General features: G+C 39.0%; 3 protein-coding genes, 1 long non-coding RNA gene and 1 pseudogene across 6 annotated transcripts; 2 read left to right on the forward strand and 3 right to left on the reverse strand.

Moving 5' to 3' along the window:
• Positions 1-5,567: 5,567 nt before the first annotated feature.
• On the reverse strand, positions 5,568-122,460 carry INO80 (INO80 complex ATPase subunit). 2 transcript variants are annotated; one of them, XM_074327899.2, is made up of 36 exons: positions 121,909-122,460; positions 98,687-98,872; positions 98,265-98,434; positions 98,106-98,173; positions 96,081-96,266; positions 90,081-90,201; positions 88,759-88,973; positions 83,621-83,674; positions 82,493-82,696; positions 80,568-80,763; positions 79,579-79,646; positions 78,515-78,724; positions 77,930-78,010; positions 77,066-77,161; positions 71,614-71,673; positions 70,420-70,562; positions 68,569-68,653; positions 67,496-67,613; positions 66,474-66,559; positions 63,724-63,891; positions 63,372-63,505; positions 62,275-62,339; positions 61,479-61,572; positions 60,544-60,715; positions 46,790-46,930; positions 41,958-42,183; positions 37,654-37,781; positions 28,376-28,470; positions 20,885-20,957; positions 14,192-14,350; positions 13,455-13,557; positions 12,582-12,670; positions 10,548-10,700; positions 10,117-10,276; positions 9,176-9,391; positions 5,568-7,145 (listed from the first exon to the last, which is right to left on the reverse strand). In XM_074327899.2, the coding sequence occupies exons 2-36, from the start codon at positions 98,827-98,829 to the stop codon at positions 6,928-6,930; spliced, it is 4,698 nt and encodes a 1,565-aa protein (XP_074184000.1). In that variant the 5' UTR covers positions 98,830-98,872; positions 121,909-122,460; the 3' UTR covers positions 5,568-6,927. The 2 variants fall into 2 exon arrangements, with proteins under 2 accessions (XP_074184000.1, XP_074183999.1); XM_074327898.2 differs by having other exon boundaries at positions 10,548-10,703; positions 121,909-122,458.
• On the reverse strand, positions 46,977-48,398 carry LOC141570361 (glycoprotein-N-acetylgalactosamine 3-beta-galactosyltransferase 1 pseudogene; annotated as a pseudogene).
• Positions 122,461-161,003: 38,543 nt separating the features above from the next.
• EXD1 (exonuclease 3'-5' domain containing 1) lies at positions 161,004-188,420 on the reverse strand. Of its 2 annotated transcripts, none has more exons than XM_088797152.1 (12): positions 188,101-188,420; positions 186,006-186,184; positions 181,717-181,785; positions 178,839-178,896; positions 178,418-178,545; positions 175,636-175,694; positions 172,919-173,005; positions 168,931-169,035; positions 168,768-168,848; positions 166,775-166,918; positions 165,885-166,076; positions 161,004-162,205 (listed from the first exon to the last, which is right to left on the reverse strand). In XM_088797152.1, the coding sequence occupies exons 2-12, from the start codon at positions 186,136-186,138 to the stop codon at positions 161,579-161,581; spliced, it is 1,683 nt and encodes a 560-aa protein (XP_088653278.1). In that variant the 5' UTR covers positions 186,139-186,184; positions 188,101-188,420; the 3' UTR covers positions 161,004-161,578. The 2 variants fall into 2 exon arrangements, with proteins under 2 accessions (XP_088653278.1, XP_019581124.3); XM_019725565.3 differs by having other exon boundaries at positions 161,432-162,205; positions 186,006-186,191; positions 188,107-188,244.
• A 131-nt stretch (positions 188,421-188,551) lies between these two features.
• On the forward strand, positions 188,552-223,158 carry CHP1 (calcineurin like EF-hand protein 1). Its single transcript, XM_019725455.3, has 7 exons — positions 188,552-189,079; positions 197,975-198,047; positions 204,565-204,645; positions 208,071-208,198; positions 217,711-217,772; positions 220,935-221,057; positions 221,190-223,158. The coding sequence occupies exons 1-7, from the start codon at positions 189,013-189,015 to the stop codon at positions 221,241-221,243; spliced, it is 588 nt and encodes a 195-aa protein (XP_019581014.1). The 5' UTR covers positions 188,552-189,012; the 3' UTR covers positions 221,244-223,158.
• Positions 223,159-225,981: 2,823 nt separating this feature from the next.
• Positions 225,982-242,126, forward strand: LOC109444212 (uncharacterized). Its single transcript, XR_002136808.3, has 3 exons — positions 225,982-226,131; positions 227,610-227,690; positions 234,394-242,126. It is a non-coding gene; the product is annotated as an uncharacterized LOC109444212 (long non-coding RNA).
• The last annotated feature ends 1,523 nt before the right edge of the window (positions 242,127-243,649 follow it).

Below are 243,649 nucleotides of genomic sequence, written 5' to 3' on the forward strand. Positions count from 1 at the left end.
TGGCACTTAAGGGAGCTAAGGAGATGTTTCTAACCACAGGTGGTCTGCTGGGAAGGACGGGTGAGGGTGTGTGGATTGTACCCAAAAGCCAGCAGCGAGGCCTGATAGATGGAACATGGCAGCAGACACCAGCGCAAGGCTGCGCAGAAAAACCCAGCTCATTGCTCAGCCCGTACGGCCCGCCTCCTGCCTGCCCTCATCCTGGGGGCCAGACAGACCCAAGCAAGTCCAGGGGTGGGTCTCCATAGTCCTGGGAGCTTCAACAAAGTAATAAGCCCAGTGTACACCCTGTATTTCCAGGGCTGCTCGTACAGACCCACAGTCTTAAAATCCACACACCTAGGAAAGACTCCCAGAGCTGGCTCATGTGACAAGGTGACCCTGGCTGAAGGGATGGACCTCATTGTGATGCAGCCCAGACCTGCACTCTAGGACCAGGCTTCTGGGCTTCCTGAGGGGGACACTTCTTAGTTAGGTGGGAGCTCTCCCCAGCTTGTTTTCATGTTAAGGGACTGGGTCCCTGGGCGCAGAGGTGGGAGGAGGACACAGCTTCAGGATAGACAGGGTGTCATGCGGGGTCTCAGCTCCTGCTCCCCGCACCAGAACACAGGATGTGGTGAGGCCAAAAAGGAACACCCACGGAGCCATAGATAGGGGAGTCGGAGACACAGGAATCAGGAGCCGCTCGATCCTCAACCTGCCGTCCGCTTCTCTGCCAACCAACCTCACTTGCTAACTGCAATCCACACTTGCTAGGTCAGGCGCCATCTTCTTGCCAGCCCCCATTTTGCTGCTAGTGTAGCCATGACAGTTATATTAGTGGCCAATGCCTCACTGGTTATAGCTGACGGCCAAATAACCACAGTTGATGGCCATTTTTACTACCCGAGCCAGCACCCTTCCAAGTGAGGCCGAGAGCCTGGAAACTGCCCTCCTGGCTCTGTCCCCACACTCCACCCTACAGGGTCTCGCCTCACAATCTACGCGACAAGCATCTTCCGCAAGGGGCCCTGTGCGAGGAACCTGGAGGTGAATGCAATATACTGAACACAGCCAGGCTCTCTGGGCACAGCCAGGGTTTCTCAGGGCACCACCAGTCTTTCTGGCACAGCCAGACTTCCTGGGCTTATTAGGGTACCATCCCAGGGCACAGCCAGGGCCTCTCAGGGCACTGCCACTCTCTCTGGGCACAGCCAGGGTTTTCAGGGCACCATGCTGGATAAATAATGGCTCACAGCCAAGGTGCTTACACATTCTCGACGGCAGCCAGTCGAGACACAGGAAGCAAACACCCACCAGTTCCACCACATGGTGGTACGTTCCCAAGCAAACAGTCAAGTGGCCCATCAAATCAGGGATGGAAGGCAATTCCCCATAGATCACAGTCATTCGCCAGGGCTGTGCACCAGCCCCACAACGTGTGCCCTCTCCACAGGGCGAGGGCTCCAAGTCCTCCCCAACCTGGGGGTGAGGGACGACCTTGACCTCACCTGCATCGCCCACCGAGGACTCAGCAAGCGTTTCCTCCTGGGACTACAGGTCCTGCATCCGGGCTGCCCCAGTAAGCACTTCCCAGCCCACACGGCCGCAATGACCTTTGCTTTCTCTGGCCTGTGCTGGTTGGAGAACCGTCCACGTCTTCCCACCCCTCCACGGGGGTCCAGCTCTCCAGCAGCTGCTCCTCCTGGTCTTCCTGAGACTGAGTGTTCATACGCACAAACTGCTCCACCGCCTTTCGGAGAGCTTTGGCCAGCACCGTACCCTGCCTGCGAAACTGAGCTTTCATACATATAAACTGCTCCATCACCCCTTTGGGGATTCTGGCCGACACTGTACCCTGCTCGCTGTGCCATGTGTCATGCAGGGTGTCATGCGGGGTCTCAGCTGCTAGGGTAGCCACGGCAGTTATATTAGTGGCCAATGACTCCTGCTCCCCACATAAGAACGCAGGATATGGTGAGTCCAAAAAGGAACACCCACAGAGCCATAGATAGGGGAGTCATACCACTATAGTCTCGCTGGCGGCTGGGTTGGAGACACAGGAAGCAGGAGCCACACGATCCGCAACCTGCCGTCCGCTTCTCTGCCAACCAACTTCACTTGCTAACTGCAATCAGTCCTTGCCAGCCACCATTCGCTGCTAGCGTAGCCATGACAGTTATATTAGTGGGCAATGGCTCACTGGTTACAGCTGACGGCCAACTAGCCACAGCTGATGGCCATTTACTACCTGAGCCAGCACCTTTCCATATGAGGCCGAGAGCCTGGAAACTGCCCTCCTGGCTCTGTCCCCGCACTCCACACCTCCAGGGTCTCGCCTCACAATCTACGCGACAAGCGTCTTCCGCGAGGGGCCCTGTGCGAGGAGCCTGGAGGTGAATGCAATATCCAGGACACAGCCAGGCTCTCTGGGCACAGCCAGGGTTTCTCAGGGAACAGCCAGTCCTTCTGGGCACAGCCAGACTTCCCGGGCTTCTTAGGGTACCACCAGTCTCCCTGGACACAGCCAGGGCTCTCAGGGCACCACCAGTCTTTCTGGAACAATAGTGGTTCACAGCTAAGGTGCTTACCGGCTGGTCGAGACACAGGAAGCAAACATCCACCGGTTCCACTACATAGTGATACGTTCCCAAGCAAACAGTCAAGCGGTCCATCAAATCAGGGATGGAAGGCAATTCCCCATAGTCCACAGTTATTCGCCAGGGCTCTGCACCGGCCCCACAACGTGTGCCCTCTCCACAGGGCGAGGGCTCCAAATCCTCCCCAACCTGGGGGTGAGGACGACCTTGGCCTCACCCGCATCTCCCACCGAGGACTCAGCAAGTGTTTCCTCCTGGGACTACAAGTCCGGCATCCGGGCTGCCTTAGAAAGAACTTCCCAGCTCACACGGCTGCAACGACCTTCCCTTTCTCCGGCCTGTGCTGGTTGGAGAGCCATCCACGTCTTCCCACCCCTCCATGGGGGTCCAGCTCTCCAGAAGCTGCATGGCTTTTCCTCTGCTGGTCGGAGAACCTTCCATGTCTTCCCACCCCTCCACAGGGGTCCAGCTCTCCGGCAGCTGCTCCTCCTGGTCTTCCTGAGACTGAGTGTTCATACGTACAAACTGCTCCACCGCCTTTCGGAGAGCTTTGGCTGGCACGGTACCCTGCTCGCAAAACTGAGCTTTCATGCATATAAACTGCTCCATCACCCCTTTGGGGATTCTGGCCGACACTGGACCCTGCTTGCTGCACCATGTGTCATGCAGGGTGTCATGTGGGGTCTTTGGTCCCGCTCCCCGCATAAGAACACAGGATATGGTGAGGCCAAAAAGGAACACCCACGGAGCCATAGATAGGGGAGTCATACCACTATAGTCTCGCTGGCAGCTGGGTTGGAGACACAGGAAGCAGGAGCCATATGATCTGCAATCCACCGGCCGCTTCTCTGCCAACCACCAACCAACCAACCAACCCCTTGCTAACTGCAATCCGCCCTTGCTAACCCCTATTTGCTGCTAGCGTAGCCACGGCAGTTATATTAGTGGCCAATGCCTCACTGGTTACAGCTGACGGCCAACTAGCCACAGCTGATGGCCATCTACTATCCGAGCCAGCATCTTTCCACGTGAGGCCAAGCCTGGAAACTGCTCTCTGGAACTCTGTCCTCACACAGGGCATGAGTCACAACTTCAGGTTGGACCCAAGTTGTTAATGAGCTTGAAGCCTTCACTTTTAAGATTCAAATCCCACACCCTCAGGTAAGGGACAGGTGAGGAGGGACAGAAAGGCTGTGGGCATCCTTCAATATGAAATGTTGTTTCTTCAGGGATTGGATTGAAAATGGGTGGAAAGGAAGCATGTTGGGGACAGAATAGACAGAGGGTTCCGATTCACAACTTAACACACTTTTCAAGAGGGCACTAGCCCATCACATCTGGGCAAAGCTGTGCAAGAATCTGAGTTGTCAGCCTCCCCGAGGCAGCCACTACTGACCTTTGGCAAGGCTCTCGCAGTAGTCACCAGGGGCCTTGCTGAATAACAACTGGAATGGATCCATCCTAGTGGGCTTGTTGACCAGAAGCCAGTGGTGACAACAGGGCAGGGTTCATTAGGAAACTGACACTGGCTTGTTCTGAGGTCTTGGTCAAGTTTGCCAGCAAGAAAAACAGGACCCAGGATATGACAGCGGTACTACTGGAGATGAACAGCATGAAAAGGCTGACCCTGTGAGTGAGCAGCAGCTGCCCACCAGCCAGCCACCCTCATCAAGGGTGTGCAGGGTGAGCCAAGGCTCGGAGGCCACCCTGCCAGGGAACGGCACGAGCCCTGTTCAAAGGTGACGCAAGAGCATATCCGTGTTGTAGCTCAATCAGAGAAACACCAACTGCTAGTCTAGGCTGGGCACTCACTCTTTCCAACTGACCAGAGAGCTACGTTTTCAAAACCTGGAATCTTTGGAATCCCTAGTAACGTATCTCAGTTTTCTTTCACGTTTCTTACAAGTACAGCTCATCTTGAGAACACCAAGTTCCTTTCGGTTTGTTAGTACAGCAGGTCCTCAAATAACATCGTTCATTATAAGGTTGATGAGAAAAACCTGATTCCCAGGACCAGTGTGTGGATTGCACGGTCTCTCCATGTCTGTGTAGGTTTTCTCTGGTTTCCTCCCACATCCCAAAGATGTGTACAACAGCTGGACTGGCATATCTACATTGTCCCAGCCTGAGTGTGTGCCCCTGCGATGGAAGGGTGTCCTGTCCAGGCTCGGGTCCCCCGCTTGTGTCCTGAGCTACTGGGACAGGCTCCAGCCACCCGAGACGCTGAACTGGAAAGCAAAAATAATTTTACTGGTTTTTATTAATCTGTATTAAATGTATATGTAGCTTATATTTATTTCAATGTTTACTATTAGAAGGATTCTGGGTCTCTATTTAGAAGTTTGGTGATGTTTTTGTGACCAGAAGTATGCTGTAGGAACTTAAGTCATTTATATCGATTAGCATACGGTAAAATTGGTTTCCTATATTCATTTCGCTTAACGTTGCACTTTCCAGGAATCTATTGACAACGTTGAGTGAGGACTTACTGTATTTCCGCTGGCTTGAATGATCCTCAGAGTGTACTGGCACTGCAAACGCGCGGCTCCTGGGGTTTATATACATGTATTTGTTCACATATCAGTTTTAGAAACTGGGACCATGAAATTGCGACTGGTTGGCGATTTTACATACTGCACACGACCAGGATCGTCTCTCCCTTGTGTGGAGCATGAACCCGTCAGTATTACTACAGTGTAACTGCCTGATGGTAAAACAGGCCAAGCTGCCCACACCGAAGTCCTGGCTTTTAGGTCCTGAATCGTACGTAACAAGCCCAGACTGAGGCCTTGGCCTTGCATGAGGCGCTTGGTAAAGCCTCCTCGCTGATGGATGGAGGCAGATTTCTCACCTCAGTTTAAGGAGCCACTAAGGAAACCCGCCGAGAAATGTGCTCCTCCCACGGACCACCCCTCTGACCACACATCCCACCAAGAGCCCTGTACACCCCCCAAGGAGGGGCAGCTGCAAAGACCACAGGCACTCCAATTTACATAAAATTATCTCACTCCATTTTATTTAAGATTTTTTTCTCCAGTTAGTAAAAGAAAGATGTGTCTCTCTTTATACATATGTACAAGTTCAGTTATAAAAATAGCACATTCAAAGAGAAAAAAGGCTTGGCATTTTTCTGCTTCCCTCTAAACAGCATCTGTACACAGGAGTTTGAGTTTGGGCAGGGGAATCTTAATGATTTAAATTAAATGATTCCCCTACCACTCCTACTCCCAAAAAAAGTTTTAAAAATCAATCTATCTAAACTCAATTCCGCGATTTTCAGGTGTGCAAATTAGAGGCTGGCCCGCCCGGAAGCACCTGCTCCACCAAGGACATCAGGCTGGGGGACAGGCAGAAACACCTCCCATGCAAACACCACCCCTTTGCCTCTCTTGGAGGGAAGCAAGCTCAGGCTGGTGGGGCTGGGAGGCTCGGTGCTGAGCTTGCCCTCTTTCCATCCTCTCCTCCTCACTCCTGCTGTCCCTTCCTTTCTCAGTGCAATACAGACAGTGCATACAGCCAAGCAGGGGGCTGAAGGGCGAGGGTGGGGAGACTGTGCATTCAGGAAGGGCAAGGGGAGTCTGTAAGAGGGCAGTGAGGACGTCCTGCTGACTGAGGTGGCTCCTGGTCTCTTACTGGCTTCTAGGAGTCCCAAGGTGGGAACTGCTGCTACTGTTGCTGGTGGGACCTGAAGGTTCTCTGGTGTGAACCATGCAGGACAGGGGAGGAAATGCTGGGCAAACACGGTCTCCAGGCATGCTTCCTCCAGCCTTCTGTCACCCCCAAAGCCACGACCTTCTTTTGCACTCACTGCTTTCTTCATCGGTGACACTGACAAATGGGGTTTGGAGACCTGGGGAGCTGCCCAAAGACTGAGGGTACCAGGTACATGATTTCCTCCCTTCCGAGCCCTCTAGGAAATCTCAGCCCTAAGGGAAGGCTCCCTGTGGAAGGCTCTTCACAGCACTGTGGAACCTTTGCAAGGGACATGGCCAGAGCTGGAGAGCGGAAGGGGGATGGAGTGTGCCTGAGCGTCTACCTGGGGTATACGCCAGGCCCTTCCCCGGGAGCACGAGCTGTAAGACGCAGCTATCAAATTCATCTGAGATGCTGCGGGGCTCATCTCTATTCTCGGGCCTCCTTCCCACAGGCAACCCCGGAGCACGACTCAAGACACAGGTGGTGAAAGTGCTCGCACTAACACCTGCCTGTCCTTCCTTTGCTGCAACTGGTCACCTCTGCCCCCTGACCCGGTACATAAGATGCTGCACTGGGCAAGCCAAACAAGACCACCTGCAGGCTAGGATGCCAGCCCCCGGTTTGGTTAAAGGAAGCTGGAGGGCCCAGGTGGTTACCGTCCTCCAGAGGGGTGGGTGCCTTTGCCCTGTTTCCGGACCAGGGAGTCTGGGGCTAGGCTGCTGGTCAAGTGGAGGCTCTTGGGAGTCCCAGGAACATTATTTCCTTTGCTCAAAGGGGAACTCAAGGGAGAAGAGGCGCTTGAAGGTCCAAAGTCAGCAAGGCCAGCAGGCCGAACAAGGGACGTCTGCAGAGGACTGCTGGCAGATATTCCTGTGGGCGTGGAGAGAGAGACAAGAGGAAAGTAAGCAGCAGTCGTGCTGAGCTGCTGGAACCTGACCTTGGTTACTGGAGTCTGCGCTGGAGGTGAGGTCGTGGGGAACCTTCCCACAACCTCTTCTGAGCACATCTGCTTACTCCTGTCAACTGTCCATTCAGTAAGAGGGATGTATTTTTAAGAGAAATCTGACACCGACCCAGCCCTCTTCACGTTACGTCATCTACAAGGAGTAAGACGTCACCTGGGTGCTCCAGGGAAGAGCACGTTACATGTGGGGTGAGGGATGAGCTGTAACTTACTAGGCATTAATAAGTATTTTCTTCCATATTCCTTCTTTCTACACCATTTGTGATTAGCTGCTTAATTTTAGACGATGTCCTTTACTCGTCTGGCCAGAGGGCACAAGGCGGCCCAATCTAGCTGCGTCTAGACTCATGCGGTTCTCCTGGCACCAGACGTGGCCACCCCTGTTCTCTAAGCCTTGCCACTTCAAGGACCCAGTTAAAATCTCCCGCCTTTAGTGATGGCTTCCTGGGCAACAGTGAACTCTCTTTTTTCCTTGTATGAGCCAAATCCACTTACAGCTGGTAACATACTGTCTCATACGATGCCTCAATTGTTTCTTGTGTACTGGTTTTACTTTCTTAAAAAGAATTTTCGGTGCTTGGTGGGCAGACACCTGTCTCTTTTCAGCCACAGTGGAACTGCAGGTAGTCTCTGAAGCAGCTCTTTTCCTTCTTTCCTGTACCGTTATCCAGCATTGCTGCTTTTTCTTGTGGCACGCTACCCCGCTGCCTCCTCCGCCCCTCCTGCCCCCTTTCAGGCCAGGTCTCCAGGAGGAAGCCCCATGATGCCTTGCTCTGCCTATTTGTGGGTGAGACCCCACGGAAGCCTTGACTACTGGCAATGCTGCTGTTTTCCAAAGATGTGATGAGGGTTCAAAAACACTGGCCTCGGCTATTATTCTTCACGTTTGTTGAATGAACAAACAAATGAAAGTTGAGATTGCTACAGCAGCAGAAAGGGGAAGTGAACTAGTATTTACTGAGCACTCTCTATTCAATAATACCTTCCTTGCTACAATAACCCCATGAGTTAAATACTGAGCCCATGTTTTGAATGGGGAGAGAGGTCTGTAAACGGGGCGCCCCTTCTACCCCTCTTGGATGTCCTACATTCCATTGCTACAACTATCGTCCACCTGTCAGGGTCACAACAGCCACTCCCTTCTCACACTTACCAGAGCCCACTGTCATACGCCTGACAAGCTCTTGCCCATCAAGTCCTGCCATGTCCTTCCAAACTTGGCTTCCACTGCTGTTCATTAGCACGGCCTGACTAACCTGCGTGGTGACCCCCAATAGGCCTTGGTCACTGCCAACTCTGTTGCCAGTACAAATCAATCGTTAGCCTCCTTTCTGAGTTACAGTCTGGGCACTTGGTCATCAGGTCCATGGTTCCTCCTTTTTCTGATCTACAGCCTCAATGAAAATCTCACTCCCTCTTTTTTCACTCAATACACATATATTGCCTTGTCTCGCTGTTAAACATACTCCACATAGAGCTTCCCCTTTTTACTTCTATTACACACTTGAGAGCAGGGTCCGTGTGTTATGTACACAGCAGGTGCTTAAAATCTAAGGTGATGGATCACATAACTGGGTAAATGTTAACTATGCTAGCCCGAGACTACTGAAAAATGGGTCTCGGGAAATGTAATTACTGAAATATGGATCTTGGGAAAAAATCAGTTCTCAAAGCAGGAAAAATTCTGACTGTTGAAAGGAGTATAGTCCAGAAATTCAGCTCTCTCCTTCCACAGCTATTTCACCTTGAAGGCGGCTCTGTACTAAGTCACAAGGACAAAGGGAGGTCAGGACTGCTCAATGCAGAAACAGAACCCAACATGGGCTCTGGGAAGGAGCTTCCTGGGCTGGGGGTGTCCTACCTGGTCTACCCAGCAGAACACTCAGTGGGCTCTCCCTGACCGGAAAGGAGCCTGCGGCCCCATGGGGCCTTGTACCTTTAGACACGTTGTACCCGTATGCAGCATAGGCGGCTGCGGAGGCTGCTGCAGCCCCTGCTTTGGCTCCTGCCATTGCGGCAGCACTGCCCGCGGTGGACTTCCGGCTCCGGCCTTTCCCTGCTCCTTTGGCTGTGCTTCCTGAACCTTTGGGGCGGCCTCGGCTTCGGGCTGAGTGACCACGTCCTGCGGTTGGCATTTCCTGAATGGAAATTCCTGTGGGAATAAGCGGGCCAAGAGGGGGAAAAAAAAATCAATCTCTTCATGTTAACAGAATCTTCTCCTGACAGGGTAGGTTAAGGGTGTTTGTTTCAGGGCTTTCAGGGAGGTCTAGGTCCCCATTTAATGGCTGGGCCATGGAGTCATACCAAGTTAGTCACAATTCTAAACAGAATAACCCGACTCCTCAAGCTGTTTTCTTTCTAGAAGAGTGGTTCCATTACTCCTGAATTTCTTCTCTAAATGGGGTCATTACTAATGAACCCCAGGGACTGGCTACCTGAGACCCACCTGCAAACTCCAGTGTGCGCCTGCCTCCGAGAGTCAACTTTTACTCCCATTCTAAACCTCGAGTACCTTGAGAAATAGCAGCCACACAGGCCCCACAGAACCAAGTGAGGGAAGGCCCAGAAAAGCTAATTTTAATTAAAAACTAGCAAAAATAAGGTGAAATATGAAAGACCAGGTGACTATAAAACAAAGAAGTTTGAAATCTTTGTATAGTTCTCACTTTGCTTTCCCTAAAGCTTCCCTTTCTCCCTTTCACTTAACAGGGCTAATTCTGAGCCTCCAAATTCTTTTTGTTCCACTCCATTCTTCTTTAAAGGAAACACAAATGCCATGATTCTAGAATAAACCAGGATCTCATCCACCGCCAAACCAATGCCTTTTCTGACGCAGGGGACCAGGCCCAAGGTGCATGGGACAGCAGCAGCACTTACCGTTCACGGTGTCCGAGACAGACCCCGTTATGGAAGCGGGAGAGTTGGTGGCTCGAGACTGAGGGGCTGAAGAGGCCGGGTCATCCACGATGACCAGCATGTCATTGCTGCTCTCATCGGGGGGAATGGAGCCGGTGTGCAGCTCACTGCTGATGGAGATCTAGAGGGAGGGTAGAAACCACCACTGCTTGTACCCACAGCCCGTGGCCCTGTGCCCACGTGAGGGCGGCTCCTCAGGTCTTGCCACTGCTTCCCTCCTGAGGGTGAGACCCCTGCTTTGGCTCCAGAGAAGCCAGCCTGTCCTCATTTCTTTTCCTTATGGATTCCATGTGCAACTCCCTTCTCCAAGGCAGGGGACTCCAGGAGAAACAATGGCCACCCGGTCAGGGCAGTCCCACTGCTGCGATGAAGGCATCTAAAGGGAGTCTCACCTCACTGAACGGGCTGGGCATGGCCGAGTCCACGCTAATGAAGGAGTCGTCCCCATCAGCAGACAGGTTGGAGTTATCAGCCGAGGGAACAAATGGAATCACCAAGTTCACGCCCTCCTTTCTCCTTTTCCCATCCAATTCGTCTTCCTTTTTCTTCTGGGAACACACAAATCAAGAAATACGGACAAAGCATGAGGATAGGCACCGAAAGAAGAGTGGGCGTGGAAAAGAAAGTGATGACAGAAATTTGACTGTAAACTTCTAGATTTCACTTTTTTCAATTAGTGTATTTTTAAGGAAGAAAAAAACTCCTAAGGAAGGAGGAAGGAGGAAAGGGATGTCTTAAGAGTTCAGGTATATTCTACCACAATAATACAGAGCTGAAAGGCAGGCCAGCCACACCGAGCCGAAGCTGCACCAGGCCTCCTCCTCACGTGGCCAAGTGCACAGCCAGCTTCTGCACGTCCCCGCGGCAGCACGTAGCAGGGCTGAACTGACGCGGTCCCACAAGAGGGAGGGCCGATGCCTGTAGCACATTTTTTGTACATCTGTTTTTACTCTGCCTTCTTTTTAAATATACATGAGAAAGAATGTTCTCATCATACGCAAGGAATAATGATGGGTTTTTGTCATTTTTTGGTCATCATTCCCTCAATTTACATGTAAACGTTTATGGGCTGAGTGACTGAGCTACACTAAGCAGTTTCTAGAACCAAGTTCAGTAGGGCTTTGTCAAGATTAGGGACCTGGAATCACAGAATGTATCTGGAAAATTCTGGGAATCACATCCACTCACTGTACCTAATTTATTTGTTTCGACACCTACATTAAGATCGATATGGTATGTCTTTGTGTAGTTTACATTATCACTGGGTATTTATCTGAAACTTTTACGCTCAGAGTAGAGATGACGTCTGATGTGAACTCAGTAAACCTTACAATGTCCTGTATGAGAAAACCACCTTTTCTTCTAAATGTTAAAGCTATTTTAATCTAAATCGTAGTAAGTAATGGGTTAGAGATTTGACCCTGAGATCCTGAGAACCTGAGGAACTGGGTATTGATGGCAGCCCAGGCTAGGAGGACATGATCCTTCATTCCGGGGATTTTTCAGCTTTTTAACTACAGTGAGCACCAGGGGCATCCTTCAGAAAGAGTTCCGCTTAGCAGAAGGGACATACAGAGATGCCAGAAGCATAGGTGACTAATTTGTTTAAGAGCAGGGGCCAAACCAGGGCTGGGAGGGGCAGGGTAGCACAATCCAAAGGTAAACCAAACCCACCAGGAAAAATTAGGAAGCACTTTCTGGAAGGTAGTAAATTGGTTCCAAAACAACAGTCCTTGGACATATAATAAGTCTGGGAAATTAGAACTAATGGGTTGACTCCTGAAATAAGACCAAATCCTAAAGGCCTCACTTCTGATTTACATGTCAATAAAGACCAGGGGTAAGGATTACTGACACAATATTTTAGTAGAAACAGCAAGACAGGAAGAAATGTTGGGGAACTACATCTCACTTTGCAGGTAGTCTAGTGGGCTCAAGCAGGAAATGTCAGAAGGGAGACAAAAAACAGCTCAAATCCTTGGCATGAATTGGAGAAAGAGAGATGTACAGACTGGCCAGTGATTTCTTTTTCCAGTGGTGGATGACACTGAATAGTACACTAGCAGAATCATGGTAGAGAGATTGGATCTAATGACCTCTTGCCCTTTCTAAGATTCTATGGAATCTAATAATGTAAATACATCCATTTTACCCATATTTAGCCTTATGATTTATAACATCCCGACAAATGGTTTTCATAATCATGTGACCACAGACAGGTGGGTCTGTGTAGGGAGTACAGGTCTACCAAGGCTTCGTTTCGCCTGATCCAGCGTCCAGAAGCACAGAACTGCTGCTTATCACACACAGCTGGAGCTGGATTACCAACCAGTAACCAAGACGACAAGCCATGTACCGCGAAGCCTTTTCTGTAAGCACCTCCCTGCCCCCGCCGGTCCTTGTCAGCCACCCCAAGTTTGAGGTACCTTCTCTGCATACTTTTCCCTCTTGCGCTTGCGCTCTTTGACTCGGTTGGTTTCTTCCTGCTGCCGTTTCTCTTCCTGCCGCAGTCTTACTATCAAGAAAAAAAAAATCGGATGAAGTATCTGCGCAATCGTAATCCTCTTCTCTGAAATTAAAGTGGCCACATCCTTTGATATTTATGTTCCAAAGTATGATTTTTTATCTGCCCTAGGCAGACAACCGGTGGTTTTCTAACTGGAGAAGGAACAGAGTTCTTGGATTCTTAACAGTTTTGGAATTCAAACCATGACTGTGTAATTACCATGGGTCTTTCATTGTCTTTATTTTTTGCAATGATATTTCTCATTGCACAGACCAAGTGTGGCTGTAGAGCCCCAAAAGATTTTCAGAAGGCGGCAGCAGATGTGAGCACTGTAAGAAAGGAGCTTCATCCTATTTTCTGACGTGACGCGTGGAAGCTCAGCTCAGAGGCTCACAGGGTGAGTCGGAAACCCATGGTTCTCAAAAGCCAGAAACACATGGGAGAAGGGTTTGTATTTTACAGCAATGTGCGCTTTCAGCTCCATAAAAATATTTCTCTGGGTAGAATTCAGTAAATTTATGACTGCCGAGTCTAGGGAAATAGCCTTCTTGGTACAAATTTATTTGAAGTCATATTGTTTTAAAAATATATGTGCACTTTACCTTCTATTCCATAAGTTGTGTTTGTGTTTTAATATAAAATATTAACACAAAAATGTTTCTCCCCCAATAGCCTTTGGCTCTGTCTACCCTTGGCACACAGCAAAAAGCCTCTTCCATTTTCAGATGTGCGGGGCCAGAAAAATATCTTTTGTAGGGAGGAGAGAGCATTAATAAGAGGTTAGAGTACGTACGTTTCTTCTCCAATTCTTCATCATCTAGAAGCAGACTAACTACCTCTTTGGGTTTCAAGGTATCTGGTTTGAAGTTCCCACCAGAAATCACCATCCGCTGAATCTACACAAAAGCAGATGAAAACATCATAACCAGGCATCCATCCCCATATGGCAACTATCCAAGAAGAAACATGTTTCTCAGTCTGCTCCTCCGGTGAACCCTTGGGTCCCCTATTTCTTTTTCATTCATCCAACTGGCTCATCCAGAGAATTTATTCCATTTCCAACAGAAAGGACAATGAGAACTTCTCTGCTCGGGACTGCTACCTGATAGCTAGAAGGTCCAATAATACTAACTCAAGATGAAAAAAAGATTCCAAATAATAAATTTCTTTGGAAACTAGCCAATTTGGCATACAACTTAAAGGCTGATCAAATCGAGAGTACTAGGGTGAGCGCTCCACTGTCTTTCTTCTTCTCTGCATGTGAGAGTATGTCGTACATGCGGGCAATGGTGTCACCTCCACATAACCAACAGCCGGATCTAGGCTGTCAACAGCATTCTGGTAGAAAAGGAGTGAGAAATGGCCAGGGCAGGAGAGGTGACTGCTGTCCAGGACCTGATTTTATTTTCTATCCAGGAGAAATTAAGCCCCTTCGTGACTGACGAAAGGCAAGAGCGTCTTCGTCTAGTCGATGTGGCTGGACTTCCCGTCTCCTCCACCAGCACAGCACTCCCTTTGCCTTGTGCTTACCTCGCTCTTCTCCTTGGCTCTCTGCAGAATGCGTTCCTCAATGGTGCCCTTACAGATGAGCCGGTACACAGTCACCTGCTTCGTCTGCCCCAGGCGGTGCGCCCTGTCCATGGCCTGCTGGTCCACCGTGGGGTTCCAGTCGCTGTCATAGAAAATCACCTGCGCAGGCAGGACGGGAACACAGCAAGGACTGAGCACTCTCAGGGCAAGGCCAGGAATTCTGACAGCAACTCAGCCACTCATCTCTTTGCATGAGTTTCGTGTCAGATTTTTTTCTATATTAAAATGAGCAGATATTCACTTATAAAACTAAGCCACTGTTTCACTTGCCCTGGATAAAGGGATATACTTTGGGCTTTTATCAGGGTTTTCATAAAAAAGAGAGAGTGGTAATAATAATTAGTTAACACTTAGTGCTCACTATTTGCCAGTCATTGTTCTAGGTGCTTTATGTGTATTAACTCATTTAAATCCCATAATCACTATGATTTAGGTACTATTAAGACCCCATTTTATAGATAAGGAAACCGAAGCACAGAGGAATTAGAGAATTTATCCAAGACTACACAACCTAAGTAAGTGGTGGGCCATGGATGTGAGGAATGTAAAAGCTTCTCCTTAACACTAAGCTGACGTTGGTAAGAGACAGGCATGACGTTCCAGGCATTCTCACGCTCCCGTCAACAGGGTCTTTCCCTGCCCCTTGAATTCCAGGAAAGAAACCTTTAAAGGTTCCCTGGAAGCTACTTTCAGTTTGCTAAAAAACAAACACAAACAACAACAACAAAATGTCCTGCCTCTTCCTCCACCCCAGTAGTGATCCGAAAACCAACAGACTCCTGGGTCGTCAGCCCTGAGGCTACTATCCAATCCAGTGGACCCCCTAAAAGAAAGCCACTTCAAAATGGCCCTCATCTCTCATGCATCCTCCTCTATACTTAATCACGTCACCAAAACCAGTGTGTTTCTTCAGAAACGAATCTATCCTTTCTACTGTCCCACTGTCCCTCTCCTGGGCTAGGGCCTTGCCACCTACGTCTGCCTCACTAATGCTGTCAGACCAGCGTGCTTCCTAGATCTCCGTCTCCTTCGTCTTCAGTCTACATTGAGTACAACTGCAGACCATTCCCTCTCTGCCAGTTATGCTGTAACACACCAAGCCCAAACTTCCCTCAGTGATCGGTTCTGCTATACTGAACCAACTTCATTTCTGTTCTTTCCTAACATAAACGCACCCCTTCCCTTTTGTCAGACAGGTCTCTTCAGTGTTCCTCACTTGTACTACATTTGTTTGCACCACTTTTTGCTCAAGCTGTTTTTCTGACCTATAACCCTTCAACTCTTCTCTACTGGTCCTTTAAGATTTGATTCAAGCTTCACCATTTTCAGGAAGGCCTCCCTGATTTCTCTTGCTTATAACCATGTCTCCTTTTCCTATTCCTTATGAATTCCTATTAGAAATAATAAATAAAATCTGTTGAGCACTTACAATATGTCTGGCACTAGTATGCATATATACTTCATGAAATTTTCACAAAATAGCCTATGTATTTCCTTCATCCTATAAAGTAGGAAGAGACTGGCCGGAGCTCACAATTCTAACAGTCTCCTCCCACAAGCTACACTAGTAGCAATTCCTTTCCTTGCCTACCCGGGTCCAAGTTCCCACTCAATTACTAGTATCTATGCGTGTCCAATTATTTTTATTGAAAATATCTTTCTGTCCAGTCTTATTTGAAGACAGACACCATCCATCAGTACAAAGTAGAATTCTATAGACACTAGTCAATTTACATTAGAATCTCTAAGGAGATTGATCAAAACTAGACAGAGCCTAAAAATATAACCTGGAGAGTGATTTGTCTCTCTTGAAACTCGTTCTTGCTGATGCTTTTCCCATTGCTTAATACTATTCCTAAGTAATTTATTGGTTTTCTCATCTAAAAACAGAGGCAATTCTTCTGCCATTCTCTGGAGAATTCAGACTTTTGGTGAAGATGAACACAAGGCATCAGCCATTTTCAATGCTCTTGCCTCTACTAATAAGAATCCCCACTGGTGCTTTTTTGCCTTGCTTTTATATGAGGTATAAACCCTCAATTTTTAGTACACGTTAGAATTTTGGGGGAGAAAATTTTAAACTGCTTGCCAAGGAAAAAGATCATTGTGAAACCGTTTGTTAATCCACAGTGTCCACACACCTAGGATATGGACGTCCACAATGCCTGTCGCTTGGAGAGGAGCACAGCAAACCTGACCACAGGACATTCTGGAACTTCAACAAGATATACAAAATTCTAGGAAATCCCGTTTAAACTTTCAAGGAGAAGAAACGAAGAGGAGGCAGCGTTAATGAAAAGGAGACTAGCAGTTGGACTGGGGGAAACATTATTTGCCCAACATACCTTAAATGACTACATACGTGTTTGTGGAAAATGAGAGTTGACGTCACACCCCAAATATAGTAAGTACCTTTAGTCGTCCAAGCCTGAGGCAATGGTTCAGCATGAATTCATAATGGGGAGTTCTATATTATGAATCATGTCATAGGTGCTTCCTTAACATTTACATTTTTCCTGCAAGTCTCAGTGACAACCAAACCTGATTCAACTTGGGTTTTTTTGAGCTCATAAACAGTATGATTAAAACCTAGGGAGATAGGTTTGCAATTTAACTTCAAAAAACCCCCCAAATTTAGTGGCTACTTATCATGAGTTAAAAAGAAGTGGGAAATTTGGAAGAGAGAATAAAATTTAGAAAAATACTTACCCAGGGAAAATGAACATGAAGTATGAGCAAATAAATTAAAACAATAACAAAAAATAGAGAACTAAAAACCAAGCTAAATGTATGGTTATTATCTAATCTGACAACATAAACACAGAATCAACCATCACACGAACTCGGGGTGGGGAAGTGGGGAGACAATGCCCATCACAGGAGGACAGAAATGACACCTGTATTTGGTAATCAGGTTTATGGGACTCAGTGAGACACTCTAGAGAAAAACAAACAATAATGAAAGGATTAGATCAACTGACTTAACTAGGAAAGATTAAAGCAAGTCAATCTACAAAGCGTGGCCCAGCAATGACTAAGGGGAAATATATTAATAGCACCTTCATGAAGTTGTAAACACCAAGTTGGACAGGAATGATGAGGAAGAGGTAAGAGTTGAGATGGGGTGAAGGCACCTGACTATATGTAGGTCGATGAGAAGTAGTTTCAGGGGATGATGGACTGAAATGGAAAACAGGAACATTTTTAAGAGCAACAACTGGAAAAGCTGGCCCAGCACTTGGAGGGTGGAAATCTCCTCCCCTGTCCCCCACCCCAAGAGAATGGGTGGAAGTTCAGTCTCTTGGGAGGGCTGAAAGCTGTCCCACGTTGTCTTATAGGACACAGGACTTTTCACATTGCTGCCAAGGGACAAAAGCTCCTCATTCTCTACATGTAAACATTTAAAACAGCAAAGAGATCCCTACTTCAGGAAGAACACACAAAGAACAACACGGATAGTAGGAGGCAGCTGCCATTAATTACATGCAAAAACCATGTTTTTACTAAAAGAGTGTGCCAGAGTCCCACTGTTTACAAATACATATTTATATATGCATTCTCAATCATAAGACATTGAGTTTTTCCTGACATATTAGGCTGACTAACCTCTTCCTTGTCCATAAATGGCTCTGGGGATCTTCCAAAGCTAAATAAATCTCAGGACAAAGGAAAAATGCCAGGCAAGCAGTTAAGCCTATTGTTTCTCTAGTAACACACACAGAAAGCACAACCCGACTTCACAAAAAGCATAACCTAGGAGTTGATTTCAATCTGTGGTCTCATTTTTCTGAGGAGTATTCCATAAGGTTTTAATTTACAAGTGAGTCCCCAAGCCCTCCCCTCAAAACTAAATGTAAATTATTTTGGAATTGGGAACTCAGAATATTCAGAGCCTCTCTTTAGCCCCCAGCATAAAAAGGGAATTCCTATTTCTATTCCTCTTGCTATGGGTTAGGGGCCTATTTTGGTTCTTTGTGGCTGGCAGGAGCTCCTTACCCCCACCAGACAAACTATGTGAACACTGGAAGCATGATGCAGATCTTCCCCCTCAAATCTGCTTATTTTTTTGACCTGCTAAGGGTCAAATGAACAACTAATGAACAGCTAAGGGAACTATTCCTTAAGAAACCATAGACCAAAGCTGAGACAGGCAGGCTGAGAAGGAAAATACATTGTAATCAAATGCACTTATGCTGCACCTCGCCAGGTGACCTCATCCCGCGTCATGGCCTTAAGTATCACCTATGACGTGATGATTCCAAAAACACATCTTCGGCCCCAATCTTTCCCCTGAACTCCAGATCCTGTTGCCTGGCTGACACTGCCACTGAACATCTACCAGGAATCTTGAACTTTAAACCAAAACAAACTTTCGATTTGTCCAATCAAACCCGTACTCCCCCCTGCAACCTTCCCCTTAATCAGTAATTGGTGTCTCCATCGTCCCAGCTGCTCCGGTCAAACACCTTGGAGTTCTCCGTCACATCTCCTGTATGTCCCACATTCAATCTAGGAACAAACCCCACTCATCAGCCATGCCTTCAAAATACATGCAGATGCCAATATTTGTCACTACCTCTACTGCTTCAATCCTTGTCCACGTCACCATCATCTCGTGTCTAACTCCTAACTGAACTTCCTGTTCTACCCTTCTCCCTGTAGTTCTCCCCACCCCCACTCCCTATTCCAAGCCAGAGGGACATGTTTAAAACCCAAGACCAATCATGTTAGTCATCTGCTCAGATCCTTCCCGTGCAGCTCCCTCTCAAAGCCCTTACCAGGGCCTGCTCAGCCCTCCGTGATCTGATTCTGCACTCATCTCACATCACTCTGCCCCCCTCATTCACTCTGCTCCACCCACACAGGGCTCCTTGCTGTTCTTGATTATGCCAAGCGTGTTCCCACCTCAGGGCTTTGCACTTATCTCCTCTGCCTGGAATGCTCTTCTTTCTGCCAGATACATGCTTGGCTTGCTTCCTTACTTTCTTCAGATCTTGGCTCAAATGTCACCTTATCAGACAGAGAAGCTTTACCAACCCACAGAACACAGTAAGCCCTGATCATGAATAAGGTTTTGAAATTTATCAGGTGGAAGAAGAGGCACCCAAGAGAATGATCTATGCTGAGGGAAGAGTTTATGCAACAGTGTGATACAGGATAGTGTGCTCAGGAAAACTGTAAGTCAGTCATTATTTTCTGGAACATGAATTTTAGAAGGGGAAGCAGTCTGGCAATTAGGCTGGAAAGGGAGATAAAGGCCACATGCCTTGTAAAAGAGCTTATATGTTATCTTGTAGATGATGGAGACTCCCTGAAGAGTTTTAAGCAAGGGAGTGGCACTGTTAATAAAGAAGAGTATATACAAAGTAACAGAGTAGGTATGGGGCTGGGGGCTGAGACTAGAGTCCAAAAGATCAGCTAGGAGAACGCGATGAATCTTGTACTCACACGGGGAATATGACTAAGTTGGGACTGTAGGAAATGCTTACAGAGAAACAAGAGGTAAAGAAAAAGCCAAGCTTCTGCTACCTAATGTGGTACCAAGTGAGCCACCACATCAGAGAACCCACAAGAACACCAATGACAGCCTTTTCTTAAGATGACGGAGGCGGATGATGGGCATGTAAGATACAGCATCTACCCAGCTACGTCCCGGTGGTCCTCCGCCCCCGGAGCCCCTTCCCCACCTGGTTAACTGGCTGGAGGTTTAGATGCCAAGGGAGGTATAGCTGAGTCCTATGGTTGATATTCTACTTAATGGTATTACAGAATCTGTTTTTCCTTCGTGAAAGCAAGCAGTTCTGTGGTATAGTAGTGAATAAGGAGAAAGAGTGGCACAGCCTAAGAGTGGAGACTGGGAAAATGGGACCTAGCTCTAGCTCTGCTGCGGAGTCTGTTTAAGCCTCTCCATCCCTGTACTTCTTTTCTCCATGACTCTCCAGAGTTTACATCCTACTATTTGGGGGGGATTTTGATGCTCTCTATTTCACGGAGAAGTACCACAACAGCCACATAAAATGACATTTTTAGAGTCATGCCTTCTATAAATTAATTTTCCATTTACGCATTTTAATGTCAAAAATTACTGAAATTGTTATTAAATATATCTGAATACTGGGAATAATTCTGAGATTCAAAAGGAATGTTCTTTTTTTCTCCCTTTCAGCTGCTAAAGTATTCCTCCAAAGAGACTGGATATGAAAGGATAATTTGATGGAATGTATTTTTTTGAATCACCAATTTCATTGCTCTCCAACCAACTTTTGAAATTTGGGATACAAAAATATGAGTTTTTCTTATGATGAAATAATGCATAAGAGTAATAGAACAATTCTTCCCAATTTGTTCCATTAGAGCTCCCCAAACAAACCTGGTTAAACTGGTATTTTTTTCAGTTTGTTTATTCACTCATGTACTCCAAGTATTTAGAATAGTATCAGACACACAGCAGGCATTCATTCTTACACAATGAATGCGTAAGAAACTTATTCCAACAGAATGGATAGAAAGTTCAAAAGGAAAGCTAAAATGTTCTAGTTCTAGGCAAAGCGCGACCACTGTTAGCAAAGGGTAATGCCAACTGAATGATACATTTATAGCAGAAAACCAGTGTGTTGTGCTCTCATTACTTACTGTATCTGCAGCAGTGAGATTGATACCCAGTCCTCCAGCTCGTGTGCTTAGCAGGAACACAAAGATATCATTCCTGCAGGAGAGAGTGGGGTACGTTAAGAGGAACAACTGAAAAAGAAAAATGGCACTTGGCATAAGAGAGTGATCTCTGAATACAAAACAGCATCTTCAATACAAGTTCATGGTTTCCAATCTAACCTTATGCATTGTCTAGTTATTTTTTTCATCCCTACTCAAAACTACCCTCAAAATACTTCCACAAAATTTCCAGGCCGTCAGTTGTGTTCACCTTAATGTTAAAGCATAGACTAGGCTTCTGTTTCCCAGAGTGAATTAGAGTGTGTAGGAAATCTTAAAGAAGAGGAATTGCCCCAATTTCCAATTCTGGGTTTGCTAACTTAAAGAATTGGTAGGTAGTTTGATTCCAAAATCTAACTGCTGTTTCCTTGAACCAATTTTTCTATTTTCTTCAGGGGTCTTAAAAGTCTCAGTTAAATAATTTCCAGAAAACATGTAGCAGACTCATAAAACCTTTGAGACCTAAATTCCTTTCCACTCAAAGATCTTAAACCATCTATTTTGTGTGTAGAGGTTGTTCAACTAAAGGAATAAAGTCTATTAAACTAAAAAAAAAAAAAAAAAAAACAGCATCTTACAAAGAGTTCTGGTGGTTACCTAGGCCAATCTAACGTTTCTTTAACACACTGTTCAAAGGTGCTCTGCGGCTAATATCAAACCATGGTTGTCATCTTCCAATTTGCAGATATACTTTTGCTGCCCACTAATACTGACTGATAGGCAATATAATTACAAACATGTAGCAAATATAAAAGAAAAGTTTGTTATCATGGCAGTAGAGGCCTCTTTCTATATGTTAACAGTTAAATTTTTAACAAGTCAAACCACTCCTACTTCATACAGAGGAGATAAATCAGTATTTCCTATGTTCCCCTGAGGAATCATGAGTTCCAGAAATTTGAGAATTAATGATTATAATTCTAAAGCACTCATTTTCAGATGAAGAAAGTCCGTCCCAGAAAAATGAACCGCGGTCAGGACTTCTATGTAGGTATCAAGTTGAACTTAGGATCAATCCATGACAACAGGCTGGAATTAAAGTACTTTTTAATGAATGCCCTTACAACACAGCCCTTACAAGAAACAGTTAGATATAGTTTTGTTTCATGTTACGTCCTTTTCCAGAAACCTAGAATTACAAATAAACCAGTAGGTGCCACTGTCACTCATTCAGGCAACAAGTATTTACTGAGTATCTTCTAGGAACAAGGTGCATGCCAGAGTACAAAAGCAGGCTTTGACTGTAAGATTTACCTATGTATATGCATACAGTTAGGGGCTCAGTTTGAATCCAGCTCTTGCAGACACCATAAATACATTTTAAAATTATCTTGTATTTTCACATTCCTAAAACCCGATGTTATTTTCCAGAACATTTCTAAGGGATTGCATTATACCTGAGAGAAAACTTTGCAGTCCTCTAAATCAAGTTGCTAATCCCCTTTCTTTATGACTATAATGAGGGATACAACTGGAAATTCATTTAGGTCAGTGTTATTCAAATTGCAGGTGACACCTATCATGGGTCATGAAATCCGTTTGGTGGATCTGAACCACATTACAGAAATAAATTAAAGAAACAGAACAGATTAGAAAATACTGTAATATAGCACAGGTCGTAAGGGTAAATGCTGTTTTGTGAAATTTCAGGTATGGTATATAGGTACTAAATCCCAATGTAAAATGAATATTATTCTGTGGGTTCAAGTAAAAACAAAATGGAAACACTGACATCGGGATGCTTTCATCCCTTGATGCTGTTCTTCCTTGATAAAGTCACTTGACTGCTAAAAGTCTGTTTCCTGGATATAAAATTGGGATGCTCTGAATATAGTTGAAGTGACTAACTGATGACATATCAACAGTAAACATGGTATCAGTGAAGGAGCTATTTTGTAATAAGCATCTTGGTTAATCACTAAGCTGGGTAGGTGTTAGTAGAAATCTGCCCTTTATTTGCATTCAGTTAACACGACTTTCCTAGAGGCAGGCATGGCATGGATAACAGCATGTTTGGAGGCCTCTGTAGGACATGATTCCAAAAGCTCTATACTCTTAACATAAGTTCTACTTGTTTATCCTTGAATATTATCATAAAGTTTAATATTTCATAATTTTATTTATTTAATTTATAAGATGTTATCTTTTATGGTAAAATCATACAAGGCAAACCAAACAGTTAAAAGGCATCTGCCAGTTTACAAACACGTTTTCCCATAGATACGGGATGATGTAAATGAAAGTTTGATACCTCACAGCCCATAAGAGAATACTTAACCAGAGTCTTCAAATAACAATTGAGTTTTCTAGGCCGTACTAATCTCTATAGAAAAATCCTTCTCACTCTGGCCCTGAGAAGCTTGCTTTTCCCTATACAGCTCTCTTTCCTGCTTTGGTGGATACAGAGGCAGGGGTCAGAGGCTTCTTTCCAATCAATACCTGTGTGAGAGCTAATGACAGTCACCCAATGGTGAGGACTCTTTTGGGAATTCCTAAGGAAGTCCAGAGCCTGAGCATGGGCTGGGGGGTGGGGAATGGGAGGGGGACAGGGAGGGAGGTACAAGGCAGTTGGGAACCATAATTAAAAAAAGGGCAGAAGCAGAAAAATGGGTCCTTTCCACAGCCTGGAAAGCCAGAGAGATAAGACGCCAGGTGTGATAATCACTTACAAACAGGGATTATTATTGAAAAAACACCAGTTAAAGGAATCTAGGTAAAAATGACAAACTTAGAAATATAACGGTGGAAAGTGCCTTTTTTTAGATATTAACTTTGTGTTGGGAAGATGCCTTTTAATGATGAAGTAGATGGTAAGTAGCAAGGTTTGGCTGCATTCAATATAATTTTATCATACTGTAATGGAAAAACAAGGATCGTGTAAACCTTGGGCTGTTAAAGTCAAAGAAATTAGTTTGCATCCTGAATCACACTGAAAAATATCTAAATCAAACTGCTGAGAATTCCTTTCTACTTAATAAATCTAGTATTTATCATGTGGATTAATGTTTGGGAGGCTGCCACTGAACCAAGAAAACAGAATCCCAGGGGCAACATGATGGTTTGGGTGCCCTCTAGGGGGCTGAAAAGGAATCTCAGCTCCGGGTCTGTGTTGAAAAGGGCCTCAGAGACCCGCTTCCAGGTGGTCTGAGATATACGCCTAGGTCTCACTCTTACTCTGCTTGAGTTAATGACCTTACTCTGCTTGAGTTAATGAGGCCAGTTTGTACCAAAATACCCAAATAGTACCAGGCACGTTGCTGCCTGAAGTCAAGACCTGCTGAGTGACTGAAAAAGAGCCAGAATGAAAGACGACACGAGCGCTACAAAACTCACATCAGGAAAGAAAAACCCACAGTACACTCCTTTTTCTCATGTTTTCCAAAGGGTCACCTTGAGAGGTCAGATAACGGGGGAATCCATTTGGTAAATGTCATGGGGTAGGAAGAAGTGAAGCAAAGGCCAAGGCACCCAGAGCAAAGACCTTGTGAACAGCTTCTAGGATCACGCACTGGTCACATGTTCTGAATGTTGCCCAGTCAGGACATCCTGGCCAAACAGTCTTTAGTCTCAGTCAGACTCTTTCCTGGAAGGATCCCTCACAAATAAATCTTGTATGAAGGGAATGTAAATGGCTTTTTATAGGAGTTCTTGTTTACTCTGGCTGACCTTTGAGAGCCACAGGGCTTTCCAGTTGAAACTACAATTTTTTCTTTTGATGTCTTTTCATTAATAATAATGAAATATTTGGCAAGGCATGCTTTTTGTTTTCAAGAACACCTGTCTTTTTCTCAATGTTGGCCTACTGCAGCCACTCAGATTTGTAAGTTGAGACACTTTTTCCCCATTTGGAGGAGTCTGCCTGATAAACCTCCGTCAGCACAGCCAAAGTTCATTTCTTCCGAGTCATAATCCCAACTCTAATCATCTCGCTCACAATGTAGGCAGAGAAGGAGATTTCAGTTTGTTGTTCATTTTGCCTAATATTCAAATGTTCACTCTGAAAACAAACAAACACCTCACTGCTCCCTAAATAATTCTCAGTTGTATGGTTTGGAAGCTCAAGTAAGGTTTCCCAGAAAAGCTGTGCAAAATAAGATGTTTACTAAGTAGATAATAGTACAATTTAACGGTCAGCTAAGCTTTTAGAGCTAAGCTTTTTCAAAACTACTGTGTGCTACTGGGATTGCCCAAATAACTGCTCACAAGTTAAAAAAGAGATTTTGAAGTAATAAATTAGATACATGTACTGATATTTTCCACTAAAAGGTCACTGTAAAATATACTAAGCTCTGGATCACACAGTCCAGTTTTCTGGGAATTGGGTCGCCTAGAAGAACAGCTGTAGCTCTACAACTCAGAAGCCCACATCATCAGAAGTCAACATACTACAGCTCTGGTTGCAATCTAAATCAGTAAAACTCTCTACAAAGCAATATGACAATATGCACAGTCTTAAATGTTCATATCCCTTCACTCAGTGATTTCCCTTGTTTGAATCTATATTCAGAAAATAATCTGAAATGGTGACAAAGCTTTTCATAAACAAAGTATTCACTCAACATTTTAACAGAAAAATGGTATAGAGCATACCTAATGTAATAGAATATATTGGTCACCAAAAATAATGATTACAGACTTTTTAAATGAAATGTGAAAACGTTTGTGATATAACTATTAAGTGAAGAAATCAGAACATACAATCTTATCTATGGTATCAACGTATAAATATAACCACACACACATTAAAGACTAAGGGATAGGGCCGGCCGTTAGAGCTCCATGCTCCTAACTCCGAAGGCTGCCGGTTCGATTCCCACATGGGCCAGTGGGCTCTCAATCACAAGATTGTCAGTTCAATTCCTCAAGTCCCTCAAGGGATGGTGGGCAGCAGCCCCTGCAACTAAGATTGAACACAGCACCTCGAGTTGAGCTGCCTCCGGGATGGCTCAGTTGGTTGGAGCACGGGCTCTCAACCACAAGGTTGCCACTTCAATTCCTCGAGTCCTGCAAGGGATGGTGGGCAGCGCCCCTGCAACTAAGACTGAACACGGCACCTTGAGCTGAGCTGCCACTGAGCTCCCGGATGGCTCAGTTGGTTGGACCGCGTCCTCTCAAACACAAGGTTGCCAGTTCGGCTCCCACAAGAGATGGTGGGCTGCGCCCCCTGCAACTAAAAACAACAACTGGACCTGGAGCTGAGCTGCGCCCTCCGCAACTAAGACTGAAAGGACAACAACTTGACTTGGAAAAAAGTCCCGGAAGTACACACTGTTCCCCAATAAAGTCCTGTTCCCCTTCCCCAATAAAATCTTAAAAAACAAACAAACAAACAAACAAACAAACAAACAAACAAAAGACTAAGGGATATAACAAACTGTTCAGTGATGGGATTGTGGGTGATTTTTATTTTCATCATTAAATATCTCTCAAATTTTCCTCAATAGGCATTTTAAGATATAATGATGCCAGGTGTTACTAGAAAAACATAGCTTTGCTGTTCATGAGATCCTCAAATGTACAATATCAAACATGTTAGTAGAAAATAAACACAAACAGTAGTAGGTGGAATACTGATTACTTAATGGATTTTCTTCTAACACACAACTCATGCCACCTCATACCAGTGTGCCTACATGAGATGCTGGCATGCCTGGAGAAAATACAGGCAATCTGGGGGAAAACACAGTCTATAAATTTTGTACATAAGATTCTTGTCTGTTGGAGCTCTTAGGTTGGAAAAGGTAAGGAGATAAACGTAAGGTAAAATATGTTTCATTTGATTTCAGAATCAAGAAAAGCCTGAAGATCAGCTGGTAAACATTTTATGGTTGAGGGCATCCCAATGGAGGGTCTTGGGGACACTACTATGCTTATACATGTCTCAAATAATCAAATTAAGAATCTGCTGGGGGTGCTGGATGGCTCAGTTAGTTAGTGTGTAAGCTCTCAGCAACAGGGTTGACGGCTCGATTCCCACATGGGCCAGTGAGCTGTGGCCTCCACAACTAGATTGAAGGACATCGACTTGGAGCTGATGGGTCCTGGAGAAACACCCTGTTCCCCAATAAAAAATAAAAAAAAATAAAAAATAAAAAAGAAGCTGCTGATACTTCTGCTAGGTGAGAAGCTAGTTTAGGCCATCCACACAGTTGGTTCAAGGTAATAAACTGAAACAAGTCCAAGGCAGATCTTCCCTTCTATTGTTAGTCAAACAGCGCCAAAAATCAGACATACAGCTTCAACTTAGAAGTTATTGGTCTGAGTATACACTGTCAACATCAGGAGATAATCTCCTTACCTGTGCTCACTGTAAAGGATCATGCAATAGCAAAAATTTTCAAAAGCAAAAATTCTCAATCAGAGGGCATTCTATGTTGAAATATGGATTTGTTTTACACTAAATTGGTTTACAATTGAAATAAACCGTGCTTCAAAACTGAAAGAAATTAAAAATTGTAACCTAAATACAAATGGCTAAGTGCTTAACTTTCTTCCCAAGAATGCGAAAGTTAAATATTAACAGATTACACAAAGACCAGAAATTCAAAGAGTGTTCTGATTTATAAAACATTAAGAGTTACTCTATTCCTTAGTTCTCCAGGTTTCAGGAAGAAAATTAAGGGTGGAGTTCAGCAGACCTGTCACTAGCAGAGCCTGGCTTTCTCCTTGGAGAGAGCAGTAACCAGACTCTGCTTATTACAATGAGAACCTGCACTTAGGATAATTATGGCTCTGTAAGCCATCAGCATCCAGCAGGTAGTATTTGAAATTTCATAGGCTCATTATCAGGTAGAAGTACTGTAACTGAGAGGTGCCAGCTGAACAGAATGCACACTGCTGCAATTTGTCATGCTGCACTGTACTGCTACAAGGCTGGAGAAAAAGCAGGGGAAAGGAAGCTTTTTTGTTTTTTTGTGTTTTTTTTAAACTCATACAAAGTAAAACAGGTAAGCAAAAACAAACTAAAATCAACTATAAGTTAACACCCACATATACAGCCACTGAGTGTTGTGGATTTAGGAATACAGCCTTGTGGATTTTTTTCTACATACATATTATCCACATAAGGATAATTGGGTCATACTCAGAAATCATTTCTTTTATTGCCCAAAGAAACAGGGACGGATTTAGTAAGAAGCAGAGTTCAAATACAAAAATCATCAAGTATTCATCTCTCTCTCTCTCTCTCTCTCTCTCTCTCTCTCTCTCTCTCTCTCTCACACACACACACACACACACACACACACCAGATCTGAACTGCTATAAGCAGATTTAGCTACCTCTTAAAACGGCAGGAACTATATATCACGATCACTTAACAATCTGAAATGTGTTGGTATTTCTTTTGAACTCACCATCTCAAGCACCAGAGGAAAATCAAACGAGGATTTTTCTAATTCCCATTAACATTACCTGTTCTGAAAATCAGCAACCATGTCCCGCCTCTCCGAGATCTTAGATGAGCCATCAAGCCTCATATAGGTATGCTTCCTATAAACCATATATTCCTGTCAGTCAAGAGTAAAAAGATACAATCAGTCTGATGCAAATTACTGTATTCCAATTCCCATAAGCATCTACCCACCTTCTACCTCATCCATCCTTGGGGCAAGTCATCATATCCAGAATGAGGAGAAAGCAACCTCAAAAGTACAGGAATTTAATTTGTAAATGACTTTATTGCTAGTGCGTAAAAATCGAGGGTAACCTGAAGACTACAGCCCCCCTCAATTCCAACTTGGAAACTAATCTTACTCCTGCAGCTTTCTGTAGGGTTCATTTAAAAACAAACAAACCCCAAAAGGAAATGTCTAAACCAAAATGGCTTCTCGGTACCAACTAGATGTTTCTCACAGCTATGGACTAAATAAGTAACACTCACCCTAAGGTGTTTCTCCCCAGCAAATCCTTGCTGACCAAAGTCCTTGAATTTATAGCCTAAGCTTCCTTTTCTCAGCAAAGCACGCGTCACTGTGAAGGGAGGCCTAAGCGTCAGAGTCAATGTAAGACAAGGTGACTTTCCATGGCAGAGAATGTTCTTAACATCATGTGTAAGAGGAATTACAACTTTTGAGAATGGAGAAGAGACTTCAAGAGATGCAGTGAAGAGGACATATCTCCATTTTCAGAAGTTGCAATTCCCCTTACAGATGATATCCAAATGAGCACTGATTTCCTCTTTCATTACCTCTGATTAAAGGATTACATTTCAGAAAGTCCATTTGTAGAGGAACTATTATCAACAACTCAACACAGCTGCCTGTTTATAAAAAACACCATGAAACAGTTATTTCAATTCTAAAATACCTTTTCCCTATTGAAAAAGGCTAATCGTTTCTATGTTTGGGAGATGTTTGAGTGAATTAATTTTCTGTGCAAATGTTCTTTTATTGCAATATTCTCGTAACTTATACCTGGCTGAGTATTTCAGCACACATCATTGCTACAATCTGGTATGGCTGGTGCAGTGTATGTGGCAGCCTACTCTTAGGGCAAGTAAGAGCCAAAACCCCTTAGTAGCTTGGCAGAGGTCTCTGGCTAGGGTACCTGGGAGGTGAAGCTGGTTGACCCTGCAGACAAGTTCACTGAGGCACACATTCTCATTGTGTTTTGTATGTGTGTGTATGTATGTACATGTATTTACTTATTTACTATTTCTTTCTGTCTCCAGGTCATTTTTTAAGGGCTTTGATAATCAATGACGGGCAGAAAACATTCAGCCACAGTGAACCTCAAGTTCACATTTACTGGTATAGCCCTATAATGGAACAGGGTTAATGACAGAAGAGTAGGGGTGTTTTAGATTAGGTGGAGTTTGGGAAAGAAAGTGAAAAATGATAGCATGATGATGGTCTTCAAAGGCTTCCTACCTCGGCAGCTAATCCAATCAGGGAACGCCACCATCCAGAACAACAAAATGAGATTATACAGACAGGCATCCTACAGATTTGGATTCTAACCAAAGGGTGGGCTTCTTCCACAGGCAGTATTTGGCCTTTTAAAACAGCACTTCTAACCTCAGTGAGGGAACTGAATGAATCTTCTTGTAGATCTTGCTATTTGTATCATTTATATATCAAGTTCCGCACAATACCAGAGATGTATGTCCTAGACCATAATCAAACCAATGCTGATTACAGACAGCCTGTTACTGAGGCAACAGAAGTGAGTATTTTCAGTTTACTGCTCTCAGCCTTTGCTCTGCCACCCAGGGGAGTAGTGGGATTTCAGAAGGCTTAGATGAGTTTAGATCCTATTTCAGTAAATAGCTTTAAAAACAACTAGTAAATGGACATGGAAAAAGCAGTTAAAAGCAGAATAAGAGGAATGTCTATAATCCTCATGCCATGCCATAGAAAAACATCTAAAAGATAACGACTGAGCTATAAAAGCAATTCAGTATTTCTTTCATTCACAAATTCTGGCTATACCAAATCTATTCTACATGTCTCTTTAAAATTCTAGGCTGTTTAGAAAAGTTACTTAATCAAATGTTCATCTAGAAAGAAATGCCTAATTTCTTCCCACTGTTAATTTCAAGAACTGTGCCCACTTCCATTCCTAGTTGTTTTCCTATGATCCTAAAAACATCTCGTTTTAGTATAAAATTCAATTCTATTTTGTTAAAATAAAAACAGAAATTCTAACGGCAAATGATTTGATAGTACTTATAGCACTTTATATTCTTTTCAGAGCCAGCTGCTGATACCTGTTAATTAAAAACTGTCTATTTGCTGAGTTTTGCAGTTGGATATCTTTTAAAGATGGTACAACTCTCCAAGTCATCCCCCAACTTTCCGTAATTTATTCCCATCTGAGGACCACTGCTGGCTGGCTACGGCTTGCTGGATGGTTTACTGTGGTTTATAGGAACTGCGTCATGCTTAGTACATTAAAAAGGGCTTATGAGACAGAAAGACTAACCATCATCCAGCCCTTCCTTACTCTAGGCACCTTGTAGAAACCAAAGGTATCTCTCACCTCAGTCTAGTTTTGGTATTTAGGAAAGGCTTAGAAAATGATCTACCAGTATGATTAAATTTCCTGGAGCCTTGTAGCAAGAATTCCTTTGGCTCCACTTAAAGCAGCAGAGAGAGAAGAGAAACCAAATGTAGACCTTCTCCCTTTCCCAGAGGTCTTATAATTTAGTATCTGCCTTTAATTAAACAAATACGAACACCAGTACTCCCAAGTCAATTCTTATGGCTCAATAACTACTAACCAAAGTAAGCTCTAATACCGCTTGAATAAAATAAAAATTATGGCTTTTAACATTTAGGAAGTCTTGAGACCTATACAGTTCTAGTAGATACTATTTTTTAAAATTTTTAAAGAAGTCAAAGGGGTTATGGACAAGATGTACTCTTGGCATTTGAGTAGTGATTCTCAACCAGGATTAAAAATACCCACGCACAGACCCACCCTAGGGATTACGAGCTTGTAGGTCTAGGCCAGGGCTTGGACTGATTTATTTTTTAAAAGATCCAGCGATGACTGTGATAGATACCCTCTCTCTGCAGCTAAGAACCACCATTATGGAGGGAAGACAAGGCAGCTCCCTTAGAATCTAACTATTTCAGCGCGGCTCTCAGGCGGGCAGCACTGGCAACGCCTGAAATCTGGTAGAAATTCGGCATTGAGGGGCACATCCAGACCCAGCAAATCAAATCTGCCTTTAACATGGGAGACCTGTGAGTACACTGAGGTTTGAGGAACACTGTTGTAGAACACATCCGTATGCTATTTTTAAAGTACTGGAACCACTCTAACATAAAATAGAGAGAAGGCCTGGTCGATAAAGAAGGGTAGGGAGTCGAAGGCCCCACTGGCTCAATCTCTGTCTGGGTCTCTTATCCTCTGCTCCATCCCACCAGCTTATATACAAGTTGAGAAAACAGGTCAGCTCTGGCTCATATCCCTCAGTACTCCTTCTCAGCAGTGGCCTGCAAACAGGGGTAGCAGCATAACTCAAAATAGTTTCTGCAAGTGCCTCTCACTCCTTCAAGTATCCTAAATGAAAGCAAATGCTCCCGTACCCAGTGGTGTAACGCAAAGGACTAGGTTCATCTTGCAGCACGGTAGAAGTGACGATGATGAGGGCTAGCGTTTCCTGAGCCTTTCCTAAGTGACAATCACTATTCTATGTGTTTTACTTGATTTTGCTCATCTAATCCTCGTTACAGCCTTTAAAGGTAGGTGCTGTTATTGTCACTCCCATTTTACAGACGTTAAGTAAGGTCTCTAAAGTGACAAAGGCAGTAGGTATTGGAGCTGGGACTCGGGTCGACTGAGCCTTTGGCTTAACCTCTCTGCTGCTTCCCAAATGGAACAGAAGCTCCCCACCACTAGGGAAATAAGGGTGGTGGGGTGAGAAGCCCCATAGGGTTCTTAGTATATTCTGTCCATAACCCCCATTCATCATCGTTATAAAAAAAGGACAATTGGGCACTTGAAAAAAATAAAGGCAAATGCTTACCGATCTGTAACATGAATTTCCGTTCTCAGGCTTCTTTTCCTCAAAGTTGCCTCTGATGTTCATTTAACCTAACTTCACTTTCATAAAACCACCCGAGGGAAAGACTCAGTATGATCCACAAACCCACAGACGTGGTGTACCTGTTTCCCTGGCTATGCCCCTTTCCATCTTTGGGGTCTATCACCAGAAAAAAGTGAGGCTCTTCTCAATGTCTATTACAACTTCTCTGGTGTGCAGGTAAATCGCACCACGTGAGTGAAATATGGCAGCTCTCCTTCCCTTATCTGATTCAGAGCGCTGTGGAGCAAGCCGGTCACACGGCACTCACAGGCCCACCATAATCTGCCTTCACACTACTTGTGTTATTTCCTCTTCTACACTATATGCTCGTCACAATGAACTACTCTCCCAAATGTCTCCTACCTGCCATCGCTGTGCCTTTTTATAATACATCTGGCTTCCTTAGTCTGGAATGCCCTTCGCCCTGATGGCTGAAATTCTATTTAACTTCAGTTCAGATGTTACTGTTTATATGAAGCCTTCCTCAAGCAACCCAGTTAGAAATAAATGTATCCCTCCTGCTTTCTTCAGCTCTGTTTAGGCTTCATTTTTGGCCTCAGTATCAAGGTACACTTGACAGTTATTTGTGTTTGTGATACTCACACACACACACCCTCTCCAAAGATACATTCCTTGCAGTCAAAGACCACGTTTAACTGGTATTTACATCTCCCTAGCAAAATGCCTTGCTTATAGTTGGCATGACAATGAACTCCACAGAACAAATATAGTATAGTTGTAAGCTGACATATTTCCTTCTACCATTCTTAAGAACTAATGAAAATGCTAGTTAATTTGCTTTTCATTCCATGGGACAGTTTTAGAATACCCAGCTTTCCAGTATGTTCAGAATCACAGCTCACAAAGGTAACTTGGAGTTCTAAGAGAAGCCAGACCATAAATGATAGAAAGTCTGTTCAGCATGACTCCTTCCCTAGTGAGGTACTTGCTGACTGGGCAAGTTATACAACCCAGTGTCTCAAATATCACCATTAGCTATGGATTATCTGGATTTAATTCTGCGTTGCACTATTTTCATATATTGGTGCAATTCAAGATTTGTCTGGGTTTCGTACTTAATAATCACACCACATACACTACCAGTTGGCTGACCCTTTCCAAACACTTTTGTTGTATTGCATAGAAAATACTGAGGCTTATTTCCTTAAACTATAGACTCAGTTGCTTGATGCAACAGGAATGAATCTCAAAAGAGACGACCCAGAGATAATGTAAGTCATCTGTAGGCAAGTACTAGAATATGGGGGGGAGAAGGGGGATATGTGCAGGGGAGAGGTCCCAAACTAGAGTAAAAATGATGGCAGTAGGGAAAGTCTTGTCTGACATCCGGTGGGACACCACCATCCCAATTGCACAGGGGCTCTGTCTATTTCCATAGCACCCCTACCAGCTAAGACCCTACAGGTGATTCCGTAAATATAAAATAAACCATAACATAACATTTAGTGGTCTATCATATCCTCCCCTATTTATGTCCTTGATTTCTGCCCATGGCACACTAAAAATTCCTGGCCCTGGAAATTAAGCAGACTCCTTTTTTATCCCCTATCCAGAAATACTATTTGGATACCATGGAAAAGGATAAAGCATTTCAGATTACAGAATTCTATTTGGAAGAAGATCTGATATATTCACAAGAAATTTAAATTAAAGTCAGATTTTTGCCCAAGAGAAAGAAGCTATCAATCACTTTAGAAAATACTGAGCAAATACTAAGCGTCCAGATCTAGTATTTCTCACAAAATGGAAACCTGGCCATATAGAAGTATGTGAATTTTTACTGTCTTCTAGTTCTTGAGTCCCAGAAATAGACAAACAGCCAAGGAAGGCTAAGGCACATAACAAAAAAACCCAAAAAGGCTGCTGTATGAAAGAGATGCTGACATATTTCACACTCTACAACAGAGCTTCAATGCCCCCTGTGAGTTTCTAACTTTGGTTCTACTGGAAGCTTTTCTTTCTTTCCCTCCTTGACATACTGAGTATAGGATGTCAAGGGAAAAAGAGAATCCTGAAAAAAAAAAAAAATCTAAAACACAAATAAAAGCCACAACACTTTGCAAATAAAGAAGCAAGGCTAGGGTCAAGGTATTTCTTTAAAGAAGAGGTCAAGTGTACTGAAGGGAAAGCATCTACACAGAAGGGCCTTGCTACATCACGATCCTTAGGGTTCATGTACCAGGTCAGGTTTTAAAGCTGAAGCATAGCTCTAATGAATGTTTATAGTACAAGATTCCATTAGGAAAGTGACTGAAAGCTTAGAATACTATTTGAAAAGGTAAAGAAATGTAGACCTAACACTGCACTGTCCCAAGATATTTATTTACATTTCAATAAATGATTAGACATTTACTAAACATTGTGGGCACTTGAAGTTCATGCCCACAAAATAAATTGTTTGCGGATTAACCTCTTGGAATACAGAATGTGTTTCATTTGGGTAAATCATACTGAAACAAATAAATAGACACACAAAGAATGAACTGTTAGGAAATTTAATGTTGAATAAAAAAGAATAGCGTAGCATTATGGAAACTAGACAACAATTTCATTTCAGTTTTTCAGTAAAACATACAAATAGCTGCAACATTTTCTGGCTTCAGCATCCTAGATGTATGTTATACATATGGCTAAAGAATGTTAACAGTTGTGAAAGGCAGGCTTTGAATTTGCTTTTTCCTAATTTGGAATTCCCCATAGAGATGGAACTACATTTAGAGAAGGTTTTCAAGCTGCCTTGTCTGCAAAGCCTCCCCCAAAAGTTCACACCCCCTCCCCTTCAAAAAACCTGCTGGATTAGAGAGAGATAAAGTGATCCTGGTGGGTAAAGTTTACAGCTCTCATCCTGAATAAAAATCACGATCATGTTTTGATTTACTTATTTTAGTAATATTTATGAGTACCTATAATATAGGAAAGGGGCATGAGGACTATTTTCCCAGAAGAAGGAACTAGGAGGTTGGAGATTCCAAGTCTGCAGCCCACGTGCTGTCAGACACAGGACGTGGGCAGATGTTAATCAATCACACAGAACAGACCATAAAGAGATACCATTATGGCCATCCCTGTAATTAAGCCTATTACAAACTAGCCACAGGCTGTACCTTACAAAAGTTAAAGGTAACCCTGCCCCTATTCTTCTTGTACCTTGCAGAAGTTCCCCATACCAAGAAGTTTTCCATGGAAACAGGAAACACACATAGACCCTAGCCCGGCAGATGGAGGAGGTCTCTCTTCCACTAGCAACTAGAGACCACCACTCTGTTTGTCGGGTGGCCTTTCCTTTCTTTTCTTATTTACTCTCTGCTAAATAAACTTACTTTTACTTTAAACTTTATACCGGCTCACACCTGAATTCTTTCCTGCGCAAAGCCAAAGACCCTATTTTCCTGTAATACCTAGAAGTGTGTAACATGCAGAATGACGGACTGAAATGTAGGACTGTCCCAAACTTATACCACCCACATTCACCTTCAGCTACCAGAGGCAGCTTAGTTTTTTTGGTGGCTCACCCACCTTCCCTTAAACTTCCCTTTAGGATGAATCAACTTTTAGGACTCTATGATGTACTTATATAGCCTTGAAAAAGAAAGATCATCACCTCCCTTACAGAATCCTTACCATATTGCTTTTTCTGTAATTCTCAGCAGTGTAAAATCACTACTTCATTGACTCTGCCCTGACTGACTCTTCAGGACAAGCCAAGTGCACTTTACCTAAGAAGAGTCCCACTGAAGGTGAGTTACTCATACCGTCTTGGCATCATCGCTTTGAAGAGAGCATTAAAGACGCAGGCAGTCCTTTTATTTTGAATTATTGCTGTTAGGACCTTTAACACAGTCAAGATTTACATCAAACACAATGGCGTAAGCACCTCTCTTACAGTGACTTACAGTCATTTATAAGCACCTTCCATCATTTAGAAATAGGTAACCTACTCATAACACAAATCACAAAGTGTGAATTGTGGAAAACATTCACTATATTCACTCGTATTAAACCTACGACTTAGTGATTAAATTGACTTGGAATATCATTTATGTCTCTTGCTAAAAGAAGTCGCCAGGTTATTTAAGTAGAGCCTGCCACCAAATTCACATAAATTCATTGCAAAATTCAGCAAGCCAGCTTTGGCTTCCGAAGAGCCTAAAAATTCTTCCCTATTGCTACCCTTCCTTCCTTCTATATTGATATGAGCCCTGATCCTTTATTCGAGACAGGAATAATCATGGTTCAACGTCCATTTATTTGTTACCATTTATATTATTACTCCCTGGAGTAGCAGGGTTAGAATAGGAAGCATTAGATACATAAAATCCACGGAAACACATGAGAGTATTTATACACTACTGACATCCAAGTGCTTTAGCCTCTTCAACTAGCGGCTCCTCCAACTTTCTTATACTAGAGATTTACTCAAATGGTTTCTGATTATTTGTCCTCACTTTCACTCTCCTTTTTCTCTGTCCATGACTTCCTCTCTCTCAAGTAACAAGTGACGACTCAGGCAGTAAGAAAGCAGAGAGAATGTCAACAGAGAGGTAACTAAAGAAACAAAAGCTGCCTTGCACAGTAAGACACAGCTGTATCTTTCAGTATAACCCAGGGATTGTCAACTTTGGTTGCATAGTAGAATCACCTTGGGGCTTTTAAGCATCTTGATATCTAAGCTGCATCCAAACTTAGTGAGTAAGAATCTCTGGGGATAGGACGACATCAGTATTTGTTAACGTTTCCCCAGGAGAATGCAATATGTAGTCAAGTGGAGAACCACTACCATAACTCAGGTTGAAAAGCCACGTTCTGGATTTTTTAAATAGAGAACTCATCCTAAATCTTGTTTACCATACAGAATTTCAGAGGACTTTTCGAGAAATTTCTAGGTTTTAATCTACTCTAAAATGAGGGACTTTCTTCCCTAATAAAGGAAAGAAATTAGTGGTGTTCTGTTTCACTGTTATAAGGAGGGAGGCAGAAATCCTTTGCATTCGCTGTTTCTCCTCCTCTATAGACAGTAAAATCACAAAGATGAGCTTTGCGTTGGCACTAAGCAGGACTGGTATTAGTCACAGACATCTGATTCCTCAAAGTTAAATGTCAAGGTGCCCTAGGTCACCAAGGTTTCTTCTCCTACCTCAAGTAGGTCTATCATCCTGGTCATCTGGGAGTAGATAAGGACCCTATGTCCTTGAGACTTGAGCCGAGTCAGCAGGACATCAAGGGCATACAGCTTTCCACTGTCAGTGATGAGGCTCTCCTTGCCTATGGAGAAGAAAAGGGGGAGGGGAAAACTGTATTTAATCGAAGCAGCAAAATCATTCACTGCAAAGCTGTATGCAGCCCCACTTACTATAACCAGGATGCTTGTCATCCCGAGAGCAGGAAAGTACTCTAGAGAAGAATGCAAAGCAGCGTTAAAACATGATCCAGTAGTGCTCTGGGAAGAAATATCCTGAAAGAGGGAGGTGTGGGTTCCCTCCCAACTGAGAGTTCCCAATCAGACACAGGCACTTGAAAGCTTCCTTGCTCCAATTCTTACTCAGGGGACAGCAGGTCCATGGAAACCTATGAGTAATGTCCATGTCATATCTGCTGTAAGTGACCTGAGGGACATAATGTTTCTTTGTCCATCCTACGTCCAGATACCTGGTTCTGCTGTTCTGTGGCTAAATGGTTTACCCCCTGAAAGCATGAGAATGTAAAGAAACAAGAGCTGCTCCTGCCTGCCCCTGGAGAAACTTAAAACACCAAGAAACACAAATGAACATACCCACTTCTGCCTTTTTAAAAAAAAAACCCCAAACTCCCTCTCCTGGATGATTTCCAGTAGGTTGGCTGGGGAATGTCATTACGCTAAGCTGTAATTCAATAAAGACACTAGGGCTTGTTCAGTTTTTCAGAAAGATTGACTTTGAGTTTCTGTAAAATGGAAGTTGCTTTCACTCACTAACTAGTGCTGTCTCCTTCCTCTTCCCATTAAAAAAAAAAAAATCATTTCAGCCAAAGATCTTTAAAGAACACTTAACTCACAAATTTTCATCTTATCCATTCAGTATCATTCAACTCCCATCACATTTCAGGAAGGAGAGTTTCCTGTTTGCAGACTGGTCCATAAACATGCCCTGAACAATTGCTGTTATTAAGAGGGGAAGAGATGAGGCTTAAGGAGCTGGAAGATTTAAGAGTGTATATGGAAGTGACTGAGGGACACAAAAAGGGAGAGAGAAAGGCCAGAGACATTAAATAGACAACTAACAACTAAAAGTAAAACAAAAAACTGTTAAGAAAAACATACTATCTTTAGCTTCTGGGTTTGAACCCATAGTTTCTCCTCAGAACTACAGAGCAATCCGAAAGTTCTCAACGGTCATTTCTCAGTTCTTGCCACTATTTGCCAAGTACACAATTATTGTATAAACTCTACGAGAACGGATGTGCTGACAACACCATAACAAATCACCAGCCACTGTTTTTGCTACAAAGCCATAGGTCCTGGATGTTTACTCCCGTGCACTGCAGCCGGCCTTTTCCCACCTTCGGACCGCTGCCAGGCCACATCTCCCCCCCACCCCCGCCCCTGAAGTAGCGGCATACACCTTTGTTCAGCCTCTTTGTTTGGTCCTGTTTAGATTATTGAAGCGCTCTTCTTTTTGTTGGCCTCCTTACAACACAGTCAAATGACTGCAGTGGGGACAGAAGCGATTGCTAAGCCCTCTCCCTGGCACCAGACAGGGCCTGTATAAATTCCCAGTCTGACCAGGCAGCAAGCAATGCTTTCATAACTATTTTCGATTTTCTTCTTGTCACAGTTACCTTTCTCCTTTACTTGGATTCCCTGGGTCCCTTAATTTTGATGCCTCCTGTTTCTTTTCTCATTAAAAGCACAGGAAAGTTAAAAAAAAAAAAAAGAAAAAAAAAAGAAGCCCCTATATTTCTCAGACACTGAGCAAGAGTGGGCAAGCTAAGCTCCTCAGGTTTCTGCAGGCTGCTTATCTTCTCTCTCCATTCGCATAGACTCCCTCAACACAAATATTTAAACACATACAAATCTGTCTTATGTCTAAATTTTGAGAAGCTTCAATTCATCTCAAAGTCCTGATTCAATGGTTTTCACACACTCCTGCTTCCCATATCTACTTTACTTTGCTAATCAGAATGAACTGGTGCAAGGACTCAGAAAGCTCAGAGACGACGATGTGCATACACTGAGATGGAAGGAACGCTGACGCACCTGAAAGAAGCAAGAAGTGGTACCCGTTATTGATTTGTCATTGTGTAGGTGGGGGACGTGGAAGTGCACACACTACATTTCTTTGGACTGCCCTGAAGGACAAGGCCTAAGAAGAAAGACTTAAAGAGTAGCCTTAAAATGCTTAAGCAATGAACAGCATTTCTGCGTCTGGTGAGCATGCTAGACAGAGGAAGTCAGCTTGCAGTATTTATTTGTCCTTAGAAAGATATGCAGAAACATTGGTTTCTTTCCCTGTACACACCAGTGTCTTCTGGGCCTGGCATCCATAACCCATTTTTTTAGGAGCTACCAAAGTCACACGGGACGAGAGCAAACCTATAGCTCAGCAGGGTGTAAAGCCAAGAAGAGCACAATTCCCTAGAAATCAGGCTGGTTCTGCCAAGGGAAACCTGTGCCCAGCCCTTTCTTTAAAACGGGAGCTCAAAAAATGTTGAAATGAACAGACCTACGCTCTTGCAATCTTTTCTGCAATTCTCTGGCATAATTGTATAGTATTTTTACTTAGATCCAAGTTCTTACTGACCACAGGGTAAGATCCTGTTCAGAGATCAAGCGAATGTATCCCGTGGCAGTAAAATCAGGGTAACAGATTAAATAATACCCCCTATTTTACCAAGGAGAAGAGACTTTTGAAGGGATTGTACATCCTTCTCCTGGTGAAACATGAAGATGCATTCAAGGTGTGAAATCCAGGAGATTTTGGTTAGTCTCTCAAGGAATATGATGGAACCAACCCTTCTCAGGGAGACAGAAAATATGAAAGTACAGAGGAAAGAGATATAACATACAGGTTCTAGCCCCCCCCCATGCCCCCCACCCCACCCGCCGCTCCCCGCCCCAGCCAGTCTACAGAGCACAATAGGGTCAGTGAGGAGCTGGTTGGTTCTCACAGTAAACAGCCAGTGAGGCTGGTGCTTTTTATCGATGCAAAAAGAACTCAGACACTTCCTGCTATTTAAACAAGGTCCATTTTTCTTTCAAAGAACAGGAAAAGCCACAAGAGATTCCCACAGCACCAGCAATAAGCCTTCTACTCCTGTACTGGGAACTAAGCAGTCAGAATGAAGACGAGAGAAAGGAGAAATAAGGTGTTGTCTTGCTTCTTTCAATACCTGTGCTCATCTTCCGCCCGAGAGTCTGTGGTTTCCATCCATGCTGGATCCCATCCCTCTCTTCCCACCAGTATTCAGGCGTGCTTTACACTTGGGCTTTCCCCTTCTTTTCCAGCAACATACCTTTATCCACGGCTTTCCCATTTCCAAGTCATAGAGGAGGCCATTGAACATATTGCTCTCATACATCCAAAATGCCATCTTCCAGGTCAAAGCACCCCCAAAGCTACTAACAGGTTGACCTGAAGTCTCTTGACACTTGGCAAAGTTAACATTAAAATGGAAAAACCAGGCCTTAAATCCTTGAATCCAGTTCTCTCTTAGAACCAGCAGATTCTCTCTTTTGAATGCTTAGCTTTCGTTTACTTCAGGTACATGCCAATAAAATGAATGCAATCAAAGCATCAGAGAATTTGGACAACGCAAACTAACACAGTAGCTCTAAGCTACCGCTCTAGTTTGCTGGCAGGTGTAAGCCAAGAACAGGAGCGCATGAACCCTGTGTTTAATTTCCTTAAAAGTCGTCGCACTAAAGCAAAGTTGAAAACCTAGTTTCCTTTCAATCCCCCACCCTGACCCTGGGAGGTCTGGGAATCCGCTAGCCTTTTGGCACAAAACCCACTGTTTTTCTCCTGGTTATCATTCAGATCTCTAGTGCTCCGGGCAGGACACTGTTTATGCTACTTAAACTAGGCTTTCTGTGAGTGACGACATTGTCATTCATCGCACTGGCAACTGCACAAGACAACTGTACTCACTCGACCTGGACCTGGAGCCTTTCTTACCAAGTTCATTTCTACACCACCACCCCCACCCCATTTTGTAAGAGTGGCGTTCCTTGCTCAGCTGTAAGCTTATCAAAGGAGTATTTAAGCACAAATCTGAAAAACGCTTCCCTTTCTCAAGTCACAAATTACTTAAGTATTCTTACCTATAAGTTACTGAGGGCAAAAGAGAAAACAGAGAACCCCCAAAACTTTGACTTCCAAATATCTGAAACCACCACATGGAGGATCTCCCTGGTTCTCCCCTCGCCAAACCTGAGAACACATGTGAAGAGAAGGAAGAGCTCACCTGGAATCCTGATGAAAGACCAGCCATTCTGAGGCCTGATGCCCCACAGCCCTCCAGCTGGCTCTGGGAAGAACTGGGATCGTCGATTTAGCCAGTCTGCTGCCAGTTCAGGGGCTCCGTTCAACAAACACTGCTTGGCTGCCAGACTCCCTCCTTCCTTCAGCACGCGCCGCTCATATTCTGCACTTCGGTCATTGCAGTAAGAATCCAATGGCACTGCGGTGACCTGCAAGCAGATTCAAATGAGATGGCGCTTTCCCATTTTCCACACCCACTAAGCCTTTCGGGAACCTCAACTTTGAAATCAGACTAATGTGGGTAATTCTTAGGCTAGTGGTTTTACCTTCCCTGTTCTAACACACTAAGCTGTCCCTAATAACTGACTTAGCGAGCTTTAGCAGGTAAAAGGCCAACCTCTCATAACATGAACGTATAACCAACTACAGATCCAAAGAGTGCTGGAGAGCTTGCAGATAAACTGGGTTACTGGGCCGGGAATAACTCTATCATCGATGTATATGTATCTCATTGCTTTGCACATCCATTCATTGCTGGATGTTGCTTCTGGCAAAGTTCAATTTGCCATACACTGGATGGTACGGCCAGAAAGGGAGCTGGAGCTAGTCAGTCATCACTAAAAAACGAAAGAGTATATTGGTCCGGTGCATTTGAAGCTGTCTTTAATGACTTTGTGGCAAAGCTCCCACATTTATCAACACTTCCTTCTCCTCTTCCCTGACCATGTTGCTGACTGACAAAGCTAATGGAAAATAAGAGAATCTTTCTTTCAAGCCATAAGCTAGGGGTGGGGGTGGGGAGCAATTGCCAGAAGTAGTGGATTTATTTCTTGGCTACGGCAGAGGCTATGCACAGATTCTTATCTCACCACAAGGGGCAACAACACTCAAATGCTGCCCCCCAACAGAACAGAAGGATCCTTCTTTAGCTTTCTGGGTCTATTCCTATTCTAATAAGCAGCTGTGTATTCAGATGGGAGGAGCCAATAGATGTAGGTTTGTAACAAGCACGCCAGCGTCTCAGGCTGAGCCTTGTAAATACTGCCTTGGGTGCATAAACAGCCAGCTTACCATGGGGCTGTAGGTGCCTTTGCTGGGGGCTAGAGAGAATATCATTTACCAACAACCAAAACTAGAGAGAATATTATTTACCAACAACCACAGAATATGCTACTCTGGCTCTCAGTGAAGCTGAACTGAGTTTGCTAGGGAGCAGCGCCATCTACAGTCCAGATGCAAAACTGCAGAGGGTCACAACAAGCTGAGCCCCTTGAGCTCGAAAACCCAGATAGACAGGTTCATACAGAAACTGGCTTATGCAGACAGTGGTAAGAGCAGATTTCGGTGATCTCAGGTTACCTCTACCCTCTCCAGAAGAAGTTTGTTCTCTTGCTTCCAAGTTACTCACTTTTCCCACTGGAGGTTGAGCACAGGCAAATACACACTGAATTACAAATGAGATTGATAAAACCGGCTCTCTTCCTGCGATGGTTTGTCCTGGCAGTGGCCTAGCAGATACTCCACCATCTAGGGTATGAGTCCCAGAACCTCACAATCAACAGCTGCTACACTTCCATAAAAACGGTGAAGGAAGCAGTGGTCTGGACTACAGAAGTATGACCAGCATTGTATCTCATGACCAGGTACCGTATCTCAAACAGCACGTACTCTTGGATGAGTAAAGCATAGTCCATGAGACTTACTGGCCAATTTTACACATCAAGATAACTGCTTTGATGTCTCTTTGTTTATTTGTAGAGCAGCAGAACTTATACTGGAATGATACATAAAGACTCTGGGCCCGTATTTTCAGGATGAAAAAATCAAAAGCTAGAATCTAAGCCTGAGGGACAGAGGTAGAACAGCGACAGGAAAGAATGCTTTCCTTGTCTGTGACGCACTTCTAGGCACTCTTAGTAGTTTAAAAACAAACCAATTTTTTTCTAGTTATAAACTTTCACCTATTTTTCTAATTTTCATTTTGCTGATATCCTTCCAAGTCCAGAATTGAAACTGGGAGGTTTGCAAGGCACAGTTCTTAGTGAAATATTTTTTAATGTTTTGATAAGCTGCTTTGGCAGGAGCTCTGCGTTAAAATACACGCAGATCATAGAATGTTATGTTGTAAACACACAAAGAGCAAACTCATGAGGCCCAAAAGGGAACGAACAAATCCATTTCTACTTAAATCCGGCTTTCCAAGGCAGCTCTATCCTCGACAGCCTCTGCCCATTCTCCTCACCCCAAATGGCCTTCCTGATGGCTCAGAAGCAGGGGGAGATGAAGCATGACACACCATTCTTCCCGCCCCACAAATGGAAACGCATAGTCCCTTCAGTCCCACATGAGCCAACCTCTGTTTCTTGCTTCATTAAGTTCCTCAACTCTATTATCTTCAGGCGCTGCCTCCTCAAGCATTCAGCGCGTCCTTCCTGAAGACAAGTGTATTCCTGCTCTGGCTCTACGAAGCGTAACCGCTCCAAGCGCTAGTTTTGTACTAAGATGAATTCCCAAGTCTTAGTTTATTAACCCTGCAGAATTATTTCCTCAGCTCATGAGAAAACAGCTCCTATAATTCCTTCCTTAATGGCACAGTTCTTCCTGAACTGACCCTAAAGTTTTCATAGCACGTGTCAGGGAAATTAATTGGTCTTAACTAAAGGCCAAGGTTGAAGCTTCAAAGGAAATCAGTGTCTCTCCACCAAAGGTGAGTTAGAAATCAATATAATTAAGGTATCTCATGAAATGTTGCCTTATTCACACCCCAGATCTGATCTGAAAGGCAAGAATGTGTGTATAAAATATGCAGACGTTTCAAATTCTTTTTCCTTTCCTTATAACCACGGTGTAATTACTCCCGTTTTCAGGTTTAGCACATGCTATGTGAAGAAACTACAAATATGGGGGGAGGAGCCGAGTAGGAGGCCAGGAAGGAGCCCTTCAGTCAAATGCTAAGGGCTTTCTCCTGCTCGACTGCCACCACCCCTTTCTGCTATTATAGCCTTCTTTAAGCTGCTGTCCTTTAGGGAAACAGCAGGACCAGCCATGATAGTTTAGATACCTGGCTCCTCGGAAAACAACACTCTGTAGCACAGCTGGGGTACCCATGTGCAAATATGCTGGGAGAGTGGGGCTGTTCTTCCGAGTGGTTAGTTATAGAGCTCTGAGTGGTACAAGTGAAGAATTTTTATGTCCACAAATGCAGTTACAGTTCAAGGCAGTTAAATTTATATTGGCTCTATAAAACACTGGTAATATGAGAAGTAAAAATGTCTTGACATACTGCTAAAAAATGTAGACTTCCTCTTATCAGGCATTTCAGTATACACATCAGATTAGGAGAGTGAGAAGGAAACAAACCACACAACTATGATGCCTGCTTTCCATGCAAGCACTTGACTTTTAGATGTTTCCTAGAAAAAGTGCATTTCTCTGTTATCAACTTAAGCTTCAAAGACCAAGAATGCTTTGGAAGAACCGAATACACACAAAATCTAAATACCTTCTGATAGTCAATATAAATCAAATGAAGCTGACAGTGGCAAGGGAATCAAATTCATGCAACACAGAACCAACAGAAAGAAATCTGGGAGGCAGGAGTCAATAGGATTCAACACCATTATCTTATTCCCATGCACCATCTTTTTTTGGACCCTCTGCCAAATGCTGACCTTTGATAAATTAATAAAATAAGGATGCAAGCTGATGTAAATCACTAAGGAAGACTCAAACGGCCCCACCCTCTTTGAATAGAACTGTGAAAACAGTAGACTTCCTAGGATGAGTGGAGAAAACAAGAAAGTAACCCAGAAAGGTAAGAAATCAGCCTCTTAGTGTATCTTGGCCAACTGAAAGTTGCCCCTTACAGCAAAAGGAAACAAGTTGGACAGACAAAAACTTGTTCTTTGCTCTGATCACCTGGTCTGGCCACATCTCCACCTCTCTTCCCTTCATATACTTCTCCAAGGTTGTGAGAGAGCTGGTACCTGGCACTGACCACCACGGACTAGAAAGAGAGCGGAAGATGTAAGCACAGCAAACCACCACAGTGCACTGGGGAGCCTTTAGGCCAGGCTGCTGTCAACAATCACTGGAGTGACCTGTTTGGATAAACTGGGGACAGGACGGAGCCAACAGCTGCTCAAAGTTGAAACCACACCAGAAACCACCCCTAATCTGGAAGTAAGACTGCCTGCTGAACAGAGATGACTGCGCAACAGTCACTTTTCAGAGGGAACATACTCGTGAACCACAGTCCAGGCAGGAGCGCTGAGGAAATCGAGAGAACAGCAGACTAAGAAGTGTCTTGATGCCAGAGTGTTATGTTTCCTTTTGTTATGTGGAGACTATACTGAGGCGATAAGGCCAGATCAAATCTCCCTCCCAATCTGGCCCCCTCCTCTCAAAAACCCTCAAAAACCTCAATGCAGGTGACAAATGGCTCCCTCTCCTTTTCAAATATTCTACCGTCCCTGACCCTGCTGTTGGGTGATAATCTACCTGACAGATGGCTTGCTCCCATGGTAGATTAGAGGCCCTGACTAAATGAGAGGAACTACACAAGAGAAATGCGGTCAGGGAAAGAAGCCACTCCCACGTACCATACAACTATTCTTAAACCCACACAATCAAAGCGAGCAGTGCTGCTTGGGAAAGCCAGGGCTGTGGCACGAGGCTCTTCCTAAATACTGAGAAGCTGTGTTTCTCAAGGTCCAAATAGCTTCAAACAGATCTTTTTAAGAAACGGTTCCCTTGAAAATTGGTTTATTTTTTCAAATACCATCTATTTTGTCTCTTTCCTCCTGTGGCACTTACTCGTGGACTGGCCACACACAAAAAAGATGGCAGCTCAGTGAGCAGGCAGCAACGAAGCGAGGAGGTAGCTGATCTCCGCTGATGGATGACCTGATCTGAGTAGCCACTCACTGCTGTACAGTGGCTGCTGAAAACCAGAGACTACAAAACAAAAATGCGAATTAGTGCCATCGACAATTATGTTTAACGTAATCAAAACTGGGGGGAAACGCACATATTAAACATCTGATTTAAAGACATTCTTCCTAGCGAATATTACGAATTCTAATAAACAAACACTATTTGGAACCAAATGTATAACACAGTCAAAGCCCACACAAATTTCATTATTAATGTACTTTAAGCAAGTGTCATTTCTAATTCTACCTTTGTATGGAAGAGTTACTGTCAATTATAAATGGTGACAACAAAACTTTCATTAGACAAAACACTATGTTATCTACATAGGGGGGAGTTTGGTTCACCTATTATACTGTGGACATAAACTCAGGTCTTGAGTTAAAGACAATGATGACCAACAATTATTTCCTTCTAAGTTTTTTTCCAAGGCAAATCTGTTTAGCATCACATATGTGTACTAACATAGTACAGTGTAGTTCTAGCAAGCTTAGCGGTTTTACGTATTCAATGACATCAATACAAGTGGTCAGGAGCACCAAACGGTATTTTCATTCCTCTACCTGGCCACCACTTAAAAAGATATAAAACTCTTCATTTATATTACTGTTATCAAAAGTACATCTTAGAAGATTTCACAGCTCAAGTTAAAGCTTCAGTTTACAGCTATTCATATGAAAGATTTAAAGTGTGGAATATTCACATACAAAGGATTGGTCAGGGGGATTAGTGTTACAGATGCAGTTCTTTCTTCAGTGTTAAGACATTTTATTGTTGGATCTTTATTCTTGATTACTTCACTTCTTTGTTTTACTGGTTTCTCAAATAAGGCAGGTTGATAACCATACACAGGAAGATAACACACAAGGGAGTCAAAGGCAAGAAAACCAACTGCAAGATGAATAGTAACCAGGACCCTCTGCAGGAGAATAACAGTTATAATCCCAGTACCAAAAGCTTCTAGTACCAAACCTCTTCAAGGCTTCTTTGTTCAGTACCTATCTTCTCCCAAAATAAATGGGTTCTTCAGGATCATAGTTTGAGAGAAGCCACCTCAAGCTGTTTAGTAGGACACGTGTATTCTAATTGGCTTCCATGAAATAATCAGCATCTTCTCAATAATGGTCATGAACAAAATGAACGGCTTTAACTGTTTTCAACAGAGCTGAGACGTCTTCAGTAGTTTCTAATCACACTGTATGGAAGTCTTTACAATACTTTATTACCGTGGTGGGTCCATGTAGCTATGATGTGTTTGACCTTTTTCTCTAGATATTGAGGTCCCTGTTATTACCCAGAAAAGAACTTAGGCTTCTGATAAGAGTTTTTCAACAATATCTGTGTTCTCATCTTTATGAGGGCTAGTACCCTACGTAGGAGCACATCCACCTCTCTACATGTTTATGTCCATTATCATCTGAATGCCGAGCGAGGATCATCATGAAGATTATTAGCCTGAGTGTCACCCTGTTCTTCCAACACTGAATAGCCAGGAGCATTACTTAAAAAACCCTATTACTGATGCATAGATGACGGTGAAAAAATGTAGCAATTTTCTTGTTTTTCCGAAAGTACATTTCTGATTATGAGCAGTGACTCCTCTCGCCCCTCCTGGGGATGGACAGAAGAGAGGACAAGTCCAGCAACCATTGCTCATGTCATCCAGCTGCAGTAATAGCTCAGGGTTGCTAGCTGGGCTGTCCACTGCCACCCAGGTGGCTGAAGCAGCAGCAGTAGCAGCTGACCTAAAAACTTGAATTCTTTCCTAACTTCTAAAGAAAAATAACAATGTCTCTGTCAGGGATCTCTGAAAGTCAGCCTCATTTAAGTATTCTCAAATGGCAAAACCCAACAGAAGCTGTATTTTACTTCGTTCCTAGAGTACAAAGGTAAAAGACAAAAGAACAAATATTTCCTTTAATTATTTTCTCTTCAACACTGTAGTTATTAATAAGAAAGGGATACAGCTTTCATTGTAGGAAGTCCTTTTAACACAGTATGTCATTTGTGATACCTTTCTGGAAAAAGTCCAACAACAATCCTATTTCCAGAGGTGGTCATTCCCCAATTAGAATACGTTCACTTGTCTTATTAGGAGCTAGGTTAAGATGACAGTCTCATTGGAAGTCACTAAATCAAGGTGAGTTGTAGCTTTCTGATTCCAAATTTAAAAAAATAAAAATAATTCACTAGCTCAAGATGTTCAACAGACACACAGCTTTAGCTTTAGAGAAACCCTGACTATCCCCAGCATATTTTGCTCAATTTATACTTTTCTAGATTATTCTATTAACATTGGTTCCATCAAACCTTTCTTGGTACAGATGGTCCTTGGACCACACCACCCACATTCCCATCACATGACATAAACTGTTAGACACAGAAGAACACAAAGGACACCTTAAACAGAATTGTGTAGGATGCTTGGCTGGGTGGGGTAGGGACAGAAAAGAGGGTTCATTACTCCTTTAGTTTATTTTGGCCTAAAACAAATTAGGAACCCCCCACCCCCCAAAAAAAAAAGAAAACACAGAATGTCACACTACAGGAAATGTGACTTGGTTATAATGTGGTCACGGGTTTTGTCATTCTGTTGTCCCCTCCTCATGCTCTCGATTGTCACATTACACTGTAGGCACTGGCAGCTGTGTGCACCTTGCCGCCAGCACAATATGTACTTAGCAGTAAAGTCAGGCTTTTTAAGAGTCTTTTGGCCCCACGTAAAAGACTTAAGGGAAAGGAAGTAGGGCAGAATAAGCCCCACAGCTGTACACTTCTTGCTACAGGGTAGCATAGAGAACACACAGCTATTTCCCTCCCTTAGACAGAGACTTAGCCGTTTAACAAGGAGCCATACTTTACTCTCCATGTCTTGTTTAAAATTAAAAAGAATACTTATGTTAATATTAGGACTTCATTACTTAGAAATTAATTTTTTGCTTGCGTTCTAAATAACATCAATTTAGATACAGAGAAAAGGTCTCACTTTCAACGAAAGGGAGTAAATGTTTATAGATCACCTGCTAGCCTACATGGATTCTATTTTCACAGATATTTTAGGTGACCAAACAAAAAGGGGAAAATAAAATACAGAAAAACCCTGAATACAATGGCTTCCCAGGGCTTTCCACAAGGGGCGTTGGCAGCTCTCAGGATCTCAGGAAATGACAATAGATAATAGATACTGTAGTTGCAAATTAACATTTAGCAGAAGAGTTTTGGAAAATTTCCTGTTTGGGGGCTTCTTCATCAAGAGTCAGTCAAAGCTCTCTAAGCATTTAATAGAAAATAGTGCTTAAAACATACACCACTTTTCAAAACAATTATGTTTAGACCCTTCTGTATATTTTAAATTGCAAAATCTGAAATGCCCCCAATTTCTCTGAGGTAGTTGGCTCAGTAGAGTTGTAGAGTATATAAAGCTTTCAACACATATGCTGCTCCGTAGACCATTTCCATGACAACAGTTTCATTGACACTGAGACAGGAGATGGAATCGATGCTGGTACTATTTCTGTTGATCACCATTCTCAATGTGACACTTAACTGGTTATAATATAAAATCTGTTCTGCCTCCTTGAAAGATGGCTAAATGGTCTATTTCCTACAGATTCTGGTTTTTGTCTTTAGTCTTCTAAGCAAAACAAGATTAAAAAGGAAAAAAGATTCAGATGTGTAAGACTTGTACTTTTTAACCTCTGCAAAACTGTACAAGAAAGGAGCTAGGGCCAGAGCCCACTGTGGGGAGGGAGGTGTGTGAAAATAAATTTATGAAAGTTTTGAACTAAATCCTACTCCTTCTTGAAATTCTCACCAGCAAAGCAAGGTGGAACACAATGAAATTAAGTGGGACACAGCATCAGAAGATAAGAAAATATCAGACAAGCAGTCCTGTCAAGTGAAAGATTTTAAAGCACCCGTAAGTGTCATCTGCTCTGTGTCCTTAGCCTAGTTCTTAGTTCCTTGATGTTTATGTATCATCCCCAAAGCAGTATTATGAGAATGGTACTTTCTTGAACTCTGTGACACAGAATTCAAATTTAATATTCACTGCAGGGTGAGAACATGAGTTCTATAGGCACACTGGGAAAGAAAGAGGTTCTCCACTTGTGACCTACGTAACTTTACTAACCACTGTCACCCCAATAAACTTTAACAACAACAACAACAGAAAAAACGAAAGAGGTTCTCACTGTCCAGATTCATTCACATCTGCTGGCAGGGGGAAGAAAGACTTAGCATTGCTAAATATGACTCAAGTAGAATGTGATCTAAGGTAGCTCACCAAGAACAAGATGCCAACATGTAGTTAGGTCAACGCTCATTGTATGTCCTCAGAGGAGTAAGAACCAAGCCTTCACCTTGTTCTGATGATAGGAAGCTGTATTCAGGAGACAGGCTACTGTAACAATTCCTACTACTATTTATAAAAGAAATCAAGGCACAAAAGAGAATAGAATGAAGGATTTTCTGCATTAAGAGGACAAAGCTGAGTACGGGAAAATTAATTTAAAGCTCATTTCATAGCTCCAAATGAATTTTATTTAAAATTATTGTTTGATTAGTGTAAGAAAAAGATTCCTGACATTTGCTTCTGATTTTAGCATTTTCCCTGTCTCTTTTTCAGGTCTGTTTGAGAATAATCCCAACCTTTACTTTTAAAATTGATTTTGAAAATGGAATCTGGATTCAACTCACATGTTCTTCCATCAAAACTCTAACACATAATTTGTGTTTACTTTGCATATTAAAACAAGGCTACCTCACTTCCTAGTACCACAAAAGAAAGCAAAACAAATTATGTTTATGAATAATAAAAGTTACATAATCAGAACTAAGTTGGCAAATCAAACGAAAATGCAAGATATAGAACAGAACAGCTTGCAAGGACAAGTGTTGCTCGCAAGGAGTTACGGCCTATGACCAATGAATTCCTGTTGAAGATGAAAGCCAGATATTAGGCTGTATTTAATATCTCCCCCAGCTGACAATTTGCTGTGCAAAACTGTAAACAGATGGGTGACAGGGAGACGAGGGAGAGATGACAACATCCTTTCCAGTTTAAGAACTTTCATGGTGTCACAGTCAGAAGCCATCTATAGGCTACGCCAATCTCAGGACAGTGACTACCACAACCAACTTTATAATGAAGTCACTACTACAGGGGCATCAGCCCAGCAGTGAGGGGCTGTAGTCATTTTAAGAGATGTCCACAAATTTTTTGACACCTCTCTCTTCAAAAGGTAGAGTCTAATTCCCCTCCCTTTGAGTGTGAGCAGACTTAATGACTGTCAAAACGAGCTCACAAAAGGCATTATGGTCTCTCTCTCTCTCTCTCATCAGTCATTCTGGGGGAAGCCAGCTGCCATTCTAGGAGGACACTCAAGCAGTCTTGTGGAAAAGTCTACACAGCAAGGAATGGAGGCCTCCAGCTTACACCAACTTGCCAGGCATGTAAGTGAGCCACCTTGGAAGCAGTTCTACAGCTGTAGTCAATCTTTCAGATAACCATAACCCCAGCTGATATCCTGACTTCAGAAGATTTTCTGAGCCAGAACCACCTATCTGAGCTGTTCCCAAGTTCCTGACCAACAGAAACTGTAAGATATTCAATGTTTATGTTTCAAGCTGCTAGGTTTTAGGGTAATTTGTTATGTAGGTATCGGTAACTGCTACAGGAGCTAACATCCACAATTGCCCCTTTTTGCAATTACCCTTGAGATCTCTATGCATGAGCTTCTCTCTGCTGGTACTCCTCAGTGCCAAGAAATGCCTCCAGTTCTCAGCTCAAATGCAAGGCAAAAATAACTGATGTATGATAAAATCAATGAATGATTAAACAAATTACCAATCTCACCTACATTTCCCAACCCTGAAGGTAAAGTCAGAATTGTTAACAAAATTCTGTTTTAAATACTGAGTAAGACTATATTATAATTTTAGGCTGAAGGACATTCCCTCAGATGAGAATACACACCAAGTTCCAAAGGGAAAAGCAACAATAATACAATGCACCAGCACTCACTAAGTCATTCAGCAAACATTTATTTAACTTTGTAAGTGCAAGGTGCCTAAAATAACCAGACCACAAAGAGAAGAGGGACTATAGAAGATGTCCAAACATCTAAATTGCATTCCCACTTGGGGAAGAAAAAGTTAGGAAGAAAAAAATTACAGAATTGCTTAATAATACTTTTTTCCATGTTAAGCTTAGCTTCTGTTTTTCTGAACACTGTAAAACATTCTTAGCAGTAGAGACGTAGTACCTTATCTTTCTGTCCACTATAGAGCTCCTGCCAGCACTCACTAGTTTTCTACCATATCAAACAGGTAATAAGCCACTTTTGCATCCCCATCAATTGTCTCTCTTGGATGTTCAAGTTCCCTCTTTGCTGTCTTCTCCTTTTTTAGTCTTCTTTCTTACAAACTCAATTTTGACTTAAACCCAACTGCCCCTCCTAAAATACCTTCCTATTCTCCTTTCTAATAGTCACAGTTCATTATCCACTCTCCACACTCTCTAACCAGAGTCTCTGTCCCTGTAAATCCCTGTACCTGGGCCTTCTGTCCTATGTGCATTCGTAACATCCAAGAGCTCCTAATCTTGTGCCTGCCTAAGTGTTCACTTTAAACCTGACATAGAACTTACCATTCCCTTTGGAACCTCTCTTGAACTCTAGGTTTTGGAAGTGATTCCTCCACAGCCAATGCTCATCCATATCCAAATCAATCCGAGTCCCTTGACCCTTTCTTTATAATCTTTTGGCTATAACCACTTCTGTTGGGTCCTTCGTACGTACCACTTGCAACCTTTGCTTAACATCCTCCTTAATATGGACCCATCTCCAATCTTTCCTGGTACCACACTCTGAGATTAATTTCTATCAAACACCACGGCAGCGATCACCCCCACCGGTGTGCTGTCAGGAGCTGAGTGCCTTGGCAGCCTTCCTGACGCCTGCTCAGATGACTCCTTCCCGAGGCTTGATTGTAGCCATCAAAACTTTACCCCCTAGGATTATAACTAGAGCATCTGTTGAAGAAAGTAAGCCAAAAGAGGGCTAAAACTCCTGATTTAATATCTAAATCCCAATAGACTGGCATTCAAAGACTCCCACGACTTACCTCTCTGGCCCTTTTTTTGGCTACTGTCCTTTATTTTGGCTCAAATCTTTAACTTGGAATATCCTTCCTCCTATCCAGGTCCCTTCCACTCAAGATTCAACTTAAACAATACCATTCCTATAACGACTTTTTCATTTATTTCAACCTAAATTGATCTCCCATTCTGAACTTTACCACTAACCATCTACCATTAATCTGGCAACTAATTATGCCTTCCTTCAACTCTTATCTTGAATCGTTTTTATTTTTAAAGTCTTTTTAAGTCTGTGCATGTATTTTTACTATGTGCGTGTATGAATTTTCAAACCAGAAATCAGGGCCCGTGACTGTTAACACACCTTGCCCACAGTAGCCGCTGGTGCATGACAGGTTTGTAAACAACATTAATTACATGTGCTTTCCTCCTGCAGGAGGAGTCTGACATTGGGAGGTTACTCTGAAGGCAGCCAGGATCAGGGGGAAAAAGGAGCGTTAGACAACCCCCAACCATTAAGCCCAGATAACATTCTACCACTGGAGATTCATTCAGTCAATAAGCTCTTCTTCCATCCATACAAATCAATGTGCCCATTCACTCAAGCCCACTGGCCCTTGGGATCAAAACAACTGAAAACACCATGGGCGAGAAAGAGTAAAGGGTGTGTGAAAAAGAATCCTTTCTCCAGTAAATGCTGAGTCCTCCCCTATCACCACTCCTTACCCAATTAGGCTTCTTTTACTGTCCAAATCAGTGGCCTCCAAAGAAAGCACATGCAAGCTTCACAATGTAAACAATATTAATGTTATTATGTTTATCATTTTAAGTAATACATAGGTATTGGTGAAATGGATTAAGAATGTTTTAATAAAAGGGGGACATAATCAAAAAGCATTTGGGGATCACTGGCTTACACTATCTACATTACTGAAAAGAGTTTAAAATAAGATTTATAAGCTGATTCTAAAATTTACATGAAAATGCAAAGGGCCAAGAACAGTCAAGGCAACAGTGAGGAACAAAGCTAGAGACTTATTATGAAGCTATAGTAATTAAGATAGAGGTGCTGGCTCACGGATAGACAAATGGACTAATGGAACAGAACAGAGTCCAGAAACAGACTCACGTCCACAGCCATTTGTTTGACAAAAGTGATGCTGCAGTGTAGCAAGGATGATGTTTTCAATAAACAGTTGGGTCAAATAGTGGGTCAAATATAAGCAATAAAAACAACAATCCTTAACACAGACAAAAAACTCAATTCCTTGTAGATCTGAATGTGAAAGCAAATTAAAAAAACATTTGGAGAAAAGCATGGAGGATTATCTTCATGACTTTGCTATAGGCAAAGATTTCTTCAACAGATCACAAAAATGCTAACTTCGACAAATGACAACACTACTGAGAGTTTCTGAAAAAGTAAGCTACAGAGTAGAAGAAATCTGCAATACATAAAGAACTACAAAAGAAAAATACAGACAGCCTATTAGAAAAATTAGGATCTTGAAAAAGCATTCATAAAGGGGGTTATCAAAATGGCCAGTAAGTTTAAGGAATGGTCCTGAATATCATTATACATAAGGGAAATATAATGTATCACCACGATGAGACACCCACACACAGCAGGGCTACACTCAACAAACACCATCATATCCTGCAAGGATGCACAGCAACCAGGGCCTCTCGTACACTGTTAATGTTAATGAAAATTGGTGCAATTGTTTTAAAAAATTGTTTGTCATTATCTATTAAATATGGCCCTATGCACACCCTATGGCCCAGCAATTTGACTACTAGGTACACACCCCACAAAAATGCATATAAATTTTCACTACAAGGTGTGCAGTGCTCACAGCCTTACTATTTGTAATAACAAAAACTAGAACCCAAATATTTGCCTACAGTAACTTGTGGGCGGGCACTGGAGAGGAACAGTGAATAGAAGTGGGCACACAGAGACGTCTGGAGCAGGGTTCTCATAGTGTTTTATGAAGTCATTAAGCTGTATGTCCACTTATGATTTGTGTCCTTTCCCTATATGCATGTTAATATCTCCAGAAGGACAGCCAAGGCAACAAGAGAAAAGGCTTCAAGATTTTAACATATTATACCTATTATTTCTTACTGTCTCTCTAATCTACTTGGCCTGTTATCTATTAAAGGAAAGCAAATGGTCACCTTTTCAGAATCAAGTTAGTTGCTTCTTAGAATCATGAGTTCAAATGGTTACTAATTAATTTTGTTAGGAAAAAACCATTTTAAACCTCCCCAATAGCTTAGTTAGGTGAATGCTTATCATTTCCAAGTTTTCTTCCTACTCCCTCAGGCTTTAAAGATGGACCCCACATTTATACATCGGCCCTTTTTTAATCTTTCAAGACTTTTCTTGTCTTTCCTGAGTTTCTAACTCACCATATGGATTATAGCAAATACCTCTCAAGTCATATTTTCAGGCTATTGGCTGAAAATAGTTAAGCACAGTTGTAAATCTGTTTTCTGTGAAAATAAAAATGTTCTCTCTGATGTCACAGTAATAGGATCCCTATTTAAGCAGCAGGGTCTTTCATAGGATTTGTAAATTGTATTAATGCCAAAAGTATTTTGTAGACCTCAATGACAGCAAATAAGTCAGATCGGGAATGAAAGGCACAAGGCACACAGATAATGAATTTATCCCACACAAATCAACAAACAAAAGAACCCAAGACCTTGTATTTAAAATCAATTGACAAATCCAAACATCAGCACAACAGATAATTACTACATTTAAGTCTCAGCACCGCTATCCATATTAGAGGAATCATTTTTAAAAAGACTCCTTTTTGTCAATCACAGTTTTTTGTTGTTGTTTTTTAAGTTTTATTTATTTCAAGTGTGTTGTTCCAGAACCCGTGAGCTCCAAGTCAAGTAGTTGTTTCAATCTAGTTGTGGAAGGTGCAGCTCACAGTGGCCCATGTGGGGATCAAACCGGCGACCTTGTTAAGAGCACCGCACTCTAACCAACTGAGCTAACCGACCGCCCCAATCATGGTTTTTTAAAAAATGAAAAACTAGCAGTATCAGAGTAAACTATGAAATTCAGAAGTGTGATTTTGATGTGTGTATGTATGCTAAAATATGCATCGGAAGTTTTAACTTTTACATTCTTAACTAATGAATTTTGGAAATCTGTTCTACAGGATTAGGTGTCTTAAATTTCCTTCTCTACACATCTTTGCAAAACAAACAAACAAAAATCTATGTTCTCTAGAGAACTGTTTCTTGAATAAAAATTCATTTCAGAGAAACCAGTGTTTCTCTGAAAAATTCATTTCAGAGAAACGGCACAATAACGGTGATAGGCATATTCTAACTAGGCCATTCTTGGGGAACAGTTCCCATAATAAACTACTTTGCTCAAATTTGAATCGGTTGGTTCTTCCAAAATTACTTCTTTTTTATTTATACTCTCTTAGAATACCAGGGATATAACAGGTACATACCAGAATATTCTAAAACAGAGATGGACCTTGATCACTAACTATGTCAGGGTAACTAATGAAATGTGCATATTGCTCTCTGAGTAACTTCTGGTCTTCCCTTTCATTTTCAGAAAGCGAGACTCTTCCTTAAGTTCCAAAATATCAGTTTCTTTCCTTTCTTACTATTGTAAGAATAATCCAGAATCTTCTACGTGGTGACTCTTTTTATCTAGTCCTCTTAGCTATTCTAATGTTGTACAGTCATCTAGTGCTGCATTTTTCAAACCGCGAGTAGCAAGGGTCATGAAATCATTTTTTAGTAGTTTCCCATTAACATTAAAAAAAAGTAAAAGAAAGTGGCCGGATGGCTCAGTTGGTTAGAGCACGACCTCTTAACAACAAGGTTGCCGGTTCAATTCCCGCATGGGATGGTGGGCTGTGTCCCCTGAAACTAAAGGTTGAAAATGGTGACTGGACTTGGAGCTGAGCTGCACACTCCACAACTAGATTGAAGGACAACCACTTGACTTGGAACTGATGGAGCCTGGAAAAACACACTATTCTCCAATATTCCCCAATAAAAAAACATTTCGGAAAAAAAAAAGAAAGTAAAAGAAAAAAACCCCAGGGTGTACTGTATATGTGGGTGTTGTTTTGTGAATATTTTGTTTTAAAAACTTATGTACACATAATATCTGGTATGTCTACATACTGACCAGGTGATATAAACTATTCTTGACTTGCGTCATGATCACACTCTAAAAGCCACAGATATAATGGGCTTTATTACAGTTTTATTAATTGTTACACATGGAACTTCAAACAAATAATTCTTTATTCAGAACCTAGGCTAACCTTTAAGGCTAGATACCATGTAAAGATCATTCTGCTTAGTTGAAAGCAGAGATTTCTTAGGATAGATATATCAACAAACTCTGGCAAAATACACTGCCTGGTTGGTATTTTAATATATGCACGTTGGAGGTAAGGACGATGAGACCAAAGCAAAACAGTGTCTCTACACATATATGATTAGCTTTAGCTACCTAGCCCACTGGCTCAGCAACTCAGTGACAAGAGCAAATGTCTCTCCACAACCCAAAATAAAATTTAAAAAGAGGAAATGGAAGTGAATCTAACTTCAATTAGATAAACTTTCATATTTCACTATCAATTTCCCATAAAGCATACTGTCCACATCTGAATTTCTCAGGAAATTCACTAATTGATATAAGGACCTCACTGAACAGGTGCTCTGAACACTCTACTATATTTTCATGAAAGAGAAAGAAAAGAACAGAAGTAAGTGATGCGTATCTTTGAGTGTTAAATAAGATGCAGGTGTCTACTTAATATGGCACAGTAAACCCATGGGAGGATGGTGCTTTCTGTTCCAAAAATAAATCTAGTAAAATTTTATAACTGTAGTGCAATATATTAGGTTGGTGCAAAAGTAACTGCAATTTTTACAATTTTTTTAACCTTTTAAACTGAAATTATGTTTGTAACCTAATACATTAGCAAATGTAGAGGAATTGGTCTATAGGAGGTTAAGCAACTCTTCATCAGACATATCAACATTTCACTAGAAGGAAGTCACTCTGCCACCACTGACTACATTGTTCCAAACAGGCTAGAAACCAATCCTATTCTCTTCTTGCGTTACGAATCTTATTTCTGGAGTCCAAAAATGTACACAGAGCAATGCTTGGGAAATCAACTGAGAAAACAGAAGAGAAGGAAATCATATGGGTTCTCCAGTGAACAGGGAGCACACGCCAGATGTAGACAAAGAACATCCTGCATTTGATAGCAGCTAAAATTAATGACCCATTAAATGTCCTAGAGGATACAAGGAAAATGTCCTACCGTCTTACCTAGTTGAAGAACTATAGCATATAAACACCTACAACTCTCTTCTCAAAACTCTCCAGTGTTACCCACTTTCTTCAGAATAAAATCCAAATCCTTAGCAATAAGTTATAATCTGCACCTACATCTATCATCTTATTTCCTGTCCTTTTCCCTTCACCCATTCTACAATGTTCAATAATTCTATGAAAAAGTACATAACAGAATTACTTTTCACGGCAATGCAATTTAAAATCACAATGAGATACTACCACAAATTCAAAAACATGGACTAAAATACCAGGTTTAGGCAAGGATGAGGAACAACAGCAAATCTCTCACAGTGCTGGTGAAATTGTAAAATCATATTGGAAAAATGCCTGGCAGTGGCTACTAAATCTAACCACACATATAACTGGATGATACAGCAATACCACTTCTGAACATAAACCCCAAAGAAATTAGCGCCTATGTTCATCAAGAGACACGTACAAGATTGTGCATAGCACTTTTATTCGTAAATAGCTCCAAACTAGAAGCAACTTAAATATCCACCAACAATAGAGTAGATTAATAAACTGTGGGCTATTAAGACAATGCAACACTTTCGTAGCATTAAAAAAAGAATGCTATAATGCAACATGGATGAATCGCATAGACACAATACTGAGGGAAAGAAAACAGACACAAAAGAGTACATACTGGATAATTCCATTTACATAAAGTGCATAAATAGGCAAAAATAATCTGTGATGATGGAAGTAGAAGAGTGATCACCTTTATTTGTTGGTTTGTTCTGAACTAGAGGTATTAAATGGTAAGTGGCACGAGGGCGACTTCTGAGTGCTGGAAAGGTTCCATACTTTGATCTAGGTAGTTGTTACACAAGTGTATACACATGTATAAATTCAGAGAGCTGTACATTTAAGATCTGTATACTTTGTAGTAAAGTTATATACAAATATATACTTAACACACACACACAAATATATTTATATGTATATATATGTATATATATACGTATACACACACACACACACACACACACACACACACGTCTCTTAAGTTATACATAGTAAGTTACACTTCAATACACCACTCTCCCACTCCTCTGAGCACTTGTTGGCTGTTAGGTCATTCTTTACTTTATTACTACTTTTACTGATTCAAGGAAAAGGGAAGGGAGTAAGTACTAGATAATTAATGCTGAAATAATTCCTTACCTTTAACAAAGGGCAGCTGCAAAGGTTGGGAAAGGAGAGTGGAAAATTAACCCCCAGAAGGAAATCCTTGTTTCTCAGATATCTCTGCTGACTCTCCTCTTCTGGCTCTCCCCACGAGCGCAGCTGATGGAGCCTGTAGGAGGCTTTCAGAGACAGGAAAAGAGCTAACCATCTGAAATAAACCACAGCAGACATGCTTATTCAGTGCTCCATGGAGGTTTGAGGGTAGTTCATAGCAGCGAGGAACCTTGTCTCTCATTAACATGTCTCTTGTAAATCTTGAGCATTTTAGAAACAGTTCTTTCCTACTGTGAGATAAAGCCATTTCATACTTTTGTTCTGGAAATTCTATCTTTGGCATGACGTGGTTTGCTACTATGAAAACTAAAATCCTCCGTAAAGCTCATCCCAGTATTAAGGAATATTCAACTCTATCACAAAAACTCTATCATAAAAATATCCTCGTATTAGAGAGCGCCTTTCCTAATGAGCCTACTATTACAGAAATACAAGATAATAAAGTGAAAGCCATTATACCAAAGAATAATAATAACACAGAACTAAATTTCCCAGAACACTTATGGCAGACTATGCTGCAATCACTACTAACTAAAGGAATCACCAGCCATCATCTGCCCCACTGAAGCAAATAACATATAGTAGACTAACTAGAAATTAAGAAGACTTGAAGACCTTCTGGTAGGCGTTTGGGAGAAGAGCCTAAATAGTTTTTATTTACGGTATATCACGAAGCATCATGCAATTATTAAATGAGCAAAGAAAATTATGATTCCCTAATAGAAAATTTTATTCTTAATAGAATGAGAGGCTTTTCTAAGATGATATAACATCAAATATTTAATTTCACAGTACTCAACATTTGTCCTTATTAATTCCCAAAGGCTCTCTCATCAAACAATGAGCAAACTTTTCACCTGGTCAAAAGTCCCTGAAGCATGAGGTTTGCCATTTCTGCTGGAGATACATCAATAAAGCGAAGGAAAGAGAAACAGCTTTCTTCATTAACACCTAGAATATCAAAGGACAAAATTAAACTCAATAGCAAGCCAAGAGACAATACTCAACTAAAGTCTGCTGAACTGCTGAATTTTGGCTTAAGAATCAAAACATATCCTAAAGGTTCGAAACCTCAGCCACTTTGATGGAAGTCAGGGTGTCATATTTTTGTACTACAATCACAAGTAGAAGAGGCAGACCTATGAGAGGTGGCATATATGGGCCAGAGTAAAGTTGGCTCATCAGTTACCTTTGGGATTTTTGGATCCTTTGCTAAGTGCCTTCCTCTTTTTATCATGTCAGGAAAAAGAAAAAGGGAAAGGACACAGGTAAAAGATTCTTAATATTGTGGACAATGCTCAAAGTTGAGCAGCTTCTTTTCGTTAGACTAAGGGGAAGGAAACTAGGCCACGTTAATAAGAATCCCGCATTGTCTCTGTCGAGTTTCAAGAGTGTAAGAAATTCTTAAGAGTTGGGTATAAAATAAAGATTGAAGGTCAATGTAATAATTTTTTATTGCTTCCTGTTATAGTCACAAATCAGAGAGTCTATAGATGAAGATGACTAATTTACTTAAATCTTATCAAGACTATAAATAAAAACCAGCATGCAGGCAAACCACTACTAGTTCCAAAGCAGTCACTCAGCAAAACAAAGAGTAGCATCCTGGTAAATACTTGGCATACTTTCCTTCCCAAAGATCAAAACACCTACCTTTGTGAAAGAGAGACTGCTGGATATAGTCCGGTGCAAATGGAGAAAGAAGAACCCTTAACCACCTGTAAAGTAAGTAAATAAAATAAATCCGAATCCAAATACAAATATTGGGAAGTTAACTACACTGGAGGTTCCAAACTAAACAGAATCTTTTAGGTTTGAAACTCTTTATATTTTTAAGAAGTTTGTTATTATCAAAAATCATGGCATAAAATGTCAGAAAGTAGTAAGTGCTTAATAAAAGTATAAAAAGATAATACAAGTTCAAAGTAGTCTTATTTTATTTTAGACACTCACAATTTTAGCACCCTAAGCTTTCATATACTATGTTAAGGAAAAAGCACCGTACCTCTCGTCTGCTTCCTTCTGCCTCTCTAGTTAAGTATTAGCCTGGAGCTATCACAGACAGAATTCTTAAAATTAAAATCCAAGGAATTCCTCAATTTCAGTTTCATTAGGCTAAATGTTGTCAATAATTAGTTTGATGGTACTGTTTATATAGTTTCTCTACAGAAGGAGCTTTCAAAATCCATGGTTCTCAAATGTGGGTGTGCATGAGAATCCTTTGGGAGCTTATTAAAAAATCCAGAAGCCAGGGCTACCCTCAATCCGGTGTAAAACTGACCCACACACCAATTTTCTAAACGGAAGCAATCTCTGGCATTAACAACCACTTCACCTTTACCAAAACCTGTCATTGCTGATTCTGATACGAAGGTATATTTGATTAATTCAAAATCCAATCAGTTCTCCCACAAGTGCTATTCCAAGTATAAAATAAGCCACCATAAAGCAATTTCGGTCCTGGGGCAGAAACATTTGCTGATCTCTTTTGGTACACGTACATATTTGCACACAGGTGCATATTCCTCGTTTGGAAAGGCAACTACAAGTGGCGATGGCCTTTAAGGTCATCCGGTTAGACCCTAGATAGTGCACAGATTCCGACCAGGAGATGCCTTAACGAAGAGCTGTCCACCTTTGTTTAAATATCTCTTGCTGAGGAACTCAAACATTCTCCACTAAATTTATCTCCATAAACCCCCCAATTACAAAAACACTCCCAGAGGAAACAGATATTAACATTTGCTCACCTGTCTCGTGAATGGTTAAAGACCCTGATCTGTCCATGACGGTAGATGAACTTTGAAATCTGGTATGGCTTTAGGGAAATATGAAATGGAGACCAAGTTTCTTGTCGTTCAAATAATTCTGGGTGATTACACACCTAAGAGGGAGGGAAATAACAAGACAACATTTTTAGGTGCAGATACCATCCTGTGAAATGATGGGGGATCCAAAACCCTGAATGTTTGCCTTTGTGAATATATACTTTCCCATTTTCATCTTTTTAACAGACTTTGTTCATTGGGCATCAAAGCTAGAGCTTTTTCCTTGAAGTGGGTTAGTCAAGACAACTCCAGGGTAGCTGCCCCAAGCTCTTACCTTCCTAAACTGCATGACCAGGTTCATGAGGCTGCTGGTGGTGGTCTGTGCTTGCTGGGTGGAGCCCATAGAAGACTGCAATAGATCCTCAATAGAAATTTTGTTCTTTAGTGCCTGATATAGCAGCTTTTGTCGGCTGGTCAGCTGGCAATACATTAGAATCTCAATCTAAAAATCAGGGAGAACAGTTCTATTTTGAAAAACAGTTCATAAGATTCAGTATCAACATAAAGTTTAAAACGCATGCAAGCCAGAGTATGATTGGAAAAACAATACACATATCTCTATAAACCTGTGGTGTGGTTAATTATCCAGAAAAATGATTTTTTTTCTTGCCCCTCTTCGCTTGTCACTCACTCTACATGCTGTTCCTGGCAATCTCTTCCATTTTCAGTAGCACGAATTATCGTCCATCACAGTGACTTACAACAAAAACATATTCCTAAATAGCCCTATACCCATACTTTTAACTACCTACTCTAATAGTACCACTCAGAGTCTGCAGCATTTGCTTATGTGACATATCAGAAAAAAAATTCTTTTCCACAATTCCCTAAATGAACAGCATTACCATTCACTCAATTGCCCAAAGAGAAACTTCAGTCAGCTCTGATTTTTCTCTCTCATACCCCATGTTCTATCATTTCCTAAGTCTCTACTCAACCTGGAAATTTACTTTGAACCACACTTTCTGACCATTCCCATTGCTTTACTGCAGAATCTCATCGTATCATCTAGACTGTTATTATTTTGGGGTCTTCCTGCCTCCGGTCTCTCCTGGTTCTGAGAAGCTTTCCATACAAATCTTACAAAGTAATTCAACTGCTGAAAAACCTTCAGTGTACATTACTGCCTATAATGAAATATTAAAAATTCTCCTACAGGCAGAAAAGACCTCCCATAATCGAACCCACCCTACTGTCCCAGTCTCATCACCACATCGTCCTATAAACCTTAGCAACTGTGGTCTGAATAATGTTTGCCAAACATGCTGCATATTTGAATGTTGCTTTATCTTTGTTCACATTGCTGTTGTTGCCTAGTACCCCTTTCTATCTTATTTTCCTAGTAAATGACAACTTGTTGTTCCAGATCTACCTTACATGTCATTTCTGCCTTGGTGCCTTCTCTAACCCTCCCTAACAGAACTACTTCTTATAGTTCACACAGTCACTGTATCTCTATGACATAGCATTATATATAGTTAGTTATGTATTTATCGCCCTAAGAAATCTGAATGGAACCTGCATCTTTATGTACCAGTGGCTGGCAGTCAGTAGGAGTTCAGTAAATAAATAATTATTTAATAGATTAGAAACATTGCTGATGTTTAAGAAATTTACACTATGCACAGTGGTTAAGAACTGGATTACATCTACTGTTCACCTCCTTATTGACTACTAACAAAATAATAGAAATTATGACACTGCTATTCTTTTTTAAGCCCTTTCTGATATAAAAGCCTCAAGATTCCATTTTTTACAAAGTATTTTCCTTCTATCAGCTACACCTGTGTGACAGTACTATTTAGTTAAAGTCAGCCAGTTTCACAAAATAGCCACCAAGACTTTTTAAAAAATAAAACAAAGGTGCACTTCTATTCCTCTCTTTGAAGGTGTACATCCCCTCCACAATCTTGCAAAGAGAGCTACTAATTTCAAAATGATCCACCCTTCTGACAGTGATAGAGGAGAACCACCTGATATTATCAAGAATCTGAAAAGATGCCTGTCAGACAGAGAACAGAATTATGAGAAATAGGTGGCCTCTATGGAAGATGGGGAAAAATTCCAAAGGACTAGGAACTGGTAGAAGGAAGGAGAATATGGGGAGAATTCATAGGAGGTAATAGAAAATTACAAAAGTCTGGTAAGGATCCAAAAAAGATACTTATAAACCAAAATTACTGGCTTTGTATAAGAAAATACAACCTGAAGCACATTAAACTTCTAAATCTAACTCTGTTTGCAGAAATACAGGAGACAGGAACATATGTGACAACACCACGATGATGCAATTAGCAAAATCCAGCATGTGGAAAACTAACTCTACAGGACAAATGACTCAGTTTCTTTAACAAAGAATTACAAGGGAAAGAAGATATTTAAGAGACATGACACCCAAATGCTATGGGAGGACCTTGCGTGTATTCTGATTTTAAAAATGTAATTGTGTGTGTGTGTGTGCGTGCGTGTGCGCGTGTGAGAGAGAGAGAGAGAGCGAGAGAGAGAAATACACAAGGACAAACGGAGAATATCTGACTGCTAACTGGATATGTGATCCTACAATGGAATAATTGCCTTTTTTTAGCAGGGTTGATAATGATATGTGGTTATGTATTTTAAAAATGACCAGATCTTTTAGATACATATGAAAATTTTTGTAAATGAAATAAAGGCCATCTGGAATTTGCTTCAGAATAATCTAGATGGGTGGGGATGGCCACGAGTTGATCATTGTTAAAGCTGTATGGTGATTATGAGAGTTCATTATACTATTCTTTCTACGTTTGTAATGTTTCAAATTCTCTATAATAAAAAGTATAAAACAAAAAGAAAAAACATAACTTGCCGTGATTATTTCACTCATATTAAATCTTCTTTGATCCACTCAGGTTTAAAAGTCTTTTTTCAATCAAACAAATTACTCTTCAACTAAACATTTATCAAGGAATTTTTTTTTTTTTGCCCTGGAACCCTAAGTTGGTGCCTATTAAGGCTTAATAAACTCATGAGGTCTTCTTTCCTTACCTTGTCAGACAATTCATTTTCCACATCTTTCTTGATTCTCCTCAGCATAAATGGCTTCAAGATCATGTGTAAGCGAGAAAGTTGATCTGAAATGCCAGGAGCCCCCCCCATAAACAATACATTATACCGATTTAAAACAAACAAAAGAAAAATCATAATCATCTCTCACTAAACTGTTTTAATATCTTTTGGCTTAATGAGTCTCTGAAAGAAGACTGAAACAAATCTTTTTCCCAAGTAAGAAACCAAGGAATCGGAATCTTCCATAGCATCTTCCTATAGTCAACAGGGTAAATGCATTTTGCTCTCATTTACTCAAACCAACGAGGACCACTTTATTTTTTATTAGAATTCATCTTTAGAGTGTTTCAGGAACATTTTTGTTAATAATAGGGTTCTCATATAGGTATAATGCAAGCTATCTGGGACTCCCAGTGTTCCCAAAAAATCATTTTTTAAAGTATGTCAGCAAATTAACAACTTATAGTATAAGAAACTACTTAAAGACTTTTCTAATAGTTACCAGATGTCACTTCATGTCTATGCAATAAACACCCCATAACTCCCTTAATATTCAATAAGGCCAAGAGTACTGATAAACCAGGTCAAACGTGTTCATAGTAGAAATAAATCCTAATACAGACAGAAAATTACAACAATGACCCTTCTAATATTTTCAGTCTTTATCACAGGAAAAAAAGCCTTACCCCATCCCACAAAGAATATCTCTCTGATAGGAAATTTTTAGGATCTATGTGGAAAATGAGGATTCCGTAAGCCAAAATGTGGTGCTTATAACTCTGCCTGTTCTGCCCTATTAGTCAATACTGCAACACCATATGAATTAGTCCTTTTTTGACTCTTTTAAACATAAAAAAGTACATAATTAGTTTGTAAGGAAAAAAACTCCTCCCCCCATCCTTTCATGTATACTAGAAGAAAAATTCTTCACACAGAAGAAAACATACAATTATGTCGTTGCCTACACTGATAACATAGAAGAAAGTTCATAAAGTACTCACTCTCATCAATGGTGGATTTGTTTTCGGCATGGCTCTCAATGTCCTTGGAAAACCATTCATTAAATTCCTCATGCGAATCAAACAATGTTGGCATAATGAAATGCAGCAGAGCCCAGAGCTGGAAACAAAGGAAAAGTGAAGTAGCTGTAGGGCAACAAAATGACAGTGTGTTGAAGACATAATGGGGGGGGGGGGAGAGAGAGACACGGAGGCAGGTATGGGTGTATATCTGCGTCTAGGTGCATGTGTATACATGAGTGAATGAGAGAGAGAGATAGAGAAGGTGTGTAAACACATGCCTCATCAACCAACTCTAATTTTATAAGGTGCTGTAGGAAAAAGTCATTATTTTCAATTAATTTCAAACTAAAAGTATGAAAGTACAAGTATAATCAGATTCTGGTGTGACATAATTTTAAAGATGTTATACATTTAAAAAATCGATTGCAAAATTAAATACAATCTGAGGTAGCATAACTTGGTAATAACGATCAGGGGTCAGCCAAGCCTGGTCTGCCGTCTATTTTTATAAATCAAGTTTTATGGGAACATAGCCATACCTATTAATTTATGCATAGTCTAGGGCTGCTTTCACATTACAACGGCAAGGTTAAATAGTTGTGCCAGTTTACTGTATGGCCTGTAAAGTCTAAAATATCTGGCTCTTTATAGAAAGTTTTCTGACCCCTGTTGTAGATGGTCAATTATCTTTCCTAAAGAAAAAAATTTTACCTCCTCTCAGTGTTAAAGAATACTACCTTTCATTCTAGTATAAAAACATCTGTGCATTCGATAGGTAGCATTCCTAATGTGGTCACCATTTAGTACATAAATACAAAAAAATAGAGCAATTTATTTGCCTTACACCAGAGAATAAAAAAATAGGAATGTTGCCAAAAAACCCACAAAATCCCACTTAGGGCAAGCTATGTTCAGATTTTTCCTTTTATGTGGGGATTGTAATTTGTACAGAGCCCTAACACTCCAGGTGGACATGTGTAAAGAATCCCATTCTGTGCTGGAACCACTCTGAGTAATGCAGATACAAAGCTAAGCCCTTGACTCATGCCTACCTCTGCCATGGTGTTCTGAATGGGCGTCCCAGTTAGCAAAAGCCGATTCCGACATTGGAACTGCAAGAGGATCTTCCAGCGAACACTGTCCAATAAGACAAATTCCAAATTAGCAGTAAATCTTTCTTCATCCTACCAAGACCTCATAGTTCTAAACATGCTTTCTAAAAAAACAACACTGAGATTCAAGTACTCCATCATATACACAACTGAAAAATATTATTCAACATAGCTACAGATAGGAAATTTCAGAGGAACTGACTACTTTAAAAGGAAAATATGGTATTAGGGTTTAGAAACAGAAGGCCTCAAGTAGGCAGGGTAGGATCCTTTCTGCCTTGATAAAGTTCTCTTTGCGTTGACATAAATCATGTCATTGTAAGGTACTTCTGTGGAGTAGGAAGCTTTAAAAGTATTACTCTGTGCTTCCAGTATGGGTTTGAAGGGAGCAATGGAGAAAGGGGAAGGGTGTGAGAAGCAAATGCAAAGTGAGTCTATGGCTACGAGCATGTCCTACTTCAAAAGCGTACAAACGAAGTAATGCCCTTCAGGGGATGGAAAGTTCCATGAAAAATACCATCCTGCCAGTTACCATGGACCTTCAAGGAAGTCCTGCGTGCTCACCAAGTTAACAAAAATGCATCAAACCCAGGTTTAATACCACTGAGTAACATTTTATAGCTAAGCATTCATTTACTATTCAGTTTGGGATCTTAAAAGTGTTAGAATACTTTAAACATATAAAAAGACTCCAATAAAAGGAGTCTTGGGGATCTAAGAACTACCCAGAGACTAGGATACCTTGCACAAGGCAGACAAAACCTACAATCCACATCATGTAACGTTCTACTTCCTACTAAAATAACCTTCTAAAATAATCCCTCAAGGAAAGGGCAGATGCCCCTTCCTCCACAGAAATTTTCCTTGAAGAACAAAGGTCTATTAAAATCTCATAATTATTGAGTACGGCTAGAAATTGGGAAAAATCCTTGTATTCTAAACAGTAATATTTATGTTCCATGAAAAATGGATAAGGGAATTTCAGCCTTCGGGTCAGACACATGGCTTATGCAGAGACCGTATTATGCCATGTTCTGAAACCTCTCTTGATCTTTATTCATATGTGTGTATATATCATACAGATATAGGTGACCCTTGAACAACATGGGTTTGAATTGCGTGGGTCCACTTACACATGGATTTTTTTTAATAAATATAGTATATGTATTTTCTCTTCCTTATGATTTTCTTAGTAACATTTTCTTTTCTCTATCTTACTTTGTAGGGCATCCAATGGACACTTATCTTATTAGGGAGACCACTTCAGGGACGGTGTAGCTGCCTGATCACTGCACTGTACACCTGAAGCTGAAGCTGAATAATAATGAATGTCAACTATAATTTTATATATATAGTTATAAGAAGTAGAGTACAGCATTAGGAATAGAGACAGTGGAAATGTAATGGCTGTGTGCGATGTCAGAGGGGTAGTAGATGGGGGAGGGAAGTTATCACTTTGTGAGGGGTATAAGTGATAAATGTCTAACTATTACATTGTTTTGTACACCTGAAACTAATAATGAAAAAAGAATACAGTATATAATACATAAAACATACAAAATAAGCATTAATCGACAGTTCACGTTATAGGTAAGACTTCTGGTCAACAGTGAGCTATTGATAGCTAAGTTTTTAGAGTCAAAAGTTACACGCAGACTTTCAACTACAAGGGAGTAGAGGGTGAAGGGTCGGGGTTGGCACCGTAACCACTGCGTTGTTCAAGGGTCAACTGTATATCATATATCTATATATCCTCAGTACATGGAGTTTGGTTTCTAGTACTCATGTTACCTGGAACTACTCTTGAGCGCCTGAGCCTCGTCCAATACCATGTACTGCCATTTGACCCGCTGGAAATACTTTACATCCTGCACCACCAGCTGGTAGCTGGTGATAACCACATGGAAGGGGGCATCCTGAGTATAAAGGGTCTTCTGTAAATATAAGAGGGGAAGGGTGAAAAGAGATACTTCACAATTCATAATAAGATATTAAGGAATGGATTGTATTTTCTAAGGCCAAGAAGTTTATAATAGCCCTAATGATGTATTTCTACCATGTGGTAGATATACAATAAATTAAACCATAACTGCTTTTAAAGTAGTCACTATAATCACAAATCATGTTAAAAACTAGTTTTCAGCTCATTAAAGAAAAAAGTTTTTAATCCTGATTTTCAAACCAGCTGATTGTCTATAACGGGAAAAGCATTGTAAAAGAAAAACATTATACTTGCCTACTGCCCAGAAATATATAAAAAGATTTCATACATGAGAAATTACTCAAATAAACTGGAGAAATAATGATTGCACATGTAGAAGGTGTGATCAGAAAATATGGTGAATACTCTGCTGAGTGCCATCCAAATGGAAAGGCAGGGATCTTCAATACACGAAGTGGTGCACTGAACCTTAGTAACAGTGTGTGACAAGTTTCAACTTGTTTGGTACAGTCAATCGGGTGTGACTACAATTGAGAGAAGGTGTGTTTTAAAGTGTGCCATAAATTATGGATCATGAACAATGTATTAACATGAAATGGGCAAACGGTTTCATCCTCTATTATGACAATGCTCTGTGTCACATATCACTTCTGATATGGCAATTTCTGTCAAATAAAAATATTTGTATCCCCATCCACCTTATTCACTGGGTCTGGCACCATGCAACTTCTGGCTCTTCCCCAAAGTCAAAATGACGATGAAAGTAAACGTTTTGAATCTATTCATTCAGGACATCGAGGCAGCCACGACAGTGCAACTAAAGACACTCACGAAAGGACTTCTAGAACTGCTTCAGAAAGTGGCAAGAACAATGGGATAAGTGTGTTCGAAGTGAGGTGGATTGTTTTGAGGGGGGTTAATGACAATGTGTCTTTTACTATAATAAATTTTAAATTTAAACATTCACCATATTTTTCGATCACACTGTGTGTGTGTGTGTGTGTGTGTGTGTGTGTGTGTGTGTGCAGTAAGCTGAAAGTTACCTGACTCCAGAACCTCCTGATAACTTTTCTATCATGAGGATTTCCCCAATATGGTAGCACCTGGAAAAAGGACCAATATATAGATTATTACCTATTGATAATTTTAAAGTATTATCACAAATATGTTATTCAGAATGTTTAAAAGAACCTAAAACAAATTAAATATAGGAATTCCTCTTCTGTCATTACCAAACTAGGGAATGGACTAGCACTCCTCCTGTTGACCAAATTAAAACACACAAACAAAATATGTGTTTGAAGGTATCAGAGAACTACTGAGGCAGTGGAAATTACAGAGCCAAGATCCAGAAAAGAAAGGAAGCCCAGAGATGAAATCCTGGCACCCGGTATACGGTCCCCCTTGAAGGTGATCCTTTCTAAAAGTTCTAGTTGAGAAGCTAAGAAACTGAACAGAGTTGTTGTTGTTAAAGAGATGTATGGCCCACAGAACAAAAACTATAGTTCAAGGAGGAGGGATTCTGATAACCCCAACCTCCCCGGCCTTAAATTAGGATCAAAGGATTCATATACACGGGTAGTAAAGGTATACTAAACACAGACTTGCCTCGGTACCTGCAGATTTGCTCCAGAATCCCGAGGATACCAAAACCCATGGATGCTAAAGTCCGTATATAAAATGGTGCAGTACTTGCATATAACCTGTACATACCCTCCTGATATTTTAAGCCATCTGTAGATTACTTATAATACCTAATACAATGTAAATAGTTGTTATACTATACTGTTTAGGGACAGTGACAAGAATAAATCTGTACAAGTTTACTACGGACACCCAGTACACATCAGCAACAATGTAACTTCCACCCCAAGTATTTTCCATCTGTGGTTGGTTGAATCCCTGGATGCAGAACCCTCAGATACAGACAGCCAACTGTACTGAATTTCAGCTTCAAACTAGATTAAGAGGTTTTTGGGTTATTACTGCCCCAGAAAAAAAAATTACTATTGGCAAGAAACCAAAACAAAACCTAAAACACAGAAATCCTCTCTCTGGAATAAGAAAACAGTATCCAGAATGTCTGGCATACAATAAAAAAAACCAAAAAAGCCACAGGAGATCTAGATAATGAAAATATCAGAAACAGACTTTTGAAAATAATTCAGTGATAGGTTTAATGACAGATTAGATGCAGCTGAAGAGAAAATTTGTGAATTAGATGATAGATCAGAAGAAAATATCCAGACTAAAGCACAGAGAAACAAAAGAATGCAAAATACAGCCCTTTTTCTGTGATGCCTCTAGGTGTGGCTTTCTTTCTTTTTCTCCATATAGGGCTCAAAATGCTTCTTGAATCTGTAGCTTGTAGCTTGATGTTTTGAAAAATCTCAGCCAGACAGAAACACAAATATGCAGAGGAATGAAGATCAAAGAAAACAAGTGAACATGTGAGTTACAGTAGTACCTCGGTTTTCAAACGTCTCTGTTGATAAACATTTCAGTTTATGAACATCGTAAATTTTATGGATCTATGGTATCATCAGATAGTAAAATTCATGTTAAATTTACAGTTTTAGGGGTTGATTTTAAAGGTCTGGAATGAACTAATCCATTCTGCACTACTTTCTTTGGGGAAACCATGCCTCGGTTTTCAAACGTTTCAGAACTCAACTGGACATCCGGAATGGATTATGTTTGAAAACTGAGGTACCACTGTATATGAATAAATCTAAATAAATTTAAAATGTATAAATAATAAAATACCAATGGAGTTTAAGAGCTAAAATAATATTACTTTTTGAAAAGTCAAGGATGCATGTTGTATTCTCCCTGTATCTACTGAATGAATGTATAATTGGCAAGCTAAGAGGGGAGGGGCAAAAAAAAAAAAAAAAAAAAAAGAGTAATAAAATCTAATCAATCCAAAAGGACCCAAGAAAGGAGAGAAAAAGGAAAGTTGAACAGGTGAAAATAAGTAGAAAGCAAACAGCAAGGCAGGAGATTTAAACTCCATATAGCAATAATTACATTAAAAGTAAGCACAAATATTCCAAATAAAAGGCAAGAATGTAAAGATAGAGAATGGTTAAAAATGAAAAGAAGAAAAAGATACCATGTAAAAACTAACCAAAGAAATCTATCTAGTTAGTATCAGAGAAAATAGGTTTAAGGCAAAACCTTAAAATGGCAAATAAAATGGGGATGATTATAAATAGAAGATTTACTATAAACATGTTGTCGGAGAGAGAAGTGTTGAAGAGGGGAATTTCATAATAATAAAAGGTTTGATTCACCAGGATTATAAAGTAATTATAAATTTGTATATATCTCACAGCCTCAAAATATATAAAGCAAAAATGGACAGAAAGAAACAGAAATGGATAAATACATGATTGCGGAAAATTTTAACATACCTCTTTCAGTCAATAATAGGACAGGCAGACAAAAAAATAAATAAATAAAGATACAGATGGACTGAACAAGTTAACAAACTTGACCTCATCAACACACACAACATTAAACTCAACAACTGCAGAATACCTATCATTTTCAAACACACATAGGACATTTATAAAAACTGACCATATGCTGGGCCATAAAAGCCAAGTTCAACAAATTTCAAAGGATTAAAATAACAAAAAGCCTGTTTTCTTATCACAGTGGATTTAAGCTATAAATTAATAACAAAAAGGTACCTAGAAAACCATCCTTTGTTTGGAAATTAAGAACCACACTTTTAAATAACCCATGAGTCAAATAAGAACTTGCAGTAGAAGCTACAAATTATTTTGAATTGAAAGATAATGAAAATGTGATCCATCAAACGTTTGGACGGCTATAGCCATGTTTAGAAAGCAATTAATACCCTTAAATACACATATTAGAAAAAGCTAAAATCAACAATCTAAGCTCCACCTCAAAACGTTAGAAAAATTTTACAGTTTACAAAAAAAGTAGACAAGAATAAAAGAGCGTAAATAAATGAAATATAAAACATACTAAATAGCCAATTTAAAGGCTGGAAAATGGTACATTAACTATAGAAAAAATGTAAATCATATTTCATGGGAAAAAGGAAGAAGCCAGAGACACTCACACTAGAACCATAAAATGAGTGTTACTCAGATACTTGGCAATTAAAATGAACTTTCAGATGTTATCATCATAGATCTATGTATTTTCTTAAGGTAATCTATAAACCTGAGCAGAGTGTATATGTAACTATGTTCTGTAGGGAAGTAAACACATTTCTGACAATCTAAAAGAGTAATGGCAATAAAAACAATGAATTTATAGAGTAGAGGTCATCAAACCTTTTCTGTAAATGGCCAGATAGTAAATATTTTGGCTTTGTAGGCTATGCGGTCTGTCACAACTACTCAACTCTGCTGTTGTGGTAAGAATGCAGCCACAAATAATAAACAAAAGAGCATGGCTATGTATATTTATTTAAATTTCATACATCATTTGTTATGAAATACTTTTTAATCAACCATCTAAAAATGTAAAAACTATTCTTAGTGTGCAAGCTATACAAAAAACAGGTGGTAGATTCCTCAATAAGTTAAATATAAAATGACTCAGCAATTCCGCTCCTAGGTATATACCCAAAAGAACCGAGAAACAGGACAGGTATTCAAACAAAAACCTGTACATGAATGTTCATAGCAGTGCTATTAACAATAGTCAAAAGGTAGAAACAACCCAGATATCCATCAACAGATGAATGGAAACAAAATATGGTATATCCGGAAATATTATTCAGTCATAAAAAGGCATGAAGTGCTGATACTTCCTACGACATTAGATGCACTTTGAAAATATTATGCTAAGTAAAAAGAAGAAGCCAGACGTAAAATCCCACATATTGTATGATTCTAGTTACACAAAATATCCAGAATGAGCAAATCCATGGAGAAAGATTTGTGGTAGTCAGGGTACAAAGCGAAAAGGGAATTACGGAGTGATGGGGAGAAGGTTTCTGTTTAGGATGATGAAAAGATGCTGTAACCAGATAGCAATAATCATTACACCACATTGTAAATGTACTTAATGCTACTACACTGTACACTTTAAATTGGTACACTTCATGCTATGTGTTTTTTAACACAATTTTTAAAAATTGGGACAAACAAGTGGTAACTGGAATTAGCCCAAAGGCCATATTTTACTGACCCGTAAAACTATAGTATCAAAGGGAAGCTCAAAGCGCAAATGAAGGCTGTTCCAGGTATAGGTATAAAGTCAGAGGTTAACAATGACATAGCTACTACCACACTGCCATCTATCGGCCAGTGGAGGAAATACTGAAAATTTAAGTGGTTTTATGAAAATTTTAAGACTTAATTTCTCAGCTTCCTGATTGTTCAACAAGTACTGAATAACACCAACAAAAGCAGAAAAAAGATGGAGCTCCATAGTCCATATGGCAAACAACTCTATAGAAAATATTCAACCAATTGCCTTAGATGATTTCATCTTCTTACAAAGTCAAAAATTAGTCAGCCAAGTTAAAAACTATACAACTAATGTGCCTTGTAAAATTTCTAAATCTACAATTCAGCCACAAAGGTGGGGCCACACCCACAAAGATGCTCCAACATAGACTATCCCAGACACCTCCTTTTCCTTAGAAAGCATAGGATAGAAAAACACCTCTTTCCCATCTCCACCTGTCCTGTGTGCCCCTTTGAATTACAAGGACCCATGATGAGTATGGAGACCCAAAATCAGAGAGATCATGTCAATATGTCGATACGTAAGCTCCATAAAATCCTCCTCACTGTGCAAATTCATTGTTATTCTATCCCTCTAGGGACTTAACATATATTTAACTCACTTTCCCAACTTTTACTTGCAAACAATATACTAAATCCTACCCATTCTCTTACATCCCAACAACTTTCCATAATTAAACCCCTGATTAAATCTTGTCCATGTCTTACCCAACTTGATGCAACATATTTACCTGCCAGTCACTTCCTACTTCAACCTCAATTCTTTTCCTCCGAATTCATTAAAATCAACTTTCACATTATCTACCTAAGACATTACTAATCTGGACTAAAGATCTAGCTTTGGAGGATCAAGAAAATAGATTATTTATCAATCTATCTGGGGGTGGGGGGAGGAACACTGATAGTGCCATAAATGACAGGATATGTGCCCTGATGATGATCGCCAAAATCAACATCAAAACCAGCTAAGTAGGTATTTTTCTATTACGGTAATTTGACCAAGAGTGTCAAGTCACGTGGCTAACGTAGCCAATCACTCAAGTTAGACTCCGGCTTTCTCACTTATAACATAAGGATGTAATATGCTCTCTTATTGCTCCTCTTAGTAAATTTTATAGTAATTTTTATATGCAAGTTATTTTGGAAAAAAATTCAAGAAATTGAAAACTATTATAAGCAATAAATGCGTAAGGCAGAAAAAAATAGAAAGTTTATTTTAAAGAGCAACAGAATTTTTTGTTGGATTAATTTTTACCTTGAATTTAGGAACAAATCTAGTAAACTCCTGATGCCAATTGTTAAGTGTAGAAGCAGGTGAAATTATTAAGAAAGGCCCCCAAATGTTCTCTCTCTGAAACAGAAAAAACTCAGTTAGCCAACTGCAGGAAACCTGAAGATACTTAATTCAAAATTATAATCAACAATAAAAGTAGTTTAAGAATAGAAAATGCATTATAACAAGAGAAATGGTGCCTATCTACTATATCTGTACACTCAAAAATACCAAGCAATTACTGCCACCCCCCCTCCACCTCTTATAGGTCCTAATTTATACCATTCACAAAGCTCTTACAACATACTGACTTGTATGTGTTGCTTTCCCCAATACCAGATGATCGTAACAATTTTACTATCATTTAATGGAGATAATAGAGCTTTTGCTTTTACACATATTTTCTGATTTAATTCTCACAAAATTCCTGTAAGGCAGATTATTATCCCACTTTGCAGAAGTGGAAACAGTCTTATGGAGTTAAAGTAAAGTCAGCTCAAAGAGGTTAAGTGAATTGCCCAGGTTTACACTGCTAGTAAGTGTAGAGCTGAGATGTGAACTCTGTGATCTAACTATCACTGTCTTTCAACTGGCAGTTCTCAACTCGGGGCAGGGATGGTGGGACCGGCTTCCAAACCACACGTGCTCAAAACCTGTCCTAGTCTTCTTGAAAATCAAACTGTTTCACCATATTGTGTTAGCGTGTAAAGGTTTGAAGGCAAGGAGCAACTCCTACTGACTTGGCATGCTACAGCGCCTAATACGGTGCTTCATGATGGCTGATTTTCAGTAGAAAATGACCTAGGATCTAGAGAAAGGAACACAGAAAGACTGCATCTAACCCACCTCAGCCAGATGGGCCAGGAGGGCAATGCTCTGTACTGTTTTACCAAGGCCCATTTCATCTGCAAGAATGCCATTAATACCCTGGAGGGAAAAAACAACAACACATGGTCAACACCTCTCACATTCCATCATACAGGGTTAAACCTACTGCCCAAAAGAACTAACCAAAATGTTAGACTTGTTCAAACAAAAGTGACTAGAGATACCCAGCTTCAGCACTACTACCCACAGCTGTAATAATTCCTCTGCCAACTCCAGAGCTACAACTGTGAATCATGATATGTATGAGATGAACAGGCCAAAGCCAGTTTTTCAGCTAATTTAATTCAGGCACGAAAGCAAACAATCAGGTTTACCATGATCACCTAAAACAAACTACATACACGATACAAATATTCTCCAATAAAATCACCAGGTTAAAAATATAGAGACATCCTTCTGACTCTTGTCAAGGATAAAGTTTTTTAAAAGGAATGAAATCTGAAACATTATCTTGTGCTCATTTAAAAATATACTGAACCAATGACTTTAGAAAAACAGGTAACAAATGAAAGAGAGTGGATACAACATAGTTCTAAAATTCACCTGTTCATAGAGATTTGCCAACCAATTCATGCCTTTCAGCTGATAGCCTTTTAATTTGCCATTAAAAATTGTGGGCTGTGGAATATCCTCACCAGCCCGAATAGATGGGTTTGCTAGGCTGTAACTCTCCCCAAACCCACTGCCAGACTTGTTTGCTGCCCTTAGGGCAGCTGCTCGACTTTCTTTTGCATCTTCATCAAATGATCTTGTCTGGAAAAGAAAAACATATTAGAACAAAAATATAAGAGGAAAAAAATTAAATTCAAATGAAATTCACAATGACAACATACCTAATTTTGTGCTAACTGAAACAAAATTTCTGATGAGCTAATTTCATAATATAGTGTATAATGAATTCAAGTATATTACTAATATTTTTAAATCAATTTAACAATTATTAAAAATACACTTTTGACACTAAGCCTTATACATGATTACTCACTTCATCAAGGAATTCATTAAAGTTTTCATATAAAATTTGCATGGGGTTGGTGGAAAGAAAGGTCATGTTTGTGTCCATCTTTGACTTGGACCCTGTCAAAGTTATACATGGGTTGCTATGCAGTATATTAAACCGTGTTTTCTTAACGGAATTCAATCTAACTGCATTTTCCTTCTGATTTCATTAAATGTCACTATATCATGAATAAACAAATTATTACTAAAGTGAAAGAAGGTACTAACTTTGAGATTTTTTTAAAGGTGTGGTATAAGCTCTCTAAACAAGCAAGAATTTAGTCTTTTCACTAAACAACCATCATGCATTTCCTACTTTATTTCCCTTGATTACTATACAAGAGGACAAAAAAAAGACAAACTATCCTAGCTTCCATCAACACACTCCTAAATCTTACACGAATGCTCATTTTCCCTTTCCTCAAGTATTCCTACGACTCTAAAATAGTGACACATCCCCCCACCCAATACATAATCACTTATACAGACGCACATTCACTAATGTTTTTAACTGAAAATATTAGGATTAAAGGAAGATCACGCAAGTAAAAGGTTGTGAGGTATTTCCTAGGCGCATTACAGTTTAACTTTTCATTTTTAAAACTCACCCGAGCTTGATGAATATGGTAAGCATTTTCAGCATTCTTCAGGGCCTGGGCTTTGAAATGGTTACTGTCTGCAAAGGAAAACTTACAGATTAGCATACGTCATTAACTGAACTCGTTCAAATGTGCAATTCACACTAACAGGTGTGGATCCCTGTTACTCCACTACACCTCCACTACACTTATCCCTAGGCTCAAGGAGGGTGAGGGAGCAGAAAGGCTCACATTACCTGTCAGAGGTAAGGACCTGGAAGTGGCAATGGAGGCAAAGGACTACCATGATCTCCAAGAGCCAAAGCAGCAGCTCAGAAAAACCACAGGAGACTGAGCTCCAGGCTCCCAATCCTGGGTTTCTTACACAAAGCAATGCCAAAGCCAGGAAAGCAAGACAGCACCGATTCAAAATTGCGATATATTTATGCTGGGTGACACTATTCCAGAAGAAGACATACAGACATGTAAAATCCCCAAGATTCTGTGAAGCACGCTCATTCTCTTTTATTCTTAGCTCAACACGATCTTGATCACTATTCGCTGTGAAATTCCTCTCAAACTTCATCCTAATTTCTCCCTCCCGTTGTGGTCATAAAAATACCCAAACTCAACAGTCTCTTTCTCATGCTTGACTTGCATCACCAAGAACCTTGTTATACGAGAGATAATTTGCATGTCTCTGCTGAGACATGTTCACTGAATTCTTCTGATTTAATACCTTCTGTTTCTACTAATGAATCAAAACATATAAAATATTCCCAAACTTGCAAGATCATATAACCCCATCCTTTCCTTTTCAAATTCTTTAATAAAAGTTATTTTGTATGCACATTTTATAGAAACAGTCATACTTTTCCTACTCCTATACAATAAATTCCCCTTTACTGACCAATATTACCTATCAGTCAAGACAAAACTTGCAAGAATTAATATGTATAACCTTAGACAGGAAAAATCATAGGGTACCTGCTTCCTCTAACTCCTGATTCAGGACTCACCATAATCCTCCTGTGTAATGTTAACGACCACTCCTCCACCAATGTCAATCTGTCTCTGGGTAGAACTGTCTTCCAGTTTCCTTAGAATTTCTTCCTGGATCCCATCATGACCCATGTCTCGTTTGCGACTCATGAAATGGGCATACAACTCTGTCTGGGTGATTAGGAAGTTCAGTTTTCGCTGTTGCCTCTTAGCCTAAATGGGAAAAAAAGTTAAAGTGAAAACAGAGTCACATCATCAATCACATACAAGAGGTAGCCAAGAGAATTCACCAAACCTATGTATAGTTTGCATACAATTCCTTACCTTTAGAAAGGCAGAAATTGCTAAAGAACCGTTTTATAATAACCAAGTCAGTACTACTGAAATAATAACCTTCATTTATAGTCTAATAATAACCTAAGTTTTGCTTTCTTTTACAGTATGAAATCTTTTCTCCATTAGGCTTCTGTCTAAAATGCTTATTTCTTTACTATATTACTTTTCTATAAAGGCGATGGGATACCAACTAAATTCAAATATATTTTATTTGATAACCTGACTGGTAGATACATATGTATAACTTCATTATTTTAAAAAATGCAAACATGTCAGAAACTCTTCTTTATCACCAAAAGTCAAAATAAGTGACTAGGAGCTATAAATTATTCTGAAAGTTAGCGCAGAAGGTATCTGAGAATAAAAAGCCAATCAAAGGGAAAACAATGCTCCCCAAAGCAACCTAAAGTTCATTTGTGACGACAGCTATAAAACATGAATATAGACCAAATACACACAGACATGTATTTTTTAAATGTGAAAAAACTAAGTTCAAAGTGCCTCTGAAATAACCTGGTACAGAAAATAATCATTGTTTGTCAATAAACAAAATCATCAAAGTAAATAATAAAATGAGTAAACAAATGCCCCAAAAGACCAAACTATATGGAATATAGTACACACAATAAATACGAAACTAAGAGTCATTATTTTGCATTATCTATTTTACAATAGAATTCCTAGGAAGTATATTCAATTTACCCTTACATCACCTCCTCAAAAGAAAACCAACAATAAAATAAGGAATAAGGCCAAGAAAGGACACAAGTCCCAAAGTATGCTACATAAAACTATCCTTTCCATTTGAGGTTTCATAGCACTTGAAAGGGGAACTTAAAAAGAGAATTGGGCAAAACCCACATTCATCCTCACAGGCATGATAAAGGAGGGAAGATCAAAAGCTAAAAGAAGTCCAAAGCGCTGCTCTGACAGGAGCACTACCTGTACTGAAAGAAAACATCATCCAATCCTTTGACTCTCTTCTTTCTCTAGACTTCAACTTTCCTTCCGCTCATCCCCAGCTGTTTACTATGGCAACACAATAACTGTGCCCTCCTATTCTCTCCTCTTGCTTCCCTGAACTATACACTCAGTCTATATCAGCTGACATCAGGATCAGCAAGAGTACCAGCTGCAAGTTACAACAGCAAAGTGGGTGTGTGGGGGGGTGAGTCTCAAAAAACCAGGCAAGTTGTCCATTGCCCCATCTGGCCCTAAACTTGGCAACCAGCCCTGATCTTCCAACAAATCAAAACTGCAGCCAGCACCTGGAACCAACCTAAGATAAACTGTAAGCTGTTTTCTTTTTTCATTCATTTCTTTTCCTCTTCTTTTTTTTTGGTCCTCCAGAAATACACAAAGGAAGAAAGCTACAAAGCATAGAGGAAATTAGCATAGAAGAGAGGTGAAGGCCAGTAAGAAGGCCTTACTAAAAAAATAAAAACAGAATTGGTTTACTGGACTAAAATCACTATCCTTAGTAATGCCTTAAAACATTTTTTTTAACAATTTCACCAGTTAGACTTATAATTTATGAAGTGCCAAACCAATCTCTTGATATGGCTACAGCAATTAGGGCTTTCAAAATGTTATGCTGTGGTCCTACCTCCCGCATTTCCTCATCCAACTTCCGTTGCTCCAAGGCTTCCTTCTCTGCACGCTTGCGGTGCTCCTTCTCCACCTTCTCGTACTTCTTCCAGTACAGAAGCATCTCCTTGGTGAGACGGCGGGCACGAGGCAAGGTCTCCTTACAGTTCTTCTGAGCCTGCAAGGCAGCTCGACGCACTTCCTTCATGCACTGGTGGGCGAGCTGCAGATGACAGTAATGTTAGCACAACAGACAAGCCATGGCCAGGCCAGTGCTCCCAGGGCTCCACACCACAGCAGTCCTCCTTCTGTGCAGTGGACACAACCTTCTCTCGGCCACATCTCTTTCTCCCTACCTGATTAATGTCCCTGTACAGTATTCTGACCCAGTAGCAGACCCAGGGGATCAGGGATGAGAAGTCTGCAGGCATAATGCCTTAACAGATGAAAAACGATGTGCTGGGAAGTTACAAAGTGTTATCACACATATTAACAATAGCTATCGGGGTGGCTGGTTAGCTCAGTTGGTTAGAGCGCACGGTGCTAATAACACCAAGGGTGCCGGTTTGATCCCCACATGGGCCACTGTGAGCTGCGCCCTCCTTAAAAAATAAAATAAAATAAAATAAAAAATAATAATAGCTATCAATGCTTATTATATGCTAGGCACAATTCCAAGCTTCACGTACTCGTATATTAATCTAATCCATTGTTCACAAAGTTGTTATCATTCTCATTTTATAGATGAGGAAGCGAGGATGAATACTAGCCCAGGGAAACACAACTAGTAATACTACCTCATCTGGTCCTCACAACTCTCAAAGCAAGTTGAGTTATTTCTCCCTACGGACAGGTATTAATGTCATCATTTCTTCGATGAAGAGACTGAGCACAGGAAGATTGTATGGTCTGCCCAAGGAATCAGAGCGGGCTATGATCTTACCCAAAAAGGTTCAAATACTATAAACATGAGGAAGAGCAATTTTACGTATAAAATAGATTGAGAACATTTAGAAACTTTCTCTTAGGTACTATTAGATTCATTATCAACAGCTTACAAGAGACAAGAGCAGCAAGCATGGATCCAAAGAACAAGAACATATTCCAGCAAAATATAAAAATGGGAAATATAAAACTATAATTTTACCTTTCGGCTATTGGTGAGAAACAGGTTACGAGCTGAAGCTTTCTGCTTGTTGGCCTAAAATAATTAAAAACAAGATTTCATTTAGGATTCCTTTTTGAAAAGAATGACACTGTCTCTTACTCAACGCTAGGGTTAAATAATAAAACATCAAGCCCTGTATATTCTAGATATATTACAGAAAGCTACAAAAGCAGCATTAAGAATAAGCTAGAGCTGTGGAAAGAACTTAAGGTTTATATTTATACTTAAGGCTTGAAATGGATGAGGAAAATGTACGAACATACCCTAACCCTAGCATGACCCTGATTAAAACACACTGCTTTCCAGGGCTGATCTGCAAAGAAGCTGGGATAGCAGGGCACTCAGATACAAAAATTGTTAGGAGAAATGTCAACTAGCCTCCCAGTTTGTGATTCTAGCCCCATCTTCAGCCAGGGCAAACCTGCTGCCACTATTACTCAACTTCCACCACCACTTAAGCCTCATCTTCTCCAACAAAAAAGTCCGAGGCAGACCTAACATGAGACGACCCAGCGACCTACAACCCAGTCTCAAGCTGCTTATCAGGTCTTCCATTTCAGTTGGGGGGAAAAAAAAGTCTCAATAAAGAAACCTGATTTCCCACGACGGTTCATGTGATGTGGGAGAAGACACAGAACAGGCAGAGCTGAGTGGCACCACCTGAAACCTCTTCACCAGGTATAAAGCAGGTTTTCCCATAAATTTTCCCATCGAGAATGGTCATACATAAACTCTCCAGAAATACTTAGTAATTGCTATGGGGGGAACTAGTAATTGTTCAGTAGAGAAGAAGCACTGTACTGAAGGATCAAAGCTAAGAACACAGTACTGGGACAGATGTGTCACGTGATTACCAGGAACACATCACTCCCCTGGTAATCCTGCCAAAAATGCATAACCCAGATCTAATCAAGAGATAACATCATACAACCCAAATTCAGAAATATTCTACAAAATAACAGGCCCATACTCTTTAAAAATCACAATGTCATGAAAGATGAAGGCTGAGAAATTGTTTCAGATTAAAGGAGATTAAAGAGACATGAAAACTAAATGCCACATATAGTTCTAGATCGGATCCTGGGTTGAATCAGGAAAGAACAAAATGCTACAGAGGACATTATTGAGACAACCGATGAAATTTGAATATGTCTATGGATTAGATCTTTTTTGTAACTTCACTGTGGTTATATATGAGATGTTCTTTTTCTTAGGAAATACACACTCAATTATTAGGAGTAAATTTAGCACAAAGTATCAAACGTTCAAAATGGATGAGAAAAAAGTATGCATTTATGTAACAAAAGCAAGTAAGGCAAACAATTGCTAAATATAAGTAAAGGATACATGGCAGTTCCTTGCATTATTCTTGCCATATATTTTTTTAAACTTTTGAACTAATTTTAGACTTACAGAAAAATTTGCAAAAAATAGTACAGTTCTCTTACATCCCCCATGGCTCTCCCTAATTTTAGCATCTTATATAACCATAATACAATTATTGAGAAAGGAAATTAACACTGTCAAAATATTAATTAAACCACAGGTCTTATTTCAATGTCAACAATTTTTCCACTAATACCATTTTACTGTTCCAGGATCCTACACAGGATCCCACATTGCATTTTGTTGCTTTTCTCCTTAGTCTCTTTCTATATGTAACTTTTCCTCAATCTTGTTTTCATGTCCTGGACACTGTTGAAAAGCACCAATCAGTTATTCTTTAGAATGTCCCAAAATGTGTGGTTTTCTGATTTTTTTCTCATGATTGGAATGACATGCATTTTGGCAAGCATATCAAAGATATGAAGTGTTCTCAGCGCATCACATCAAGAAGTTCATGATGTCAACGTTTCTATTACTAGTGATGTTTACCTGGATCATTTGGCTAAGGTGCATTCTGCCAGTTCTCAGCACTATCCTTTGTGCTAATATGTATGCTGGGGCAGATGCTTTGAGTCTATACAAATGGTTTCTCCTCTAACTTTTGCCCTCTAATTTTAGCATTTAACCATGATAAGTAGTCACAATAGTCATGGGGATATGAAATACAGTATGGGGAATATAATCAATAATGTCGTAAAGATTATGTGGCATAGCAGATGGGTACTGGACTTAGCAGGGAGACCACTTCAAGGACCGTGTGGATGCCTGACCGCTGCGCTGTACACCTGAGGCTGAAGGAGAACAGTATTAAATGTCAAATACACACACACACACACACACACACACACACACACACAGATCTCATCATGGGATGTAAAGTACAGCATAGGGGATATAGTCAGTGGTATTGGAACAGCTATAGATAATGTCAGAGGGGTAGTAGATTGGGGGGCTATAAGTTTGTGAGGGGTGTAAATGTCTAGTACATTGCTTTGCACACCTGAAACTAATAAAAATAAATAAATAAAACAAAAAAACAATGAATCCAGTCTGCAAAAATTATTACAACGGTGTTTGCATAATGATTCTCTATTTCCTTCCTTCCTTCTGAACTGCAACTTACTAATTGCAATTCCTCTGTAAGGAAGAGTTGTTCCTTCTACCTCACCTTTTTGTTTATTCAATTATGTATAACAGTATGGACACATAGTTTTTATTCCATGGGTTAAAATTCTGTGTTGTTATTATATATTTTGCTGCTTAAATGATTCTAACTTTGGCCATGAGCAGCTCCTTCAGGTTGGCTCCTGTGTTCTTTTGACAAGCCCTCCATCTCACCACAAGATGTTTAATGCTCATCTTGTATTTTCCCTGCCAAGTTCTGGAATAAACTACTTTTCAGTGGAGCCCTACTTCCTTTTATTACAGAATAAAAGGTACTGAGGAATCAAAACCTGCTGGGCATCCTCATTGTTACTGGGGTGTCTGTCAGCAGAGAACTAGAAAAAAAAAAAGTATACTAATCCATGCATACACACGCAACTATTAGGTTGGTGCAAAAGTAACTGCGGTTTTGTAATTGTTTTTAAGCTTTTAAACCGCAATTACTTTTGCACCAACCTAATATATTTCTGTATTTATCTATCTATATGTATATAAAAAGCCATGAAGCTATTACACTGATGCCTCTAATTCGAATCAAACTTCACAGGTTTCATTTTAGCTTTCCCCTTTTCCTTACTCATAACTTCTTCCTCCAACAGTGAGAAACTGGCTCTCACCTACAATATATATTTATTTGTCCAATCCTAGTTTACATATAAAGTAGTTTCAAAATTGCTAACTCATTTTCCTATGAGAAACATTTTTACTGTGTCAATATGGCACTTATCTATAGCTCTTTTGGTCTTTAGCCTTACATATCCAGTCAAAAGACTATTTTCCTCAGTTACTTAGGTGAGTTTTTTTATTCTCCACTCACTGGAACTTGATTATGTTACTCATTTCTAATACAGTTAAGTTCATTTGTTCTGTTCTTCCATCTTGCCCACAAATACCCGCAACCTCTCTCTCCACCTACAACGTGGTTTGTTTTATTTATTTTGGGGGTATGTCAGGAGTATCTAAAACATTACTATGGTTCTAAAAGTCAGCCCTACACCAAAAGACGTACTTAGAGACTCCCTTTCCATCCCTGCTACTCTGTTCCCATTCCTTCCCATTTTGCTATCCTTTTCCCACCTTCCCCTTATAAGGAATCAATCACTTTAATTTCTGATTTATCCTTCTGGAATTTCTTTTGCACAAACAAGCAGATGTTTGTGTATTTTCTTGTATTCCCTTTTTTCTTATGAAGGGTCAGTACTCTAGATACTTGTTTTGCTTTTGTCACTTAACAGTATATTAGAAATTCATCTCCGTTCAGTGCTGTCTTCCTCATTCTTTCTTTTTAACAACGGCATCATAATCCACCGTGTAGATCTACCACTGTTTAATCCAAGCCGTATATATGGACATTTGGGTTGTTTCCACTATTTTGCAATTACAAATAATGCTCCAATGAATAACTTTGTTTACATGTATTTTTGTATTGTTGGAGGTTTAGCTTCAGGGTGGATTCCTAGAAGTGGAAGTGCTGATTTAAAAGGTAAGTGCGTATGTAGATTGTCAGATACTACCAATTTTCCCTCCAGAAGGAAGTTCTCTCTAATTTGCATTTCTAGCAGCAATATATGAGTGCCTATTTCCCCACAGCCTGTGATGCGTAACAAAAGGTGTCTAGGTGTTATTTAAATTTGTGTTACTCCAATAATGAGAGACTTTGACCCTTTTTATTATGTTTGAGGTCCAACTTTATATCTCACTTTGTGAATTGTCTATTCATGTTGTTTTCCCATTTGTCTACTGAATCTCTGGTCCTTTTTCCCTCAATTTTTAAGAGTTCTTTATATATTAGAACTTTGATATATTAGCTAATGGATATATTAGATAATAGCCCTTTGACCATGATATACAATGTAAATAATCTCTCATAGTTTGCCAGTTGTACTTTGTCATGCAAATTTTATTTTTTGTGTAATCAAAATTATCAATATTTTATTTAGTTGCTTCTGGATATTGAGTCAGAAACTCTTTTCCTACACAAAGGTTAAATAGGAATGCAACTGTTTTTCTTCTAGGGTTTGAATGGTTTCATTTTTTACATTGAGGTCTTTAATCCATCTGCAGTGTATGTGTGAGACAGGTCTGATTTTATCTTTTTCCAAATGGTTAGCCAATTGTCCCAGCACCACTTATAAAAAGAGCAAAAAGAACACTTAATACATTTTTCTCTTGAGTCATTTTCAGTTTCTTCTACTGCCTATGATTATCCAATAACATCGAAATGTTTGTAAATTCTCTAAGAAACATATCTCCCCCACTTTAATTTGCTGTCAATCTCTATTGATATATGTAAGAAGACTGTGTTCTTTCCTTAAAGAAGTTTCCCTCCATTTCCTTTTTTTGTTGTTGTTGGTGGAGGAACATCACACAACCATTAATTGTCTTGTGAATTCTGATCATATTTAGCAAAATAGTTAACTAAAGAGAGTATTATTCAGCCTTCTCTTAATTTCAACAGATTCGTTTCTGTTAAGCTCTGTGAAGGTATCTAGCTCTCCCGGCTCCTCTTTAGAAGGCAAGCAGAAAACACATCCTTGCCACAACCTACACGGGAGAGACATGCTTACCTTTGGTAGTTCCTTTTTCACAATGCTGAGCCACACTTTCCTGCGACGAGCATTAAGCTGCTCAATGGATAAGTGCTTCTTCTTGATGCCAGGAGGTGGTGCATCATGAGAAAACTTGGCAAAGACTTTGGTCTGGTGGTGGTGGCGACGAGGAGATTCTTCTGAGGAAAGTTCTTCATCCCTTCGCCTTTTTTTCTTCACTTTTTTCAACTTGGCTGCAAAGGAAACAGACTCTCAACAGGTTGCATTTCTTTCCCTTCCACAGGAGACAGCCACAAAACTACCTCATCATTTTAAGCAAATTCAAAGTTCTTTCCTCATTCCACCTGAGGTTAGCAATGTTTATCCCTTTATCAATTCAGGCCCATGAATATTCCAAATGGAAGATCTTACTACCTTGGAAAAGAACACTGGATCCTCCCTGATTACATGAAAGAGAAACACAGAATAAAACTTCAGACCTAAATTTCTTTTGAACAAACAATAGGAAAGGAAGCTTATAAGGTATCATGGGCTCAAGTAATGGTCAAAAGGAAAAAAAACAACAACATTTCTACTTGATGGCAATGTAAGGGTGCTAAAGACAAACAGAGAAAGAAAATACATTAGCTGATAGGATGCTAAGACATGTAAAGAGAAAATCATATATGGAACAAATTCCTAATTAGAAGTGGAGGATGTGAAGGATGAAAAACAGAGATAAACAAGGAGGAAGTGGGAGAAAGAAGGGAAGAAGGCTGAAAAGAGTCTTTCTGAGTAGAGTTCATACCTTCAGGGGAATAAAATCTGCCTTGTACAGATAGTTTAACATTCCCTTCCTATTTCCTTCCTGATTTCCAGCTGCTTAGAGCTCAGTAAGATAGGAAAGGACACTTCCTGACAAACATGCAAAAAAATACTACACAAGATCATCAGGAGGAAATCTATTTTAAATCACCACATACAGCAACAATTATAATTTATCCCAAACACTTCAGGTTACTCTTCATATTTCCCTGTTCATAAACAACTTCTTCCACTCCCAGAACATTTTTAACATTTGAAGAATGTGTAGAAGAAAAAAGGAATAAACTAATCAGCTTAAAACTCTGCCTAGGAATCTATAGCTCTTCTGTCTTCATAATCACAGCAAACTTCATAAACCAAATATGAAATAAGGTTAATTAATACAACTAATTAGATAGGGGAGACTAGTGTTCTTCAGGTAAAGCAAATTTCTACTACATGTGTTATGTTCAAAGTCCAAATGCACCAGCAAGCCACACACAGTCCAGAAACTAAGAACGAGTAAATATGGGAAGCAGGTAGGTCAATAAGCTTACCTTTAAGTTTCTTTTCCTCCTTAAATTTCTTTTTTTTGGGTCCAAGTAGGTGACGTTGTTGCTCATAGAAAGGGTCGTATGTGGAAAGCAGGCCCGCACTGTAGTACTGGTACTGCTGCAACTGAAGCAGGCGAATAGTGATGCTTAGAAGGGCCTGTCTGTGTTCCACAGCACAACCTTCAAGGTCAACTTTACTACAGAAAGCTGAGCCAGAGAAAAACCATCGCTCCTAAATACAGTATTCTTCCCATAGAACCCAACAAAGATTTAGGACATCAAAGTAAATTATTTCCTACACTTCAAAGCAAAATAGGTTCAGAGAACATTTGAGATTTTGCTTCCCAGCAATGTCATCAGTTTGGCTCAAATAAATTCTTAAAGCTAAAAAATAAAACCAACAACAAAAACCAAAATATGTTCATAGGCTATGCACATGTTAAGTTGCTGGAAATAATTTAAGGAAAACTCTTCATTGCTTCTGAATCTCCACTAAAATATTTAGTCCTGACACATACTTGAGAGATGCAATTCTTTGCAGAAAGAGTTCCTCTTGGAATTCATCAACAAGAAATAAATCATATTTCTATTACCAACAGGTTCTCAGGTTTACTAACGTTTCTGATGCCTGCTATTCGGGCTTATAGTCTTATATTTGGTTTGAATAGTTACCAGACATCCCAATTCTTCAGTCTTTCAAGTCTTTTCTCTCTTCATCGCCTACTGAGTCTGACAATATCATGGATAGTGCCTATGTTGCCAGAATTCTAACATGAGTAATCTATTTCTTTCTTTCCAGGGAGTAGTTAATCCTTTCAAACATTTCATTTAAATTGATCACCAAAGCTCATATTAATTCCATCGCACTAGTTACTAATGGATAAATATGAATATAAATTAAAATTAAGTAGTCCACTATTGAATCTCTTTTCTGGATTACAGCCAAATGAACTGTCCAAGCACTGAAACTAGGATAGAATAGCGACATGGAGAACTATTACAAGGTCCTCTTTCAACGGTCAAATTTAAGTGAGCATTCATCAAGCTGTATACTTAAAATCTGTGAACTTTCCTACCGTTTCCCCGAAAATAAGACCTAGCCAGACAATCAACTATAATGTGTCTTTTGGATCAAAAATTAATATAAAACCCAGTATTATACTATATTACATTATATTACATAAGACCCGGTCTTACATTATAGTAAAATAAGACCAGGTCTTATATTAATTTTTGCTCCAAAAGACGCATTAGAGCTGATTGTCCGGCTAGGTCTTATTTTTGGAGAAACATGGTATATATATGTTTTACTTCAATTAAAAACCAACAGGAGTTCCAGTCAAGATGGCAGAGTAGGTAAACTCTGTGTTTACCTTCTCTCCCGACCACATCAAAATTACAATTTAACTACAGAACAGCCATCATTGAGAATCACTTGAAGTCTAGCTGAACCGAACCCTTCAACTAAGGACATACAGAACAAGCCACCTAGAGATTGGAGGGGCAGAGACACCGAATGGGCTGGTTGCACACCCACGTGTGACCACTGAAAATCTGGAGGGATATCTTCGCTGCGGAAGTTCCCCCAGAGGAGTGAGGCGTTCCAGCCCCACACCAGGCTCCCCAGCACAGGGTTTCAGTGCCAAGAGAGAAGTCTCCATAACTTCTGGTTGTGGAAAACAGTGGAGATTGTGCCTGAATGAGACTAAGGCGGCTGCAGGCCCAGGTGCTCCCCTTAAAGGGCCCATGCACGGACTTACTTGCTGAAGGACTCACTCATGCTAAGCTCCAGTGCTGGGGCAGCAGTTCGAAAGGCGCCGGGGACATATGGGGAGCAACTGAGTTGTCTACCTTCAGGACAAATGCTGGAAGGGCAGCTCTCTCACAGATGGAGGAGCTGGTGGAAGCCATTGCTTCTTTGCTGAGACCTCCCCCTTCTGGCATGCAAACACAGGCAGCTGCCATATGTGAGTTTCCATCAACTTGGCCACACCATTTGTTCACCTGGTGATTCTGAGACCCCACATCACAAAACTTGCAGGCCCACACAAGCTGCTTCCACTTGCTTATCCTTACAAACAGCCTGTCTTGGTTCTTGCTACAGACATTTCTAAATCTCTCAAAAGTTCACAAAACCCAAACAACATCTGGCTTCGGTGTATCCTGTACTTCCAGCGGAGCAGCTGTAAGCCCAGTACTACCGACAGCCGGCCTTGGTTCGTGGCTTGGACTCTCAAGGCACCTCCAAGCAACAGCACAGAAGGTAGCCATCTGCAGAATGGTTTGAGGCTCACGCAGTGTGGTCCTGGGCAGGGCACACAGGCTGCAGCTAAACTTGGCCTTCCCCTCCCAAGAGGCCCCAGGCCTGCCCAGTGGCCAGCTTCAGACCAAGCTGGAGCATTGCCCAGCTGCCTCCAAGGATGACATACCCAAAGGGCAGACTGGGCAGGCACCAGAGCCATGCTAAAATGAATCCAGCTTCATAGCATCAGCCCCTGTACCACAACTCCTCCACTATCGTCACAGCCAGTCCTCACAAACAATGAACCCGAGGGTTAATCCCTCCCACTGCCAAGCAAACAGCAGCCAAAGCTCAACTACAACAGGAGGGCACACACAATCCACACAAGAGACACATCTGGTATACTCGGCTCTGATGACTGCACCACTGTGCCCACAGGACACCTACTACATAAGGCCACTCCATTAAGACCAAGAGACATAGCAGCCCTACCTAATACAAAGAAACAAACACAGGGAAGCAGTCAAAATGAGGAGACAAAGAAACATGTCCCAAATAAAAGAACAGAACAAAGCTCCAGAAAAAGAACTAAACAAAATGAAGAAAAGCAATCTACCAGATGCAGAGTTCCAAATACCAGTTATAAAGATGATCAATGATCTCAGGGAGAATTTCAGCAGAGATAGGAAACATAAATATGGAGATAGAAAAAACAAACAAACAAACAAAAAAAACCAGTCAGAAATAAAGAATACAATAACTGAAATGAAGAACACATTATAGGAAATTAAGAGTAGATTAGATGAAGCAGAGGATCAAATCAGCAATTTAGAAGATAAGGTAGCAAAAACACCCAATCAGAACTGCAAAAAGAAAAAAGAATCCAAAAAAATTAGGACAGTTTAAGGGGCCTCTGGGACAACAAGCATACCAACATTTGCATCATTGGGGTACCAGTAGGAGGAGAGAGAGAGCAAGAAATTGAAAACCTATTTGAAGAAATAATGACGAAAACTTCCCTAACCTGGCAAAGTACATGGATATTCAAGCCCAGGAAACACAGGGAGTCCCAAACAAGATGAACATAAACAGGCCCACACCAAGACACATCATAATTAAAACGCCAAAAGGTAAAGACAAAGAGAGAATCTCAAAAGCAGCAAGAGCTGTTACTTACAAGGGAGCTCCCATAAGACTGTCAGCTGATTTCTCAACAGAAACTTTGCAGGCCAGAAGGGATTGGTAGGAAATATTCAAAGTGATGAAAAGCAAGAACCTTCAACTAAGATTACTCTACCCAACAAACTATCATTTAGAACCAAAGGATAGATAAAGAGCTTCCCAGACAAGAAAAAGCTAAAGGAGTTTGTCACCACCAAACCAGTATTACAACGATTGTTAAAGGGATTTAAGACAGACACAGACACACACACACAAATCTAAAATATGAATAAAATGGCAATAACTGCATATCTAGCATATCTATCAACAATCACTTTAAATGTAAATGGATTAAATGTTCCTACCAAAAGACATAGCGTGGATGAATGAATAAGAAAACAAGACCCATACACATGATGACTACAATAGAGACTCTCACTTCAGATCAACAGACACACAAAAACTGAAAGGGAAAAAGATATTTCATAAAAACAGAAATGACAAAAAAAAAAAGCTGGGGTAGCAATATTTATACCAGAAAAAATAGACTTTAAAACAAAGGCTGTAACAAGAGACAAAGAAGGACCCAGTAATCCCACTTCTGGGTATTTATCTGAAGACACCCAAAATGCTAATTCAAGGCGACGTGTGCATTCATATGTTCATTGCAGCATTATTTACAAAAGCCAAGATATGAAGACAACCTGGGTGTCTGTCTGTGGAAAAATGGATAAAGAGGAGCTGGTACATATATACACACACAATATTACTCAGCCATAAAAAAGAATGAAATCTTGCCATCTACAACATGGATGGACCTGGAGGATATTGTGCTTAGTGTAGTAACTCAGACAGAGAAAGACAAATGTCGTATGATTCACTTATAAGTGGACGCTAAAGAACAAAATAAATAAATGAAACATAAACAAACTCATAATACAGAGAACATTTTGATGGTTGCCAGATGGGAGGGGTATTGGGGGTGGGTGAAAAAGAAGAAATTAAGAAGTACAAATTTTGGTTGTTACATAGTAGTCACGGGGATGTAAAGTAAAACATAGGAAATATAGTCAATAATATGGTAATAGCAATGCATAGTGCCATGTAGGTACTAAACTAGTCAGGGGGATCACTTCTTAAATTATATGTCTAACCACTATGCTCGACACCTGAAATTAATACAAGATAATATTGAATGTCAACTGCAATTGAAAAATTTTAAAAGGGGGGGGGAGGGGAAGGTGAATAAGAGGTTCAAATTTCCAGGTATGAAAATAAATCTTGGGGATGTAATGTACAGCATAGGAAATATAGTCAATAATATTGTGATAGTGTGGTACAGTGTCAGATGGTTGCTGGACTCATCATGATGATCACTTTTTTAGGTATATAAATGTTGAATAACTATGGTGCACACCTGAAACTAATAGTGTATGCTAGCTATATTTTAATAAAAATCTTTAAAAAATAAAAATGAAAAAATAACAAATATTTCAAGCACCAAGTGCCTTAGCACTGTATCTTGAGGAACTCTTTGTCTTAATCAAAAGTCAGATATCTTACTGTTTATCACTACTACAGGTTTATAGACTTTAGTGTATTATTCAAAGCTTTCTGAACTAACTTTGGACCTTAACTAATTGCTGAAATGTTTTTAGATCTTCAAATATGCTATTGCTCATTATGTATAAAGTGCCACATTTCTGTCAAAAATCAGAAGGCTTTGATAACAGCATTCAAATAGCTGTCACTTAAAACTATCATCAATCTAAGATTAGTATGTGAAGAAAGGGTGGTTTTTCAAGATAGAACTTTCAAAATGCAACTATATTAAAAAACAACCACTTGATTTAAAAAGGTGTAGCTACTTTGGAAAACAGTCTGGCAGTTCCTTGAAAGGATTAAGCATAAAATTACCATACGACCCAGTGATTCCTCTCCCAGGTATATACAAAACAGAAATGAAAACTTGTACTCAAATCTTCATGGTAGCATTACTCATATTAGCCAAAAGTAAAAACTCATTACTGATAGCTATGATGCATAACAGCCAAAAAGTACAAACAATCCAATTAGTTCATCAACTGATGCACAAATAAAATGCGGTATGTCCATACAATGGAAAGTTATTTGGCAATAAAAAGAAACGAAGTACTGATATATGCTACCAAAAATGAACCTTGAAAGCACTATGCTAAGTGAGAGAAGCTGAACACAAAGGACACGCTGTTCCATTTGTATGAAGTACCTAGAATAGACACATTCACAGACAAATGATGGGCTGATGGCTGCCTGGGGCTGAGATGAATGGAGACAATGAGAGGTAACAGCTAACGGGAGTGGGCTTGCTTCTGAGGGTGAGAAAATATTCTGGAATTAGACAGTGATGGCAGTTACAACTCTGAATATACTAAAAACCACTGAACTGTGCACCTTAAAAGGCTGAATTTTTTTGGTATGTGAAATATATTTCAATAAAGCTGTCATCAGAACCACCACCACCATCTAAATATGAAGTTAAAATAATGTATCTTCAATTACTATAACCCAGAGGGCAAATACCCCGTATGAAGTTCTAAGAATTCTCCTGAAACTCTCACCTCTTTGTCTTTACTATACTTATTCTGGTGAAGTTTCTTGTATTTGTGCAGCCGCAACATGTTATGAAGTTCTTCTCTGCTGAGATTGAGTTCTTCTTCCTCTTCTTCTTCCTCTTCTTCTTCTTCTTCATCATTGTCTTCACTCTGAGACTCTGCCTCACTGGACTCATCACTTAGCAGAATGCTCTGAAAAAGGGAGGAAATGGAAATGGAGTTTCTGCTACGAAGCAATTCATTTTATAATACAAGCATTCTTTTCCCCATCCCCAAACAATGGCAAGAACAGCTGGAGGGCAGTCATTCCAGTTTCCCTTATGCTATTCTTTACCAATTCAACTGAGAAACAAAACGATACCAATTAAACTCAGTGGGCACAAATTGAAGAGCACTAAAACATGGGAAATGCTTTATTATAAACATCAACAAGGCTAGATTTTACTTCACTATACATAAGTACTTCACTATACATAAGATGGTTTAACTAAACGTCAAACACCACAGCAAAAAAAAAACAAAAAACTAAAAACAAAAAAATTATCTATAGGATATAAAGAAATACAGAAAGCAGGCCGTGATGACTAACAAGAGAAACAAGCCCCAAATCCAGTAATAAATGCATAAACAAAATGTGGTATTATCCAGATAATGAAATATTACTCATCCATAAAAAGGAATAAAGTACTGATATGTGCCACAATATGAATGAACCTTGAAAATGTTATGCTAAGTGAAAGGAGCCAGACACAAAAGGTAATGTATTATATGATTCCATTAATATGAAATGTCCAGAATAGGCAAATCCATACAGAGAGAAAACAGATTAGTGGTTGCCAGGGGTTGGGGATACAGAGAATAGGGAATGACTGCTAATGAGTACAAAGGTTTCCTTCGGGAGTGATGAAAACAGTCTGGAATTAGATAGTGGTGATGGCTGCACACAAAACTTTATGAATATACTAAAAATCACCAAATTATACTTACAAATGATCTTATGGCATGTGAATTATATATCTGAATTTTTTTAACATGGGATGGCTAAACACAAAGATTTCTGCACTCCCAACAGCTCAATGATATGAAGCAAATCAGGTCTTTTAAACGTGAGTTTTTTAAAGGGCTTAGTGAGAATAATAAGAGTATTCTTTAAGTTACTTTGATTTCTTCACAAGAAAAATATGAAGTAGAGAAATAGTTAGTTTCAATAGAAGAAAGGCTATCCTTAACTCAGTTTGGCCAATGACAGTAATCTTCTAAGAGTATAGAGCAGGTTATACCACTCTCTTGCTTATTGGAGTTATACCACTCCAATGGCGTATCCCTGGAGACTGAACTACAAACTCCTTAACATGGTGGACTAGGCCCTAAGTGATGAGGTTGAGACGTCATCTTCTACCATCCCCTCACTCACTGTGCTGCAGCCACACCAGCACTCTTTCTCCTGCAAACAGAACGAGTTGCTTCCTTTCTCAGGACGGTTGCAGTTCTTCCTTCTGATAGAAACGTATCTTAAACTTTCACATAACTCTCTCTGATTATTCAGAAATCAGTTGAAATGTTACCTCTTTAAAGAAGTCATATTTATTTGTTTGTTCCCAGGCTTACTCACTGCCCCCCTCCATCACCATGTAAGCTCCACTGGGCAAGAACCCTGTCTGTCTACAACAGTATCTGGCATGCAGGATGCGCTCAGTCAACATGTGGTGAATGAATAAGGTACTCAGGGACAGATGAAAAGTAGATTAATAATCCTGATTACAATGTGAGCCAGTGAGCGCAAGGATCTTATCTGATCGATATTTGTACTCCCTTGCTCTGCACAGTACTTTGTACTCAACAATGGCTGCTAAAGTGAACTTCATTGAGTCCTCTATATTTTTCTCTAACTCTTCCAAAAACCACACCCAGAATAAAAGACTCCTATCTAGAAAAATCTCTGCCAGTCTGCCAGAATGAATCAATATCCTTTCCATTTTATTTGTAATTGTAGTAGGTTATCTGCATCATGAACATTCTGCTTTCTCTTACCTTTAGCCACTTTCTGCTTTTCTTCAACTTAGAGAAGTTATATAAATTCCCTTTGTCAGACTTTGATTCTGTGTAAAGAAACATAAAGAATAATAAAATGAAAGGATGACTGCCCCAACAGAACTGGCAGTCCAAAGAGGGATCTCATGCCACACTGACCTGACTGGAGAACTCCATTCAGTGAGTATGTGTTTAACATTCCAGAACTGCTTGCTCCAGAAGTTTCACCGAGCAATGAATTTGGAGGTTCTTCCTTAACTTGTATTAAGGGATCCCCAGACTGGGGCAATAAAGGATTACTGTCATCCAGTCCATCTTCACTTTCATCACTATAAATTGAAGAATGGTGAATCCACAGTCAGAGCTGACCCAGCAAAATATTATAATTTATGGTTGGTAGACTGAACATTTTATAGAAGAAATTGATCCTTTGAATAAGTTGACTGTGTTTTATTTAAAAGGGAAAAAAAATACCAAACACGCTAAGAATCCTTAAATATTTGAACCCTAAAATCTACAGGGATAAAGGGAATCAGAAATATGGTCAAACATTATTAAACTGGGAATATGGACTTGCATACCTAGAAATACTCCTGTTGAAGATGGCTGATGTTTGTCGCAGGAAATGGTCCAACCGGAGGGCCCTCTCCAAGTACTGAAGATAGAGGGGCTTTGCCAGCTCAGTGCAGCCGCCATCGTCCCCGGCACTCAACTCCGAGGCCATAGAACAAATCTGTCTTCATGCACAAAGGTCTCCGACTGCACGGCTGTAGAATGGAGATAAGTAGTGAAAGATGAAATGCTATTGATTCTCTCTTTATCTTGAACTGCTTACTGTCAATGTGAAGAGAAATCAGACCTTGTAGAATACAGGTGAGAAGAGAGCAGTCTGTAAAAAGATCATGATAAAGCTCTCAATAGGCATTGCCTTCTAAAGCAAAGGCAGATGTGAAAAGGATGAGAAGAATATCAAAATACAGAAACACTTTCGTATGTTGTAATGGAAATTCATGTACTTCTTTGAAACAGTTCCTTAAAATTGTTACCTACTTCTCTTTTGCCCTACAATGAACAATTACATCAATCCAAATCTATAAAAGTTCACTGTTATACACCTCACAGAGGAGCTCACCACATTGTACTCAGCATCTGCTTCAAAACAGCCGCTCCCTTTTTCCATTTTGTATTTACATTTGTACGTATGTGTGAGGTAGTCCATTGACAAGAGAAGATATATTGGCAGAACACTTTACAATCCCTTGTAGATATGCCATATAACGTTTAGAAATGATTTAAAAAACTGAAGCAAAGAGAATAAAAGTGAGGATGAGAAACACAGGTATAGCCTGAGCAATCTCTTTGCTACCTTAAGTTGTTAAAGACAATGTTAGAGTCAGAATGTCTTCACTAGAGAAAAAAATGTAACCATTTCCCATTTGTCATGTAACATTTCTTGCTTTATATACCTTATTATCTTTAAAGAGTTAACAGGCTAAGCCAGGATTAAATAATGAAATAACAGAGAGCAATTAGCCCACCATCTCACATACAATGATTATTCAATAAATGGTAAATTACGTTTTAAAAGTTCATAATCTAACAAACTAAGGTATAAGCTTTAAAAGAAACCATAACATCTTTACCTTGAGTTGTTTTCTTGTATTATCAGTTTAAAATTTCCTAATATAATCTTTCTACTTAAGGGAATGTGAAAAATTCTCCCCCTGTTGAACTACCGATTCAACACAATCCCTATCAAAATCCCAGCAGGCTGCTGCTGCTTTCCTCAGAAGTGGGTAAGGTGATTCTTAAATTTATATGGAAACACAACAAAATAAGAAAAGCCAAACTAATTTTGAAAAAGAACAGGGTTGGATGATATATACTTCCTGATTTTAAAACATATTATAAAGCTATAGTAATCAGGACAGTGTGGTACTGGCATAGGATAACCATTTAGATCAATGGAAATAAACTCTTACATTTATGGTCAATTAATTTTTTTATCCTAAAAGCATTTAATTTTTATTAAATTTTTTTTTGTATTTTTAGATTACAGTGGACATTCAGTATTATACTGTGGTTAGACATTTATATAACTTACAAAGTGATCCCCCCAGCAACGCTAGTACCCACCTGATACCATACACAGTTACTACAATATTATTGACTATATTCCTTATGCTGCATTTTACATCCCGGTGACTATTTTGTAACTGCCAATTTGTACCTTTTAATCTCCTCACCTTTTTCACCCATTCCCCCAATTCCCCCTTCCATCTGGCAACCATCAGTTGGTTCTCTGTATCTGAGTTTATTTTGCTTTTTAAGATTCCACACGTAAGTGAAATCATATGGTATTTGTATGTCTGTGACTTATTTTACTTAGTATAATACCATCTAGGTCCATCCATGTTGTCACAACTGGTAAGATTTCATTCTTTTCTTATGGCCCAGTAATATACTATTGTATATATGTACCACCTCTTCCTTATGCAGTCGTTGGATATCGTCTTTATCTATCAATGGGCACTTCGTAGGGTGCTTTCATACCTTGGCTATTGTAAAGAATGCTGCAATGAATATAAGGATACATGTATCTTTTCAAATTAGTATTTTGGATTTCTTTGGATAAATACCCAGAAGTGAGACTGCTAGGTCATATGGTAGTTTTATTTTTAATTTTTTGAGGAACATCCAAACTGTTTTCCACAGTAGCTGCACCAATTCGCAATCCCACCAACAGTGTACAAGGGTCCCTTTTCTCCACATCCTCGCCAACACTTCTTTGTTGATTTATTGGTAATAGCCATTCTGTCAGGTATGAGGTGATAACTCACTGTGGTTTTAAATTTCATTTTTCTGATGATTGGTAATGTTGAGCATCTTCTCATGTCTCTCAGCTATCTGTATGTCCTCTTCAGAGAAATGTCTATTCAGGTCTATTAAATCAGATTTTTGTGTGTGTGCTATGTTGTATGAGTTCTTTATATATTTTTGACATTAACCCCTTATCAGATGTATCATTGGCAAATATTTTCTCATTCAGTAGGTTGTCTTTTCATTTTGTTGGTTTCCTTTGCTGTACAAAAACTTTTTAGTTTGATGTAGTCCCATTTGTTTACTTTTTCTTTTGTTTCCCTTGCCTGAGGAGACATAGCCAAAAAAAATATTACTAAGAGAGATGTCAAAGAGTTTACTGCCTATGTTTTCTTCTAGGAGGTCTATGGTTTCTGGTCTTACATTTAAGTCTTCAATCCATTTTGAATTTATTCTTGTATATAGTGCAAGAAAGTGATCTAGTTTCATTTTTTTGCATATATCTGTCCGGTTTTTCCAACATCGTTTACCGAAAAGACTGTCTTTACTCCAGTGTATATTCTTGCCTCTTTTGTCATAGATTAATTAACCACATAGGTGTGGGTTTATTCCTGGGCTCTCTATTTTGTTCCATTGACCAATGTATCTGTGTTTATACCAGTACCATGCTGTTTTGATTACTACAGTCGTGTAGTACAGGTTGATATTAGGTCACATGATGCATCCAACTTTGTTCTTTTTCAAAATAGATTTACCTATTTGTAGTCTTTTGTAATTCCATATAAATTTTAGGATTATTGGGCGACTGGTTGGTTCTGTTGGTTAGAGCGCAATGCTCATAGCTCAGGACACCAATGTCGCCGGTTCGATTCCCACATGGGCCAGTGAGCTGCACCCTCCACAACTAGATTGAAAACAACGACTTGACTTGGAGCTGATGGGTCCTGGAAAAACACAGTTCCCCAATAAAAAAAAAATTTTTTTAGGATTATTTGTTCTAGTTCTGTGCAAAATGCCACTCGTATTTTGATAGGGATTGCATTGAATCTATAGATTGCTTTGGGTAGTATGGACATTTTAACAATGTTAATTTTTCCTGTCCATGAACACAGTGTATGCTTCCATTTATTTGTATCTTCAATTTTTTTCTTCAATGTCTTATAATTTCCTGAGTACAGGTCTTTTACTTCCTTGGTTAAATTTATTCCTAGGTATTTTATATATTTTGATGCACTTGTAAATAGGACTGTTTTCTTAATTTCTCTTTCTGATAGTTCATTATTGATGTATAAAACTGCAACTAATTTCTAGATATTAATTTTGTATCCTGCCACTTTACTGAATTCATTTATCAGCTCTAATACTTTTTTGGTGGAATCTTTAGTATCATGTCATCTTCAAATAATGACTTACTTCTTCCTTTCCAATCTAGTTGCCTTTTATTTATTTTTGTCTGACTGCTGTGGCTAGGATTTCCAATACTGTGTGGAATAAAAATGGTGTAAGTCGACATCCTTGTTCCTGGTCTTAAGGAAAACATTTTCAGCTTTTTTCCATTGAGTACGATATTAGCTGTGGGTTTGTCATATACGGCCTTTATTATATTGAGATATATTCTCACCTTGCTGAGAGTTTCTACCATAAATGGATGCTGGATTGTGTCAAAAGCTTCTTCTGCATCTACTGATATGATCATATGATTTTTATCCTTCATTTTGTTTATGTGGTGTATCACATTAATTGTTTTGCAGATAACTGAACCAACCTCACATCCCAGAAATAAATCCCACTTGATCATTGTATATGATCTTTTTAATGTATTGCTAAATTCGGTTTGCTAATATTTTGTTGAGGATTTTGCATCTATGTTCATCAGGGATACTGGCCTATAATTTTCTTTCTTTCTTTCTGTAATGTCTTTGTCTGCTTTTAGAATCAGGGTAATGCTGGCCTTCTAAAATAAGTTTGGGAGCCTTCCCTCCTTTTCAATTTTTTAGAATAGTTTAAGGATAGGTGTCAATGTTTGATAAAATTCACTTGTGAAGCCATCTAGTTTAGGACTTTTGTTTGTGAGTTTTTTGATTACTGGTTCGATTTTGTTAGTAGTTATCAGCCTATTCAGATTTTGTTTCTTCTTGATTCAGTCTTGAAATATTGTATATTTCTAGAAAAGTATCCATTTCTTTCAGGTTGTCCAAGTTGTTGACATAACTATTTGTAGCATTTTCTTATAATCCTTTGTATTTTTGTGATGTCAGTTGTTACTTCTCTCTTTCATTTGTGATTTTATTTATTTGGGTCCTCTTTCTTTTTTTCTTGATGAGTCTGATAAAAGGTTTATCAATGTTGTTTATCTTCTCAAAGAACAAGCCCTTGCTTTCATTTATCTCTTGTATTGTTTTCTTAGATTCTACTTTGTTTTTATTTCCACTCTGATCTTTATTATTGTCTTCCTTCTACTCACTTTGGGCTTTAGTTGTTCTTCTTCATCTAGTTCCTTTAGGTGTAAAGTGAGACTTAATGGAGATTTTTCTTGTTTCTTGAGGTAGGCCTATATTGCTATGAACCTCTACGGTCAACGAATTTTCAGTGAAATTTCCAAGGCAATTTCATTGGGGAAAAGGATAGTCTTTTCAACAAATCGTGCTGGACAATTGGATATTCACATACAAAAAGATAATTTAAACCCTTACCCTCATACCATGCACAAAAATTAACTCAAAATGGAAGTTATAGCTTAAGACTTTTTGAAAACTTAAGTGTAAAGCTCCAAACTATAAAACTTCTACAAGAAATCACAGGAGAAAATCTTCATGACCTTGGTAAAGCAAAAAGTCTTTAGACATGACATCAAAAGCACAATCCATAAAAAATGGGTTCAATCATTCATTTCCCACCCTTGCTAAACAAGGACAGGGGAATGTATGAACTGAGTATCTTTCAGGCAATCCTCTATAAAAACTGTCTTGCAGACAAGCTTTAGATAAATATTGGGAGGTGAGAGATCAAGGTGTTACTTCTAGACAAGAACCTAAAGAATACCTGCACCAATTTCCAATTCTTACCAGAGGACAGGATTTTCATCTTCCTCCAAATGAAAAGTCTAACAAAGATATCTCCTTGGAGAGAAAGCTGCCCTATCTCTGGATGAAAAAGAGCGAAGATGCACTGCTCAAATGGTAGATTAGTCCAACAGTTTTGTTTGGCTTGGTTTAAAAAAAAAAAAAAATTATTTTAAAAAATGGAGTGATTTAATTTTTTTTCCTAAAAGCAATGGTAAAAATACACGAGCCCACATGTGCATGCGTGCGTGCACACACACACACACACACACATCCCACCTCATAAAATACTACAGTTACAATGATGGCCATTAAGTATTTGTTCTAAGACTTACACATTTAGACTTTCCATACTTAATTGTATTTTTACCTTTGATTTCTCTTTATAGATGCTGCCTGTATCTGGTTTCATACCAATCATTTAGAGAAGCATTTCCCAAAATTTGACTTCTCTGAATACTAGCTCAAGATATTAACAAATGTCCATTAATATTAAAAATCTTAAAGCATTAAAGTTAGACCTAAATATTTTTAGTCTTCAATATGCTAATGTGCTCTCAGTTCCCCTCCAAGAGGAATACCAAAGTTACTTGACCATTCTTTGGCAAAATACCTATGAAAATATCTCAGAGAAAACCAGATTGGGAATCACTGATTTATTAAGATATATAAAGAGTTCAATCATATCTCCCTTTTAAAAAATAATTCCTAAATTTACCAACACTAATTAATACAGAAAAGGTTGAATAAAGGTATAACTCTTATGAGAACTATAGCTTTAAAGCTTTTAAAGGACTAAAGACAATCTGTAGCAGGTTATGGGCTGAAGCTTATACAAAAGACCAAACATTAAGGTAACAAAATAATTGAAGATCCCACCTTTGCTCCCCTGTAACTCAGACACTGCAGCCCAAACCTATGCCTCAATGTGACATACTGAATCAGACCCACAGGTTACACTGATGATTTCCAGCGCTATGGCACAAATAGCAGGATCAGGCCAAACAAATGAATTCTAAAATATTTTAATAGATGGAAGTAAGACCAAAAAGAAGTGATATGTTATTGTCATATGAACATTAGAGTAACATTTCACCCAGCCATTCAATTGCTGAACTCTAAGTGCAGTATAGAAAAAGCTATTTCCTTCAGAGAATTCAGTTTAACAGGAGGCAAGACTTGAACATAAATAAAAAGCACATGGGAAGTCATTTAAGAGAGATATAGATAAAGTGCCATAGGAGTTCAGGAAAAGATGATTATTTATGAGTGCCAGTGCCTGTTAAATGAAATATGAGGAATTTATAACTCCTACTGACTGCATTATTTACAAATATCTACATCCTTGATGAGGAAATTACAGGTTAGGTTATGGAAGATCTTTCTATGTCTGTATGACCAAAAGAACAGAAAATGAAAAGTCTGATGAATACAGTCATATAAAATTTAATGCTTCTAACTACCCACAAAGAAAAGCCCAGGCCAACGGCTCTACTGGTGAATTTTACATTTAAAGTAGAATGAATACCAGTCCTTCACAAACTCTTCCAAATAACAGAAAAGAACACTTGCCACATCATTCTATGAGGCCAGAATTACCCTGATTCCAAAACCAGGAAAAGACGTCACAATAAAACTATAGACTAATATCCCTTAAATACAGACATAAAAATCCTCGACAAAATATTAATTGAATCCAGCAACATATAAAAAGGATTACACACCATTACCAAGTAGAATTTACACTAGGAATGCAAGGTTGGTGTAACATCTACAAATCAATCAACATACACCACATTAATAGAACAAAAGATAAAACCCACGTAATCATCTCCAAAGACACAGAAAAATGATTTGACAAAATCCACCACCATTTCAAAATGAAAATACTCAACAAACTAGGAACAGAAAGAAACTCCCTCAACCTGATAAAGGGCATCTATGAAAAACTCGCAGCTAACATCATACCTAATGGTGAAAGACAGGCTGCCATCCCCTTAAAATCAGGAAGAGGACAAGTGTTGGCTTCCACAATTTCTATTCAAAATTGTATCAAAAATTCTAGCCAGGGCAATTAAGGAAAAATAAAAGGCATCCAGGTTAGAAAGAAAGAAGTAAAACTACATTTATAGATGACATGATCTTGTATATAGATAATCCTAAGGAATATGCTAAAAAATTATTAGAATAAACAAGCTCAGTAATCTTTCAGGGTACAAGATCAATATACAAAAATCAATTATGTTTCTATACACTAGCAACGAACAATCTGAAAATTAAATTATGAACACAACTCCATTAACAATAGCATCAAAAAGAACAAAATACTTAGAAATAAATTTCACCAAAGACTTACATGTACTGAAAACAATAACCTTTAAACAAAAAACTTGTTGAAATTAAAGAATAAATGAAAAGACATCCCAAGATTCATGAATCAAGTGATTTAATATTTTTAAGATAGCAATGACATAAAGATTAAATGTAACACCTATCAAAATCCAAGCTAGCTTTTTTTTTTGCAGAAATAGACAAGCTGATCCTAAAATTCATATGTAAATGCAAGGGACCTAGGATAGCCAAAACAACCTTGGAAATAAAGAACAAAGTTGGAGGGGCCGGCCCAGTGGCTCAGGCGGTTAGAGCTCCATGCTCCTAACTCCGAAGGCTGCCAGTTCGATTCCCACATGGGCCAGTGGGCTCTCAACCACAAGGTTGCCAGTTCAATTCCTCGAGTCCCGCAAGGGATGGTGGGCAGCGCCCCCTGCAACTATGATTGAACACGGCACCTTGAGCTGAGCTGCTGCTGAACTCCCAGATGGCTCAGTTGGTTGGAGCGCATCCTCTCAACCACAAGGTTGCCGGTTCGACTCCTGCAAGGGATGGTGGGCTGTACCCCCTGCAACTAGCAACAGCAACTGGACCTGCAGCTGAGCTGCGCCCTCCACAACTAAGACTGAAAGGACAACAACTTGAAACTGAACAGCACCTCCACAACTGAGATTGAAAGGACAATAACTTGACTTGGAAAAAAAAGGCTTGGAAGTACACAGTGTTCCCCAATAAAGTCCTGTTCCCCTTCCCCAATAAAATCTTAAAAAAATAAATAAATAAACAAAGTTGGAGGACTCATACTTCTGACTGCAAAACTTACTACACAGCTGCAGGAATTAAAATGTGTAGTACTGACATAAGGCTATACATATCGATCAGTGAATGGAACAGAATTAAGGGTCCAGAAATAAACCCTTACATTGAGTCGGCTGATTTCAAGGGTGTCAAGATAATGCAATGGGGGAAAGAACAGCTTTTTTAACAAATGATGTTGTGACAACTAGATAGTCACATGCAAAAGAATGACGTTGGACCTCCTCCTTATTTAACACTACACACAAAAATTCACTCAAGGAAATCACACACCTAAATTTAAAAGCTGAAATTACAAAACTCTTAGAAGAAAACACAGGAGTAAATCTTCATGACCTCGGATGAGGCAGTGGTTTCTTAGATATCATACCAACGGTAAAGGCAACAAAAAATACATTGGCCTTCAACAGAAATAACTTTAGTGCTGTAAATGATACTGTCCACAAACTGAAAACCCACAAATGGGAGAAAGTATTTGCAAATCATATAGTTGATGTGGGACTGATAGCCAGAACGTATTTTTTAAAACTCAACAAAAAGACAAGTAACCCAACTTTAAAATGGGCAAAGAATGTGAATAGACATTTCTCTGAGGAAGATATACCAATGGCTAATAAATGCATAAAAGATACTTTAACGTCACAGCCATCAGAGAAATGCAAATCAAAACCACGGTGATATATTGCTTACGACCCACTGTGATGATTATAATAAAAAAGATAAATAACAAGTGTTAACAAGGATGTAGAGAAAATGGAACCTTCATATACTACTGCTGGTGGGAATGTAAAATGGTGCAGCCATTTTGTAAATGTCTGGCAGTTTCTCAAAAAGTTAAATATAGAGTTACCATATCATCCAGCAATTCCACTTCTAGGTATACCCAAGAGAAATGAAAACACGTCTACAAAAAATTCTTAGACATGAATCTTCATAGCAGTATTCACAATAGCCAAAATATGGAAACAACCCAAATGTCCATCAAGCAATGAACGGATAAATAAAATGTGGTATACCCATACAATGGAATATTATTTGGCAATAGAAAGAAATGGAATACTGATAGATGCTACACAGATGAACCTTGAAAACATTATGCCAAGTAAACAAACCAGTTAACAAAGGCCTCATATTGTATGATCCCATTTATATGAAATATGCAGAAAAGAAAACTCCACAGAAACAGAAGATAGATTAATGGTGACATGGGGCAGGGGGAATGAGTGACTGCTAACGGGCAATGGTTTCTTTTTGGGCTGATAAAAATGTTCTAAACTTAGACTGTGGTGATTGTTGCAACGCTGAATACAGTACACTAAAACCGATGAGTATACTAAAACCATATACATTTTACATGGGTGAATTTTATGGACTGGGAATTATATCTCAAAGAACCTGTTAATAATGTATCATTTCTGCAAAGAAAAAAATACAGTTAAAAAGTAAATGATAAATAGTGAAAAATATTTGTAACATTTTACAAATTTAAATCTCATATAGAGGGTTCTTACAAAATTCTAGCAGTAGTATCATAATATCTCTAGCACACAGAACTAGAGCACCCAGTAATTTTCTGTTTAAAGAGATTGTTACTATTATTATCCCACTTACAGATAACCAAAATCTTACACCTTAAGTAACTTGCTCAAATAAGACAATTTAATAGGGAATGGGATTAGAATCCGATAATCTGACCCCTCACTTTTAACCGCCATACCCTAAGACTAGAATATGTCTGAAAAGTTACATCCCAAACAACTAAAGGTGTTTATTTCTGGGAATTGGACTAAGAGGGACCTCTTCTACTTTCTGCTTTTTAATTTTAATATTTTTCAAAATTCTTTTTTTTAATCAAAATTCTTAATGTGCTATTTTTCAAGTGCAAGTTACAAAGATTTTGAAATTGAGGTATAATTTATATATATTGAAGAAAGTACAGATATTAAATACATAGTCTGATGAGTTCTGACATATGCACATATCCATATAATTCACACCCCTATCAAGATATATCAAGAATAGCTCATTACCCCAGAAAGTTCTCTGAGGGTTTTGCTTCTTTCCAGTCAATTCCTACCTCTTGTTCTAGGGGCAATCACTGTTCTGACTTCTATGACGAGATTAATTTTGTATGCTCTAGAAATTTATATAAATGGAATCACTACACGTACACTTTTGTTTTTTTAGTATGTTTTGCACTTCATCCATGTTAGTATACGTATCAGTAGTTTACTCCTTTTTTATGGTAAATCGGATTCCATTATAAGAATAAATATAACCAAATTTATCTCTTCACCTATTGATGGATATTTAGATTTTCATTATGAGAAACCATCAAATAATTTTCCAAAATGGTTTTACTATTTTACCCTCCCATCAACAAAGAGTTCCAGTTGCTTCCCATCTTTGCCAACACTTAGTGTTGTAACAGTATCTCAAAATCACTGTGGTTTTAATTTGTACACCCTACTGACTGATGAAGTTGAGCACCTTGCCAGTTGTATAATTTCCTTTGTGAAATATGTGTTGTTTTTTTACCACATTTGAATAAAATTATAGTGTTCTTATTATTGATCTATAGGAGTCCTTTACATATTAGGTTGGTGCAAAAGTAACTGAAGTTTAAAAGGTTAAAATTAAAGGCAAAAACAGCAATTACTTTTGCACTAACCTAATAAATACAATAAATGCCTTGGCCAGTTCTATGTGTTACTACCACTATATGTTCATGGACTGGAATAGTCACTATTATTAAGATGTCAATTGTCCCCTAATTCATCTCTAGATTCCTAGGCAAATCCCAGAAGGGTTGTTGAAGAAACTGACAAACTCAGTCTAAAATTTATATGGAAATACAAAGGACCTAGAATAATCCAAACAAGTTTGAAAAATATGAACGTTAGAGTTTATGCTATCTGATTTCATGACTTACTGAAAGTTACAGTAATCAAGATAGTACTGCATTTGGCATAAGGACAGACAAATAAAACAATGGTACAGAATAGAGTCCAGAAAGAAACCCGAAGTTACATGGTCACACTGATTCTTTATAACGGCACTAAAAAATCCAATAGGGAAAGGAAAGTTTTTCCAACAAATGCTGCTGGAACAACTGGAGATCCATACGGTGGCGTGAACCTCAAAACCCTACCTCATACCATATACAAAAATAAAGTTGAGAGATAAGTCACAGACTTAAACGTAAAGCTAAAATGATAACGCTTCTAAAAAAAAACATATCTTTATGACCTTGGAGCAGGTAAAAATTTATTGGATAGGACACAGAAAGCACTAACCATAAAAGAAAATGTTGACAAACTGACTTCATCAAAATTAGAAACTTCCACATAAAAAAAGGTACTAATCATTCCTTGCTTGGTTTTACTCTTTATCCATGTGCAAGGGTATTAAAAAATCAGTCTGCAGAGGGCGTTGCAAGTAATATGCCATCAGGCTAAGTGGCCACCTTTGTCAACTCCACACTAAGTAAAGGTGCAAATTCCCTCTAACACAAATGTCATAACCTTACCAGGATTCTCATGGAAGTCTGATGGGCTCCAAAGCTACCCAGAATTATTCCAGAAGATCCTGGTCCACTTTCTCTTTCGCAGCTGAGATTAGGATTCACTTTCCAACCATGGCCCTTAAAAGTATTATTGTGCTCCTCCAGCACCAACCTATGGGAAGATACTAAAAGTTCCCATAACATATGCTGTGCTTAACCAGTATCCTTTACTGAAAAAAAAACAAGCAAAAGTGTCTTTATTAACTTGCCAATATTTTAAGGAAGCAACAGTTTATTGAATACTTAACGGGTAAATAATCCCCATTTCTCTTAATTCTCTTAGTTGGACCTGTATCATTGCGACTGTCCTTTACCCTAGGTCTTTCTGCATTACCTTATTATCTGCTGTTTCATAAGGAATCACATGCAATACCAGAAATGGTTGGAAGTCTTAGTATCAGCACACTTTCCTTTGGTTTATAATGCGGATGCTTGTACTAATGCACAAAGCATATGAAAACCGCTTTTCTTTGGTTTCCTTCTTTAAAAATCACAAATTAAAATGAATTAAATTAGCAAAACATAAATAATACTGGGGGAAAAAATAATTCAAATGCCAAAAGAGAATTAATAATTCTGATAGTATAAATATTCATAAGAAACTTAATGAAATACTCATTTAAATCACTTTTTCCTAAACAATAATATGTATTTGTATCATTCCATTTAGTTAAAACAAATGTTACAATGACTTCTTTAGTTTGCTAAATATAAATTATTAAATTATATCTTAGCAATTATGCAGAAAATAATTGGGGTAAAGTTTTTCAGGAATATTCTGAGAAAGAGTAAGAGTAATTAGGATTGATAGGGCATTCATTTCCTGCCCAGAGCAATTAGACAACTTGAACAAAAAACAAGCTCAATGGCTCAGCTAAAAAACATTTCTGCATTCCCTGAAATGTTTAAAATAATCTAGGCCATAAAATAAAAAGTTCAAAGCCAGCCTCAGCTGCAAGTAGAAACTCTAGTTCTGGCTCTGATGGGAAGAGAGGACCCAACGCTGAATAAACGCATAAAACTGTGAGGGGATTCTCTGTCCTAAGTAGGAGCTTTAATAATACGAGCTCATTTAATCCTCCCAATGATTCAAATCTCATTCTCATTTAAGTTCAATAACTTGTCCAAACAAGAATCAGAACTCAGACCTATTACCACTGGCTCCAAAGCCCCATTCTTCACCATCAGACTCTCCTATAACCAAAATAAAAAAGTGTCATGACTAGGGTGACATACCTCCTCGTTAGTTTGCCCAACACAGTTCAAGCATGTGCCTGTTGTCCTAAGCATAACTGCTAATATTTGCTCTCCCTTTGCTTTCAAAAGTATTCACATTTGAGTAACAAATTTTTGGTCGCCCTACACATGGCAAATAAGAGATAAATAAATCACAAAGCAATCTTGAAATATTCTAGTGAGCGAAAACTTTCCATTAAGACCACTGAACATTTACTAAGAGACTACTATGTACCAGACACTGAATTTAAACACGAGGAGAAAAAGACCTTGCCCTCAAGGAGAAGAGGCTGACAGAGCCCTCTACATGGAGGCCAGAAACAACCTGCTCAACCAAAGGGATCATTACAAGGGCATGGGAACAGTCTAGGAAATTAACAAGCCCAGAGTTTACCCAAAGCACAAAGTTCCAGAGGTAAAAATATCACCTACATTTTAAATGGAACTCTTAGCTTTAAAAAAAAAAAAAAAAAAGGCCCTTTCATAAATTTCAAAAATGGCAAAGAGAAAATATTGTGGCCTACATCACAGGTATATTGTGATAAAGAAAAAAATGCTTATCCATTTTCCCTTCCCTACTTTTCATCCTTAATGAAATCGGAATATTATACCAAAAAGAATGTTACCAAGGTCAAAAAAAATCAATTACAATGCATTTGCTTTCTTTTAGGAAAGAATCATTTCAACTTCCTAGAAGATTACCGTGTTTCCCTGAAAATAAGCCCCAGTTAAGATCATCAGCCAGACAGACACATTTAGAACGTTATGACGATGTTCCATAAGATGACATGACTATATTTGAATAAATGTAGATTGTTGTACATGAAAAAATAAGACACCCCTGAAAATATGCCTTAATGTGTCTTTTGGAGCAAAAATTAATACAAGACCCAGTCTTATTTTGGAGGAAATACAGTATAAGACCTGGTCTTATTTTCGGGAAAACATGGTATCTTTACCAAGATGGGGAATAAAAACATCTTATCAGAATAATAAAATAGCCTTACTAGCACAAATGCCTCCAGGGAGTTCTACAGTATTCACAACAGAGAGTATTTGGTCAAACAAGTGTAATCCCTATTCATTAAGCATTTAGAGTCTAAATATTACTAGCTCAAAAAATCCAAAAGGGATGAAACGTTTCCTGAGGTAGATAGTGGACGTTTCACATGGTAATTAAAAAAAGAATTTTTTTTCTTTAAGTTAGGCTATGTTAGAGGTCCCCAGGCTATATATTTCATAAGTCTTCTGGTGAAAAACACCCAATCTGAATTAATAATAATTTATCAAAAATTTGAAAACAGCTAAAAATCCGTCTTACTTAAGAACCAGTGATTTCAATGACTTTCACTACTAGATCCATGAAAACAAGTTACTTTTTTCAGGGCATGAGACAGCTGAGAAAAAAAATGCTCCTGTAAAGAGATAAAGGACTGAATTCTCAGCCCACAAAATCTTGATCAACTCAGTTCCTTACTCAGCAAGGGGAAGATAACATTAGCTTACTTGATAGTTACTTGTGAAAAATAAAGATCCCACACAAAATACTAGGAAAAATCAGTGATCAGTTCTGTATAGTTAACCCTCCATTACTACACGAGTGATGGTGAAAGGTTATTATTGAGAATCAAAGGACATCCATAAACAGCCAATAGTGCAAAATTCACTTTTATATTTACTCAAAGTTTTCCTATACTGAAAGTCAGTTTTCATTTGGGGAGTGAACATACTAACTGGTGTGGGTATTCTTAGTTACGTAGAATTGTGTTCTCTACAGGAAGCCTAAGAAATCAAAGTTCAGGTAATTCATCCTAGGGACAAACCACCTGTAAATAAGCATGAGTTGAATTGTACACTAAATGGGTCTTTTCGTGTGTGTGTGTGTGTGTGTGTGTGTGTGTGTGTATGTGTTCTGATCAAGTTGGGGTGACAATTGTTAGTAAAGTTACATAGGTTTCAGGTGTACAATTCTATATTACATCATTTACATATCACATTGTGTGTTCACACCCAGAGCCAGTTCTCCTTCCATCACCATATATTTGATCCCTTTTACCTTCATCTACCACCCCCCCACTCGACCCCACCCACCCCCGCTTACCCTCTGGTAACCACTAAACTATTGTCTGTGTCTGAGTTTGTTTCTTGCTTTTCAATCTTTGGATATTTTAGTCACTTAGATGTGTGATGATTTTATTAACACCAAATATCATTATTCTCTTCACTATACAGTCTACACAATTTGAACAATGCAGGTATGTTTACTTCAGACTAGGTGCTAAATAAACACTTCTTAAAGTTAGATTTTCCTCTATTCAAGAAGCTTCGGGGGTGCAGAGGGAGGCTCCATGACAATGAATTCCAAATGGGAATCCAAATTCTTTGAAAGCTTCTGTAATAAGGCGGCCATATACACACATTCTATTGAGAGCTATGTGCCAAACATTTTATATGCATGTACTTTTTATATATGTAAACTCATTTAATCAATCCTTTTATAACATCGATAATATTATTATAACCTCCATTTTACAGATAGTTTAGTTAACCCACCCAAGGTCACACAGCCAGAAGTGGCAGAGCCAGGATAGGAATCCAAGAACTCCAAAGTCCCAAGTAATAAAGTGCTCCCATATTGTCTGAAGGACCTCCAGCAAGCCAGAGGGCCTAGGGCAGTATATTCCTTTATTCAATCATTTATTTAAGGTCAATATAGACACTTAAATGCTGATGTTATACTATGGGTTATAATCCAACGCGGCTTTGTTTATTCTGCTGCTCAAATGGTTCCGGTTTTGGCCACTGGCAGCTCTTTCAGTTGGTTCCTGTGCTTCTTTGACATGAGCTCATGAATGTGGGTTTGTGGTTGTTGTGTGGTGGTGGTGGTTGGAGCACTTCCTTACTTTCTGGCATTACAAGATGATCCTGGCTCATCCTGTATATTTCCTGCCCCAGTCCTAGAATCAGCCATTTCTCCAAAGAGTCCTGGTTCCGTTCATTGGATTAATGGTATTAGAAACCAAGATCTAGGTACTAGGTGGGCTCCTGAGTTTCTTTTAACCTTCTCAGCTGACAAGAGCGGATATATGTATGTGTGTGTGTATATAAATCCAAGTATGTACACATACCTGCAAGTATTTCAATATGTCAACGTCTGTATCTGTATTACCCTGAACATGGGTTCATACACATGTCTCCAACTCTAATCCATTACTACATGGGCCATTCTAGCCTATCTGCTTATCTGTAAATTCCCACTCTAACAGTGAGAAGCCTGTCTCCCACCACCCATTCACTTAATTGTTCAACTGCAGTACACATGTATGTAAGTATCAGAATTGACCTGAACTCCCATGGGATACAACTTTATCAACCAGACTACAGTGCTTATGTGCAGTTCCTTTGGTCTTAAATTCCACTCATTTCCAAGGTTACTTAGGTCAGCACCATCCTCCTCCCCTCGAGTAAGGTTGTTTCATACATTTGTAATATAATTAGATTCTCCTGTCACAGTCTACATTCCTTCCTTGGATCACTGACCTCCTAAATGATTTTTGCTTAATTTGCACACATTGAAGTTTACTCTATGTGCTATAAAGTGCTATGGGTTTTGACAAATGCATAATGTCATGTATCCACCATTGTGGTATCCAAGAGAATAGTTTTGTCAAGCAGCATTTTAATGGAACTAAATGGTACTACAGTCCTCGGTGAAAGCAGCATGGCAGGGTAGACAGAGAAGCTGAAGTCGAGAGCTGTGAGTGTAACGCTATTGACAAGCCATAGGGAGACCTCAGGACTATGCGTGATCCTCTCAGGGTCCCAACAGCCTCATGGTAAAACGAAGGGGTTCAATGAGATAATAACATATAGCATTTATTCAACACTTACTATGTGTCAAGGATGGTGCTACGCACTTCAGAAGGATTATCTCATTTATTTCTAACAACTCTCTATATAAATAGATACTATTATTATCCCCCATTTAAAAGATGGAATTAAGGCTTAACAATATGCCCTTGCACAAGACCACCTAGCCAGGAAGTTGTAGAGCCCAGACTCCAGAGTAGGAGTTGGCACCGTATGGCCAGCATGGCAAACCCAGCCCACTGTCCTTGCTTGAACATACTGACAAGTACGAATGGTTTTTACATTTTTAAATAATTGGAGGGGACCTTATTTCGTGACACAGGAAAATTATACGAAATTACAATTTCAGTGCCCATAGATAAAGTTTTCTCAGAACATAGCCCCACTCATTCACTTACATCTTGACTATGGCTGCTTTCACACTACAATGGCAGAGTTGAGTAGGAACAACAGGGAAGGCATGACCAGCAAGGCCTAAGATTTATTATTTGATCCTTTACAGAAAAACTTTCCCAAGCCCTGCTCTAGAAGCCTGATCTACTTATTATATTCTGAGAATGATTCTTAAAAGAGCAATCTAGGGGCACCGGTTGGCTCAATGGTTAGAGTGCAGAGCTCATAACACCAAGGTTGCTGGTTCGATTCCCACACGGGCCAGTGAGCTTTGCATTCCACTACTAGACTGAAAACAATGACTTGACTTGGAGCTGAGCTGCCCCCCCACAACTAGATTGAAAACGACTTGAGGTGGAGCTGATGGGTCCCAGAAAAACACAGTTCCCCAATATTCACCAAACAAAAACATTTTTTAAATGGCAAACTATTACTAACATTAGAATGACATCCTGGACAGAAACATTTTAGAGCCTGAACTAAAAAGTTCCATGTTGCAAAACACCACCTCTTTGTTATAATCTTAAATAGAAAGATATTTCTATTAACATTTACTGGTATTCATTACATAAACGCAAAAGTTAACGCACAATAACTATTTTCTTGATTGATGTATTCTTCTCTGCCTTACCTACAAATGAGATATCTTCTACTCATAATAAAAAGGTTCTGATTTCCATACTTTATAAATTAAAACTCTAAACTCTTGATTATACTGTCAAAATAAAATGGCACTTATAATCACGTAGAGCTAACACTTGAGAGCACTATGTGCCAGGTACCAGTCTAAGTACTTCTATGTAGTCACTGATTTCTCACAATCATCCTCTCTGAAGTAGGTACTACTATTACCCTAATTTAACAGATGAAGAAATTGAGGCTTAAATAGCTTTCCAGAGGCCACACAGGTAACAAGAGGGAGAGCTAAAATTCGAACCCCGGTCATCTGACTCCAAGATCTAAAAGCGGCTGGGCTACCCTACTCTGCCACTGGATAACAATGCTTCTGTTAACAAGGCAGATCAGGGCCTTGAAACAGAATGTCTCATTAAAAAAAAAACCCACAACCCTAAGTACTAGTAATTCAAATCAACACCTCAAGAGAACCATTTGAGTTTATACTTCTCCAGGGCACTGAGAGTTTGCAAAAGTGTGTGTTTATCTTTGCAGAGCCTCTGTCCTCTCCATACACACAGACAGAACTGTATTCACTGTACAGCCCCAGAATCGATCACAGTCCCCTGGGTGTGGCAGATGCTCAACAAATGGTTACTGGGAGGATCAGAAAGCATTCACTAGGTGTTCAATAGATCTTTACTGAGTGAATAAATAGAATAAGGCATTTCATAAACCAGTAGGTATAAGTATCGTCAACTCGTTTGGTGACCTGAAATAAACTAGAGCTGAATCACAAGTCTTTGGCTTTGTAATCCTTAAATTATATCTGGTCTGTTCTTGAACCTTAACCACTTTCTGTGCTAATATGTTTCACAAACAAACCACTCACTATTCACGCCCTGCCAAACAATATTCACCTTTCAAGCGATTTCTAATTTTCCAGGATTATTATTCATGTTTTTCTTAATTCAGTACAGTTTAGTCATAGTCCATCTCTGTCTTCATCACTGAATTGTAGAGTCAAATTTCTTTATCTTCATACAAAAGCCTCCCCATTACCTTCATCATTTACACTGCCATTTTCTGGAAACTTCCCTCCTGCTTAATGTGCTCTTCCTTGAGGTGCAATAATTAGAATCTACTCAATAATCTAAGAGTGGCTGTATTGTGGTTTCATACCAAGATAATGCAGTAAATTAAAAAATTTTTACTTTTCATACCTCTCTTAGCCCTTTCTGGCAACATTCTCAGAGATAAACTGACCACTTGGCCTAGCTTTCTTTTTACCATATTGATGGTCAGTAGCCATTTTTCTGTTCATGCACAAAGATATGCGATTTACCCAGTTTAACCTACTTAGCTACTAACTTCTTACCCAGAAAAGCTAGCTGTCACATGCAAACCTGGAGACACTTCATTTGTTCTTTAATAAATAAGAATAGTTTTAGTACCATTACCAAAAGGTGAACTCTACTTGAACACCCTGAGAAAACCCTATGTGCCATACACGCTCTGCTATTGTGTAGTTAATGTCATTTAATCTCAGAAGTGAAATTACCACAGATAAGGAGAACTGAAACGCAAAAAAAGTCCAGTAACTTACCCAGTGGTGAGCAGGATTCAAACCCAAGTCTTTTAAATGTCCAAAACCAATGTCCTTCTATTATACTACCAAGTTTCTCTTTAGCTAAACTATCACTTGATTTTCCCATAAGAAGTCATGTTCATGTTCTCGTGAACATGAATTTAAGAGTTAACAATCCTAGGTCTTGCTATGGAGACCACTGGTTTGACCCATATGAAATAACTTAGTTTTAGGTGTACAAAGCCCTATAGGGCAGAGGCTCTTAAACTGTGAGTCTTAAACTATGGGTCCATGAACTTAGATGGAAAAAAACTTACATCCTTATTTTCACTAACCTATAAGTGAAGTAGCACTTCCTTCAAATCTGAATGTAGGCAGCACACCGCATATGAGCGGCACTATCACTAGCTGTTACTTAATTCAGTAATAAAAGCAAATTTTTTACACCATAAATTCTTTAAATACATGAGCTATATTTTATACATTTAAAAGTCATATTCTGGGGCCGGCCCAGTGGCTCAGGCGGTTGGAGCTCCACGCTCCTATCTCTGAAGGCTGCCAGTTCGATTCTCACATGGGCCAGTGGGCTCTCAACCACAAGGTTGCCGGTTCAATTCCTTGAGTCCCGCAAGGGATGGTGGGCAGCGTCCCCTGCAACTAAGATTGAACACGGCACATTGAGCTGAGCTGCCGCTGAGCTCCTGGATGGCTCAGTTGTTGGTTGGAGCGTAACCTCTCAACCACAAGGTTGCCAGTTCGATTCCTCGACTCCCGCAAGGGATGGTGGGCTGCGCCCCCTGCAACTAGCAATGGTGACTGGACCTGGAGCTGAGCTGCGCCCTTCACAACTAAGACTTAAAGGATAACAACTTGAAGTTGAACGGCACCCTCCACAACTAAGATTGATAGGACAACAACTTGACTTGGGAAAAAAAAAAAGTTCTGGAAGTACACACTGTTCCCCAATAAAGTCCTGTTAAAAAACAAAAAAAACAAAAAAAAACACAAAAAAACAAGTCATATTCTAAGGGGTTCACAGGCTTCTTTAGACGCCAAGGGGTCCATGGCACATAAAAAAATGTAAGAACCCTGCCTGTTCTAGAGCCCATCACACAGGCTGTCAATCCTTGGTAGTGAAGGTTTATAAAGGCGTGCACCAGTTTACTCACTGTCTTCTAGTCTATTCAAAATATGGACAGCATTTAGTCCCAGTGATTTTTTACTATCTAAGGTGTCAACTACATTGACTATTACCGATCTCCTGTTTCTGACCTAACATACAGAAATCTCTGATGTACTTAGTAAACACAGGCATTAAGCTTCTTTGTGATCAATTTTTCAACCCTAAGCAAACCTACTGTATCATGATTAGCAAGTGAATCCAATGCTTCTCTAACTTTCTGACTTAATGTTCAGCCATGGTCTGAAGGTCTGTGTCCCACTCAAATTCGTAAGTTGAAATCCTAACCCCCAAAGCAATGGTATTAGGAGGTGGGACCAGGGCCCTCATGATTAGAATCAGTGCCCATAAAAAGTGTGTAGAGTAAGTATTAGCAAATATGCTTTTCTCATCTTCTGCATGGACAGCCTACCCTATCAAAATTCTTATACTTAAGACCCAACTTTAAAATTTGTCATCAAATTCACTTATTTTCCTATTCAAACTGAAAGTTCCCTATGAACCCTATCCCACTCTGACCAGTCTAAAATTCACTGCATCCCAGCATTGATATTTTGTGTGAACGTGTATGTTAACATGTTAAATCCCCCAGCCAGTTTTAATCTTCTTGTGGGCAAAAGAGGTGTCTGTTGTTCTTTTCCTTGCCCTATCGCTACACGAGGAACAGCAGTCGAAAGCTGTTATACTTCCCTCAGTAGTACTTGACACTTTCAATAGTGACATTATCATACCATAGTTTATAGTCTGTTGGTTAGACAATCACATTTGCACCTTGATGTACTCAAAATGTTTTTATTAGTCATAAACTTTTAAAATCACATTTGTGCTTTTTACAATTATTTCCTATCAAAAGACACAGATCTTTTAAAAATGGTTTGGAGTCTTCTGAAACAAAAATGTAGAGGATAAGAACACCGTTAACTAAAATAATGGAATTTTAATCCTTAACACAATTCATTCGGTATGCAACTTTTATCATACATAATCTCAAATTGTTTTCTAGGAAGAGCTTGTGAATTTCAAGCATAAAACACAATCTGAACGGAATATTATTGGGCAATAAAAAGGAACGAAGTTCTGACACATGCTCTAACCTGGGTGAACCTTGAAAACATGTTAAACGAAAGAAGCCAGTCACAAACGGACACATATTATGTGATTCCATTTATACAAAATATTCAGAATAGGCAAATCTACAAAGACATCAAATAGATTAGTTGTTAGGGGCTCAGGGGAGGAAGAATGGGGAGTGACTGCTAAAAGGGCTTCTTTTTGGGCTGATGAATTAGATAGCGGTGATAGCTGGACAACTCTATGAGTATACTAGAAATCACGGAATTGTACACTTTAAAAGGGTGAGTTTCTTGGTATTTGAATTATATATCAATAAAGCAGTTACTTTAAAAAATGAATTAAAAAGCCCTCAGTGAGAATCTCCCTGGGAGGAAATCATGGAACTCACTGACTGGAAAGGTAAGCTGGTTACCTGTGATAACTGTTAGCGAGGTCAACCCTCTAATTCCCTCTCCCATTCTTACCAACAAGTACGGAAACATGAAACCAGACAGCGTATGAATCAAAGGAGAATTCGGCACAGTTGGCCGGTAACTAAAATAATGAGTGCCTTCTCAGGCTCTATCACTCCTAAACTGTAGGGGGCTTCCACCCTCGGCGATTACGGAAGTAGTTTTCATCAGCAAGCTCAAGAAGGAATGTCAAATAGGATGACACTTGCCTAGACGCCCTACGAAAGCCTAAAACACCAGAAAGAGTATCACCTACACACTAAGTCTGTGCACGTGTTAGGCTGCCCCCACCCAACACCAACAAGCAGCATGCACCACTGATCCACACCCCAACTTACTCGCCATAAATGAACACACTATCAAGCCCTTAGATCTCATTTGCTTAAAAGGACAGGTATAATCCTCACAGAGTTCACACTCGAGCCCAACCAGCCCCCGCCCTGCCCCACCCCACCCCCAAACCCACACACGTGTTAGCCCGACACCGCCCCACCGGGTCCCACGTGCACCTGGTCTAACACTCCCCACGTGTGGGCGCCCCACGGGCTTCCTCGGCTAGCTGAGGTCATCGCGTGACCCCGGGTCTCCAGAGATATGAGAGGGGAAGGACGAGGCCCAGGTCCCTGAGGTCCCAACCCTGCCTAGTGTTCACACCCATCCTCCCCACTAACCCCAACAAATCCAAGGGCCGGGGGCTACGGCCCCTTTAAGACGCGGCCCAGTCGTCGCCCGCAGAGAGGGGCGCAACGGGGCCTACACGACCCCCCCCTCCGTTCGCCTGCCCACGTCTAGTCGCCTCACCTCGGGCCGCCGGGCCCCGCCGCCGCGGCGGCGGCGGAGGGGGGGCGGGGTGCGGGCGGGGTCCGGAGGGGGGGGTCGCCCCGCCGACGATGGAGCCGCGGTTCGCTCTCTGAGGCCGTAGGACGGTGACTGCGTTGAGCGTGGACGCTCCTAGCCCGCTCCTTCGGCGGCTCCTGGGACCCCAAGATGGCGGCGGCGCTGAGGCGGCTGCGGGCGCTGGGCCGGCGGCGGCGGCGGCCACTTTCACTCACTGAGAGGAGCGGAGCAGGGACACGGGGAGCCATGGCGGGGGGGAGGAGAGGCGCCATAGCCAGGCCAGAACAATCGAGCCGCTACTCAGCTGGCTTACCCCCGCCCCGCCCCCGCTCACTGCTAGTCTCCAGCCCGTGGCTGTCCGCAGTGCCGCTGCCGTCGGCCTCGAGCACCTCGCACCCCGCCGCTGCTGCCTGACGCCCCGCGTGGACCGGGGTTCGGGGGGAGTCTATGATCCATGCTATCTGAGTGCAGATTGGTCGGGGCTGGGACTGGCGAAGATTGCCGAAAGGCGGCGGGGAGGAGGAGGAGGATGTCGTCGCTAGAGTGAGCAAGCAGATCTCGCGGGAGCAAATGTCGCGAGACCTCTCCAGGCCTGCAACCGCCGAAGAAAGGTTACTTTTCCCGGAAGTAACGTCAATCGAAACGGCCCAGGATCCTGGGAATATTCGTTCCCGCTGGCAGGAGGTGGGAGGGTTCTTGTGATTAGTGTGTTGGGGGCTACCTAACACTGAGGAGATCCACTGGAGGGAAAGGATAGATTCGAGTGTGATGTTTTATCCTGTTTCTGGACCCTTTGGGCGGGACTGTATATAGAGGAAGTGCCCGCTGTGAAAAGCACTCTTTTGTACTGTAGTTTTGGCTTCCCCTTCAGGCTCAGATCAAGACGACGATCCTGTGACAGGCAAGATGCCTAAGTGCGGGCTTTAGGATTGATTCAAGGCCTGGGGACCCCACACACCTGTCATCAGAAATGTCACCCATTCAGCCTCTGAAAAGGGAATAATTGATTTGTGCCAGCAACAGTGAGCTCCTATGCTACCCACATTTACTAAAGTTAATGAACTCAATTGCCAGGATCAGTGATGAGGACCTGGTGTATACCCTAACTGCACATAAAGATTCGAACTTCCTGAAATAGTGAACTATGCTATTTCAGTTGCCTCAGGTCTCAAGCTTTAATACATTTCAACCTGGCCCTTGGTGTATTTAACCAGAACAGCATTTGCTTAAGGTTATTAAGTAGACTTCCTTGTGCTAAATTCCGGACTGTAAAAAGTTAATTTGCTTAAAGGCAAAAGTATAGTATACGACCTTTTGTGTAAGAAAGAAGGGGACATAAGAAAACAAATTTCTGCTCATATGGGCAAAAGAAATACAAGGCTAAACCGGAAATTAAAATGATTGATTTCCTATATGGGAAGGGCGGGAAGAAGGGGAGGAATGGAAACAAGGTAGCAGGAGTGATGGAGAATTGACAAGATTTGTGTATTGGACTGACTCTTAGAACTGTAGTAATGTTTCACATACCTCCAAAAGTAAATACCTAAAACCAAGTAGGATAATATTTGAGTAACAATGAGCTGTTTGGAGCATAGACCAAAAGGAAAAAAATAAAGGGAGGAAAGTCAGTAATCTAGGGAGGAAACCAAGTTATACAATCCTTTAGAAAAGTGTTCAAATGTGGATGGTTGTATTTTTCCCCTATTGCTGTGCTAACAATACCACAAACAGTGGCTTAAAAGAACACAATTTATTATCTTACAGTTGTGTAGGTCGGAAGTTTGACACTGTCTCACTGGGCTAAAATCAAGGTGTTGGCAGGACTCTAGGGAGGAATTGATTTCCAGCTTCCAGAGTCTGTTTGCATTTTTTGCTCCTGGCTCCCTTCCTCCATCTTCAAAGCCAGCAATAGCAGGTTGGGTCCTTCTCATATCATATCTGACCAACTGTTATCCTTGTAAGGGTCTTTGTGATTACACTAAGCCCACCCAGATAATCCAGGATAATACCCCCATTTTAAAACCAACTGATGAGCGACCTTAAATCCACCTGCAACCTTAGTTTTTCTTTGCCATGTAACCTAACATTCACAGGTCCTGTGGTCATTCTTGGGGGGAGCATTATTGTGCTCCCCTCCGTCTGTCCTAGAACTTCTGAAATACAGCTCGCTACATCTTTCATCTATGACTTTCATGATAAAACAGTTTTTTCCAATCTCTAATACAGTCTTGCATTCTTGATTAAAAGTGTTTGTACATTGTTTGCCTTAGAGGTGTAGTACATCATGTAAGATTTAATCCACAATTTCTTTGTAGTTTGGATTTAAATTGAGATTTAATGTTTTCCAGATATATCTTGATTTTATTTTACAGTTCATTGTAACATTTTCTGTTTTCTGTCCAAAAAGAGGAGTCTCTTTGGCTTTCTTTAAATACTGTTCACACTCATTCAATATGCAATATTAAATTTATTGATGTATGTATAAAATACATTAGAAAATAAAATGTACAGAATATTATTTAATGACTATTTTGAGGAAACTTTGTGCTGTTGACTTAGGATATATACTTTATTTCTCTTATCTAAGTACTAACTATGCCCAACCCCGCTTAGCTTCTAAGATCAGACAAGTTCAGGGTGGTATGGCCATAGACAATTTCTGATAATAAAGCAATAATCAAAAACAAAACCACAACACCTGGGGGTGAGGTGGGGAGAGACCCAAAATTGAATATAAACACTAAGGAATGAACTTTACTGTGTTACAAATGAGTAACATAGCCATTCTTCAGGGAATGGGGAAGAAAAGAACTCACCTAAATAACTGAGGGAAATAACTGACTGAATACCTAAAAATAAGACAAACTGAAATGTACATAAATGCCGTGATCTATATACTAAGTGCTTCCCACGGTGGGGTGGGGAGAAGTGAGCAATTTGAAACTACATGTGTGCTAGAATTAAACAAATACATTGTAGGTCATGAGTTGGGTGTCTCACTGCTGGAGAAAAAAGTTTTTAAAGAAAAGGGGAAAGCTAAAATGAAGCCTGTGGTGTTCGATTGGAATCGGAGGTATCAGTATAAACTCATAGTTTTTAACATATGTACAGTAGGTACAAAAATACAGATTGGTGTGTCTGTGTAGATCAATATACATATATTTCCTAGTACTGCCTGCTGAGAGTATTTAGAAGTAATGAGGATACCTAGTATCCAGATCTTTATTTCTAAACACCATTCTCCAATCAAAAGAACAAGGAGAACCTTGGAGAAATAATTCACTAGGCTGAGGCTGGGAAAATAAAAGATGAGCCTGGACTATCTTGTCGGTCCAGAAAACAATGCTCAAAAAAGGATGTCACAAGAACACAGGAGCCAACCTGAAAGAGCTCCTAATGGCCAAAGCAACACAATAACTGACAGTATTGCATTATGACTTAGAGACCCATTGGTATTTATTGTTATTATTCATGCATCCATACTGATGTAAATAACTGGTTATTTGAATGGGGGAGAGAGGGCAGACCTTTTTTAGAGTAGAAGTCCAATTAATAAACGTAGCAGTAGAAGGAAAGAGGGATAACAAAAATCACCATTAGGTAATAACTAACCTAATAATAACCTAATAATAACACCACGGTAATAACTTACAGACAAGATCCACTGATAGATGCTAAATTAGTGGGTGAAAATTTGAAGAGAAACAGGATTTGCATAGATTCAAAGTGTCTTACCAAAGATACATTTCAGCACAAAGGAAAAGATACTCAGAATGGTGAAACTCAGAAGACACCACCTTAACCGAGTGATCAAGGTAAACATGAGTAACAAGACATATTTACATCATGAACCACTTGATATTTTGCTTTGAGAAGGACATAACATCATTTCTGTAGTATTCTTATAAAAAATTCGTATATAGTCTCATTCCAGTCATGAAAAAAACATCAGACATTCTGAATTGAGGGACTTTCCAAAAAACAATTGATCAATACTTTTCAAAGCTGTCAAGGTAATGAAAGACCAGGAGATACCTGAGAACTCTTACAGATTGCTAGAGACTAAGGAGAAAGAACAAATAAATACAATGTGGAGTCCTAGAAAGGATCCTAGAGCAGAAAAGGAACAGTGGTGGAAAAACTGGTGACATTTGTATGAGGTCTTTAGTTCAAAATATTGTACCAATGTTCATTTGATAATTTTACTCAAGTTATATGAGATACTAACGTTGGGGAAACTGGGTAAGGAACATACAGAAAATCTTTTTACACTTTTTCTGTAAGTCTAAAATTAGTTCAAAATAAGTTAAATTTTTTTTCATTCTATTTGACTTTCCAACTGGGAGCAACCCTGTTCTTGAAACACTGTCTTCCCTTGGTTTTAGAATTAGAAGGCTCTTTCTCTTTGGACACTTCATAAAGACTGGTCTTGAATGAGGGAAATGGCAGGAACTACATGCGATAGAAAAATATTTTAAGACACTCTCCTTACCTAACTTGAAATCACAGGAAACAAGGGGACTTCACTTATGAGGAGCTGGAAGTATAAACTCAATTTTTTCTCAGATGTAGCAGAGATGGCAACAATCTGACCGACAATAACCATGAAGCAGCACCCAGCAACCACCAACTCCACACGGGATAGTTCCCACCATCCTGACTGCTGTCTGGGATTCCAGGGAAAACAGAAGTGAAGAGCAAGTACATTCTGCCTGGATCTGCACCACACACATTTTAAGCATGAAAGCAAGGGCCATACACTGGTGGTCTTTGGCTGTAACTGGCCTAAGATGTGTGTTTTTATTTTTTATTTTTAAATGTTTTTTCTTGAAAACTAAGATCTAGCAACACCAGTCCAACAGCTGAATGGAAGTAAACAGTAGCTTCTCCCTTCGTGCACGGTATGTGCTCTCCTGTTCACCTGAGTGTTACTACTGGTAATACTACTTAAACCCAATCTACTGACTCTTTTCATAACTGCCCAGCTTCTGCAGATATTTCAGTTTTGCAATTCCTACAATAAAAGATTTTTTTATTTGAATTTGTCAGTCTCATTGAGATGATTTTTTTCCAATTAGTATGGGTTAGTAAATACTGTTTTGAAAGCGTGTAAAACATAACAATAGCTACCATTTTGTGAGCACTGATAATGTGCTGGGCAGTGCTCTAGGAGCAATACACATTTAAGGTGTATAAAAGCTCTTTATTTCCATTTTATGAAGAGGGAACTGAGGCTGAACATCATTAAGTAACAATTAAGTAACTTGTTCGAGCTCACACACGTAGTGAGTGACACAGCAGGGACTCAAACCCAGGTCTTCAGATGCTAAGTTCTGTGTCCTTATACTGTACCAAACATTCCCTTACTACTTTCATTTGCTTTACTTACTTGATTGCCTAGCTGTAATCTTTGATGCTATCACTATTTCATTTTCAAATTATGAAATATGTACCAGCACAAAGTATAGCGAAAAATGGAACGAACATTTCTGTATTCACTGCCAGATTTGTCAAACCTTAATATTTTGTAATATTTGCTTTTATTAATAAAACATTACAAATCTAGTTGATGCTATTTACAAGGTATGACAATTAAGTTCGCAAACTTGTTGCACCGATATTGTTAACCTTTTTTTTTTATATCGGAGGGATTATTCATTATGCATTTGTACCAACTGGACAAACAATTAACCAAGTTTTCTACTTGGAAGTGCTGAAAAGGCTGCATGAAAAAGTTAGACGACCTGAACTGTTTGCCAGCCATTCATGGCTCTTGCATCACAACAATGCATGAGCTCACATGGCACTGTCTGTGAGGGAGTTTTTAGCCTGTAAACAAATAACTGTATTAGAACACCCTCCCTACTCACCTGATCTGGCCCCCAGTGACTTCTTTCTTTACCCAAAGATAAAGGAAATATTGAAAGAAAGACATTTTGATGACATTCAGGACATCAATGTAATACGATGATAGCTCTGATGGTCATTCCAGAAAAAGAGTTCCAAAATTGTTTTGAAGGGTGGACTAGGCACTGGCGTCGGTGCATAGCTTTCCAAGGGGAGTACTTCGAAGGTGACCACAGTGATATTCAGCAATGAGGTGTGTAGCACTTTTTCTATGATGAATTTGCAAACTTAATTGTCTGACCTCGTACATAGCCCTTTTTGATACCATTTACTCTCTCTCCCCACTCGCAGATGTAACCACAATCCTGAATTTATTGACAATACTCATCCATGTTTTATATATATGTATATATATATATATATATATATATATATATATATATATACATAAAAATTATACTGCACATATCTATCTTCACTTGCTCTCTTCAGGCAACATTATGTTTTTAGATTTATCCATGTTAATATGCATAGGTTTAATTAATTTACTTTAAATTTTTGTTATTTTTAAATTTGGGAGGGTGGCTTTGGGTTCACAAAATTGGATTAATCATAATCTTTGGTTCATGACACATAAGAGGTCTATCAGTGATTCTTTTGATTTCTTTAGCTTACTTTTAATAATGTAATAAGTACTTGCAAAGTTATTATGAAAAACAAAATCTAGGTTCTGGACAATAAGTTGTGTTTAACCACATCACGTTCCAAACTTCCACCTTCTGCCTCCTGACATAACCATCATCCTGAATTCCATCTTCACATTCTCTTGCTTTCTATTGGATTGATGGACATTTATTAAAATTATATATTTTTAAATTTGAGATGTTTTATCCTATGTAAAAACGGTAGCATCATAGTCACAAAATATTTTCACACAGATACTTATTACAAAAGATAAAAGTGTAACTTTATAGTGAATAAACCTGGTATACACCATCTTAACCAAGTGGTCAGAACTACTATCTGCAGTAATATTCTGAAACTGTTCCAGACTGAAGACTAAACAGATATGACAACTGAATGTAATGTGTGAGCAAGGAGGGTTTTTTTTGGGGGGAGCGTTTATTAATATAAAGAATATTAATGGGACAATTGGCAAAATTTGAGTAAGTTCTGTAGATTAGATAATAGTAGTCTGTTGATGTTAATTTCCTGTTTTTGATAATTGTGTTATGTAACACAAATCCTTGTTTTAAAGAAATTTATATACTATTTAGGGGTAAGCGGCCATTATGTTCACCTCTGAAACTAACAATTTAGAAAAAAAAGTATTAAATATGTACAAAAATATTATATGTATGAAAAAAAAAGAAAGCAAATGTTTGCTTAATATTAACATTTGGGAAATCCAAGTGAATAATATATGACAACTCTGATATTCTTGCAACTTTTCTCTAAGTCTGAAATTATGTCAAAATAAAAGTTAAAGAGTATCCTGATAGATGTAATCTTTTGGGACTCACCTTTTCTACTTAGTATTGACAAAATTCATCACAACTCTTAGGTGTCACTGGAGTTTATACTTTTAAAAATAGCTTTATTGTGATATAATTTACACACCAAAAAAATTCACCTATTTCAGAGTATATAATTCGGTGATTTTTAGTACCTTCACAGAGTTGTGTAAGCATCACCATAATCTAATTTTAGAACATTTTCAACACTCCAAAAGGAAATACTCCTGTCCATTACCTTCACTCCCTACTCTCAATACCCACCTCCACCCCACATAACCACTAATCTTTCTATCTCTATAGATTATTTCATTCATTTGTAATGCTGTATAATATTATTTTGTTTATGCCACAGTTTATTTATCCACTCTCCCACTGATGGGCATTTGGGTTGTTTTCCGGGTTTTTGCTGTTATGAATGGAGTTGGTTTACACAGTCTTCTCATGTATGTCCAAGAGTTTTTCCTATTATATACATAATAGTACACTTGCATAATCATGGATATGCAACTGGTCAAGTATAGAAAAATAATTAAAACTGTTTGGAAACTATATTCCAAAGTGGTTGTGCAAATGTGCACTGTCACCAGCAATAAAGGAGAGAGAGAGAGATCCTATACTTTAATAGCACTTCAAATAATTATTGGCCATTTATGTTGCTCTTCTGCGAAATTCCTGTTCATGTCTTTTACCTATGTTTCTATTGGTTTTGTGTGTATGTGTGTGCTTTTCCAACTGATTTGTAAGTGTTCCTAATTTATTCTTGATACAAAGCCTTGGCTCATTCTCTATAGCATGAATATCTTCCCCCAGTTTGATAGTTACATTTTCACTTCTTGAGTATCCTTTCACTTCACTTTCTTTAGTGTCCTTTTAAAAGTTAATTCTAATAGTCAAATTTATGAATATTTTCTTCTACATTAAATGTTTTTAATGTTTTGCTTAAGATATCTTTCCCTATTCCATGTCTAAAAAAATCTACCAATATTTTCTACTAAGACTTTAAATTTTTTTAAACATTTGGATCTTTAATCCAGTTGGAATTTTAAAATATGTTGTAAAGTAAGTACCCAGTTACATCTTTTTCCACATAGAGATCCATTTTTTCCAAACCTGTTTGTTAAACAGTTGGTCCCTTTTTTCCCACTGCTCTGACATGCAATCTCTGTTCTTTACTAAAGTTCTACACTGTGATAGTCTGTTTCTGGACTCTGTTCTATTCCACTGGTCAGTGTGTCTCTTCCTCCATCAATGCCACATTACCTTAATCACTACAGTTTCAAAATAAGTTCTGAAACCTCGTAGGCAAGTCCCCCTCCTTTCTTCTTTAGAAGTGTTTGACTATTGTTGGTCATTTAAATTTTAGTATCATCTTATGAACTTTAATGAAAAACATGGTTGGTATTTTTATTGTTTCTCATGAATCCATATATCAGTTTGAAGAGAGTTGCCATTCCATGATATTAAATCTTCCTATCTATGAACATGGTATCTCCACATTTATTAGTTTTATTTAGATCCTTTTTACTACCTCTTAATAACATTTCATACAGTTTTCCCTATAGAAGCCTTGGACCACTTTTGTTAGATTACTTTATATTCTCAGATATTATTTTGTCTTGTATATTAATAAATAAATTGTAAGAGTTGTCTTATCTTTAAATTGCACATCTTTCTTGGGCATCTGTGGGAGTCTCTCTCGGGTATACTCCAATGACTCAAATTATTGAGTCATAGGGTACGTACATCTTCAACAGAAAGTGCTCTGTGAATAAACACTTGAGAGATATTTAATGAAGGAACTATCCCAATTGAAATGATGAGGCGAATTTTATCACATTGTAGTTATGGTCCAGCCAAAGTCAAACTGGAGGAGAGGCGTGTTCAGAGTAGAGGATGGAATGTCCTGACAGTGTTAGAATGAGCATCAGCTGGAGACTCAAGTCCTCCGAGACGGAAAATGAGTCAGTTGTGCGAGAATCTCCAAGAAATATAAAGAATTAAGTTAGAGAAGCTTGTTACTAAAGATATTCATTTTCTTTCTGGAAAAGCAATTTAGCCAAGTTAAAGGAAATAACAAATAACCACTAGCCCTGGATACTATCTTCCACGTCAAGTTTCTCAACATTAACATCTACAGAGCTAGACTAATTGCTAGGAGAAATAAAAAGAAAACACTTCCAATATACCTGGTACTAATGTTATATATTTATGTTTATATTTATCATCTGATATGATACTGTAAATATGATAGTATTAACATCTCCTCATTATAGATGACAAAATAGAACCTCAGGAATATTAAACTCAAGATCACAAATCCAGTTATTAATAAATCCAAGACTTGACTCCAGATCTCTCCATGTAAATTCCCTGTTTTCCACTGTATCACAATACTTGAAAGAAAATTAGAGCATCCTGGTAAAAATCTCTGAAGCACCGAATTTTTAACTCCTTAGAGCATGCTGGAGTTTTAAGACAGTAAGTAAAACGGGCAAAGTACAAAGAAAAGAAATTAAATATATTTAGTGGTAATAAAAACAAACCCTTTTAAGTTGCTGTTAGAGTCAGAAGCCTGGCAAGGAGGATGTAATAAAGATAAATAAATGTAGCCATGAGAGTATAAAACATGACCGACAGAAATTTTTAAAAATAGTTTTATACATTTAGCTTCTTTTCTCCATTGCGGTTATTTTATAATAGAGAAGATTTAACAAAGAAAGTAAGATTATGAGGATGGATTTAAATATTTATAGAAGGATAATTTTGAATATTGCCTTAGAGTTAAGTGCAGTCGATAGTTCTGATGCTCATAATATCTCACATGTGGTTTGAGCTTTCATACACCTTATCTGAAGTGGTATCCTCAGTGTCTACATTGAAGTTGGAAGAATATGGTTGCTTAGAACTGGGGAGGATTGAGCTAGAGGGGGTAATAGCTAAAGGGTATGGAGTTTCTTTCGGAAGTGATGAAAATGTCCCAAAATTGATTATGGTGATAGTGCCACATATCTGTGAATATACTAAAACTATTGAATTGACACTTTAAATGGATGAATTGTATTGTTGTGAACTGTATGTCAACAAAGTTGTAAAAAATAAAGAATGGCTGAAGCACTTGGAGACCAGATCTTCCCAGCAACATCCCCCTATACCCCTTCCTTTTTCCTAGATAACGCAAAAAGAAATGGAGGTTTGGAGGTTTTCTTAAATTAATCTGAGAGTGGTCGTGTCCACATTTTAGCTGTTCAGGATAACCCCCACATGGTTATCATGGAAATCAAATAGAAAGTGATGATAGGATAACCCGGAGGCCAGTGCTAGCCCAGATGCAAAGGTTCCGTCAGGTCGGGAAAGTGTACTTCAGTTGGTCCCTAGCAATCCTGAGTGGCTGTACATGTCTCAGGCCTATCCTACTCTGAATTCATACCCCATAAGTCTGTACCGTACTTGGAAAGATGTTGGGGACAGGATGAATAACTCTCATCCATCCCTTCTCTTTACCAATGCTGTATTCCTGGGGAATGTTGCATGTCAGATCTGTCAAAGGGGAGAAACCCGTTTGACTTCATGCCAGTGTTTGAAGTGACATAACTAGAAGGCTAGAGGTGAACAATGCACAGTGCACCCTGAAGGAGAAGAGGGGTTCCTTGACTAGTTTTAAAGCAAGAGACAAACCCACTCATTGGTTCTAGGTTGTTTATACCACCAGCCAATTTTCTTTCCCTCTGTCAGCAGAGAATTGAGCAGGGTCTAGAAGAATTTCCACATACTTGACCCCTCTGGAGATGTGCTCAAGGCAAGTCCCAGGGAAGGCAGACCCACTCCTCCAAGAGGACCAAACCCAGCTAGCTCTTAATACGTTCACTCAGAGCTAGGTTCTGAATCTATGAGGTTCACTCAGTCTATGAACAGCGTGAACCATTAAAGTATTTTCCCAGCATCCTCTGCACCATAGACAAGTCTTAGACATCCTCTCTGGTTTTCAGGCTCCTCCCTCACCCAGAGAGAAAGGATACTGCCAAATCCCACCTCTCCCTGGGGAAACACTGTTCCGTTTCAATCAACAACACCCTTTCTACAGTACTCTTTGCCCTACCAGACTCCTTGTCTTGGATAGTAAAAACATATCGGAGCAGAGTATCCAGAGGACAGGGACATTAACCAGGAAGGAACATCTATGTACTTCATCTTTCTCCTAAGTTGCAAACTGTCTGCAGTTCTCTGTTGTTTTCTTTCCTCTGGGCTCAACTCCTTAAGTTGGAGGGACAATTAGTGAGATGAAGGACTCATTCAGTGAGGCCCCGGGAGACCCTGAATTCATGCTGGTAATGAGCTATCCAGCAGACTGAGAGGTCATGGCACCCTTGTTTGAAACGTTGACTCTCATTATTCAAGACTTCTAACACAGGGGCAGTCGGTTAGAGCGCGAGCTCTCAATAACGAGATTGCTGGTTCAATTCCTGCATGGGATGGTGGGCTGTGACCTCCACAACTAGATTGAAGGACAATGACTTGGAGCTGATGGGCCCTGGAGAAACACACTGTTCCCCAATATTCCCCAATTAAAAAAAAAAAAAAGAACTTCTAACACAGACAGAACAAAGCTATCCGGTCAGAATATAGCTAGCTAAATGACACATTAATGCCTTCAAGTCGAAACCCAGTAGTTGGAAACTGATCTGTATCTATAATTGTGCGGGGGTAAGTTTTCTATATGTGTACAAGTTGCTTCTGGTTCCCAAGGGGCTGAACTGGAGCAGTGGGTTCTGACAGACAGCCACTACCAGAACTATGGGGGTGGGGAGGAACAGATTTCCAAAAAGGCGGGATACTCCTCTGAGTAGTTAAAACAATAAAAATGTGTCTAGAAGATATTAGAAGAAAGCATAGATTGATTTTTTTTCTTTACCTTGGAGTGAAGGAACCTTTTTAAACCTGCCATAAAATCCAGAAGTCATAAAGCAAAAGGCTGATAAATACAACGTAAACAATATAGCCCTCACCTAACCTAAAAATCACCATAAGTCCCATAAAAACCAATTTCTTTAACATACAAAGAGCACCAGTATACAAAATTTTAAAAATTAACATCCCAATAGGAAAAAGGGATAAAGAAGAAAAACAGAATTCATTCATTTGTTCAATGAATAGTTACTGAATACTCAATGTATGCAAGGCTTGCTTCTAGACACTGGAGATATGGCGTTGGAAAAAACAACAAAGAAAAACAAATACCAAAGGTTCATTAATATACGAAAAGATTCTCAACTTCACTTGCAATAAATTGTTTTTCTAAAAAAAAAAAATTAAATACTTCTTTTCACTTACCAGATATGCAAAGATTATGCTTAGAACGGGCGAGGCTGAGGGAATACAGGCACCACGATACATTAATGAAATCTAAATTGGCAGCCTCTTTTTAGAGGACTTTTACTTCTTACTTTAACACCTCTGATTTGTTCGAGCCTTTTTTTTTTAAACGAGTATCTATTATTACTCTTTATAATTTAAAAAGTATTATATTAAAAATTGAAATAATAAACTACACCTATCCTTTCTTAAGGGCCTTTGAAGCCTCCTGTTTTCTACACATGTGAAGTTACAGTAAGACATTTTGTTTTTTGATAGAGGCGTATTTTTCTTGGCTTGAGTGATCAAAACTAACTCTAGATTTGTATTTTTATTATTCAGTCTTTCATTCAGCAAACATTTACTGAGTTAACTGCTTTATGCTAAGCAATGTACTAGCCACTGGCTATTTAGTCTGACAAGGGAAATACCAGATTAAATAATCTCAGTATAACATTAAAAATAATCACAGTATAACGTGACAAGGCCAACAAAAGAGATATGTGTAAAGTATTTAGGAAGCTGAGAGGAGGCATCAGTAATTGCCAATACAATTCAGAGAAGGCTTTTCAGAGGACATGATATTTGAGCCAGTTCATGAGAGAAGAGGAGTCTTTTCTGCCAATAGTTTGCCACCCAAGAAACAAATGGGAAATGAAAAGAGTCACATCAACGTCAAAGTCATTAGAGAGGTAGAGTTAGACAGGCCCACCGCCACTTGAATTACAAATGTGAAATTAAGGCAGGAACCACTGAGAGTTGGTGAAGGAGGCTGCTGACGTGGGAGTGGGAGACACCTGGGTCTGAAAGCTGAAGGCTCAGTGTGAACATGACATCAATACCTCCCTGAGGAAACCTGAGACCTTTAAGTACCCCAGAACATGGTCCTCAGAGAAAACATAATTATAGGAACATTTCAGGCTGAAATTGCTGATCTGATTATTGCTGCTGATAATGGTGCCCATCAGGTAGTATCTCAAGGAACGGCCAGGCTGGTGAGCTTGGAATACCAGTCTGTATTTTTCTTTTCTTATAATGTCCTTTTCAGATTTTTATGTGACGGTAATTAATATTGCCCTTACAAAATGCTTTGAAATTGTCTTCTTTGTTCTATGAAAATGTTTGCGTGATTATTTTCAAGGCCTTATTTGTTAGAGATATATACTGGAATATTTACAGGGCAAAGTATATGATGTCTAGGATTTGTTTTTAAATACTTCAGAAGAAAAAAGAATAGATGAAACAAGAATGATGGAATCATCATATTGATAATTCTGCAACTATGGTTATGGGTACCAGGGGTTCACCATGTTATTTTCTGTACTTTTAAGTATGTTAGAAATTTTTTTGCAAGAAGAGGTTTTTTAAAAGGGAAAATATTCTGTCTAGTATCTTTCAGAACACTCAATTGTGACAGAACACTCAGTCATGATCTTGGAAACTCTGTCTTCATTCAACCCACAATGATGAAACTGATCCACTCTTCCCTGGAGGAAAAGACACACGATTGCCAACTTGATTAGTGGATGTAGAGACAACCAAGGCTTCAAACAGTATTGTTTTAGTAGAAAGTCCTCGCAGGTGATTTTCTATGCTTTAATCCAGAGCATATTAGAGTTTGACAGCTTGTCCCCATTCCAACCAGAAATGCTTCCGGATCCAGGATTTAACCAATTTTTTTACTATATGTATTGACTTCAACAATTTCATATTTTCTCTTCTGGCTGTGGGGTGGCTCAGTGGAATCCATTTTGTTAGTACCATCAATCATTTCATGCGTGGTATGTAAGAAAGAAGAGCAAGCTGGAGCACTGAAAGTGTGCCCAAATATACACACAGATTCTTTTGGAAAAGTCTAGGAGGCTTACAGTTCAGGGCATTTAGGGTTTTCTTTGTATAACAATAAGCTGACTACTAAGCTCACTGAGAAGAAATGTCAGATGGACATTTAGGTTTTTTTCTATGTCTAGGCCATTGTGAATAATGCTGCAACAAATATGGGACTGCAGGTATCTCTTCAAGATCCTGTTTTCATTTTCTTCAGCTATACACCCAGGCATGGGATTGCTGGATCACATGGTAGTTTTGGTTTTAATTTTTTGAGGAACCTCCATACTATTTTCCATAGTGGTTGCAGCAATTTACATTTCTACCAATAGTGCACAAGGGTTCCCTTTTTATCTATATCCTCCCCTACACTTGTTATTGCTTGTCTTTTTGATAGTAGCCATTGTAAAAGGTGTGGGGTGATATCTCACTGTGGTTTTTATTTTTGTTTTCCTGATGATTAGTGATGTTGAGCATCTTTTCGTGTACTTGTTAGCCATTTGTATGTCTTTGGAAAAATGTCTATTCATTTCCTCTCCCCATTGTTCAATCAGATTGTTTGGGGTTTTTTCTATTCTATTGAGTTGTATTTTTGCATCCACTTTATGATATCTTTTCCTAACTCAAGATCACAAAGATTTTTCTCCTGTGTTTTCTTCAAGAAGTTATATTTCAGGTTTTAAAGATTTCAGTCTATGATCCATTTCGAGTTACTTTATCTGTTGCAAGGCAAGGGTCCAGGCTCATATTTTACATATGGATATCCAATAATTCCCACAACCAATTTTTGAAAAGATTATCCTTTTTCCATTGAATTGCCTTGGAAACTTGGTTGACAATGAATTAACCAAATATATGTGACTCTATATCTGGACTCTATTTTTCCATTGATATATTTGTCTATCTTTAGATCAATACCACACAGTCCTGATTATTGTGGCTTTAGAATAAGTCTTGTAATTAGATAGTGTGAGTGCTCTAACTACGCTCACAATTCTTTTGGCTATTCTAGATCCTTTGTTTTTTATATAAATTTTAGAATCAGCTTACCAATTTCTACCCAGTAAGGATCCTGGGATTTTCCTTGGGTTTGTATTGAATATGTTGATAAATTTGGGAAGAATTAACAGCTTAACAATATTGACTCTTCCATATGTAAACAAGGTACATTTCTCCATTAATCTGTTCTTTAATTTCTGTCATCAGTTGTAACTTCAACAAATGTTGCACATATTTTGTTAGATTTATCCCTAAGTATTTCATGATTTTTTGTGATTTTTAACATTTTAATTTCCAATTGCTTATTGCTATTGTATAGAAGTATGTTTGATTTTTGTATATTAATCTTGTGTCTTACAACATTATAATATTCACTTATAGTTTTAGTAGCTTTTTTAAATTTTCTACATAGGTGATCATGTGATCTTTGAATAAAGACATGTCTCAAGGAGATAGGAAGCAACTAAAGGGGGATCCCACTGGCCAAATCTGGGACAACTTGAACATAAAAACAAATAATGATAGCAAAAGATTATTATTTATAAGAATTCACAGCTGACATAAATAGATATATAGATAAATGAATGAGTGAGTGAATGAGTGGTAGAGAAGGGAAAGCTTTTCTTTCAGTTAAATGTAAATTAATAAATGACAAAGGAGTGATAGAATTGGAAAATCATCATTTGAAAACCATCATAATAATTGATTCAGACAAGTGTCATCAGTGTATGATGCTAAAACTAGTGGGTGATGCTGTGATATACTGAAAAGAAGTCAGCATTACTTCTGTGGAACTACAGATGAATTAGCATAACCCTAATCTAATCATGAGGGAATATCAGACAAACTCAAATTGAGAAACATTAACTCACACAATAACTGGATTTTCAGGAAGATGGACTAAACAAACATTTCCCTATTCCTCCTACTGATTGCAACTAGAATCCCTAAACACTATATGTAAAACAAACTTAAGACTCTAAAAGGTGGAGAAAATAGAAGACTAACTAGCAAGGGACCTCAGGACCCAAGGAGCAACATGGTGGCAGATTCCCTGGGTTTTCTTTTTGTCTCATGTATCAGACTTGGAGCTGAAAAAGTTGGCAACCCTGAAACCAATGGATACAGACCAAAAAAAAGCCCCAACAAAATTCTGCTTCTTTTGCCAAAAGACCAGGAAAAGGGCAGCCTAGCAAGACAGAACATTTTTACACAATAACCACTTTACTTTACTCCAGCCAACACCACAGAAAAAACTGTGGCTCAGCACACATCCACTCCAGCAAAAGCTGAATGGGGAGCCTAGACTTCCACTCTTGCGGCGCGTAACAAAGTGCCCCGACACCCCTGCCAGGGTGGCATCAGAGAAAGCCAAGGAGGGAGACAGGACCTGCATCCCAGTTTGGATAACAAGAACACCTACCCCATGGTATCAGCGGAGACCATATAGAGACCTGGAATTCCAACCCCTCAACCAGCCATAATGAGGAGTGCCCTTTCAGACATCAATGGAAACCAAGTAAGAAACCTGGATTTCTACCTCCACCTGGCAGTAACAAAATGGTACACCTCCAACTTTCCTGCTGGAAAGCCAACTAAAATAGGTTTAAATAAGGCCCAGAATTGTATTTAAGATATAATATGAAAATGTCCAGGTTTTGATGGCGAATCACCAAGAACCAAGATTTCAACCTGAGTGAAAAAAAGACAAGATAAGTCAACACTAAGCTGACAAATAGGACACACTACCTATTCAGAAAAAACAATTTTTAGACAGTGAATTTCTTATCAGGAACCATGGAGGCCAGAAAGAAGTCGCACAATATTTTTCCAGTCATGAAGAAAAGAATTGACAACTCAGAATCCTTTGCCCAGTGGAAATGTCCTTCAAGGACGAAAGGGAAATCTAAACATTGTCTGATGAAGAAAACTAAAGAGAATTTGTTATCATCAGACCTCTCCTAAAAGAATGGCTAAGGGAGTTCCCTAAACAGAAAGGAGATTATAAAAGAGGAAACTTTGGAACATCAGGAAAGAAAAAAGAACATGATAAGTAAAAATATAGGTAATAATAGGCTTTCTTTTTCCTCTTGATTTTGTTTGAATCAGTGTTTGTTATATGTTTGTCATACATGTTCCTCTTGTTTATGTTTGACAGTTGAAACAAAAATTATATTACCTGCTATGGGCTGAATGTTTGTTTCCCCCCAAAATTCACATGTTGAAAATCTAACGCACAAGGTGATGGTATTAGGAGGTAGGGCCTTTGGAAGATAATTAGGTCATAAGCATGGAGCCTTCATAAATGGGAGTAGTGCCTTCATAAAAGATACCACACAGCGCTCCCTGGCCCCTTCCACCATGTGAGGACACAGAGGAAACTCAGCAATCTGTAACCCAGAAGAGCCTTCACCAGAACTCAACCATGTTGGCACCCTGATGTTGGACTTCCAGCCTCCAAAGGGGTGAGAAATACATTTTTGTTGTTTATAAGCCACCCAGTCTATGGTATTTTGTGATAGCAGCCCAAGTGGACTAAGATGATCACTGTCTAATGTTCTAAATATATATATAGGGGAAATATTTAAGACAACAGAGTGCTGGAAGTTCAAGAAGCACAATAAAGCAAGTGGAGGAAATAAAAGGCATTCGAATTGGAAAGGAAGAAAAGAAAACTGTTCCATTTGCAAGTGACATGATTGTCTACAGAGAAAACCAAAGAATCTACCAAAAAACAAATCTAAGAATTAACATGTGAGGTTGGCAAGGTCTCAGGATACAAGATAACCATACAAAAATCAATCACAATTTTATATACTTGTAATGAACACATAGACACCAAAATTAAAATACAATACCATTTAAATCACTCAAAGAAAGAGAAATATGTAGGTATAAAATCTAGCATTGTGTCCCATGAGGCACAAAAGTTTTTTAACTTTGATGAGGTCCAATTAATTTATTTTTCTTTTGTTCCTTATGATATCTAGGCAATCATTGCCTAATCCAAGGTCACAAAGACCAACTGAACTGCAAAAGTAAATTAATGAAAGAAAGAGCCTTTTTAACAAATGGCCGGAGGAACTAGACATCCATAGGCAGAAAAATAAACCTTGACCTAAGTCTCACCCCACACAAAGAATGAACTCAAAGTGGATCATGGACTTAAATGTAAATTGTAAAACTATAAAACTTTAAGGAAATAATACAGCAGAAAATCTTTGGGATGTAGATTTAGGCAAAGAGCTTTTAGACTTGAAACCAAAAGCATCATCCACAAAAGCAAACTGATACATTTTACTTCACCAAAATGAAAAACTTTTGCTCTTTAAAAAAGCTGTTAAGAGGATGAAAAGACAAGCTACTGGCTGGAAGGAAATATTTGCAAACCACATGTCCGACAAAAACCAGTGTCTAGAATATATAAAAAAATTCTCAAAACTCAGCAGTAGCCCTTTGCCTTGTCTTATCCATAAAAGCAAGGTGGCTTGCCAGCAGTTCAAGTGGAGCCACTTGCAAAATATCAGCCAAGATTCTCACTCTTGCTACCTCTGCTCAAACCAGCACGATCTAACCTGGAAATATGGCCTCAGTAAGTGCCACCAGTGTTTGTGTCAGTACACAAAGGATATAGGCTTCATCACATTAGACTAAGTGATCTTCTTTGAATGGATCATTGAAGGCATCTAGCAGACTAAAGAAACAATGCTAACTCTTTATACATTAAACAACAACAAACTCAACAGTAAAAAGGAAACAATTTAAATAGCAAATAATCCATGGACAAAAAACATGAAGAGACAATTCAATCAAGATATACAGATGGCAAATAAAGACACGAAAAGATGTTCAACATCATTAGCCATTAGGGAAATGCAAAATAAAATCACAATGAGATACCACCTCACCCCACTCACACAGCTAAAATTAAAAACACAGACAGTACCAAGTGTTACTGAGGATTTGGAGAAACTGGATTACTCATACATTGCTCTTGGGAATAAAGTGGTACAGCCACTTTGGAAAATGATCTGGCAATTTCTTAAAAACTAAATCTGTAACACTGGAAACTAATTTTTAAAAAAACTAAACCTGTCACTAACATACGACCCAGCAGTTGTGCACCTGGGTGTTTATCCAAGAGAAATAAAGACTTATGTTCACACAAAAAACCTGTACACAAGTGTTTATAGCTGCTTTATTCATAATAGTAAAAAACTCAAAACAATTTGGATGTCTTTTAACAGGTGAACTGTTAAGCAGACTGTGGTAGATCCATCCTACAGAATACTACGCAGCAAGAGGGAACTATGGGTGCAGGCAACAACCTAGGTCAATCTCCAGAGAACTGTAAAGTAACTTCTGTGTATGTTTGACATTTTTAATAGTAAGATACTGGGCGGGAAAGTCACTGGAATCATATGGCATATATTCAGGATTTTTGAAAAATTCTAGAGTTCAGTTGCATACATATAACAAAAATATTTAATTCTTTCACTAGGCCAAGATTTTGATAAACTGCTACATAATTCCTTGTAATGAGAAGGGCTCCACAAGTGACCTTGTTAATGCAGACCAGTAAGTTTCGTTTGCCCTACTTAGCATTGATTTCTCAAGCTCTTTTCAAATTCTCACTCCTCCATGAATCTTTTCCTGATTCCCACTTCTCTCTGGTTAACTTCAGTCAAACTGGATCTCTACCTTTCTGATGCAAAAATTGCATTCTTACATGAACCTGCTTGTTCCAGCCTCTGCCCCAGACATTTGTAGGCACTGAGAGCCTGCTCCCTGTAGATTCCGTCCCACCAGGCCCGAACTAGTGACGACCTCGTCTGGCACAATTTCTGTTCCTTTTCCTCTAGTGAGGATGTAGTCTGCTGCCCTTGGCCTGATGTGCAAACTCTTGGATGTCTGCAGGAACAACAAATTGAGTCTTCCTGTTTACCCTCCAATGTACATGGTAAGTCTAGACAAAAAAAAACCTTTGGCCTGGCTCCGTGGTTCACTCCAATTTCCTTCCAGGGTTGTAGCCTGCCCCTGGTGCCTGTTTTTCAGTCAAAGCTCGGACCCCTTACACAGTTTCTAACTCCATTTCTGCAGTATTGCTTGCACTGGTTCATATGAATCTCTCTCTTCACTTTTTGGCCAGTGTCTGCACCGGTAAGAAATCCTGCAACCGTGTCCTGACTTCTCACTTTGGGGTCTTCAGAGACTGACTCCCAAATTATGTCTTTGGACACAATGATGGGGCTTCATACTATTCCCCCCCTGCTTCATCCTGGTTTCCCCCATTCTAAGGTCCTTACTAGAAGGTTCCAGAATGAGAATCTGAGAGCCATGTCTTTACAACAATTATTTCCACACATCTTTCTTTTCCAATTATAAGAGCCATAAACATAAAAGCTATGTCTAATTTATCTTCCCATTTCTCATAACACTTAGCACATTGTTGGCATAGAATAAATAAATAACAGACTGGTCAAAATATATAATAAATTAGAGGGTTTTGTGAATATCTTCATAAACTGCTGGGGGAAGAAAATTCTCATTCCCGTCAAACTGACAACTTAATTAACATGTCCAAATATATTCTGTGCTTGCTGGGCTTGCGCACCTACTTTTTACTACACATATTCTCAGGATTCACCCTGAACTTATTGAATAGCAAGCTCTGAGATGGAGCCACAAGTCTGTTCGTTGTAGTGGGTTGAAACTTCACACACAGCCAGTTTTGCAGCACAAATTATTACAGGGTACTCAGACTCTAGCACTAAATCACCTGTTTTAGAGCCCTTTTCACCTTATAGTAGCACCTGGGAAGCTTTTCAAAGGCAGGTTCCTTGAGTCCAACTCCAGAAACTCTGATTCAGAATGGCTTGAGAGGAGGCCCAGAAATCTGCATTATAAATCAGCACCGCATTACAAATCAGTGGTTGCGATGCTGGCAGCCCTGGGGCAGACTCTGCAAGAAATAACCTTCTCACCAGCAGAATTTCCTGTCCTTCCCCTTTCCCCTCCAGTACACCATTTGTTCTGAGAAACTGACCTCTAAAACCTGTATAATGTACTAGTGTGATCACCTGCCAAATCCCTTCTCAGACATCCCATTGAATCCAGTTCCACTCTCACCAGCCTACCATCTCGTACAAACTACTCATCCTCCACTGGTTCCTCATGTATGCATCAAGCATATTGAATATTGACCATGAACCAGATGTCTGGGCTATAGAATTGACCAAGGCCTGGTTTAGCCTCTAAAGAGTGCAGCTTGATGAGGAAGGCAGACACAAAAACCAGTCATTCTGACTCAATGTAGTGAGTGCAAAGATAGCTACAAGTATGGGAAGCTCAGTGACACACGTCACCCAGGCTGAGGTGGTGGTAGTGTGGGCAGCAGAGGTTTCCTGAAGGATAGGATACATGAGCGGCAGTTGAAGGGTGAGTAGGAGTTGTCAGTCTTCTCTTTTCCTCAGAGAAATCACTTTAGAAAACCTGTAAGACTATATCACTCTTGCTCAAGAAACTACCTCAGGTATCAACCCAGATAAATCAGGCTTACCACACTGAAAAACGTGAGCAAATCAGCCATTATAGATAAACATTATCCTACTTACAGAAGATAACAACAGCTGCAATTTGAATCCTGAGTTCTCTCTGGAACATATGGTACAATTACTTAAGAACTCCTTGCAATATGGTGTGATGAGGAATTAAGAATACATACTTACTTGATCGCATACTCTTCCTTCCAGGTAACATTATTTACCTAACAAAAAACACAATTTTTTTTTTCAGTACCAGTACACACTGCTCTTTTTCAGATTCAAAAAGTATTACTATGTGTTCATTACAGAAAAAATGGATACAGAGCTTTAAAAAATCAGCCATAATTGCACAATTCGGAAATGACCACTCAAAGTATTTGGGTGCATTTTCTTCCCATCTAATTTTACCATAGATTTTTGAAAACCAAATTGATTTATAATTTTGATTATTGCTTTCTAAAACACAATGTACTGAGCATTTTTTCACATTATTAAATTTTTTTCAAAAGCATTTTAATGGATGCATCATCTAGATTTACCATGGTTTACTGAACTATTCCCATAAAGTTCCAGCTGTTTCCAAATTTTTTCACAATTAAAAATAATGTTATGGTAACATCTGTATCTGCATTTCCATCTAAATTCTTAGAACTGATGTTTTAAAATGAAATTACAAAATCAAAAGTTTCAAATATCTTTATATCTCTTACATTATTGTTATGTTGACCTCGCAAATGGTCATACCAGTTTCCACTGAGGCTGTTCCTCTTACTCTCTTGTGTGATCCACTTTTTAAAATTTGAGGTGTAATTCTCATATAAAATTTACCCTTTTAGGGGCGGCCGGATGGCTGAGTTGGTTAGAGCGTGAGCTCTCAACAGTAGGATTGCTGGTCCGATTCCCACATGGGCCAGTGGGCTCTCAACCACAAGGTTGCCAGTTCAATTCCTCGAGTCCTGCAAGGGATGGTGGGCAGCGCCCCCTGCAACTAAAAATTGAACATGGCACCTTGACCTGAGCTGCCCCTGAGCTCCCGGATGGCTCAGTTGGTTGGAGCGCGTCCTCTCAACTACAAGGTTGCCGGTTCGACTCCCACAAGGGATGGTGGGCTGCGCCCCCTGCAACTAGAAAAATGGCAACTGGACCTGGAGCTGAGCTGCGCCCCCCACAACTAAGACTGAAAGGACAACAACTTGAAGCTGAACGGCACCCTCCACAACTAAGATTGAAAGGACAACTTGACTTAGAAAAAAGGCCTGGAAGTACAGTTCCCCAATAAAATCCTGTTCCTCTTCCCCAATAAAATCTTTAAAAATAAATAAATAAATAAATAAATAAATAAATAAATAAAAGTAAATACCCAGTGTATTATAGACCTAAATGTGAGTCTACATGCAAAAAGGACATAACAAAGAAAACGTCTTCAGACCCTTGGCGTAAAAAAAGCTATTAAACAAAACAAAACAGCACTAACTATGAAAGAAAATAATGATATACTGGACATCATCAAAATTAAAAACTTGTATTCATCAAAAGATACAAATCCAAGTGAAAAAAAGAAGTAAAAGAGCAGGAGAAGATATTTCCAATACATATATGTGACAAAGAACTCATATATAGAATAAAGAACTCCTAAAACTTATTAAGTAAAAGACAGATACTCTATAGAAAAATGGGAAAAAGATTTGAACAGGCACTTTAAAATTCCTAGTCGATTAGTATATAAAACAGTATTCAATCTCATTAATACTTAGGGAAATACAAATTAAAACCACACCAACCTACAACCACTTACTCACAAGATTATATTACCTAACTATACCTACAGCCAGTGAGGTTGTGGCACGTTTGGAATTCTCATACACTGTAGGTGGGCGTATAAACCGATGAAACCATTTTGCAAAAACAGTTTGACATTGCTTAGTAAAGTTAAAAACACACATAACTAGCAATTTTACTCCTGAGAAATTCGTGCCCATTTGCATCAGGATACATGTACAAGAAAACTCATAATAACACATTTGTGATAACCAAATATGGGAACGTTGATAGTGGTGGCAAATTGCAGCACCTTTCCTTTGAAAAGAACTATGTATGTCTCCCTACCACGTAACTTGCCATGCCTCCCATGAGAGGGGTATACATACCACCTAATTGACTTTTGGCTTGGCCATGAGACATGCTTTGGCCAATAGAACATGAGAACAGACATAATATACATTACATCCGTAAGAGTCTTAATGAGCTTCTGTCAGAGCTATCGCTTCTACCTTTGCCACAAAAAATACATGTCCTAGACAGTTTGCTCCCTTTGTCTGTATCCTGAAATGAGAAAACACATAGAAATGAAACTAAGATGATACAGTTTACAAGTATCAAAAGCAAGAAACAAATATTGGTTATTGCAGCCAGTGCGACTGAAGGGTTGTTGACTGCCGCAAAGCTAATATACAATATAGTAGATCAACTGTGTTACATAACAAAAATGGAATACTACACAGCAACGAAAGTGGATGAGACATAGACACACATAACACAACAAAATAATATTTAATAAAAAGAATATATACAGTATGATTCCAGGTATATGAAGTTCAAAACAGGCAAAGCTCCTTTCCTGTTGGGGAATTCATAGGTAGATGGTGACACTGTAATAAAAAAGCAAGGACATGGCTACCAAGTCCGGATAACGGCTATCTCTGTGGGGGGGGGGGGTGAAAGAGAGTTGTGATGGAAAACAAATACAAGGTAAGATTCTACGGTACTGGCAACGTCCGAGCTTTGGAATTGAGTATTCACTTTAGATTTTTCTTTAAACAGGACATTTTCATTATATAGTAAATTTCTATGTATATTTCACAATTAAAAAGTGTTTTAAAAATTCCCTGTCCTTGCTCATTTGTTCCTCTAAGCCTTCCTTGGAAGTTTCCAGTTACCACCCTCACCTGGAAGTCACTATAAATTAATTTCGTAATTGAGATTTCACAAGATGCTAGATCAAAATGCTTTACCGACAGCCCAGTCTAGAATATCTAACACATCTCTTCTCCTCTTGTTCCTGGAATTCAAAATCCAAAAAACCCCCAGAAAACCACTCACGCCAATCTGGCAAGGTCCGCTATTTATAATTCATCACTGCTGTTGATTAGTCAGAATTCCTTCATGCTTTAAAGGCTTACACATTTTGTCTTTTTAAATATTTATTCTACTATTTTATTTAATGTTGAGATTATAGTTGCATGATGGTGATTTCCAGAAACATTTTTAAAATTTACGTATTTATTCCTTATTCATCTCTAATTCCTATTATGTATTCAGCACCTGCAGTGTAGATGGAGATGAATGACAAGAACAATAACATATTGTTGGGACTTTACAAAAATTACAATACATAGAATATTTAATCTAAGTCATATAATGAGAAGCAGTACTAATGCATGATGCTTTGATTTCCCTGTTTTTTTTTTAAACATTAGCAATGAGTCATATAGTGTTACTGGTGTTTATATTTCATGATGACTGGACTTTTTTTATTACTGAAGGGAGATTTTCAATGTACATTCAGCTTTTTAGTCATCTGCCTGACTAATTTTCTAATTCCTCCTTGGTTATCAAGTTTCTTCTAATCTTGTTTATAGCATATCACTCCAAAGACTACTTCCTTCCCCATAGTTACAAATCATTAATATACCGTTTTCCAAAATACCATTATTGTAAGTTTTCCTCATCTAATTCCAACTGCATCTCTGAAAACAGATTTCTCTTATACCTCCAGGCATTCCATGGGCGGCAAGGCACAGATAAGACAACATAAATCCATGCAACACAATTTCGTCTTTGGGAGAAATGACAGATGATTATGGAAAACCCCACAGGTACCCTCTTATGACATATCTGCCTCAAAAATTACGTGGGACACCCCTATATCAGGCAGGATCTAATCAGGAGAACAGAAAGCATTCTAAGTATTGGAAATGGAATTTAATGCAGGAAATTAGTTACCCGGCTGATGGAGATGAGAAGCCAACAGTGGATGGTGACGCAGTCCAGAGATTATCAACAGCAGGAAAACTCACCTTGGTTGGAGGAACAAAGAGAAGAAGTGGGTCACCCAGTAGAAGCTGAACCAGGGCAAGACTGTCAGGCAGGTAATGGAGCCATAGAGGAGATGCAGTCAATGATGGAGATACCAGCCGGGGCAGAAAGGGGCTGTGTGAATACCCTGGTTTCTTCCTCCCTCTGATCTCTCATTAGTACTTCCCATTAGCCCGAATCAGCTGAAAAATAGCAGAAGCAGAATGGCGGAAGGGCAAGAAATGAAGGGAACAGGGAGAAAAGGGGATTTAGAGAAGTCATAACACTTGTCTCCAAATCATCAAATGGCTATGATTTGCGAGAGGGAATGGATTTATTCTCCATGGCACCATTGGAGAATCAACAGATGGAAAATTAAGTAAAACAAATTTCAACTCAAAATAAGAAAGAATAGTTACATAAACACAACTGTCTAAAAAGGGCAACAGTTTGCCTTGAAAAGTGATGATTTCAGAGTATACAATTTGGTAAATATTTTGAAATGTTATGAATAAAATGTTCTCCTACAAGTTCTATATGATGCCATCAAAAGCCACAGAAAAATGTTAATAGAATCTGGGTGGTGGGTATATGGGTGCTCACTGTAAAATCTTGTGACTTTACTGCATGTTTGAAATTTTCTGTACTAAAATGTTGGAAAAAACATCACTGAAGTCAGCAAGACATCTAGACCTACCAAGTGGGATCATCTATTCATATATGTTTTTGTTATCTGTTACTAGGTAACAAATTACCCCAAAACTTCACACTTAAAGCAGCAAACATTTATGTCACAGTTTCTGAGGATCAGGAATCCAGGATCAGTTTAGCTGGGTGGTTCTGGTTCAGAGTCTCTCGAGAGGTTTCAGTCAAGCTGTTGACTTGGCCTATAGTCATCTGCAGGCTTGAGTGGGGAAGATGTGCTTCCAAAATCACTCATGTGATTGTTGGCAGGACACAGTGCCTCACAGGATGTTGGCTAAAGTCCTCAGTTCTTTGCCAGGGTGACCTCTCCACAGGGATACCTGAGTGTTCTCCTGGCATGGCAGCTGACTTCCCTCAGAACAAGAGATCGGAGAGAGAGTGCACCCAAGAAGGAAGCCATAGTATTAAATCTTTCAGTGAAAATAAACGTGTATACCAAGATTCTGGGAAGGTGGCAGCAATGATTGTGGTGGCATAGTTTTTAGATCTTCCCAAATTCCCCCAGAAAAACACAATAATTAGATAGCAAAATCCAAAATCCTTAAACAATATTTACAACAAAACTAGGTAACAAAGTATGCCATAAACCTTAAATTACAATCAGGTAGGGACAAACCACCAAGAGCTATTGGCAGCTATGTATGAAAAAAAAGCAGAGGGAAACAATGGGGTATTTGACAGCCCTAAGAAGAAAACTTGAAAATAGCCAATTGGCATTCACTAGAAAGTGTTAAGGATTTTGCCCACTCCAATAGCAAGTAAGTGTAAGGATCTCACAGTATGAAGGTCTATAGAGGCTGGAGAAGTCCAGACCCTATACTCTGGAAAATAACTAACCATGGCTCCTTTCCAGGAAAGGGTCCCACACTGGGAAGAAACTGCTGGACATGGAATCAAAACTGAGCAGGGCAGGGACAACAAAGAAGGAAAGAGAAGGTCCAGATAAAAGTGGGGCCAGAAAAGAGAGCCAGGAAATCTCAAAGGGCAAACCACTCTCATTTTAACGCCATACAAAAACAACAAAAGAGGGAGCTCTGTGAAGTAAAAAAAAGACAACTGAACTAAGCTTCCTTGCAAAATTTTAGGGAAACTAATTTCACATAAATATGGGCAACAGAAAAGTGTGCTACTCAAAGCCCACACAAGTTTATTATCAGGGAAAAAAGAGAGAGAGAAAATAAGGAGCAAACTAACATCCCGATGAAATCATGCTAGAAAGAAACACTAAGAAAAAAAGAAAAGATTAACATTTAATGTACTATTGCATAAAAAGCTAAAAGGCATTAAGAATATTGTTCAAGATATGAAAGAATATAAGTCAGAATTGGAAATACTAAGAAATGAGGTGACAGAACCCAAAAAAGAATAGAAGTACAAATTAAAAAAAGAAATTTAAATAAAGACTAAACTAGAATGAACATAAGAGCAAATAAACACAAGTGATATATTAAGAAAAAGATGAAAAGGAAGGACACTGTTTGAATTTAAAAAAAAAACTGGAGAAAAGTAAAGAATTTGAGAGAAAGTGGCAAGTGTTGAAGACAGACCAAAAAAAAAAAAAAAAACTCCAACACATAGATAATAGAAGTCCTTAAAAAATAAAAATGAAGCAAGAGAACAAATATACTAAAAATATAATTCAAGAAAACTTTCCGAAAATTTAAAAAACAAGCTTAAAACTACATGTTGAAAAAGCACACTGTGTATCTTGAAAATGGTGATCCAGAATGACCAACACCAAGATATAATCTGCTAAAACGATTTGGTTTTAAAGAAAAAGAAAAAAAATACGTTGGCCATCCAGACAAGGACACCACATGACATAAAATTAGAAATAAAATCAGATTAGTATGTTTAGATTTTAATAGCAACATTTTGTGCCAGAAAAAAATGGAATAACATACTTAAGGTACGCGAAGAAAGAAAATATGAATCAAGGATTTTATATCTGGCAAAACTGACCTCTTAAAAGCACAGATAAAAATATTCCTCGTGGGAATATTGCTCCCATGAGGCCCTGCTAGTGAATCTACTAGAGCAGGGGTGTCCAAACTGCGGCCTGCGGGCCAACTGCAGCCCATGATCCATTGTTAATTGGCCCGCAGCAAATTCCAAAAATATATTTAGTTTACTTAAATAAACCAGGTGAGGCAATATGTACTTCACCTCGAGTGAGTGGCCCGGCTTTTTGTGTATTTTACCGTATATGGCCCTTGGTGAAAAATGTTGAAAAAAGTTTGGACACCCCTGTACTAGAGGAAGAGCTTCAGACAATCAAAATGACTAGAGAATCATTGACATATGTGTAAGTACCAGTGGTACACATTAATTATATAGTTTCTTGTAGAACTAAGACTAACTGAACGTAAAAGAGATTATAGTACATAACAGATTAAATACCTTTCATATTCCTCTCCATCCTACCAACTTCCGTATTCCTATCAAATTCAAGCATTCACTATCTCCCACTTGAATGAAAGCCAAGTTTTGTTTTGTTTTGTTTTTTACTTTTATTTATTTAAGTGTGTTTTTCCAGGACCCATCAGCTCCAAGTCAAGTAGTTGTTTCAATCCAGTTGTGGAGGGCGCAGCTCACAGTGGCCCATGTGGGGATCAAGCCCACAACCTTGTTGTTAAGAGCACCATGCTCTAACCAACGGAGCCCACCGGCCACCCCAGAAAGCCAAGTTTTTATCCAAGTCTCCATCATACCATTCTTTTCCCCATTTCAATCCATCCTCCAGTTTAAACCAAGATGATTTAAAATCTACATTTCTGATCATCTTAGTTTCTTATTCATAATTCTTCAGTGGTTTCCTAGAGTCTATAGGGTAACACCTAAACTCAAAAAGGCATATCCTCAATTTCCTGTTCTTTTGGTGGTGCACTTAGATTTCTTTTGGGAATTACCTTTTCTCCATTGTGGGGAGTGTTGGTAGGACAATAAATCAGAGTGCCCTAGATGGGTGGGTCCATGATATAAGATCAATTATACTCTCTCAGGATTTCGAATCCTGAGTCAAATTATGAATGGATGGAAAAAATTGTATTGGCCCTCACTCACTCTGACAGTTGAGTAGTTCCTGCTGCCTAGAGTTCTGCAGTTGCCCTTGATCCTATTTCCAAGCCTAGTTCAGCTTTCCCGTCAATTCTGTGAGCTACTCATCTTTCCAATAAATTCTCTTTTTGTTTACGTTAACCAAATTAGTTCTTTTGTTTATGACCAAAAAACCGTAACAGGCACATGGGCCCTATTTCCCAGCCTTACCTCTCACCACCACACGTTATATGTTTTCCTCCCTGGTGATAGTGAACTCCTTATAGTTCTCTTACTCCAAATGCACTATTACCCTATCTCTTCTGAAGCCCCCTGAAAGACCCCTCAGTTCCAGGGCAAGTATTATGTCCTCTCCAAGGCTAGCCTCTGCCTTCGCTGTCCAACTCCCCACTCCAATCAACGCACTGGCACACCCTGAAAATAACTATTGTTTCAATTTTAATTTTTTGTACATGTCTCCCACTAGACTCTTAAGTTCTTTAAGAGTAGGGACTGTCTTTTTATCTCTGATTCCCGAAGCCAATCTAACCAGCGCCTGGCTCCAAAAAGTCACTCCAAAATATTTGCTAATGAATGCACAAATGTGAGTCACTGCATTAATGCAGCTTTACAGCCATGGTTCAGTGTTCTCTATTTTAAAGATCGCCTTCTCAGAAAGAGGAGCTGAGGAAGAGTTTCCCTTCCTGTATCAAGACTTTGCTATTTCAATGGCTACTCAAAAAGCAAACTATGGATGGCATCCCAACAAGTTACACAATAACGAACAAGAACTTCTTTCCCTTCTTTCCCTCATTCCTGGAATTTGCTGTTTGGGCCCTTCCTACGGAATGTTTTCATTAGCATTTGTTTCCATTACAAAGCTCTTTATTTAAAACATTCAGGGTTTGACATCAGGTGGCTTTCAAATTATAAACAAGAATGTACTTTGGGGAATTTGAAAACTCCAGAATGTGGAAGTATCTCATACAAATCAGAGAGGCTACTGTTGCAATGTGGACAGATCAGCAGCCTTTGGCTTAATTTACTGGCCCTTCTGGTTTATATCACGATTAAATGCCTTTCATCAACTGTTCCGTATCTATCAGTTTACACTCTAGCTCACTGAGGAAAAAGGGGGGAGGTGGAATTAAAATATTAAAAGAGGGTGCCTTTGGGGAAATGACTGAGGTTGGGATAGAATGGGGCAAAGAGATATTTATTTTCATTATACGTCCTCTGTACTATTTATTTTATAACCATGTGCATGTATTACTGTTTTTAAATTTTGTTTAAATTTAATCTGATTGTATTAGCAACACATATTTGCTTCCTCTGTTCATTGATATAATTTAACAAAATGTTGTAACCCTAATGATTATTTTCCCTATACCCAGTAGACCCGTGGTTTCCAAATGCTTTAAAAATAAACTTTATTGAAGCATAGTTTATGCACAGTAAAATGCATGTACAGTTCAATGAGTTTTGATGAATGCATACATTGGTGTAACTACCACCACAATCAAGATATAGAACATTCATATCTCTTGAAAAAAATTCCGCTGGGCCGCTCTGCAGTCAATCTCCAACTCCTGTCCCTTGCCCCAGGCAACCACTGACCTGCTTTCACTCAGCATCAATTAGTTTTGTTTTTACTGGAGTTTTACATAATAAAATCATGCAGTATGTGCTCTTTTGCATCTGGCTTATTTTGCTCAGCAAAATTTTTTGAGAGTTATCCACGTTATGTGCATTGTAGTTTATCCCTTTTAATTGCTGAGCATTAATCCACTTTATGAATATTCCACTATTTATTCATTCGCCTATTGTTGAAAATTTGGATTCCAGTTTAGGACTTTTAGGAATAAAGCCAGCATGAGCGTTTTTGTCCAAGTCTTTGTGTAGATATATGCTTTCATTACTCTTGGAATAAATCGCTAGGAGTGGATTGTGGGCTGATAACTTCAAAAGAAATTGACAAACTGTCTTCTAAACTGGTTGTATATTTTATAGTAGTTCTGGTTGCTCCACATTCTACAACACTTGATATTGCCAGTCGTTTTTTTAACTAAAACAACAACAACAACAACAAAACAAATAAACTTTATTGATGCATAAATACCTAGGCGTTGAATTTCTGGATCGTATGGTAAATGAATATTGAACTTTTAAGAAATAGTCAAGACTTTTTCTGAAGTGGTTGTACTGTTTTACACTCCCACCAACAATATGAGAGTTCTGGTGTCTCCACATTCTCATGTATGTTTGGTTGGTGTTGGTCTTTTAAATTTTATCCACTTGAGTAAGTGCATGGTGAGATCTCACTGAGGTTTTAATTTGTATTCTCTGATAATGAATAATACTGAACATCATTTCATGTGCTTATTGGCTATTCTTATATCTTATTTTGTGATATATAGTCTGATCATCTTAATTTCTTATTCATATTTTTGCCCACTTTTAAACTGAATTGTCTTATTTAGTAATAAGATTTCTTTATATATACTGGATACAAATCCTTAGTCAGAATATATGCATGGTAAATATTTTCTCCCAGTCTGTGGCTTGTTATTTTCATTTTCTTTGAAATATCTTTCAAGGAGCAGAACTTTCAAATTTTGATGATATACAATTCAGTGTTTTTTTTCTTTATGGTTTGTGCTTTTTGTATCCTACAAAACTTTTGTCTATTTCAGTGTCATTGAAATGTTTCCCTATGTTTCCTTTGAAATTTTTAATAGTTTTTGCTTTGACATATAGGTCTATTATTCATTTTGAGTTAATTTTCTGTATGGTGTGAGATAAAGAATGGCTTCATTGTTTTCCATATGGATACCTAGTTATTCTGCAACCATTTGTTAAAAAGACAGTTTTTCTCTCATTGAATTTATCTTGGCACTTTTGTCAAAAATTAAAAAATATCCTTATGTGTGTGGATCTTGTTCTGGGCTCAATATTCTGTTCCATTGATTTCATGACTGCTTATACCAATACCATACTGTTTTGATTACGGTTGCTTTTTAAAGTCTTTAAATCAGGTAGCAAAAACCCTTCAACATTATTCTTCCTTTTCTAAATTGTTTTAGCTAATCTAAGTCCTTTGCGTTTCCATACATTTTTGGAATCAACTTGTCAATTTCTACATAAAAACCTGCTTGGATTTTGACTGTTAAATCTACAGATCAATTTGGGAATAATTGACATTTTAACAATACTGAGCTTTCTGCGGTATATTTTCCATTTATTTATGTCTTCTTTAATTTCTTTCAGCAATATTTTGTAGTTTTCAATACACAGGTCTTGCACATGTATTATGAAATATATCCTTAAGGATATCATGTTTTTTGGACATTATTGTTAATGGTACTTTGAAAAATCAGTTTCTGATTGTTCATTGCTGATATTTTTGGTATACTCATATTTTTGTATATTGACAGTGTATCCTGTGACATTGCTAAATTCACTTATGGGTTCTAGTAGCTTTTTGTAGATTCTTAGGATTTTATATATACATGATCATGTCATATAAAAATACAAATTTACTTTTAAAATTTCTAATCTATATGCTTTTGTTTATTTTCTTCGCCTTATTCCACTAATTAGTACCTACCTACAGTACAATTTGAATGGAAGCAGTGAGAATAAATATCCTTTTTTGTTCTCAATCATATGGGGAAAACATTCAGACTTTCACCATTATAAGTGTGATGTTAGTAATAGGGTTTTTTCCCAATTAAAAAAAAATGTGGTAAAATACATGTAATATAAAATTTACCATCTCATTCATTTTTACACACAGTTCACTGGCATTAAATATATTCATATTATTCTGCAAACTCACCATCATTAACCTTCAGAATTCTTTTCATCTTGCAAAACTGAAATTTTATAACTATTAAACAATAATTCCTCATTCCTTCCTCCCACCAGTCCCTGGCAACCACCATTCTACTTTTTGTCTCTATGAGTTTAACTACTTTAAGTACCTCATATTTGGTTTTTTTGTGACTGGCTATTTCATTTAGCATAATCTCCTCAAGTTTCATCCATGTTGTAGCATATGTCAGAATTTCCTTCCTTTTTAAGGCTGAATAATATTCCATGGTATGTCTATACCACATTTTGCTTATCCATTCCAACATCAATGGACACTTGGGTTGCCTCCATGTTTTAGCTATTGTGAATAATGCTGCTATGAACATGGGGTACAAATATCTCTTGAAGACTCTGTTTTCAGTTCTGGGGTATATATGTGGGTGGAATTGCTAGATGAAATGGTAATTCTATTTTTAATTTTTTGAGAAACCATCATACTGCTTTCCACAGCAGCTGCACCATTTTATGTTCCCACCAACAGTGTGCAAGGATTCCTATTTCTCTACATCTTCGCCAACGCTTGTTATTTTCTGTTTTGTTTTTGTTGTTGTTGTTGTTGTTAGTAGACATCCTAGCGGGGATGAGGTGGTATCTCACTGTAGTTTTGATTTACATTTCTCTAATGATTAACAGTGTTGATAATCTTTTCATGTGCTTATTTGCCATTTGTTTATCTTCTTTGGAGAAATGTCTGTTCAAACACATTGCTCATTTTTGAATCAAGTTGTTTTTTTTGTTGTTGAATTTCAGGGGTTCTCTATATATTCTGGATATGAATCCCTTATCAGATATCTGATTTGCAAATATATTCTCCCATTCTGTGGGTTATCTTTTTATTATTTTGAGGCACACATTTTCAAGAAGTCAAATTAATCTATTTTTTCTTTTGTTGCCTGTGCCTTTGGTATCAGTAATAGGTTTCTCCTTCTTCCTTCTTCTCCTTCTTCTCATTCTTTCTCTTCTTCTTCTTCTTCTCCTTCATTACAGATCTTTATTAGGTAGAGGAAGTCCTCTGCTAATCCCTGTTTGCTGAGAGGTGTTTTTTTGTTGTTGTTTGGTTGGTTTTTTAACCATGAAAGGATGTATTATATAACTTTGTCAAAAAATTTTTGGTAGCTACTGAGATAATGATATGGTCTTTCTCCTTTGTTCTGTTATTCTGACCAATATATAACTTGGTCATTATATACTATCCTTTTTATGTTTCTGGTTTCTCTTTGCTAATATTTTGTTAAGGACTTTTGCATCTATGTTCATGAGGAATATTGGTCTATAGTTTTTTTGCAGTGTCACAGTCTGGTTTTGGTATCAGGGTAATGCTGGTCTCACAAAATGAGTTGTGAAGTGACCCCTCCTTTTTTTATTTCTTTTAACGAATTGGTATTATTGCTTCCTTAGATAGAAATTCACCAGTAAAGCTATCTGGGTACAAAGTTTGCTTTAAGGAAGGTTTTAAATTATGAATTCAATTTGTTTAATTGATTTAGGGCTATTCATGTTTCTATTTCTTCTTGAGTCAATTTTGGTAATTTGTGTTTTTTAATGAATTTTTCTATTTCAACTGAGTTGTTCAATTTGTGGGCATAGAATTGTTCATAGCAGTTCCTTATTATCCTTTTAATATATGTAGTTTCTTTCTTTCATTCCTGATAATGGTAATTTGTATCTTTCTTTTTTTTTTTTTCCTATTTGTCAGTATGGTTAAAGGTTTAGCAATTTTACCAGTATTTTCAAAGACCCAGATTTTGGTTTTATACATTTTTCCATCCACTATTAATTTTGTTGATCTCTACTCATCATTATTCATTTCATCCTATACTTACCCCAAGTTTAATTTACTCTTCTTTTTCTATCTTACAGTGAAAGCTGAGATCACTGATTTTAGATCTTTCTTGTTTTATTGTGTAAGTATTTAAAGATATAAATTTCCTTTTATGCTTATCTTTAGCTGTTACTTCAACCAACAGCAAAATCACACATGCCTGAGGCATACAACTGAGAAAAAATTTCACAAAATGATACTTTCCCTTACTATGTACAAAGCACTGTTATATTTTCTATTCTATTCCATTAAGAAATACTGTTCATGACTGACTAAATTGAAGCATAGTCTCTAGACATTTCTTTTGCAATGATTTATGTTATTTTAAGATTGGGTTGCTGATTATGCCCTGATCACAATTTGACAGCTCTTCCTGTTTGAGGAGGTCTATTAAATTGTAGAGTCAAAGGCTCAAATCCTGTGAATATGTGGAATAGAATGTATTAAACTTTGTCTTAGGGGGAACCTAGTAATTTAGCTAAGATTCTTATTTCATATAATAAATGTAATTTTCTATAATATTCCTGATGAGAGCTCTGAAGATATTTTTAAGATACCTCTTATTGTGAGTATATAGACTTTGGTTATATTTGAGGTTTCTATGATTAAAATATTTCACCCATTACATTGTCCTTACTTAGAGATCAGGGATTCAAATGTTCCCAATATTTATGTTCTCATTAATCGTTATAGTATCCCATGCATGTAAATTATAGAAAATGACAAGAAACCTTTCAGACTTATGGATGAAGAAGAATTTTGAAAGCCAAAAAAGTACGCCATGCTGCTCACAAAAAACAATCTAATGGCCTCAATGATGCATCATTATTACAAAAATTGGAGGTAGTAATATAATTAAAACTTTTATAAAGTAAGTTAGCAAGAACTGCAAAAAAATTGTAAAAACAAAAGCAAGAAAACCTGCTAATGCTATTTCTGGAATTTAATTCTAACAAATGATTCAAAACATGGAAAAAGCTTTGAAAAAAAAAGCATGAAATAAGGAATTGGAAACGTCAAAATACCAAAGTACAGTTAAATAGACCATACTGCATCCTCTTAAAAATATTAGGCAGTCATTAAAAATCTTCATAAAGTTTGTGTCAACAGTATAGGAAAACATTTATAAGGCAGGATATATACACATGTGTATGATTACAACCATGCAGGGGTAAAAAACTATGTATAAACATGGGAATTAGCAAAAGTGTTACATGCTTTTTCTGTCAGGTTAGAGAAATAAGAGTAATTTTTTCCTATTTTCCAATTCTATTTAATAGCATATGAATTTTAAAATGAAACATCTATTTAAATGTTGGCTGTTATGGTTATAAAATGAAAAATATATGATACAGAAAGCACAATACGTGTGTATTTATTGTATAGTTGTGACTATGTTTCAAATATGTGTGTGGAGAGAGAGAATTAGAGAGACAATTGAAAGAAAAATGCCAAAATGCAAGGAAGGGTAGGTGGGATTATAGTTGAGTATCTTTTTCTCTTTATTGCTACATTTTCTGTAAGAAATTTATTTTACTTTTATAATACAGTGTAAATGCCTTTTTGTTAAGTATACCTGGCTATTCACCCCCAAGCTCCCTAGTTTGCCTAGCCTCATCTCAGTTTGCTGCTGGCACTTGCCTTGTGTGAAAACAATGAGACACCAACAGGGCATTAAAACCCTATTGTGTCACGTTGGGATTTATCAAACCCACAGCCAGATTAGAGGCAAGTGTTGCTACAGTGATTTTTCATAATAAAAGGACATTGAAAGGACCAAGACGCAAGAAAAAAAAAAAATCTCAGTGCTGTATTTTTGTTCAGGGAAGTCATTTGTCTCCATTTTCTAATTCCCAAACTAAAAAGGTCAGATTACTTGTAAGACTATCTAATTGTAGGTCATGTACAGAAAGGTCAGATCAGGAATGTCAGATCTGAGTGGGATTCAGGAAATTAGTGTACGCTGAAGCAAAACCCCAAGAGTTTGGGAAAGCAAGCACTCTTGTTTTATGAGCTTTCAACTAGAAAAATACAGAGTAAGTAAAGAACTCAACAATGGCTTGGGACAAGAATCCAGCATTTCCCAAAATTCTGGGCAAATTTTAGACCAGAAATGTGAGTAATGGCACACGGCACTAGCAACAGGCCTTGAACAACCCAGGGATTGTTTTACACTCTGTCTAACCAAGTACAGAACTTCATGGCCGGATCTGACTGCACATGGAATTTAGGTGGCATCGCAGGCTAGATGAGGACGTGAAAAACAAATGCAGTTCCAGGACTATGCGTGTTTCCCTGACAAAACACTGTAATGAAACCCAAAGGCTCATTTAATTTCGGAAGTCCAAGCACTTCTCAAACAGCACTGCCCAAGAGAACTTTCTGAAACGACGGAAATGTTTTATATCTGCGATGTTCAACTTGGCAGCCGCTAGACAGGTGGGACTATTGAGGCCTGGAAATATGGTAAGTGCAACTGAGGAACTGAATTTTAAATTTTATTTAATGTTTCTTAATTTAATTTTAAATTTAAATAACCACATATGGCTAGTGGCTATCACATTTAATGGCACAGCAAAGGTCCAGTGCAGTCCTGTTGTTCTTTTTAAGTACATAAAATGTACAAAATGGAAGAAGAATCCTCTCTTTAAATATGAAGAATATTACATTTTTCTCTGTAGCCCGTATGTATATATGTTGTGTGGGGTAACTGCATGGTTCCATAAAGCTAAATCAATGCCAGGAATTTTACAGGAATTCATGATCTTACCAGAGTAAACTTAGATTAACCACATTCTGGGCTCAACCTGAAGATGCATTCACCCAAGATGAACCAGAAACCACCCTGGCCCCAAGTGACCTTCTAAACTATGGGCAAAGTAAGATGCAGCAAACGCAGGGCTGAGCCATCTGCTCTTGGGCCTGTCATCATCATCTTAACCTTAGACTGGATCTGGGCTCTGGGGTTTGGAAGGGCACAGCTCTCCTTCCAGTGCAGCTCACAATAGAATCAGCTGGTGCAGACGAGGATGTTCCTAGCCATAGAGTGTCCCTGTGTTTCCTCTCAGTGCGATTAGTAATGGAGTCCCGGAAAAGTCAAATGACAGATTTCTAAACTCTAAACCCAGAAATCCAGACATACTCCAATTTATTCCTACCCTGACCCAATTAAGGAAAGAGACAACCTAACGCCAAAACAGGTTTATTGGTTATTGTACTCAAAAGAAGGTGAGAAACTTGGAAGTATTTAAAATAAAAAAAGGCTTGGTACAAGCTGCCTTCCTCTGACCCTAAGAAAGTATACCAACTCCAGGCAAATAGAGTGGAATCAAACTTCAAGTTTACATAATAGACATAGTAAAAAGAAGCCCTTGCTTTGCCAGAAAAATGGCCAAAATCTTCTAAAAGTAAATGGACTAAAAAAATTAAAACTGGGATACTGATTCCTATAGTAACATTAACGACTGTCTATGACATAAGACAGACAAAACATTCAATAACAAAGTGAATATTTTTCAGCTTTATTGAAGTATAACTGACAAATTAAAGTTAATATTTTAAAAAGCAAAAGAGTATTAATAAAGTTGTCATTAATAAAGTTGTCATTAATAAAGTTGTACCGATTATTTTTAAACTTATGACTAAGAGTTTTACCAAACCTCTTCAAACAAAAACACAACCAAATTTTAAAAGTATAGATTCTTTCAGACACTGAGACCAAAGTTTTTCCCTTCTTTAAATCCTCTAAACCCAAATTATGAGAAATAATTCACTCTGGCCACTGGGAACATTTCTACCCAGTGACCTAATCAGAAAATTTACTTCGTCTATTATTTAACTTATTCATTCCCATCTTAATCAAATTCCAGGAATTTAAGCAAGAGGATGCAATTTTCCCCGAAGCCCATGACTGAGGCATAAGTAAATTTACAACATGAGAAGTTTAAGCACTGAGGGAGGCCCTGATGGCAGGGGAAATGAACCACCTCTGTGGCCTCAACAACAAATTGCCAATCTCTAAGGTAGAAATGAATACGGATTTATTCAGGAATCTTCTCCAAGGCTGGACAGGGAGGAAGTGTAGAAAGCACAGCTTTTCTAAAAGGATGAAAGTTGTCACTTGGAGACACTCTGGTTTCCTGAGAAAGGGAAGGAGACACTGAAACATCTTGTTGGGTGCATTTTAAATCTTCCTTGTTTTCCACCATCAGTAACTTTTCTATCTCCTCTTTCAAAGACAAACTTGTCTGAAACTCCTTTTTGGGTATCTGAAGGTATCCTTTTTTATTTATTTTCGGGTCCTCCGACCCTTCTGACTCAGGGCAAATGACTTTGTTACTGGAATCCGCAATGGCGCCTTCCTTTATGGGAGGTAACTGTGGAGGATTTGTAGTTTGTTTACTCTTAGCTTGTTCTTTCAGAAAATTTACATCCCCGTGAGATATGAAACTCGGAGCTTTACTTAGCCTAGAATTTTCACAAAGTAAGAAACCTCTTACTTTTCCCTCTTTCCCTGCTGTCTCTGTCACTGATTTCTTTGGACGTAGCTCTGTCCTTAGTAGGAGCCCCTTTGCATTCATCCTGTATTCTTTCATAGCTCTCTCTCTGCGCTGCTTCTGGAAGTCCTTGAATTGAAGCAGTTCCCCTGGAAGCTCCATACATGAAGGCTAAGAAAAGAAAATGAACACAAGTCTACTATAACTAAACTTCTGAATATGCTCCTTAAAATCACTTCTGCTATATGGAACAGTATTTGGCAAGCGAGATGCTATTCAAATGTGTTCTCACAGCACCCTCTAGTGTCTGCAATTATAGTAGTACTATTTTTCAAGTAAATATTTTGAATCTAGTTTTGTGTGTAGAGTGTGCGTGTGTGTATCAAGATTATACAGTAAAAAGTAAGTCTCCCTTTTCAACTGATTATAGAAATACAACAATAATAAATGCATTAAGAAAATGTCCTCTTTGTTACATGAGACAATTTTTCCTAGGTTGCTTGCCTTTTGATTTTGTATACAGTATTTTCACCATACAAAAATATTAAAGTCAAATTTATTAATCCTTTAAGAGCTCTAAGTATCTTTGTGTTGCATAGAAAATCATTCCCTCTTACAAGTCAATAGCGATATAGCAAATACATAATCTGATTAAAAAAATAAGCAAAGGACTTAAATAGACATTTTTCTAAAGAAGACATTCAAATGGCCAATAGGTGAAAAGATGCTGGACAACACTAATCATCGGGCAGATGCTAATCAAAACCACAATGAGATGTCACCTCACACCTGTTAGGGTGGCTATTATAAAAAAGACGAGATAACAAGTGTTGGCAAAGATGTGAAGTAAAGGGAACTCTTATGCAGTGTTGGTGGGATATAAATTGGTACAGCTATTATGGAAAACAGTATGGCATTTCCTCAAAGAAATTAAAAATAGAACTACCAAATCCAAAGGAAATGAAATCACTGTCTTAAAGAGATATAGGCACTTCCATTTACATTGCATTAGTCACGATAGTCAATATATGGGAACAACCTAAGTGTCCATCAAGGGATGAATGGATTAAGAAGATGTGGAATATTATTTTCAGCCATAAAAATAAGGAAATTATGCCATTTGTGATAACACGGTAAACTTGGAGGGCATGCTAAGTGAAATAAGCCAGACATAGAAAGACAGATACTGTATGATACCACTTATATGTGGAGTCTTTTTTAAAAAGCTGATTTTATAGAAACAGAACAGAGTGGTGATTATCAGAGGTTGGGGGAAGAGGGAAATGGTAAGATGTAAGTCAAAGGGTACAAACTTTCAGTTATAAGAATAAGTTCTGAGGATATAATGTACAGCATGGTTACTATAGTTAATAATTTGATACTGTATACTTGAAAGTTGCTGAGAGTAGGTCTTAAACATTCTCACCACACACAAAAAAGGTTACGCGAGGTGTGAGGTGAAGGATGTATTAATTATCTTGATCTTGGTAATCATTCCACAAATGCATATGTACCAACAAGATGTACACTGTAAATATATACAGTTAATTTTGTCAATTATTCCTCAGTAAAGTTGGGGAGGTGAAAAGCATTCCCTACTGGGAAATCATTTTCTTTTAATTCTGTTTTTTCCAATAATTTTATGATTCTACTTTTTACATAAATACTTGATTCATAGGGGTTGTTTTGGTGTAATGAAAGAGATAGCAATCTAGCAGCAGCTGTGCTTCTCCTCCTTCACAATAGTCAGTCAATTGTCTAAGGCCTTTTCCTTAATAATTATCTTTTTCTTCTTGATGGGAAATTCTACTTTATCACAACCGTACTGGCAGATATATATTGGATCTATTTCTGAATTCTCTACTCTGTTCCATTGATCTGCCTACACTACACCAGTCACAAACTGTTTTATTTAGTGTAGATTTATAATGTTTTAATAGTTGACAGGACTTATTTATGTTTATTGATCTCTATAAACTCTATAATCACAGTTTTCCAAAATAATACTGGTGTTAATATTTTTCTTGGAAACTAAAAATACAGTGTTCCCATTCAAGTTCTCTTTTATGTCATTCAGTAATATTTTAATGTTTTCTTCATCTCTATATTCCACATTTCTTGTTAGACTTATTTCTAAGTAATCTTTTTGCTACAACCGTGCTTCCCTGAAAATAAGACCTAGTTGGACAATCAGCTCTAATGCGTCTTTTGGAGCAAAAATTAATATAAGACTTGGTGTTATTTTACTATAAGACCTGGTGTTATATAATATAAATTATATAACACCAGGTCTTATACTAATTTTTGCTCCAAAAGACACATTAGAACTGATTGTCCGGCTAGGTCTTATTTTTGGGGAAACACGGAATTATAAATTGATGTCTTCCATTATATTTTCCAGCTGTGTATATGGATATAGGAAAGCTATTAATTTTTATGTTATATTTGTACCCATTTTACTAAATTGTCTTTTTGTTTGTGGTTGTCTTTTTCAGTTGATTCTCTTCAGTTTTTAGTTGTAGCATAGGAATGTCATAATTCTGATTGCTCCTGTTCAATTTTTATAATTAATCTTCAAAAAGAATTCCATTGGCTAATAGCTTCAAAAATATTAAAGTAATGGTGATAGTCACCATTTAAAATTTTTCTCTTGATTTTAATGGGAATGCTTTTAGTGTTCCCAATAAAATATTATGTAGTCTTCTTACTTGAGATACATGTTTTCTCATGTTAAAGTATCTATTCCAATTTTAATCACTAATGTAAACAGAAAATTTTAATTTTTTTGAACATTAAACAGTGAGAGCAAAATACAAAAAGTTATAAAATTATCCTGGGTTTTACAATGATAAAAAATATTAAAATTCTTTAATCGAACAAGGTATGCAAGGATTTTTATGTTGTTCTTTTTTTGTTAAACAGTGAGAGCAAAATACAAAAAGTTATGAAATACTTTTTTCAGCATTTAGGAGGTAATCATAAGACTTTCTTGGCTCCAGTAAGATGGAGAACTTCCTAACATTGAACTATGTTTGCAACTAGAATCCAGTGACACATTAAAAGAAAAGTATAATATATCTAAGTGTGGTTCATACCAAAAATGCTAGCATTTTATTTAGGATTCTGCATCAGTATTCTGAAGTGAGAATGGTTTATACCGGCAGCCTGCAAACTTTTTATGTAAGGAACCAAATAGTAAATATTTTAGTAAATATTTTGTGAGCCTCAAACTGTCTCTGCTGCATACTTTTTCCTCCTTCTCCTTCTCCTCCTTCTTACTATTTTTTAAAATTGTAAAAAAACATTCTTAGTGAGCTGTACAAAAATTGGCCATCGGTCAGATTTGGCCTTAGGGCATCAGTTCCCAACTCGTGGATATCGTTTTCTTATAAAATGCTGGTTTTATAAAAGTAACTAACGAGTGTCAGATGGTTGCTGGACTTATTATGGTGATCACTTCTTTAGCATGGGGCATAAAATCAGTAATGTAGTAAGTATCACTGTATAGAACTAGGTGGGTATTGTTGAATAACTATGATGTACACTTGAAACTAATATAAATATATGTTAGCTATGTTTTAATTTAAAATAATCTTTAAGAAAAGGTTAACTAACGAAATCTTAAATTTACTCATTCTTGACAGAAATATTTATTGGAAACATAATATTGTGAAAAAGAGCTCAAGGAGATGGATTAAGCCCAAACTCTAGTCCCTTCAAGAATATTTATCGCAGAGGCAGCCTCATGAAATTTGCTGCAGCTGTGAAGAGTGGGTATAACTATGCTCTCCAAGAGGAATAAGGCAAAAGTGGAAGTTCTCAAGACACAGCCCCAGAGGGCTGCACCTACCTCCATGCCTCCCAGCTGGTCTGCAGACCCTTCTCGGTAGGCGTTGAGGTACCCGTCCACCAGGGTGGTTAGGTCAGACATCATCTCATCCAGGAGGACCAGGCGAAGGGGTAGCAGGTAGGTGGCTTCCAGAGCCAAAATTTTTAGTAAGGAGGGTGAAAGAGGTCGTGTGAACCACACTTCTGGATTTTCCTAGAAACACCAGAACAATTTTATCTGAATAGTAAGCAAAACCTTAAAGATAATAACTGTAAGTGTTGCTTTACTTAAAATACTATTACTGCCATTTCTTCAATTATTACCTTCTACTTTCACACTTTGGCTAGCCCTCTGAGAACGCACACACTTTGTGTGGGTATACTGTGTGTGTGTGTGTGTGTGTGTGTGTGTGTGTGTGTGTGTGTGTGTGTGTCAGGGGAAATATTCAGGGGAGACAGAGAGAGAGAGGAAAAGAGAGAGAAATATCAGGACTCCTCATTTAAAGCTGGAGGCAGCAAACTTGCTTATCTGGCCAAAATTGTAGTCAATATGGTCATGACCCAAATTCGCATGCAAGACTATCAGGAGATAAAGAAAATCTACCTTACTTTGGGAGAAATAATTGGGATAATTTTTGCTCCATCGCCTTAGTTCAAATTCTCCACATAATCCCTCCTTGTCTCAACTTAAAAATTTATTTCAGAATGCTTTTTAATTGATAAACAACAAATCTGGATCTTGGCTCTTATCTACTTGAGACCACAAACCGTCCCCATTCTGAACAACTAAGATTTTGGAAATGCTCCTAAGCTTATATGGTTGCTATCATTTCTCTATAGATTATGCTGAGCATCCCACTCAGAAAACACTTTAAAAAATTAATGCCAGATGGGCTATCCTTTAATACTCACGTGAATCAGCTGTTGTCTCTCTTCCAGAAAGGAGAGATATTTAGGGGCTACTTTAAGGTGTCTTATTAAACTTTCCTGTAAAGTGCTGACGCAGTTTGGAAGAAAGCCACCTGTTTCCATGGAAAATTGAAGGACATCTGCCACCTGTAGCATTAAAAAAAGACAAACAGACCAGTCTGTAGAATACATACAGCAATTTATCTCCTGGCAGAAATGTATTTAGAAAAGTGTCTTTAAATACCATTTTTTCCAAGGAGCCACATGACTGACAATGCTATCAGAAAATTTAAAGTTGTTCAGTAACTTATTCTGAAAAATTAGGGGGAAAAAAAGGAGAAAAAAAAAAAGGATCACCCAACTTTAATGTGTCCTTGTCTACTTTCTTTTCCACTTCTTTCATTTGCCTGCCTTGTTGTTATTTATTACTCTTTGGTGTCTGGGGAATGGGGAAAGGAAGATAAAATTTAAAAATTATTTTTCTTAAGAATTGGAATAATTATGTGTGTGTAGAAGGCTACATAATGGCCTCCAAAGATAGCTACCCCCTAATTCCTGGAACCTATGAATGTTATTTTATATGGCAAAATGGACTTAACAGCTGTTATTATATTAAGGATCTTGAGATGGGAAGATTATCATGAATTATGAGGGTAGGCCCTAAATGTAATCACAAGTGTTCTTATAAGAGGGAGGCAGAGGGAGATTTTACTCCAGTTAGAGGAGAAGGTGATATGATGACGGCAGCAGAGATTGGAGTTAAGCACTTGGAAGATGAAAGAAGCACAAGCCAAAGAATACAGGTTGATGAAAGCAAGCAAACAGACTCTCCCTGCAGAGTCTCCAGAAGAAATGAGCCCTGCTGACACCCTGACTTTAGCCCAGTAAAAATGATTTCAGACTTCGGATTTCTAGGTCTATAGGAGAGTAAATTTATGTTGTTTTAAGCCACTAAATTTGTGGTGATTTGTTCCAGGAAACTCATACATCATAGTAAATAAAAAAACTTGTTGGAAAAACTCTCAATTCCTGCTTCTTGCACTGTGAAAATCTGAAAAGAAAAATATGGAAAGATATGCCAATGTCTTCATTACACAATACATATGAGGTCTAATCAAGGAGCCTGATGGCCTCAAGGGAACAAGGAGCAATTCTCTTACATTTTGGAGTAAGCACAGAAGCCATCTCTACACAGTGAAAGATCCTGAAAGAAGGTCCAAAGGATCATGTAAACAAGAGAAGTGGTGTAAAGTTCATTAAGAGCAGACACATAAAGAGCAGACTTGAACTACAAATAATAACATGAAATTGAACTTTTAGGAATTTCTATTCAAAAATAATTGGCCAACTCATTATTTTAATCCCTCTCCAAAAGCTTTAGGCTTATATATATATACAAGCTCTCCCTTTCACTGGCATAAACCAAGAAGAACCCTGTGAAAACTAGCGGTTTTACTGCTCTCACAGCCAAATCAACTCTAAGAGCTGGTGAAGTCTACAGATCTCTAGGGTCCTCTAGCGAAGAGAAAAATCATGTATCTTCAGGCTACCTGGGGCCATAATAGGCTTTGGGGGCATATCTAGGACAACGTACATCTCTGAGCTAGATGCCAACTAGCCACTAACCTTGACTGATACATATGTGGCAAAGGCAGAGATGTGATTAGTCACCTCATATTAGTGTCCCATGTCACGCTTCTGATTTACCCCCAAATTGTTCAAGTTTCTGAATGTTATAGAGTATGGAGTTTGCTTCTTATTTGACAAATTCTAGAGCAAAATGAGGGGGGAAAAATCCTAAGTACTTTTGAGTACCTTTTCTGAAGTGCTTTTACAGTTTACCAAATGTTCTCACATGTTGTATAAACATCTTATATGAGAAGTGGGCAGGAATCGGGCACACACACAAAAAGACTTTCTACCACTCATCAAATGAAGCCCATTTTCTACAGGAGCTGTGTACACTGGACTGAATCCAGTGTTTCCCTGCATGTACCTGTGTGTCGAAGATATTATTCAGCAAAATTCCATACTGATGAGAGAGACAATCAGAAAGCCAACGACAATCATGGATAACCTAAGGAATCAGAAGATAGAGACAGAGTAATCAGAACATGGTTGCTAATTTTACTAGCAGAGGAATCAGTTTACACACTCACCTTCAAAATTCTTTTGTCTTCTAACACCATCTGAAGTCCATTGTTGAAAGCACGACTTCCCAGAAGGAAAATATCAAATAAGTAAACTCGACTGTTTGTGGCCACCTACAATAGACCATCCAGACACACATGTTATAGGACAAGAACTAGGAAAGGGGATCTGAGGATCAAGAAAGAACATGTGATAAAATATTTAGCATTCTCACTTTCAAAGTAAACAATAGGCACTCAATGATTCTTAGGGAAAATGGGTTTGCATTCATCTAAAAAAAAAAGACTCTATCATTGTGATTTTCAAAAGGAAAGAAACAGACAAGCTGGTGACTTAGCTTTTCACTTTTTACAGTCCCAACTTTAATGTTTTACCAGTCTTACTTATGACATTCTAATACCCCAGGGATTACAGGTTTAAGGGGAATGAACAGCATTTCATTGTTAATAACACAAAATACTATTTTATTTTTCCGAGTTCCACAATGATTGTGTTAGGTACTATATAAAATTACTCATAAGAGAAGATCCCTACCCACTAGCAATATAAAACAGGCAACAAATACACGGGCACAAATGGTAGGATGTAAAATACTGCTTTATAGATCAACTTTGTACAATTATAAGAATTCTAGATTATTTCTGGTCATAAAAGTCACAAAGGCAGTACAGCTGGATAATCTACTGAATCAGACTGTGGAAGGCAAAAAGAAAAAAAGATCCAAATGGGGTTAGGGGGTCAGCCACCTGAAATCTGATGCCATCTTTGTCATTTCAGGAGCTAACTATTGCTACAGCACAATGACTGGGTCTACCTGGCACATTCTCAAACCCTTCATGATGTTTACTAGAATCTGACACCTAAAATAGTCAATCCCTGCTCTTTCCCCCCATTTCTTTAGTTATAAAAATTGAACAGGGCCAGGCCGGTGGCTCAGGCGGTTAGAGCTCCGTGCTCCTAACTCCAAAGGCTGCAGGTTCAATTCCCACATGGGCCAGTGGGCTCTCAACCACAGGTTGCCGGTTCAACTCCTCGAGTCCCGCAAGGGATGGTGGGCAGTGCCCCCTGCAACTAAGACTGAACACGGCACCTTGAGCTGAGCTGCCGCTGAGCTTCCAGATGGCTCAGTTGGTTGGAGTGTGTCCTCTCAACCACAAGGTTGCCAGTTCGACTCCCGCAAGGGATGGTGGGCTGTACCCCCTACAACTAGAAACGGCAACTGGACCTGGAACTGAGCTGCGCCCTCCACAACTAAGACTGAAAGTACAACAACCTGAAGCTGAACGGCACCCTCCACAACTAAGATTGAAAGGACAACTTGATTTGGAAAAAAGTCCTGGAAGTACACACTGTTCCCCAATAAAGTCCTGCTCCCCTTCTCCAATAAAATCTTAAAAAAAAAAAAATTAAACAGACACTACACGTTTCGAAAGTAATTCTCTGCTATACTGTAAGCTCTATGAGGGAAGAGATTATGTCAGATTCACCACTATACGTGTAACAACTAGAAAGAGCCAGGCACATGGATGGCTGATACACACTTCTTCAGCGAATCAAGGCATGCCATACAATACTCCCCCCCCAGTTTTTCATATGCAAAAAGTGCACATGGCTTTAATAATATGCATTCAAATCTATATCCTGCTTTTTCCATTCATAAACTTCCAAACATTTTTCTATATTGCACCTGTCATCAATTTTTTGGCAGCCACATAAGAGTTATGAAATGTACTAGAACGTTTCCTATTATGAACTATGTAAGTGGTTTCTGATTTTTCACCATTACAAAGGATGCCATTCAAAGACGAATAGGTTCTCACATATTTTTGTATTCATATTTTGAATTATTTAGGATAGATTTCTAGAAGTGGCCCTAAGTGGGCCAAAAGATATAAAAAGTTTATGACTCTCAACAAATTATCTGCTACCTTCATCTAAGACATATTATTATATCTGAAAATATCTGGCCACAGATGAAGATTAAATATTTAACTAATTTAAAGAAAATCAGTGGGAAATTCTGACAGAAAGGAAGCAGATTAGGGAAAACAAAACAGAACAAAGAAACAAACAAAAATAAATAAAATAAATAAATAAATAAGGGTTAAGGAATTAAATGTGCCAGACACTAAGAAAAATGAGGAGCTGGAAATGGGGCTGGGGGACTGGAGGAGAAGGAAGCCTCTACGTTATCTGCACCCATTCCCCTCCACCCCCACAGAGGACAGAAGCTGTATTCCCTGGATAAATCCAACCAGAGAGGCTCTAGTGTCGGGAACATAAGACATAGAGGAGGCTTAGGTCATGGACTGGAAAACGACAGTCCTCACACTGACTTGTGAGCCTCCAGACCGCTTCCCTTGCAGCTTGCAGCCTTGAGAACAACAGCCTGATTGGAACAGGAGGGTAGAAGGCTCCAGGGAAGAGGGTTTCAAGACAAAAACCGCAACGCAGTTTCGCAGGACAAAGGTAAGCGTGTGGAAAAACTACACTGGGGGGAAGGTATGGGAAGGGTTAGTCACAGGTGCAAAGAAAACAAAGCTACTAAGATGAGGCAATTATCAATTCTATGAAAAACAAGTTGTGCAAGAAAAGAAACAATCTTATTTGGCTCAGCAGGGAACAATAGGTACAGTTATAATCACATACAGCCTGAATCTTGCCTTAACCAAAAATTGGTATATAACTAAATTGGGAGGATCCAGGGAGGCATGCGTGCTCTAAGGGAGCAAAATCTTTATTTATCACAATAAAAGTTAATAGATAATTTGTAAAACTGATGAATACAGAGAGAACAATAAGCATGTTACTAGAAAAGAGGAAATAGAGACATTTCAACATGTTAAAAGTAGGTGTCTCTGTGTTTTTCGTGTCTGGTGCCCCAGTTTTTGTGGCTTCTGCCCAGGGGATGCCCCTTGATCACCTGCCTCTGGTGGCTAGAGGGTGATGGCTTGCATTCCTGGGTCCCCATGGGATTGTGGCAACCCTAGAGACAGTTCTTGGCAGGCTACCACCCCCAGAGCTGCAGACAGTAAACTGGGACACACTTCCCGGTTTTTCTGTTAAGAAGGTCTTGATATTTGTCTTGGAACTTCAGCCTGACGGGCAGGCTTCAGGTTTGGCACACATTTTGTGGCCTACAGAGCTGTTTTCAAGGAGTGTAGGCTGTGAACTCCCATAAGACCATTAAGCGCTCTTCACTTTTTTTTTTTCATTTTGTTTTCTTTTTGCTGCTCTGTTTGGTTGAGTTTCACTGCCTTGTCTTTGAGTTGATCGATTCTTTCTTTTGCTTCATCTTGTCTGCTATTGAACCCCACCTCTAGTATAGTTTTCATTTTAGTTACTATATTCTTCAGCCCTGTGACTTCTATTTGGTACTTTCTTACATTATCCATCTCTTTGTTAAAGTTCTTACTGTGTTCATCCATTCTTCTCCCCTGTTCAGTGAGCCTCTGTATGACCATTACTTTGAACTCTTTGTCTGGTAAATTACTTATCTGTTTCATTAAGGTGTTTTTTTTCCTGAGGTTTTATCTTGTTCTTCTGTTTGGAACATATTCCTTTGTTTCCTCATTTTCCTTGATTCTGTCTGCTGGTTTCTATATAGTAGATGAAACGGCCACATCTTTTGATACAATGGGAACCCACACCTGACATCTCCCAGGTCCAGGAAAATAAAAATGACGTGGCAGAACTCCGCTGTGGAATGCTACCAACCAAAAGGAAAGACGAGAAACTCTTCATGTGTCTAATGAGAGAGAACAGAGCTGGGAAAGATCTCAAGTAGAGACTGTGAGACAGTAATGATGATTATAACAGTGAATCTATAAAGAGACAGAAGCTCTTTTCTTTTGAAAAGAATAAACTGAGTTCTAAGAGAGTGAAAGCATTTCAAATAAGTTATAGGACAGTGACACTGGGGTGACATAAAGAAGACAATTAAAATAAACTTAACCAGTGAATCTACAAAAATGTTTTCAAAAACCTATCTTTTACCTGAAGCCAACATAATTTCCCATGACGACACACGTTGGCTCCTTCTGCTGACACACTCAGGACATTCTGCTTCTTGATGTGGAGCATCTGGTAAGAAAAGGAAGAAAATAAAATTCTCCAGGGAATTAATTATGTAATTATGACATCATGAATAGCACAAGTAAAATGGACAGTAATACACAAAGTGGATCCTATTTTTTAAACTCATAGCATCTGACTAATCCAAAACAACAGTCTGCTTCTCACACACATACACACACATCACATTGAACACTTCTGATCCTCTTTTTTGTTTTTGTAAAATTATTCTACAACTGGAAAATATATCACTCACATCCCAAATGCTAAGAAGAGTTGAAAACTCAGGTAGCTTTTGTCACCACTGATACTACATCAAAAGATTTCAAGTCTTTATGACCTGATTCCTCATGTAAAGAACAGCGCCCAAACACAGGGCAATTTACCGTACCTGAAGGGAACTCACAAAGTGGTGGAGTCTCACAGCATCTACTGCTCAGAGTCAGAGAAATAAGGACTCAACAGGTCTCTTAAAGTCTTGGATTCATTAAGTTACTCGAAACTGAAACAGTGATATCCCTGGAATACATGCTGGTCCTTTGATTATCTATAATCTTATCCAATTTCAAAACATTATATAATTCTAAGACCCTTAATCTATGAAAATATCCATACGATACAAGATTCTCCCCATTTTACAAGTAGGTAAATTACTCAAGAATATGAGTGACAGTAACACAATATCTTCCTTCTGAGAGCATAAACTGTTCTACATTCTGGGTATGTTTAATCACTGATGGAAAAAGGGAACTGAATTTCAGTTCCATTCTCAGTTAACAAGAAGGCTGCAGAACTGGGAACAAAAGCTGTATTTCCCTATTGATAAGAATTTCCAACTACCTCTTTGAATTTCCAAAGCAAAAGTTCTTATCCCGTTTTTTTCTTATTGTTGTCATGGACTCTTTAAAGAATCTGTTGATATATAAAGAATTCTTATAACTTAATTTAAAAATGGGCAAAAGAATAGATATTGCTCTGAAGAAGATATACAAATAGCCAATAAGCACATGAAAAGATGCTCAACATTATTAGCTATCAGGGAAATGCATATCAAAACCACAATGAGGTACCGTTTTACAGCACTAGGATGGCTATAATCAAAATGACAGATAACAACACGTGTTGGTAAGAATGTGGTAACACTGGAACCCTCATCTCCTGCTGGTGGGAATGTAAAACGGTACAGCAGCTTTGGAAAACAGTATCACCAATCCTCAAAAAATTAAATATAGAATTACAATATGACCTAGCAATTCTACTCCCAGGTATCTATCCAAGAGAGATGAAAACATATGCCCACACAAAAACTTGTACATGAACGTTCATAGCAGCAGTATGCATAATAGCCAAAAAGTAGAAATTTACCCAAATGTCCATCAAATGGTGAGAGGATAAATGAAATGTGGTATATCCATACCAAGGAATACTTGGCAATAAAAATAAGTGAAATACTGATATAGATGAACCTTGAAAATGTTTATGTTAAGCAAAAAAGCCAGTCAGAAATGACTACATACTGCATGATCCCATTTATATGAAATGTCCTAGGCAAATCCATAGATGCAGAAAATAGTTTAGTGGTGGCCAGGGGCTGGGGGACTGGAGAGAGGTTAGCGGTGATGGCGAAGGAGTAGGGGGTTTCTTTGGATGGTACTGAAAATGTTCTAAAATTCATGGTGGTGATGGATATATAACTCTGTGACTAAGCTAAAAGCCAGAGAACTGTACATCTTAAACTGGTAAATTTTATGGCATGTGAATTATATCTCAAAAACACAGTTTTTAAAAAAAAGAATCTGTTGAAAGCTAACTCTCCCTTAAAAAAATGCACCCATGAGCATAAGCTTACGTCCAAACAGAAAGCCTACTGATTCTTCTGAAGTCCACCTGTGAACTGTACCCTAGGCTGAATAATTAATACTGCCAGACCTCATATTAATAAATGATTATAGAGAAACTGCCTGAATAGAGCATCTAGAATGATCTTTTTAAAAATATAAGAATTTCTAACTCTCCTCTAAAAGTGTCAATGGCTGTCCATCTCATTCAAGTCAAATTCAAAATCCTTATGTCTAAACACCCTCCCTGATCGGTCCCGTCCCCTTTCATTTCCTATCACTCTTCTTCACTGTGGTCCTGCCACACTGACCTCTCTGCTGTTCCTTCACACGGCCAAGTGTGCTTCGGCCCCAGGGCCTTTGCACTTCCCAATTACACCTTCTTTAAGTTCTTTACCTGGAGAGCCACATGTCTAGCTCCCTTACTTCTTTCAGGTCTGTGTTATAGTCACCTCTTCACAGAGGTTTTCTCTGTCTCCTCTACATAAAATAGGAACTCCCTGTCACTTGATTTACCATACCACACTTTATTTTTCATCATAGCACTTGTCACCAGCTGATATACAATTATTTGTTTGTTTTCTTGCATTAAAATGATAGCTCCTTGCGGGCTGGAACTTTGTCTTGAGTATTGTTTTACCCCGGACTTCAGAACAATGCCTGGCACAGAAAAGGCATCAAATATTTTGTTCAATTATTAGGGAAAACATCAATGATCTCATAAGGAGAGAGAAATTTGTGAGACGTAGACATGATACCAATAGGCGGACAATACTGGGGCTGATTGGGGGCAATACTTACAGCAGCACCAAACTTCTGCTGGAACTGATCAATGACTGTGTATGTCACCTCCTCTTCCTCTGCAGGAGAATGAGGGTATTAGATCTACTTGTTTTTCTTGGCAATAGAAGAGCCTTCCCAGGAATTTTAGCCATATTCATAAACTCCTACACTATTACAACTCAAATGTCTGATGTTATTTCATTATCACCTGCATCAGCCCACACAGAAAACACTATTAGTATCCTGTTTGTCAACCGAGAAGAAACAAAAGCCCCACCAATGATAATCTTATGAACTGGATGATTGACTCATTTCCTGCGATAATCTAGTAATGTTTTCCTCCTCATAGGTTTATCTTGAATATCTCAAGACATACACTTTTTAAAAGCATGTTCATAGGGAAAAAAAATAAGTTTAAAATAAATTAGTACTGGAGATGGGCCAATGTCCACACTTTTAAAATTCTCTGGGTCCTGAAAGTTAATTATTTTTTTAATTATACAATTTAAAACATTACAGATACAGCATAACATATCGTTCTTCATCTCCAACCTCTGACACTTGGGAGGGCACAGGACGCAGTCCATGTAACTTTCTCTTTTCTATCCATATTCACTCTCTTAGTGATCTAGCTCATCTGGTTTCAAGGCTTTAAATATCATCTATAGCCTAACTCTTGAATTTATAGCTTCATCTTAGACCTCTCTCCTCATCTCTATGCTTACATTCAAACTTAGGTTGACCTATACTAAACTAATCAACTCCCCAAAACCTTTTCCACCCATAGTCTTTCCCATCTCAGTTTAAAAGCAACTCCATACTTCAGGCTGCTCAGGTTCAAACCCCTGAAGTCATCCTTGATTCCTCTTTCTTTCACACCCACATCTAATCTGTCAATACATCGTGTGTGCTCCACCACAATACACATCCAGAATTTGACTACTTCTTGTCTAACCATATCGCCACCACTAGGGTGCAAGCCCCACCGCACCCACTCATCTTACAATGATTTCAATAGCCTCCCAGTGGATACTCATGCTTTTACCCTGGCCCTCCTTTCAGTACCTATACAACATCCAGAATGATCCTGTTAAAACAGAAGTCAGATTAGGTTACTTTTCTGCTCAAATCTCTCCACTGGGAAATAGAAGTTTTTAAAAAATACCATTTACAATAGCATAAAAATATGAAATACTTTGGGATAAATATGGCAAAAGATGTGGAAGACATATGCTGAGAACTACACAATATTGCTGAGAAATAAAAGATCTAAAGAAATGGAGAGATTGGGTTAATGGATTGGAATACTCAATATGGTTAAGATGCCAATATTCCCCAAACTGATGTATCAATTCAATGCAATCCCCAATAAAAATTCTAGCAGGCTTTTTTTTTTTTTTTTTTTTTTTGTAGCAATTAACAAGCTGATTCTAAAGTTCATAGGGAAATGTAAAAAACATAGAATAGCCAAAACAATTTTGAAAAAGAACAAACTTTGAGAACTAAAACCACCTAATTCCAAGTATAAATCAACAGTAAACAAAACAATCTATTATTGCTGTAAAGATAGAAAAATAGACAAATGTAACAGAATAGTGCCCAGAAATAAACCTATACATATATGGACAACTGATTTGTGACAAAGGTACAAATGTAACTTTGGAGAATACATAGTCTTTTCAACAAATGGTGCTGGAACAATTGGATATCCAATGCCCAAAAAACAAAAAAAGAACTTTGATCCATACCTCATATCATATCCAAAAATTAACTAAAAATGGATCATAGACCTAAATGTAAAATCTAAAATTTTGAAACATCTAGAAGAAAATATAGGAGAAAATCTTTGTGACTCTGAGTTAGAAAAAAACTTTCTTAGATATGACATCAAAAGCATAATCCAAGAAAAAAATGGAAATATTGTACTTTATTAAAACTAAAAAGGTCTACTCCTTCAGAGATACTTTAAGAGAATGAAATGCCAAACCACAGACTCAGAAAATATTGCAAAGCAATTATCTGAGAAAAGACTTGTATCCAGAATATGTAAAGAATTCCCAATATTGAATAATAATAATCCAATAAGAAAATGAGCAAAAGATATGAAGACATTTCACCAAGGATATCCAGATGGCAAATGAGCACATGAAAAGCTCCTCAACGTCCTTAGCCAGCCATTAGGGAAATGATACATGCAAAAAAATACTCCAGTGGCTTCTCTTCTCACTTCAGAATAAAAGCCAAAGTCCTTGCAATGACCTACAACGTCCTCCATGACCCACTGACCCCACTTCATCTCCTACTACTCTCCTTGCTGTGTGTTAATATCCTAACATGTTCCTATCTGAGGACCTGTGCATTTCTTTTTTCTGCCTAAAACACATTTCCCACAGATATCCGTACAGCTCTGACCCACTCAAATGTCACCATTTCAATGAGGCCTGGCCTAGGTGCCCTAAATTGTAAAACCACCCTCTCCACAGACTTCTTCTCTTCTATTTATTTGCTCCATAGCATTTGCACTAGCGTACAATGTATTATACTAATTTATCTTATTTAATTATTTAGTGTCTGTTTCCTACACGAGCTCAATGAAGGCATGGATACCACACAGCTCGGTATCTCTAATGTCTGGACATAGTGTGCCCTCGAACATTAAATAAACAAATGAATCATGATGTTTTATTTTAATTCAGAGCCTAGAAGCAATGGCCTAGCTGAGCATTCCCTATAGGACCCTGGCTCAGGGTTAGGCCAACTCTGAAGAATTCTGAACCACAATGGGGAGCCCAGTACTCACCTGATGGGCTGTACTTGAGGTCATTCAGCAGCGAGGTGCTTGGTGCTTCAGGGGCAGGAGAAGGAGGCTCACATACATGTAGGTCTTCATTTTTCATTTTATCCATCCTGGTTCTTTCTGTATTTAGACTATGTTTACAAAAAATAACACTCAGGTGAATTGTTCTTTGTTGCGAACGCCATACACAGATTTTGCCATACATGAATGTTAAGAACTCTGGACCTCCGTTTCCTAGAGGATCCATTCATCCACTGCTTACATTGATACCATCTAAAGATGGAAGAAAACATCAATTTCTTCTCATTTCTATTACTTCAGGCCATTTTAGGAATTACCCAGCCAAGTCAATTAGAGTTAAGGCTTTCTACTCTTAACGTGTACATTTGGATAACATCATAATTAAGAACTGATCCCAGCATACCTAACAGAAGATGCCGATTCTCTCACTGCACCTTGTTCCACTTCATCCAGTAGCTCCACTACAAAATTGGAAAAAAAAAATGATCCCCAACACTTTCCAATCTGGAATAAATTAACCACCGTCTGTCCCCACCCACAGTTTGTGCACCACAAACAGTAATTGGAAATGAAATGTTCGTACATAGGGCTTTCATTGGCCAGCAATAATAGAGCAGAAAAGACTATCCCAAGTACTGAAAACTCCTAATATATTTTTTTGTTATTTATTTTTCAATTACAGTTGGTGTCTAATATTATGTTAATTTCAGTTGTATAGGTGTATAGACATTTATATAACTTACAAAGTGAGCACCCCAATAAGTACCCACCTGACACTATACACAGTTATTATAATATTGAATATATTCCCTATGCTGTACTTTACATCCCTGTGACTATTTTGTAGCTTCTTAATCCCTTCACCTTTTTCCCCCATCCCCCCAACTCCCCTCCCATCTGGCAACCATCAGTTGGTTCTTTGTATCTATGAGTTTCTGTTTTGTTTATTTTTTTAGATTCCACATATAAGTGAAATCATATGGTATTTGTATGTCTCTGTGTGACTTATTTCACAAAGCATAGTACCCTCTAGGTCTATCCATATTGCCACAAACGATAAGAGTTCATTCTTTATTATGGCTGAGTAATATCCCATTGTGTATATATACCACTGCTTTATCCAGTCGTCTATTGATGGACACTTAGGTTGTGAAGACTCCTAATATTATTTCCCTATGTAACTTTCTTTGTCATTCAGCAGGATTAGGAATCTCGCTACATTTTCCCTTTACCCTTTTTGTTCCAGGGGACCTGTGTGGTCATGCAGACTGGTTCTAGAGCTATCTCTTCTTTCCTATTCATTCTCATCCTAATGCACCTTCTCTCACACTATGTACTGCTTGGGGTGTCTCTCTGAAATAATTTACAGATCTGTCCCTTTCACTCTTACAGGCTGGAACATTAATATTTCAGGGTAATAAAAGCTAGATTGGAAATCAAAAAAGATATATTAGAAAAACATTCCACAGAGACTCTGAAACCATTTATTTTTAACCTAGCAGTGCAGGGAATGTAGGGAAATATTGTGTCATTGATTCTAAGATGCACTTTGAACAGCTCTGAAATTGAATATAATTTACAATAAATACACTTGACAATTTAATCGGCAGGGTTTTTTTTTCTGTCTTAGCGTGGGAAAAGTAACAGTGTCCCTTATGGTTAATGGCATCTTAGATTCAATTAAGTATACTTAGGTACTTCAGGGAAAAAGCCTCTCAGGGACACTATATGTCAAATGTCTCTTTTCTCTGCACCATCTAGAAGTATTGAGTCTGAGGCAGAGAAAGTGAAATTCACTAAAACCACTCACTAATTAGTCAATTATTATCCTTCATCTTGATAATTCTTATTCAAGGTGCTTTTCAGGGAGACTTCTCCATGGCTGATTGAGTCACAGGGCAAAGAAGGAGAAGGCCATCTTTTGAGCCTAAAAATTATGAACAAAGGCCAAGTTCTGAGCAAGAATTTAGATGAAATCCACATGTACAGATCACAAAGCTAGTTAGTGGTCAGCCTTCTCCTGAGTTAGGGGATGGCAGTAGTGATTCATTCACTTCTTCTTACAAATCCATCCACAGCCTAGCTTTGTGCCAGTCCAGAGCTCTGCTCCTCTGCAAAGACTAATAGTTAGAACAATTAAAAATCACTCTACTACCACCACCACCATCACCACCGTTATAAAAGGTGTTCAAGGGACAGAATGTTTACCGTAACATACTCAGTGAGAAAGTAGTTAGATAGCTGTCTGGACTTGTCTGCCTTGAACTGGGTCTGGATCAGAAATCACTAATTTGGTGAAATTTTCATCTACCCCTAAATTCTGTCAAAAACAGTAACCTTTCAAGCAGCAGTACTCTCTCTTTGATAGGAGTCCTTTCCTTTCCTTTCCTCACATCTGCCCCAATGGTAAGAAATGCACAGCTCTACGAAGTCCCAGATCTCTCACTCCCTTACTGATCTGTACTCTTCCTTGGAGGGCTTTCTGCTTTTGAGTTCTTGAAAGCCAGAATAGTTCTTGCTCCAACCCTTTCCTCTTAGCCCATTTGGCTTGAAGCACACTGACCAGATGAGGTCCTATATCTATTCTTTTAGGCAAACAATTGGACCTACTCTCGTTAAATGGCTTTTGAAACTGGCAGAAAGAACAAGTCTGCTTCCTGCATTTCCAAAATCTAAAAAGGTCTGAAAACCAAAAATTTTTTGGCAGCAAAACCTTAATTGACATTCTATTTATAGTCCTATTCTATTCCACTTAATATGATTATCCACCCCTTTCTCTGTATAAATGTGTTTTATTACAGAGTGCTGCCTAGCTTGAGATGTTATATAATTGAACAGTATAGACCATGTGTTAGGTTTTCCACAAGTCCAGAACAATCTGGATTCTGAAACATTTGACCCCAAGGTTTCAGACAAGGGACTATGAATGTATCGTGAGCCTGTAGTGGTAAGCTCGCTTGCTGAACAAGACCATTCCTTTCTGTTCAGCCTCCTCACTCTGCTTGCTGGCTGACTCCAGGCATGAGCATCCTAACATTGTAGCAGTCCTAACGTTGTATAAGCAAGATGATTAAAATTCTCCAAGACTATTCTGCTCATAGTCTCTACCAACATAGTAAGATAAGGGTCAATTCTCAAATACCAACTTTAAGAGTTCATAAATGCTATATTAAAGGTAAGATAATATCTTTTTTTAAAAAAATATTGGAATGAGGCAGAGCAGTGAATTTATTACTACTGTAAATCCCAATACCAGGGTTCAGGAAACATGAAACTCTTACCATTCACAATCTCATGCCCAAAAAACATCTTCACTCCTGGGACACTTCTACCAGTCTCCACATTCTTCACTGTTACAGAAAACAATTCATTAGGTTAATAAAAAATAATATTCCAGAAAACTGTAAGAAAATACGATGCCTCTCCAAAGTGCCCAAGTCTGAGTTTTATAAAAATCACCGAACTATTTTCCCCAAGAAATGAAGTCAGTAATAACTTACAAAGCAATATCCTCGAAACAAGTAGCATAGAGAACAGAGGGAACACCAGAATGTTCCAGTAGAAACTAAAAGGGTGACAGTCGTACACTGGATTTAAACTTCTCCCAAGAATATTCTGAGGCCCTTGGGGCTAAGGACTACACTACTTATTATGTTTCCTAGTGTTAACTAAAAATAAATGATTTTTACTCCACCTAACTCCAGAAAAAAAAAAGTAAGGTAGCTGACTACTTCCAGAGTCCACACTGTTCATACCATGCTACATGCTCAAAAATATTGTCAGGGACAACAATCCAACTCCTGGCTCTTCTGTGAACAGGTAGAGGAGTTAGGAGAAATTTAAATGCCATGTCTACAGTACAGTGTCTTTTTTTTAGATGGAAGTACTCACAGCAGCTGTATATTTGCACATTTCAGCAATCCAAAATAATTGAGTTTTACCCTTACTCGTCCACTGAGAGAATATATTCTGACTGAGGTCAAAGATCACCAAATGCCTATTTCTCAAATCCCCCCCAAAAAAGTTGAGTCTTGTCATACTTGGCTCCATGCATCCTTCGAGACTGTTCTGTCCTTTCTTCTTGGCTTACAGAATACCATGTTTAGTTTTTTTCCTTCTAGTTACCCAGAACTACCACACTGAGCAACCAGTCCAAGCCAGCAGTACTCTCTTTGATAGGAGTCCTTTCCTTTCCTTTCCTCATATCTGCTCCAATGGTAAGAGCCAGGCACTCTGCTCATTATTTGCCTACATTGAATTCTCCAGTAACACAATGAGATAGGCGTTTTGTTATCTCCATTATGGAGGAACCTGATGCTCAGAAAGTATGAATAACTTGTTCAAGGTCACACTGCTAGTAAAAGACAGTCAGCATCCAAACCCAGGCCTCAAGATTTTAATACACATCTTGTATCCAGTGTTACCATTTCCTTATTTGCTCCTTCCAGTCTCTTTAGCTGCCTCTACCATCTTTGTTTGCCTCTTACACATTGATAGTCCCCAGAATTATGCTCTTCATCCTTTTTCCTTCTTCTTAAATGATCACATCCACTTCCTTGTCCTGACATCCGTTATTTCTGCAGTATGGATTATTTCTCTGAGCTCCACTCACATTTTGAACTGACTGACAGCAGGGTTACTATAAGATTTTCAAACTGAAACCATTATCTTCTCCCAGTGACCAACAAACCTGCTCCTCTTCCCATTTCTATCAACTAACAACAATACTAATACACCTAATCTTCTGAATAATAAATGTAGGCGTAATTTTCCATTGCTCTTTGATTATACAATTGATTACTAGGTTACTTGTCCCATCTCCTAAGCCTTTCTAGTCTTCTTGCTCCACTCCTTGCAGAGTCTTAGCTCCAATCCCTATCATTTCCCCTTTACTGGGTCCCTTGATTCTCTGAACAGTTCCTGTCTATTCTCCATGCCTCTAGTTTCTCCCTACTTTAATCCTTCCTTCACACTGCTGTCATTAATGTGACTCCCTGCTTTGCCCAAGTAGTACATAAAATTAGTAAACACGTAAAGAAATATGTTCAGCCTCTTTAGGAACATTTTTTAAACATAAAAAATACAATATCACTTTTTGCCTATAAAACTAGCAAAACTTAAGGAAAGATACACACGAGTGTTTTTTTAAAACTCAGTGCAAGATTATTTACTATAATTCACTCACACATTACTAGTAGCAAAGTAAGGCACAGACCGTTGCACAACTATTTGGAAATATGCATCAAAAACATTTAAAACATCCATAACTTTCACCCAGTAACTCATATCTAGGAACTATTCCTAAGAAAATGATTATTAAATATAAATACTAAATTGTATTTTATAATTATAATTTATCAACAAATATTTTGAAAGTTTTTAAGCTTTTGCTTTAAAATATTTAGCCATTCAATTGAAGTTTTAAATAACATGAGAAAATGCTTGTTATAGAATTAACTAAAAAAATGTATAAAGGGTATACCAGACTTATTATGTCAACTATATAAATCTGTGTAATTAAAGACTAGAGAGAAATACACCAAGGCATTTGATTGGGACTGACTGCTTTGCTGAACAAGCATGTGGCATTTACTGATTGTTGTCTACTTGGTGCCATTTATTCAGACTAGCAACGTGTTCAGTCTCCCCAAAGACAGTGGTAATGGTGGTCTACTGGACTTTTAAGGTATCTCTTTAAGGTAACTGACTCAGAAGGGAGGAACACCCACCCCCCAACCCACCAACTTTCTTCCTCCTCCACCACGTATCATATGACCTTGAGATTTGAAACCACGTACTAAAGATGGCAGAGCAGAAAGATGAAGAATCCTGGATCCCTGCCAACTTTGGGGAACATCCCAGCAGCCCCAGGATGTCTGCCTTGTTTTATACGAGAGAACAAACTCCTAATTTGTTTAGGCCACTGGAAGTGAATCTGTTTCTAACAGCTGAGTGTGGTTCCTCGACATTAAAATTCTCAGGCAATTAATTTGAAAATGTATATGCCTGTCACTGAAAAATCTTTCAGGTTGGTCCTTATTGCTTTCAGAATTGTCTAAGTGCTATGATATGTAAGGTCCTTCTCATCTGTCTGCTGCCTGCCTCAGCCTTCTCTCTCACCACGTCCTCATCCTGAAATTTACTGAGGTTATCGGAATGCAGCAAGTTTTCTACGTTTTTGTACATGCTACTACTTCTGCTGAGAACAGTGGGTCTCTCCAAGTGTGCTTCCCCAGCACAGCATCAGCAGCTCCTAGAAACTTGTTAGAAATGCAAATACTTGAGCCCCAACCCAGACCTTCAGAATCAGAAGCTCTGAGGGGGCCCAGCATTGTTTTGACAAGTCTTCCAGGTGATTCTGATGCACAGATAAAGTTTGAGAACCACTGACTTAAAACAACTTCCCCTTTTTTCCCATCCAGTTACCCTCCACTCCTCCAGATGAAGTTCCATCACCAATTCCTCGTTTGGGAAGCCTCTACCAGTCCCAGATCTAAATTACCTGAACCTTTGTGTTTCCATACCATCTGTGCATCCATCTACCAAAGAGGATATCACACTGCATTACTGTATATCTTTCTACTTGCTTATCTGTCTCCTTACTAGACTAAGATTTTGGAGAACAGGGACAACATTATTCTTATCTGTATCCCTGGTACCTAAGACAGTGCCTGGGATATAAAACTATCAGTAAATGATAAATGAATGACTTAATATTGCAAAAGCCTAGTATAATCCAATCCTAGTCCACGAGTCTATTTTAACTCATAGTATGGTTTAACAATAACACTAATCTCTTAATGGCCATTTATACATGTTTGAATTGTGAACTTGAAAACTTACCATGCCAGGAAAACAACAACCCTAGCAAGTCAATATTGTAGCTGAATAAAAACTATATCTTGGAACTTCAAGGTGAACACGTGGAGGAGTGAGGAAGGTGGTATGCCCAGTGAGGGCATGGAAACTCCAAGCCCCTTTCCACATGCTTGCCCTATGCCTCTCTTCCATTTGGCTGTTCCTGAGCTGTACTCTTTACAATGAACTGGAATTGAAGCTGGGAGGTATAGCGGCTACCTAGTCATCATGAGGATAACAGATGATCACTAAGGTGGCAGAGCAGGAGCACAAGACACCTGGTCCATCCTGGCATCTTTGAGCCTCTGCACTATTCCTCAGCAGCCTACCTCTGGACTTCCTTTTGCATAAAAAAAATTAACTCCTTACTGTCTTTGTGAATTTGTCTGTTGAAGCCAAAAGCAATTCTATTTAACAGAGTGATTTTTAATTTCAAGGTACATATGGAAATTTTAAAAAGTACCCTGTTAAAAAAAAATTCTATATATTGAAAATTTCCGCTGTCACCTCAGTAAAAGCATAAAAGTGGGGACAAGCTAGTATAGCAGCCATGTTGCTCTGCTAGGGAAAAGAGCATTCTAATCTTCATCCTACCCTCCCCTAAAATAGGAATGACGCCTCCTTCCCAGCTGCTAATGGAGCATAGAGCCATCACCCAGACCCAGTTACTAATCTCTTAAAAGGCAGAATATTATGCAAAATAAAATGAGACCTTTCTTCAGGACAACAATCCTGTTAGGGTCCACATGCTGGAGCACTCCCTCAAAGACACCACAAACCAATGTGAGTTTCACCCTTCTCCACAAAATCTGATTGAGGAAATGGTAGTCACTGCTGGGATCCATGCTTTTTGATTCCAAAAGCAGTCTTCAAATAATCTTCTTTCAGTATCTGTACACTTGAAAATAAAAGAGATCTATGATTTTTTAAACATTTTGAGGAGAGTGGGGCTATCTTCCCTTGCCACATACCCCCAAGCAACAAGAAAAAGAAAAATATGAGAGTAACTCAGTTTTGTTCATCTTTTTAGAGTGATCACGAGAAAAGGATCATGCAAGTACCAACTCTAATTTATACATGGAAAACTGAAAGCCATAAGACTTGGGGCAAGACAGGCTTGGTTTCTTTGTCTATAAAATGGGGTAATACCACCTTTCCTTCCTTAGCTAAATGAACCAGCAGAACATTTAGAGGCTGTTTAATGGTACATACATATATCATTTTATCCAATCCAGCTGCCATGTCACTGCAAGTGTCATCCCACCCAACCCTGGCCACAGCTCAGGGACTGGACTGCTGTAGTATTACCAATCAGTCATGTGCCATACATTGGTTTTGTAAAATTCAACTGTTTTTATAAAAATGATGCATGCTCATTATAAAGAATAATAATGAAGAAATATACAAAGAAAAAAACTTTACCTTGTAGAAATAACTATCATTCATAGTATACATGCATATTCTTTAGTGTAATACTATAATTTAAAAGATGAATGCTTTTTTTAAAAGTATCTTTTAGAACAATCCTGTCACTTGGGGTATTCTTGTATTTAGAACCCTAGATAAATGTTCCTCTATAGCGGATTAAATTTAACAGCTACTTGCCTTTGCCACATCAGCAATAGTCAACCAGTGAATTATGCAATTTACTTCAGCTATAAAACACTGACAAAATAAGGCCTAATTCAACTAGGAAGAAAGTGAGAAGTTATATAGCGTTTTTAGCTACATCAATAACCTATATTTTTATATTTTAAGGTCTAGCAAGTGCTTGCACAAATATTTGTTGCCTACAACAAATAATTTACAGATGTAGAAACTGAGGCTTAAAGATTTAAGACACCTCCCCAAAGTCACACATTTAGAAGGTAATGGAACCTGAACTAAAACCAGGCTCCTAGTGGAGGATGTGTGTAGCCTAGGGCAAGACCAGGTGTTATGCATCCAGAGAGAACATAACACAGGCAAGCCACCAGAGTGCCTAAGAAAATAATTCTTCTGTATTCAAGTTGATCCAACAGGCAAAAGGGGAATTTTTAGGAAAACAAGAGGACATAAAACTAGAAAAACCAGCCCTTACTAGGGGCAAAAAATAATTTACATTTTTAAAAGATTTATAAGAAATAAAGGCTTGGACAATAAGGACATTTAAGACATGTTCAATTAGAAAAACATTAACAAAGCAAAGAAAGCTTTGACTGAGGACAGCTGCAAATGGTTAAGATTCAAAATTGGGAAGGAAAAGGTAACGTCAGGATCTACAGATGGGCTTCAAGGCAATCTCCGAAAAGGGTCATTCAGGTCGCAGACATCAAGATTTTTCTCCCATACCCCTAACTCGCAAGATAAAAAGAAGCTCCTGTTATCAGATGTCACGCTGTATATGAAGGCAGACATCTTCACTAGGCCCGACAAGAGCAGATCAATCATGAATACAACTCAGCGAGACTAGAACCTCAGTCTCACGCTGAGCCGTCAAGCCTTAGGGAAAGCTTAAAACTCGTTCCCTAAGTTGACCTGGGAAGCTTGCTGAGTCCCTTAGTGCTTAGCTACCAAGGCTAACGGTCAGAATTTGGTCCCTCCATATCTCAGATCATTTCTGCACCAAGGTAACACTCTAGGGGTAGAGAGGGGGTGTCAAGAAAGGCATGAAAAACACAGGCAAAGAACTGGTTCATCTGAGAGAGTGTACTAATTTAACGGCTGCATTTAAACGTTTTCAAGAAAACAAAAATATACTGTTAAGACTACAATGGACAACTCCTCATTTTTAAGGCAAAATAAGAAATTTCAAGTAAAAGGCGGGCCCATACGCTATGAATTCACTCTCCTCTGCCGTTAGGTGTTTTTTTTTTCCAAAGGAAGTTTGGGAAATCCCGTCTCAATTTCAGCCAAATGGTGAGTCCCTCGAGCTTCAGCCGAACTAAAAAGAGAGGGACAGTGAATTAACAACTCTCCGCGAGTTCCAAGCCCGCGGTGGCGGTTATCAAAGGACCGGAGAAAAGTACGCAGCGCGGGGCACCCGCGCGACTGAGCCGAGCCAGCCCCGCCAAACGAAAAGTCTCGGCTGTTTGCTGAGGAGCCACTCGGCGGGAGGCCCCGAAGCCGGCTCCCGAGCGTCTCCAGCGGCCGGAAGGAGAGAGACGCCTGGAAAAATGAGGAGGCGCAACTCCCAGCATGCCGTTCCCAGGAGACACACCCTAGCGTTCCCCCTGCGCGACGTTTTCTCTATTTTTATTGTTTCTCTGAGCAAGCCGTGCCGCCCATAGGGTGGGATTTCTAGTGTGAGTTCTGTGAGAAACTGCTCGGCGACGCTGCCTGCCGCAGGTTAACTTGTTATGAAAACAGTGAGTCACTGGCGTTGCCCTTTTAACTGCGTTCACCAGGGCCAGAGTGGCATTGCCCTTTTAAGACCGGTTGCATCACGGTTCCGGGGGCGTGGTCCGTCTTTAGCGAGACTCCACCTGGCACTGGGCTGATTCATTCAGGGCTGGGGCTGCGAGCGCCGACGTCTGCTGCTGCGCCGGGCGCAGCCTCGCTTCTGATTGGCCGCCTGCCGGGCCGCCCTCCTCCGCGCACTAGCCCTGGGTTCCTTCCCCGGTCCGCAGTGGTAACGCTGCCCTCTTCCTTCTTGACCCCTGGTCCTTCCTCTCTTCCCTCCCTCCTGTCGCCGCCGTCGCTTCTGGCGCCCCGCTCCCGGAGGAGCTTCCGGCTCGGTGATGGGGTCTCGGGCCTCCACGTTACTGCGGGACGAAGAGCTCGAGGAGATCAAGAAGGAGACTGGCTGTGAGTTCGGGGAGGAGGGTGGGAACTCGGCCGGGCTCCTCCGGCTGGCTTCAGGACCGAGGGCGGCTGGCGCTGAGGTCTGGAGCTGCGGTACCCGGAGGTTGCGGGGGTCCTGGGCAGCCTCCAGCTCTTTAGCTTCGAGGCCGAGGGTTGGACGACCTGTTCTTCCAGCTACAGCTACCCGGACAGGGGTTCTGACTGTTGGGGGGGCTGTCCGTCGCCCCAAAGGCGGGAGTTGCGACCACCCGTAGAACGCAGACACCATCCTTTTCTCCCCCTGCTCACGAAAACCCCCGAACTCCTTTCCTTTACCTTTCTTCTCACGATGCTCAAACTCGGGAACTCTGGATGGACCTGTAGAAAACATGATCCGTTACTGTGACGTTTCTGGGCAAGGACTTAACCACTGACATCTGTGGGAAATCACAAATTCTTGCCACAACTGGGGAAATAGACACAGAAAGCAAGATAGTATAGTAAGACTTTGGAGACCTTTAAGGAATCGGGTCTGAGAGTGTAAGACTTCTGAACTTGTAGAGAAAAGGCATGGATGCTGTGACCACTAGTTTTTACTTGCAGTGAGGATGCCAATTTCCGATATATTGATTTTTCCTGTGCTGGTGTACTTTATGCGGTCGCTATGGAAATTGGATGTGCTCCAAAAATCTGTGTGAATTTGTACTAGGAACTGATTCTCTTCCTCATTAACCTGAACAAAGGGGTAATAGGGCTTTAAGAATTCAGAAGTTCTGTGAACACCGTCACATACATTTGTATAGCCCTTGATAATGCATACAGTATTTTCTCTTCTTAATAATCCATTGTGACTCTTGTATTTTCCACGAGTTATGTAAGCATCTGAGATTTGTCTCTAAATGATAGCAATCTTTGATAATGAGGTGACCAGTAAGTAACGCAGTGGCTTATATGCAGATAATAAGTGAAGGATGCTGGGGGACCTACAGAGTTACTCAGGCATTGATGGCCTGAGATAAATTAAATGCTCTCCTGTGCTTTCTGACAAATTCAATTTTCTAGAACCTTCAAGTCGGAAGGGATGTTATCTAGTCTCAGTACTTGTCAGAGTGCTTTACTGCTTTCAGCATCCCCTAATACCGTGTTTCCCCGAAAATAAGAACTAACCGGAAAATAAGCCTAGCATGGATTTTCAGGATGACGTCCCCTGAACGTAAGCCCTAATAGGTCTTTTGGAGCAAAAATTAATATAAGACCCAGTCTTATTTTCGGGGAAACACGGTATATAGCCATTTAACCTCTCCATAAAGACCTTTAACAGTGATGCGCTCACCCTCTACCAATGCAGTCCTTTTCATGATTTTGGATGAATAACAGAAAGTAGTTAGCTGTTTGTAATGTGCAGTACCTGTTTGGCCACTTGACCTCATGGTTTATTTTTGACACTCTAATTTCAAGAGTGGAAATGTAGGCACTTTGGATTCAGCAAGCATTTTATTACATTTTGTGGCCATGACCCCTGGCTGTACTTCTAAATATAAGAACTACATTAGGTCTAAGGTAACACTAGAGTTAAGGCATTTGTGCTTAAAATAAAAAGTCACATTAATGAGGAAGTGTAAACCATAGTGAGGATGGGAAAAAGCTATTTTTGCCTCAAGATGAAGGGAGCAGTAATCCCATTCTGATTTGTTTATTAGGTTGGTGCAAAAGTAATTGAGGTTTAAAAGGTTACAAACAATTGCAAAAACTGCAATACTTTTCACCAACCTAATACATTGGACCAAATGAAAAGGGCGTGGATTGCTATAGTACTGTTGGTTATTTTATCTTGTGACTTGTGGACACAGAACTAAGTACTCCTGGAAGAGCTGTTTTTCTAGTTGGCAAAAAGTAAAGCAAGCTAAGGGAGATTCTTAACCACAACCAATGCAAATGTATGTATTGAGCCAGAAAGCCTAATGAAACAAGCTTATTGAATTTTTGCAATGTGTATTCAGCACTGTGCTAGGTACTCAAAGCAGGTGGTGACAAAAAATGTCCACCACCTGGTCGTGGAGAAAGCCCACAAGTGTTGGGATTAGCATCACAATGGAAGGTAACTGAAATTGTGTGGCACCCACCTGCAGAACTCAGGGGAGACAGTCCTTGTGCTGCTGGCCTTATGGAGGACAGGAACTGGGCCTTGATGCGTGAATGGGTTACATTTGGATAAATTAACTTCGGGCATTTTGGGGTGGCTTCCAGGAGCGTTCTCCCCTCCCCCCATACTGTCAGTCATTCCTCCGCCCTGGGAGTTGAGCCATCAGTTTATCCTGTTAGTGCCCATTAGCAAAGTTGATTTTTATTTTATCTTATTTTTTAAATATTTCAATTATAGTTGACATACAATATTATATTAGTTTCAGGTGTGCAACATAGTGGTGAGACATTTATATAACTTACAAAGTGATCACCCCAATAAGTCCAGTACCCATCTATCTGACACCATACATAGTTATTGCAATATTATTGTAGAGCTGATTTTTAAAGTTGTAATTTTAGCGTGATGCAAAAAGTTTAGAAGAATGAAAACAACAGATGCCTGAGGGTGGGGTAAAGAGGTGGAATTTGCCCTATTTTCATCTGTTTCTTGTTTTACTAAGAGTTCGGGGAACTATCAATCAGAAGTACTTCAAGTTAAGAACAAGTCTAAGACATTTCGCTGTTACCTTTGCCAGTAAGAAAATGTAGCATAATTGAGGAAAATTGACTTTATGTTCAATATAAAAGCTTTGCATTGCAATTAATGATTATATTTCAACATTTTTCATAAGTCTAAATTGATTAGAATTCATGTATCACTAATTTAGCCAGTATTTGAAATTTAGTATCTAAGTGATTCTAGGAAAGAAACTCTAAGTAATAATTACCTATAAGCCTCAGTTTCATCTATAAATGGTAATAATAGTCTGCACTTCATAGGATTCTTACAGGGATTAAATGAGGTAAATTATGTAAACTCCTTAGAACAGTGCTTGGTATGTGGTGCCAGGTAAATGTTAACATTTATTTTGAACCAGGTGGGAGTTTTTTTTGTTTGTTTGTTTTTGTTTATTTTTAAAGAGGATGCAGCTCACAGTGGGCCATGTGGGGATCGAACTGGCAATCTTGGTGTTACTAGCACCACGCTCTAACCAGCTGAGCTAACTGGCCGCCCTATTTTGAACCATAAATAACAATCATCTTATTGGGAAAATACCGTTTGCATGTGCTAGTTATAAAAACTATCTCTAGGTCTATGTAATTAGGGAGGTGACAGCATTTCATACTTTTCCTGTTTTCAGGGGGCATTGGATTAGGAATCGAGTACAGATGCTGTTTTTCCAATTCTAAGGCAATAGAACTTTTAAAGGATTAGAAATCCTGTTGTTACTAATAGTTTAAAAAAACTAATAACATTTTGTGTTGGCATAAAACATTTGCTATATTGTCTTTGTTCTGTTAGCTAATTCTTGCACACTTTAGCATTTCTATAAATTAAAACTCATTTGAATAAAAATTGTCATTGGGGGAAGGTCACAAGTATCTCAGAAGTTTCTGTAATCTCCACCCTTAGTTCACTTAATTATTATTTATTAATTATTAATTATTATTAAGTGAACTAAGGGTGGAGATTAATAATAATAAGTAATTCAGTAATAATCTGGCTGTGAATTACTTAAAACCTTTAAAAAAATAGCCACTTAATCTGTGAAAAACAATTCATGCCAACTGAATAGTAATGAATGCAGATACATTTATTTTTAGTGTCTAGCTACTGGTGTCATTTGGTATGAGGAGGGTGCTGAACAGGTTTAGAAATAAGTTTCACAGGCTGGTGAGGTTTTGTTTGATGGATGTAGTGATGAAAGAACTACCATGTTTCCCCAAAATAAGACCTAGCTGGACCATCAGCTCTAATGTGTCTTTTGGAGCAAAAATTAATATAAGACCCGGTCTCATACTATGCATTAGAGCTTATGGTCCGGCTAGGTCTTATTTACGGAGAAACACGGTAAAGTGGGTTTCTGTACAATTGCAACAAAGAACACAGCCTGGCAAAGTCAGTTGCTTGAGAATAATTTCTGGGGCTACAGTGTAAGTAGAAGTTCCACTTCAGGCCAAAATTCAGGGCCCCTTCATGGCCCTCACCTGCCATGCAGTAAGTAGGACTTCTAGCTCCTATTGCAATGGACATGAACATATAACTAACATTTTTAGCGGGTTTGGGGTTAAGTAATTTGTAAAGCTCTGTACTTCCCTCTCTTCCCCCCAACTTATGATGAAAAATTTCAAATATACAGAGAAGTTAAAATAGTATAATAAACATCTATAACACATCTGTTGTTAACGTTTTGCTATCTATATATATTTTTTGATGAACCAGTTGAAAATTGCAGATATCTAAATACTTCAGCATGTATCTCCTGAGAAGAGGGATTCCCCCCCCCCACATAACCACAGTATTATTATCACATCTAAGAAAGTTGACAATAATTCTAGTATAATGTCTACCATTAAGTCCATATTCAAATCTCTGCAATTGTAAGAAGGTAGTTTTTTTTTTTTTAATGTCTTTTAAGTTTCTTTTAATCTATAGTTTCCCTAAGAGAGTAGGTAGGCCAACTCTTGAAGTCCTCTTGTCAAGGACAACACAGAAAATGTTAGGGTGTGGAGTGTGCAGGAGGGATGGTTAGGAGTATAGGCTTCATCATCTTAATCTTTTATCTAGAGTTACTGTTACCAGACTCAAGGGGTGCATTTGCCTGCGCGCATCAAAACCCAGTAAGACAAACCGGAGTATGTTGCAAAGAAAGTAAAGGAAGTGGCATCGAGCCCAGAGACACAAGTGTGCTGACGTTCAAAGACCTGGCTCCCCAGTGGTTTCTAGGAGACAGTTCATATAGGGGAGAGATCATCAGTCATGGTCGGCCAAGGGAGTTGGGGTCCTGGGATCTCCTGAGTGGGTGGGGCTCGGGTAGGAGGTAGTGAGTTGACCATTGCATCAAGTAAGTCCTGATGTCGGTTACGGCGTTGTGGGTCGTTCTGCCTTCATGGGTCTGGAGCTGAAACACAACTTTCAGTTGACTGAAACTCTTTCTGTGGACAGTGGACCTGAGGCTTTGTTCCTAAAACTGTTTGATGCGGAGCAGAATCTGATGTCCTAAGGGCTAAAGAATTAAGGGAGTGGTCAGGCAGTGTGTGCAAAGGTGGAAGGATAAGGAACAGAAAGAAACCAGTGAGTCATGGTGCGATTAGACTAGCCAAGGCCAGTTTGAATCAAGGAAAAAGAGAAAAGGTTGTCGTTTTAAAGAAGTGAAGTTTTTGTGTGGTTGTATTACCTTCGGTTGCACTTGTGTGCTTGGTATGTAGGTCTGTTCTGCATTAAGATACAGGATAAAGGCAAAGGCAAAATAACTTTTTTTTCCCTCCCTCTTCATTTTTAATTTTCCCTCTGCCCTTTCTCCTTCATGCTTAGCGCTTCTCAGAAAAGCCTCCCTCCTCTGAGCTCAAGGCAGTGCTGATGGAAAGGTTTGTAGTGAGGAAGATTTGCAAGATTTTCTAAGTAATCTTTCAACTATATAATAATTACTTGCCCATCAAGGGAGAAAAATACAGCTTCATTCAAGAGAGGCCCATGTGGAGCCGGCCCGGTGGCTCAGGCGGTTAGAGCTCCATGCTCCTAACTCCGAAGGCTGCCGGTTCGATTCCCACATGGGCCAGTGGGCTCTCTCTTAACCACAAGGTTGCCAGTTCAATTCCTTGAGTCCCGCAAGGGATGGTGGGCTCCGCCCCCTGCAACTAAGATTGAACACGGCCCCTTGAGCTGAGCTGCTGAGCTCCCGGATGGCTCAGTTGGTTGGAGCGCATCCTCTCAACCACAAGGTTGCCAGTTCGACTCCTGCAAGTGATGGTGGGCTGTGCCCCCTGCAACTAGCAACGGCAACTGGACCTGGAGCTGAGCTGCGCCCTCCACAACTAAGATTGAAAGGACAACTTGACTTGGGGAAAAAAAAAGTCCTGGAAGTACGCACTGTTCCGTAATAAAGTCCTGTTCCCCTTCCCCAATAAAATCTTTTTAAAAAAAAAAAAAGAGAGGTCCATGTGTACAGCCTTTTCTGAGAGTAACTGTCAACTCTTGAGACTTCCTTTGAAGGTTTGGGGCACCTGTCCTGCTAGCTTAGTGCCTTCTGGTGAGAATAGTTTACTGGAAACTTGCCCTGCTTTCATTTGTGGCCTTTCCAATGCCTTTCTGCTCCTTGAAGTTGCTCTGAGCTCTCTGCCTTGAACATTACTTTATATTCTTGGTCATGGTGGATTTAGCGCCTAAATTAAAGCTTTAAATCTTGTTTTTCTTCTCCCTCCCTCCTTCCATCCTCTCTCCCCCCTTCTTCTTCGACAGTTCTTTGTAACAATATCATATCATTAGTTCTGAAATTTAGGAGCTAGATTGAGATGCAACCATATTGAGTTGTTAAAAGTTGTCATTTGGTTGTACATTTCTCCACTGATTTCCACATAGCCCAGTTTGTCCTCGAAGATAGCAGTTTTGTGGTTATTTGGCTACTTATTTATTTGTAACATATTGATAAATTCTGAACTCAGGCAGCCATAAATTGGTCTTTTTTCCTAAAATGTGGGCTGTAATGCTTTACCGGTACTTATGAAGGGAATTTTAAAAAATCATGCTATAAGAGGTTTCAGTGCTTAGTTCTTTCAGATGAGGATCTAGATCCGAAAGGTGTCTGATGGCTCATTTGTTAGTTGAAGGGGTTGGACATTCCTTTCCATTTTAAAATTGTATAAATCGCTGTACATGCTTCTATATACACATGGAATTTTCAGAAGGATGCAAAAGAAATTGGTAATAGTGTTTGCCTCTGGCAAGGGAGACTGGGGAACTCGGTTGTTAGGGAGACTTTTCAATTTGAATGTGTTCCTGGTTAAAGAAAAGTAATCTGAAATATGTAATACTCTGCTAAAAACTGATTCAGTGGACTAAATATTATGTAGTTATTAAAAAGGACTCTAAAGCAATATAGAAAAATGATGACTTAAATGAAAAGTAAGCTATTACAACTATGTTAAGTGGACACGTGACTGATATTAGGTGGTATACAAAGAAATGAAAACAGTGATAATGAGATTGTGAACAAATTTTGGTTTTTCAAAAAAATCTTTTGAGAAAGTTAGTCATTCATTAACTGACTTTTTTTTTTTCCTGTGAAACTAAAGGGAACTTGAGTTCTAGAGTAGCCTTTGAAGCCCAAGGCCATTGCCAGAGTAAACTGGTCACATTCCAGAAGACAGGGCTGTGGCTGGCAGAGTTAGAAGAAAGGTGCAGATTAATGAGTGTAGCGGGAAAACTGTACCCTCAGGCTCCTGGTGTAAGGATGAGGATGCTAATAGCTAACCCAAAGTGCTCGCCGTGTGCCAGACACTTCGCCACTTTGCTCTCGGGGACTCGGTGAGTTCCCTCCACAGCCCCATTCACTCACCCCTACGGGCAAGCACTGGTGCCTTGAATGGAATCGGTCGTCCACCTGACCGTCCCAGGAGTGTACTCTTTGTACTGAGCATTCACACCTGCCTGGCCGGCAGAAAGGGCCACAGGGCTTCCTCAGTGCCTGGACCCCTGCTGGCTCTGCCCTGGCTGGGAATGATTCCTCCTCTGCTCTCCTTAGAGAGCTAGTACAGAACGGAGCCCGGCTTGGGGTGAAACCTGACCCAAAAGCATCCACAGCTGCACCTAGTGTGTCCTCTCAGCCTTGATCTGGGCCGCTTGCTTTCTGCTGCTCATGCTGAGCCCCTGTTGGCTTTGTCCCGTTGTTCCTAAAACCACAGGGAGAGTTTTGTTTCTTGAGCTGGGAGAGGATGACAACTATTATAACTTCTTCAGTCACCCCTGTAAACCCCTGAAGGTACAGCCTGGGACAAAGTCCTCCCTTGCCACACCCTTTTTGAGCTGTTGTCTCTTCTCCTTTGATAACTGTTTTTTCCCTTCTACCTCTAGTCATCCTAGAGACTAAACTATTTCCCAGAAATTCCTTTTTTGTGTTTTTCAAAGTTTTATTGTGTACCTGTAGTTATTACCTCATTTTAATTCTCAGCTGGTGCCTGAGTTAACCCCAAACTAGCAGAGCAGCTTCCTTCTAGGTGTCATCTGGTAACATAACATTGTACAATTTGCCTAATTTACTTTCTTGGAGCCCCTTCCTTTACTGAGAACTCAGTGGAGCTCCTGTAGTCACAGAAAAGAGGCTGACCCAAACCTGTGGTGATCTTTTACTGAGGGAAAGGTCAGTACTGAGGGAAAATATAAAGCACTAATACTAAATCAGATTTTAAAAATAGAATCTGACGTACCCCAATGTTCAGCGCCACGCTCTAACCAACGGAGCTGACCGGCCACCCCCGTATGTGCCCCAATCTTAAATTCAGTACAAGTTACCTACCCAGCAGTGCCAGCCTGAAACAGCAAAATGATTAATAAGTATGTTTTTAATCAAAAACATTTAATGCATTTTTATAACCTTTAGGTCAGGGCACTGAAAGGTGAGTTTCACAGTTTCCTTTTAAACTAAAATTGGCTTTGTGTTGTTAAATCTCAGCCACCTGACACTTAACATATACTCTTAAGTAAGCCTAGACTTTACTAGTCAATTTTGATTGCTCTTCATTTAGTTTATTTTCTAATTCCTTTCATTCTTTAGCTTTAAATTTTCTGCTTTCATTCTAGAGATGAGTTAGAGTGGAGACATCTCCCCATTTTGCTCACTGTGAAGCATTTAATGGCAGGCTTGGACCAGAAAGACAGCTGGCTTCCGAAGGGCCACAGGGGGTTCAGTTTGAATGGAGGGCAACTGCTCCAACTGGGACTAATTTTGTGTTCTTTAGTTTCCCACAGTCAGATCACCCGCCTCTACAGTCGGTTTACCAGCCTGGACAAAGGAGAGAACGGGACTCTCAGGTAGGCAGTTCGTTTCCATATTTTCTGTCAGTGTCTGAATAGCTGCCTTTATCCCAAGAGCAGGCATGGTAGGCATCCAGCATGCGGAGAGCAGGGACCCTTTCTTCACTGGTCTTTGAGCATCATTGATCCAAAAGGTAGTTAAATAAGCAGAACAGCAGCATTACATTTATCAGTCGGTGCTTGCTGCTTTGCAAAGTTCCCCTTACTTTGGGTGGCCATTGTTCTGGTCCTTACAACATACTTTTGAGATTTCAGCTCTCTCTTCTTGAGTTTTCCCACAGCCCTTTCCCAAACATATTAGCTTTTGACCTGTAACAATGCAAGGTAGTCAGGTTGTTTTGTCCTCTCTCTTCTCATTTTCCAACACAACCCGTAACCCTAGGGTACATCACTTTACGTCTATTAATGTTAGAGAAGATATTCAATATTTTAGTCCAGCGCAGTGGTTCTCAACTGAGGGCCGTTTCCAGAGACATTTTTGACTGTCCTGATTGGGGAATGCTACCCTTGTCTAGTAGGTAGAGGCCACAAATGCTGCTAACCGTCCCACAATGCACAGGACATCCTCCCACAACAAAGACTTTTCTGCCCTGAATGTCCAAAGTACCACTGGTCTAGAGTAAGCATGTGATTTCAGAGTAGTGTAATGCTATAATTTCATATTTATAATTGTCTTAATCATAGTCAAATGAAATAATTCCTGACTCCCTCCCAACCTAACTCTCAGTAACAGCCTTTTGTGACTATTGCTCCTCAGCTTTGATTGACTGGTATAGAATGAAGCTGCCTGCCTTTCTGGTGGCGGGCAGGAGGCCGCTGAGAACTTCTTTGAAGGCTTCTAGTACAGCTGTGGGATGTAGCAGAAGCGGGGAAGGAACACAGTTGCTATGTCTTTATGCATAATCCTCAGGCAGAAGAGCTAGAGGATGCTGGTAAATCCATAGGGCCGTGTTTGTTCAGGGCAAATTCTGTGGTCATTGGAAGCTGGGAGGGACCAAAATCGTGCTGCACAGTCATTAAAATCAGCGACTGTGGAGTATCTACCATGTGCAAGGACCACACGAGGTGCTTTTCTTCTTTTTTTTTTCTGATTGAGGCAAAATACACATAACCTAAAATTTACTGTTTTAAAGTGTACAATCCACTAGCATTAAGTGTATTCACAACATTGTGTAACCATAACCACTGTCTACTTCCAGAACACTTTCATCACAGATGGAAACCCTTTACCCATTAAGCAGTCATTTCCTGTTCCTCCTTAGTGATTGCCCCGACAACCACTAATCTACTTTCCTCATCTCTCTGGACATTTCGTATAAATGGAATCATACATATGTGGCCTTTTGTGACTGACTTCTTTCATTTAACATGTTTTCAAGGTTCTCCCATGTTATAGTATGTATCATGGTATACATGCTGTACCTTTTTTGGCTGAATAATAGGGGTATTCCATTATGTGTATGTGCCACAATTTGTTTATCCATTCATCAGTTGGTGGACGTTTGGGTTGTTTATACCTTTAGGCTGTTATGAATAGTGCTGCTACGAACATTTTTGTGTGGACATTTTAATTCTCTTGGATATATATCTGATTTGGGTCTATGGTAATTTTATTCTTAATTAACTGAGGAAGCACCAGACTGGTCTCTGAAGAAGCTGCACCATTTTACATTCCCACCAGCCATATATGAGGGTTCAGACTTCTCCATATCCTCACCAACACTCTGTCTTGATTTTAACTATCCTGGCGGATGTGACTGGTAACTCTTTATGGTTTTGATTTGCATTTCTCTAGTGACTTATGAAGTTGAGCACCTTTTCTTTTTTTGTTTTTTAAAATTTATTGGGGTGACAATTGTTAGTAAAATTACATAGATTTCAGGTGTACAATTCTGTATTACATCATCTATAAATCCCATTGTGTGTTCACCACCCAGAGTCAGTTCTTCCGTCACCATATATTTGAAACCTTTTCATGTGCTGGTTGATCATTTGTAAATGTCCTTTGGAGCAATGCCTATTCACGTCCTTTGTCTATTTTTTAATTGGATTGTTTATCTTTTTGTTGTTGAACTGCAAAAGTTCTTTTTATATTCTAGATATTAGACCCTTTTCAGATATATGATTTCCAAATATTTTCTCCTATTCTGTGGATTGTCTTTTCACTCTCTATAGTGTTCTTTGAAGCACTAAAGTTTTAAATTTTTATGAAGTCCAATTTATGTGATTTTGCTTTTGGTGCATGTGCTTTGGGTGGCATATCTAAGAAACCATTGCCATATCCTAGGTCATGAAGATTTCCCCTTGAGTTTTCTTCTAATAATTTTATAGTTTTAGCTCTTATATTTTGGTCTTTGATTCATTTTGAGATACACACACACACACACACACACACACACAAAATACGTATTTTTGTATATATTTACAAAATGTATATATATATACATGTATACATATATAGTGTGAGGTGAGAGTCAAACTTTATTTTTTTGCCTGTGGATATCCACCTGTCCTAGCATCATCTGATGAAGAGACTATGTAAATTTACACTTGAAAAATATATCAGACTAGAAATCTTTCCTTTTTTCCCTTTTAGCTCCAATACTTAAATAATTTACTTGAGTTTGGGATTACATCTTCCTCTTAAAGTCACATTTAACCACTAAGTAAAGATACAGATTCCAAATTGTTGTGAGTCCATTTCTTTTGTAGAATGTGAGTGATTTGTCAATGTGTGTGTTTTAATCACTTTGACTGTTTGCTGGAGAACAATGGAAAAGCTTTTGTAAAAGGAACTGTTTCTCCTAAGAAAGGGGTGAAAACTTTCCAGGTGTCAGCTAATGTTACCTGTTCCTTAAAAATCTAGGTAAAATTTGCTCAACCCCTAAAGCCCCATTTCACACTGTGGAAAGCCAGTGAATTAAGTCACTTATTTGACAGGTGTTTAATGAGTACCTGTGTTGTACTATGCACTGTTCTCAGTGCTGGTTTCTACAAATTCTTGGTGGGAGAAGAGGTGGTAGAAAGTGATGGGGTAATTTTTGATTTCATGGTTACCTGGATCTAACTGATTTTTTTGTACTCAGCTTTATAAAGAACTAGGTCTTAAATCTGTTCTTTGATCTCCATCATGGTGTGGATTAAAATACGGGCGAAGCCCCAGGCCACCTTGAGTACAGGAAGAAATTATCTCATTGTACTACATAGTAAACAGGTAGCATATATATGTAAAATCATTTTGTTGGACCCACCCACTATCAGGGATTTCGCACTGGTGTGCCTCCTGACAATAGCCATCTCAGCCTTTGGCCATCTTTTTAGATTGTCTTCCCTTTTCCCAGCCTCATTTTCTCTTCTACTCCCTCCAGCCTTAAAGCTTACGCGCTAACTCAGATTTTTCTGTTAGTACAGAGCATTTAGTCTCCCCAGCCTCTTACTGCCAAACTCAGCTCAACGCCTGTCTTGACCTTTCCAGAACTTATCAGGGTCTCAGCCCAATACAAGTGGTCTCCAATCTTTTGTTACTTGGAGCCGTTTCCACTTTCTTAAGAAGGTAATAAGGAGAAGTGTTTTTCCCTTCTACATTTTCTTCACTTTCCTTTTTCAAGATGCTCCATCTCTTGGGCCCAAAGCCAAATTCTGCAGAGTGAGAGGCTATAATGTATTGTCCAAAGCATTCTGTATTCCTGTGTATTGTCAGTCCCAGTGGGAACATGCAGCGGAAACTGTGGAAGACTTTGGTTAGAAATGGAGCTTCTGCAAAGTGCTTTCAGAGATTCGCCCCAAAGTGTGTTTTATAGAACCACTAGTTCCTTGGTCTACCAGTAAGGGTTGTGTTAAAAAGAAGAAAGAAACAAGTTATCAACTAAACTTCATGAAAGCGTGGTAAACAAAGTTAAGCTGGTTTCTTCATTATGGAATTTCCCAGTATCTTTAATATGTTCAAATGAATTGGGCATCTTCAAGAGGGGAGTGTTGTAAACACTGGTGGCCAAGTTGATTTGCTGTTTCCCTGTAGATTCTCTTACAGGGATCATCTCTTCAGATTGGTATTTCATAGAATGTAAATGTATTGTGTAACCTCACAAATCTTACTTTCTGCAGATGCCATTATTTTGGGTGAAATATGCCACTGCCATGGAAATTGGTCGTTCTGAAAAGGCAGCTGGGTCCTGTAAGGGGTCTTGAAATGGTCCTTTGTAGGTCAGGTCGAGAGGAGCCTGGTCAACATTTGAATACAAAGATGGGGTTTTGTGTTTAAATATCCTCTGTGCTGATCTAATTTATAGCGTTAGAAGTCAGGAACCACACTGTATATACAATCTAACTTCCAAGACTAGAGCTTAAAAGTGTCCAAGGACGGGGTTTAGGTCCTTATTGACACTGGAAGTCCGAGACTAGATTCCTTATTGAGACTGAAGGAACTTAGGCTAGGTTATGCACTTGCCACTTGATACTAGACCTGGTATTTAAACTGTGATACCCCTCCCCCCACCCCCTCTAAACTGTGCTTTTTCTCAGCTAAAATTACTTAAGCTTGTTAGACATTAAACTGAGATATGTGGCTGTGCAATTCATATCAGCCTTAATCTTCATGTAAAAGGGAGCAGTTATTATTTCTTAAACCCTGTCAAACAAGAGGAGCTACATTTTAGCTTTGTACATGTTTGTTGAATTAAATAATCAGGATCTCAGTAATTTCTTTTTTTTTTAAATTTATTGGGGTGACAATTGTTAGTAAAATTACATAGATTTCAGGTGTACAATTCTGTATTACATCATCTATAAATCCCATTGTGTGTTCACCACCCAGAGTCAGTTATCCTTCCATCACCATATATTTGATCCCCCTTACCCTCATCTTCCACCCTCCACCCTTTAATTGCCAGAGTATAGATCATCTTAAGCAACCCTGTTAAAGTGATCACCCTAAGTGATCAAGGAAGATTAGAATCCAGAGTCACTATTCCAGGGCTTTGTGCTCAGTCCCCTAGATTAGTTTCTACCTGTGTCAGCACCGGATGTGGTGGAGATGAGCTTGTTAGTTAATTACACACGGTGTAATTGTTAAACCATAAGAAGAACAGAATGTTAAGGGCCTCTGGGTAAATAGGAACATTAGTATTTAGTACGAAGAGGGTGGAAGAGTAAGTTTTATCTCTTCTGTTAGTAACCTTCTTGACGGGAGGAATCAAGATTTATTTGAATTTATATTCTTTCACATACTTGATACCCAGGTTTACCCGTTGTTAACATTTTGCCACATACTTCAGTATGTATTTCCTACAACAAGGGCATTCGCCTATCAAAATCAAGAAATTCAGCATTTCGATACAGTACTGTTATATAATATTCCATATTCAAAATGGTCTTTTTCATTTTTACCTGTTGGCTCAGTAATGTCCTTCATAGCATTTTCTCCCCTAGTCTAGATCATGCATTGAGTCTAGTTGTATGTCTCTTTAGTCCCCTTTGATCTGGAACAATCATCAGCCTTTCTCTGTCCTTCATGACATTGGTATTTTTGAAGAGTGCACCGCAGTTACGTTGTAGACACCTTTATACTCATGGCACAGAATATCAACCAATTTGTTTTTTAAAAAACACTTGTTGAACACTTTTTGGGAGAACATCTTCCTTTCAAAAAGTTTAATATAGGAAAGAAATGTGGGTTTTAGGAAAAAAGAACATGTGCTTTGACTTATAGCCTTAGATTTAAATCACAGTTCTGCTACTTACTAGCTTTGTAGCACTGGGCAAGTTGCTTCGTCTCACTGACTCTCGATGTCCTCAGCTCTGAAAGGGTATAGATAAAATGTTGGCATGAAGAAGTGAGGTCATGTGTATAAACAGAGTGGCACATGTATACATACAGTGAACGGTAATTTCACTTCAACATCACTTCGAAGTTGTGAGAAGATGACTGCTCTTGCCATGTGCGAGGGTTAAATACTTCTCTAGTTCTAGTCTGTAGGAGACAATGGAGGAAAAAGCCAGAATCAGAGCAAGGAAGTATGGAAGTCACTTAGTTGTCACATTTTATTCTTTCTTTGAATGTAAATATCACCTAAGAGTTCCTTTCATTTCATAGGTGCTGTAGGTCTCAGTACAGAGGCCACTTTGAATTTTTGCTCCCATATTCAAGCTTTGTAGTGTTTGATACTTTGCATTTGTTGTTCATTCTCCAAACTTGATAACTAATTACAAAATGGTAATGTTCAAGGAATCATTTACGGGAACAACTGAGTATTTGCTCTCGGTGGTTTATTGACATAACCTGTGTGCTGAATTCACTGGAATGTGGCATAGTCAAATCTGGCTTCTACTTCTGAGTTGGTGCAAGAAACACTTGGCAGGTATTAAAGTGCTATTCTTTGCAGTTATTTTGTATAATTTGCCACAGAAGTAAATTCCAGGAGATAATATCTTTGCTAGGTTGTACTCTTGCATGACTGAAGGAGTTCATACATGCTAAGGGCCAATGGTCTCTAACTCTGGACAATTCTCTTGGCAGCCGGGAAGATTTCCAGCGGATTCCAGAACTTGCCATCAACCCACTGGGGGACCGGATCATTAATGCCTTCTTTCCAGAAGGGTGAGTCCCTATAGTTGTTGGGCCTACTTTCTGAGGCTACTCGGGACGAATGATATTGATCGGGTCATCTCACGCCATGATCCTGAATCTATTAGGCCTCCCTAACTTGATCATATCTAGAATATCTCCTCTTCTACTCTCCTCCCTGTTTAGACTTCAAACAGGTATATGAGCCCATCTTCAAAATTCTGTCTTTAATCTCTGTTTATCTTTGATGTAAAACTAAACTCTTTAAAAATTGTTATTTTGAAATAATTTCAAATTTATAAGAGTTGCAGAAATTGAAAATAATACGAGATCACTTGTATATCTTTTACCCAGATGCATCTGTTATTATACTGTTAACATTTTGCCTCATTTGTGAGTCCTCTCTGTCTCTTTCAGTCCTAGTTAATAAAAATGTAATCATGCCACATACATAGTTATAAATTTTCTAGTAGCCACATTAAAAAAGTAAAAATGAACAAGTTAAATTAGCTTTGGCAATACGTATTTTATTTAACCCCACATATCCAAAATATCACTCAATATGTAATCAGTATTTTAAAATTATTAATATATTTTACACTATTTTTTCATATTGTCTTTGAAATCCAGTGTGTAATTTACAATTATAGTACCTATCAAGTGCTTTAGTAATATAAAATATATTTTTTCCAGCTTTATTGGCACATGATTGACAGAGAACATTGTGTGTTCTATATGTGTGATTCTGTATATGTCTATATTGCAAAATGATTGTCACAATGAGGTTAATTAACACATACGTCACCTCACATAGTTACTTTTGTATTGTGATGAGAACTTTTATAATCTACTCTCTTAGCAACTTTCAGATACACAATATGGTGCTGTTAACCGTGTGCTGTCCATTACATTGGCAGAGCTTATTCATCTTATACCTGGAAGTTTGTGCCCTTTGTCCACCTTCACCTGTTTCCCCCACTATCTATTTTACTCTAATATATTATTCATATTCCAGTTTAATCAGTTCATCCAATAATGTCCTTTCTAGCACTTTCTCCCCCTCCAATACAGGATCCAGTCTGGGTCAGTTGTCATGTCTCTTTAGCCTCCTTTCATCTGGAACATTTCCACAGCCTTTATTTTTTTTTTTTTTTACCACATTAACTAAGGATATGGTCCCGCCCTCCCCCCCCTTGGGCCCCCCCACCACGTGCAGACTTTCTCAAATAGGTTTGGGTTTGTCTAATCTAAGACTAGGCTTTTGATAGCTTCACTAGCTAATACACTGCCTTCAAAGTACTGAGTAAATATTTACTGATTTGATTAGGTACCTTTTCATGAATAAAGCTTATCATATAATCTTTTTTTAAGTAATCTCTTGAACAATCTCTTCCGGGTTCCTTGTGACTTGTCTTTATGACCCACAGGACTTTGAAAAGGTTTATGGTTGCCAGTTCTTAACAATGAGACTGAGTGTCAGTGAGGACACTCAGCTAAAATGCCTGGAGAGGAAATTTTAGAATTCTGAATAGAGACCAAAGAATTTGCAAGTTGAGAAGTAGGGTACTCAGTAAATCTGAGCGACAGTCAGAGGAGAAACACTAGCAGCCCGTTTGTGTAAGACAGGAATCAAATCAGACTGAGATGAGCTCTTTGCAGAGGTTGACCAGGAGTAATCTCCTCCCCTTCCTCATTTCCCCGTTTCTCTCCCTGAACTGCCTGCCCTGTTTGTTTCAGGTGTGAGTTTTGTGCTGAATTCTTCCCATTTTTCACTTCCTCTTTTAGCCCATACGGAGCGTTGAACCTTCTCTAGAGAAAATTTTCACAACTGTGCTTTGTATTCAAACCTTTTGCAATGAAAAGTAAACCCAGTAGAGTCATTTTGCCAGCTTTTCCCCCTCACAGTCGCCATTGATGATTGGAAGGCCAAACCACCTTTGTTGTGTGGGCAGTGTCGCCTGTCGCCTGCCGTCCTACCCCGGGATCTGCTGCTCAGCACGATAGGCGGGTGTACACGAGGAAGCCGAGGCCCACGCTGAGCTGCACTGCTAAGCTCTTAGCAAGCTGCACCCTTGCTTCTTGCTCTATCTAATCAGATAAGGAGTTTGGCTTCCAGCGTTTTTTGTTGTCTAGTCTTATGCAGGTATATATATATATATATTTTTTTTTTTAAAGAATGAGATTTGAAAGTGGAACATTGGTATTTAGTTACCTTTTCTCAGAGACGTCATGCCAGTAATATGTGCACTCATTAACCTGTTTGTTCTGGCACATGACTCAAATCTTACTCCACATTACCCGATTCCTCAGATATTACGTTTTTTACAAGATACTGCTCCATTAGTAGTATAGCTACCCTGAAGAACTAAAGGTCATTCTTTTGAGTACAAAGAGACCCAACATACCAGATCTATTAAGCAAGGCACACAAAGACTGGGTTTATTTTTAGGCAGCCACAGGAACCAGGCAACCTGTTCTTTCCATGACTGCTTTAGATGAATGAGTATGTCTCATGAGACATTCTGTTTTAATATTAAAGAACGTTCTTCATTTATTCACGTTTTGGAATTATTTCTTATAGGATTATTGATTAGCCTATGGCTCAATAAAAAGATTTTATCTAAAGTTAAGTACCAAAAAAGCTTTATATACAAAGAGGTCTTTCAGAATACTATGATCATGAAAAATGGGGGAGGGGATATCTATCCAATTATGAGGGAATGATAAAATCATGATATAGCCACACAATTATTATGCAGACATTTAAAATGTTTCAAAGTGTTACTGATTACAAACATTAAAAGCTTAACAGTTTTAAAAAGCAAGATAAAATTTCACATGCAGTGTGTTGACAATTACCCAAAAAGAGTAGAAAAATTACTGGAAGAAGCTATATTAATGATAGTTGTAATTGAGTGGTAGAACTTGGAATGGTTTTTCTTTCTACTTTTTACCTCAAATTTCCAGAAATGTATTTACTGCTTTTATAACTAAATGAACTTTATTTTAAAAGCACTTTTCCATAATATGCCTAAACCTTAAAATACCACTAGGTGTATGGGACTGCAGTGGTTGGGGAGTCATTGGGTTAAAATGACTACTTTGCTGTTTGCTGCAGAGTCTGAAGCAGTGAGTCTAAGTTCTGGCTTTCCTGATAGCCTAGCCCTGGAGCTACTCAAAATCCTCTTTGGGAAAAGATATACAAATAAACTCGATAGGTGACTTTGACACTGGTTAATCATTCATAAAGTGGGAATAATAGTACCTACCTCACAGGGTTGGGGTGACGCTAATTTTATGAGCCCTAAAGTACTATGCATATGGAAAGAGACCTGGTTAAATGGACTTTCAGGCCACTCTCGCTAAAACGATTGCCAATATATTGAATTCGCCAATATATTGAATTCGTAAGAAATAATCACCGTAATTGACATCTCTTTATTATGGTTCCCAAACAGGGAGGACCAGGTAAACTTCCGTGGATTCATGAGAACTTTGGCTCATTTCCGACCCATTGAGGATAATGAAAAGAGTAAAGATGTGAATGGACCAGAACCACTCAACAGCCGAAGCAACAAACTGCACTGTAAGGAGCTCAAGTCTTCGAGTTTTAAATATTTGCTTTTCATTTCTTACAAATCATTTATTTACTCATTCCTTTATTGAATAAGCGTTTACAACAGTATAGTGGTTAAGAGCTCAGACCCAGGAACTAAACTGGCTGGGTTTGAATCCCAGCTCTGCAACTTTTTGACCATGTGACTTTGGGTAAATTACTAAAATCCTTGGGCCTCAGTTTCCTCTTTTGTAAAATGGAATATTAAGGGGTTTCACATAGGGATGTTGTGAGGATTAAATAAGTTAATATGTGTCAAGTACTTCAAACAGTGCCTGACAATAAGAGTTAGCTACTAATATCCTTATAGTTCATAGAATGCCCACTGTGGTAAGTGCTAGGGTGACACCAGTGAAAAAGACCCAGCCCCACCTGTAAGGAATAATGGCAAGATCCTCGGCCCATCTTGGAATTTGATAGATACTGAATGTGACTTAAGGTCGGGGTGGACAGCTGGGGTAGTGCAAGGTTTAATTTTTGTCCCCATGCCTCTTTGCCTCCTTTCCTTGGATGTTCCTTAGATTTCCCTCTGCCCTTGTTGATTCATGTATGAGATTACCAAATCTCTTGCAACACTTCTAAGTGAAATTTAATTTCTCTTTTCATTCCACACAAGTCAAAACTAGAATTGAAATTACATTGAATTGATTGAGCTCATACTTCTCTTACAAGGGTGCACAGTGATATACAGAGACGTCTGTAAAAAGAAAAATAAAGGCTTTTTAATATTGAAACAAATGCAGATAAATTATAGACTATAATGCTAAATTTACATACATTTGAAAGATGGTACGTAAGGCTTAAACTTCTGATTTGTGGGGCCCTTGGGCTGTATCCCTAGTCGGTCTCTAGGAGTATGAGTTCACCCCTGTGTTGATACTTCAAGGAAAGAGTTTAAGAAGCACTGCAATAAATACTGTTGTATAGGATAGGGAAGATTTTTGAACCAAAATAATAAAATACTGCTCTTCTTTACTACAAGATCATTTACCTTAATGAAGAGCAGAATGCTTAAATACAAACAAAACTGACTATAGAAGAAAAGAGAACTCTAATGAATTGTTCTCAAATTTATTGTATACTATATTAGTGAATTCCAGTTTCTTCTTTCAAGACTAAATACTGTTTGAGACAAAGCCATGTGTCTTACATTTAAAGAGTTTTAGCATATACTTAGTACATGTTTGCCTGATTCAGACATTAGTATAGTAGAAATGTTCTTATTCAGTGTTGTCAGACGAGGCATTGATCAATAATTAGCAAAGTCAGCAGTATCATAGAACCATAGAAAAGGATATGTGGTTTAGCATTTTATTTTATCTTAAAATATTTAAAAACACATTCACTTTTGATACATTTGAAAACACAATCTTTTGATAGAGGACCAAGAGTTGTTTTGTTTTGTTTTGTTTTAGAATAGGTCTGCTGATAGGAGTTGTGAGACTTTTTTTGTAGAGCACATCTATAATGTATAGTCTAAGGTTTCTAGTTGCAGTTTCTTTTAAGTGGAAAGAAGGGTTCAAGATACTCGCAAAGCATTCTGAGAATAGACTCTTTCTAGGCATTTACATTTTTTTTCCTCAATCTTTTACAGTTGTCTTGCCATACTTAACTTTAGCAAGTTTTTTTTCCAGTGACTTAATTTTGAGTTGTTTAGAAGTAATTAATCTAATTTTCTTAGAAACAGTAACTTTCCACTGAGCATATGTCTTTATTATTAAATTATATAGGTTGATTAAAAGTACAAGTGGTACAGTTTTAGGACTGTTGACACACCTGACTCTTAGTAAGCAACCCATTTACCAGGTGGCGTGGACACTCTGTGTAGCCAGTCAGGTACAAGCATGCAGTGTCCCCCTGTGGCAGTTGGGTCGATTTGCATGGGGGGAGGGAGAGCATCTGTGTCTCTGGTGAGTTGCTTAAGGAGAAGACAGTTGAGAGACATTCTGTGCTCTATGAAACTGTGCTCGTTTTTCTAATCCCAGATTGGAGGAGACTTGAAAGGTCGCCAATTCCCTACACAGCACGGGCTCTACTTTTTCCAAATCATGAGTTCCCTTTGGCAGTCTGGTGAATCCTATTGACCCCCTCTCAGAATGTTTTCAAATGCATAGAATAAAATACATAGGATTACAAAGGAAACCAAGTGTATTGAAGTATAATGAAAATACTAAGACAACTTTGTAATACAGTGCTAGATGTGCTTCTTTATTGTACATTAGTCACAGGGTGTAACATTGGAGCCCTGCTGCCGTGCGTCAGCTCTGTATCTTGAATGTGGTAAAGTTACACAAATCTGCATAGGTGATAGAAGTGCATAGAACTACACACACACACACACACACACACACACACACACACACACACACACGGTGAAGTCTGAATATGCTGTGTGGATTGTACCACTGTCTGTTTCCTGGTTTTGATGGTATATTGATGCTACCGCCAGGGGAGGCTGCATGAAGGCTATATGGGACCTTCCTGTGTGTATATATATATATATATATATATATATATATACACACATATATGTTTTGTTTTGTTTTTTTTTTGTTTTTTTGCAACTTCCTATGAATTTCTAATTACTCCAGAATAAAAACTAAAAACAAAACAACCAACATTACATGGGGAAAGCAATCAAGAAACTCATTCACGTGCTGCTGTTGCGTATTGCTTCCATGGCATTAGTTGATGTAAAATAGCTTTTAGGAAGACGTTTAATAAGGTCTTCCTCGATGTTTTGTTGTACACAATGGAGCAAATAGGTTAGAATACCCAAAATGTATGAATTTGTGTCACACTAGAAAGTGGTATGCTGCAGGGCTCTTGCAGCTTTTTATTGTTTTTTTCATCAGTGACTTTTCATTGAAGATGTAATTAGCAAACATATCGAGTTTCTGGTTGACTGTAAACTTGAAAGCATAGTGAATACAGAATCAGAACCAAAAGAGATCTTGATAGGCTGAAAAAAGTTGCACTAAATCTAACAAAACGAATGTTATAAGCGATAAACTAGAGTGCTGCACTTGGGTCCAGCAACACATATAAATAAGATCTAAGGGTAAATGTAAAATGAAGCCACCGTACACTGAGTCTGCTAGCCTGCAGCACCCTCACCCCAAAATAATGTAATATTGGGCCATAAGAACAGAAATGTATCATTTAGAATGAGAGTAGTGCTAAATCTACTGTGTGCTAGAGAACACATCTTGGTAACTGTACTTCATTTTGGATCCCAAAGATATACTAGAGCACATTATAAGAAAGTTAGTAGAAGTTTGAAGGCACCAGAAACCATAAATCGTTATCATAAGGAAGATTCTTTTTATCGTGGTAGAAAACACGTAACATAAAACCTACCATTCTAAACATTTTTAAGTGTACAGTTTAGTAATATTAACTACATTCACATTCTTGTGGAACAGGTTGCCAGAACTTTTTCATCTTTCAGCTAATCTAAACTCTAGATGCATTAAACTTTCTTTTTACCCACTAAGGAAAGTTTTGAGAGAACTGGGCATAAAGTCAGAAGAAGGAAAGACTGGCTTAGAGATTTATCTTCAAATATATGAAAGTCTCATGTAGAAAAGAATTTATGCAGTGAGGATCGTAGAGATATTTCGGTTCAGCAGAAGGAGGAATATTTTTTAAAGAGATGCTCATGTATAGATAGGGCTGCCTCTAAAAAGGTAGTAATTCCCTGTTCAAAGAAAAAAAGGCATCTCGTAAAACACTGCTTCTTAACTTAGGGTCCACAGACAGGAGGAGTCCGTGAAGGTGGGAAGGAAAAATAGTATATATTTTTCTCCCAATGTCTACTGAAATTTGGTATTTCATTCATTTATGAATGCTGGCAACAGACCACAGCAATAATAGTACCTGTGGCTCTTACACCAATAGAAATGAGACATATTTATTTCACGTTACAGTTGTTGCAAGTATCTCAGTTTGTCATTTGTGCTAATCAGTGGTTCAAAATTATGATAATTCTTTGACCCAACAGTGTGGCAATTCCTCAAAAAATTAAAAACAATTACCATATGGTCCAGCAGTTCCACCTCTGCGTATATACCCAAAGGAATTGAAAGCAGAGTCTCAAAGAGATAGTTGTACCCCCATGTTCATAGCAGCATTATTCACAATAGGTAAAATGGGAAAGCAACCCAAATGTCCCATCAAAGGATGAATGGATAAGCAAATGTGTATACATATAATGGAATATTTTTCAGCCGTTACAAGGAAGGCAATTCTGGTATATGCTATAATGTGGATGAACCTTGAGGACATTATTGCAGTTATAAAAAGACAAATACTGTATTATTCCACTTATATCGGGTACTTAAAATAGTCAAAATCATAAAGACAGAAAGCGTAATGGTGATTGCCAGGGATGGGAGGAGGGGAAAATGGAGAGTTATTTTTAATAGAGTTTCAGTTTTATGAAATGAAAAGAGTTGTGGTTGTGATGAATGATTGTGATGGTTATTCAACAAAAACATGTATTTAATACCACTGAACTGTATATTTAAAAATGGTTGAGATGGTAAATTTTATGTTCTATGTATTTTACCACAATAAAAAAAGAAAAGAAAAAGTAGTAGGTAAAGTGAATTGAACCCCTTGTGGTTTTTCAAAGTCTCTACATTATAGACCTTTCAATCAGCAAGCAGTTAATAGTAAGAAAAGAAAAAATTATACTTTGTTAGCTTTGTATTTCCATGACTTGATTCAGATATTTTATGCAACACATCTGTGGAGTTCTTTCTCTGCAGTTCATTTCCTTTATAAATTACTGTGGTCTCAGTGAATTAATTTACACTGACCTTTAAGAAAATATTCCAAATAGCATTAGTGTACTTGGTAGTTACTCGGTGTGTCAGTTAGGATCCTGTCAGCTGACTCATCTTCAACAATAAAGACATGTATTATCTCATTTTACAGGTCAGGAGAGGCACCCATCAGGGTTAATTGTGTTGTCAAGGACCCGGATTTTTTCTGTTGCTCTGCTTTGCCATCCTTAGGGTCTGCTTCATCCGAAGGCATAGCTCCCCATGGTCACATGATGGTTTTCTGTGGCAATGGGCTGTGTGCTTCCCTGTCCACATCTTACAGGGGGCAAAGAAAGTCAGAGAGACAGAATCCCCTCCTGAAGCTGTGGATGAGATTCTATTAGGAAGGAAGAAGGTCTGAATACCACTTTAAATGGCAAACTTTCGGATGAAATAGGATAACAGCAAAGTGCTGTGCAACTTATGCATGGTTTTCACCATGACTTTAGTCTTGGCTTTCAGATCAACTTTTATAGGAAGCTGAAAATGACTTAGAAATCTGTTACGGTCTATATGTAGGGATCACTTTCCTGTACTTAGACCAACAGTGAAACCAAAGCTACAGACAGGAGGAGCCCTGGATGTCTGCTCCTCTGTCTATTACTGGTTCTCTTTGAATTTCGCACAGAGCAATGGAAGCAGCAAGATGGCACTTCTTGTAGAATAAGAACAATTGAACATCCTGCACCTAGCAACACATTTGCCAGTGAGGAACATCTGCCTTACATACAGGGGATGTTACTTAAAAATGTGGGCTTCTGGAACCAACTTTGTTTATGGTCCATCTTCTGCATAGAAGAGTTTCTCCAGGAACTCTGAGAGCACACTTGTCCTTTTTTTTTTTATGCCACAGTGAACGAATGTCAAGTGCAACCAACAAGGCTTAGCTGTACTGATGTAGGCACAGGCCCAAGCACACATAGTATTACTGCTCTGTCTGTCTCCCAGGACTGGTTCCTTATTGCTCTCCTTCAGATCAGAGAGGTTTTAGTGACTTATGTGAAAGATACAACCCACTTACAATGCTCTAGGGCATGGTAAGTAAGCTAGATGTCTATAACCCTCCCTTTCAGTGTTCTAATTGTCCTCTTAAATGATTTAAGTGTTTTATAACACATCATGAGTGATGTGGGAAATAAAGAGTCTGCATGAAGATATTTTATTTGGATGATAAGGAATAGTGGTAAAGTTGAGTTTGGGAGAGTAGCCAAAAAGGAGTAGTGAGCAGCATTATTCACCACAGCCAACAGGTAGAAGCAACCCAAGTGTCCATCAACAGATGACTGGAAATACAAAATATTTAAAAAGGAAATTCTGACACATGCTACTACGTGAATGAATCTACTTATACAAAAAAAAAAAAAAAATAGGCCAGACACAAACGATTACTGTTATATGAGCTTCCTGGAATAGTCAAATTCGTAGAGAGAAAGTTGCCAGGGGGTGGGAAAATGGGGAGTTACTGTTTAATGGGTCAGTTTCAGTTAGGGAAGATGAAAATGTCCTGGAGAAGCATGGTGGTGATGGTTACACCATGATGCGAACATACATAACTGTACACTTTTAAAAGGGGTCAAAATGGTAAATTTTATGTATATTTTGCTACAATTTTTGTTTTAAAAGAAGAAACAGTGATTAAAATGTAAAGGTTTGACTGAGACCATTCATTTGGTCTTTCATTGAGCAAATGTATGATTTTGTACCTCTCAGGCAACTGAGGCAGAGAGAGGGTAAGTAACTTGCTCATGTTCACATAGTAAGCATCAGAGCTAGTCTTAACCCCTGTCCTTTATTGCTCTGCCAAGGTCAGGGGCTCGGGGGAGGGGTCCAAGCTGGAAATGCACATTTGAGGATCTCAGCACTGGATGGCATGTGAAATCATAGAACTGGAGATAGGAGAAGGTGACAAACTATGATGAATACTGCTACCAAGTGCCATCCAACAGGAAGGCAGGGATCTTCGATATGGGAAACGGCGCATAGAACCTTAGTGACAGTTTGTGACAAGTTTCAACTTGTTCAGTGCAGTCAGTTGGATGTGAGCTACGGTGGAGGGAAGTTGTGTTTTAAAGTGTGCCATAAATCATCCTCCATCATGACAACTCTCCGTATCACACATTGCTTCTGGTATATGGCAATTTCTGTTAAATAAAAACATTACGGTGTGACCTCATCCACCTTATTCACTGGATCTGGCACCGTGCAACTTCTGGCTCTTCCCCAAAGTCAAAATGATTCAGGACATCGAGGCAGTGACAACAGCACAACTAAAGACACTCACAAAAGAGGACTTCCAGAACTGCTTCAGAAAGTGGCAGGAACGATAAGATAAATGTGTTCGAAGTGAGAGGGAGTATTTTGAGGCGGATTAATGGCAATGTGTCTTTTACTATAATAAATAGATATATATATATTTTTTATTTAAACATTCACCATATTGTTTGATCACATCTTGTAAGTGTCCTTTGATGGATGAATGGATAAAGAAGATGTGGTACAGGGGGCAGCCAGTTAGCTCAGTTGGTTAGAGTGCGGTGCTCTTAACAAGTTTGCTGGTTCGATCCCTACATGGGCCACTGTGAGCTGTGCCCTCCACAACTAGATTGGAACAACTACTTGACTTGGAGCTGATGGGGCCTGGAAAAACACACTTGAAATGAAAAAAAAGTTAAAAAAAAAAAAAAAAAAAGATGTGGCACATATATACGATGGAATCCTACTCAGCTGTAAGAAAGAACGAAATACTGCCACTTGCAACAACATGGATGATCTTGAGAGTATCATGCTAAGTGAAATAAATCAGAAAAGGACAAAAACCATATGATTTCACTCATGTGGGATATAAAACAAAGCAACAAATGAACAAACCAAACAAGCTCATAGACACAGATAACAATATGGTGGTTACCAGAGGAGAAGGGAGTGAGGGAAGGGTGAAGAAGGGGGTCAAATACATGGCAACAAGGAGACTAGACTTTGGATGGTAAGCAAATAGTGGATATCCAGATGATGTGTTGTATGATTGGACACTCGAAACTTATGACATTAACCAATGTCACCCCAATAAATTTTAAAAGAAGCTCAGACTTCTGTAAATACTTTGGCAGAAAGGGATATAAGTGTTTATTCCAGTTACCCAATTAAGAAATTAAGAAATAGATATTTATGGGTTATATAGCAAACGGGTTTCAATCCTGAAATCATCCTAAAGATAGCTTAGTAGGTAAGACATTGTATGGTATTTTAGAAAGATGACAGCATATGCAGAAGAGAGAGTGGGGAGGTGGGGAATATATTAAACACATACTCCTTTAGGAACACTTATGACCCTTACCTTCTTTCCCCTGGACTCTAAACTTCCTAAGCAGATAAATCCTCAAACTTGGTAAAGATGGTTACTCAACTAAACAAATTAAACAGACAAACATCAGAGAAAGTCTCTTCTAGTTACTTCCCCTTCCAGAATTCTAATGTGTACCTTACAAAGAGTAAATTAGATTTTAAAAAAAAGTTTACTTCAACTTTTAGTGGATTCACCCCTTTGGTAGGGGGTGATGTCTAAATTTTTAGATATTCATCCATGTTCTCGTGCCTTTGTACCTAGTATTAGCTCTGCCTGGAATGCCACCCCTCATCAGACTTAATCAATTGTTACTTGAACCAGAAGCATATCTGCCATATGCTTCGTCCCCCTGAATTTCAGATGTATAAGAGCACTGAGAATGTATTAAAGTGAGGGGTACATGTTGCTTTCCTCTACGAGATCATAAGTTTCTAAGGACAAGATCTAAATCTGTGTATCTTAATAACTAGAGCAGTGGGTTTCGGCCTTTTAGTATTCATTGAGAAACCAAAAATCTTAGTGGCATACTTGAAGTGATTCAAAGCCTCAAAACCACACTAAATTCAGCTACGATTATAAGGTAGTCACTTCCTCAGTGTGACAATTTCTCACAGTGCCTATAAAATCACTCAGTGTTGTCACACTATTTATTCACTTGGTAACCCTTCAGCAACATGGTACTGTGAATGATTTTTGCTCCTCTGAATTCTCTCTCATGTATCCTACTTTGTAGAAGACTTAGAGAGAAACATGACAAGGTCAGATCATCACATTTTTGGCAATTTTATTTGAAACTAAAGTTCTTTCCGTTTCCTTCAGGACTCCCAAATGGTAGAGAATTATTAGAAATTTGACCTGAATTTCCCAAAGTGACCATTTTCCCAGAGCAGTATTTTGTGTAGTCAGCTATTTGGTACCTGTATGGCTCCTATTTTTGGCTCCCTCTGAGGGGTGCACAGTAGACTTGGTGGGTTGTGAGATGACCTAATAATGTACAGAACCACTATGGGTTTTTGTTTTTTGTTTTTGTTTTTGTTTTAATTCTAAGAAAAAGGGCACTCAACTTTTTGAGTTTTCTGATTTGTTCGAGGAAGGGCCCATATTTCACCAAAGCTAAGATGCCTTCAATTATGAGACATACCTCAATTTCGTAAATGTTATAAAGTCTTTAAAAGCTCTACAGGTAATGGCAATTGCTCTTGAAAAAACTATTAATTTGCTGTCAGTTTTCTGTCCTTTACATATTTAGTTCCTTGAGAAGGGGCAAAACACTACTGAATTTCTGCTAACTTCTTGTTTTTCCCTACCAGTTGCTTTTCGACTATATGATTTGGATAAAGACGACAAGATCTCTCGCGATGAACTGTTACAGGTATGTGGGAGAGTTCCCAAGCGCGCATAACTTGTGTTTGGGCCCTGCTTACTTATTCTTGCAGGCAGGAATTGTTTTTTCCTTCAGTAAGCATTTATTTAACACCTGCTGTGTGCAGAGTCCTGTCCTAGATACAAGGGAGCAGATGATCGGGGAAACTGCAATGGCACTTCGAGTTCTCACCAACAGACATCTCCACTATTTAAAAGCCAGCTAAGTGTCATTTAGGTGCTGGCTGGCAGAGCTAACATATGCGAGATGATTTAGACTAAATAGTTCTGTGATTGTCCAATCAGTTTATCATCAACCAAGTAATTCTGATGACACGTAGGTAATGGCAGCTGTTTCGTGTATCCTTGGGTTTGACACAAGAGTCAGGGAACTGCTGCTGGGCCGTGTACACTGAACTAACGGCTCATTGTCCTGTGTGGTTCCCTGAGGACAGCTCCTTGTCTTCTGGCAGTGACTAGCATTTCATCCTGTTAGCATGGCCCATCTACTCTTCCTCTCCCCTCTCCCCTAAGTACAAGTTTAGAAGGGGAAAACATTCTCCTTTTTTCTTTACTTTTTAAAATCTTTATAAACCTGGAGGATGCTAGGTGGCTAACACATTCAGGAATTTCCATGGGGAAATTTCTCTATTTCAAGATACGCCTAAAAAGTAAAGTGGTTTCCTTTCGCCCTGAAGTAAATCTGAGCTCATTCAGTGTCTTGAGAAGTGTTCTAAGGTGAAGCTTACTCAGGCCAGACTCAGAACCAGTCCAAGGTATTTAATCCCACATTTCTATGTCTGAGAATCCTGAAATGGTCTGCAGGGCAGTGTTAGTATCCTTGGCTTTAGAGTTGGGGATCTCTTTCGTCAGTAAGAAGAATTTATTTAAAATTGCTACATATGGGCTTCTGAGTTCTGAAGAGAAAAAGTGGAGACAGTCACTTATAGTTGCATGTTTTCATCCTCTGGCCCAGATCTGGCTGCCAGAACTATTGTTTTGTTGGTTTTTTTTGGAGTGGAGGGTTGATTTATGTTCTATTATTAGGATAACACAAGCCTGAGGCAGAGTGGGGAGGAGATCATGTGGCCAGAATGCCAGTGAGCGTCATTAAAGTAACCCTCAGGCCTGAAACGACTTTAGAATAAACAGCTCGTGAACTGTTGAGGTATCAGAGAACTAGTTTTATCCTTGGAAGAAGATACAAACATTTTACCAAAGTGAGAAGAGAACAAAGTTTACTTTTCTAGATGCTTCCATTTCCAAAACTTCCATTTCTTAACTATTCAGTGGATGTTAAAACATCTGTGGCGAGTTATCCTAAGGAAAGGCTGAATGAGTGGTCATGTTTTCCTAGTATGATTTTTGTAAAACTCCTGGTTAAACTTTTGGAGGAATGGATATATTCATTATCTTGATTGTGGTGATGGGTTTATAGGTGTGTACATATGTCAAAAGTTATCAGATTGTAAATTTTACATACGTACAGTTTAAATATGTACAGTTTATTGTATATCAATTCCACTTCAATAAAGATTTTATGAGGCTAGTACAACTTTGATGTGCAAATCAAATCATGGAAAGACTGTACAAGAAAAAAAGTCTTAGAAAAAGAGATAGAAGAGAACTTTCTTAAACTGATAAAGGGTATATACAAAACACCTCACCAGACATTAAAAAAGAGTCATAATAAAAGCCCATTTGCTAATAAAACTTCTGACTGGAAGTGTAAGTGACACCACGGAGAGGCGGAACGTGCGCTGGCTGGGCACGGAGACCTGGGCAGACAACTTGGGGCCCTGGTTGCTCGGACTGTCAAGCCACTTCTGGACCCTCGTGTCCTCAGTAACGGACTGGATGAGTGATTTTTAAGATACCACCTCCCTATACACACACAGCACACATGCACAATTCAATTCCGTAATTCTACAAATAAAGCACTTCAGAGACTAATTGGACCGAGATCTGAAGAAGCTGCTGTTTGAGGATGAATTTGTCTTGTTGGCCACACACCCTCAGGGAAGATGGCAAACGGCCATTTTTTATTTTTGCTCGCATTGCCTCTTTTTATGAATCCTTTGATTGGTGTGTATTTATGCCCAAAATGTACAACTTCCAATTTTCAAGAATTGATTTGTGAAAAAAAATGATGTGTTGATACAAATCATTATTTCAGCCCTTTTTTTTCTTTTCTGAAGAAAATCCTGTAATCTACTTTTTAAAAAGATTGGAGAAGGATATAAAGGAGGGGGGGGAGGAAGGCCTATGAATAGCTGGGCTAGAAGGCCTTTCTTTCCTGGAAAAGAAGACAGGTGGCTGTCTTCTTTTTACCTTCTGAAGACAGCAATGGGAGGCATCGCAAAAGCCCCCGTCCGCATTTCATATTGTCTGAGAGTCACATCTTTAGAGTTGTTTCTTTTGTTTAAGGTAGCAATTTTTAGAGTATATTCATTCACACCTTAAAGATGCTAGCAGATTGCGGGGGAGGGAAAGGGTAAATTTGTTATGTTTGAGACAAATTTGGTGAAACTGTTAAATTCTCTTTACTGTAGTTCTCACAGCCCATTAAATGTTATTTTTCTAAAAAGGGGTATATAGTATTAAACCCTTCAAGGACCTTGATGTTTCTTGGCCATGCTTTAAAAATAGTGGGCTAATGCACTGCCTCAGGGGACTGCATCTGCGTGGGATTCCAGAAAGCCCTACCAAACTGACTAAAACCAATAAGGAACTCGTTTGCCTCATGCAACAAGAAATCTGGAGGTAGATTGTCCAGATTGATACAGTACCTAAATGATGTCCAGGAACGAAGCTGCCTCTCTGTTCTTGTCCTAGCATCCATAGCACATATGACTTTGACTTCACAGTCCCAGGATGGCTGCTGTATCTCCAGTCATCATATCTACATTCCATGCAGGAAGAATGGGGAAGGATAAAATGCAAAGGATTGTCCCTCAGTGGGGCTTTGCTTTCCTGTTCAATGAGTTTGCCAGAGTTCTGCTCATGTCACTGTCTAGAGCGGCTTGGATGAGAAGATAAGGGTTTCAGCTGTCTGGCTGTGAATTATGAGGACATCACAGGAAAAGAGGGTTGGAGAGGCTTTACCTTTAATCTTAGTAGAAGAGTCCCCCGACCCTATGTCTCCTGTAATTCCTGGCTCCTGGTCCTGCAGGTGCTACGCATGATGGTCGGAGTGAATATCTCAGATGAACAGCTGGGCAGCATCGCAGACAGGACCATCCAGGAGGCTGATCAAGATGGGGACAGCGCCATATCTTTCACAGAATTTGTGAAGGTCAGTCAGTCACCACGTAGTTTGAAAAGTTAAATTCTGCACAGGAGGGAGGGAGAAAAACATTCAGATAAGAGTTTGGGACAGTATATTCTGTCGTGACCTTCATAACTGTAATTGGGTTTCTCCCCCCAGGTGTTGGAGAAAGTGGACGTAGAACAGAAAATGAGCATCCGATTTCTTCACTAAAAGACTGGGACCAAACCGTTCCTTGCTCTCTAGTATTTAAGAACTGGAAGTTGAGAGTCCTCCTGTCCATCAGCCCCACCTCCACCCCTTCTCCTCCTCCTCCCAGAGTACCATGGCTGTTGCATGATACCAAGTTATGTTCTGTCAACACGAGCCTGCCTTTGGTGTATAAACAGGGCATTACAGAATGGTACACCCAGTCTCTATCTGTTCAGTATCATTCACCAGTTATCTTCATTTCTCAGTAGCCCCCAGCCCGGTTCTGCTCCTGAATGCCACATGCCCATCTAGTCTGAGAACGTGAGAGGGAATCATGCCAAGAACCAGCCAGCAAAGCTCTTTCCCTGGATGGAGACTGTATCCATGCCGCCTTCCCTCCAGCTGGGCATTAGCATGCTTCTCCGTCCTTTTTTATCTGTCCTTTGCTTCCTACTTCTCTTTCACCCGACACACTATTCACTTTGTCTTTGTCACTGTTTTTTTATTACGCTTCAGTCCCCTTTGTTCTTCTTGGCACCCCAAGCTATGCCTGTTCCGTGTATTTGTGACTTGGCAAGATAGTCCGGTGGTCTGGCCGGTTTTAAATTACCTTTACTCTTCAATGGGTCTCTGGGATGTTGCCTGTCCAGGAGCTTTTCAGTAACCGACACGTCTCTCAGAAGAATGTGAGTGTCTCTTGGTCCCTTGCAAACTGCTGTGTTATCAAAGGGCTGTGGATCGGAGATGTTCTTCAAAGGTGGTGGCCTTGGTGAGAGGTGTAGAGCCGAGTCTTTTAGGTGGCTGGCCCAGGTCGCTCTACCTCTGGCCTCTGATTCTCAGCATACATTCTGATGTGGCTACTCTTGTACAGTATTGACTTTTCAGAAAATAGCCATATGCCGGCAGGGTGGCTTAGTTTAGGGACACGATCGGCACCAGAATGGCTGCTCTGGCAATACGCTTGGGGACATTCTCATGGCTTTTTGAAAAGGAGGCTGGGCACCCTAAAAGCCTCAGGTATTCCCACCTCTGCAGCACGGTTTGTGCCTCAGTGTTGTGTGCCCTAGAATGTTTTTCACTTCACATTTCCAAGTAGAAAGATTAGTGTTACAGAAGTGCCTAACCATCCCAGTCCAAGAGATTTAGAGATTGTCCCCAGTGTCTTGAAGTTTTACACAAAATTCTCTCTGAATTTTACACTCGGCAAATGTTAATGCTGAAAGCCATAGTCAGCTCCTAATACAGGTCCAAAGTATTGAATGTATCATTAGCTGCCTGGTTACATTGACTCCCTAGCTCCTCTTGTAGACCATTGCGAATCCCTTAGAAACAAGGGGTCCGGCACTGGTGGCATGACCTGAGGTGGCATTACAGGCCTTTGCATGAGCCAGATGCAATTTCTCTGCTAAGTCAGCTTAGTATAGACCTCATTGAATCAGGTTGTTGTCATCCTAACATCTGTCTTTATGAGTCTTCATCCTTATATATCTGCCTTTGGCTGATTTTCTCTGACTCCTTGTTTGCTGGCTTGTTTCCTTGCTTTGGAAGGCTATCCAAGATGTATACACAATACATTAGGAAGAGAATTCAAAAATAAAAACAAAACACTACAAAGGGAAGAGTGAGGAACAGAGTAGTTGCCGGGCTGGATGACTCAAATGTAAATGACTGAGGAATTCTTGATGAAGTATCAGTTTGTTTGTGATCAAATGATATAATATAGGAATTGTATAAAAGGGAAGAGTTGCCTGACACTGATCTGCTAGAAAGGTACTTAAGGGTTCCTTGACTTGCATATTTAAAGTTCCTAAGATTGTGGCTTTTTCCTCCTTTTGGCTGTATAGCAAACTATTTTAATCCACAGTGGTGCCTTATTGTTCCATTAAAACTGTATTCTCCAATCCATCAATAAATACTTGTGGTTAAAACAATATAACTTGGTTGATTTTGTCCATGTGTTTTATAAGAATTTTATATAACTCAATTCCCTTCTTCAAGTTTGAAATCACAAACAGTGACTCCCTTACTCAGGTTTATGTTTGTGCTATGAAATGCAGGTCTACTCAGCTGCTGCCTGGACATGAGGTGGGGGCATTACATAATTACAACTTTTTAAATGCAGAACAAGATAATCCCCACAACTAGTGCACTCCCTGTTTGTTGGTTGCTAGGCAAAGGCTTGAACCCATTTTTCACTTGGGTTAGTCACATGGCACCACCTTACTGTGAGAAAGCCTGGGAAATATGATCAGTTTTCCTAAGGCGGAAGTAGAAAGACACTGGGGCACCCAGCAGTCTCTGCACAGGCTTAAGCAAAATCTTAAATAATCATTTTTGTCAGGGATCTTGCAGAATTCCTAAATTACAACACAGGCTTACCAAGATGATCTAGAATTCCTGCTGGTGAATTAATAATATAATTACTGGGTTCTCCAAGTACATATTTACAGTATTTTTAAAAAAAAATTTTGTTTTTGTTTTTAGGAACACCCACGGTATATCTAGAGAATTTTTAAACATGAAGGGGGATGGTTGTTAAGAGGAAATAAATGAGAAACAGTTTGTATTATCCCAGTTGATTTTATGGTTGTTTTCGATTCTTCCCTAGTTGTCTGGGTTTCAGGAAGAAAAATACCTGTATTTGCGGGTGGTTTTCAAAATATTCTACGACCAGTGCTGCACTGACCAATCAGAATGTAGGGCTGGAGCAGAGTCCTGGAGATCTAGGCTGTGCTGGCCAGTGAACCCTTCAGTTGCCAGATGAGAGTAAGTCTGGGAGGACACTGGGTAATACTGTGAGGCAGGGGAGGGAAAGTCAGGTTTGGGACAATGGCTCCTCTTGAGCAAGTGCGGAAGTATTTTAATATTTTAATAACTAAGTTACATATCAATCAACCCTGCCAACATCCTGGATTGAAGAGACTATCCCTTCGTTACTGAATTATCTTGGCATCTTGGTCAAAAATTGACCATAAATGTTAAGAGTTTGTCTCTGGACTCTCAATTCTGTTCCATTGATTCTGTATGCCTCTCCTTGTGACAGTACTACACCGTCTTGACTACTGTAGCTTTGACAGTTTTGACATCAGGTAGTATAATTACTCCAATTTTATTGTGTTTCAAAATTGTCTTAGCTATTCAAGGGCCTTTGTATTTCCATATACATTTCAGGATCAGCTTGTCAGTTTCTAACCCCCTCCCGCCCCCCAAAAAAAACTGGGATTTTATTAGGGATTGCATTGAATCTAATCAATTTGACAACTGCCATCTTAACAATAGTCTAATAATCCATGAACATGGAAAGTCTTTCCACTTATTTAGATCTTCATTTCTCTCAGCATATTTTGTAGTTTTCAGTGTATTTTATTATTTTTGATGCTTTGCGAATGCAGCTGTTTTCTTAATTTCATTTTCGTTATTAGTATAGAGAAATACAGTTGATTTTTGTGTATGGATCTTGTACCCTAAAACCTTGCTAAACATACAAGTTATAGTATTTGTTTTTTGCTCTCTCTGTATGTGTATTCCTTATTCTTTTCTACAGAGGATCATCTGCGAAGAAAGGTTTTTTGGGTGTGTTTTTTATTTTTTTATTAGTTTCAGGTGTACAAAGTAATAGACATTTACATACAATGGGCAGAGGCCATGCAAGGACATTTTTCTAAAGAGGACATACAGATGGCTAACAGACATTATTCTTTAATCTCATTACAATCCCCGAAATGTCTTACAATGCATCGGATAGCTGGGTGAATACATTCCACAGTGCGCCCCCACACGGTTGGTAAGATTTCAAGATTAGAAACTTAAGTGCTAGGGTCCAAATCCCTTTTGTTAAATAAAGGCAGTTTTGTTTCTTCCAATCTGGATGCCTTTTTATTTGCCTTTTGCAGTGGTTTCACCCTCCAGTACAATATTGAATAGAGAGGGTAGGAGTCTGTGTCCTTGCCTTGTTTCTGACCTTAAAGGGAAAAGTATGAAGTCTCACCATTCAGTATTAGCTGTAGGTTTTCCTTTAGATGCCCTTGATCATAAGCTTCTGTTAAAATAAGATGCCTTGGCCTCATCAGAAGACTTAGGGAATTGCATCTTGAGGAGGTGTAGCCTTAGGAATCTGTACTTCTAGGAAGCGGCCTAGATGACAGCCTTAGTGGTGTCTCAGGCCCGGAAGAGGAGTTCCCGATTACCCTCCCTGCCTCTCCTGGAACAATCCCTGAAGGATCTCAAGAGCCCTACAGTTGGATGTAGGAAGCGACAAAACTGGCCCTTGTAACAGGTTGACTTCCGGCAGAAGGGTCCTGAAAGAAAACTGACAAATCTGCTCTCGTGTATTGACCAAAGCTGTAAACAGCAGTCCAACGTTTGGGCCCTTTAAGAGTTGAAAGGGGCAAAAGTCAGAGACAAACTGTAGTTATATTGTTTTCCTAGGTTTCGTGCTACGCCCAGAATTAAAAGCTCCAGGGCCTGAGAATGAAATTATTAGTACAGTTTAATGGTAGTTTAAAATAGTTATGTGGCCTAGTCAGACTACCTTACTACAAAGTGACATCGCTTCTACGAGGAAATAATTTTACATTCCTAACAAACGAATTACAAAAGCATTTATCCCTTCTATTACCTCAACCCTGGGACCCAATCCAACAGAGAATGAAAAGAATGGGGCTAGCGCTATTGATTGACGTACATTCCAACCACTCTACAACAGAAGGAGAGCGCGCCTGCGCAAGTCATTATCCAACCAATACCCAGCGGCAGCGGCAGAGGCGGGCTTGTGGAAACGGCCACCGCAGGGTTGGCGGAGTTGGGAGAGAGCAAAGATGGCGGAGTGAGGTGTTTCGTGGCATACCGGCCTTTGGGCCGGGCGTGGGCCGGCCCCCGGCGGTCAAGTGCTTCTGCTGGCTCGTGCGAGGTAAGCCGAGACAGCCAGTGACAGGGGGACGAGTAGGAAGTGGCGCGGCCCAAACCCGGCGGGGCACGGGAGCGCGCGGAGTCTGCTCGCAGCTGGCGCGGGCATCGGCCAATCGGCCGGGAGTGGGTTTTCTCCCGAGCTGCCCCAGGACGGACTCACCCGCCTTGCGTGATGTGTCTCATCAGCACCCGGCCCTCTACCCACCACTGCGCGTCTCGGTACCGTGCCTTTGGCTGCCGGGTAGTTGCCGGTGATTGCACCCACGCGGGTGTATATCTGGCAGCAGCTGCGTCGGCTTTCGGTTTATCTTTTGAAGAATATCTTTGTTTTATTGATTTATTTATACTCCTCGCCTCACGGCTTCGTGGTCACTGTTTTGCCTGAGGCTCCAGTATCAATCCGGGCGTGTTGCGGCTCGGAGTATTTTATGTCCCTGGTCCGTTGACCTTGAGATTTGGTGTAACAGGTTCCCCTTCCCCCATCCAGGATTTTAATTTGAATCTGTATGGTGTTCGTTCTCTTGCTACGCTTACTGTATTCATTCGTTCCCAGTCCCACCTCTCAAACTTAAGGTCTGAGTCAGCAGCTTTGTCCTCGTGTGGTCGACCTGGTAATTGCCTAATGGTGCATTAATCTCGGCTGACTCTTAAGTCTCGGTAGAATTCACCGTTGTTTTACAGGACTAAAGGAGTCTGTACAATTTTTACTTTTTATAGAGAAAATGAGTTGGGAATTATTATTAGAACGTAATCTGTGTAATGTGGGGTTGCAAAGTGTAATACTGTAAGGAATTTGTATTCAGTTCTTGTTTAACATTATGGGGTATTTTTTTAATTTGCATTGTTACAACCCCTCTCTTGATCGTTGAAGTTAAATTCTGGGAAAGGTTCCTGTTACTAGGTTCCTGAATTGTTGAAATCTGTTTAAACTTGGCACGTTGGTTGAGTCCTGTTCCAATGACATGTCGTAATATTATACAAATGAGTGTTTCTGGTATGCTCTTTGCTGGCCCTAGATTTAGCAGAGCTGAAAATAATCAGGTAAAGAAGCACTTCTAAATAAGACCTTTCTTTTGATTTTGTTAGGAGTAGGTTTTCATTTCATCTAGGATAAAGAAGATACAGGACAGAGGGAAAGGAAGGGAACATTTTTCCTCCTTACCTTACAGAGGAGAGTGGTCATCTATACTAAAGCGAAGGTCTTTGGGGAGAAGAGGGTCCATAGTATCATTATCAAAGGGGACAGTATTCCATAAATACTTGGGAGCCACTGCTCCAAGAGTTTTGACATCTTTATAAAATTAATACCAGTGCAGGTAGAGAATAACTTCTTTCTTCTTGTTCCTTCTGAATAGTTTTCGATAGTGACGTTTTTTAGAATAGCTTGATTCTTTTGAATGATCAGGCATATGAATGCATAAAGCGTAAGTGAAGGCTGTATCCTTACTGTAACGTTCTTTTTATTTTTCCTTATCACAGGAAGAACATTTTCCTTGACTTCTAGGTACTTTTATATTCATCTGGAAAAGAAAACAAAACCCTGAACTCAGGATTTGGCAAGTGAGTAATAGTGGCTAATGCTTCCAAGTACTGTTTACGCAGCTTGAAAATATCTAGAGAGGTGGAACAATAAATCATTAGCTTCAACTGAAGATGAACATCAAAAGTGGCTATATATTATTGATATTTAAGCTAAACCTCTTCTTTTCAGCAAAAGCAGTGTATTGAGTATAAAAAAGGAAAAACTTAATCATTTGCCCAAACCAGTAATTTTTATTAAAGAAAAAAAATACCGATTTAATTAGATGGAAGGAGTTCAGCTGATAAAATATGCTACTAGGCAAATTTTAGAATATATTCACTTAAGTTTTAATTATAGACAAATATTATTTTAATCTGTAATTTCTAAATCTTTTAAGTACATCTTTAATGTTCCTAGGTATGAGTCGATTCTGTGCCAAGTGTTGATGCCTTATGAATTTACCCCAGAAGTAGGTTCTGTTGCTCAAAGAGCGAGAGGTGATAGGTGCTTTCATAAATGACATTACCTTATCTGCAAAATAGGGGTTCATACCTACTGAACTAGTTTCCTAGTGCTGCCATGACAAAGTACCACAAACTGGGTGACTTAGAACAAAGAAATTTATTGTCTCACAGTTTTGGAGATCAGACATCCAAAATCACGGTGTTGGCAGGGCCATGCTCCCTCTGAAGGCACTAGTAAAGGATCTGTTCCAGGCCTTTTTTCTAGCTTTTGGTAGTTCCTTGGCTTGTGGCAACATGACTCCATTCTTCACGTGGTATCCTCCTGGTGGGTGTGTCTGTGCCCTAAATTCTCCTTTTTATAAGGACATCAGTCAGATTAGATTAGGGGCCCACCCTGCTTCGGTATGACCTCATCTTAACTAATTACATCTGCAGTGACTTTTCAGATAAGGTCACATTTTGAGGTACTGGCGCTTAGGACTTCAACATACGAATTTGGGGAGGATACAGTTCAACCTATATCATCTACTCAGTAATATACCTTGATAATATTTTATAAAAATCATTCAGGGCAAAACTGCTTTAAAGAATAAAATTTTGTATACCACTTATGTGAGGTACTTAGAGTAGTCAAAGTCATAGAGAAATCAGAATGTAGAATGATGGCCAGGGGCTGCAGGGAGAGAAAGTGGGGAGTTATTTAATGGGTACAGAGTTTCAGTTTTGCAAAATAAAGAGTTCTGCAGATGGATGGTGATAGTTGCACAACAATATGAATGTACTTAATACCACTGAATTGAATACTTAAAAAGGGTTAAGGTAAATTTTAAAGAATTGTAAAAAAATAAGGAAAAGAACTCCCAACAATATATGTATATATGCATATAAATGTATGTGTGTACGCATGCAAGGTCTGACAATTAAGTTCGTGAACTTGTTGCTAACCTTTTTTGATATCAGAGGGATTATTCATTATGAATTTGTACCAACTGGACAGTTTACCAACTTTACTATTTGGAAGTGCTGAAAAGGCTGCGTGAAAAAGACGACCTGAACTTTTCGCCAACAATTCATGGCTCTTCTATCACAATGTACCAGCTCACACGGCACTATCTATAAGGGAGTTTTTAGCCAGTAAACAAATAACTGTATTGGAACTGCCTCCCTACTCACCTGACCTGGCCCCCAGTGACTTCTTCCTTTACCCAAAGATAAAGGAAATACTGAAAGGGAGACATTTTGATGACATTCAGGACATCAAGGGTAATACAACGAAAGGTCTGATGGCCATTCCAGAAAGAGTTCCAAAATTGCTTTGAAGGGTGGACTAGGCACTGGCGTTGGTGCATAGCTTCCCAAGGGGAGTACTTCGAAGGTGACCATAGTGACATTCAGCGATGAGGTACGTAGCACTTTTTCTAGGATGAGTTCGCGAACTTGTCAGACTGCGCGCGTACGTGTGTGTACACATACACCGGGGGTGCCAAAAAAATGTATGCAAGTAGACATTTTGGTCAGTGTTGCTCAAGCAGTAGTTCATCATAATCAGAAGTGTCTGGATGCTGATGGTAACCACTTTGAGCACCTCTTGTAATTGCAGAAGTCATACGTGACTTGTATTCATCTTTGTTATCAGTATATATTGAGTATTACAATTTTAATACAGTTTTCCTTTCTTAAAATTTGTATACATTTTGTTTGGCACTCTCTGTTTTTCAATATGAAGAAAAGGAATAAAAACCGATGGGCAAAATGCCTTTTAGGTGATAGTCTTTATCATATGCCTTTAGAGCGGAGGCTTTATTGCTTGGATATAGAACCTTAATTAAGTTCAGGTTCAGAGTAATAGAAACTGGACGTTAGTATAGCATAATATTGGTAGCAATCTAAATATCCATCTATAGGGAAGTGATGTGAATAAATTTAGGTGCCTCTATACTTAGAAGGTAGCGTTAAGTTCTGATACAGAATGATCTCTAATGTACATTAAAAGGAAAAAGCAAGGTGCAGAACAAGATGTATAGTGGCTTTCATTTGTGGGGAGGAAATAAATCTACTTATACAGGTTTTACATAACCATAGAAGCTTTCTAACAGGATATGCAAGAAACACTGTATACCTTATTTCACCTTTTCCTATCATGTGCATTTGTTACCTTTCAAGTAAATAATTCAAAATATTCAAAGAAAGGAAGCACTTAGTAAATATTTGATAAGAGACTAAGAAGTTAATTTTACATTAGTATAGCCTATCCGTATCTGGGGGCAGAAACTGTCCAACAAGCCCAGCACTTTTTTTAAATAATAAAAACACTTAATTTGAATGATAGTGATAGCCATTGTATTTTGTGAAATGTGTTCTGAATTTACTATTTACAAAGCAAAGTAAGAAAGGAATATTTAACTCCCATGATACATCATTCTTCTTGTCCTTAGAGGAAGTAAAGTATATTGATTTAATTTATTGATGTACAACAAATTACCCAAAGCTTTGTGGATTAAAACAACAGGAAACATTTATTACCTCTCCCAGCTTATGTGGGTCAGGAATTAGGGAGCAGTTTAGGTGGAGCTTCTGGCTTGGAGTCTCTTACAAAGTTGCAGTCAAGATAATGGCTGTGGTGGCAGTCATCTGATCTTATTCCGTGGTGGCTCATTCACATGGCTGGCAGATTCCTGCTGGTAATGGAAAGCCTCAGTTCCTTCCAATGTCAGCCTCTTCCAGGGTTGCTTGAGTGTCTTCATGACACAGCAGCTGGCTTCTCCCGGAACAAGCAATCCAGGACAACAAGGCAGAAGCCACAGCCTCATCTATGACTTTGCCTCAGAAGTCACTCAACTGTCACTTCTCCTCATTCTGTTGGTCACTATTTTGACAACTAGTGTACCTCGATAAAATTCTGACACTAACCATCTAGAGTTAATGCAGACCCCACAAGTCAAAGGGCCTGGTCTCCAACAAGACTGCCCTCATTTTAGTGAAGCATTTGCACTTTGGAAGATTCCCAGGCCACCCGAACTTCTGACCAACTAACTACAAAGTCAGGGGTTTCCACAACCCTGTCAGAACCAACTTTTGGTTTTGTTGGTTTTCTTTGTTTTTCTATTTTATTTATTTTATTTTTTAAAAGATTTTTTTTTTTTTTTTAAATTGGAGAACAGTGTATTTCTCCAGGGCCCATCAGCCCCAAGTAGTTGTCCAATCTAGTTGTGGAGGGCGCAGCTCAGGTCCAAGTCCAGTTGCCGTTTTCAGTATTAGTTGCAGGGAGCGCAGCCCACCATCCATGTGGGAATTGAACCGGCAACCTTATTGTTGATAGCTCACGCTCTAACCAACTGAGCCATCCGGCCGCCATACCTTTCTATTTTATTTATCTCTGCTCCAATTTTTTTTTCTCCCTTCTTGCTAGCTTTCCATTTAGTTTATTCTTTTTCTAATTACTTAAGGTGTAGAGTTAGGTTGTTGATAAGAGATCTGCCTTTTTTAACGTAAACATTTACAGCTGTAAATTTCCCTCTTAGCAAGCACTGCTCTTGCTGCCTCCCTAAGTTTTGGTATGTTGTGTTTTTGTTTTCATTTGTCTCAGAATATTTCCTTAATTTCCCTTGTGATTTCTTTCACCCATTGGTTGTTTAGGAGTGTATTATTTAATTTCCATTGGCACATTTACTGTAAATTTCAAGGATTTACTCTCCCTCTCAGGGACAGAGCCAGTGAAATTCTTACAATATAGTCACATAGATCAACCCTGATGCTTCGTTAGGGGGGACTAAAAACATGTGAATACCAGGAGGCAGCAATAACGGGGGACCATCTTGGAAGCTGACTATCGCACCGTCATTTGACTTAGATCTGTCTAGCCCAAGTGCTACATTGAAAACTCCTGTTTTCCCTTTTCATCTTCCCAGCAAGTCAGATTTTATAACACAAAGTTATTTTGTGTAACCAACATCACTAAATAAGTGACTTCAGAGACCCAGAAGTGCCTAATAAGGTACCAAGTTTACAGGGTTGTTCTTGTAAGTTTTGTAGATCAATGTATATAGTTAAGTGCTTACCATGTGTCACACCCTATTCTAGGTGCTTGGAATTCATCATTGAACAAAATAGATTCCTTCGAGGTAGGACTTACATTTTAGACAAGGCAGTAAATGAGAAACATGGTAATAAGTACCTTATGTAGTAGGTTAGATAGTGTTACCTGCTATGGATAAAAGGAAAAGTAGAGTAGGGTAAAGGAGAATGGTGGAAATATGTCTGTGGGTAGGACGGGAGGACAATATAATCTTAAATAGGGACTCAAAGTAGTCCTCATTGAGAAAATAACATTGGAGTAAAGGTGAAGGGATTAACTACGCACATACCTGGGGGAAGTCTTCTCACACAGGGAACAGCCAGTACAAAGGCTGTAGGGTGGGAGCATGCCTGACATTCCAGGAAGAGCAAGGAGTCCATTGGAGCCGACGATGGGGGGAGAGAGAGTTGGGGTCAGAAGAGATACAGTCGAAGGGGGGTGCTTTGGATCTTACGGGGAATTATAGGTCAGTCTTTGGTCAGAACTTTGGCTTTTATAGTGAATAACTAATTCCGTTTTTGAATGGGTGCTACAGTTTGATACATATGTGTGTTTAGTGTATACAATTGGATAGTCATGTCTGAGATGTGAAATTGGGTATTTTGAAGAAAATACAAACTTAGGATACTCTAGCATTATTGCCTAATATTACGATATAGATTGGAGGATGAGGTTTATATATGATGAATATGCATTTTATTAGTCGGTATTGCTGAAGGAATGTTTTTAAAAGAATCTAGACAGGTTTCTTACTAGGTGTTCTTTTTAAAGGCTTCTTTGATGCTTGTTTGGTTTATATATTCGGAAAGTCCTAGCTTGTATCTTTTTTCCCCCTCAACATCATTGCCAATTACCTTGCTATAGAACTGCCTAACAGCCCTAGTGGCTGGTGCAAGCTTTGAATTAGCCTGAATGAGGTTGGTGCAAAAGTAATTGTGTTTTTTTTTTTTTTTAATTGTTGTTGTTTAACGTTCTAAGCCGCAATTACTTTTGCATCAACCTAATGTAATGAAACAACCCTGTTGCCCATAGGGTTCTAAAGGCCTGTCTATGGATCACCTGTTTTTTTCCTCTTCCAGTGCTGCTTTTGCAATGAATGCAAATTTTGTAGGTTTGTTATTTTATTCTGAATTAATTTACATTTGTCTTTCATAAGTTTTGAATCAGAACTCTTATATTCAACCAAAAGAAGTTATTCAAATTCAGTTTAGAGTTGAGGTATTTTTTTTTTAATATACGTGACTTACTGAAAATAGAGGGTTAGGAAGACTAGTTAACTAATCGCTATTGGCCATTTGTGTAAGCCAAAGTAATTTATTTAAGCTTTTGATATTCATCTGTGATTTTAAAATTTATTGTAAAATATATATAAAGTTTATCATTTTAACCATTTTTAAATGTATAATTCGGTGCCATTAAGTATATTCACATTGTTGTGCAACCTTTATATATCTATTTCTAGAAGTTATTCATCATCCCACACACAAACTCAGTGTCCATTAATCAGTCACTCTCCTTCCCCCTCCCCCAGCCTCTGGTCACCTCTGTTCCACTTTTCTGTCTTTAATAATTTGCCTGTTCTAGGTACCTCATATAAGTGGAATTATACAGTATTTGTCCTTTTTTTGTCTGATTTACTTTTTCATATATTTGCAGTTTCACAAGTGTTATGTTTAACAACGACCTGCTAATGTTTTTACATGCTTGCATTTGATCATGATACAATATATATTGTTTTACTTGTATTTTACACAATTTTTATTATTCAGTTGTGTCTTATGTAGTTGAAGATACTTCAAAGTAAGGTGATTCATACGGTTTTTGAATTTTAAATATTTAGACATCAAATTTGGAGTACAATACAGTTTTTACACACGTTTTAAAAACCAATTGTACATGTTTTATATACAATCATTTTATGGCTGTAAAAACTTGGAATATGTTACTCCATTTGCATAAAAGGAAATTAATGTAAGTTAAGTTTTTTTAATTTAGCTTTTATGTATTTTATTTACGTATTTTTTCTGGCTACTGCTTCTACTTTTGTGATGAGGATACTGAATTTCAAGTTATGGTTGGACATTTTCTTCTAGACAATGTGTAATCCAAAATACTATTTTCTTTCTGTGTGTTAAATATTATTTTTTAATGCAGAAGTACCTGTCTTAATTTTCCTGTTCTTAATTCATTTTGTATTTCCAGGTATTTCTGTGTCGTCTCCTGGAGTGGATAGTCCTGCTTTGTTTATTCAGCCACTTTTTCTAATCTTGAAATATGGATGTCTCTTCTCCACACTTTACCTCCATGATTTGGATTGGAAAAGGCTGCCTTTTTTTTTTTTCCACCTCTCAAATTCAACTCAGAGAAGATCGTAGGGTGCAGTTATCCTGCAGACTTCTCCAGGAAGAAAGAAGCAACTGACATGTGTCTTCTGCTGCTACCTGCTTAATTGTAAAGAAATTATCTTGCAAACTGAAAGCTGATGTTTAACTTGAAACAGGTGCAGGTGCTTAGATGGTGGTATTTGTGAAATCTCTACCTTTTGTTCCCAACAAGAAGACTTACATATAAATAGCAAGTATGGATGACATTAGAGTTTTTTTTAATGTCTTCCAGTTTCAGCCACTATCATGATAAGCACAGTTGAGACTGCAGTAGCAAATTCCAAATATGTGTTGAAATCTGAAATGAAAGAGATGCTAAAAAATTACATATGTATCTAAATCCTGGCTCATCCTGCTATAGATTAACTGGTTAAGAACAAAGGTCCAATTTTGCAGTAAAACCTTTGATGTGATGAAGAAGCAAAGCATAAAGACAAAATATTGCAAGGTTAATTTCATATGTGAATAAACCATCACAATCTCTGTATAAATACATATTTTTACATGTCTAAATCCACATTTTTGAATGAGAAGAGGAATTTTTCTCCTAGAAAAAGAAGCTGTTCTTTCTCAGAAGTCTTTGGACATTTGGTATTTTTAAATGTTTTTTTCGTTCTTCGAAGGACCACATTGTGCAGCTGGTAACCCTATGAATGCATGCTTGGGTTTAGTGAAAGGTTGGTAAAAGGAAACAAAAATTTTGAGTCCAGTGATGGAACCCTATTCACCTCCGTAGGATGAGAGGCTGCTATATTACCAATTCATTCTTTTTTATGGAGTCCTATATAGCTCTTGAGACGGTTTTCTGTGCTGCTAGGCTGGAAGAAAGGTGACATGTGGTTTTTCTGCTCTGAAGATGGGATGGACCCTACAGTATAACCTGCCTTCGACTTTGGACATGGAGGAATGGGGGGGTGAAGGGGGATGAGAAGTTTCCATATAACTCTCTTCTCCTAAGAAAAAGATGTGAAAATGCCTTATGCAGCTCCACCTGACTTTATGGCATTTTGCATTCTATAGCTCTGTTTTTTGTAAAATCTTAAATAACTTTTTTCTTTTGACTCAAGATTGGTACTTGGATGCTTGATTTATTTTTCTAGATAGCTGTAATGTTAGGCTGAATAGGCTGGGACTCAGGTAACTTTCTCCAGTTGGAACTTAACTTGCTCATCAGAGAACCGGCCTCAGAAGCAGTGTTCCCAAACTTGTGGTTAGGTCAGTGTAGATTAGAAGAAATTCAGGGTCTGAAAAAACCTCAAACGAGAAAAATAGTTCCAATAAGACATATGGATCTTCCTTTCCCTTAAAACGTATACTATATGATGAACAGACTATAGTCATAAAGCTGTTCTTAAAAATCAACAGAGGACCAGTGTATGAATTGTCAGGTCTTGACATAAGAGTGAAACATTTATGAGTCTTTGTGAGTAGAGATTTAAAGCTTCTTAGATGAAATTAAGAATCATCCTAGATCATCTCTGTGGTTTAGGGAATGTTTTCCCAAGGCTATACATGCAATGATGCTGAAAACTTCAGATTTACCAAAAATTGAGAGTGGTAGAAATCGCCAAAAAGTGGAAATGTTGAGCACTCTTAATGATTAGTTTAATTGATCAACCAATTTGAATTGGCACAGGAAGCGTTTTAGTAAAATAATTCCATCGTATAGGTAAATACATAATTTCCTTTGAGGGCTGTTACTCAGTGGTAAAGCATAGAAATAACTTTGGATAAAGGTAACTTAAATTTGTATCTAACTTCCCAGCCACTTCCTGATATTTTAGTATTTTGGTATTGTTAAGGACAGAATGGAACTTTCGTACATGGGTCCATCCCATTGGTACGTTGAAAATACCATATATTATGGAGAATTTGGATGTTCAGTTGTCTGTTACCCGTCTTCCCCATGTGTTTTTGACGATTTTTGGGGTAAGATCATTGGCAGGAAATAGGGACCCTGTACTATCAGCACCAGTGAAACCATCTCAGGCCCACTTATTTGAATATGTATCAGACTCAGCCTCTCCAGTTGCTTTATATTTTCTCATTTCACAACTAAGACAGCCACCTTTTAATGCTCTTTCATGTTGTTTCTGCATCTTGTCACCAAATGGCATTTAACAAAATGGGTATTTTCCAGTCGTACTTGCCCAGTGTTTACTTAATACATCTACATTTTTTCCTGGTCTAATTTGGTCCCCTTCTTGGTGACAAAAGCTATAATTTTAGGCAGGACTATGCCTTGATCTATAGCTGTACCTACTCCCTTTGCTCATCTGTTAGCTGGCAGTTTTTCTTTTAAAAAGTTAAAAACGGGATATGTGCAATAGAAATATATATATGTGTATATTTTAATACTTGTGGACAAATGTTACAAGTTGTTTAAGAACAACAAAATCACCAATGTCTTCCATTTTGAGATGTGTATAGTTTTGTAAGCATTAGTGCTTGGTAGCATATTGTAGTGCCATGTTAGAGGTTAGTGCATGATCCTAGTAATAATTTAAACTTCAGGATGAATTATTATAATAACCAGTAGTGTAAAAAGAGTGGAAAATCTTTTCTTTTTTCATAAATTTCTGTATCCATGATATACTCCCTGGAAAAAGGAGATTAGGCCAAAAAGACTCATTTATGAACAGAAATGTGGGGTCATAGTGTGAAATACTGTGTTTGAGGATACTTAGGCTTTCCATGAGGTAGCTGGAAACCAGCTGCCTTTGTGTCTTACGAAACCTCAAATTAAAATGAGGCCCCATTTTACGATTCTGCTTTGTTCTCAGTTTGAGGTGAAATTGTTCTTACGCTGTTTTATTATTTTCCTACTCCTTTTGCATCAAGCAAGTATATTTTGAATGTCTTAACTGAGATGCTGTGTTAATTGCTTGAGTGTTTTTCTAATCTGCAGACCATTTACATTTCCTATTTGCAGCATGCTAACAGAAGAACACTGGTCAGTAGTAGTTCAGTGTCCTAGATTAATTTGTCACAGGCTTTTCCTATTTCCAAATCTGCTGAATTGTGTATTAACGGGATTCCAGACCTTTTCATGAGGGTTGGGAATGTAACTGATGGAGCCTACCTAGATTGCCCTGTAATAACTCTTGGTTGGTTATAGTAAGCCGCCTCAGACAGCTTGCACTTTTTTCTGCTTTCCTTGTAGACGTAAAAGTATTTTGTTCTGAAAACATAAGACAGCTTTCTGTAGAAAAGAAATTCCTACCTCTAAAAGCTGCCTTTAGAGCTTGGAAATGGCAGTTTTTTTGAGGTGATTTCTAAATCTTGGTATTAGGAGAGTCCAGGATTTACTGGCACAGGTTCTACAGTTAGCATGATAGGAAATGTAAAACTATTTTAATGTGGTGTATCTCCTGTGTAGAAGCAAACTTAGACAAACTTTTTGGCAGCAGATCTCCAGGGCCCCAGGGTTACATTCTCATAGTGTATTTTTAGTAGTTGTATTGGCTCAAGTAGTTTAGCGCCTGCGAGAATCCATTTCTGAAAAGCATTTAAACATTTTGTAAAAAAAAAATACCTCTGAAAAGGTAATGAATGCAAAATAGCACAGTGTATAGGGAAGGATATTTCCTGTTGCAAAAAAAAAAAAAAGCCATTAAATGAATAATTTTCAAGACGTAGAATTTTAGTAGCAATAACAGTTTTGCATGTAGAGAAGTTGCATTACCAAGGTTGTAGAGGAAGTATTGCTACTTGAGTTTGTGAGGCTCTGTGATTAACAGTTGCACAAAAAGATGTTCTAGATAAAGAGCATATAAAAGGTACTTTTAAAACTATGAATGTATCTGAAAATGTCAGTGTGTGAAAAATAGCAACTTTTGTGTAAGTTAAAGGTTAAAGACCCCATTTGTTTCCTAGAACAGAGTGTTACAGCCATTGAATTAAACTTCTAGTGCTTAACCTGGAAACAAATGTACTACTAAGGCAGTCCCACAAAAGCCATCATGTAGGGGTTCTGCTTTTAGCACCAGGCTAATAGCATACTTTTTGCTTTGTCACCTTATCTTTTTCCATTAGTTTTCTGGGTGCATTTTTAAAAAGGAAAAGTTTGTAGTGTATTTAGGGTTGAAAAAAACCAGATAACTTGGATAGCTGGCTTTTCCTCATGCCTAGTTAGTTTAGGGGAATTAGCATTTAAAGGTGTAAAACAAAAGGATTGAAGAGACTAGCCAAAGAGAGTGTGTTGGTTTTTTAAACCTTGTCTAATGTAGATGTGCTAGGCCTGTGGTCTCTGACTGCTTATTGTAATAAGAACCCAACAAACTAGTTTCTTGACCTGAGGAATCGTATAACTCACATCAGGATATAATGGAATGAGGGTGACCATGCCATCTTGGCCATTTAGCACCTTGAAGATCCTTGGAAAGTTTGGGTTTATGTTCCTTTCTTTTGTGGGGGCAGGGGACTAAAAGTGGAATAGATCTAAGAAAATAGTCCCTATTGAGTATTTAATTCTTCTCTGGCAACTCCAAAGGATAGGGGAAAGGCTGTATTAAATTGATTATAGCTCCTCTTTAAATATCCTGTACCATCAGTTGGTGTTAGAGACACTGGAATAACCGAGCAATATTGAGACACCTGCGTGATCACAAGGACATCACCGCGTGTTACTGTAACGCCAACAGCTTAGTTACTTAGGACAAGTAAAGATTACCCTTCACAGCCACATTAATAGTTCTAAATGCTAAAATGTGCTGTAAGTGTTTGTAATCTCAAAAGTATGCGGTTTTCATTGTTGTCCTGCTCTCCTGTTTACTCTGTACCTGGAATATGCAAAATATGAAGGGACCCTTGGCCTCCAGGAGTTTACATTCTCATGGTGCTGTTGATGCAAGCGAATTACTTCTCGTTTATTTAGAACATTTCTTGGCTATTAATTATACCATATTTGGAAGAAACCGTTGGCCAACAGTTCAAAAGCAGAGGGCTATGCTAAATTTCAGGGCATTGATTTTGAGTTTACATTGTATTAGCTCTGCTGTTCATAAACTCCTTTTCCCAGGGAGCTGTACAGGCAATGCTCATTACTGTGAATCAGAAAAGAAACCATTCTGCCTAAGCGTCTTCACCATCCCTACCTATGCTCTATGCCGTAGTAGCCAGTAAATGGCCAAGAAAACTTACTGCTCCAGAAGCATCTCTCAATTCTTTTACAAGTTTTTACATCATTCTCTACCCTAAAGGACCAGCCTTTTATAACTGAATAGTGGTCCTAATTTTAACCTTTTTGTGTAACTTTTGTACCACTGTTCTGAAGCAGCATTGTGATAGATGTAGAGCATCTGCCTGCATTTCTAAGCAATCACTTTATTAACCCACATTTTTGGTTCAAACTGCATGTATCCTTCCTCTGAATCAAGGGATTTAAACTCTGCATGTTTAAAACTGGGTCTGGATGAAAGTTCAGTCAATAGTAGCAGGCCCATGACTTGATTTTAGAGGACCAATATTCTAATGCATGACTGAAAACGTCCACTGTTACGTGTTTACTAGTAATTACATATATGCACTTACTAATAATGAAGTGATAGAGACTTAAACCAATAGCTTCACTTGATTGTTTGGATTATTAGTTTTCATTTTCTAATTAAAGGTTACCTTACTTCCATTGAAAATGGAAGCTAGAAGATAAACGGGGAACCACAAGACATTCAAACTGTCAGGAATAGAGCCTAACAGTGCTCGCCCTCTAACCTCTTGCCTGGCTCCGTTAGTCCCCAAGCATGTTTAACAACAATACAAAAGGCACAAACTAAGCATGTTGAATAAATAAATAAGCTGCTATGGCTATACTAATCAGAAAGGTGCAGAGTTTCAGAAAGGGTAGGAAAAGTAGGGAATACCAGTGTGAAGTGTGTAAAACAATTAGGTATGGGGTTTGTCTGATAAAGTTTATGTGGCTTAAGTTTGCATCTCAAAATTACCTTGTTTCCCCGAAAATAAGACCTAGTCAATCAGCTCTAATGCGTCTTTTGGAACAAAAATTAATATAAGACCTGGTCTTGTATAGTAAAATAAGACCGGGTCTTACATTAATTTTTGCTCCAAAAGACGCATTAGAGCTGATTGTCCGGCTAGGTCTTATTTCGGAGCAGGGTAGCATCCTGGAAGTAAATAGGAGCAATATGCACATACTTCCTATGTTCCAGGATTTTCAAATAACTAGGCAACTCTTCTGGGTTGTACTGGTATTGACCAGCTATAAAGGATCCTTGCAGCAAAGGAGACTGCTATGTTTTTGTGGAAATAATCATGAAAATGTTGACACAGCTATGGTTTGGTTTCTCTTTTGTTACTGTATTACATTAATTTTTTTGTTAATTTTTTTTAGTAGCCAGAGTTTTATTCTTGATGATTTTGTCAGACTGCATAGTTTTTTGCCTAAAGCTTTTGATGCTAGGAAAACAGGTGCAAGTTTTCCCATTATGAAAAAAAGAAAAAACCTTGCCATTTATTTTCTTGATAGATGAAGATAATATATGTTTATTGTGGTAAATTTATTAAAATTTTTGAGAAGATTCCTGCCTTTGGAATAACTCTTATAACTACAAGTAATTTTGACAATAATAATTTACAAATAGAATTCAGTATATCTGAAAGAGGCCTAAATAGAAGAGGGATTAGAGAGTAAATGATTTTTCACTAAGCCCCTTCCAGGTTGAAAAGTAATTTTTCCAAATTGTTTTAACCTCATTTTCTTTGCTGTGGGATTTCACTCCAGATAGCTTTGGGAATGAATGTTTAAGTGTAATGGTAACTTTTTAGTAGTTCACAATTGAATTAACACAGTCATTGCAGTCTCCACTCAAATACAGGAAGTGAGATGTCACCCCATATGTAAATTTTCTCTTTGCCACTTATTAACAACATGTCTGCCAATGAAACCAATAAAGATTTAAGGACAGCGTTTCTCTAACCTGTTCCTATTTTTCCTCTAAGGTGTATCAAAAATTATTAAAAAACCAGATACCACAATTTCTCCAGAAACCCATACTCCTAAGTCAGAATAGACAGATATTTTAAGGTTACTGGCATTTTTCAAAAGATTGTCTCCTGTGGTGATGGTATGTTATGCCATTGATTAAAATATGCTTTTCTCCCAGGGATAAGAAAGGAATTCTGGCAATACATTATCATCAGTCCTTAAACAACAAAACAGTCCTGGTGCTTACCTTAAAATCACCCACAACTTGTAATGAAAAAGATTCATATTATATAATACCCTTCACATAGTTTTATGTACTGTCAATTACAGTTGTTGCTCACTGTTTTTAGTTGCTGTTCAGCATCTTCTCCATTGCACGATTAGTGTACTCGATGTTAACACTTTGAATGTTTAAAGTATTACAAAAGGCAGCTTGCTTTTTAATCTATGCATCTTTAGAAGGGATTTTAGGAGAGATTTTATTCTTTGATGTAAAATGGAACTGCTTTAAGAGTTGGTAACTCTGCACCTGTGTATGTGTATATGTGTGTATATATATATATATCTATTTTGGCAATAAAGCAGCATGGACTGAGAATGCACTGAAATTTCACTGTGTGTTGTTACTTGGAATGGGTAATTTCTAATAATGCAGTAAATTATGGAGACGAGGAAAGGAACCTATCCACAGACCTGTGCTGAGGTAGGCTCCTTATGTCAAAATGAAAAGACGAAGGACCCAGGTTTCCTGACACTCAATTTGTGGCTTCTGGTATAGTCCAAGGATATAGGCTGCCATCTGAAGAAAGAGGCATCCCATTTAAACTTGTGCTATTCCCCTCTTTGGAGCCAACTTTAACCTGGGTCTATGAGCAAATAAATGTTTCTGCTAAATAAATACCAAGCTTAGTACCATAATGACAAATATTGCAGGGAATCCTTCCTATTTAAAATATATGAAGCATTTAAGATCCTTTTATATTTAATATTTAAATGTTGACTAAGTTAACTAAAGAGGTTTTAACACTTAAGATCCTTGATTCAGAGAAAAGGACTTTAAATAGAAAGTAAAATAGATGTTACAAACTTCCTTGGAATTGGCTATTATTAAATGGAGACGGACAAAAGCTATGTGGTTTCTGTGGTGAAACTACTATGTAATAGTTCCTTTGTCATTTAACACACACTGATAAACCCCATTCCAGATACTGTGCTAAATGTTAGGGTTACAGTAACATGGTTTCTGTTAAAGAGCTCAAAGTGTACAACTTGGGGAACTTCAATATGCAATTTTATTCTAACTACATGGAATTTTGAAACTGCTTTTATTCAACATATATACAATGCTAAACGGTATCAAACAAAATAGCCTTAGAATCTGTTAATATCAGCCACCCTATCATCTGTTAGATTCCCAGCGCTCTTACACCACCTAAAAGCATGTTCATAAAGCCAACAATTTGTGAGAGTATCAATTAGTATAACATTTATGGAAGACATAATATTAAAATTGTAAATACACATTTGATTCTGTCCCACTTTAGGAGTCACTCCTACAGAAATATCAGTACAGATACGCAAACATAAGGACAAGGATCCAATATAAAAATGGTTCAGTTCTGACATATTCATATAATTGAATCATATGCAAGTGTTAAAAATGAATAAATTTGCATATGGACGGGTAGAAAGTTGTCCATGACATTTATTGTGTGAAAAGCAGGTTGCAGAATGTTAAAAATGTAATTGCCTTTGTTTTATCTCTTCGTGTGTATCTACACGCATGAAGGTGATAATAGCTAGTATTTGAGTACTTATTGAGCTAAGCACTGCTCTAATTACATTAGATGTATTCTTTAACTCGTTTTTAATCCTCACTATACCCCTATTAGTTTTTAATCCCTATTTTTCAAGAAAAATTGAAATAAATTCTTCAAGTTCACGGCTAATAAGTACCCAACACACAACTTGACTCCAAATAGTTCGGCTCCGCCTGCTCACTTCCCAGAATGCTATATTACGCCTCTCAAAAATGAAAAGGGACGTGTACACCCTTTATTATCACACATCTATATCTGTGTATTTTTCTAGAGTGAGCATGTAATTTGTATTTGGAAAAAGAAATCTGTTT

This window comes from Rhinolophus sinicus, chromosome 3 (genome assembly GCF_057876585.1).
Source record: "Rhinolophus sinicus isolate RSI-liver-muscle chromosome 3, RSI-T2T, whole genome shotgun sequence".
Classification (NCBI taxonomy): domain Eukaryota; kingdom Metazoa; phylum Chordata; class Mammalia; order Chiroptera; family Rhinolophidae; genus Rhinolophus; species Rhinolophus sinicus.

Bases quoted from the DNA above. Each gene is read 5' to 3' on its own strand.
- INO80 (XM_074327898.2), bottom strand. From the start codon at position 98,829: ATGGCCTCGGAGTTGAGTGCCGGGGACGATGGCGGCTGCACTGAGCTG. The intron at 66,560-67,495 runs GTGAGTACTTTA...CTGGCATTTCAG, and splicing joins CAAATCCACCATTGATGAGA to ATCAACTTTCTCGCTTACAC. The intron at 12,671-13,454 runs GTACGTACTCTA...TTTTCTTGATAG, and splicing joins TGAAGAATTGGAGAAGAAAC to TAAGACTGCGGCAGGAAGAG.
- EXD1 (XM_088797152.1), bottom strand. From the start codon at position 186,138: ATGGATCCCAGCAGTGACTACCATTTCCTCAATCAGATTTTGTGGAGA. The intron at 181,786-186,005 runs GTCTCATTTTAT...TTTCTGTAACAG, and splicing joins GATTGTTGTCCTGAAGAAAG to TGAAGAATGTGGAGACTGGT. The intron at 173,006-175,635 runs GTAAGTATTGCC...TTTTCTTACCAG, and splicing joins AGCAGAAGTTTGGTGCTGCT to ATGCTCCACATCAAGAAGCA.
- CHP1 (XM_019725455.3), top strand. From the start codon at position 189,013: ATGGGGTCTCGGGCCTCCACGTTACTGCGGGACGAAGAGCTCGAGGAG. The intron at 204,646-208,070 runs GTGAGTCCCTAT...GTTCCCAAACAG, and splicing joins AATGCCTTCTTTCCAGAAGG to GGAGGACCAGGTAAACTTCC. The intron at 217,773-220,934 runs GTATGTGGGAGA...CTGGTCCTGCAG, and splicing joins CTCGCGATGAACTGTTACAG to GTGCTACGCATGATGGTCGG.